The sequence below is a fragment of the Rana temporaria genome, chromosome 12 (assembly GCF_905171775.1).
Source record: "Rana temporaria chromosome 12, aRanTem1.1, whole genome shotgun sequence".
Classification (NCBI taxonomy): domain Eukaryota; kingdom Metazoa; phylum Chordata; class Amphibia; order Anura; family Ranidae; genus Rana; species Rana temporaria.
The window spans coordinates 136,690,274-136,978,631 of NC_053500.1; the positions used below are offsets into that span (position 1 = coordinate 136,690,274).

At 48.3% G+C, this 288,358-nt stretch overlaps 4 protein-coding genes and 1 pseudogene across 5 annotated transcripts in view; 3 read left to right on the top strand and 2 right to left on the bottom strand.

The window, feature by feature from the left end:
• Positions 1–10,485: 10,485 nt before the first annotated feature.
• On the top strand, positions 10,486–191,164 carry GAS7 (growth arrest specific 7). 2 transcript variants are annotated; one of them, XM_040330877.1, is made up of 14 exons: positions 10,486–10,774; positions 110,436–110,556; positions 139,137–139,214; positions 144,746–144,831; positions 151,456–151,509; positions 162,028–162,117; positions 165,566–165,681; positions 166,417–166,491; positions 175,103–175,181; positions 176,873–177,001; positions 178,920–179,043; positions 184,694–184,773; positions 186,636–186,734; positions 189,112–191,164. In XM_040330877.1, the coding sequence occupies exons 1-14, from the start codon at positions 10,595–10,597 to the stop codon at positions 189,223–189,225; spliced, it is 1,425 nt and encodes a 474-aa protein (XP_040186811.1). In that variant the 5' UTR covers positions 10,486–10,594; the 3' UTR covers positions 189,226–191,164. The 2 variants fall into 2 exon arrangements, with proteins under 2 accessions (XP_040186811.1, XP_040186812.1); XM_040330878.1 differs by lacking the exon at positions 151,456–151,509.
• On the top strand, positions 85,668–85,798 carry LOC120919652 (annotated as a pseudogene).
• Positions 191,165–213,950: 22,786 nt separating the features above from the next.
• On the top strand, positions 213,951–215,911 carry LOC120918962 (E3 ubiquitin-protein ligase TRIM39-like). The gene has a single exon (XM_040330879.1). It carries the CDS (start codon positions 213,983–213,985, stop codon positions 215,618–215,620), a length of 1,638 nt encoding a protein of 545 aa, XP_040186813.1. The 5' UTR covers positions 213,951–213,982; the 3' UTR covers positions 215,621–215,911.
• A 16,990-nt stretch (positions 215,912–232,901) lies between these two features.
• Positions 232,902–234,891, bottom strand: LOC120918963 (E3 ubiquitin/ISG15 ligase TRIM25-like). The gene has a single exon (XM_040330880.1). It carries the CDS (start codon positions 234,514–234,516, stop codon positions 233,101–233,103), a length of 1,416 nt encoding a protein of 471 aa, XP_040186814.1. The 5' UTR covers positions 234,517–234,891; the 3' UTR covers positions 232,902–233,100.
• Positions 234,892–279,154: 44,263 nt separating this feature from the next.
• RCVRN (recoverin) overlaps positions 279,155–288,358 on the bottom strand; it is a 16,643-nt gene continuing 7,439 nt past the window's right edge. Inside the window, exons 2-3 of the mRNA XM_040330883.1 lie at positions 285,885–285,996; positions 279,155–279,739 (exon numbers count right to left, since the gene is read on the bottom strand). Of these exons, the coding sequence (XP_040186817.1) occupies positions 279,624–279,739; positions 285,885–285,996 (228 nt within the window). The 3' untranslated portion in view covers positions 279,155–279,623. The remainder of the gene's footprint in view (positions 279,740–285,884; positions 285,997–288,358) is intronic.

The following is a 288,358-nucleotide window of genomic DNA, read 5'->3' on the forward strand; positions in this document are numbered from 1 at the left end:
TGACAAGCAACAGAGAGGAACAAAAAGCCTTTTTTGTCACTTTTTGTTAACCACTTCATCCCCAGATGGATTTACCCCCCTTCATGACCAAGGCAGTTTTTTGCGATACGGCAATTGCTTTAACCGACAATTGCGCGGTCGTGCTACATCGCACCTAAACAAAAACGACGTCCTTTTTTTTTCACAAAATATTTTGGTGGTATTTAATCACCTCTGCGTTTATTTTTTTTTATAAACAAAAAAAGAGCGACAATTTTGAAAAAAAAAAACAAAACACAGGGCCAGATTCAGGTACAAATGCGGCGGCGTAACGATCGCGGGTGGGCGGGGGACATTGAGTCTGCCGGACCTGCTGATTGGCTCCCCCCGCTGGCCAATGGCCCACAAAAGCGAGTTCCTGCGCCGGCGGCTGGTCGGGAAGCGGTTAAAAATCAGTAGTTTTTTTTTTGCTAGAAAATTACTTAGAACCACCCAACAATTAAACATTTTTTTTTTTAACAGAGACCCTAGAGAATAAAATGGCGAACGTTGCGTTTTTTTTTATGTCACGCTGTATTTGCGCAGTTGTTTTTCAAACACGGGGGGGGGGGGGTTTACTAAACGCAAATTTGTTTAGCACTACAAGTGGAAGTGCAGTCGCTGTAGATCCGATGGGGGACATGCAAGGGAAAAAAATTGCATTTTAGCTTGCGCGTGATTGGATCATAAAATCAGCAGAGCTTCCCCTCATTTCAGATCTTCCCCTCAGATTTACAGCGACTGCGCTTCCAAGTGGACTTTTCTAATATCTTAGAAAGAAAAGAAAAAAAAAGTTCCCACTTTGCTTTGTGTCTCTTCCCAACCAATCACTGAATGACCGCCTGTAGTTCTCACTTTTCACCACTAGATGCCCCCGCCTGTCTTCAGTGCTTGTAAACCCTATTTAACCAATTCAGTCCCAGAAGAATTGGCTGCCCAATAACTGGGCCATTTTTTTTTGCGATTCGGCACTGCGTCGCTTTAACTGATAATTGCGCGGTCGTGCGACGCTGTACCCAAACAAAATTGGCGTCCTTTTTTTCCCCACAAATAGAGCTTTTTATTTGGTGGTATTTGATCACCTCTATTTTTTTGCGCTATAAACAAAAATAGAGCGACCATTTTGAAAAAAAAACCACAATATTTTGTGCTATAAAAAATATCCCAAATTTAAAAAAATAAATACGTATTCTACGTAATAAAAATCGCAATAAGCGCATATCGGTTGGTTTGTGCAAAAGTTATAGCGCCTACAAAATAGGGGATTGTTTTATGGCTTTTTTATTATTTTTATTCTTTTTACTAGTAATGGTGGCGATCAGCGATTTTTATCGGGACTGCGACATTATGGCGGACGCATCGGACCCTGTTGACGCTATTTTGGGACCGTTGTCATTTATAGAGCGATCATAGCTATAAAAATGCACTGATTACTGTAAAAATTTCACCGGTTACGAGCATCGGCACCCCCGCCATGCAGAGGGCGCGTGTGCCTGCTCTCCCACTTAAAGGATCCGACCTACAGCTACAGGATTGTGCCAGAGTGACTTACGGGTATCGCGGGCTTCGGCGCTGTGATTGGACGGAGGCGCGATGACGTCGCTTCCCGCACATGCGTGCGGGAGCCGCCGGTAACGGCACACTGACTGAAGCAACGAGGGGGGAAGGGGGTCTCATGGTGGGTGACTTCATCCAGCCTCGCATTTACTCCATCTAGGTTCCGGGCAGGCAGTGCTCCTACGGGCCATCTCCTCCTCCTCTGCATCACGGCGGCCCTGCGTCTCCTCCCTCCTCCTCCTAGGCATCCAATAGGATCGCCTGTCCTTTCAGCCAACCAGGTGACGGATTTCAGGACCCGCTTCCTGATTGGCTGGGAGGGAGATCAGTGTGAGAATAGCGAATTTTCATTCGCTATTCTCACATAACTGGGTGGGCTCGGAGGGCGCAGTGCTCTGTGCCCCGAGCCCGCCCTTTTTTGAAGCCAATTAGAGCCTCTGGAGCTAATCACATGCTTCATAAAAAACACCCCCTCCATTGGAATCCATGCATCCGGCGTCCCTGTATGTAGATCAGGCAGTTGGACGCATTAACAGGGGGTGCGGCGCCCGTGTGCCCCTAATGGACGGGCCGCCACTGGAATTCTTCTGTGTAAAACAGTCAATCTGTAGAATAACTGGATACTCCTTGGACCTTGGCACCCCAATCCATACGCTAAACATTAATCTGGTGACTTCTCATAGAGCTGGGTTGTTTCTGCAACCCCCCAACTGTTGGAGAATGCCCCCCCCCCCCCTCATAATGGGCACAGCGGGTGTACAGACCCGGGAACTTCGCACAGGGATGGTGGGAACCCCTCATAATGGGCACAGTGGGTGTACAGACCCGGGAACTCAGTACAGGGATGGTGGGAACCCCTCATAATGGGCACAATAGGTGTACAGACCCAGGAACTCAGCACAGGGATGGTGGGAACCCCTCATAATGGGCACAGCGGGTGTACAGACCCGGGGACTCAGCACAGGGATGGTGGGAACCCCTTATAATGGGCACAGCAGGTGTACAGACCCGGGAACTCGGCACAGGGTTGGTGGGAGCCCCTCATAATGGGCACAGAAGGTGTACAGACCCGGGAACTCAGCACAGGGATGGTGGGAACCCCTCATAATGGGCACAGCGGGTGTACAGACCTGGAAACTCGGCACAGGGATGGTGGGAACCCCTCATAATGGGCACAGCGGGTGTACAGACCCGGGGACTCAGCACAGGGATGGTGGGAACCCCTCATAATGGGCACAACGGGTGTACAGACCCGGGAACTCAGCACAGGGATGGTGGGAACCCCTCATAATGGGCACAGCGGGTGTACAGACCCGGGGACTCAGCACAGGGATGGTGGGAACCCCTCATAATGGGCACAGCAGGTGTACAGACCCCAGGACTCAGCACAGGGATGGTGGGAACCCCTCATAATGGGCACAGCGGGTGTACAGACCCGGGGACTCAGCACAGGGATGGTGGGAACCCCTCATAATGGGCACAGCGGGTGTACAGACCCGGGAACTCAGCACAGGGATGGTGGGAACCCCTCATAATGGGCACAGCGGGTGTACAGACCCGGGGACTCAGCACAGGGATGGTGGGAACCCCTCATAATGGGCACAGCAGGTGTACAGACCCCAGGACTCAGCACAGGGATGGTGGGAACCCCTCATAATGGGCACAGCGGGTGTACAGACCCAATAACTCAGCACAGGGATGGTGGGAACCCCTCATAATGGGCACAGAGGGTGTACAGACCCGGGAAGGGGGTTGAAGTCTCCAGCATGGGCCAAACATTGGAATCTCAGTTGTGGGTGGAGTGGCCCTTTAGTGCAGCTCTCAGAAGAGTCATGATGGGCGTGTACATGATTTATATTCTGATGCAGGAAAACATGGCGGATCGATTACCTTCCAGCATTTCTGTAACTGGAAATGTAACTAATTTATCAAATTGTTTATTTTCTGTTTACAGTTTAGAGGAAACTGACACTTCTCTCTATGTATGGTGCTGTGCTGCCCCCTAGGGGATAAAAATGAGTAATGCATCCTGCTGGAGATACCCACACTATAGTCCCAAAAGTATTGGGACACCTGCCTTTACACAAACATGATCTTTAATGGCATCCCAGTCTTATTCCGTAGGGTTCAATATTGAGTTGGCTCCGTCCTATGTGTCCCCCCCCCCCGTCCTATGTGCCCCCGTCCTATGTGTCCCCCTGTCCTATGTGCCCCCCCCGTCCTATGTGTCCCCCAGAGTCCTATGTGCCCCCCAGCGTCCTATGTGCCCCCCAGCGTCCTATGTGCCCCCCAGCGTCCTATGTGCCCCCCAGCGTCCTATGTGCCCCCCTTGTCCTATATGCCCCCTCTGTCCCATGTGTCCCCATCCTATGTGCCCCCCTGTCCTATGTGCCCCCATCCTATGTGCTCCCGTCCTATGTGCCCCCCGTCATTGGTCCCCCCCCGTCTTATGTGCCTCCCCCGTTCTATGTGCCCCCCGTCCTTGGTCCCCTCCCCCCTGTCCTATGTGCTCCCGTCCTATGTGCCCCCCCATGCTATGTGACCCCCCATCCTATGTTCCCCCTTGGCCCCCCCCCCGTCCTTGGTCCCCCCCGTCCTATGTGCTTCCGTCCTATGTGCTCCCGTCTTAAGTGCCTCCCCCACCCTATGTGCCCCCCGTCCTATGTGCCCCCCCTCCTTGGTCCCCCCCCCTGTCCTATGTGCTCCCCGTCTTATGTGCCCCCCCGTGCTATGTGCCCCCCTGTCCTATGTGTTCCCCCCTGTCCTGTGTCCCCCCCCATTCTATGTGCCCCCCCCCCCATCCTATGTGACCCTCCCCCCGTTCTATGTGGCCCCCGGGTGGGAGTGACGGGGTGCAGGTGGCTCCGCCATGAAACAATAAATGATAATTCTAATTGCTCGGAGATATAAATAAAATGATTGGTTCCTCATCTCCATCCTTCTCCTGCCAAGTCCCCGGCGTGGGGGAGGGGTCATTATCCGCCATTGAGGAATTCACTGACACAGCCGCCCTCCGGGGGGGGGGACTCTGCCCTCAGCATCACTTCTCATCACTAATACAGGAGAATAAAGAGGACCTGTCCTCACATAGAGGCTCAAATCATTCTTTCATCTGCTCTTCTCTCCGAAAGAACGGCGCCATCTTTGGTCAGGAATCCTCAAGCGTCCCCATCGACTTCCTGGACTGGGAATGAGGACTACCAATTATATAAATCCCGGTGCCTGTGCAGTTCTTGGCGGTGTTCACAAATGTCTGACACAAATCGCCCCCTTGCTGCAGCCGCTCACCTTGCTGCCACATTACAATGTACAGCCTGATCCCTGGGGGAGGGGAGACTGAGGAAATGCTTCCTCTTGCCTGCAGCAGACTGATAAAAACACTGACTGGAGTTCAAAGACAGGAATGAATTTTTGCGGACTGGTACAGATAATGACGGGTCCACTTTATCCCTGCGGCCCTCCAACCGTTGCGAAACTACAAGTCCCATCACGCCTCGTCCTTTGGGGGTCATGCTCGTAATTGTCGGCCACTTGCAATGCCTCCTGGGACTTGTAGTTCTGCAACAGCTGGAGGGCCGCAGGTTGAGCCCCCCTGATGAAAGGTATCAGTATAGAAATCTATATAGAAAGAGTGAGTAGGGAAAATACTGCACTGTGGCCACCAGATGGCGATGGAGATCCTAGCAAATACGGCACATATCTCTGTTTTATAATCATCAGCGCCATCTACTGACCACAATGTGGTATTTTCGCTCTATTGTAAGAAGGCAAAGGATTCGGCCTGGAGGGAAAACAGCCCAGCGATTTTGTCGCCATTCGCACAGAACGAATGTACACGGCGGTTTATAGAAAGGAGAGGCTTGTGATAGGCCCAAGGAGAGCGAAGGTGTCGCGTCTCTCCACAGAGATCTTTCCGTGTTTAGCGATCTCGGCAGTCGCCGTAAAAAACGCGTCGCCTGTTTTCTCTTCCCGCTCCAACAATAACCAGAAATTCAATGACTTCGTCCCAACGGCGCGGCGCCTTCCATTATCGCAGGCTAAAACGCTTTCTGTCCGGCAGAGGCGTCCATTATTTCTCCGATTCTCCATCCGTGTGGTGAGATCAGCCGCTGACACGTGCGGATCGTTTTGTTACGGATCGAAATTCGGACACATTTGTCATTATTGGGTCATTCAGATCAATCCGAATTACAATTCGAGATAAAGAAACGTCATTTCATCTGATATTCGAATCGCATTTGAAAACGAGAAGGGAATAAAAAAAGAATATAAAATAAAGGAATAGAATAGAAAAGCATAGACTGGTATAGAATAGAACAATAAAGGAATAGAATATAAAATAAAATAGAAAATAAGATATTAGAGTAAAACAAAATAGAATAGACAGCAACAGAACAAAAAACAATCGAATAGAAAATAATAGAAAATAAAGGAATAGAATAGAAAAAAAATAAGAAAAATAAAGAAATAGAATAGAAAATAATAGAATAAAACAGAGAAAAAGATACTAGAGTAAAAAAAAAAATAGAATTGAAAAGTATAGCGTGAAACAGAACAGAATTGGATAAAATAAAATAAGAGAATAGAAAATAAGGGAAAGGAATAAAAAAGAATAGAAAATAAAGGAATAGATGATAAAATAACATATAAAATAAGATATTAGAGTAAAAAAATAGAATAGAAAGCAACAGAACAAAAAACAATCAAATAGAATAGAAAATAATAGAAAATAAAGGAATAGAATAGAAACACATAAGAAAAATAAAGAAATAGAATAGAAAATAATAGAATAAAACAGAGAAAAAGATACTAGAGTTAAAAAAAAAATAGAATTGAAAAGAATAGCGTGAAACAGAACAGAATTTGATAAAATAAAATAAGAGAGTAGAAAAGAATAAAAAAAAAATAGAAATTAAAGGAATAGATTATAAAATAATAGAAAATAAAATACTAGAGTAAAAAGACAGAATAGAAAAGAATAGTGTAACAGAACAGAATACAATCAAATAGAATAGAAAATAAAAAAAAGGAATAGAAAATAAGGGAATGGGGAAAAAAGAATTAAAAATAAAGGAATAGAATTGCGTAAAAGAATAGATTTAATGTTTGGAATAAAATATAATAGAAAAATAAAGGAATAGAATAGAAAACAAAATACTAGAAAAGAAAGAGTAAAACAGAATAGAATAAAATTGAATAGAAAAGAACAGGATAGAGTAGAAAATAGGGGAATGAAAAAAAAGAATAGAAAATAAAGGAATAGAATAGTGTAATAGAATAGAAAAAAAGACTGGAATAAAATATAATGGAAAAATAAAGGAATATAATAGAAAATAATAGAATAGAAAATAAAATACTAGAGTAAATAGAAAAGAATAGAGTAAAACAAAACAGAATAGAAAATAATAGAGTGCAACAGAACATAATACAATAAAATATAACGGAACATAAAGGAATAGAATAGAAAATAAGGGAATAGGGGGGAAAAATATTACAAATAAAGGAATAGAATAGAAAAGAATAGAAAACAAAATACTAGAATAGAAAAGAGTAAAACAGAATAGAATAAAATTGAATAGAAAAGAATAGGATAGAGTAGAAAATAAAAGAATAGAATAGAAAATAGGGGAAAGGAAAAAAAGAATAGAAAATGAAGGAATAGAATAGTGTAATAGAATCGATAAAAAGATAGAATAGAATAGAAAAATAAAGGAATAGAATAGAAAATAATAGAATAGAAAAGGACAGAATAGAAAATGGGGGAACAGAATACAATAAAATAGAACTAATATAACCATCTTTATTCCATCAGAATAAATTTAAATATAAAATAAAAAATAGAATAGAAGAATCTAAAAAAATGAATAGAATATAGCCGTTTTATGTTTTTTTTCTCCAAGGTTGAATGTTATTCGGTCATACATACAGAATAGATGTGAATCAGGAAAATACACAATGGCCACTAGGAGGAGCTGTTGGTCATGGAATCATATGTACTTATTTCCTGTCAGCGCCACCTGGTGGTGACAATGCGGTATTTCCTGTGATGATCCTTGGTGGAGGAGAATGAAGATCAGACGATGAGGGAATCCAATACATAGGATGGGCACAGAAGAAGGAAATGGATACTTTGTATACTATGGGAATAGTTTTATCTTTGACATTAGGAGAGTTGGGGTAATGACCGGAAAGGTAGGTGGCAGTTGGCGTGGTATCAGGCAGAGAGGTGGGCAGTTGAGTTTGGTCCGGCAGGTAACTGGAGTGGGATCAGGCAGGTAGGTGGGCACCTGAATTAGATTCAGGCTGGCAAGTGGCAACTGGAGGAGGAACAGGCAAGTAGGTGGGGATTGGGGAATGGAGTAAGATCAGACAGGTAAGTGGCAGTGGGAGCAGGAACAGGCAGGTAAGTGGTGGCCATAGAAGGAACAGGCAGGTAAGCCGTGGCAGGGGCAGGAACAGGCAGGTAAGGGGCAGTGGGAGCAGGAACAGGTGGGTAAGGGGCAGTCAGAGCAGGAACAGGCGGGTAAGGGGCAGTGGGAGCAGGAGAGGCAGGTAAGGGGCAGTGGGAGCAGGAACAGGCAGGTAAGGGGCAGTGGGAGCAGGAACAGTCATGTAGGGGCAGTGGGAGCAGGAACAGGCAGGTAAGGGGCAGTCGGAGCAGGAACAGGCGGGTAAGGGGCAGTGGGAGCAGGAACAGGCAAATAAGGGGCAGTGGGAGCAGGAACAGGCAGGTAAGGGGCAGTCGGAGCAGGAACAGGCAGGTAAGGGGCAGTGGGAGCAGGAACAGGCAGGTAAGGGGCAGTCTGAGCAGGAACAGGCAGGTAAGGGGCAGTGGGAGCAGAAACAGGCAGGTAAGGGGCAGTGGGAGCAGGAACAGGCAGGTAAGGGGCAGTGGGAGCAGGAACAGGCAGGTAAGGGGCAGTCTGAGCAGGAACAGGCAGGTAAGAGGCAGTCGGAGCAGGAACAGGCAGGTAACGGGCAGTGGGAGCAGGAACAGGCAGGTAAGGGGCAGTCTGAGCAGGAACAGGCATGTAACAGGCAGTGGGAGCAGGAACAGGCAGGTAAGGGGCAGTGGGAGCAGGAACATGCAGATAAGGGGCAGTCGGAGCAGGAACAGGCAGATAAGGGGCAGTCGGAGCAGGAACAGGCAGGTAAGGGGCAGTGGGAGCAGGAACAGGCAGGTAAGGGGCAGTGGGAGCAGGAACAGGCAGGTAAGGGGCCTTGGGAGCAGGAACAGGCAGGTAAGGGGCAGTGGGAGCAGGAACAGACAGGTAAGGGGCAGTCTGAGCAGGAACAGGCAGGTAAGGGGCAGTCGGAGCAGGAACAGGCAGGTAAGGGGCAGTGGGAGCAGGAACAGGCAGGTAAGGGGCAGTGGGAGCAGGAACAGGCAGGTAAGGGGCAGTGGGAGCAGGAACAGGCAGGTAAGGGGCAGTGGGAGCAGGAACAGGCAGGTAAGGGGCCTTGGGAGCAGGAACAGGCAGGTAAGGGGCAGTGGGAGCAGGAACAGACAGGTAAGGGGCAGTCTGAGCAGGAACAGGCAGGTAAGGGGCAGTGGGAACAGGCAGGTAAGGGGCAGTGGGAGCAGGAACAGGCAGGTAATGGGCAGTCGGTGCAGGAACAGGCAGGTAAGGGGCAGTGGGAGCAGGAACAGGCAGGTAAGGGGCAGTGGGAGCAGGAACAGGCAGGTAAGGGGCAGTCTGAGCAGCAACATGCGGGTAAGGGGCAGTGGGAGCAGGAGAGGCAGGTGGAGTAGGTGTGATCTGGCAGGTAGGTGGGGGATGGAGTAAGATCTAGAAGGTTGGTGGGCAGGTAAAGTAGGATTGGGCAGGCAGGTGAATTAGGATCTGTCAGGTAGGTGGCAGTTGGAGAAGGACTTGGCTTGGAAGAGGCAGCTTGAGTAGGACAAGGCAGATAAGTGGGGGGTGGGGTAGGACTAGGCAGGTAGGTAGGCATCTGGAATGAGACCGGGCAGGTAGGTGGGCAGTTGTAGTAGGATCTGACAGGTAGGTGACAATTAGAGTGGGATCAAGCTGGTATGTTGTGGCAGATGAGGTAGGTACAGACATGTAGGTGAGCAGTGGAGTATGTCCAGGTAAGTGGGTGGCAGTTTAAGTAGGATCAGGTAGGTAAGATAGGGCAGGTGAGTGGCCTCTGGAATAAAATGAGGGAAGCAGTTGGAGTAGATTGGGCAGTAAGATCAGACGGGTGTGTGGCAGTTGAAAAAGGGTGAAGCAGGTCCATGGAGGGGCAAGGCGGTAGGTGGCATTTGGGAGTAGGATCGGGCAGGTAGGTGACGGTGGGATTATTAGGATCGGGTAGGTAGGTAGCAGTTGTAGTGGGATTAGGTAGGTAAGTGGCATTTGGAGTAGGATCGGGTAGGTGGGTGTCGGTCAGGTAGGTAGGTGTCGGAGAAGAATCGGGCAGGTAGGTGTCGGTCAGGTAGGTAGGTGTCGGAGAAGAATCGGGCAGGTAGGTGTCGGTCAGGTAGGTGGGTGTCGGAGATAAATCGGGCAGGTAAGTCTCGGTGCCCGCTGAGTGTTGCTCCCCCTCCTCGCTCTGTGATTGGCCGGGCAGGTAGGTGGGTGTCGGTCAGGTAGGTAGGGATCGGAGATGAATCGGGCAGGTAGGTCTCGGTGCCCGCTGAGTGTTGCTCCCCCTCCTCGCTCTGTGATTGGCCGGGCAGGTAGGTGGGTGTCGGTCAGGTAGGTGGGTGTCGGAGATGAATCGGGCAGGTAGGTGGGTGTCAGATGAATCGGTCAGGTAGGTGGGTGTCGGTCAGGTAGGTAGGGATCAGAGATGAATCGGGCAGGTAGGTGTCGGTGCCCGCTGAGTGTTGCTCCCCCTCCTCGCTCTGTGATTGGCCGGGCGGGGGAGTATAGGGAGGACTCGCTCCGCTCCCTCCCTCTCAGTCTGGGTTGAGCTGCGGAGAGTGAAGGGACTTGTGTGGATCGGGAGAGATCGGAGCGGAGAGATCATGGAGGACTTGTGAGCCGGTCCCCTCCCCTCCTCCCCCCCGGACATGTCCGGGTCTCTGTGCCGGAGCCTCTACTCCTTCTCCGGGGAGAACCACCAGCAGGGGCTGAAGTTCGAGGCGGGAGAGGTGATCAGTGTGCTGCAGGTGTCGGATGGAGGATGGTGGGAAGGAGAGAAGGACGGGCTCCGGGGATGGTTCCCTGCTAGCTATGTACAGATCCTGGAGGTAAGGAGACTCACCTGGGGGGTCTATTGTCCTTCCAGGGGGTTCCTGGAGTTCTGCTGTCAGGTGGGTTCCTGGTGTCAGATGGGCTCCTGGTGTCAGATGGGGTTCCTGGTGTCAGATGGGGTTCCTGGTGTCAGATGGAGTTCCTGGTGTCAGATGGGGTTCCTGGTGTCAGATGGGGTTCCTGGTGTCAGATGGGGTTCCTGGTGTCAGATGGGGTTCCTGGTGTCAGATGGGGTTCCTGGTGTCAGAGATGGGTTTCTGGGTTCCTGGTGTCAGATGGGCTCCTGGTGTCAGATGGGCTCCTGGTGTCAGAGATGGGTTTATGGGCTTCTGGTGTCAGATGGGCTCCTGGTGTCAGAGATGGATTTATGGGCTCCTGGTGTCAGATGGGCTCCTGGTGTCAGAGATGGGTTTATGGGCTCCTGGTGTCAGAGATGGGTTTATGGGCTCCTGGTGTCAGATGGGTTTCCTGGTGTCAGATGGGTTTCCTGGTGTCAGATGGGTTTCCTGGTGTCAGATGGGTTTCCTGGTGTCAGATGGGTTTCCTGGTGTCAGATGGGTTTCCTGGTGTCAGATGGGTTTCCTGGTGTCAGATGGGTTTCCTGGTGTCAGATGGGTTTCCTGGTGTCAGATGGGGTTCCTGGTGTCAGATGGGGTTCCTGGTGTCAGATGGGTTTCCTGGTGTCAGATGGGGTTCCTGGTGTCAGATGGGGTTCCTGGTGTCAGATGGGGTTCCTGGTGTCAGATGGGGTTCCTGGTGTCAGATGGGCTCCTGGTGTCAGATGGGCTCCTGGTGTCAGAGATGGGTTTATGGGCTCCTGGTGTCAGGTGGGTTTCCTGGTGTCAGGTGGGTTTCCTGGTGTCAGGTGGGTTTCCTGGTGTCAGGTGGGTTTCCTGGTGTCAGGTGGGTTTCCTGGTGTCAGGTGGGTTTCCTGGTGTCAGATGGGTTTCCTGGTGTCAGATGGGTTTCCTGGTGTCAGATGGGTTTCCTGGTGTCAGATGGGTTTCCTGGTGTCAGATGGGTTTCCTGGTGTCAGGGATGGGTTTCTGGGTTTCCTGGTGTCAGGGATGGGTTTCTGGGTTTCCTGGTGTCAGGGATGGGTTTCTGGGTTTCCTGGTGTCAGGGATGGGTTTCTGGGTTCCTGGTGTCAGGGATGGGTTTCTGGGTTCCTGGTGTCAGGGATGGGTGTTCTGGTGTCGGATGGGTTCATGGGTGTTTTGGTGCCTGCAATGGGTGAGGTGTCTTCTGATTGGGACGGACAGGCAGGGAGGACTGGTGAACTACAAATCCCAGCATGTCTGCGACACCACTCCAGGGATAGAGGGTTGTGTGTAGATAGATCTGTCTGTAAAGCATGGAGATGAGCGACATGTAAATGTATAGAACTTCGAATCCAGATCTTCTTCATCGGGGTTCTGTAGAACGATTCCTCCAGAGGTCCCCTGAGCTGACTGACCTCCTAACTGATGGAGATGCACAGTTCTGGAACCAATGCCACTCAGAAGAGCCAGAGGTGTGACACCAATGGTCTTTTTTTTTTTTTAGGTTTCTGTCAAGGTGGCATTCTGGCCACCACTGTAGGGTGGTATTCTTCCTACTGACTACCATGAATGTAAAGGGCATTCTTCCCATTGACCACCAGGGTCATTCTACCTACTGGCCTCTAATATAAGGAGCATGCCACCTACTGGCCACCAATGTAAGGAGCGTTCCTCTCGCTGGCCACCAATGTAAGGGACATTCTTCCCACTGATCACCAATGTAAGGAACATTCTTCTCACTGATCACCAATGTAAGGGACATTCTTCTCACTGATCACCAATGTAAGGAACATTCTTCCCACTGATCACCAATGTAAGGAACATTCTTCCCACTGATCACCAATGTAAGGAACATTCTTCTCACTGATCACCAATGTAAGGGACATTCTTCCCACTGATCACCAATGTAAGGAACATTCTTCCCACTGATCACCAATGTAAGGGACATTCTTCTCACTGATCACCAATGTAAGGGACATTCTTCCCACTGATCACCAATGTAAGGAGCATTCTTCTCACTGATCACCAATGTAAGGGACATTCTTCCCATTGACCACCAGGGTCATTCCACCTACTGGCCTCTAATATAAGGAGCATGCCACCTACTGGCCACCAATGTATGGAGCGTTCCTCTCGCTGGCCACCAATGTAAGGGACATTCTTCTCACTGATCACCAATGTAAGGAGCATTCTTCCCACTGATCACCAATGTAAGGGACATTCTTTCCACTGATCACCAATGTAAGGAACATTCTTCCCACTGATCACCAATGTAAGGAACATTCTTCCCACTGATCACCAATGTAAGGAACATTCTTCCCACTGATCACCAATGTAAGGAACATTCTTCTCACTGATCACCAATGTAAGGAACATTCTTCTCACTGATCACCAATGTAAGGAGCATTCTTCCCACTGATCACCAATGTAAGGGACATTCTTCCCACTGATCACCAATGTAAGGAACATTCTTCTCACTGATCACCAATGTAAGGGACATTCTTCCCACTGATCACCAATGTAAGGAACATTCTTCTCACTGATCACCAATGTAAGGGACATTCTTCCCACTGATCACCAATGTAAGGAACATTCTTCTCACTGATCACCAATGTAAGGGACATTCTTCTTCCCACTGATCACCAATGTAAGGGACATTCTTCTCACTGATCACCAATGTAAGGGACATTCTTCCCACTGATCACCAATGTAAGGAACATTCTTCTCACTGATCACCAATGTAAGGGACATTCTTCTTCCCACTGATCACCAATGTAAGGAACATTCTTCTCACTGATCACCAATGTAAGGGACATTCTTCTCACTGATCACCAATGTAAGGGGACATTCTTCTCACTGATCACCAATGTAAGGGACATTCTTCCCACTGATCACCAATGTAAGGAACATTCTTCCCACTGATCACCAATGTAAGGAACATTCTTCCCACTGATCACCAATATAAGGAACATTCTTCTCACTGATCACCAATGTAAGGGACATTCTTCTCACTGATCACCAATGTAAGGGACATTCTTCTCACTGATCACCAATGTAAGGGACATTCTTCTCACTGATCACCAATGTAAGGAACATTCTTCCCACTGATCACCAATGTAAGGAACATTCTTCCCACTGATCACCAATGTAAGGGACATTCTTCCCACTGATCACCAATGTAAGGAACATTCTTCTCACTGATCACCAATACATTTTTAGAAGTGGTTCCCCTAGACCTAAAAATTATTTTGAGGGTTCTTTTGGGGTAAAAGGTTCCTCTCTTATCTATTCTATCTATCTATGTATCTATCTATCTATGTATCTATCTATCTATCTATGTATCTATCTATCTATCTATGTATCTATCTCTCTCTCTCTATCTTTCTTGACCTGGGTAGTAAGCAGTTAATGGTAGCGTGCCGCGCCCCGGTTTTGTGTGAACTTCTCCCCTCTGTACATTGTGGGATGTCTCATCTGACAGATGTCTCCTCGCCTCGCTCTCGTGTTTTGGGATCTCAGGCTCTCTCTCTGGCTCCAGCAGAAGAAGAATTCTTCATGTTTTCTTCTCTCTCTCGTCGCTTCTTATGTCATTTATCCCTCTGGTGTGACTTCCTTGGGGTAGGTTTGTCACTCGCGGTCGGATAGAACTTCCTCTATGAACCCGACTGAACAGTCCCTGAGTGCGGTCAGATCTTCAAGCCAACCACACCAAGGACTTCCAGAGAATGATCGCCCTTCCTACAAGGGTTTCAGTATGACTGTCCCCGCTGTAACCCTTTATGGTGCAGAGAAACCATAGAAATTACAGGAATGATGTCATTTAAAGTTTATGAGCATGTAAAGGCAGGCGTCCCAATACTTTTGGTAATATAGTGTATGTGTATGTGAGATGGGGACCTTAGATTGTAAGCTCCCGAGAGCAAGGACTGGTGTGAATGTACAGCATGTAAATTGGCGCTATATAAATACCTGAAATAAATAAATAAGGTTTATGACCATCAGAGGCTCTCCTTATCACACACACAGATCTCCCCAGAGTGTCACATCTGGGGCTCCATCCTCTAGAAGTCAGAGGACCCCCCCCCCCCTTCTGATATCTTCCAGTCTGTAGGGTAGATGTAGTGCAGAGTGTCCACCAGGGGGCGCTGACAGGGATCTACGGAACAGAACACCAATAGAAACAAGTTGCACAATAAATGATAAATACATATTCTGATGTAGCAGGACAAAGTGACCAGATCAAGTCCCATCTTCACATATCCAGAGTCTCACTTCTTTAGCTGAACAATGTTGAATTGAGCAAGTACGATAAAATAAAAAAATCTTAACGACAATATAAAGAACATGTAAGGGGAAAAATAAAAATATTTTTTTTTGGTATAAAGTCCTCATCACAATCTTTAGGTTTATGGTTTAGATCAGGAGATCTTAATTTTTGTACAATGATAGACCCCCCCCCCCAGTGGATGCCCAATGTGTCCCGCCCCCCATGGATGCTCAATGTGTTCCCCCCCCCCCCCCAGTGGATGCCCAATGTGTCCCCCCCCCCCCCCCCAGTGGATGCCCAATGTGTCCCCCCCCCCCCCCCCCCATACCCCTTTCACCAGGCAGTCCTCATCCTCCCCACTTGTATTGGTAGGGACGAGGAGGGCCCCACGCGGTGTCCGTAGCGTGGTTTTGGTTTTATTTACATACGGATAAGAAGGCGGCCGCTGGAAGAAAAACATAAAGATATTTGTATCATATTTTATTTATATTACCCGCAAATCACAAATAAACAACTAAGGGGAGCTTTTCTCTTGTGCAATCAGAAGATGGGAAGGAGCTCCAGATATTGACACAACACGTCTATTTTGGCACTTTGATTTCACATTCAGCAATGCAGAAGCTTTAGAGATGCCGTCCATTACCACGTTATTTGGTTCTTGTACCCCCTAAGGATACCAGATACAAGAACCCTCTTCTAGATGCTGTCTGAAATAAGTTTTGCCATTTTTTTTTTTAAATGCCACCACAAAATACTGTATGTAGAAGGCCGGTAGACGACCTCTAGAAGGCTGGTAGAAGACATTTAGAAGGTCGGTAGAGGATCTCTAGAAGACCAGTAGAAGGCCAGTTGGAGACCTGTAGAAGATATGTTAAATGCCACCATAATATACTGTCTCTCGAAGGCCGGTAGAGGGTCTCTCGAAGGCCGGTAGAGGGTCTCTCGAAGGCCGGTAGAGGGTCTCTCGAAGGCCGGTAGAGGGTCTCTCGAGGATCTCTCGAAGGCCAGTTGGAGACCTGTTAAATGCCACCATAATGTACTGTATTTAGAAGGCCGGTAGGGGGTCTCTAGAAGGCCGGTAGGGGGTCTCTAGAAGGCCGGTAGAGGATCTCTAGAAGGCCAGTTGGAGACCTGTAGAAGATATGTTAAATGCCACCATAATATACTGTATTTAGAAGGCTGGTGGAGGATCTCTAGAAGGCTGGTGGAGGATCTCTAGAAGGCTGGTGGAGGATCTCTAGAAGGCTGGTGGAGGATCTCTAGAAGGCTGGTGGAGGATCTCTAGAAGGCTGGTGGAGGATCTCTAGAAGGCTGGTGGAGGATCTCTAGAAGGCTGGTGGAGGATCTCTAGAAGGCTGGTGGAGGATCTCTAGAAGGCTGGTGGAGGATCTCTAGAAGGCTGGTGGAGGATCTCTAGAAGGCTGGTGGAGGATCTCTAGAAGGCTGGTGGAGGATCTCTAGAAGGCTGGTGGAGGATCTCTAGGATGCTGGTGGAGGATCTCTAGAAGGCTGGTAGAAGACCTTTAGCAGGTCGGTAGAGGATCTTTAGAAGGCCAGTAGAAGACCTCTAGAAGGCCAGTTGGAGACCTGTAGAAGATATGTTAAATGCCACCATAATATACTGTATGTAGGAGGCCTCTAGAAGGCCGGTCGGAGACCTGTAGAAGGCCGGTAGAAGATATGTTAAATATATGTAGAAGACCTATAAAATACACTATATTGCCAAAAGTATTGGGACACCTGCCTTTACACGCACTTGAACTTTAATGGCATCCCAGTCTTAGTCTGTAGGGTTCAATATTGAGTTGGCCCACCCTTTGCAGCTTTACCAGCTTCCACTCTTCTGGGAAGGCTGTCCACAATGTTTAGGAGTGTGTCTATGGGAATGTTTGCTCGTTCTTTCAGAAGCGCATTTGTGAGGTCAGGCACTGATGTTGGACGAGAAGGCCTGGCTCGCAGACTCTGCTGTAATTCTTCCCAAAGGTGTTCTATCGGGTTGAGGTCATGTAAAGGCAGGCGTCCCAATACTTTTGGTAATATATATGTTGAAGGCTGGTAGAAGACCTGTAGAAGATGTATTGAATATATGTAGAAGACATGTGCAGAGGTCAGTGCGGTCTCAACCCCCATGTTGAGTCCCTCTTACAGAACAAGATTGTGAAATAAACTGCAGATATTCCACAACTTCACCCACTTCCACAACTTCCCCGAACTTTCTTCTCGTTTCTTCTCTCCCTCCGCCCACCGTTTCTCTGATTCTCCCTCTTTAACTCCCGCCAATATATCAAATTCAGATCTGTGTTATTGGCAGGACCAACTACATACTAGCATTGCCAAAGCAATTGGGGTGTTGTGGGATGGATGAGGGGGTGGAAGGAATAAGTTGTAGGACTTTTTTTGGGGGGTAGGGGATATGAAGTGTGTCCTGTAGCGTTATCGGGTTAACCACTTCAGCCCCGGACCATTTGGCTGGCCAAAGACCAGAGCACTTTTTTGCGATTCGGCGCTGCGTTGCTTTAACTGACAATTGCGCGGTCGTGCGACGTGGCTCCCAAACAAAATTGACGTCCTTTTTTCCCCACAAATAGTTTTCTTTAGGTGGTATTTGATCACCTCTGCGGTTTTTATGTTTTGTGCTATAAACAAAAGAAATAGCGACAATTTTGGGAAAAAAAGCAATATTTTTACTACCGTATTTATCGGGGTATTGCGCGCTCCGGTGTATAGCGTGCACCCCTAAAGTGGACCCGCATTCCTGTGGAAAAAAGATTTTTGTACTTAGTTTTGGTGTCTTGCGCGGCGTCCATCGGCGGCCTCGTCGGGTCCTGCGTCCGTCTGCGGCTTCGGGTGTCCCCTTCGTCGGGTCCGGCGTCCTTCTGCGGCGTCCTTGTTTCCCGCGCCGAGTTTGAATACTGTGCCGGCATATACCGTGTGTGTGTGTGTGTGTGTGTGTGTGTGTGTGTGTGTGTGTGTGTGTGTGTGTGTGTGTGTGTGTGTATATATGTATATATATATATATATATATATATATATATATATATATATATATATATATATATATATATATATATATATATATATATATATATATATATATATATATATATATATATATATATATATATATATATATATATATATATATATGTATATATATATATATATAAAATCGCAATAAGCGTTTGATTGGTTTGCGCAAAAGTTATAGCGTCTACAAAATAGGGGATAGTTTTATGGCATTTTTAAAATTTTTTAAAAAAATGTTTTACTAGAAATGTCGGCGATCATCTTTTTTTTTTTTTTTTTGTATTATTATCGTGACTGCGACATTATGGCGGACACATCAGACACTTTTGGTGTTATTTAGGGACCATTCACATTTATGCAGCGATCAGTGCTATAAAAATGCACTGATTACAGTGTAAATGACACTAGCAGTGAAGGGGTTAACCACTAGGTGGCTAGGAAGGGGTTAAGTGTGTGTTAGGGGGCATGGCTACACATCAGAATTTTCTATTTATGTGTGTGTGTGTGTGTGTGTGTGTGTGTGTGTGTGTGTATAAATTCCGACGGACAAAATTCCCACACATGCTCGGAAACAGATCGACACATGCTCAGAAGCATAGAACTTCATTTTCTCGGCTTGTCGTAGTGTTTTACGTCACCGCGTTCTTGGCAGTCGAAAGTTCACCGAACTGAGCAGAATTCCGTTGGAAAAAACATCCAACTTTTTTCCGACGGAAATTCTGCTTGTGCGTACGGGGGATAAGTCCTGGTGCTGAGGAGGACTCTAGAGCTGCAGCCAGTTTTGTTGATGTAGATGTCGAAGAGGCTTGGACTTTGGTTGTTGCCCTATCCAGCGCTGCAGGCCTGCCGGAAGTGCGCCGTTCTTTTTCCGCTCACCTTCACACCGCAGCTGTTCTCTGTATATGAGCGCTTGGTGACATCATATGTTTTCCCTTCTATTCCACTCTCCTTTTTCTCTTGCTGCTCTCCTCCCTTTTTTTTTTTTTTTTTTTTTTTTTTTTAATTCTTTCACACTCTCTCGTTGCACGCTCTCTCGCTCTCTCTCGTTGCACGCTCTCTCTTGTTGCACGCTCTCTCTCTCTTGTTGCACGCTCTCTCTCTCTTGTTGCACGCGCTCTCGTTGCACGCGCGCTCTCGCGCTCTCTTGTTGCGCTCTCTCTCTCTCTCCCTCTCTCTCGCTCGCGCTCTCGTTGCACGCTCTCTCATGCACTCTCGCTCTCTTTGCGCACGCGCTCTCTCTCTCGTTGCAGGCTCTCTCTCTCGTGGCGCGCGCGCTCTCTCTCTCGTTGCGCGCGATCTCTCTTGGCGCGCGCGCGCGCTCTCTCTGCTCTCTCTGCTCTTTCTTGCTCTCTTGCTGGTCTCGTTTTTCTCAATATCCCCCCCCTCTTCTTAATCTTTCTCTGTCTCCTCTCCACCTAGATCTCTTCTCTTCCCCTCTCTGCAGTGGTTTCTCGTTGCATGCGCTCTCTCTCGTTGCTCTCGCTCTCTCACGCGCTCTCGCTCTCTCTCGTTGCACACGCTCTCTCTCGTTGCACGCTCTCCCTTTCTCTCTTGTTGCACGCTTTCTCTCTTGTTGCACGCTTTCTCTCTTGTTGCACGCTTTCTCTCTTGTTGCACGCTTTCTCTCTCGTTGCACGCTCTCTCTCGTTGCGCCCGCGCTCTCTCTCTCGTTGTGCACGCTCTCTCTCTCTCTCTCTCTCTCTCTCGTTGAGCACGCTCTCACTCTCTCTCGTTGCGCGCGCTCTCACTCGCTCTCTTTCTTGCGCTCTTGCTCTCTTGCTGGTCTCGTTTTTCTCAATATCCCCCCCCCCCTCTTCTTAATCTTTCTCTGTCTCCTCTCCACCTAGATCTCTTCTCTTCCCCTCTCTGCAGTGGTTTGGTGTGCAGTCTCTCAGAACACGCCATTGTTGGGTCGGGTCTGGTGACAGGATGCCGCCCTGAGCTGTAGCGTTGCTGTGTAATTGTCTATTATAATGGGGGAAGACCGAGAAGGATGGCGGAGATGAATCGGGGCATTGTGCCCGGTGATTTGTCCCAGCACAGCTGTGTGACAACAATGGGCACCAGGGAGAGTACTGCGGGTCAGGCGCGCCCATCTCTGCCAGCATTGTCACCTGACACAGGACGCTGCTCCAGCTCTGACCTCCTATGGCCTTCCACTTTATACAGCAAATATCCATAGAGCCATGCTGTACATTCAGAGGCACTGGGGATCTGTGTTGGAGAATTGTGCCCTGTAGATCCGGTTGGGTATATTCTACATGCAATGTCTGATCTGTGCAATCACCGATGGACATCTTTCTGACAAACGTGATACATAGACAGACAAAGCTACTGATTTTCCACTGCTGGTTACTCGGCAATGAAAATATACATTAAAAGCAATTAAAATCGGCTTCAGGAAAAAAGCCTAAAAATACCTCCTTTTATTAGGATGGAGTTCACCCCGGATGTCCAAGGATTAACGTATTATTCGCCGCCCCCCCACCATATAAAACACTCACCTTCCCAGCTTGGTGACACTTTATTGATGAAGTTTATAGCCAGTGACTCTGTGCCATAACCCAACAGCAGGTGTCAAGTGTGATGATTATTAATTGCGCTGTACAGGACAGAGCCGCCGTGTATAATAAATTGTATTTATTGCCCCGTAAATCCTCAGAGATGACGGAGGACAATCCCGCCCGGATTAGATCTGCGGTAAAAATATCTTTATACGGTTAATTAGAACTCGCTTGGTGTCTCTTTTAATTTTGTTGAGAGGCCCCATTGTGCCCCGAGTCCTTCACTTCCTCCTCCATATGCCCACCAATGGACAGAATCGGGGCCGGCCCTATGATGGGACCGGGTGGTACCAGGCAGCACTTTTAGGGGGGCAGCATACTGATGCCCGCCAGCCCGTTCCGCCACCCAAATAAAATTGATGTCCTTTTTTTCCCACAAATAGAGCTTTCTTTTGGTAATATTTGATTACCTCTGCAGTTTTTATTTTTTGTGCTATAAATATATATATTTTTTTACTTTTTGCTATAATAAATATCCCCAAAATTTAGAAAAATAAACTATTTTCTTCAGTTTAGGCCAATATGTATTCTTCTTCTACATATTTTTGGTACCAAAAAAAAAAAAAAAACCCACAATTAGCGTACATTGATTACTTTGCGCAAAATGCCGCCAGCAATTCACAGGTCCCTTTATACTCCTGGATACATGTATAGAGCCATGGCAGGTCCTTTTATACGCCTATATGCATGTATAGAGCCATGACAGGCCCTCTTTATACATCTATAGAGCCATGACAGGCCCTCGTTATACATCTATAGAGCCATGACAGGCCCTCGTTATACATCTATAGAGCCATGACAGGTCCTCGTTATACTCCTTTATACATGTAAAGAGCCATGTCAAGTACTCTTTATATACTCCTATATACATTTATAGAGCCATGACAGGTCCTCTTGATATTCATTTACATGTAAAGAGTAATGACAGGTCATCTATATACATGTATAGAGCCATGACAGGTCCTTTTTATACTCCTATACATGTATAGAGCCATGTCAAGTACTCTTTTTATACTCCTATATACATTTATAGAGCCATGACAGGTCCTCTTGATATTCCTATACATGTAAAGAGTAATGACAGGTCCTCTATATACATGTATAGAGCCATGACAGGTCCTCTTTTTATACTCCTTTATACATGTATAGAGCCATGACAGGTCCCCTTTAGTTATCATGATATAAAATAATGAATGTGGGGGCCTTTTGGTTGGCGTGATTTTTTTCTGGGGAGGGGGGGGGCAACGTTTCATTCTTGGTCCCAGGCAGCACAATGTCTTGGGCCGGCACTGGACATAATCCATTAGATTGGAAGATCTCAGGGGCCCATTGCACGCTGGGTGCTATGATTTTTTTTTTTTTTTCAGCAGGAACATGGTGGTACCCAGTTCTGACACCTCCAGCACTGAATGTGTGTACTGGCAAGAGGTGCTTGGGCAGGCTGGGGGGTCTATTGATGCTGAAGAATCCCCTGTTACTGGGTCTAGTGTTGCTGGGGAGGATCTGCTGTTGTGTCTACTGATGCTTGCCGCTGGCGATCTATTGTTACCGACGGGGACAACTTTAGCTGGATTGGTTCTATTGTTGCTGGGAATCTATATTTGCTAGAGTGGGTCTATTGTTGCTGCTGGGGGTATGTTGCTGCTGACTGATCTATTGTTGCTGGGGGGGGGTCTTTTGTTGCTGGGGGAACGAATGTTCCTGGGATGGTTTGTTGCTGGGGAGGATTTATTGTCACTGCTTTTACCAGGGGTTCTCAAACTATGGCCCTCCCAGTTGTTCAGGAACTACAATTCCCATCATGCCTAGTCATGTCTGTGAATGTCAGAGTTTTACAATGCCTCATGGGACTTGTAGTTTCGCAACAGCTGGAGGGCCGTAGTTTGAAGTTCCCTGGCATATACTATAATGTTTGTTGGTGATCTGTTGTTGCCGGGGGGGGGGGGGATATATTTTGTCGTTGGGGAGGATCTATTGTCATTGGTGATAATATATTGCTGGTGGTGGGTGGGGGCTGTTGATTGTATTATTAATAAATGCCATAGAAGTTTCTTAATGCAACAAGATGATGCTAAATATTTTTTAACCTCTTGAATCTCGCTCCTTTGGGGTGAGCTTGCAGAGCAGGCCTTTTCACTTGAATGGGTCATGTTCCGTGGACCCTGCAAGCTCCAAAAGTGACTGGGGTATAATTAGTTCCACGGCTGGTGGCAGCTTGTGTACACCCTTGCAGCTAAAGGGGGTGGTGGTTAAGGGGGGCGGTAATCGCGTGGCTCAGCCGTGGGGTTTTACTGCCCCCCAACAAGCCAGAAACCGCTATATGTTGCCATGTATAGGCTGCTCTTAGGGCACAGCACTTCATGGCTCGAAAGGGAACTTGCATATGAAGGAAATTAAAATCTGGTACAGCAAAGGGTGCGTGCTCTACTCCAAATTGGGGTAATGTGCTCACCCTTTGCTGTATGATTGTAGTCGCCAGTCATACAGCAAAGGGTGAGCACGCTACGCCAGTCATACAGCAAAGGGTGAGCACGCTACGCCAGTCATACAGCAAAGGGTGAGCACGCTACTCCAATCATACAGCAAAGGGTGAGCACGCTACTCCAATCATACCGCAAAGGGTGAGCACGCTACTCCAATCATACCGCAAAGGTTGAGCACGCTACTCCAATCATACCGCAAAGGGTGAGCACGCTACTCCAATCATACCGCAAAGGGTGAGCACGCTACTCCAATCATACCGCAAAGGGTGAGCACGCTACTCCAATCATACCGCAAAGGGTGAGCACGCTACTCCAATCATCCCGCAAAGGGTGAGCACGCTACTCCAATCATCCCGCAAAGGGTGAGCACGCTACTCCAATCAAGGGCCTTCTATAGAAATAGTTCTAAGAATTGTTTCTATGTAACACTATTTTATTTTGTTGACGTAATCTTAGCCAACGTGGTTTGAGGTTTCCATTTAATCAGGGCTATAAATAAATTGTGTAATAAACAATACTGGAAGCAGATCATCGCAGACCGCGCGCGGTACATTTTCTGATAACTTTTCCATTGTACGCCACAATGTCATCCCATAATGCAATGCAGACTGTCCAGTGACCTGTGAGGTTCCCATATCACATCATGAGGGGTGAAGGGGGTTTTTGATGCCCAATACAATTTGTCTGTCTCATGATTGGGGAACACGGGGGATCTTCAGGGGCAGTCCCAGAGCTCCTGCACCTCAGGGGTTTGACCTGTACATATCATTGCCTGCTGACAGGTTCACTTTATTTCTTTGAATCTGATTTCCAGCCCAAACAGAGCCTCCCTTGTTATCTGGCTGAAGGATGTCCGGCATCATCTAGCACTTTTCAACCCCGGCCGACATCTTGGGCCCCACCCCTTTCATGAAGTGGTTTTAGAAACGCCCCCTCCTCAAGACTAACATCCATCCATAAGGGCATTTTGGTATTTACAGAACTCCTCCCACTGATGCCACGGGGCTGAAGAATTGAGATTTTAATATTTGCATAACTCCTCCCACTGCTTGCATCCGGACTGAGTATCCTGCTGGCCCCTCCCAGTCACAGAACTCCTCCCACTGCTTGATTCAGGGCTGAAGATTTAGCATTGTAATATTTGCATAACCCCTCCCACTGCATCAGGACTGAGTATCCTGCTGGCCCCCTCCCAGTCACAGAACTCCTCCCACTGCTTGCAACAGGGCTAAAGGTTCAGCATTGTAATATTTGCATAACTCCTCCCACTGCTTGTGACAGGGCTGAAGATTCAGCATTTTAATATTTGCATAACTCCTCCCACTGCTTGTGACAGGGCTGAAGATTCAGCATTTTAATATTTGCATAACTCCTCCCACTGCTTGCATCCGGACTGAGTATCCTGCTGGCCCCTCCCAGTCACAGAACTCCTCCCACTGCTTGATTCAGGGCTGAAGATTTAGCATTGTAATATTTGCATAACCCCTCCCACTGCATCAGGACTGAGTATGCTGATGGCCCCCTCCCAGTCACAGAACTCCTCCCACTGCTTGCAAGAGGCTAAAGGTTCAGCATTGTAATATTTGCATAACTCCTCCCACTGCTTGTGACAGGGCTGAAGATTCAGCATTTTAATATTTGCATAACTCCTCCCACTGCTTGCATCCGGACTGAGTATCCTGCTGGCCCCTCCCAGTCACATAACTCCCCCCCCACTGCTTGCATCAGGACTGAGTACCCCGCTGGCCCCTCCCAGTCACAGAACTCCTCCCACTGCTTGCAACAGGGCTGAAGATTCAGCGTTTTAATATTTGCATCCACTGCTTGACTCTGGATTGACAGGGCTGAAGATTCAGTATTTTAATACTTGCAGAACTCCTCCCATTGCTTGCATCAGGACTGAGAGTACCCCGACGGCCCCTCCCACCAGTCATGATCTGCCTGCATTGCACAGAGGAGCACAGAGGCCCAACGATGACATCAGAGACTAAAACAAGGTCTAAAACTTTTATTTGCATATTGATGAGGGGAGAGGGAGGAGCCAGTGAAGGCAAGCTATATAAATGGATAAAACTTCAGCTAGCGACGTTCCGATCTCGGCGGGGTTCCTCGGATTGCGTACGGAGTTTCTGGAGAGCGAAGGGGGATCTGTGACTCATCGCCCGTGTTGTTTTATTTCATAAATAGTGAATCACCTTCATGTAACATTCCGTCATCCTCTGCTTTGGTGCTCGCTGTTCCTCCTGTATCCAGAAATCGCAGACCGGCGGTAATTCCCGCATCTCATCGGGAGGCAAAAAAATCGTGTTCTGGTGACTTATTGATATTTATATTTTCTTTCTAATCCTCCTGTGAGAACACGACGAGGAAAGAAATAAAATCCCCCGAAAGATGAGCGCTATTTACACCGGACGCAGATTCACCATCTTAGACGGAAACCTCCATCTTTTTATAGATGAGTGAGAACCGCCAGTAAGATGTGAATTGTGTCCTTGGGGTGTCCCTGTCCTTTAAATCCTATTTCTGTGTATTGTAGAAATTAAATAAAAGATTCTCTTTCCCTTTTCCCTTTTTTTTTTTTTGTTCTCCCTTTCTTCTTTTTTTTTCTATTCTTTTTCTTTCTCTTTCGCTTTCTTATTTTCTTTCTCTCCTTTTTTTTTTTTTTTTTTTTTTTTTTTTTTCTTTTTTTTGTTTTTTTTTTTTTTTTTTTTTTTTTGTTTCTTTCTTTCTTGGGGGTGGGGTCAGTCACGCCCTGTGACCTTTGACCTCCGGGTGAGGTCCCTGTTCTAATTCCTGAGTCCTAGCCATATTCTTCAATGGGAAACCCTAACCCATTCTCTTACCCTTTTCTCTTTCCCTCCTTTTTGTTTTTCTCTTTCCCTCCTTTTTGTTTTTCTCTTTCCCTCCTTTTTGTTTTTCTCTTTCCCTCCTTTTTGTTTTTCTCTTTCCCTCCTTTTTGTTTTTCTCTTTCCCTCCTTTTTGTTTTTCTCTTTTGCTCTTTTTGTTTTTCTCTTTTGCTCTTTTTGTTTTTCTCTTTTGCTCTTTTTGTTTTTCTCTTTTGCTCTTTTTGTTTTTCTCTTTCCCTTCTTTTTGCTTTTCTCTTTCCCTCCTTTTTTTGCTTTTCTCTTTCCCTCCTTTTTTTGCTTTTCTCTTTCCCTCCTTTTTTTGCTTTTCTCTTTCTCGGGGGTTACCTTGCGGGCGCGCTCCCGAGTCCCTTATTCGGAGTCCATAGCCGACGAGTACACGACTCGGGCCCGGCACCCTCGTCATTGGATTTGATTGGCAACAGCGCGAGCCAATGGCAGCGCTGCTATCGATCTATCCTATTGAAGAGCTGAGAAACCCGGGCAAAGGCAGAGCACATTTACGACGCAGGACTTTCCAGGGCTCAGTTAAGAAAAATGAGGGGGCTGGAGGGGGGCGGTGATCGTCAGATGTTTTTTCACCTTAATGGTGCGGTGTGGTCTCTTGACCGTCCTGCAGGAGGATAAAGCTGCTGAACCGTCATGGCCGCCCTCACTCGCACCGGACGACAGGATTCGCAATCTCTTTTTGCGCGCAGAGAATACGCATTGGATGTCTCCGCCCAGAACTCTTTGTGACCCTCCTGAACTCTATCGAAGTTGTCCCCAGACGGTAGAAATATCTGGCTCGGCGGACGGCTGCTGAGTGTGATTTATATGGAAGGCGAATCGGAAGGAGAGATGGAGATTTATTACTGCTCTCAGAAGTCGGCAAATGTCTGTGTATCTTCTCACGCCTCGTCACGGCATATTGGAAGACGTCTGTTAACGCTGCAAACCACTACAGGAGCAATTCCAATGTGCTGTGCCTGTTATAAGGGAATCCCGCCATCCCTACTGTGGGCTCCTTGGATTCTATGCCTTTTGTGCCCATTATAAGGGGTTCCCACCATCCCTACTATAGGCTCCTTGGATTATACGCCTTCTGTACCCATTATATGGAGTTCACACCATCCCTACTATAGGCTCCTTGGATTATACGCCTTCTGTGCTCATTATGAGGGGTTCCCACCATCCCTACTATGGGCTCCTTGGTCTATAAGCCTTCTGTGCCCATTATGAGGGGTTCCCACCATTCCTACTATGGATTCCTTGGTCTCTATGCCCATTATGAGGGGTTCCCACCATCCCTACTTTGGGCTCCTTGGTCTACCATCCCTACTATGGGTTCCTTGGTCTATACGCCTTCTGTGCCCATTATGAGGGATTCCAACCATGCCTACTATGGGCTCCTTTAGTCTATATGCCGTCTGTGCCCATTTTAAAGGTGTTCTCACCATCCCTACTATGGGCTCCTTGGTCTATACGCCTTCTGTGACCATTATGAGGGGTCCCCACCATCCCTACTATGGGATCCCTGGATTATACGCCTTCTGTGACCATTATGAGGGGTTCCCACCATCCCTACTATGGGCTCTGTAACGGTCACCACCGTTTACGATATTCCATTCCATCGCCCCACGACAGCTTATCCGACAATCCAGCCGACAGGACCCATTCCATTTCCCAGAATGAACGAGACACACACAGCTCTGTTCTCTGGTTCCAAAATTAATGACTGACTGCTTTAATGGTAAACTTGGCTCTTTATATACAGTACAAGCATGTTACAATTAATCACAGGGACAAAGACACCCTCCACTCACACATACACCTTCAGATGGGCTAATTACTAATCGTTATCCAGACAGCCTGGCTCCGCATAATAAGCTATTCACCTGCATAATACACATTCCTATGTCGGACGTTTGGGCACCGGTCTGACATAATTAACATGACCTAATTACTACAGTTGACAAGTACATTCCACACAAAACAGTGTCAGTAGCATACACAATGAAATATCTTAGAGCAGACCTAATTAGCACAATGGAATGTCTTTCAGAAGCCAGACACCTCAAAGTTAGACATCTGACCTTTACAGACTTAATTAGTACAATAGACACAAAGCAGTATTAGCATCACACAATGAAATATCTAGGAGCAGACTCAATTAACACCTCAAAAACATGTGTCCCCACATTGAATGAAAACACTCCATTGACCTGTTGGAGTCAGACTTTAACAACTTGTAATATTCCAACATATCCTGCAAAACATGAATTATCAGTAATGTCCCATCTCATGTAATTTATGATTATCATTTCTCAGTCATCCTGTGCCCAAAAGGGGCACAGGATGACCTAGACCCAAGATTTATTAGTGACGCTGGCACAGGAGTACCCCACATCCTTCAAAGGTCTCTGGGTGTCACGGGCCATTCCGTTGCGGGCTCCTTGGATCATACGCCTTCTGTGCCCATTATGAGGGATTCCCACCATCCCTACTACGGGCTCCTTAGATTATACGCCTTCTATGCCCAATACGAGGGGTACCCACCACCCCTACTATGGGTTCTGTGGTCTATACACCACCTATGCCAATTATAAAGATTATATAATTTTTCTATTTGTAGCGGTTAAATGATGACAGTGAAAGGTGCCTGTGGGGATCACATGACGTCTGAGTCGTACTTGCCTTGGCACGTCACGTGATGCCCTCTGTGTCGCAGGATTCGCTGTCTTCTCTGTGATCTGATCAAAGCGCCTTCCACCATTTATGAGGATAAAGCAGCCAGAGGATCATTTCTGATAAGACGATCTCTGCTGGAAATTGAAATCTTACTAATTACACTCGTGTTTAATCCTTGGGGGGAGAAGAGGAGGGGGAAGGGGGGGGTGATGTAACATGAATGTGGCTTCTACTCATTAATATTCAGCAGAGATTTGGATTGGCTGTGATGTCATCAGAGTGATGTCTGGAAATGACTCTTCGCTTCATCTTCTCCCCGGAGAGATCCGCACTGAGAACGCACATTGTACTTTGGTGGTTTTCATTCCTTGGCAACTCTGATCTCCGTCAGAGACCTCCTAATCTTTCCTGCATCCATTTGTAGATACTGAGATTTTCACCCGGCATGCAGGACAGGAGAAGTGGTACTGTGCAGAATCCATACATACAGAATAAGAACAGATACCGAGAATTACACCTGACATACAGGACAGGAGAAGTAGTACTGTGCAGAGTCCATACATACAGAATAAGGACAGATACTGAGAATTACACCCGACATACAGGACGAGGGAAGTAGTACTGTGCAGAGTCCATACAATCAGAATAAGAACAGTACTACTTCTCTTGTCCTGGGTGTAATTCTCGGTATCTGTCCTTATTCTGTATCTATGGACTCTGCACAGTACTACTTCTCGTGTCCTGTATGTCGGGTGTAATTCTCGGTATCTGTTCTTATTCTGTATGTATGGGCTCTGCACAGTACTACTTCTCGTGTCCTGTATGTCGGGTGTAATTCTCGGTATCTGTTCTTATTCTGTATGTATGGGCTCTGCACAGTACTACTTCTCCTGTCCTGTATGTCGGGTGTAATTCTCGGTATCTGTTATTCTGTATGTATGGCCTCTGCACAGTACTACTTCTCTTGTCCTGTATGTCGGGTGTAATTCTCGGTATCTGTCCTTATTCTGTATGTATGGACTCTACACAGTACTACTTCTCTTGTCCTGTATGCCGGGTGCAATTCTCGGTATCTGTTCTTAGTCTGTATGTATGGACTCTGCACAGTACTACTTCTCTTGTCCTGTATGTCGGGTTTAATTCTCGGTATCTCTTCTTATTCTGTATGTATGGACTCTACACAGTACTACTTCTCTTGTCCTGCATGCCGGGTGCAATTCTCGGTATCTGTTCTTATTCTGTATCTATGGACTCTGCACAGTACTACTTCTCTTGTCCTGGTAGTACTGTGCAGAGTCCATACATACAGAATAAGAACAGATACTGAGAATTACACCCAACATACAGGACAAGAGAAGTGGCACTGTGCAGAGTCCATACATACAGAATAACAGATACCAAGAATTACACCCGGCCTACAGGACATGAGAAGTAGTACTGTGCAGAATCCATACATATAGAATAAGAACAGATACCGAGAATTACACACAGGGCAAGAGAAGTAGTACTGTGTTCTTATTCTGTATGTATGGACTCTGCACAGTACTACTTCTCCTGCCCTGTGTGTAATTCTCTGTATCTGTTCTTATTCTATATGTATGGATTCTGCACAGTACTACTTCTCGTGTCCTGAGGGCCGGGGTGTAATTCTTGGTATCTGTTATTCTGTATGTATGGGCTCTGCACAGTGCCACTTCTCTTGTCCTATATGTTGGGTGTTATTCTCAGTATCTGTTCTTATTCTGTATGTATGGACTCTGCACAGTACTACCAGGACAAGAGAAGTAGTACTGTGCAGAGTCCATACATACAGGATAAGAAGAAATACTGAGAATTACACCCAACATATAGGACAAGGGAAGTGGTACTGTGCAGAGTCCATAGATGCAGAATAAGGACAGATACCGAGAATTATACCCGGCATACAGGACAAGAGAAGTAGTACTGTGCAGAGTCCATACATACAGAATAAGAAGAGATACTGAGAATTGCATACAGGACAGAAGTAGTACTGTGCAGAGTCCATACATACAGAATAAGAAGAGATACTGAGAATTGCATACAGGACAGAAGTAGTACTGTGCAGAGTCCATACATACAGAATAAGAAGAGATACTGAGAATTGCAGGCAGTGTAGGATTGGTTCTCTCTCGTTCCTCTCCTCCGGTACAGATGCCGTTCGGTGATTTTCCTGGCAGTCTCTCTCTCTCTCCCCCGCAGGCTGTATGACATGCACAGCCTTCACATGATGTGGGAATAATAAACACACGCTACAATAATAATGATGATACAATCGCTTGGTGACTGGGAGATGGAAATGGTATCTCTGTCCAATACCTCGCCACCCTGTATGTGTGCGACATTCGGGGGAGGCGCTGAGTAAGCGACATTCAACAGATGGAAACCCTAAGCGCTTCATCATGCAAATCTGCATTGCACTGCGTCGTATGTCCATTATGTTGCGATGCGTTGCAATTAAGTGGGGCTAAAACGGGCGCTTAACGCAACATGCCCGAGCGCATGAAAATGCGTGCCTGGCAGTGTGAAACAATTGCCTTGGCGCCGACTCCTGCTGGCCCTTTTAGGGGTTATGAAAGACAGTAGGCGGAGTTCCTGATCACGTGACTGCTGTGATTGGCTGTTACAGGGGCAGAGATGGACTGGCCATTGGGACCACAGGGAGTTTCCCGGTGGGCCGATAGCTCAGTGGGCCGTCTTTAGTGACCGCAGACTGCTGCCCCCCTCCGCTCCTTTGTCTCCCGCTCTCCCCAGTGCTCACCTGGGGGGGAAACAATGAAGCAGGGGGGATGACAGAGGAGCATGGGGGGAGGGAACTGACAGCTGACTCAACAGCTATGGCCTGGGAGTTTCTTACTTCTGCCTAATCTTGTCCCATAAGGGGGGGGCACCAAACTGATTCTTTGCCCCGGGTGAAATAATGTCTAGCTTCCACACTGGTACTGCCTATAAGAGTACCAGTACCAGCCGTTCTACTCTAATAAAGTAGCACAGCTAGTGGCTAGAGAAGGAGAGGGGGCTTAGGTGGCCGGGGTGGTCGCAGGAGTTGTCCGGCCGCCATGGGAGAGACCTGTCAAAGTGGGCCAGTCTGAATGAAGTCCAGGGCCAAATTTCTGTCACAGTCCATCCCTGTACAGGGGGTCACGGGATTGGGAGCCCCCGCTCAAATGTGAACTGTAATCGGGAGTTGTCACTGAGTGTTAGTGATTGCGCTCTAAGCTCAAAAAGAGTGAAGCTGGCTGACGCATATATGCGTACCACTGAAAGTAGGGCCCCACCCACCATGCTGATTCATACTCGTGTTACCAGAGCAGGAAAAGCTTTATAAAATCCTGTTTTTTCACCTTATTTCATCCACATCCTTTGTTCCGTCCCAGTGCGGCTGATCTCTTGAAGCTCAAAAAAGAGCGAAGCTGACTGACGCATATAAGCGTACCGCCGACAATCGTGCCCCACCACCATGCTGTTGCATATGCGTGTTATGCCAACAGGTAAAGTTTTGCAAAATACTCTTTTCACATATATATATATATATATATATATATATATATATATATATATATATATATATATATATATATATATATATATATATATATATATATATTTTAATCCTTTTGTTCCATCCTACTGCTGCTGATGTTTTGCAGCCACTTCCCATCTACATGCACTCAATGGTATTTCTCAACGTAATGTGTGTGTTGAAATTAGGGTTGTCCCGATACTCGGTATCGGTCCCGATACTGGTATTTGCGGGAGTACTCGTACTCCCGCAAATACCCCCGATACTGAAATAGAATACTCCTCCCCCCCCCCCCCCCCCTGCCGCTACAAACCCGTCGCCGCAAAGCCGCCGCCGTTAATCAGCGTGCGGGGGATAATATTACAGCTTTCGTTTGAATAGCTGTATCCCCGCCGCGTATAGACACTCCCCCTTGCGCGGGATTGGACGGATGATCTGTCCAATCCCGAGCAAGGGGGAGTGTCTATACGCTGCGGGCATACAGCTATTCAAACTAAAGCTGTAATGTTCCCCGCACGCTGATTAACGGCGGCACGTGCGGCATCATCAAGGTATGTAGGACATGGCTGCAATATGTGGGGGGACATGGCTGTAATATGTGGGGGGGACATGGCTGCAATATGTGGGGGGACATGGCTGCATTTGGGGACACATTTAAAAAAAGTATCGGTACTTGTACTCAGTCCTAAAAAAGTGGTATCGGGACAACCCTAGTTGAAATGGCACATTATCCATCGGATGGGGGACACCCCTGGAACGCATTTGGGAGGCAGGGCCCCCTCTTTTTTTTTTTTTTTTTTTTTTTTTTTTCTTTTTCTTACCCTACACGAGACACACCTTAATGCATAGGATGCATTAAGGTGAAAAAAAAAAAAACTTTTTAATGTAATTTTCCATTTGGAAAAGGTAGAATGGAGAGCTGGCGAAACGCGTAAGTGGCTGTATTTTGTATTGCATAAAGTAATACATTTGTTCAGAAGATCGAGCTGCCAGCTGTCCATTCTACCTTTCCAGATTGAAAATGACATTTATAGACGTCGGCGATTGGGTGCTAATTTCCAGCGACCCCCGAACGTAGAAGGAATAGGAGATATTTTACCGACGCTCACACACAGAAGTGGAGTTGCGGGGTGTAACGCGACGAGCTCTGGCACTCCTTTTACTAATTGAATTGCTAATTACAATCCTCCACCCTATAAAAAGAAAAAAAAAAAAACGTTTGACAACTACAAATTGGCCTGCGATCGGGGCGTTCTCGCCTGCGGCTGGCGGGTGACAGACGAGCAGCAGATTTGTGTTGTTTTGGGTTAGGAAGTGTCGTTCTGGGAGGTTGGAGGGTGAAGCGGCGGGATGATTCGGGGGAGAGTTTGGCTGCGCTCAGTGAACACGTCAGCCCAGCGAGGGCTCTACATGGGAAAATGTGTTCCGAGGCGGACAGGCCTGGCTCTGGGGAGCGCGGCGTTGGGGCGAGCCAAATTCTTCGCTGGAATGGAATGAGATCATATTGGCCTTGGGATGCAGAATGTGAGAACACGCAGCGCGGAATGCATGGAGATTGCTGTATATCGTGCCGCGTCAGCGTTGCCGTGCATTAATGCCGATTGTGCAATCTCCTTTTTACATTAGTGCGTTTTCCAAAGGCGCACGGTTTCCAGTGTGACTTTGGAGCGACTTTGATCTGACTTTACATCCTCTGGACCAAAGTAGTGCAGGAACCTTTTCTGAAGGCGCAGCGACTTCTATAGTGCCAGTAGGAACGACTCCCCTAGAAATACACTGCATTTCACATGGACCTGGATAGATAGATTGAGATAGGTGGGGCGTGTAATCCAGCATGGCAGGGTGTTGCGGGCAGTGACTCCAGGCTAAGGGATGCTGGGTTCGGGCAGCGGCTCTAGGCTAGCGGGGTTTGGGCAGCGGCTCTAGGCTAGCGGGTGCAGGGTTCAGGCAGCGGCTCTAGGCTAGCAGGTGCAGGGTTCAGGCAGTGGCTCCAGGCTAGTGGGTGCGGGGTCTAGGCAGCGGGTGCAGGGTCCAGGCAGCGTCTAGGCTAGCAGGTGCAGGGTTCGGGGCAGCGTCTCTAGGCTAGTGGGTGCGGGGTTCGGGGCAGCGTCTCTAGGCTAGCGGGTTCGGGCAGCGGCTCTAGGCTATCGGGTGTGGGGTTCAGGCAGCGGCTCTAGGCTATCGGGTGCGGGGTTCGGACAGCGGCTCTAGGCTAGCGGGTGCAGGGTTCAGGCAGTGGCTCCAGACTAATGGGAGCGGGATCCGGGCAGCGACTCCAGGCTAGTGGGTGCGGGGTCCAGGCAGCGTCTCTAGGCTAGCGGGTGCAGGGTCCGGGCAGCGTCTCTAGGCTAGCGGGGTCCGGGCAGCGTCTCTAGGCTAGCGGATGAGGGGTCCGTGCAGCAGCTCCAAGGTGGCAGGCTTCCTCTCTGGCTCCACATCAGGCGTCCAATAGGATTGCCTGACATTTTGGCCAATCGGGAAACGGGTCTCATACCCGTTCCTGATTGGCGGGGAGAAAATTTAGTGTGAAAATAGCGAAAATGTATTCGCTATCGTCGCACAATTGGAAGGGATCGGGACGCAGTGCTCTGCCTCTGGCTCTAATCATGTGCTTCAACCCCCCACCCCCATGGCATATTGCATCCTGAAATGGAGCATGGATAGGGAGGGCGGCGGTGGTGTTTCTCCTTGGGGGGGGGGGGGGGGGGGGGGGTCATACATTGTGGGGAGGAGCCGCCGGTCGAGGATCAGGGCCACTCTGTGCAAATTGAACTACACAGTGGAGGTAAGTATGACATGTTTGTTATAATCACTTTAATCATGGGGATCCATAGACTGGACGAAACGCGTTGGGTGGAGGCGGCCAGGATGGAGGCTGTTTCACTTTTCGCACACAGTTTTTTTGTAATGATGTGCAGCAAAGGACTTTTCTCTTTTTTAGTATTGGTATCCACAGAGCTGGGTCTGCGCTCCCCAGCGGTTTATCGCCCGCTGGAGCCTCCAGCAGCACCCGCAGTTCGGCATTGGTTCCCCTTAAGGTGTGGGTGCTCAAGGTTGGCCCTCCAGGTGTTGCAGAAGTCCCATGAGGCATTGCAGGGCTGATAGTTACAAGCATGACTCGCAGAGGCATGATGGGACTTGTAGTTCGGCCCCAGCTGGGGAACCACTGGTTGAGCACCCCTGCCGTAAGGGGATTATATAGTCCAATTTGTAACCCGTATGGTGGCCCTTAGGCTGCATTCACATCTGCGCGTTTCGGGAACGCTCCAAGAAATGCGTTAATGGCACCGCGAGCAAAATGTGTGTTTAACAGTTAACGCCACCAAACGAATGCTGCCAGCAAATGTGCGTTTTGTGGCCCGGCAAACGCGATAAAACGCGCACTTAGAAAAAACGCACCAGTCTGAGCTCCAAAAAAGGTGGCGCGTTTTGCGTAGAGCAAAACGTGAAGAGTGAACGGGACCTCAAGAAAATTGTACAACCAGATTGTAAAGTGAATGGGACTGGGGTGACATCTCAGTTTTTGGGACCCCCCCCCTCCTCTGGATTTCGGGGCGTCACTGGACCTATGTTAGTCGCCCTCCTCCTGATAGCTGCCTGCTCTCGGTATGGCGTCCCGGCCCACATTGAGGGATGTTCGGTCCTCCTGGCGCGCCGATGTTTGAACAGCGAATCAGACGTCGTGTTTGAGTTGGCAGCGCTCGGCGGCTGTTTGGATTTACATTTCCTGGTTCCTGGACCCTGTTAACCCCTTGTTTGCTGCTGTTTTGGGGGAGGAGGGGGAGGGGTGATTGCGTAATCCAGCCATAAAAAAAAAAAAATACAAACCGTGTCCTCATTATATCGAAACAGACGGAGCCAAAGCCGCAGCGGTGGAGGGCGAGGCCGCCGCCAATCTTCACTGGAATATTTTGGCTCCGATCGCATCGCCGCGGCCTGTTGTGAAAGACGAGGAGGTTTTGGGCGGCGTGGGCGGAATAATTACAGGCGTTTCGGATCTGTCAGAGCTGAGATGGATCTTTATAGTGGGGGAGGGGGGGGAGGCGTAAAGAAAGCCGCGGAGGCGGGCCACTCCTGCGCAATCTTCCGCATCTTCCCTGAAATCAACCTAAAAATCCAACGGACTCCACCCATATCCGGACTCCACCCATATATATGCAGCTTCTGGGGGAGGGGGGAATTGGAGATCCCCATCACCCCCGCACTTTCGCACTTTGCACCCATCAAGAGAATAGGCTGCCCCAAAAGTAGCTGCAGAACCTTTTTCGGTCGCAGAGCGTCTGGCGTATTTTTTTTTTTTCAGTGCGCGTTTTGCCACATTTGTAGCACGACAGAGGCGCGGCAAAACACGTGTCTGCTACTTGTGTTTGGGGTGCCATTTACCAATTGTCACCGCAAACGCAATCCGGAACTGCAGTGTGTATCTGAAATGCGCAGGCAAAACGCGCGTCTGTCTGCTACACGCAGCGGCAAATTTAAAGGGGACGTAGACACACGCCCATTTGACCCGGCCGTGCCATTCTGTCGACGTATAAGTTTGTACGGCGGTCGTCAAGTGGTTAAGGTTGTCGCATGCACAACCCGGAATTGCAGTGTGTAGCCAAAATGCGCATTTGTGGTTGTAACGTGGCAAAATTTGGAAAATGTCAAGGGGTATGAATACTTTTACAGGGAACTGTATATACCAGGAATGAAATACATTACCTACATATATACTGTATATTGTGAGATTATCATTGTTGGAATGAACAGTCTGGTGATGGGGTTCCTTAAAAAATTATTTTTTGAGGGGAGTTCCCCTTTAAGCTGTGGCTTTGCGTTTTTAGGATGAGATGTGCGAAAAAACTCTAGAAATCCACGGCTTAAAGGGGAGCCCCCCCCCCCCCAAAAAAAAAGTTTTAGGCAGGTGAGTTGAGCTCTTGTGTTCCAAACGGAGCCCTCCTTTAATACCTGTGGACACGTTACCTCTGATAACGCAGAGCGCTCGCGACTTTCCTCGCTCTAGGGCGCCGGTCACGCCTTATTACTTATGAGAGCGGCCAGTGTTTGTCATTTGATAACGGCTCGCCTCGAGCCAGATCCTCTACCATGATGCCGAGTCCAAACCCCCCCCCCCCCCACCTGGGCACCCTGCCCAGCCAGCCGGGGGATTAGAGGCCGCTGGACCCCCCCTGGCTGCAAATGAAAAGAATTCTCCCAGAAAAATGCCAAATATCTGCGTCCAGAGTCCCCCTCCGAGACACCGCCAGACTCCGCCCTCAAATCTTCTCCAAAAGTTAACCCCCTCCGATCAATGTATGGAAGAGGGGGGAAAAGTCCTGGAAGTCGCACATCTCTGCAAAACCCCATAAGAAGGTTTATGAATGCCTCTGCCCGGGCTCCATCCAGGCCACGCCCCCCCCCAACATGTTTCACTCCGCCCCCAGAGCTTTATCATGGGGCTTCAATGTATGGCAAAGGGGGAAAGTCCTAGAAGTTCAGGATCCTACAAGGCCACACTCCCAAGTTTCACTCCGCCCCCCCGGAGATTAGTTCTGGGGCATCAATGTATGGAAAAGGGGGAAAAGTCCAGGATCCAACCGGGCCACGCCCACAAGGTGTTTCACTCTGCCTTCCCCCCCCCCCAAAGCTTTGTCATGGGGCTTTAATGTATGGAAAAGGGGAAAAGTCCTGGAAGTCGCACATCTCTGCAAAACCCCATAAGAACGTGTATGAAAGCCTCTACCCGGGCTCCAGCCAGGCCACGCCCCCCAACACGTTTTACTCTGCCCCCCAGAGCTTAGTCATGGGGCATCAATGTATGAAAAAGGGGAAATGTCCTGGATCCAACCAGGCCACACCCTCAAGGTGTTTCACTTCGTCCCCAGAGCTTAGTCATGGGGCTTCAATGTATGGCAAAGGGGGGAAGTCCAGGATCCAACCAGGCCCCACCCCCAAGGTGTTTCACTCCGCCCCAGAGCTTAGTCATGGGGCTTTAATGTATGGCAAAGGGGGAAAGTCCTGGAAGTCCAGGATCCAACCAGGCCACGCCCCCAGGGTGTTTCACTCTGCCCCCCGGAGCTTTGTCATGGGGCATCAATGTATGGAAAACTGAAAAGTCCTGGAAGTCGCACATCTCTCCAAAACCCCATAAGAAGCTGTATGACAGCCTCAGCTTCAACTAGGCCATGACCCCAACGCATTTCCTGCTGCCCTCAACACGTTTTACTCCGCACCCAGAGCTTAGTTATCAATGGGGCATCAATGTATGGAAAAGGGGGGGGGGGGAGTCTAGGAAGTCCAGAATCCAACCAGGCCACACCCCCAAGGTGTTTCACTCCGCCCCCAGAGCTTAGTCATGGGGCATCAATGTATGGAAAAGGGGGGGGGGGAGTCTAGGAAGTCCAGAATCCAACCAGGCCACACCCCTAATGTGATTTAAAAAGAATAAATCCGCGCCAATTATCTAAAAGTGATTAATTCAATTTAAATGATTAAGCTGCTCCTCTAATAGTAAAAAATAGAATTCTTACTACGAAGTGATAAGTGAAAAAGGAGGGCGCTAGAAAGTGATTATAAAAAAACACTCATAAATATTAAATATACTAAAGTGAGCAAAATTCTCCCAAGTGGATAAACCAGTGATATACAATTAGTAGTAATAAATCTTTAAAATAAATCACCAAAAAGTATTGCACACATAATATAAGTCCATAAAGAAAGTGTGCGACTCTTTAAGGAAAAATATACAAAGCAAAAAAGATAAAAAAATTTAAAAAAAAAATTGATTATTTCCAAAATCCATCCACCAACAAAAAACAAAATCTTGCTGTAAAAGGATTATAAGTAGATTCACGTACGGCGGCTTAACTTTGTGCGGGCGTAACGTATGTTATTTACGTTACGCCGCCGCAAGTTAGAGAGGCAAGTGCAGTATTCACAAAGCACTTGCTCCTTAAGTTTTCGGCGGCGTAGCGTAAATTGGCCGGCGTAAGCCCGCCTAATTCAAATGTGGAAGAGGTGGGCGTGTTTTATGGAAATTATTCGTGACCTTGCGTAAATGACGCTTCGAACGAACGGCGCATGCGCCGTCCATGGACGTATCCCAGTGCGCATGCACCAAATCACGTCGCAAAAAGTCAATGCTTTCAACGTGAACGTAACTTAAGCCCAGCCCCATTCACGGACGAGTTACGCAAACGATGTAAAACTTGAAAAAATTTTACGCGGTTCCGACGTCCATACTTAACATTGGCTGCGCCATCTTTTTGGTGGTTTATCTTTACGTCTGAAAACGCCTTACGTAAACGGCATATCTTTACTGCGATGGTCGGGCGTACGTTCGTGAATAGGCGTATCTTGCTGATTTACATATTCTAGGCGTAAGTCAGCGTACACGCCCCTAGCGGCCAGTGTAAATAGACAGCGTAGGAGACTTACGCCGGTCGTATCTTAGCAATATTTAAGCGTATCTCGGATTGAGCATACGCTTAAATATACGACGGCGCGGATTCCGAGTTATGACGGCGTATCTACTGATACGCCGTCGTAACTGTACCTGAATCCAGCTATTGTCCAGACAGTGCAAACTTGTTCCTTCACCATACGCAAGGATAAGGCACCCGAAGTGCACAGAAGGGGAGGGCTTACCAGACTCGATGGATCTTTTTGATTAGAAAAAGATCTCCTGCGCTTAGCAGGAGCGTGCCTGCACACTTGGCCATAAACGGGAGATGTGGGCATTGGCTCAAGACCTCCATTGCAGAGATGGAACATGGAATGAAAAAGCCAAAACTTCCATAGTGCAAACCATTTAATAAAAGAATAAAATGACAGAACAAAAAAGGCCAAATGGCCGTTTACATTAAAAGGTGCCCAACCCGGCACTGGGGCTGCATACTCGTAAGGGAAAAGCACTTGTGGTTCCTCCACTTCCTCGACGGCGTGCGTTTCACCAGTCGGAAGCTCAAGCCAGATTGCCGGATGTGACATGGGAAGTACACGTGACCAGGCTGCGCCGCGACGTACGTTTCGTAAAATGAACGTCTTCAAGCAGGCGTCACATGTGTACCAATACTTTTTGGTGATTTATTTTAAAGATTTATTACCACTAATTGTATATCACTGGTTTATCCACTTGGGAGAAATTTTTCTCACTTTAGTATATTTAATATTTATGAGTGTTTTTTATAATCACTTTCTAGCGCCCTCCTTTTTCACTTATCACACCCCTAAACTCTTGCCTCCTCACCGGAGCTTAGTCATGGGGCATCAATGTATGGAAAAGGGGAAAAGTCCTGGAAGTCGCACATCTCTGCAAAACCCATTAAGAAGGTGTATGAAAGTCGCTGCCCGGGCTTCAACCAGGCCACGCCCCCCAATGCATTTCCTGCTGCCCTCAACACATTTTACTCCACCCCCCAGAGCTTAGTTATGGGGCATCAATGAATTGAAAAGTCCAGGATCCCACCAGGCCCTCAACAGGTTTTACTCCCCCCCCCCCCGAAGCTTAGTCATGGGGCATCAATGTATAAAAAAGGGAACACTTGAGGATCCAACTAGGCCATGCCCCCAAGAGTTTCACTCCATCCCCCCAGAGCTTAGTCATAGGGCATCAATGTATGGAAAAGGAAAAAGTCCTGATAGTCACACATCTCTGCAAAACTGCATAAGAAGGTGTATGACAGCATCAGCCCGGGCTCCAACCAGTCCACGCCCCCAATGTGTTTCACTCCGCCCCCAGCGCTTAGTCATGGGGCTTCAATGTATGGAAAAGGGGAAAAGTCCTGGAAGTCGCACATCTCTGCAAAACCCATTAAGAAGGTGTATGAAAGTCTCTGCCACGCCCCCAACGTGTTTCACGCCGCCCCAGAGCTTAGTCATGGGGCATCAATGTATTGAAAAGGGAAGAGTCCAGGATCCAGCCAGGCCACGCCCCAAAGGTGTTTCACTCTGCCCCCCCCAGAGCTTTGTCATGGGGAATCAATGTATGGGAATGGGAAAAGTCCTGGAAGTCGCACATCTCTGCAAAACCCAATAACAAGGTGTAGGAAAGCTCCAACCAGGCCACGCCCCCAACATGTTTCACTCCACCCCCAGAGCTTACTAATGGGGTATTAATATAGGGAAAAGTCCTGGAAGGTGTATGGAAGTCTCTGCCCGGGCTTCAACCAAGCCACGCCCCCCAATGCATTTCCTGCCACCCTCAACATGTTTTACTCCGCCCCTAAAGCTTCATCATGGGGCATCAATGTATGGAAAAGGGGAAAAGTCAAGGATTCAACCAGGCCACACCCCCAAGGTTTTTCACAAATGTCTGACACAGATCAGCTCCTGCTTCAGCCTCTCACCTTGTGACTTGTTACAATGTACAGAGTAGAGAAGACTTAGGAAATGCTTCCTGCAGCAGACTAATGACATCATCTCAGCCTAGGCAAAGTCCTTGATTTGTGAATTGTGATACTGTTGCTGTACATTGGGACCCGTTGGGGATTTGGGCGTTCCTTTCTGCGCTCAGGACGTTGGTGGGACCCCGTTGTGCCGCAGGATAATTTCACCCCCAGCTGCGGCAAAGTCCTTTCCATGCGTTCGCTTGGCTATCCATTAATCCGGGGATGAGAATGACGGGGGATGGCCGGACGCCGGGCTGGAGACATCTCTGGAAAGACAATAAGTGGTGACAGGAAGATCTCTGACCTCCGATAAGAAGGAAATATGTCAAGGATCTCCGGAGCCGAAAACAAGTCGCTGTCATCGCGTCATTCTGCCCGTTTTTGGGTTTATTTCACAGTCCTTTTATTTTTTTTACACAAAAAATGTGTCCTGGAGCAATTTTTTGTTATAAATTATTAAACGCTATCTAAGATTTCTATATCCCCAAGTGGTCACTTTAATGTAAAACTAGGAGAAAAGTTTTAGCCAATAAAAATAGTCCCGCCCTTGTGCTGTATGAGGTCACTGCACTGTATGAGACTACAATAGTCAGTGCCACCCGTGCAGTGCATGAGACCGGTCATAGTGCCGCCCGTGTCATACAGTGCAGGGGCGACACTATGATTGGTCTAGTAGAGTATGAGACCAGTCATAGTGCCACCCCTGCACTGTATGAGGCCATAGTGCCCCCCCCCCGCTATTTTAGAGCGGCCATAGTGCCCCCCCGCTATATGAGAGCGACCATAGTGTTCCCCCCCCCCCGCTATATGAGAGCGGCCAAAGTGCCCCCCTGCGTGATAAGAGAAGGGCCATAGTGCCCCCCCTCCGCGCACGTGCGATAAGAGAGTGGCTATAGTGCCCCCCCTCCACACGCGTGATAAGAGAGCGGCCATAGTGCCCCCCTTCACGCGCGCGTTACGAGAGCAGCCGTAGTGCCCTCCCTCCGCACGCGATAAGAGAGCGGCCGTAGTGCCCTCCCTCCGCGCGCGATAAGAGAGCGGCCATAGTGCCCCCCTCCGTGCGCGATAAGAGAGCGGCCATAGTGCTCCCCCTCCGCGCGCGATAAGAGAGCGGCCATAGTGCCCCACGCGTGATAAGAGAGCGGCCATAGTGCCTCCCCTCCGCTATATGAGAGCGGCCAAAGTGCCCCCCCCACGCGATAAGAGAGCGGCCATAGTGGCCCCCCTCCGCACGTGAGATAAGAGAGCGGCCATGGTGCCCTCCTTCCGCGCGATAAGAGAGCGCCTATAGTGCCCCCCCGCGTGCGATAAGAGAGCGCCCATAGTGCCCCCCTCCCTGCGCACTATAAGAGAGCGCCCATAGTGCCCCCCCTCCACACACGCGATAAGAGAGCGCCCCCCGCGCGCACGATAAGAGAGCGGCCATAGTGCCCCCCTCCCTGCGCACTATAAGAGAGCGGCCATAGTGCCCCCCCTCCCTGCGCACTATAAGAGAGCGACCATAGTGCCCCCCCTCCCTGCGCGCGATAAGAGAGCGGCCATAGTTCCCCCCCCCCTCGATGATATGAGAACGGCCATAGTGCCCCCCGCAATATGAGGGCGGCCACAGTGTCGTTGTCCCCCCCCCCCCCCCGCACTGTAGGAGTGTGGCCATAATCACCCCCCCCCCTCCCGCTATATGAGACTGGCCATAGTCCTCACCCCCCCTCTGTAAGGTAGAAATACATTGTTACAGATTGTGGAGAATATTGGAGCGAGTTCTTCCTTATACACAGAACACATTAAGGGAAACTCCGAACTTTGTTTTACTTTCCATAATTCCCCATTTATCACCAAAGAAAAGTTTTCCCTCCCAACACTTCCCGATTTTTCCGATCCCTTTTCTGATTGTACAATTCGCCTATTCACCTTGGAATCCTCCTCCCACCCGGGAAATGTCCGCGCCTTACTTCATCCCTGAGAAGATGGAGCGTTCCTCCAAGTGACATCATCGTTTTTTTTATTATATTTGCAGATTTTTCAGTGTACCCCCCCCCCCATCCCCCGGCATATATCACATTCTGTCACCTCTGTACATCGCCCCCCCGCTGTGCCGGCCGCGCTTGTCGAAAGGAAATTGTTGTCACAAACAGGAAAAGGAAATTCTTGCAATCGAGGATCTGCACGGGATCGCGCCCCCCCCCTGCTGTAGAGGACAATATTCGCTGCAGGCGGGAGAAATGTGTCCTCGTGTTTTATGGAAACAATCGGCAGAAAATAAAAGTCATTGGCCCGGATTCACAAAACACTTACGCCGACGTATCTCGTATCTCGCCGCGTAAGTGTAACTATGTGCCGTCGTATCTGTGCGCCGTGCCCACAGAACTAGACACGCCTGAAAATAGGCTTCTTCTGACCGACGTAACTTTCCTACGTCGGCGTATCGTGGGCGCATATTTACGCTGGCCGCCTCATTGCAAATATGCAAATGAGGGAGATACGTCGATTCACGAACGTAGTTGCGCCCGGCGTATAATATACGCGGTTTGCGTAAGGCTTACGTCCGACGTATAGTTATTCCCCATCTATGAGGCGCAACTCATGCAAAGGTATGGACCAGGGAACAGCCGTCGTATTTTACGTCATTTACGTAGTAGTAGTACGTGAATAGGGCTGGGCGTAGGTTACATTCATGTCGTAGGCAGTGATTCGACGTATCTTAGGGAGTAGTTTTGACGTGATTCTGCGCATGCGCACTCGGTTGCGTCAACGGGATGACGCTCAGTACATCATTTGCATGGGGTCACGCCTCATTAGCATGGCTCACGCCCACTTCCACCTACGCTGGCTTACGCCGAGGAAACCCAGCTTAGATTTGGGGGCGAGTGCTTTGTGAATACTGTGCTTGGCGCTCTGCGCTATGCCGGCGTAGCCTAAAAAAGATACATATGCGCCAGTGTCTGTGAATCTGGGCCATTGTCGGGAGAACTAAAAAAAAAAAAATGTAAATGTTTTTATTTTATTTTTTTAATCTCTTTTGTCAGAGTTCCCTTTTAACCACTTCCTTACTGGGCACTTAAACCCCCTTACTGCCCAGAGGACTTTTTGTGATTCGGGACTGCGTCGCTTTAACTGACAATTGCGCGGTCGTGCGACATGGCTTCCAAACAAAATTGACGTCCTTCTTTTCCCACAAATAGAGCTTTCTTTTGGTGGTATTTGATCACCTCTGCGGTTTTTATTTTTTTCGCATTTATATCTACTCTCTGATCACCTATGGGAGCAGCCGGCCGCACCATCAGATGGTTTCTTGGGCGAACTGGCAAAAACGGTAAGCCCAAGAGACACAGACGAGCGGCACACAGGTGTTTGGCACCATTGCATGTGAGTGCGCCCAATTTTAAAGCAGGACATGTTTGGTATCTATTTACTCGGTGTAACGTCACCTTTTATGTTTTATTTAAAAATTGGGTTATGTATTGTGTATTTTTTTTTCCCCAAAAAGTTGCATTTAAAAAAACATTGCGCAAATACTGTGGGATCTACAAAATTGCAACATCCACCAGTTTATTCTCTATGGCCTTTGCTTTAAAAAAAAATATTAATATATATACAGGCATACCCCACTTTTAAGTACACAATGGGACCAGAGCATGTATGTAAAACGAAAATGTACTTAAAGTGAAACAACACCTTTTTTCACTTCTAGGGTGTAGTGGGAGGTCAGGGGCTGTAGTGGGGGTGTCAGGAGCTGTAGTTGAGGTCTCAGGGGCTGTAGTGGGGGTGTCAGGGGCACACTGGAACAGGGTGGGCTATGCTCTCTGAGCTTCAGTTCCTTCTACCGCGGCTGCAAAATGTCTGTACAGTACTTGTAAGGCACTTACGGGTATGTCCTTACTCGCGAGTGTATGTAAAGTGAGTGTACTTAAAGCGGGGTATGCCTGTATATAAGTTTGGGGGTTCTAAGAAAATTTTCTAGCAATGTTGCATGTGAAAAAAAAATGCCAGAAAAGGCCCGGAGTTAAAGTGTATCTAAAAAGCATTTAGTTTTGGATGGAGTGGAGGAGGGGCGCTGCGATTTCCAGCTTGGAGCACTTATCTCACGGTGCCAAGCAGTGAAGTGAACACTTGGAAGGTTATCACTAACGTCAGATCGGTAGATTGGAACTTTGTTTATGACTTAATCCTACGGACGTCACAGATAATGTAGACAATCCCACCAGCCGGTTCCATAGGACGCTTTGTGCTTTTTTCGAGGATTGGCCTGCAGCTTCTAGTGGCCAAATCGCACTGCAAACGTGGCAAAACGCACCGCGCCTGTCTGGGTGCCGATCATTCTTGGGCTGCATTCACACCTGAGCCTCGTTTTCTTTTTCAGGCGTTTTTGAGGCTTTTTTTTTCATTAACCAATTGAGAAAAATCGAATTTGTTATGTTTTTCAACCTCGTCATCTTTTTTTTTTTCTTTATTATTTATTTGTTGTTGTTTTTTAAATATTCTCTCTTTTATTATTATAAATTCCAACACACAAAAAAATACACAATGCATAAATATACCTATGTTTCAGTTACATTATTACATCAATATTTTATATTTATTTATTATTTATTTGTTATTTTTTTTTACTTTTTTAAAGGTTATGGTTAGGGAGTTACTTTTATTTATTATTTATTTACTTATTTAGTTCGATTATGGTTTAGGATAAGAGTTAGGGCTCAATATTAGGGGTTAGGATAAGGGTTAGGGCTCAATATTGGGGGTTAGGATAAGGGTTATTGTTCAATATTAGGGGTTAGGATTAGGGTTATTGTTCACTATTAGTGGTTAGGATAAGGGTTAGGGCTTAATATTAGGGTTTAGGATAAAGGTTAGGGCTCAATATTAGGGGTTAGGATTAAGGTTATTGTTCAATATTAGGGGTTAGGATTAAGGTTATTGTTCAATATTAGGGGTTAGGATAAAGGTTAGGGCTCAATATTAGGGGTTAGGATTAAGGTTATTGTTCAATATTAGGGGTTAGGGTTATTGTTCAATATTAGGGGTTAGGATAAGGGTTAGGGCTCAATATTAGGGGTTAGGATAAGGGTTAGGGCTCAATATTAGGGGTTAGGATTAAGGTTATTGTTCAATATTAGGGGTTAGGATTAAGGTTATTGTTCAATATTAGGGGTTAGGATAAGGGTTAGGGCTCAATATTAGGTGTTGGGGTTATTGTTCAATATTAGGGGTTAGGATTAGTGTTAGGGCTCAATATTAGGGGTTAGGATAAGGGTTATTGTTCAATATTAGGGGTTAGGATTAGGGTTATTGTTCACTATTAGTGGTTAGGATAAGGGTTAGGGCTTAATATTAGGGTTTAGGATAAAGGTTAGGGCTCAATATTAGGGGTTAGGGTTATTGTTCAATATTAGGGGTTAGGATAAGGGTTAGGGCTCAATATTAGGGGTTAGGATAAGGGTTAGGGCTCAATATTAGGGGTTAGGATTAAGGTTATTGTTCAATATTAGGGGTTAGGATTAAGGTTATTGTTCAATATTAGGGGTTAGGATAAGGGTTAGGGCTCAATATTAGGTGTTGGGGTTATTGTTCAATATTAGGGGTTAGGATTAGTGTTGGGGCTCAATATTAGGGGTTAGGATAAGGTTTATTGTTCAATATTAAAGCTTAGGATAAGGGTTAGGGGTCAATATTAGGCTTAGGGGTTAATAGGGTTTAGGATTGGGGGCTAATATTAGAGTGATGGATTAGGATTGTCAATTAATATTAGGGTTAGTGGTAAGGATTAGGGTTAGGGATCAATATTAGGGTTTGGGTTTAGGATTAATATTAGGGTTAAGAGTCAATATTAGGGTTAGGGTTTAGGATTGGGGTTAATATTAGGGTTAGGGATAAATATTAGGGCTTGGGTTTAGGGTTAATTTTAGGGTTAGGGGTCAACATTAGGGTTTGGGTTTAGGATTGGGGGTTAATATTAGGTTTAGAGGTTAGGATTAGGGGTCAATATTGGGGTATAAGATTAGGGTTAGGGGGTCAATTTTAGGGTTAGGGGTTAATGGGGTTTAGGATTGGGGGTTAATATTGGGGTTAGGAGTCAATATTAGGGTTTGGGTTTAGGATTAGGGGGTAATATTAGGATTAGGGTTTAGAGGTTAGGGTTTTGAATTACGGGTTAATATTAAGGCTAGGAGTCAATATTAGGGTTTGGGTTTAGGATTGGGGGTTAATATTAGGGTTAGTGGTAAGGATTAGGCTTAGGGATCAATATTAGGTTTTGGGTTTAGGATTAATATTAGGGTTAGGAGTCAATATTAGAGTTAGGGGTTAATAGGATTAGTGGTAAGGATTAGGGATCAATATTAGGGTTTGGGTTTAAGATTGGGGATTAATTATAGGGTTAGGATTCCGGGTTGATGTTAGGGTTAGGGGTCAGTTTTAGGGTTAGGGGTTAATAGCATTTGGGTTTAGGATTGGGGTTGGGAATCAATATTAGGGTTTAGGTTTGGGGTTTAATATTAGGGTTAGGGGTTAATAGGGTTTGGGTTTAGAATTAGGGGTCAACATTAGGGTTTGGGTTTAGGATTGGGGGTTAATTATAGGGTTAGGATTCAGGGTTGATGTTAGGGTTAGGGGTCAATATTAGGGGATAAGGTTAGGGGTCAGTTTTAGGGTTAGGGGTTAATATTAGGGGATAAGGTTAGGGTTAAGGGTCAGTTTTAGGGTTAGGGGTTAATAGCGTTTGGGTTTAGGATTGGGGTTTAATATTAGGGTTAGGATTAGGGGTTGGGTTTAGAATTAGGGGTCAACATTAGGGTTTGGGTTTAGGATTGGGAGTTAATATTAAGTGTTAGGAGTCAATATTCGGGTATGGGGTTAGGGTTTTGGATTGAGGATTTAATATTAGGGTTAGTGATTAGGATTAGGGGTCACTATTAGGGTTTAGGGCTAATATTAAGGTTGGGGGTTTTAATTTTTATTTAATTTTTGTTTGTTTATGTATTATTTATATATATTTTTTACCTTTTTTTTTTTTTTAAATTATTGCATTTCAGCAAAAAAAAAACATACAACAAAACGCTTAAAAAAACAAAAAACAAAAAAAAACCTCCTCACTCTGCCCAATTCACGCTACAAAAAAAAGCTCCAGAACTTTTTTTGAGCTTCAGGCGACTTGTAGTGGAGATGTGAACCGTCTCCATAGGGAATAATTGATTTTTTTTTTCCTTCTAGCATTTTGAAGCTTCGAGCTAAAAAAAAAACACTGAGGTGTGAATGGGGCCTGAATGGCACCTCAAATGCGATGCAATTTTGCCACCAATCACGTGAAGCTGCATCCACTAAAAAATTCTCCTGCTCCTTTTTTTTTTATTGCGACAAGCTTTGGGCGATGTGTTCTGCCACAATCCGCCACGTGATTCTGTCATGTATAACATTTTTAGGGTGTGCGCCCCCCCCCCCCCCAAGTATGTTTTTGTATTTTTTTGTCTGTCACTCGACAATCGCGGCAAAATCGCACTGCGTTTGAGGTGCAATAAAGAATGAATGAGTGTTGAGATTGCTGGGCAATTTGGAATCGCCAGCAGAATCAAAATCGCGTGAATGGGGCCCGAGGATCGCTTATGAGCAGAAAAAGTTGGGAAGGCGATCGAATTTCAACCATGTGCATTTTGAAGGCGCGGGAAAGGCGCCTTCCGTGTGCGTTTCCCGAACCACATTCAAACCGCACTGCATTTGCGATCTGTTGCGGGTGCCAATACATTGTTAGAGGCGGATCAGTATGATTTTCTGTGGGTCTAGTGTTTCAAGGACACACGTTTTTTATTAATTTATGTATATATATTTTTTTAACTCTATGAACATGTTCCGTTTTATTTATTTTTGTATTTTTCGCCTGATTAGGTATGTAACAGGTGCTCTTTGCTTATAAATAAAGGGCTAGATTCACGTACCTTTAGGCGGGCGTAGCGTATCTCCTATATGCTACGCCGCCGTAAATTTGAGAGGCGAGTATGGTATTCTCAAAGATTTTGCGGCCGAAGTTACGGCGGCGTAGCGTATTAGGGTCGGCGTAAGCCCGCCTAATTCAAATGTTGAAGCTGTGGGCGTGTTTTATGTATATTAAGTGTGACCCCACGTAAATGACGTTTCGATCGAACGGCGCATGCGCCGTCCGTGGACGTATCCCAGTGCGCATGCTCCAAATCACGTCGGCAAATCGTCAATGCTTTCGACGTGAACGTAACTTACTGCTAGCCCCATTCACGGACGAGTTACGCAAACGACGTAAAACTTGAAAAATTTGACGCGGTTCCGACGTCCATACTTAACATTGGCTGCGCCATCTTTTTTGTGGTTTATCTTTATGCCTGAAAACCCCTTACATAAACGGCGTACCTGTACTGCGACGGCCAGGCGTACGTTTGTGAATAGGCGTATCTAGCTGATTTACATATTCTAGGCGTAAATCAGCGTACCCGCCCCTAGCGGCCAGCGTAAATATGCAGTTAAGATACGACGGCGTAGGAGACTTACGCCGGTCGTATCTTAGCAATATTTAAGCGTATCTCAGCTTGAGAATACGCTTAAATATACGACGGCGGGGATTCGGACTTAGGACAGCATATCTACTGATACGCCCGTCGTAAGTCTACCTGAATCTGGCCCAAACTTACTTACATTTGGCACATGAGACCAGTACCCAACCTTACCACTAGAGGCGCCGCACTGACACCTCCTGACAGCATGGCTGGGAGGGTCGGATGGAGCTTTTATATGCAGCAGGCCGAAAATCAAAGTGTTTCTGGAATCTCCAAACATGTTCCAATCAGACGAGAGCGCGGGACGAGAGCGCAGCTCCAGCAATGATAACACAGGAGCTATTGTTGTAGGCTGGCCTCGAATGTCCCCATTTATGGCTCAGATCCCGGAAACAGAAGGGGGGAGGAGTTTATTGTTTTTGTCACCCATGCCCCCTCCCCCCCAAAAAAAAATCCATGTGACCTCCGCACCAAATATGAGAGTGACATTCCTGTGCGCCCGGGGGGGGGGGGGGGTCGAGGGTGGGGGCAGGATATCAAGCAAAGAAATCTTTACTTTTCCAACTACAATGCCATAGGTTTTCTATAAAAAGCTGGAAAAACGGAAAACAGGTAAAAAGTTACTGTCCTAGCAAAATTTATAAATAAAACTTAAAAAAAAGTTACTGTCCTGCAGTAGTTTGTTTCTCTGCCCCTCCCACAATGGTGAGGTTTCCTGCAGTAGTTTGTGTCTCTGCCCCTCCCACAATGGTGAGGTTTCCTGCAGTAGTTTGTGTCTCTGCCCCTCCCACAATGGTGAGATTTCCCTCAGTAGTTTGTGTCTCTGCCCCTCCCACAATGGTGAGATTTCCTGCAGTAGTTTGTGTCTCTGCCCCTCCCACAATAGTGAGATTTCCCTCCAGTAGTTTGTGTCTCTGCCCCTCCAACAATGAAGAGATTTCCCTGCAGTAGTTTGTGTCTCTGCCCCTCCAACAATGAAGAGATTTCCCTGCAGTAGTTTGCGTCTCTGCCCCTCCCACAATGAAGAGATTTCCCTGCAGTAGTTTTTGTCTCTGCCCCTCCCACAATGGTGAGATTTCCTGCAGTAGTTTGTGTCTCTGCCCCTCCCACATTGAAGAGATTTCCTGCAGTAGTTTGTGTCTCTGCCCCTCCCACAAGGGTGAGATTTCCCTCAGTAGTTTGTGTCTCTGCCCCTCCCACAATGGTGAGGTTTCCTGCAGTAGTTTGTGTCTCTGCCCCTCCCACAATGATGAGATTTCCTGCAGTAGTTTGTGTCTCTGCCCCTCCCACAAAAGTGAGATTTCCTGCAGTAGTTTGTGTCTCTGCCCCTCCCACATTGAAGAGATTTCCTGCAGTAGTTTGCGTCTCTGCCCCTCCCACAATGGTGAGATTTCCCCCCAGTAGTTTGTGTCTCTGCCCCTCCCACAATGATAAGATTTCCTGCAGTAGTTTGTGTCTCTGCCCCTCCCACAATGGTGAGATTTCCTGCAGTAGTTTGTGTCTTTGCCCCTCCCACATTGAAGAGATTTCCTGCAGTAGTGTGTGTCTCTGCCCCTCCCACAATGGTGAGATTTCCTGCAGTAGTTTGTGTCTCTGCCCCTCCCACAATGGTGAGATTTCCTGCAGTAGTTTGTGTCTCTGCCCCTCCCACATTGAAGAGATCTCCTGCAGTAGTTTGTGTCTCTGCCCCTCCCACAATGGTGAGATTTCCTGCAGTAGTTTGTGTCTCTGCCCCTCCCACAATGGTGAGATTTCCTGCAGTAGTTTGTGTCTCTGCCCCTCCCACATTGAAGAGATTTCCTGCAGTAGTTTGTGTCTCTGCCCCTCCCACAATGGTGAGATTTCCTGCAGTAGTTTGTGTCGATGCCCCTCCCACATTGAAGAGATTTCCTGCAGTAGTATGTGTCTCTGCCCCTCCCACAATGTGAGATTTCCTGAAGTAGTTTGTGTCTCTGCCCCTCCCACAATGCTGAGATTTCCTGCAGAAGTTTGTGTCTCTGCCCCTCCCACAATGGTGAGATTTCCTGCAGTAGTTTGTGTCTCTGCCCCTCCCACAAGGGTGAGATTTCCTGCAGTAGTTTGTGTCTCTGCCCCTCCCAGAACGATTTCTTATTTTCGGAGTTCTCCTATAAGTGTTAGGAGAAGGTCTCTGACAAGAAGCAGTTGGTGATGATGACATTGGTTGAGTTGCCCTTTAAGTGTGACTGAGATTGTTGGCACATCGCTGATCCCAGAAGTGGTGTACCTGGAGCAGAAAGGGCGCGGCCATGTTATCTTCTCCGATACGCTCTCTGGATGGCGGTCTGTTTACACTGTGAGTCACCTCCAGAACACGGGCACCTCTACTATGTGACCTCACTATGTACATATCCCGGGATTTCACAATCACTCCGGAGAGGAAAGGAATTGTGCAGGAAAATCGTCCTCTTTATATTTGTAGGAGAAGTCCGATTGGTGGATCACATGAATCTGTTTTTCTGTAGAGCTGTTCAGTGACTGCGTTTTACTGTTCCCTCCACCATTGGAGGTCTGGCAGACATCCAGGGACCTACATCCAACCCGACTACATAAAACCTCCATCCAACCCGACTACATCTACAACCTCCATCCAACCCGACTACATAAAACCTCCATCAAACCCGACTACATCTACAACCTCCATCCAACCCGACCATATCTGCAACCTCCATCCAATCCGACTACATCTACAACCTCCATCCAACCCGACTACATCTACAACCTCCATCCAACCCGACCATATCTACAACCCGACCATATCTACAACCTCCATCCAACCCCACCATACTGTATCTCCAACCCAACTATATCTACAACCTCTATCCAACCCAAACACATCTCCAACCCGTCCAGAACTACAACCTCGATCCAACCCAAGTATATATCTACAACCTCCATCCAACCCCACTACATCTACAACCTCCATCCAACTCCACCATATCTCCAGCCCAACTATATCTACAATCTCCATCCAACCCAAACACATCTACAACCCGACCAGAACTACAACCTCCATCCAACCCAACTATATATCTACAACCTCCATCCAACCCCACTAGATCTACAACCTCCATCCAACCCAACTAGATCTACAACCTCCATCCAACCCCACCATATCTCCAACTCAACCATAACTACAAATTGCATCCAACTCAACTATGTCTACAACCTACATCCAACCCGACCATATCTACAACCCGCATCCAACCCTCACTAAATCTACAACCTGCATCCGACTCCATCATATCTACAACTTTCATCCAACCCGACCATATCTACAACCCTCATTCAACCCGACCATATCTACAACCCGCATTCAACCCGACCATATCTACAACCCGCATTCAACCCGACCATATCTACAACCCATATTCAACCCGACCATATCTACAACCTGCATCCAACCCCACCATATCTACAACCTGCATCCAACCCCACCATATCTACAACCTGCATCCAACCCCACCATATCTACAACCCCACCATATCTACAACCTCCATCCAACCCGACCATATCTACAACCTCCATCCAACCCGACCATATCTACAACCTCCATCCAACCCCACCATATCTCCAACCCCACCATATCTACAACCTCCATCCAACCCGACTATATCTACAACCTCCATCCAACCCCACCATATCTACAACCTCCATCCAACCCGACCATATCTACAACCTCCATCCAACCCGACCATATCTACAACCTCCATCCAACCCGACCATATCTACAACCTCCATCCAACCCGACCATATCTCCAACCCGACCATATCTACAACCTCCATCCAACCCGACCATATCTCCAACCTCCATCCAACCCGACTACATCTACAACCCCACCATATCTACAACCTCCATCCAACCCGACCATATCTCCAACCCCACCATATCTACAACCTCCATCCAACCCCACCATATCTCCAACCCCACCATATCTACAACCTTCATCCAACCCGACCATATCTACAACCTCCATCCAACCCCACCATATCTACAACCTGCATCCAACCCCACCATATCTACAACCTGCATCCAACCCCACCATATCTACAACCCCACCATATCTACAACCTCCATCCAACCCGACCATATCTACAACCTCCATCCAACCCGACCATATCTACAACCTCCATCCAACCCCACCATATCTCCAACCCCACCATATCTACAACCTCCATCCAACCCGACTATATCTACAACCTCCATCCAACCCGACCATATCTACAACCTCCATCCAACCCGACCATATCTACAACCTCCATCCAACCCGACCATATCTACAACCTCCATCCAACCCGACCATATCTCCAACCCGACCATATCTACAACCTCCATCCAACCCGACCATATCTCCAACCTCCATCCAACCCGACTACATCTACAACCCCACCATATCTACAACCTCCATCCAACCCGACCATATCTCCAACCCCACCATATCTACAACCTCCATCCAACCCCACCATATCTCCAACCCCACCATATCTACAACCTTCATCCAACCCGACCATATCTACAACCTCCATCCAACCCCACCATATCTACAACCTCCATCCAACCTCACCATATCTACAACCTCCATCCAACCCCACCATATCTACAACCTCCATCCAACCTGACTATATCTACAACCTCCATCCAACCCCACCATATCTCCAACCTCCATCCAACCCGACCATATCTACAACCTCCATCCAACCCGACCATATCTACAACCCAACTATATCTACAACCTCCATCCAACCCAAACACATCTCCAACCCTACCAGAACTACAACCTGCATCCAACCCGACCATATCTACAACCTCCATCCAACCCGACCATATATAAAACTGTTAAAGGCCAGTTTCATGATGACTTCTTTCTGCCTCTGCCAACTGAATTGTGGGACAAACTCTGCCCGTTCTATATGTAGAAATTGAGCCTGGACCCCAAAGTGGCCTGCAGCAGAATTTTCCCGCAGTCTGCCCTGCATCCCCCACGCCATAGGCAACCTCTGCGGGGTCCTGATTGGTCCCAGGTCTTTTCAGAGTCATTCGGTCCTCAGAAGTGAGTGGGCGAGGGATGAGCGTGCTCCTTCCAGCTGGAGTTCAGGGGTTACTATAGGACACGTTGGGTGGGACCCGATTACAGAACCGGAGGGGAATGTTCCGGGACAGGCTGATTAACCCCCGACATCCCAGAGGTACTAGTGACCCCGGCAGGCTGGATGGGGGCCCACGCTGCATCCCATTCTTCTTATGACTTCACCTTCCCGGAATAATGTGTGACAACTTAACGACTTCCACATTACGATTGGCGATGGGAGTTCTCCGCATACGCGGCGTTGTGCAATGGGAGCCGGCTCGGGCTGCGGACGGACATGGCGGCCACACAGCGGTTCCGGATTGTTCACACCAAGTGTGCTGACCTGTGTCTATAAATGCAAGGACCCGCCAATCACAACTAATGTGTGTGCTCTGCACAGTACCACTTCTCTTGTCCTGTATGTCGGGTGTAATTCTCGGTATCTGTCCTTATTCTGTATGTATGGCCTTTGCACAGTGCTACTTCTCTTTCCTGTATGCCGGGTGTAATTCTCGGTATCTGTTCTTATTCTGTATGTATGGACTCTGCACAGTACTACTTCTCTTGTCCTGTATGTCGGGTGTAATTCTCAGAATCTGTCCTTATTCTGTATGTATGGGCTCTGCACAGTACTACTTCCCTCGTCCTGTATGCCGGGTGTAATTCTCGGTATCTGTCCTTATTCTGTATGTATGGACTCTGCACAGTAGCACTTCTCTTGTCCTGTATGTCGGGTGTAATTCTCGGTATCTGTTCTTATTCTGTATGTATGGGCTCTGCACAGTACTACTTCCCTCGTCCTGTATGTCGGGTGCGATTCTCGGTATCTGTAGGAGGAGAAGGGAGTGGTTTTGGGACATGTTCTAATTCCAAACATCTGTGATGAGTGTGCAGAGAATGGAGCTGGGGGGGGGGGGGGATCCTGGACAACCCGGGACCCTCCAGATGTGGGGGAACTACAACTCCCAGCATGATCACACAGCCGGGGCCCCTCGGATCCTGTGCCCCCCCCCCTTGTCTGGTGCTGCAGATGGAATCCAGCTGTTGAGAAGTCGGCTCCTCCTCCTGCGGACGGGGGAATCCTCCAATGGAGTCATGCAGCAGCTGCGCCCGGCGCTGATCTCCGGGGATCCATTCTCCAACAATCCATGTATTTTGCAGCACGACGAGGGAGACTGAGAGAGATACAGAAACGTCTCTTCAGCCAAACTCGCCGCCCGGCCTCGGTGTGGTTTAACCCCCTCCCGCCCATCAGTAGCGGGAATCCTTGCAAGAAAATGGCCTAAAAGATGACCCCACACACTGTGCAATGCGATTGTACCATCTCCTCCAGACCTCGTTAACAGCTTGAGGACCCCTTCACGCCGATATACGTCGGCAGAATGGCACGGCTGGGCACATCCACGTACCTGTACGTGGCCCTTTAAGCCCAGCCGCGGGGTCGCGCGCGCCGAGGGCGCGTGCACGCGACCCGGTCCGAAGCTGCGGGACCCGCGGACCCGATCGCCGCCGGTGTCCCGCGATCGGTCCTCCGGAGCTGAAGAACGGGGAGAGGTGAGTGTAAACACAGCTTCCCCGTTCTTTGTTGTGGCAATGTCGGTGATCGTCTGTTCCCTGATATAGGGAAACACGATCAATGATGTCACACGTCCAGCCCCGCCCCTCTACAGTTAGAAACACATATGAGGTCACACTTAACCCCTTCAGCGCCCCCTAGTGGTTAACTCCTAAACTGCAATTGTCATTTTCACAGTAATCAGTGCATTTTTATAGCATTTTTTGCTGTGAAAATGACAATGGACCCAAAAGTGTCCGATGTGTCCGCCATAATGTCGCAGTTAGGAAAAAACCCGCTGATCACCGCCATTAGTAGTAAAAAAAAAAAAAATTTATAAAAATGCCATAAAACTATCCCCTATTTTATAAACGCTATAAATTTTGCGCAAACCAACCGATAAACGTTTATTGCGATTTTTTTTTTACCAAATATAGGTAGAAGAATACGTATCGGTCTAAACTGAGAAAAAAATACGTTTTTTTATATGTTTTTTTGGGGATATTTATTATAGCAAAAAGTAAAAAATATATATATTTATTTTTTAAAAATTGTCGTTCTTTTTTTGTTTATAGCGCAAAAAATAAAAACCGTAGAGGTGATCAAATACCACCAAAAGAAAGATCTATTTGTGGGAAAAAAAGGACGCCAATTTTGTTTGGGGGCCACGTCGCACGACCGCGCAATTGTCAGTTAAAGCGACGCAGTGCCGAATCGCAAAAACTGGCCGGGTCCTTTACCTGCATAAAGGTCCGGGGCTTAAGTGGTTAAAATCCATCTGCATTCAAAATTTTTCTTTAGTTCAGACAAGTGAGACCCTCTGCCAGGTTTTTACTGCTGTCTGTGTCCCTCGTCGTGGAGATTCACCCTCACTTCCTGTCCCGGTGACCACAGTCACACAACACATGATTTGTGCACTATACATAAATCCCAGACACCTTTTTATCATTCATCCTCTGCACACGGCTCGGTATCCTCAGTGCATTCCCTAATTCCACACAGGCCCTATGAGCCGACTGCAGCATGAGAGGGAGGTTGCACAGATCCCCCAGTGAGAAGATACAGTTGGGAAGCACTGTGAAAGGCTTGCTGAATCTGTCATATATGAAGCTTGGATTAGGCGGACGGAGGGGAATGCTCTGCGTCGGCACCCAGGACCCCCCTTCCTATAGGCTACGGGGAGGGGAGGGGCGTTCCCGCGGCGGAATGGTATATTCCAGAACCAGATGACATTTCTTAATCATATCGCTGGCAGGAAATAAAAGAGACGCTTCATAACGGCATCCATCCATAATACATGGCTGCTCTGGATGGGGGGGGGAGGGGAGGAGGAGGGGGGGGGCGGGGATTGTCTCTATCACACGGCCGATTGCACAATGTGTGCCGCCATCTGATCTCCGTCTTCATAAAGAGGAACTCCGGACCCGAGCGTCCCGCTTGTGGATTTCAGAGGGGAGCGATCCTTCCTCCACTTTATCAATCGCAAGTTCCAGACTAGACGCGTGCGGGTCGTTTCGTTCCCAGTTGAAATTCGGAACATTTTAATTTTTTTTTTCAGAAATTCGGGATGTATCCGTATTTCCTAATTACAAGAGGACAGAATTTTAAACAAATCCGAAATTCCCGGAAAAAATTATACGGCTGAAATTTGAATTCAAATCATTTTTTAACACTTTTCGAATAGTATTCGAGTTAAATGGTTTTCCAATTTTCAAAGAGAATAGAATAGAATAGAAAATAAAGCAAATAAAAAATACATTCACATCATTTTTTTTTCTATTGCTTTATTTTCTATTCTATTTTGTTCTGTTTTACTCTATTATATTATATTCTATTATTTTATTTTCTGTTCTATTCTTTTCTTTTCTAGTCTATCATTTTATTCATTTTAGGTACTTGTATAGCGCCGTCAATTTACGCAGCGCGTAAATTGACGGCGCTATATAAGTACCTGAAATAAATAAAATGATAGTCTAGGAAAAGAATAGAACAGGAAATAAAAGAATAGAGTAAAACAGAACAAAATAGAATAGAAAATAGAAAAAACAGAATAGACTAGATAGAATATAATGGCAACAAATAGAATATAAACATCTTCTGAAATTCAAATTTCAAATAGAATACATTTGAATTCAAATACATGAGAAAATTCTAGAAAAGAATAGAATATATATATATATATATATATATATATATATATATATATAGTAGACTATATAAAAGAATAATATATATATATATATATATATATATATATATATATATATATATATATATATATATATATATATATATATATATATATATATATATATATATATAGTAGACTATAATAGAATAGAAAAGAATAGAATAATAATAAAAAAAATAGAATAACTTGGAATAAAACTTCTTCTGAAATTCAAATTTCAAATAGAATACATTTGAATTCAAATACATGAGAAAATTCTAGAAAATAATTGAATATATATATATTAGACTATAATAGAATAGAAAATAATAGAATAATAATAAAAAAAAATAGAATAACTTCGAATATAACCATCTTCTGAAATTTTAATTTCAAATAGAATACATTTGAATTCAAATACATAAGAAAATTATAGAATAAAAAAAAAAGAATATAATATATAAAAATAGAATAGACTATAATAGAATAGAAAATAATAGAATATATAAAAAATAAAAAGAATAGATTATAATAGTATAGAAAAGAATAGAAAAGAAATAGAATAACATAGACTATAACCATCTTCTGAAAATTCTAATTTCAAATAGAATACATTTGAATTCATATACATAAGAAAATGATAGAAAAGAATAGAATATATATATATATATATATATATATATATATATATATATATATATATATATATATATAAAAAAAGAATAGAATAGAAAATAATAGAATAATAAAAATAACAGAATATAACCATCTTCTGAAATTCAAAATTCAAATAGAATACATTTGAATTCAAATACATAAGAAAATTATAGAATAGAAAATAAAAAAAATATATAAATAGAATAGATTATAATAGAATAGAATAGAATAAAACAAATAAAAAATAGAATAACTTGACATATAACCATCTTCTGAAATTTGTATTTCAAATAGAATACATTTGAATTAAAATACATAAGAAAATGATAGAATAGAAAAGAATAGAATATATATAAAAAATATAATAGAATAGAAAATAACAGAATATATATAATAGAATAGAAAATAATAGAATAAAAAAAAAACAATAGAATTACATAGAATATAACCCTCTTCTGAAAATTCTAATTTCAAATACATAAAAAAATGATAGAATAGAATATAAAAAAATAGCATAGAAAAGAATAGAATAAAAAAATAAAATAACAGAATATAGCCATCTTCTGAAATTCAAATTTCAAATAGAATACATTTGGATTCAAATACATAAGAAAATTATAGAATATATAAGAAAAAAGAACAAAATAGACTATCATAGAATAGAAAAGGATAATTTCTTTTTATATTTTGGCAGGGTTCCCCTTCATCCTCAGCACACAATTCGGATCATGATGATCCGACTTCTATTCCAATCAATGGGCTCCCGGAGGGAATCATTTGATTTTGAATAGAGGCGGAGGAACGCGGCTCAAAGCGCATTGACGCCGATGCAAAACGCTGATAAAATCACGTTTTTAATGCAGCAATCCGACGTCCAGGACGACTTGTGTGAATGGAGCTTAACAGACCCCCTCAAATTATTATTTATTTTTTTATCGATTGAGATCGGTGGCTTTGCGTATCGCACATCCTTATTAGATTAGGAGACTCCGCCCAGCATGGCTGACGTCATACAGACCTGGAATGATGTCGTCTGATTGGATGAATCTCGTCTGGTATCTGTTGTTTCCCCGCCTCCAACGCACAGATAAGAATTGATGGCACAGTTCAGTCGATCGTCGATCTCTCCGGTCTGTTATCTTGGCGGAGCCGGGTTTGTTCTCTGTGACACGACGATAAGACGATTCTTCTAACCGCCGAGCGTTCTCGTCTGCGGGGCGTGATCATGAGAGATCAGATCTTCACCGCCGTTATCGATCCCGCTGTTATAAATCTGATATGGGTGATCTCGCCGAAAAATGTCACGGGAATCCTATAAAAGGAATAATAAATATAAATGAATAATAAAAAATATACAAAATTATTAATAATGTAATATAATATGTAATATAGCATAATATAATAAAAATGTATATATTAAATATAAATAATAATATTAACAATAATAATGTAATATATATATATATAGTACAATTTTTTTTTAAATATCAATTAATAAAAATGCAATACAATGTAATATGAATAAAAATGTATATATTAAATATAAATAATAATGTAATATACAAAAGAAATACTTTAAATATAATGTAATATAATATGTATTATAAAATAATACAAATATATTAAATATAAATAATAAAATAACGTAATATGATATACAAAATATAATAAATGATATATTAAATATAAATAATAATGTAATATAATATATAAATTAAATTAAATATAAATGAATAATAATGTAATATACAAATAAATGCATTAAAAACCAATAGTAATCATATTGTAATATAATATGTAATAAATAATACAAATATATTAAATATAAATTAATAATAATTATGTAATATGTTATATAAATCATAATAATAAAATAATATAATATGTAATAATACAAATATATTTACTATAAATGAATAATAATTATGTAATATAATAAAAATAAATACATTAAATATCAATCGTAATAATAACATAATATATGTACTAATGAAAAAATATATTAAATATAAATGAATAATAATAATAATGTAATATAATAAATAATAATACAAATATATTAAATATAAATGAATAATAATAATATTATGTAGTATAATATATCAAATATAATAAAAAATATATATATTAAATACAAATAAATACATTAAATATCAATAGTAATAATAATGTTGTAATATAATACGTAATAAATAATGCAAATATATTAAATATAAATTAATAACAATAATAATAATAATAGTAATGTAATATAATACAAATAAATGCAACAAAAATCATCAGTAATCATAATGTAATATAATATGTAATAAATAATACAAATATATTAAATATAAAGGAATAATAATTATGGAATATGTTGTATAAATCATAATAATATAATACTTACTATAAATGAATAATAATTATGTAATATAATAAAAATAAATACATTAAATATCAATCGTAATAATAACATAATATATGTACTAATGCAAAAATATATTAAATATAAATGAATAATAATAATAATGTAATATAATAATAATACAAATATTTTAAATATAAATGAATAATAATAATATTATGTAGTATAATATATCAAATATAATAAAAAAATATATATTAAATACAAAAAAATACATTAAATATCAATAGTAATAATAATGTTGTAATATAATACGTAATAAATAATGCAAATATATTAAATATAAATGAAATGAATAACAATAATAATAATAATAATAATAATAGTAATGTAATATAATACAAATAAATACATTAAATATCAATAGTAATGATATTAATATATTATGTAATAATACAAATAGATTTAATATAAATGAATAATAATAATAATAATGTAATATAATGTAAAATAATACAAATAAATAAATTAAATATCAATAAAAATAATATTAATATAATATGTAATAATATAAATGGATTAAATATAAATGAATAATAATAATGTGATATAATACAAATAGATTAAACAGCAATAGTGATAATAATATTGTATTATAATATGTAATAATATAAATGAATATTAATAATGTAATATATATTGCCCATGGAAGGGAAATAAAGCCGTTTGCATGGTTCAGGCCGGACAGATTTCCGGTGTCTGCTCCTTTAAGCCTGTACACAGCCGGTAGAGATATCCGGCGCGGCTCTCTGGAGAAGAGCGCAGTGAACGCGGCCCGCAGGCGCTTTCCTCATCCCCGTCATGCAAACACAACAAGTAAACTCTGGCTGATCCCGCACATGTTGGTTGGGAATTTTATACACTGCGAGGATAAAACAAAATAAAACAAATCTCCTCCTCCCTGGAAGGTGAAAGACGATGGGAGCGTCATCACGCTACAAAGAGCGCGCCGCGTCCCACCGTATGATAGGGAATGGCGGGACGGGAGAACCGGTCCCAAGATGCAGGAAAAGTAAAAATGCTTTTCATTTTTTTAAACGTTGGGAGAAGTAAATGTCGTCTAAATGCAGGAGGCGTGTTCTTTCTTCCATTGGTGGAAAATTCACCCGATGAATGTGAGCAGGATCCGTCCAGCCATGGCGAATTCTCACCGTATTTTGCCTAATGCAGTGATTTCCTACGATTGCCAGCTCCACCTACTGGCCAATAGGCGATATTTTTCCTGATTGAGGTATTTCAGGAAACATACCGCATTATGGCCACTAGATGGAGCTGACAGTCATTAGAAATCAACCTCTTGTCTCCGCCCCCTCCTGGCAGCCTGTAGTGGGTGGGGCCTGCTGAGCCCCTCCCACAACTCTGCTCTTTTTCCTTGTGCAGGGTGACTGGTCTTGTCTCCGGCTCCGCCCCCTCCTGTCGTTTTCTACAGGCAGCTTGTAGTGGGTGGGGCCTGCTGAGCCCCTCCCACAACTCTGCTCTTTTTCCTTGTGCAGGGTGACTGGTCTTGTCTCCACCCCCTCCTGTAGATTTCTGCAGGAAATCTGTAGTGGGTGGAGCCTGCTGGGCCCCTCCCACAACTCTGCTCCGGAGAGAAATCGGAGTCGCCGGGCATCGCACGCAATGTTTCTCTGCTCACTGCGTCTCCATGGCGACCGTATCTCTGCGATCGCTGCACTTCACTCATGTGGGAGGATTCCACCAAACAAACTGTTATTGTGTGAAACTAATTATCTGTCATCAGATAGGAATAAAAATACGAGATAGGAAGGAGAGATGGCGGGAGAACGGCGGGTCACATGATAAAGGGAGAAGGTTCCGGGGCGAGGAGCGCGCGGCGATTCCCAGGATCCTAAGGTGGAACTCCGCATCCGACACGGGCAGAGTGTCATGTGACAATGGGAACTACGAGACACCAAATTATACAGACAGAGATTTGTATCTCTTTCTATAGAACACCCCCCTCTATTTCCAATACTCTCTCCTCTCCTTTCCTCCTCTCTTGCTCTTCCCCTCCTCTATTCTCTACTCCTTTCCTCCTCTCTTCCTCTTCTCCTCTCTTCCTCTTCTCATCCTCTCTTCTCCTTTCCTCCTCTCTTCCTCTTCTCCTCTCTTCCTCTTCTCATCCTCTCTTCTCCTTTCCTCCTCTCTTCCTCTTCTCCTCCTATTCTCCTCTTCTCCTCCTCCTCCTCCTCCTCTCTTCCTCTTCTCATCCTCCTCCTCTATTCTCCACTCCTTTCCTCCTCTCTTCCTCTTCTCCTCCTCTCTTCCTCTTCTCCTCCTATTCTCCTCCTCTCTTCCTCTTCTCCTCCTCTCTTCTTCTTCTCCTTCTCCTCCTCCTCTCTTCTCCACTCTTTTCCACCTCTCTTTCTCTTCTCATATTCTCCTCCTCTCTTCCTCTTCTCCTCCTCTATTCTCCACTCCTTTCCACCTCTCTTTCTCTTCTCCTCATATTCTCCTCCTCTCTTCCTCTTCTCCTCCTCTATTCTCCACTCCTTTCCTTCTCTCTTCTCCTCCTATTCTCCTCCTCTCTTCCTCTTCTCCTCCTCCTCCTCTATTCTCCACTCCTTTCCTCCTCCCTTCCTCTTCTCCTCCTCCTCCTCCTCCTCTCTTCTCCACTCCTTTCCTCCTCCCTTCCTCTTCTCCTCCTCCCTTCCTCTTCTCCTCCTATTCTTCTCCTCTTTTCCTCTTCTCCTCCTTTTCTTCTCCTCTCTTCCTCTTCTCCTCCTCTATTCTCCACTCCTTTCCTTCTCTCTTCTCCTCCTATTCTCCTCCTCTCTTCCTCTTCTCCTCCTCCTCCTCTATTCTCCACTCCTTTCCTCCTCCCTTCCTCTTCTCCTCCTCCTCCTCCTCCTCTCTTCTCCACTCCTTTCCTCCTCCCTTCCTCTTCTCCTCCTCCCTTCCTCTTCTCCTCCTATTCTTCTCCTCTTTTCCTCTTCTCCTCCTTTTCTTCTCCTCTCTTCCTCTTCTCCTCCTTTTCTTCTCCCCCTCCTCTCTTCCTCTTTTGCTCCTCTTCTCCTCCTATTCTTCTTCTCCTCTCCTCCTCTTCTGCTCCTCTTCTCCTCCTCCTCTGCTCCTCTTCTCCTTCTCCCGCTCCTCTCCTCCTCCTCTCCTCCTTTTCTTCTTCTCCTCCTCTTCTGCTCCTCTTCTCTTCCTCCTCTTCTTCTCCTATTCTCCTTCTCCCGCTCCTCTACTCCTCCTCTGCTCTCCTCTCCTTTTTCTCCTTTTCCTCTTCTCTTCTCTTCTCTTTTATCTCATCTCTCTCTATTTCCCCCGCTTCTTCTCTTTGCTTTTGTCCCCCCCCCCTTTATTTGCTTCTCTATCTCCCCCCAATTTCCCTGCACCTCCTCCCTCTCCTTTTATCTCGCACCCCCCTCTCCATTCCCACCTTCTCTCTTCTTATCTCCTTCTCTATCTTTTCTTTTATCTCATCTCCTTTTTTTTCTTTGCCCCCCCCTCCCCCCCCCCCCACATAAATCTCTTTTCTCTCCCTTTCTCTGCCCACCCGCACTAGAAGGACATAAACATTGGGACACGCGGTGTTTACATTGATGAGTCCAATGATTATACAATATAGGAGTGTGAACCTCCCCTCCCCCACCCAGGTTCAGGATCCCAGCACCGCGACCTCCGGATGGCGGCACAGAAGTCGATTTTACACTTCTATAAATGTGAAATGGGGATTTCACGGTGTAAATTCTCCTCTGATTACTCAAGACGATAATCTAGAATATCTACAAGTCAGATGACAGGAAGGCTGGGGCTTCCCTTCCAAGGGCGGGGGCGGGGGGGCGCAATCATGCTGCCATTCCTGAGTAAGCAGCAGTGGAAAATCTGACGTTTGGTCATTTCTTTGTAAATCCCTTTACAGTTTTTGATGGAAGATTGTAGAATCAGACTGTATAGTGTATGGTCACCTTACAGGAGATTGTATAATCTCCCCTTTAGGCAGATCATGTTCTTATCATAAAGGCGGGAGTTGCCCTTTAAGAGACCTCAGAGTCATTGTTTAGCGCCAGTTAAAAAAGGTCGCCACCGAGCGACGAGCCCAATTTAACGGGAAAATGTGTTTCCACTTTGAAGTGTGTTTTTCCCACTTTTTTAAAGGTTTATTTGAAGGCGGCAGCACGGAGGCCGAAATCCGATCCCCATTGCTGCCCCGCGTACGTGAGAGCGGGCGGCGGCGGCGGCGTCCCAGAACACGCTGATCCCTCTGTGTTTATAGAATAAAATCGCTTCTGTCATCGCAGCACCTCTCGCCATGTGACGGCCGGCCGCTGCCAACGTCGATAAAAGGAGCTCGTTATTTCCACCTAAATGTATGAACGCTGCCAGAGCGGGCTGGATTCCGACTCGTCACGAACCGCCGCGCCAGCGATTAGGACGTCGTCACGGTCTTGTTTGTCAAAAACAAAAATATGAAATTTTCCAGAAATTCTGGAAAGGAGAAGCGTTGTGTTCTGGGCGAAAAATCTGATGTTTAAAGAGGACCGGTCTTGTAAGATCTTGGGCAATGCCGCCAACGTCTGGCTTATCTAGCGTAACTCCTCCCCCTTTGTGCCGCCTTCTCTCCCTCTCCTATCCATTCTCCTCTCCCTTCTCCTCTCCCTTCTTCTCTCCCTCTCCTCTCCCTTCTTCTCTCCCTTCTCTCCCTCTCCTCTCCCTTCTTCTCTCCCTTCTCTCCCTCTCCTATCCCTTCTCCTCTCCCTTCTTCTCTCCCTTCTCTCCCTCTATACTCTCTTCTCCCTTCTCTCCCTCTCTTCTCTCTCTCCTCCTCTCCCTTCCCTTCTCTCCCTCTCTTCTCTCTCTCCTCCTCTCCCTTCCCTTCTCTCCTTTCTTCTCTCCCTTCTTCTCTCCCTTCTTCTCTCCCTTCTCTTCTCCCTTCTCTCCCTCTATACTCTCTTCTCCCTTCTCTCCCTCTATACTCTCTTCTCCCTTCTCTCCCTCTATACTCTCTTCTCCCTTCTCTCCCTCTATACTCTCTTCTCCCTTCTCTCCCTCTATACTCTATTCTCCCTTCTCTCCCTCTCTTCTCTCTCTCCTCCTCTCCCTTCTTCTCTCCCTTCTTCTCTCCCTTCTTCTCTTCTCCCTTCTCTCCCTCTATACTCTCTTCTCTCCCTTCTCTTCTCCCTTCTCTCCCTCTATACTCTCTTCTCTCCCTTCTCTTCTCCCTTCTCTCCCTCTATACTCTCTTCTCCCTTCTCTCCCTCTATACTCTCTTCTCCCTTCCCTTCCCTCCCTCCTCTCTCTCCCTTCTCCTCTCCCTTCTTCTCTCCCTTTTCTTCTCCCTTCTCTCCCTCTATACTCTCTTCTCCCTTCTCTCCCTCTCTTCTCCCTTCTCTTCTCTCTTCTCTCCTTCTCTTCTCCCTTCTCTCCCTCCTCCTCTCCCTTCCCTTCTCTCCTCTCTTCTCTCTCTCTCTTCTCCCTTCTCTCCCTCCTCCTCTCCCTTCTCCTTTCCCTTCTCTCCTCTCTTCTCTCTCTCTCTCTTCTCCCTTCCCTCACTCCTCTTCTCCTCTCCCTCTTCTCTCTCCCTTCTCCGCTCCCTTCCACTCTCCATTGTTCTCTCCCTCTCTCCTCTCTTTCCTCTCCCTTCTTCTCTCCCTCTCTCCTCTCCCTCTCCTCTCTCCCCTCTTTTCTCCCTTCTTCTCTACCTTTCCCCTCCCTTCTTCTCTTTCCCTCCCTCTCTCCCTTTTTTTCCGATCCCTTCTCACCTCCCTTCTCTCCTCCCTTCTCACCTCCCTTCTTCTCTCCCTTCCTCTCTCCCTTCCTCTCTCCCTTCTTCTCTCCCTTCTTCTCTGCCTTCTTTTCCCTTATTCTCTGCCTTCTCCAAGGGACGTAGTGAAATGCGTTGGGGGCGTGGCCTGGTTGGAGTCCAGGCTGAGGTTACCGCTCCAGGACAACTAGATGTGCGACTTTTAGGGTCCACCCCATTGTTCTTACGAATCCACCAAGCTCTTTGTGGGTGGTGCAGCCTGGTGACACTCAGAAGCTCCTCCCCCCTGTGATGAAGCTTGGCTGCTCCTCCTGAGGTCAGAGTGACCATTAATACATTCTCTTTCTCCATGTGATATGGAGCTGATAAGGGGGCTTATCAGCTCCATATCACATGGAGAAAGAGAATGTATTAATGGTCACTCTAAACTCATGGGGAAGCAGCCAAGCTTCATCACAGGGGGGAGGAGCTTCTGAGCGTCACCAGGCTGCACCACCCACGAAGAGCTTGGTGGGTTCGTAAGAACAATGGGGTGGACCCTAAAAGTCGCACATCCAAGAGTGGTAACCTCAGCCTGGACTCCAACCAGGCCACGCCCCCAAAGCATTTCACTACGCCCCTTGGAGCTTAGTCATGGGGATCAAGTGGACAGAGCTAGCTGAAACTAGATGAATGGTCACTCTGACCTCAGGAGGAGCAGCCAAGCTTCATCGAAGGGAGGAGGAGCTTTCTGAGCGTCACCAGGCTGCACCACCCACGAAGAGCTTGGTGGATTCGTAAGAACAATGGGGTGGCCCCTAAAAGTCGCACATCTAGGTGTCCTGGAGTGGTAACCTCAGCCTGGACTCCAACCAGGCCACGCCCCCAACGCATTTCACTACGCCCCTTGGAGCTTAGTCATGGGGATCAAGTGGACAGAGCTAGCTGAAACCTAGATGAATGGTCACTCTGACCTCAGGAGGAGCAGCCAAGCTTCATCGAAGGGAGGAGGAGCTTTCTGAGGGTCACCAGGCTGCACCACCCACGAAGAGCTTGGTGGATGGGTAAGAACAAGGACATCATCACCACTCTGGCCCTATAAGAAGGTATCGTAATTTGTGCCGAGGAATTGCAGTCAACTTCTGAAGCTAAGGAGCTGCAATGGACAATCGGTTGTACCGTCTATAGAAAGCCCAGTTCAGAGGAACCCAAACATTCATTTATGGGGCCTACACTGCTGTTTTTTTTTTTTTAAGTATTTAGGAAGTAAACTCCTCCCCCTCCGAGGAGCCACTGGCTCTGGAGGCACATCAGTGGATAAGTATGAGGCATGCCTTGGTGGCGGTCTATCTATCTGGACAACAACAGATCAGTACCATGCTGGCGACACCTATCTAAGTACCTCCTCTTCCTGCCCTACCTCTTACAGAGCCGACCCTGCAAGCCTGATTTCACCTTTCAGCAGGTGTGTAAAAGCTCAGTATAAAGATGAATTACAGATCATCAGCAAAAAAAAAAAAAAGTTGTTCCCTAAATTCTGTTTCAAACTTATAAATGTCTCCTGTTCTCCCCGCATCCCGGCGCGGCACCGCGCCGCCGCCTTCTGCCAGGAAGTCACTTTTTTCTCTGTGTTGGCGAGAAATGATTTCATCTGTGAAGCGGTTGTCAGGGGACGCTCGGCTGTTTATTGTTTGAAGTCGTTGCACGTTTTATTTTTTTTAGTTTTTCGCTAAGGAAGGTCTGCAGCGGGCGAAGGCGTAATGTGTGATTAAACGCTGCGTCGCCATGGAGACGCCGTACGGCGGGTCTCCGGGCCCTTCAACAACAATAACAAATGTTCCCCGACAACTTTGTTGAAGTTTTTTACGCCGATGAAGTCAAAACACCAATCGGGTGACAAACAACTCCCATCTGTCCGCGGCTCCCGAGGTGTTTATTCATTTTGGCGTGTAAATAAGATCTCGCCGTTTTTTGTTTTTTTTGTTCACGAGGTGCGCAGTTTTTGGTTTGCTGTCGTATTTAAGATTTAAAACGGGACTCCGTTTCAGGGACCCTTCTCACTACTATAGCGTTTCTTTGCGGCAGGAGTACTTCGTACCGCGTTCCGACGTGCGTCGTAGGGCCTTCATCACGCAGGTGTTGGAAATAAGCAGTTGGGTCGTATTTTTACCGCTTTCGGACGCCTATCAACGCCACGCACACTTGGGTGGGGATAGAGGTGTACACGTGGCCTGATGATCCATGCCTAGCGTTGCGGCAAGGTCAAAGGTTGATGCTTTGCAACTGCCTCCAATCGCGTCTATCGCAATGCGTCACAAACCCGATGGTGATTACAACGTGTTTAAGGCGTGGCTACAAATTGTTATATTATACAGGAGTGACATCACCACTCTCCAGATATAAGATATATTATACAGGAGTGACATCACCGCTCTCCAGATATAAGTTATATTATACAGGAGTGACATCACCACTCTCCAGATATAAGATATATTATACAGAAGTGACATCACCGCTCTCCAGATATAAGATATATTATACAGGAGTGACATCACCGCTCTCCAGATATAAGATATATTATACAGGAGTGACATCACCGCTCTCCAGATATAAGTTATATTATACAGGTGGGGAGGAGTATCGGCGTCCTGTGTAGGCGCGGAGTTGGTCATGACGTGTCTGATCTCCGATCTCTCCGGTGTCCTTGTCCTGGACGGATCTTCTTGTTACATTGTATCGGTGGATTCTATTGTTATCACCATGGTGACGGGAAGCACACAGAGATGTTGTGGATCTCTCTCTCTCTCTCTCCTCCGAATACCATAGAAACCAAATATTTCTCTGTAATATTCCAAACTATAAAAGCCGGAGATGAGCAAAGTGTGAGAAGAGAGCGACACTCTGTGTGTGCGGCGTCGGGGGGTCCAGGTGCCCATTTCTTGGTACATTGAGAATAACAAAGTCAGGTTTCAGTTTGTAGTTCCCCAATAAGGTCACCAACTTCCACCTTATGCAACGCTCTGCCCTCCGGGTTTTCCCTTCTTGGCTCACAGAGATGAGTAGAGGCGCTTCTAGTAATCCGGCTCAGCAAATATTCACTTTCAACTCCCCCCCCCCCCCAACCTTCCTTTCCCCCACCAATATCTCTCCCTCACCATCCTCCACCCCCCACCACCCCTCCCCCCCCCCCCCCCCCCCCCCCCCCCCCCCCCCCCCCCCCCCCCCCCCTCCCCCCCCCCCCCCCCCCCCCCCCCCCCCCTCCCCCCCCCCCCCCCCCCCCCCCCCCCCCCCCCCCCCCCCCCCCCCCCCCCCCCCCCCCCCCCCCCCCCCCCCCCCCCCCCCCCCCCCCCCTCCCCCCCCCCCCCCCCCCCCCCCCCTCCCCCCCCCCCCCCCCCCCCCCCCCCCCCCCTCCCCCCCCCCCCCCCCCCCCCCCCCCCCCTCCCCCCCCCCCCCCCCCCCCCCCCCCCCCCCCCCCCCCCCCCCCCCCCCTCCCCCCCCCCCCCTCCCCCCCCCCCCCCCCCCCCCTCCCCCCCCCCCCCCCCCCCCCCCCCCTCCCCCCCCCCCCCCCCCCCCCCCCCCCCCCCCCCCCCCCCCCCCCCCCCCCCCCCCCCCCCCCCCCCCCCCCCCCCCCCCCCCCCCCCCTCCCCCCCCCCCCCCCCCCCCCCCCCCCCTCCCCCCCCCCCCCCCCCCCCCCCCCCCCCCCCCCCCCCCCTCCCCCCCCCCCCCCCCCCCCCCCCCCCCCCCCCCCCCCCCCTCCCCCCCCCCCCCCCCCCCCCCCCCCCCCCCCCCCCCCCCCCCCCCCCCTCCCCCCCCCCCCCCCCCCCCCCCCCCCCCCCCCCCCCCCCCCCCCCCCCCCCCCCCCCCTCCCCCCCCCCCCCCCCCCCCCCCCCCCCTCCCCCCCCCCCCCCCCCCCCCCCCCCCCCCCCCCCCCCCTCCCCCCCCCCCCCCCCCCCCCCCCCCCCCTCCCCCCCCCCCCCCCCCCCCCCCTCCCCCCCCCCCCCCCTCCCCCCCCCCCCCCCCCCCCCCCCTCCCCCCCCCCCCCCCCCCCCCCCCCCCCCCCCCCCCCCCCCCCCCCCCCCCCCCCCCCCCCCCCCCCCCCCTCCCCCCCCCCCCCCCCCCCCCCCCCCCCCCCCCCCCCCCCCCCCCCCCTCCCCCCCCCCCCCCCCCCTCCCCCCCCCCCCCCCCCCCCCCCCCTCCCCCCCCCCCCCCCCCCCCCCCCCCCCCCCTCCCCCCCCCCCCCCCCCCCCCCCCCCCCCCCCCCCCCCCTCCCCCCCCCCCCCCCCCCCCCCCCTCCCCCCCCCCCCCCCCCCCCCCCCCCCTCCCCCCCCCCCCCCCCCCCCCCCCCCCCCCCTCCCCCCCCCCCCCCCCCCCCCCCCCCCCCCCCCCCCCCCCCCCCCCCCCCCCCTCCCCCCCCCCCCCCCCCCCCTCCCCCCCCCCCCCCCCCCCCCCCCCCCCCCCCCCCCCCCCCCCCCCCCCCCCCTCCCCCCCCCCCCCCTCCCCCCCCCCACCGCCACCCTCTCTCCCTCACCTTCCTCTCCCCCCGCCACCCTATCTCCCTCACCTTCCTCTCCCCCCACCACCCTCTCTCCCTCACCTTCCTCTCCCCCCACCACCCTCTCTCCCTCACCTTCCTCTCCCCCCACCACCCTCGCTCCCTCACCTTCCTCTCCCCCCACCACCCTCTCTCCCTCACCTTCCTCCCCCCCTGACCACCATCTCTCCCTCACCTTTCTCTCCCCCCCACCACCCTCTCTCCCTCACCTTCCTCTCTCCCCCCCGCCACCCTCTCTCCCTCACCTTCCTCCCCCCCCCATCACCATCTCTCCCTCACCTTCCTCTCCCCCACCACCATCTCTCCCTCACCTTCCTCTCCCCCCACCACCCTCTCTCCCTCACCACCCTCTCTCCCTCACCTTCCTCTCCCCCCCACCACCCTCTCTCCCTCACCTTCCTCTTCCCCCCACCACCCTCTCTCCCTCACCTTCCTCTCCTCCACACCACCATCTCTCCTTCACCTTCCCCCCCCCCCACCCTCTCTCCCTCACCTTCCTCTCCCCCCCCCGCCACCCTCTCTCCCTCACCTTCCTCTCCCCCCCCCACCAGCCTCTCTACCTCACCTTCCTCTCCCCCCACCACCCTCTCTCCCTCACCTTCCGCTCCCCCCCACCACCCTCTCTCCCTCACCTTCCTCTCCCCCCCACCATCATCTCTCCCTCACCTTCCACTCCCCCCCCCCACCACCCTCTCTCCCTCACCTTCCTCTCCCCCCACCACCCTCTCTCCCTCACCTTCCTCTCCCCCCACCACCCTCTCTCCCTCACCTTCCTCTCTTCCCTACCACCCTCTCCCCCTCACTATCTCTCCCCCACCCACACACACCACCTCTCCCCTACCTTCCTCAACCCTCCCCACCACTTTCCCCCACAACCACCATCTTTCACCCTCACCACCATCTCTCCCTCACCTTCCCTCCCACCACCATTTCTTCCCCACCTTCCTTTCCCCCACCACCACCATCCCCTTCCATCCCATCTCTCATTGCCCTTTCTCTCCACCTCCCCCATTTCTCTCCCATCTTTTATAATACTTGTTGATCCTCTCAGAAATGCAGTGCGCTAGTCACTTCCTGTGAGATGGGAAGACTACAAAGCAATGTCATCTTTCTTCTGTAAACTACTTATCTCCCCGTCCAACCATGGGGACAACCATGGCTCCCTCCATAGATACAATGGAGAAATGAGCGTTGTCACAATAAGACAGGAAGGTGTGTAACTGTCAGGATGACCAATAAAGGGAAAAGGCCTAAAAACCAATGCAGCCGCCACATCAAAGGACTGATCAGCTGCAATATGACATTTGGGTTTAGATAAGCAAAACTGCTAATATTCCACGTCTGCCATACAAACCGCCACTAGGGGGAGAACCTGCAAGTTTATAAATAACCTGCAGCCTTAGAAATATGGAACAGCAAGGATGTGAAAATGGAAACTTTCACATAAGATTGAGGAGACTAACAGGCTGAATATAGATTTGAGTTTCCCTCTGAATGCCTTTTTCGGGTTGTGACAATAAACTTTCCCACGCAGAACAAAGCTGATGTGCAGCTCCCCTGCCTGTGGAGTGCGGAGGGAGGATAAACACGCTCGCCTCTTCAGCACAGGAAGGAAGTGGGGACAGCATTGTCCCTGCACACACACGTTGTCTCAGTCCTTTGCCCCCAATTTCCTGGCAGATCGCAGCATGAATAACAAAGAAATGGTGGTACAGTGTGAGGGGATTATAGGGCCACACGAGGGGGGCCCCATAAAAAATCACCATTATTTCCTATGGGACAGCCTCCTGTTTCATGGTCCCCCCGGGACGCCCCCCGATTATCATGCAAATGACCTAGATACGCCGATTCACAAACGTACATACGCCCGGCGCTATTTTGTTACGTCGTTTACGTTAGGCTTTTTCGGCGTAAGGTTGCTCCTGCTATTATGAGGCGTACGCAATGTTAAGTATGGACGTCGTTCCCGCGTCAAATTTTGATTTTTTTTTTACGTCGTTTGCGTAAGTCGTTCGAGAATAGGGCTGGACATAATTTACGTTCACGTCGAAAGCAATGACGATTTGCCGCGGAATTTTGAGCATGCGCACTGGGATTCTTTCACGAACGGCGCATGCGTAAAATACGCGGGGTCACCATTAATTTAAATAAGACACGCCCACATCATCCCCATTTGAATTAGGCGCGCTTACGCCGGCCCCATTTACGCTACGCCGCCGTAAGTTAGGAGGCAAGTGCTTTGTGAATACAGCACTTGCCTCTCTAACTTACGGCGGCGTAGCGTAAATACGCTACGCCGCCGTAAAAATGCACGGATCTACGTGAATCCAGCCCATAGTGTGTTAGTATACTGTGGCCTAGATTCACGTAGGGCGGCATATGTTTGAGCCGGCGTATCGCATATACACTACGCCACCGCAAGTTAGAGAAGCAAGTTCTGTATTCACAAAGCACTTACGTCCTAAGTTACGGCGGCGTAGCGTAAATGTGCCGGCGTAAGCGCGCCTAATTCAAATTGGGAAGAGGTGAGCGTGTTTTATGCTAATAAAGCATGACCCCACGTAATTGACGTTTTGAACGTACGGCGCATGCGCCGTCCGTGGACGTATCCCAGTGCGCATGCGTCGGATAGAATGCCTAATATACGTCGAACACTGCCTACGACGTGAACGTAACTTACGCAAACGACGTAAAAAGATAGGCCTGTTCCGACGTCCATACTTTACATGGACTGCGCCACCTAGAGAGCAGCTTTATCTTTACGCCGGCGTATGTCTTACGTAAACGGTGTAACTAATTGCGACGGGCGTACGTACGTTCGTGAATCGGCGTATCTTGCTCATTTGCATATTCAACGCGGAAAACAACGGAAGCGCCACCTAGCGGCCAGCGTAAATATGCACCCTAAGATACGACGGCATAGGAGACTTAGGCCGCTCGTATCTTAGCCTAATTTAAGCGCATCTGGTTTCCAGAATACGCTTAAATATACGACGGCGCAGATTCTGACTTACGACGGCGTATCTACTGATACGCCGACGTAACTCTTTGTGAATCTGGCTATGTATGTACTTTCATCCACATATACCGTCTATCAGCGGTTCTCAGCCACGGTGCCATCTGGGTTCCCCCGGGGTCCCGCTAGCACAGGGCCCAGTTGCCCTGAATCGGCATCATGAATTGCCATTGTGCGGGAGGACGGGGGGATGCGATATGGGGGCGCTGTGATGATGGAGGGACTCTGATGTGATGGCAGGACCTCTGCCATGATGGGGGTCTTCTAACCAGATGAGGGGCTTTAGAGGTGATAGGGGGATATTGATATGATGGGGGCACCTCTGACATGATGGGGGACCTCCAACTTGATGTGTGACATCTGATGTGATGGGGGATCTCTGACTTGTTGGGGGGACCTCTGATGTAATGGGGTGGAGCCTCTGATGTGATAGGGTGGGTCTCTTACATGAAGGGGGGGGGGGGAACCTTTGACATCAAGGGATGACTCTGATATGAAGGAGGGAAGGCTTTGATATCAACGGGGGACTCTGATATGATGGAGGACTTCCGTTGTGATGGGGGCCTCTGATGTGAAGAAGGGAACCTGATGTGATGGGGGGCCTCTGACATGATGGGGAACTTCCAACGTAATAGGGGGCATCTAATGTGATCTGGACTTCTGACTTGATAGGAGACTTCTGATGTGATGGGGGACTTCTTGCATAAAGGGGTGTCTTTGACATGGTGGGGGAATCCTGATTCGATGGCAGGACCTCTGACATCAGGGGATCTCTGGTGTGATGGGGGACTCTCACTATAAGGAGGAACTCTAATGTGATGGGGGGGGGAACTCTGATGTAATGGGGAGGAGGCTCTAATGTGATGGAGGGGTCTTTTGCGTGAAGTTGGGGGGGAGACGTTGACATCAAGGAGGAACTCTGATGTGATGGAGGGTATCTGATGTGATGGAGGGTATCTGATGTGATAGGTCTCTGGCGTGCAAGGGGGTCCCTCTGATATGATGGAGGGATACTCTGATGTAAAGGTGGCGGACCTCTGATGTCATAGGGTAGGGGGATCTCTGATGTGATGGGGGACCTCAGATGTGATAGGGGGACCTCTTATATGATTGGGGCCTCTGTCTTTATGGGAGACTTCTGATGTGATAGGGGCCTCTGGCATGAAGGGGTGACTCCAACATGGCGGAGGAATTCTGATTTGATCACAGGACCTTTGATGTGATGGGGGGGCGGGCTCTGACTATAAGGAGGAAATCTAATGTGAAAGGGGGGGATCTCTGATGTAATGGAGGGGTCTCTTACGTGAAGGTACGCGGAGACTTTGACATCAAGGAGGAACTCTGATGTGATGGAGGTTATCTGATGTGATTGGGGGGGGGGGGTCTCTAGAGTGCAAGGGGGTCCCTCTGATGTAAAGGTGGGGGATCTCAGATGTGTTAGGGGGACCGCCTGAGATGATGCAAGACCTCCGACTTGATGGGAGACTTCTGATTTGATGGAGGGCCTCTGTCATGAAGGGGTGACTCCGACATGGTGGGGGAATTCTGATTTGATGGCAGGACCTCTGATGTGATGGGGGGACTCTGGCTATAAGGAGGAACTCTAATGTGAAGGGGGAGATCTCTGATGTAATGGAGTGAAGCATCTGAAGTGATGGAGCGGTCTCTTACGCGAAGGAAGGGGGGAGACTGGCATCAAGGGGGTCTCTGATGTGATAGGGGGGGTTTGTATCTGATGTGATAAATGTATATTGATAATACTGTGTGAATTTGGTGGGACATCCGAGTGTAAGCTCCTTTGGTTCAGAGATTGATGTGACTGGCTCAGTGTTCTCTGTACAGCACTGTGGTATATGTCGGAGTTATATAAATGTATATTGCTAATACTGGGGGGAGGGGGGGGGTTTAGAGTGTAAGCGGGTCAGAGACTGATGTGACTGGCTCAGTGTTTTTTGTACCGCACTGTGATATATGTCAGCGCTATATAAATATGTACTGATAATACTGTGTGAATATGGTGGGGCATTAGAGTGTAAGCTCCTGAGGCTCAGTTTTCTCCGTACAGCACTGTGGTATATGTCAGAGCTATATAAATGTATATTGATAATACTGTGTGGCAGGGCGGTTAGAGTGTCAGCTCCTTTGGTTCAGAGACTGATGTGGCTGGCTCAGTTTTCTCCGTACAGCACTGTGGTATATGTCAGAGCTATATAAATGTATATTGATAATACTGTGTGGCAGGGCGGTTAGAATGTCAGCTTCTTTGGTTCGGAGACTGATGTTGACCGTCTCAGTGTTCTCTGTACAACACTGTGGTATATGTCAGAAAAAAAAAATGATATTAATAGTGTGTGACTTTGGTGGGACATTAGAGTGTAAGCTCATCTGGCACACTGTGTAGCTCTGCAGGATATTATGTTGGTACAATGTTATCATTGTATCCAGTTGGGAGAACGGCGGCGACACATATTAGGATGAGGATAATCGCCGTCTTGTTCCCGGGACATCTCTGAAAACAAGATTTCTTCTAAGTCGCCCTTTGTACCATCTCGTCGGGCACGGCGCCAGACTCATGTTCTACAATCCGTTCTTTTATTTCCCTTTGTAAATGGCGACCCGGAGCCCATCTGCAGCATTGCGCCCCCCGTATGATCTAATCGTCTGACCAGACAGAGGTCGGGGGGGTTCAGAAAGACGCCGTCGGTGAATGACGGGTGGCAGGAAGCATCGGGTACAGAAGTCATAAAGATTGCTCAATGCGGTGACCTCACAGCTCGCTGTCATATATTTCCCTTTTCCTCTTATATTTTGAGCTTTGACATTATTTATGCTCAGTAGCTGGAAGTGGCGGCGGAGCTGCGACAAGACGCGGCGGAGGGAGCCGAGCGACACTCCGGTAAGTACCGATAACGCTGGAGGGACGCCATCTTCACCTTCATGGGCCAGGAGGGATTCTGGTCAGAGGCTCCAAATCATTTATTATTATTATTATTATTATTATCAATAATAATAATATTATTTTACATGGCACTGTCCTCAGGGGCGGACTGACAACTCATGGGGCCCCCGGGCAATAGAAGATTATGAGGCCCCTGGGCTTACAGATGACCACCACGCCAGGAGGTGGGGCAGCTAAAATCTCAGGATTTTCACATCAAAATCATGTCGGTTTCGGACATATCAAGGACAGATGTAAAAAAAAACATAGATTTTTACATACTGTCCCTGGTTTTATTGAGCCTGGCAACCCTGATGGGGCCCCCTAGTGGCATAGGGCCCTCGGGCAGTGCCACTAGGGGGCAATTTCAAAGACCGAGCAAAATAAAATAAAAATCTGAATTACACCCCCCGCTCTGGCGCTCCTACTAGCTTAGGGGGGGTGTATTTTTCCACTATCTGTGCTCCTTTCTGATGATCGTGTGCTTATCGGAGTGGACGGGATATTTCACTCACATGTTCTTCTGCCTTGGCTCAAGTCCTGGCCAGCCACCAGCCTGATTATCTCCTTGGCTTCCTTGGGGGAGTGATCTTCTTCCGCTCTCCACCCAGTAGTAGCCGGGGGCCCGGAGAGTAAGGCCGCGTACACACGATCAGTCCATCTGATGAAGCTGACTGATGGTCTGTTGTGCGTACACACCATCAGTTATTAAACCGATCGCGTCAGAACGCGGTGACGTAAAACACAACGACGTGCTGAAAAAAACGAAGTTCAATGCTTCCAAGCATGCGTCGATTTGATTCTGAGCATGCGCGGGTTTTTAACCAATGCTTTTGCATACTAACGATCGGTTCAATTTTAAAGCAAGTTCTCTTTTTTTTTGACCGAAGGATAACTGACCGATGGGGCATACACACAATCAGTTTGGACTGATGAAACGGTCCTTCAGTTGATTTTCATCGGTTTTGACCGATCGTATGTACGCGGCCTAAGGCCTCGTACACACGATAGGATCGCCAGAGGACAACGGTCTGAAGGACCGTTTTCATCGGTCCAAACCGATCGTGTGTGGGCCCCATCGGTCAGTTATCCTTCGGTCAAAAAAAAGAGAACTTAAAATTTAACCGATGGACGCCTAACCGATAGGTTAAAACCGATCATTAGTACGCACGACCATCGGTTAAAAATCCACGCATGCTCAGACTAAATGAGGGGACGGGAGCGCTCGTTCTTGTAAAACTAGCGTTCGTTTTGGAGTAAGCACATTCATCACGCTGTAACAGACAGAAAAGCGCGAATCGTCTTTTACTAACACAAAATCAGCTAAAGCAGCCCCAAGGGTGGCGCCATTGGATTTGAACTTCCCCTTATAGTGCCGTCGTATGTGGTTTACGTGTCCGCATTCTGACACGATGGGTTAATTAACCAATGGTGTGTAGGCGCGACGGACCATCCGTCAGCTTCATCGGTTGACCGATGACAACAGTCCTTCAGACCGTTCTCATTGGATGGACTGATCGTGTGTATGAGGCTTAAGACTTGATTGACAGGCTGTGAGGCGGGCGGCGGCGGCGGCAGGGATGGGCAGAGGGTCGCTGATTGCCGCCATTACTAGTAAAAAAAAAAAAAGTATGTCCCCGGATTTCATTTTAAAAATCTGTTCACCTTACATTACACTTGTGGTCATTGGGAAGAATTACCCCCCTACAGATAGCTAAAAAGATCAATGGTGTCAGTGGGAACTTATCTTAGAGGCAAAAAAAAAAATGCTGAAGGAACCCCTAGGAACCTCTTGACAGGCCCAGACTGGCCATAGGGCATAAAGGGCATATGCCCGGTGGGCCGCATGTCACTTCTCCCCCAAGTGTAACATGCAGGGGGTCCAGAACTGTTAGGGTGGTGTCTGTGTAATTTAAAGGGGTCCAGAGGTGCAGGGTGCTGTGTAATGTAAAGGGGCCCAGAGGTGCAGGGTGCTGTGTAATGTAAAGGGGTCCAGAGGTGCAGGGTGCTGTGTAATGTAAAGGGGCCCAGAGGTGCAGGGTGCTGTGTAATGTAAAGGGGCCCAGAGGTGCAGGGTGCTGTGTAATGTAAAGGGGTCCAGAGGTGCAGGGTGCTGTGTAATGTAAAGGGGTCCAGAGGTGCAGGGTGCTGTGTAATGTAAAGGGGTCCAGAGGTGCAGGGTGCTGGAACCCCACATGCCATCATTAACTGCCACCGCGGAGCGCCACCACTCCCTAGTGCTTATTTGGTAGATGTCACTCTGACTATCCCAGCAGTGTAGACCTCCATGGACGGACGCTCTGGTCTCCACGTGTGAGTGCATCCTTAGATACAGATGGAGGGACATGGACACACGAGTATATTGTAAATCATGGTAAGTGGCCGGCGTATGATTGTTTACTACGCCTGCATTCCAGCCCATCTCACAGGATACAGATCTGCTGCTAGTGAAGGCCAAGAGAGGAAAGGATGAGGAAGTTACAATATGTGGAAAAGTCTCAGAGGACATTTATTTATATATACACACATTATATTGTCAAAAGTATTGGGACGCCTGCCTTTACATGCACATGACCTTTATTGGCATTCCAGTCTTAGGGCTAGATTCACAGAGAGATATGACGGTGTATCTCCTGATACGCCGTCGTATCTCTGACTTACACTGGTCCTATCTATGCGCCTGATTCATAGAATCAGTTACGCATAGATATGCCTAAGATCCGACAGGTGTAACTGTGTTACACCGTCGGATCTTAACTGCAATTTAAAAACGGCCGCGGGGGGCGTTGTCGCTGATTAATATGTAAATCAGCGAGATACGCCAATTCACGAACGTACGCGGGCCCGACGCAGTTTGTTACGACGTTTACGTAGCGGTTTTCCTGGCGTATACTTACCCCTGCTTCTATGAGGCGCCGCCAATTTTAAGTATAGCCGTCGTTCCCGCGTCAAATTTTTTTTTAAAGTCGTTTGCGTACGCCGATTCTCAAACCCGATCGTCGCAAGTTACGCTCACGCCGAAACCACTGACGTCGTAGCGACGTCAGTGGGAGCAATGCATGCCGGGAAATTGCACGGACGGCGCATGCGCATTTAAATCGGCACGGGGACGCGCCTGATTTAAATAGTACACTCCCCCTAGCCGCGGAATTTTAATTCCGCCGGGGGATTTACGATCCGCCGCCGCAAGTTTGGAGGTAAGTGTTTTGTGAATTACCCACTTGCCTCTCAAACTTGCGGCAGCGGATCTTAAATCACATAGATCACGCTGATCTAAAGATCCGTTGATCTATCTGAATCTAGCCCTTAGTCCTTGGGTTCAATATTGAGTTGGCCCCGCCCTTTGCAGCTATAACACCTTCAACTCTTCTGGGAAGGCCGTCCACAAGTTTTAGGCCCCGTTCACACCTAGGCGTATGTACGCCTGTAGTGTGAACGCCGCTGCCGCCCCGACACGCCATGCTTTAGCATTGCCCTCTATGGAGATGGTTCACATCTCCATGCCGGACGCCTGACGCCTGCCGCCTGAAAAAAGGTCCCGGACCTTTTTTTCAGGCGTCTTTCGGCGTTCGGCTAGGAGATGTGAACCATCTCCATAGAGGGGGTCACAGGCTGCATTCACAATCGCGGCGTTTTGTCGCCGCGAATCGCGGTACAAAACGCTGCTATTTGCCGCCGCAATTCGCGGGACAAAACGCCGCGATACAGTACGCTATAGTGTGAATGCAGCCTTAGGAATGTAGCCTCGTACACATGACCGGTTTTCCCGGCATGAAAACTGCCGGAAAAAAAAAATAGAGAACTCTTTTTTCCCGTCGGGAGTGTTTCCTGCCGAGAAAACCGGTCGTCTGTATGCTTACCTGAAGGGGAAATAAACCGCGCATGCTCGATAACAATTCGACGCATGCGCGGTAGCATAGAACGTAATTTAGCTGGCTCGGCATAGTCTTTGACGTCACCGCGTTCTTGCCATTCAAAATAACGGCGGGTCTTTTGTGTGGCCGTGTGTATACATGGCTTTTCAAGGCCAGCTTGGCAGGAACCCCGATGGGAAAACTGACGGGTTTTCAAACAGACGGGATTCCTGGCCGTGTGTACAGGGCTTGTGTCTATGGGAATGTTTGACCGTTCTTCCAGAAGCACATTTGTGTTGGACAAGAAGGCCTGGCTCACAGTCTCCACTCTAGTTCATCCCAAAGGTGTTGTATTGGGTTGAGGTCAGGACTCTGTGCAGGTCAGTCAAGTTCCTCCACCCCAAACTCACTCATCCATGTCTTTATGGACCTTGCTTTGTGCACTGGTGTGCAGTCATGATGGAACAGGAAGGGGCCGTCCCCAAACTGTTCCCACAAAGTTGGGAGCATGAAATTGTCCAAAATGTCTTGGTATGCTGACGCCTTAAGAGTTTCCTTCACTGGAACTAAGGGACCAATCCAGTGGCGGCTGGTGCTCAAAATGTTTGGGGGGGTGCAAACGTAAAAAGAAAAAAATTGCAGCCTCACTGTGCCCATCAAATGCAACCACTGTGCCATCAATTGTCACCACTGTGCCATGCCATCAAACGCAGTCACTGTGCCATCAATTGTCACCACTGTGCCATGCCATCAAACGCAGCCACTGTGCCATCAATTATCACCACTGTGCCATGCCATCAAACGCAGTCACTGTGCCATGCCATCAAACGCAGCCACTGTGCCATCAATTGTCACCACTGTGCCATGCCATCAAACGCAGTCACTGTGCCATGCCATCAAACACAGCCACTGTGCCATCAATTGTCACCACTGTGCCATGCCATCAAACGCAGCCACTGTGCCCCTCAATTGTCGCCACTATGCCCATTGTCACTACTGTGCCCATTGTCACTACTGTGCCCATTGATGCCACTGTGCCCATTGTCACTACTGTGCCCATTGTTGCCACTGTGCCCTTTAATTGTTGCCACTGTGCCCATTGATGCCACTGTGCCCATTGTCGCCGCTGTGCCCTGTAAAACGCACTTACCTTAATCCTTCCACGTCCCTCGATGTCTTCTCTCACCTTGGTGACGCTTCAGCCAATCAGGTTACCGATAACCAGAATCGGCGAACCTGATTGGCTGAGACGGCCGTCAGTCTTATTCAAGGAACTCACCCCGTACGTTCCCTGGATAAAGCATCTGGGAGGACGAGGGTTGTACTCGGAAAGCCGCTGGTTCTGATAGGCACTTCCGCACAGCCAACCAGCTGCCGTTATTCAGGTGGTCGGCGCTCAATGTCCGGCCATCTAAATAGACCAGCGGCAGCTGGCAACAATAACATACATTCATGCAATGCATGAATGTATGTTATGTTCAGTGGTGGTGCGGAGCCAGAGGGGTCGGCGCTCCAGCGCCCTCTATGGACGGACCACCGCTGGACCAATCGCAACCCCCTGAAAAACAACCCCACACCATAATCTCCTCTCTACCAAATGATTTGGACCAGTGCACAAGGCAAGGTCCATAAAGACATGGATGAGCGAGTTTGGGGTGGAGGAACTTGACTGACCTGCACACAGTCCTATGAGCCAGGCCTTCTTGTCCAACATCAGTGCCTGACCTCACAAATGCACTTCTGGAAGAATGATCAAACATTCCCATAGACACTCCTAAACCTTGTGGACGGCCTTCCCAGAAGAGTTGAAGCTGTTATAGCTGCAAAGGGCGGGGCCAACGCAATATTGAACCCTACGGACTAAGACTGGGATGCCAATAAAGGTCATGTGCATGTAAAGGCAGGCGTCCCAATACTTTTGACAGTATAGTGTTTTTATATACCTATAAACCAGGTCAGTGGAGTGTTGGCTGTTGGTGATATTCGCAGTGTAATCCCTCAGTATGGAGTGTATGAGAGCCGCGCGCTCCGCACTAAGCCGGCCCATAGATCTGTCCGCCGGGCTCTCTGCCGTCTCCATATTTATGAAGCCGATTTCCTTTCTGACTCTGAAATCTGCGAATCGGCGGTCTTACAGCTGATCTGGAGGCTTGGGGAGATTTTCAGAGCCGGCATTACTGTCACCTAAACGTGAGCGAGAATGTCTGAGATGGGAAATCTCATCTAATTCTGGGAGATGATCCCCCCCCCCCCCGGCCACAAGAAAAAGTGGGGGGTGGAATAAAGAGTGAGAAGCCTGGATGGGGGGGAGATAGAAATAAAATATTTAATTTTTTTTAATGAAACATAAAAAATAAAAAAAATTCCCATAACAACCAGTAAACTTCCGCGTGTCATTTCTGCTGCCCTGTTTTGAAAATGAAACAAGGATTCTGATTGGGCCCTTTTCACTCCTCGTTCCCTCACCATAGAGTCTATACATGGAATATTCAATGTGCGAATGCCGCCATTGTGAATAATGTCTGTAATGTGCAGATTGGTGGGGGTGTTTTTGCCGACACATAATGCTTATCTTGGGGGGGTTGGCATGATCGCCCTTGGCTTTGGGTGACCTTGCTGGGTATTTGATTCTGTTTTCCGGAGAGCGCGGCGGGGGAAGTGAACACAAATGAGGATTCTTAAAGATTCGACCCCGAGAAGCCAACAGGTAATTCCATTCTGTCACCAATGTCTTCTGTAACAAATGTTAGTGTTGGGTGGAGTGACCCGTAAAATGTCATTTCGGCCCTGTACAGGAGCGCGGTTGGATTCTGTCACATTTCACTGGCTCTCCTGGCGAATTTCTTCGCTGTGACAGTTGTGCCGACCGCCCGCTAAGATGTCATGTCAGCGGGGTGAAGGTGTGTGACGGAGGGAAGGTCCTCGGAGATGTCACCTCTATAAGAATGGCTCAGTGGTATGAACGTTTCCCGGGAGGAGTAAAATCTACCTTCAGAAATCAAGAATCTTATGAAGAGTGTGCGCCGGGGTCTCGCTTAAAGGAGACCGGTCGGGATAAAACTGGCTGGATCTCTATGAGCGGATCCCCTGGCCTTGTCTGTAGCCCTGGCTGGATCTCCATGAGCAGACTACCGGCCTTGTCTGTAGCCCTGATTGGATCTCTATGAGCGGATTCCCCCGGCCTTGTCTGTAGCCCTGGCTGGATCTCCATGAGCGGTTCCCCTGGCCTTGTCTGTAGCCCTGGCTGGATCTCCATGAGCAGACTACCGGCCTTGTCTGTAGCCCTGATTGGATCTCTATGAGTGGATTCCCCTGGCCTTGTCTGTAGCCCTGGCTCGATCTCCATGAGCAGACTACCGGCCTTGTCTGTAGCCCTGATTGGATCTCTATGAGTGGATTCCCCTGGCCTTGTCTGTAGCCCTGGCTCGATCTCCATGAGCAGACTACCGGCCTTGTCTGTAGCCCTGATTGGATCTCTATGAGCGGATTCCCCTGGCCTTGTCTGTAGCCCTGATTGGATCTCCATGAGCAGACTACCGGCCTTGTCTGTAGCCCTGATTGAATCTCTATGAGCGGATTCCCCTGGCCTTGTCTGTATCCCTGATTGGATCTCTATGAGTGGATCGCTTCTCGGCCTTTTGGCTAAGATCAAGTGTAGTATCTGTTCTTATCAGTTGCCAATAGGTGGTGCTAAGCTGACTGTCCCCGGTACCCTGTGGCAGGGGGAAAGGGATGGCAGTCGGCGGACGCTAAGCCTGTTGGCGTGGAGGTGGAAGCCTTCTGATCGGGACAGAGAGGCATGAGGTCGAAGCCAAGAGGCCGGGTCCCTGGCCGTTGGCCTGGATTTGGTGGTATCTGCCCCAGTCAGTTGTTCTGGAGGGAACCCTTGCTTCTCCTTTAACCGGGAAGGAGCGGGTAGTACTTCCAGAATGTGATTAGGTGGGAGAGATAGGGGTTGTGGGTAGAGCCTGCTTAGGTGGGTTCTCCCCGACCTCTTCTCCCACCTTCCTGGCTGGGAAGGGTGCTGCCGGTCCGGACCGGGGGCTAGGGACCGTTGAAAAGCCCGTGGAGATTGTGCCCCTGGAGTGGCAGTCCAGGGGTGCCATACATTGCACGAGTGTTTGAGGGGCACTCATCGTGTGGCACCTTCAGGTCACTGATCTCCACAACACACTTTTCACACCTGCCGCTTGGGCCGGGCCTTTTGGCTAGGACCAGTGGAATTTTTGTTTCCTGGCCGGAGGGCCGGCCAATGTATTTCACATTGGTCACTATCCTCACTCTCCCATCTTCTTTTATTATTTTTCCCCGTGTTCTGTTTTGTTTGTCACTTTTTTTGTTTGGTGCTTGCTGGTCCTCGGGCCGGTCTCTGAAAGTCTTGGGAGTTGGTGGACTCGGCCTTCTGGTTAGGTTCACCGGCTCTCATGGGGTCTCCCTTCGGGGGAGCCTCACCGAGGAGGGTTCTGTTTCGGCAGTCCCTCCGAGGATGTTGGGTCCTTGTGGCTTCGGCTGCTTGGGCCAAGATGGGTCCATATGGCTTCGGCTGTATGGACCACAGTAACTCTTTTCCCTGTCAGGAGCCTAACGCCCCGGGGGGATCAGAGACGGGTCCTTTTCGGAGGACCACTGACGTATGCACCCGTCGCAGTTTTTTGTGATGTCACTCTTTATGTGTGTGCACATTTTTCCCTGCACCGGGTGGAGTTTTTGGGTTGTGTTTTGCACGCCACAGGCTTTTCAACAGAAAAAAAAAATGAGTGGATTCCCCTGGCCTTGTCTGTAGCCCTGGCTGGATCTCCATGAGCCGACTACCGGCCTTGTCTGTAGCCCTGATTGGATCTCTATGAGGGGATTCCCCTGGCCTTGTCTGTAGCCCTGATTGGATCTCTATGAGTGGATTCCCCTGGCCTTGTCTGTAGCCCTGGCTGGATCTCCATGAGCCGTCTACCGGCCTTGTCTGTAGCCCTGATTGGATCTCTATGAGCGGATTCCCCGGCCTTGTGTGTAGCCCTGGCTGGATCTCCATGAGCGGATCCCCGGCCTTGTCTGTAGCCCTGATTGGATCTTTATGAGCGGATTCCCCGGCCTTGTGTGTAGCCCTGGCTGGATCTCCATGAGCGGATCCCCCGGCCTTGTCTGTAGCCCTGATTGGATCTCCATGAGCGGATCCCCCGGCCTTGTCTGTAGCCCAGGCTCGATCTCCATGAGCGGATCCCCCAGTTGTGTCTTTTTCCCTATCTGGATCTGTATGAACATTTCTGACCTTGTTTTGGTTTTTCCATGCCGTATGATAAAGCCGTACAAAAGCCTCTTTTCCTGAACTGGGTTAGCGCTCAGCTGACGGACCGCATTGACCTGTTTGGTGATTATCAGACTTAGTCACAAGATTTCCCAAAAATGACATCGTGTTCAGCACAGCTAAGCCCTGTGTTGTGTTTAGCGAGAGCTGCTCCGCCCTAAACGTGTTTTCTGTGAGTCATAAACATCCGAAAAATAGAGACATTGTCCTGTAAAGAAGGGGTGAGGGTTACGATGTTGGCTGTGTCTACATCTTGGGAAGATTTACCCTCACTTCCTGTCCTGGTGATAGGGAGTCACATGGAGAGGAAGTGATGGAATCTTCCTGATGGGGACACTTTTTTTTTTTTGTTGCTGGGAGCTGTGGCGTAGCTATTGTTGCTGTGGCGGAGCTATTGTTGCTGTGGCGTAGCTATTGTTGCTGTGGCGTAGCTATTGTTGCCGTGGCGTAGCTTTTGTTGCCGTGGCGTAGCTTTTGTTGCCGTGGCGTAGCTATTGTTGCCGTGGCGTAGCTATTGTTGCCGTGGCGTAGCTATTGTTGCCGCGGCGGAGCTATTGTTGCCGCGGCGGAGCTATTGTTGCCGCGGCGGAGCTATTGTTGCCGCGGCGGAGCTATTGTTGCCGTGGCGGAGCTATTGTTGCTGTGGCAGACCTATTGTTGCTGTGGCGGACCTATTGTTGCTGTGGCGGACCTATTGTTGCCTGTTGTGGACCTATTGTTGCTGTGGAGGACCTATTGTTGCTGTGGCGGACCTATTGTTGCCGAGGCGGACCTATTGTTGCCGAGGCGGACCTATTGTTGCCGAGGCGGACCTATTGTTGCTGTGGTGGACCTATTGTTGCTGTGGCGGACCTATTGTTGCCTGTTGTGGACCTATTGTTGCCGAGGCGGACCTATTGTTGCTGTGGCAGACCTATTGTTGCTGTGGCGGACCTATTGTTGCCTGTTGTGGACCTATTGTTGCTGTGGAGGACCTATTGTTGCTGTGGCGGACCTATTGTTGCCAAAGCGGACCTATTGTTGCTGTGGCGGACCTATTGTTGCTGTGGTGGACCTATTGTTGCTGTGGCGGACCTATTGTTGCCTGTTGTGGACCTATTGTTGCCGAGGCGGACCTATTGTTGCTGTGGTGGACCTATTGTTGCCGAGGCGGACCTATTGTTGCCGTGGCGGAGCTATTGTTGCCGAGGCGGACCTATTGTTGCCGGGACGGACCTATTGTTGCTGAGGCAGACCTATAATGCGGTGAAACGATCGCAGAATTTCTCGCGACCCCCTATGAACTTGATATTTCCCGGGAAAATTGTCTAATTAGGGGGAATTCTGTCTGAATTTTCAGCGGCCCGTCACGCAATTTCCAACATTCATTCGGAAGCCCCGCCGGCGGTCGCTTATTTGGCATTTAAAAAAAAAAGAAACGCAGTCGGCCCTCGAAGGCAGGATGGCGGTTCACTGAAGACGAGGAGTCGGAGGTCGCCCACAATGGGGACATTTGTGTTGTTCTGCATAAAGGAAACGGCGGCGGATTCCGGCTCACTGACCGGATTGTACCGCGCTCTTCACGCATCATCTTCTGGGGGGGAAAAGAATCTCCTTATCTTGTCCTTCTCTTGCATGAACAACGATTGTAATAAATTAGGTTAGTTTACATAAAAACGCTGATGGATAATGGCTCACTTACACCCAAGTCCCCGCGCTCGGTGCGCACATTTGCGGTGCATTTTATTACATTATTCATGATTTTTTACTGCTTTGCGTTTGCGGTGTGTTCAGTACGTTTATGCGTTAACATTAGCAGATCTCACAGGAGATTTAAATAATTTTTTGAATCCAGACAAATTAAATTTTTTCTCTTTTTATTGATAGGATGGGGTACATATTCTGTTCTGTTTTCTTTTCTGTGTGACCCCCCATTGGGGAGATTTTTCCCACTTCCTGTCCCCGTGACGCCAGGCAGTTCCTCACTTCCTGTCCCCGTGACGCCAGGCAGTTCCTCACTTCTTGTCCCTGTGACGCCAGGCAGTTCCTCACTTCCTGTCCCTGTGACGCCAGGCAGTTCCTCACTTTCTGTCCCCGTGACGCCAGGCAGTTCCTCACTTCCTGTCCCCGTGACGCCAGGCAGTTCCTCACTTCCTGTCCCCGTGACGCCAGGCAGTTCCTCACTTTCTGTCCCCGTGACACCAGGCAGTTCCTCACTTCCTGTCCCCATGACACCAGGCAGTTCCTCACTTCCTGTCGCCGTGACGCCAGGCAGTTCTTTACTTCCTGTCCCCGTGACACCAGGCAGTTCCTCACTTCCTGTCCCCGTGACACCAGGCAGTTCCTCACTTCCTGTCCCCGTGACACCAGGCAGTTCCTCACTTCCTGTCCCCGTGATGCCAGGTAGTGTGACCACATTTTAAAACTGCTATTCTGGGACCCCCCCCCCTCACAAAAATCAGCTTGTGATGTACCAAATCGCAGCACAGCCGGTGCGGCGGGTGCACGCTCTACCCAGAAGCACTGATCACGCCCCAAAAAAAGGCTGCCGCATCACCACTTAACTCACTGACAGTACTTGTCCTGGCCGGCCGAGACCCATGGAGGCCTTTTTTGGGGGCATCAGAATGGCCGGGGGGGGTGGCTGTGTCAGTTTGATTTTGGGACACTGTATTGTCCTGGAATGAAGGTGCCCGGGACAGACCCGCAAAATGCGGGACTGTACCAGGCAATCCGGGACACATGGGCAACCTAATGCCAGTCAGTTCCTCACTTCCTGTCGCCAGTCAGTTCCTCACTTCCTGTCCCCAGTCAGTTCCTCACTTCCTGTCCCCGTGACGCCAGGCAGTTCCTCACTTCCTGTCCCCGTGATACCAGGCACTTCCTCACTTCCTGTCCCCGTGATACCAGGCACTTCCTCACTTCCTGTCCCCGTGATACCAGGCACTTCCTCGCATTCTGTCCCCGTGACACCAGGCACTTCCTCACTTCCTGTCTCCGGGACACCAGGCACTTCCTCCTTTCCTGTCTCCGGGACACCAGGCACTTCCTCCTTTCCTGTCCCCGTGACACCAGGTAGTTCCTCACTTCCTGTCCCCGTGACACAAATCGTATAAACTGCAGAATACTATCCATAGCACCAGATGGAGCCCTCAATGCCGCGGCTCCGAAGCTGATCACCTGACCTCCCTGGCCGCCAAACACTGGACAAAATCCAGGACCCCCATTGTCTCCTCTCATCCGACTCGGCCCCAGAGACCTCATTAGAGCCTCACTATCTTCCCACAACCACCGTCTTCCACGTCCTCCCCCCCCCACACATGGCTCCAATCTGATGTTTGGCCACAACTTCCACAATTCTGGCCGAAAGAAAGAAGTTAAAGTTCAGTTCTCTTCCGAAAGGGGAATAATGTGTGTGTGTGAGGGGCCCCGGGCCCTGAGAGTGGGAGCTGATAGTGAAATCACTTCTTTTCAGACATAAGTAATATTATACAGGAGTGATGTCATCGCTCTCCAGATATAAGTTATATTATACAGGAGTGACATCACCGCTCTCCAGATATAAGTTATTTTGGGTCAGATTCACAAATGAGATACGACGGCGTTTCTCCTGATACTCCGTCGTATCTCTGTTTCTATCTATGCGACTTATTCATAGAACCAGTTACGCATAGATATCCATAAGATCCGACAGGTGTAATATTTTTACACTGTCGGATCTTAGGATGCAGTACCGCGGCCGCCGCTGGGGGGAGTTTGCGTCGTAAACCAGCGTCGGGTATGCAAATTAGGAGTTACGGTGGATCCACAACGGATTTTCGCGTTCGCTACGTCGCCGCTAGTCTAGTTTCCCCGTCGCAAAGTTAGTCGTTTTTTTTGGTGCCCTAACTTTAGTCAGCAAGCGTATTGCTGTCTAAAGTATGGCCGTCGTTCCCGCGTCGAAATTCAAAATTTAACGTCGTTTGCGTAAGCCGTCCGGGAATACAGGAGTGCGTCGCCGTTCAAAAAAATGACGCCACGGCGCGCAAAGCACGGCGGGAGTTAAGAAACGGAGCATGCGCAGTAGGTCCGGCACGGGAGCGCGCCTAATTTAAATGGCACACGCCCATTTAAATTGGCCCGCTTGCGCCGGAGTCATCGCAAGTGCTTGGTGAATCAGGCACTTGCGATGAAAAATTGCGGCGGTGTAACGTATCTAGGATACGTTACGCCGCCGCGATTCTACGTGAATCTGGCCCATTATACAGGAGTGATGTCATCGCTCTCCAGGTGATGATGACACAATGTAACAATTGCTGGTAATAATATTTCGGTGTCTGGTAGAAGGACGGGGACGATATAAGCGATGTTTTCGAGTTTCTCTCTCGCGCGCGCGTTCCGCCTTCCTCTGGGATTCCCGCCGCACTCGCTCCTTTCAGCGGAGGAAAGCCTTTGATCCAGACTTAAAAGGCGTTCGCGGAACAGACGCCGTTCTCCGGGGGCATACGACGCCTGGCGGATCACCTTGCCTGTCATGTCGGTCGGGCCGTCAGCTCCGCGCTCCTCTTTCGGTATCGCGTCTGGTAATGATGCCTCTTATCAAAGGATGAGATGCTGACCTGAAAAAAATAAAATAAAACGTGCCAGCCGGGTACGGCGGCCTGTGATCACGCTGTCAGCAGTTGCCATGGCAACGTATCTCCAAAACAAAGAGACGAGTTCCTTTTATTTATTTCTATTTTTTTTTTTATCTCCTGTGTAGAATGGCATCGCTGGCGTTTAGCTCCAGTCAGCAGGAAATGGGGCACGGGGTGAGATTAGTCACCGCGGTTTCCTAGCCTGACCCCGGTGAGGAGCGGCCAGCTGTGTGCTGACACTCGCCATCGCCGACCCTGGGTGGGTGACCCCCCCCCCGCCATCACCTGCCAACCTGCAGAACCCCCCCCCCCCCCGGATTACACATTCATAGCGGCAATCTTTCCACCAATAGTAACCAGTACCTGCCTACCGTATCTGGTCGGTGAAATAATAAATTTTACGCAAACGTTTGGACGCGATAAAACGTGTCTAGGTTCTGCATTAAAAAATGTTAGGTTGTGTGAATGCGACGCACTTTGTAAAATTCTACATACTGTTTTTTTTTTCAATGCTTAGAAGACTACAGCGACTCAGAAAAACGCATTAAATGCGCGTTTTAATTAGTTGGCATTAAGACTTGGTCAATGTGTATACATGAAGTACGCCGCACCCCCAGCCCCCCGACCAAAGTGTGAATACAAGTGTAGGACGGCCTCAGACAGCTCTACTTCACAAACCATGGCCAAACGCGTTTCGTCCTGCCCAGTGGTCCCCCCTCCATTGTGTTTCGTCTTGCCTACCAGTGCTTAGTCATAGAGGTTGGTCAATCTGAAATACATGAAAAACGCTGCACTCCCACCCCGACTGAAGTGTGAATGCAAGTGTAGGACTGCCTCAGACAGCTCTACTTCACAAACCATGGCCAAACGCGTTTCGTCCTGCCCAGTGGCCTCCTCCAATGTGTTTTGTCCTGCCCATTGTGTTTCGTCTTGCCTACCAGTGCTTAGTCATAGAGGTTGGTCAATCTGTATACATGAAGAACGCCGCACCCCCAGCCCCCCGACCAAAGTGTGAATACAAGTGTAGGACGGCCTCAGACAGCTCTACTCCACAAACCATGGCCCAACGCATTTCGTCCTGCCCAGTGGCCCCCCTCTAATGTGTTTTGTCCTGCCTACCAGTGCTTAGTCATAGAGGTTGGTCAATCTCAAATATATGAAAAACGCTGCACTCCCATCCCGACTGAAGTGTGAATGCAAGTGTAGGACGGCCTCAGACAGCTCTACTCCACAAACCATGGACCAACGCGTTTCGTCTTGCCCAGTGGCCTCCTCCAATGTGTTTTGTTTCACCTACCCGTGCTTAGTCATAGAGGTTGGTCAATCTGAAATACATGAAAAACACTGCACTCCCATCCTGCCTGAAGTGTGAATGCAAGTGTAGGACGGCCTCAGACAGCTCTACTCCACAAACCATGGTCCAACGCATTTTTTCCTGCCCAGTGGTCCCCCTCTAATGTGTTTTGTCCTGCCTACCAGTGCTTAGTCATAGAGGTTGGTCAATCTGTATACATGAAGAAGGTTGCACTCCCAGCCCGACCAAAGTGTGAATACAAGTGTAGGATGGCCTTAGATGGCTCTGCTCTACAAGCCACGCCCCAACACGTTTTGTCCTGCCCAATGGCCCCCCTCCAATGTGTTTCGTCCTGCCTACCAATGCTTAGTCATAGAGGTTGGTCAGTCTGTATACATGAAAAGTGCTGCACTCCAAGCCTGACTGAAGTGTGAATACAAGTGTAGGACTGCTTCAGACAGCTCTGCTGGACAAACCATGTGCCAACGCGTTTCATCCTGCCCAGTGGGGCCCCTCCAACGCGTTTCGTCCTGCCCAATGGCCTCCTCCACTGGGTTTCGCCCCGAAAGAAGAACGGGAGGAAAGTTGTTAAAAATTGGTGACGTCTGTCTGCGGAGTTGATTTATCGATGGCGGAGAGATCCGGGCCCTTTCTTTCTCCCAATGCAGCACACAGGACAGGTCCTCTTTATAAGTGCGCTAAATCTTGGCAACCAATCAGTTTCCACCGCTATGACCGCCATACACTGACACTTTGGTTGGAAGAGGTTGCTTTGCTTCTGGGAGAATTTGAGATAGGAACTGAAGGGGACACCATCCCTTTAAAGCTGGGCGCACCGCACACTGGCGATTTTTGCTGGCGCTGCTAAAAGCACTCGCAACCATTTGATAATTATGGCGACGCGTTTCATTTTATGAATTTAGCGGTTGAGTGACACTAATTTTGGAGCATTGGCCAATCATAGGTGATCAGTTGCTTCGTCCATTGTTCCAGATTTGTGTGTCGATTGATCAATTAATCGCGGACGATCAGAATAATTTGCCATCTAAGGGCTCTCCTGCTTCAAAGTATCAATGTTTACAGTTTAACTCTTAATGCACCGGGCGGGCGGGCGGACATATTTTCTGATTACAAACTCACAAGGAGGCTCCGCGCAGGTGTTTTGCGCAGTGACTGCATTTCATTGTTCCTCCCTGTCAGTGTCGGCAGTTCCGCCCCCGAGGAACAATCTGCAGCTCTGTGTATGAAATATGGAACAGCAGAAATGTTAGCTGTGAATAATGGCCCAGATTCAAGAAGCAATTGCGTCTGCGTAACCATAGTTACGCAGTGCAGTTGCTTACTTGCGCCGGCGTTTCGAATGCTCCTGATTCAGGAACCTCGATACGCCGACTGCAGCCTAAGATATGACTGGCATAAGGCTCTTATGCCAGTCATATCGCAGGCTGCATTCTTACGATGGCCGCTAGGGGGCGTTCCCGTAGTGGTCAGCGTATAGTATGCAAATTGCATACTAACGCCGATTCACTACCCTACGCGAGCCCTGCGTACGCAGTTTACGTCCGCAATGCACGTCGGGAAAGTTCCCGACGGAGCATGCGCACTACGTTCGGCGCGGGAACGCGCCTAGTTTAAATGATCCACGCCCCCTACGGGATCATTTAAATTACGCGCCCTTACGCCGGGCATTTTTGAGGAGCGCCCACGCAAATTACGTGGCTACTGCTTCGTGAATGAAGCGGAGCGCAAATAATTTGCGGGGGCGCAGGGCAAAAACGGGACGCTGCGCCTCCGTAAGAAGTGCGCAGCAGTACCTGAATCTGGCCCAATGACTTCTAGGTCAATGTTACAAGAATTTAGAATGCGGAAAAGATTCCTTTTTGTTGTTTGTGGTTAAAGCGTTTTTTTTTTTTCGTGCCCAAAGCGCAGTATTATCAATAAGCCCCCCCCATTTCATTTGCTGTGGCTGGCGGTCACAGCGGGGTGCTGGTGGTAACAGTGTCAGAGAATGAGGTTTCTGCCCCTCCAGGGGGGCTCTGAGCTGATTACAGGTTACAGGAAGAGCTGACAATGTCGTCCTTCAGGTGCGTCTGACCGCCAGCTGGGTAATTCCGCGTCTGCCGCGTACGATGGATGGAAATCGCGATTCCTGCTGAGAGATTTGTTTTATGAAAAACAATTCAAGTAAAAGTCTGAGTTCTGAAAAGCAATCTCCTCCAGGTCAGCTCTCAGAGGACAACCATTTAGTACGAGACATCGAACGTTCTCACCTGCTTCTGTTCTGGACACGCAGAGAATGGCCATTCCAGTGGTGGGAGGGGCTACCTTCATTGTAATCGGCACTCTGATAGGACACAGGGCACTGCTGGCTTCCTCATAGGACACAGGGCACTGCTGGCTTCCTCATAGGACACAGGGCACTGCTGGCTTCCTGATAGGACACATGGCACTGCTGGCATCCTGATGGGACACAGGGCACTGTTGGCATTCTGGTAGGACACAGGGCACTGCTGGCATTCTGATAGGACACAGGGCACTGCTGGCATCCAGATAGGACACAGGGCACTGCTGGCATCCTAATAGGACACAGGGCACTGCTGGCATCCTGATAGGACACAGGGCACTGCTGGCATCCTGATAGGACACAGGACACTGCTGGCATCCTGATAGGACACAGGGCACTGCTGGCATCCTGATAAGACACAGGGCACTGCTGGCATCCTGATAGGACACAGGGCACTGCTGGCATCCTGATAGGACACAGGGCACTGCTGGCATCCTGATAGGACACAGGGCACTGCTGGCATCCTGATAGGACACAGGGCACTGCTGGCATCCTGATAGGACACAGGGCACTGCTGGCATCCTGATAGGACACAGGGCACTGTTGGCATCCTGATAGGACACAGGGCACTGCTGGCATCCTGATAGGACACAGGGCACTGCTGGCATCCTGATAGGACACAGGGCACTGCTGGCATCCTGATAGGACACAGGGCACTGCTGGCATCCAGATAGGACACAGGGCACTGCTGGCATCCTGATAGGACACAGGGCACTGCTGGCATCCTGATAGGACACAGGGCACTGCTGGCATCCTGATAGGACACAGGGCACTGCTGGCATCCTGATAGGACACAGGGCACTGCTGGCATCCTGATAGGACACAGGGCACTGCTGGCATCCTGATAGGACACAGGGCACTGTTGACATCCTGATAGGACACAGGGCACTGCTGGCATCCTGATAGGACACAGGGCACTGCTGGCTTCCTGATAGGACACAGGGCACTGCTGGCTTCCTGATAGGACACAGGGCACTGCTAGCTTCCTGATAGGACACAGGGCACTGCTGGCATCCTGATAGGACACAGGGCACTGCTGGCATCCTGATAGGACACAGGGCACTGCTGGTATCCTGATAGGGCACAGGGCACTGCTGGCTTCCTGATAGGACACAGGGCACTGCTGGCTTCCTGATAGGACACAGGGCACTGCTGGCATCCTGATAGGACACAGGGCACTGCTGGCTTCCTGATAGGACACAGGGCACTGCTGGCTTCCTGATAGGACACAGGGCACTGCTGGCTTCCTGATAGGACACAGGGCACTGCTGGCAGCCTGATAGGACACAGGGCACTGCTGGCATCCTGATAGGACACAGGGCACTGCTGGCATCCTGATAGGACACAGGGCACTGCTGGCAGCCTGATAGGACACAGGGCACTGCTGGCATCCTGATAGGACACAGGGCACTGCTGGCAGCCTTTTGAACTTTATTTGTTAAACTACTTGTGCAAAAAATAATAAAACTGCCACTTTCAATGCAACAGGCTAATATTAGTTTAAAGAGGAACTCCAGTTTTTTTTTTTTGGTGCAATAGTAACCGTCAATTCAGAGCTGTTTCCTGCAGTGATTCTTTTCCACCACTAGATGTCATTAGTCTCCTAGATTAGATGACACTGGCTCTTCCTCTGTGCCCAGGGTGTCATGGACACACCCCCTAGGGGGGACATAGAGTACTGGAGTACCCCCATATAGTCACTGTTGCAGGAGAAGAACTGGGAGGGCACTGTGTGTGTGTGGATTGAGGTGTGTGTATATATATATAATTTATTTAATTTTTAATCAAGCGCATACCTGAAAGGACGAGTGTACATCCCTCTTTTCTGCGCTCCGCTCTCAGAGAAATGCAGAATTTTCCTTTTCTAGAATGCGGCTCAGCGCAACGATCCCGACAAAGAATTCCGCTTCCCATTTTTTTTCCAGGAAGACGAGATTATTTCCTTTTATCACTTTATTTGTTTTACTCATCCTGAGAGCGACGGGACGTCACCTGGAAAAATCAGCTGTCAAGTGTTTTTGGAAAAGTATTTGGCCGTCGCACTGAGTGCGCCTTTCCTGCCAGAGAAACTTTTACTTTTACTTGGCGGCCAACCGATTGTTGTCTCTGTCCATTACTCTCCTCTCTCTCCCCCTGCCCCCCCCCCATCTCCATCTGTCTCTCTCCTCCATCCCCTCTCTGCCTCCTCTCCCCCCTCATATATCCCCTTGTCTCTCTCCTGTCCCTCTCCTCTATCCCCCCTCACTCTCTCCCCTCTCCCTCTCCTCTCTCCCCCCTTACTCTCCTCTATCCCCCCCTCACTCTCTCCCTCTCCCTCTCCTCTATCCCCCCCTCACTCTCTCCCCTCTCCCTCTCCTCTATCCCCCTCACTCTCCTCTATCCCCCCTCTCTCTCTCCCCTCTCCCTCTCCTCTATCCCCCTCACTCTCCTCTATCCCCCCTCTCTCTCTCCCCTCTCCCTCTTCTCTATCCCCCCTCACTCTCCTCTATCCCCCCCTCACTCTCTCTCCCTCTCCCTCTCCTCTATCCCCCCTCACTCTCCTCTATCCCCCCTCACTCTCCTCTATCCCCCCCTCACTCTCCTATCCCTCTCCTCTATCCCCCCCCACTCTCCTCTATCCCCCCCACTCTCAGGTTCTCCTCTCTCTCCTCCTGTATCCCCCCTCTCCTCTATTATTCCCCCTCTCTTTCTCCCTCCCTCCCCTCTCTTCTTCCTCTCTCTCTTCTCCCTCCCCCTCTCTCTCTTCTCCCTTTCTCTCTCTCTCTCTCTCTCTCTCTCCCTCCCCTCTCTCTCTCTCCCTCCCCTCTCTCTCTCTCCCTCCCCTCTCTCTTCTCCCTCCCCTCTCTCTTCTCCCTCCCTCCCTCTTTCCGTCTCTCTCTCTCTCTCCCTCCCTCCCTCTCTATCTCCCCCTCCCTCTCTCTCTCTCTCTCCCTCTCTCTCTCTCGCTCTCCCTCCCTCTCTCTCTCTCTCTCTCTCTCTTCTCCCTCTCTCTCTCCCTCTTCTCCCTCTCTCTCTCTCTCTCTCTTCTCCCTCCCCCTCTCTCTCTTCCCCCTCTCTCTCTCTCCCCCCCTCCCTCTCTCTCTTCCCCCTCTCTCTCTCTCTCTCTCCCCCCCTCCCTCTCTCTCTTCTCCCTCTCTCTCTCCTATTCTCTCCCTCTCTCTCTCCCCCTCCCTCTCCCTTCCTCTCTCCCTCTCTCCCCCCCTCTCTCTCTCCCCCTCCCCCTATATAACCTTCGCTCTGAGTGTTGCTGGTCGGGCGGTTTGCAGATCTGGAACAGGAAGTTCCCGTTTTCCGCTGTCATTTCAAATGTCATTTTTTGATTCTATTTGAGATTTATGAGCGATGATTTCCTTCTGCTTATTATATCAGATAAGAGAATCAAGTGCGCGGCTTCCTCTCCCATATTAACTCTTCTCAGGGCTGTGACAACGTAGCTGGGCCGATTAGATTGTAAGCTCTGTGGGCCATTTGCCTTCTCAATGAATATGGAAGAGCTCCGTCCTCCTGTATGTGGTGACAACCCGGTCACCTGCTCACCCCCAGCACGTTATTTACTATGGGACCTTTGTGTGGCCATCATCAGGAGGACCCCCTGTGTTACTATTTGGTGTATGGTGACCACCAAGAGGACAAACTGTGCCGCTATGTAGTGTTTGTGGACCACCGACATTGTTGTTCCGTGTGTAGCGACCGCTAAGAGGACCGCCTGTTTCACCGCTTGTTGGATCACAGCCACTAAGAGGACCACCCATGCCACTGCTTGGGGTATGTGGACCCCCAGTGTCGCTGCTCAGTGTATAGTGATCAATAAGAGGGCCGCCCATCTCACTGATCTTTCTATGACCTCCACTAGGAAGACCACCCATGTTACTGCTCACTGTAGCCACTTCAGCCCCGGACCATTTGACCAGAGCACTTTTTACGATTCGGCACTGCGTCGCTTTAACTGACAATTGCGCGGTCGCGCGACATGGCTCCCAAACAAAATTGACGTCCCTTTCCTCCCACAAATAGAGCTTTCTTTTGGTTGTATTTGATCACCTCTGCGGTTTTTATTTTTTGCGCTATAAACAAAAATAGAGCGACAATTTTGAAAAAAAAAAAGCAATATTTTTTACTTTTTGCTATAATAAATATCCCCAAAAAGATATAAAAACATTTTTTTTCCTCAGTTTAGGCCGATACGTATTCTTCTACTTTATTTTTGGTAAAATAAAAAAAAAAATCGCAATAAGCGTTTATTGATTGGTTTGCTCAAAAGTTATAGGGCCAGATCCACGTACATAGGCGCATATATAGGCAGGCGTAGCGTATCTCATTTACGCTACGCCGCCGCAACTTAGAGAGGCAAGTGCTGTATTCACAAAGCACTTGCATCCTAAGTTTTGGCAGCGTAGCGTAAATGTGCCGGCGTAAGCGCGCCTAATTCAAATTGTAAAGAGGTGGGCGTGTTTTATGCTAATGAATCGTGATTGACGTTTTGAACGAACGACGCATGCGGCGTCCGTGGGGGTATCCCAGTGCACATGCTCGAAATCACGTCGCAAATAGTCAATGCTTTCGTTGTGAACGTAATTTACGCAAAGCCCTATTCGCGAACGTTTTACGTAAACGACGGAAAATTCGACGCTGTCCATACTTAACATTGCGTACGCCTCATAGAGCCAGGGGTAACTTTACGCCAGAAAAACGACGTAATCTACGTAAAAAAATGCGCCGGGCGGACGTACGTTTGAGGATCGGCGTATTTAGCTAATTTGCATACTCGACGCGGAAATCAACGGAAGCGCCACCTAGCGGCCAGCGTAAATATGCACTTAAGATCCGACGGCGTACTAAGACGTACGTCAGTCGGATCGAGCCCACATTCAGTCGTATCTTGTTTTGTGGATACAAAACAAAGATACGCCGGCGCATCGTAGAAATTACGCCGCGTATCAATAGATACGCCGGTGTAAGCAAGAGGACCGCCTGTGTTGCTGCTCGGTATTTGATGATCACCAAGAGGACCACCCTTGTCGATCCTCAATGTCTGATTGCCAAAAGGACTGCCTGTGTCGCTGCCCAATGTCTGATCATCAAGAGGACCACCTGTATCTATCGCTGCTCGGTGTCTGATAATCGCCAAGAGGACCACCTATGTCACTGCTAGATATCTGATGATCGCCAACAAGACCGCTCGTGTCCGATCACCAAGAGGACCGCCCATGTCGCTGCTCAATGTTTGACGATCGCCAACAAGACCGCCCGTGTCGCCGCTCGACGTCCAAGAGATATGGCGAGTTTTCGATCTCCGGAAGGTCGCGCGTCGCTGCGGATCCAAGGAAAAGGCCGCGCCGTGTCACACTTGCCGCTTGCTTGCTGAGGTGAGGAGATTGGAGATATTTTTAGCTGCACATTATCGCCTTTCCAAAAACCAGAGAGCGCGGTGCTAATGAAGAGTTGACGCCTTTTCCCGTCTCCAGAGAGGCCGAGCGCCTCCGACAACGTTCATCGCAGGAACGGCGAAAAGTGATAAAAGCGGGTTCAGAAATAAAAACAGTTGGGTCTCCCGCGGCAACCGTATTCCGGGCGAGAGGAGCGAGGCGGCCATGGCGGTCCATCCGCCCGCAGGACAAGTCATGTGACCGCGTAGCACCGCCTTTCCAGGAACAAGGGATTGTGGGAAATGCACCACCATGACGTTTTAGTGGTGTGACGACCATTTTGGTGAAATAATGGGGTAGATTCAGGTAGGGCTGCGCACTCTTACGTTTTAACGCTATGCCTCTGTAAATTACTTGCGCTACGCTTCATTCACGAAATTTGCGCGGGCGCTCCGTAAAACTGCCTGAGGTAAGTGCGCGTAATTTAAATGATCCCGTAAGGGGCGTGGATCATTTAAATTAGGCGCGTTCCCGCACCGAACGTAGTGCGCATGCTCCGTCGGGAAAGTTTCCCGACGTGCATTGCAGTAAATGACGTCGCAAGGACGTCATTTGCTTCAACGTGAACGTAAATGGCGTCCAGCGCCATTCACGATTCACTTACGCAAACGACGTAATTTTTAAAAATCGCGACGCGGGAACGACGGGTATACTTGGCATTGGCTGCCCCTGCTAATAGCATGAGCAGCCTTACGCAGAAACCGACGAACGCAAACGACGTAAAATGCGAACGCAGGGCGCGCGTACGGTTGTGAATCGGCGTGAGTATGCAATTTGCATACTCTACGCTGACCACTACGGGAACGCCACCTAGCGGCCATCGTAAGAATGCAGCCTACGATACAACGGCGTAAGAGCCTTATGCCAGTCATACCTTAGGCTGCAGTCGGCGTATCGAGCTTTCTGAATACAGAAAAGTCGATACGCTGACGCAAATTAGCAATTGCGCTGCGTATCTATGGATACGTAGACGCAATTGCTTTCTGAATCTACCACAATAATGACTATTATTATTATTATTATTATTATTATTATTATTATAACAATCGTATGTAATGAATGGAAACATTGTAAAAGATTTCATCTCATTCAGATCTCTATTTTGCAACAAAGAAACAAACAATAAAAATATTGGCCCAGATTCAGATACAATGGCGTATCTATCGGTGGGCGTAACGTATCTCAGATACGTTACGCCGCCGTAACTTAGGGCCCAAGTTCCGTATTCAGAAAGAACTTGCGCCCTAAGTTACGGCGGCGTAACGTATGTGGTCCGGCGTAAGCCCGCCTAATTCAAATGTGGATGATGTGGGCGTGTTTTATTTAAATTTAGTGTGACCCCGCGTATTTGACGTTTTTTTACGAACGCCGCATGCGCCGTTCGTGAAAGAATCCCAGTGCGCATGCTCGAAATTACGCTGCAAATCGTCAATGCTTTAGACGTGAACGTAACTTACTTACAGCCCTATTCGCGAACGACTTACGCAAACAATGTAATCGATGGAAAATTCGACGCTGGCCCAACGTCCATGTAATCGACGGAAAATTCGACGCTGGCCCGACGTCCAGGATACCCCTCATATAGCAGTGGTAACTTTACGCTGGAAAAAGCCTAACGTAAACGTCGTAAAAAAAATGCGCCGGGCGGACGTACGTTTCTGAATCGGCGTATCTACCTAATTTGCATATTCCTCGCGTAAATCGACGGGAGCGCCACCTGGCGGCCAGCGTTAATATGCAGCCTAAGATACGACGGTGTAAGACACTTAGGGCCAGATTCACGTAGGGCAGCGGCGGCGTAACGTATCGTAGATACGTTACACCGCCGCAATTTTTCATCGCAAGTGCCTGATTCACCAAGCACTTGCGATGAAAACCTACGCCGGACCTACCGCGCATGCTCCGTTTCCGAACTCCCGCCGTGCATTGCACGCTGTGACGTCATTTTTTCGAACAGCGACGCACGTAGCGTAATTCCGTATTCCCGGAGGGCTTACGCAAACGACGTTATTTTTTAAATTTCGACGCGGGAACGATGGCCATACTTTATACAGCAATACGATTGCTGTGTAAAGTTAAGGCACCAAAAAAAACGACTAACTTTGCGACCGTCGGGAATCACCGTAACTCCTAATTTGCATACCCGACACTGGTTTACGACGCAAACTCCCCCCAGCGGCGGCCTCGGGAATTGCATCCTAAGATCCGACAGTGTAAAACTATTACACCTGTCGGATCTTAGGGATAGCTATGCGTAACTGATTCTATGAATCAGTCGCATAGATAGAAACAGAGATACAACGGTGTATCTCCACTGTGAATCTGGCCCTTAGTCCGGTGATCTGCCGATTTATGGTTCCGGCTATCGTGAAAGTTCCTGCGCAGGCGCAATCTGATCTGCCGATATGGTTCCGGCTAACGAGAAAGTTCCTTTAAGGACTGTGCAGGCGCAAACTTGCCTACGGAAATCTCCGAACCTCGGCCGGCATCCAGGGCGAAGTGGATTTCGAGGAAAGTGGCCAGTCGGCCTCACTTCGCTCGCTCGGCCTCCTGGCTCTTTTTTTAACATCCTCCAATCCACGGGGATGTTAAAGAATGAGCCTGGATGCCGGCCGAGGTTCGGAGATTTCCGTCGGAAAGTTTGCGCCTGCGCAGTCCTTGAAGGAACTTTCCCGTTAGGGGAACCTTAAGGACAAGTCACCGGTCGGATCTTAGGGAAATCTATGCGTTACTGATTCTATGAATCAGTCGCATAGATACGACCCACACTCAGAGTTACGACGGCGTATCCGGAGATAGTCGTAACTTCTCTCTGAATCCGGGCCGCTGAGTGTGAGAATTACAAGGCTGCCACCTGCTGGCTACCAGGATGTATTGCACACCCTCCACATTATTGTTGTTATTATTATTATTATTATTATAATTAATATTATTATTGTTGTTATTATTATGAATATTGTTATAATTATACAGGATTTATATAGCAACACGGCCGCAGGGAAATCGCATGGTCTTTGAAAACACGCTGCACGTTGAGATGCGCGGGGGTGCCATTCCACTGCGGGTGGTTGCGGCCACTTCTGCGATTCCCACAACCGCAGCCACACGCATAGGTGTGAACCTAGCCTTTTCAAAATCGCAGCCGCAAGGAAGTCACATGGTCTTTTAGACCAATGCGGTTTCCCCACCGTTCCCGCACCCACAAACGCGCTACGGACTGAGATGTGTTGGGTGGGACCATTTGGAATGAAATGAAGCCCCAGGCATCTCCTAAGAGCAGCGCATTTTCACTGCGATTCCTGCATCCGCAGCCACAGGCGTGCGTGTGCACCTAGCCTTTCAAAAATGCGGAAATCGCATAGTCTTTTTGGCCATGCGATTTTCTTTGCGATTTCCGCACCTGGCGCTGCAGACTGAGATGTGTAAGTGTGAACCTTGCCTTTCAAAAACACGGCCACGGCGAAAACACATTTTTTTCCGCACCTGCAAACGCACTGGGGCTGTTGCGGGTCTGTTAATTGCTGCGACTCCCGCAGCCGCACACATAAGTGCGAACCTATCCTTTCAAAAACATGGCTGCGGGGAAATTGCAAGTTTTTTTTTTGACGATGCGATTCCTGCAAATGCACTATGGGCTGAGATGCGTTGGGGTGCCATTCCACTGTGCGTGGTTGCGGGTATGGGAATTGCTGCGATTCCCAAAACCGCACGCATAGGTGTGAACCTAGCCTGCCAAAAACACAGCCGTGGGGGAAATCCCATTGGTCTTTGACCATGTGATTTCCCGCACCCGCAAACACGTTGCAGGCCGAGATGCATTTGGAATGCCATTTCCCTACGGGTGGTTGCGGGTACGGGAATTGCTGCGATACTCACAACCGCAGCCACGCGCATAGCTGTGATACTAGCCTTTAAAAAATGTGGCTGCAGGGAAAAATTGCATTGTCTTTTTATTTTTTCGACCGTGCAATTTCCCTGCGGTTCCCGCACCCGGAAACACGCTGTGGGCTGAGATGTGGGGGGGGGGGGGTGCCGTTCGAAATGAAGCACCTTTTCATTGCGGGTGCGGTGATCCCTTGCGATTCCTGCACCCGCAGCCACACGCATAGCTGTGCACCTAGCCTTTCAAAAACACGGCCGCAGGGAAATCGCATTGGCTGCAGGGGGGATGCGTGGTGGGGCCATTCCACTGCAGGTGGTTGCCAGTATGGGAATCGCTGCGATAGCCGCATGCACAGGTGTGAACTATCCTAATGGCCCCCCGAATGCGTCTAGCAAATGTGGCACGTTGGGCGATTATTATTTTTTTAAATCGCACCTGTTTTACTTTTTTCTGCGTTCCAATGCGTTTGGAAACCTTATTGAAATGAATGGGCTGTCAAAAATGTAAACCAGCCCTGAATGGGTTGCCCCTATGAGTGTTGCATGGAAAACGCATGGGGCAAAAACGCATGTCCCCGCTGCGCTCAGTGGAATGGGGCCTTAGTGTGAGTGGGCTGATCCAAGTGCGGTTTAGTGGGGGGGGGGGGTTTGCTGTGTATGTAATGAGGATATGCCCCCCCCCCATGTACATAAATAATCGCACCAAGTCGGTAGGTTGGGCTGATCACATGACTGGTGAATGGGAGCGCTGTGTAGGTGTCGCAGGAATTGCTGATATTCCAGGAATGTTCTCTCATCACAGACAATCCTCCATTGTATTTCGCTCTCAAAGGAGCCTTTGTCCCCCCACAGCCCCTCATTAACCCCTCGCCGCCCGGCCAACTTTCCCCTTTTTATTGTCCCTCTCATCCCCAATTAGAGCAACCGCCACTAATTAACCCTTCGGTGGGAGCGATCCAAAACTTTTTGCTGTCTTTTGTCTTTGCTGCCTGTGCTGGGAAGAAGAAGTCATTGGGTGTGGCCCCCAGCACTGAGAGGGGCCCCATTGTCCTTTCACAGCCCAACTGTATTATATCAATTTTAGAAGCCCTCTGAGGTTTGTTGGGGGGGGGGTGCAGAGGGTGCTGATTATGGTGTAATGTGAGTACAGAAAGAGTAGTAGGTGATGCCAGGCAGGGGTGCAGAGTGTGGTGTACAGGGAAGTGCAGGTTGTAGGGTAATGAGGGGTACAGGGGCTGCATGTTGTAGGGTAATGGGGAGTGCAGGTTGTAGGGTAATGAAGGGTACAGGGGGTGCAGATTGTAGGGTAATGGGGGGTGCAGGGGGTGCAGAGTGTGGTGTACAGGGAAGTACAGGGGGTGCAGAGTGTGGTGTACAGGGAAGTACAGGGGGTGCAGATTGTAGGGTAATGAGGGGTACAGGGGGTGCAGGTTGTAGGGTAATGAGGGGTACAGGGGGTGCAGATTGTAGGGTAATGGGGGGTGCAGAGTGTGGTGTACAGGGAAGTACAGGGGGTGCAGAGTGTGGTGTACAGGGGGTGCAGATTGTAGGGTAATGAGGGGTAATGGGGAGTGCAGGTTGTAGGGTAATGGGGGGTGCAGGGGGTGCAGAGTGTGGTGTACAGGGAAGTACAGGGGGTGCAGAGTGTGGTGTACAGGGAAGTACAGGGGGTGCAGATTGTAGGGTAATGAGGGGTACAGGGGGTGCAGGTTGTAGGGTAATGAGGGGTACAGGGGCTGCATGTTGTAGGGTAATGGGGAGTGCAGGTTGTAGGGTAATGAAGGGTACAGGGGGTGCAGATTGTAGGGTAGTGGGGGTCGCCGAGTGTGGTGTACAGGGAAGTACAGGGGGTGCAGATTGTAGGGTAATGAGGGGTACAGGGGATGCAGATTGTAGGGTAATAAGGGGTACAGGGGGTGCAGATTGTAGGGTAATGAGGGGTACAGGGGGTGCATGTTGTAGGGTAATGAGGTGTACAGGGGGTGCAGATTTTAGGGTAATGAGGGGTACAGGGGGTGCAGGTTGTAGGGTAATGAGGGGTACAGGGGGTGCAGATCGTAGGGTAATGAGGGGTACAGGGGGTGCAGATTGTAGGGTAATGAGGGGTACAGGGGGTGCATGTTGTAGGGTAATGAGGGGTACAGGGGGTGCAGATCGTAGGGTAATGAGGGGTGCAGGTTGTAGGGTAATGAGGGGTACAGGGGGTGCAGATTGTAGGGTAATGAGGGGTACAGGGGGTGCAGATTGTAGGGTAATGAGGGGTACATGGGGTGCAGATTGTAGGGTAACGAGGGGTACAGGGGGTGCAGATTGTAATGCAATGGGGGTACAGGGGGTGCAGATTGTAGGGTAATGAGGGATACAGGGGGTGCAGACTGTAGTGCAATAGGGGGGTGCAAATTGTAGGGTAATGAGGTGGGACAGGGGGTGCAGATTGTAGGGTAATGAGGTGTACAGGGGGTGCAGATTGTAGGGTAATGAGGGGTACAGGGGGTGCAGATTGTAGGGTAATGATGGGTAGAGGGGGTGCAGATTGTAGGGTAATGAGGGGTGCAGTTTGTAGGGTAATGAGGGGTTAAGGGGGTGCAGGTTGTAGGGCAATGAGGGGTACAAAGGGTGCAGAGTATTGGAGTGTTTGGGATGCAGTGTGTTGCGGTAGTGAGGGAGGCAGGGGGTGCAGAATGTGGGGTATTGGGGTACAGGGGGTGCAGGTTGTAGGGTAATAAGGGGTACAGGGGGTGCAGATTGTAGGGTAATGAGGGGTAGAGGGGTGCAGATTGTAGGGTAATGAGGGGTACAGGGGGTGCAGATTGTAGGGTAATGAGGGGTAGAGGGGTGCAGATTGTAGGGTAATGAGGGGTTCAGGTTGTATGGTAATGAAGGGTACAGGGGGTGCAGGTTCTAGGATAATGAGGGGTACAGGGGGTGCAGAGTATTGGAGTGTTTGGGATGCAGTGTGTTGGGGTAGTGAGGGAGGCAGGGGGTGCAGAATGTGGGGTATTGGGGTACAGGGGGTGCTGATTACAGGTGATACAGGGGTGCAGAATGTGGGGTACAGGGCCCTCCCCTTCTGTATTTTTTTTTTACAGGCAGCCTGTAGTGGGTGGAGCCTGCTGGGCCCCTCCCACAGCTCTACTCTCTGCACAGGCACTGTACAGCACAGTGATGATGTCACTGCTGTGACTTTTACAAGGTAATATCTGGATTTGTAAAGGTCTTTTGTGCCCACATAGTGACTGTGTATCCTTCTGTAGCTAATGAGGAATATAATGTAAATAAACATTTTTATGCCCGGAGTTCATGATAGTCCATCAGTCAGATATCGATCTTTGTTCCTCATCCGCGGGTTCCCCTCGTGAGTTCCTCGTTGCTTAGACACAAAACAGATGATTGCGGCGCTGCCCGGCATGCAGATACCAGCGAAAGCTGGAGTGCCGGCGATCTGCTGATAAATCTCCTTTCCGCTCATCGAATAAAGTCAATAAAAAGTCAATAAAACAATCTTCGATGGAGACGGCGCCGTCTGTTGTGTCGCAGGGGCGGCGGCCCGCGGTGTAACCGATTTGCACTTTTTTTTTTTGGTGCATTGAGGAGACCGTTCACTGATAATGCACAGGTGTGGATGGGACAAAAAAAAAAATTGCTTTGTTTATAAACAAAGTCATGTGGTCACTATGTCGTTCTTCCCCGGCTGTGATGTCACAGTGCGGTGGGGTGTCACAGCTCCGCCCTCTCCCAGTTTTAGTTTTTTATTCTGCATTAGAGGTCAGTAGTATGAATGTACAAGGTAAAAATGATTTCCACATAGTCACCGCCCCTCTGTTGTGATTGGTTGGACATTCACCCCCCCCCCCAGCAAGGGGAAGGATCTGTTTGGCTGCAGATGACCCGACTGGTTGACTGGGGAGGGAGGAGCTTCATGTGTGTCTCACCTTCCCTAACCAGAGGTACAAACTAGAGTGCTTGGCTGTCCATGTTTATACTCGTAGTGCCTGAGGGCGGCGGCATCATGGCGCTCCTCTGAAGCCTGAGGGCGGCGGCGGCATCATGGCGCTCCTCTGAAGCCTGAGGGTGGCGGCATCATGGCGCTCCTCTGAAGCCTGAGGTTGGCGGCATCATGGCGCTCCTCTGAAGCCTGAGGGTGGCGGCATCATGGCGCTCCTCTGAAGCCTGAGGGCGACGACATCATGGCGCTCCTCTGAAGCCTGGAGGGCGGCGGCATCATGGCGCTCCTCTGAAGCCTGAGGGCGGCGGCAGCATTATGGCGCTCCTCTGAAGCCTGAGGGTGGCGGCGGCATCATGGCGCTCCTCTGAAGCTTAAGGGTGGCGGCATCATGGCGCTCCTCTGAAGCCTGAGGGTGGCGGCATCATGGCGCTTCTCTGAAGCCTGAGGGTGGCGGCATCATGGCGCTCCTCTGAAGCTTAAGGGTGGCGGCATCCTGGCGCTCCTCTGAAGCCTGAGGGTGGCGGCATCATGGCGCTTCTCTGAAGCCTGAGGGTGGCGGCATCATGGCGCTCCTCTGAAGCCTGAGGGCAGCGGCGGCGGCATGGATCTCCTCTGAAGCCTGAGGGCGGCATCATGGCGCTCCTCTGAAGCCTGAGGGGCGGCGGCATCATGGCGCTCCTCTGAAGCCAGAGGGCGGCGGCATCATGGCGCTCCTCTGAAGCCAGAGGGCGGCGGCATCATGGCGCTCCTCTGAAGCCTGAGGGCGGCGGCATCATGGCGCACCTCTAAAGCCTGAGGGCGGCGGCGGCATCATGGCGCTCCTCTAAAGCCTGAGGGCGGCGGCATCATGGCACTCCTCTGAAGCCTGAGGGCGGCGGCGGCATCATGGCGCTCCTCTGAAGCCTGAGGGCGACGGCATCATGTCGCTCCTCTGAAGCCTGAGGGCGGTGGCGGCATCATGGCGCTCCTCTGTAGCCTGAGGGTGGCGGCATCATGGCGCTCCTCTGTAGCCTGAGGGTGGCGGCATCATGGCGCTCCTCTGAAGCCTGAGGGCGGCGGCATCATGGCGCTCCTCTGAAGCCTGTGGGCGGCGGCATCATGGCGCTCCTCTGAAGCCTGTGGGCGGCGGCATCATGGCGCTCCTCTGAAGCCTGAGGGTGGCGGCATCATGGCGCTCTTCTGAAGCCTGAGGGTGGCGGCATCATGGCGCTCCTCTGAAGCCTGAGGGCGGCGGCGGCATCATGGCGCTCCTCTGAAGCCTGAGGGCGGTGGGGGCATCATGGCGCTCCTCTGAAGCCTGAGGGCGGCGGCATCATGGCGCTCCTCTGACGCCTGAGGGTGGCGGCGGCGGCATCATGGAGCTCCTCTAAAGCCTGAGGGCGGCGGCATCATGGCGCTCCTCTGAAGCCTGAGGGCGGCGGCGGCATCATGATGCTCCTCTGAAGCCTGAGGGCGGCGGCGGCATCATGGCGCTCCTCTGAAGCCTGAGGGCGGCGGCGGCATCATGGCGCTCCTCTGAAGCCCGAGGATGACTTTGTGTAACAGATTTTGTAGAATTTTCTCTTTACACCTCTCACAGTCTTTACACTTCTCTGTCATTCCAGAAACCCGGTAAGATGAACCCGCAGAAGATCGAAGATTCCTCACCGGTCCCCCTCCCCCCGGGCTGGCAGTGCTACATGTCTCCGCAGGGGCGGCGCTACTACGTCAACACCGTCACCAACGGTGAGTACCGACGATGCTGCACCATATTTCCTCATCCGGTGTATGTTTGCTGTGGTTTTTTTTATGTAAATAACGAATGGAAACGAAACAAGTCATATAGAAATGTGAAGAGCAAAACTATTTATTTATTTTCGTTCTGCACAAGTCTAATTCTAGATAGTGTGATTAGCGTCCTTGCTGAAGGACTGCTGAGATCAGGATTACTGAGGAGGAGAGGGAATTGCTTTCAGGCGGCTGGGGATCTATAAAGGGAGGGGAGAACAGTAAAGTGCAGTCACTGCATAACACTATATAGAAAGCAGGTTCTGTGTATATAATGAGCCAATATGGCCGCCCCGTGTACAGAGACCACAGAATAAGGTGAATGTGAACTGTTTTTTTAATGTTACACCACCAGCCACAATCACACAGACATCTTAACAAATAAATAAAGTTCCCAGCGCTGACTCGGGCGGTGGCGTGGTGACGCTGAATCCCAGCAACGTCTGTCTGTAGATTGTTTCCGCTTTATTTTGGGAGTTCAAATATTTTAGATTGTTTTGTGTGATGTCATCGCATGACTGTCATTCCTGAGAGATCTGTGTCCTGATTGGTTGGTTCCCAGATGATGTCATTCTCATTCTTGTAATGCTTCGTAAAATTCTATAGAGTTCAGTCCGCTGGCAGATGGAGAGACGATTCTTCTCACTGGGTGTATAAATACCGACATTGTATAAATCATCGGTGAGATGTGAGAAGAATCTGTCACTTGCCACCGGTTCCTTGTCACCAGATGCAGACTGTCACTTGCCAAGTCACCTGCCACATGTTGTGGATTGTCACTTGCCACGTCACCTGCCACGCGTTGCGGATTGTCACCTGCCACGCGTTGCGTATTGTCACTTGCCACGTCACCTGCCACATGTTGCAGATTGTCACTTGCCACGTCACCTGCCACACGTCGCAGATTGTCACTTGCCACATGTTGCGGATTGTCACTTGCCACGCGTTGCGGATTGTCACCTGCCACACCTTGCGGATTGTCACTTGCCACACCTTGCGGATTGTCACTTGCCACACATTGCGGATTGTCACTTACCACGTCACCTGCCACACCTTGCGGATTGTCACTTGCCACATCACCTGCCACACGTTGCGGATTGTCACTTGCCACGTCACCTGCCACACCTTGCGGATTGTCACTTGCCATGTCACCTGCCACACCTTGCGGATTGTCACTTGCCACATGTTGCGGATTGTCACTTGCCACGTCACCTGCCACACCTTGCGGATTGTCACTTGCCACGTCACCTGCCACACCTTGCGGATTGTCACTTGCCATGTCACCTGCCATGCGTTTCAGATTGTCACTTGCCACGTTACCTGCCACGCGTTTCAGATTGTCACATGCCACGTTGCCTGCCACACGTTTCAGATTGTCACTTGCCACACGTTGCGGATTGTCACTTGCTGTGTCACTTTCCTGCTAAGGTGGTCTCTTGCAAGTCAGACAGCAGATAACTAGCCCGGCAGCAGAGAGATGATGTCATCTCTCTGCTTCCCAGCTGCCTGCACAGTGAGGGCAGAACTGCACTGCAGGGATGATGCACGGCGGGCGCCAGGCTCTCTGCTCCCATGCCCGCCGGCTCCCTGATTGGCCAGCTGTCTACTCTCTCATCCACAGAGCCGCCAACTCTCTCATGTACGGAGCCGCCTGCGGAGAGGCCCGCTCTCTCACCCGCATTCTCGGGGGGGCAATTTGTCTGGTGAACATTGGGTCCCCGGTCTGTGCCCAGTCGAGCCCGCTCAGTAAGCCGGCCCTGAGGTAGGTTGGGTCATAGCACAGACACCGTGATTAGGGTTTAATCCAACTACCCTGTTGAGCCTGTAATTGGGGTTTCCCTCCACCTGCCTGAGACGGACCATCACAGACTTCTAGAAGTTTCTTTCTCATTGGACTCTGCCGGAGAAGCTCTCCCGTTTTGCGCCAGTCACAGACCACGCACAGATGTTTCCACTCTGCCTTTAGCCTCCTGTCTTATTGTAGAACAAACTCCTCATCCATAACCCGCTGGGAGCTCAGAATCCGAGGAACGCGCCATCCATCTGACACATTGGCAGCGAAACGCCGGTCCAATTCCCGTAGGAAGAACGGCTGATGACGCGCCGAGAGACAACGCTGGACAGCCAGCGATAAGAGGGATTCCGGAGGAGGTGATTGTGGATTATTAGTGTCACAGCTCCGGGGGCGCGCCGGGCCTCAGACGAGATCTTTATCTGATTATTTGTAAAAGATCCAATTTTGCTGGGTTTTTTTTCTCAGGAAACAGCAAATCTAACAATTTCACCTGATGTGCGTTTTCTCCGTTCATTGCCTGTATTACCGCCAAGCAGATAGGATCCCGCCCCTCGTCCACGTTACATATCCCCCATTTATTGTGCGTCCTCCCTAAACTGAATGTGATCCCCAGGCCCGTCGCTACAGGACAGGCAAAACAAACAATTGCTTGGGGCCTCGAGCTGGCCTGGGGCCCCCAACTTCCCCTTCCCAGGCTGTAGTGTGGCCGAGCTCCTCTTCTTTCCTCCTGGAGTCCTGTCAGTCCGGCTGGGTACCGCACGTGGTACAGGAGATTCAATTTCCTGTTCCCGGCCGGACTGGCAGGAAGTGCACACTGAGTGCTCACTTCCTTTCAGTCCGGCCGGGAACACAAGAAACTGAATCTCCTGTACCACGCGGTACCCGGCCTGGGCACTATCTAATAGGGGACTGGGGACCCATAATGATAGAACACCGGACTGACAGGGGGAAGAGGAGCTCGGCCACGCTACAGCGGCAGCCTACAGGGAAGAAGGGGAGGTGAGGATAGAAAAACATAGGGACTGGGGGGGGGGGGGGGAGTAAAAACACGGGTGTAAAAAAATAGTGTAGCGCTAATGTAGGCTTTGCGTGCGGGGGGAGGGGGGTGCTTGGGGGCCCCCAAATTCCTTCAAACGGCCCTGGTGATCCCTACATTTATTACCAGCTGGGGTTGCTGGAGAATTTACTCTTCCTGAAGTAGAAATGGTGAAGGAGCTGGACCAGCACAGGCGGTAATTAGACCCTTCCGGAACAGGAGAGGCCTATGATGTGCAGGGAGGGTTAGGAGGTGTGCTGGGTAAGTTGGTGACAGGCTCTCTTTAACACTTGTGGTCTGTGTCGTTTCTTTGTGATGTAATAAAGTGGGCGGGGACAGACACATAGGCCCAGATTCACAGAGAGCAAGGCGCACATTACGCCGCCGTAGAGCAAACACTGTACGCTACGCCAACGTAGCGCGGGGAGGCAAGCATTGCATTAAGCAAGCCAGTGCTCCCAACGCTGTGCCAGCGTGACGTGGGTTTCGAGGCGCACGCCGGCGTAGGTGGAAGTGGGCGTGAACCCATGCAAATGAGGCGTGACCCCATGCAAATGATGGGCCGAGCGCCAGACAGGTACGTATCACGAACTGCGCATGTGCCGTGACGTGGATGCATGCACAGCACCCCCATGTGCCTGCTCACAACCACGCCGGCACAACTGCCTAAGCTACGCCGGATCACCGCGTACGCCGTGAACATAACGTACGCCCAGCCAGACACACGTCCAACGCACAATACGCCGGCTTATGTTCCCTGGTGAAGACCTGTGCATGTCTGTTGCCGAGTGGCACCTCCTTTATGGGGAATAACTTTACGCCGGACATACAACTTGCGCGTAGCATGCGCCGGGCACGCGCACGTTTGTGAATCGCCGTATTTCCCTCATTTGCATGTTTGAATGGCTAATCAATGGGAGCAGCACCGTGCGCCCAGCCTATATGTGCGCCCACCCTACGCCGGCGTGTGCAAGCTACGTCGGCGGGGTGTAGCCTGTTTTTAGGCGCATGTTGGTTTGTGGGTCTGCCACACACGTACGCCGGCGCACATTGGCATGTACGTCGGCGTAACGTGTTATACGTCGGCGTAAGTGCTTTGTGAATCCGGGCCTTAATTTGTAGGGGTGTCAGGTCTTGGTTGCTGCATGTTGTCGTCTCTCCCATTTTTTTATTCTGTTTTTAGTGATTTCCGCAGCTCCTCTTGATATAAACGAGGCGTCGTTCACACCCCAATGTGTTAAAAATTTGTGAATGCCCTTTAATGTTTAAAGGTATTGGCTGCCTGCCCACCAGCATGCGGAAATGTCTCTGGGAGGAGTTTCAGTTATTGAGATTGATGGCATGAAAACCTTCACCCAGCCTGAAATGGGTACACTCCTCTATTGGTTCAGGTTGAGTCGGATCTTTGCATGGAGCGCGCTCCTTCGTGGTTCCGCCACATTTCTCCGGAGACGTAAAAGTCGTGGAAAACTCGTGGTCGGGATTCCCCTTTAAGTGGTTGCCAAGGTTGCGGACGAACGTGATGGATTTTCATTGTTCTTGTTTAGAATTTCTTGGCATCTTTCTGGAGATCCAACTTTTCTCTCTGTTTATAAACTTTTATCCCACGAAACGCAGCGGAGTGTGGCTGAGCATCGGCGGAGCGATGTGTGTGGCGCTTTGAACGTGTGAGGTCAGCTGGAGGGGGGGGAGGGGAGGGGATAAGGGGGATCATTCTGTCACGTTATTCCGCTCTGAGCAGACCAGACATTCTCCACATTTACCGTTCATCTCTGTCTACACTCCAAATATTTGTGTCTATGGAGCAGCCGGGGGAAGATCAGGAAAAAGATCCAACGACCATGGATGTTCGACATTCCCACTTTAAAGAGAACCAGTCTAGAGAGTCATTGGGAAGAATCTGACTCTCCAACTCTCCTCTAACCCGATTTATAGCCGTATACTGCAGATCACGATTCCGTCCTCATAATGCCCCAAACCGAGAGAACCTCAACCTATTCCATTGTGGAACATGCAGCCCACAGAGCTTCTTCCCTTATCACCTTTCCCCCATCTTCCACACCCACCTTTCCCCCATCTTCCACACTCACCTTTCCCCCATCTTCCACACTCACCTTTCCCCCATCTTCCACACTCACCTTTCCCCCATCTTCCACACTCACCTTTCCCACATCTTCCACACTCACCTTTCCCTCATCTTCCACACTCACCTTTCCCCATCTTCCACACTCACCTTTCCCCCATCTTCCACACTCACCTTTCCCCCATCTTCCACACTCACCGTTGCCCCATCTTCCACACTCACCTTTCCCCCATCTTCCACACTCACCTTTCCCCAATCTTCCACACTCGCCTTTCCCCATCTTCCACACTCACCTTTCCCCCATCTTCCACACTCACCTTTCCCTCATCTTCCACACTCACCTTTCCCTCATCTTCCACACTCACCTTTCCCCCATCTTCCACACTCGCCTTTCCCCATCTTCCACACTCACCTTTCCCCCATCTTCCACACTCACCTTTCCCCCATCTTCCACGCTCACCTTTCCCCCATCTTCCACACTCACCTTTCCCCCATCTTCCACACTCACCTTTCCCTCATCCTCCACACTCACCTTTCCCCCATCTTCCACACTCACCTTTCCCTCATCTTCCACACTCACCTTTCCCCCATCTTCCACACTCACCTTTCCCCCATCTTCCACACTCACCTTTCCCCCATCTTCCACACTCACCTTTCCCCCATCTTCCACACTCACCTTTCCCTCATCCTCCACACTCACCTTTCCCCCATCTTCCACACTCACCTTTCCCTCATCTTCCACACTCACCTTTCCCCCATCTTCCACACTCACCTTTCCCCCATCTTCCACACTCGCCTTTCCCCCATCTTCCACACTCACCTTTCCCCCATCTTCCACACTCACCTTTCCCCCATCTTCCACACCCACCTTTCCCCCATCTTCCACACTCACCTTTCCCCCATCTTCCACACTCACCTTTCCCCCATCTTCTCTACTCACCTTTCCCCCATCTTCCACACTCACCTTTCCCCCCATCTTCCACACTCACCTTTCCCTCATCTTCCACACTCACCTTTCCCTCATCTTCCACACTCACCTTTCCCTCATCCTCCACACTCGCCTTTCCCCCATCTTCCACACTCACCTTTCCCCCATCTTCCACACTCACCTTTCCCTCATCCTCCACACTCACCTTTCCCCCATCTTCCACACTCACCTTTCCCTCATCCTCCACACTCACCTTTCCCCCATCTTCCACACTCACCTTTCCCTCATCCTCCACACTCACCTTTCCCCCATCTTCCACACTCACCTTTCCCTCATCTTCCACACTCATCTTTCCCTCATCTTCCACACTCACCTTTCCCCCATCTTCCACACTCACCTTTCCCTCATCTTCCACACTCACCTTTCCCCCATCTTCCACACTCACCTTTCCCCCATCTTCCACACTCACCTTTCCCCCATCTTCCACACTCACCTTTCCCCCATCTTCCACACTCACCTTTCCCCCATCTTCCACACTCACCTTTCCCTCATCCTCCACACTCACCTTTCCCTCCTCTTCCACACTCACGTTGCCCCATCTTCCACACTCACCGTTGCCCCATCTTCCACACTCACCGTTGCCCCATCTTCCACACTCACCGTTGCCCCATCTTCCACACTCACCTTTCCCTCATCTTCCACACTCATCTTTCCCTCATCTTCCACACTCATCTTTTCCTCATCCTCCACACTCCCCTTTCCCTCATCTTCCACACTCCCCTTTCCCTCATCCTCCACACTCACCTTTCCCCCATCTTCCACACTCACCTTTCCCCCATCTTCCACACTCACCTTTCCCTCATCCTCCACACTCACCTTTCCCCCATCTTCCACACTCACCTTTCCCCCATCTTCCACACTCACCTTTCCCACATCTTCCACACTCACCTTTCCCCCATCTTCCACACTCACCTTTCCCCCATCTTCCACACTCACCGTTGCCCCATCTTCCACACTCACCGTTGCCCCATCTTCCACACTCACCGTTGCCCCATCTTCCACACTCACCTTTCCCCCATCTTCCACACTCACCTTTCCCTCATCTTCCACACTCACCTTTCCCCCATCTTCCACACTCACCTTTCCCCCATCTTCCACACAGAGTCACCCCAATTGTTTGTTTTTGGGGTTAAGTATTCTGACAGTTCTGATTTTTTGTAAATTAGTCACTCTGCAGATTATGAATATCTGGCTGCCTCCACCCCCACCCGCTTTATGATTAATTCTGAATAATGCTGCAAAAGAGAAAATCAGCGAAAAACGTGAAGACGGAAATGTGACATCTGCGCTCTTCATGTCTTATCAATACATTCTGGATGAGGACTCAACTCCGAGCCTGAAGAGCCGCCAGCTGTGACTTGAGAAGAACCCCGGGCACAGCTGAATATTCAGCATGGAAAATGAAGAGCAGCTCCCCTGACTGTTTCTTGCTGTCTTATTACCCACAATGCTTTGGAATTTGGCCACCATAATAGCTACGACACACAATGCAAGCCCTACCCATCTGATCTCAGTATTGTGCCCCAGGATCCCAGTACTGTGCCCTCCTAGTCCCAGTACTGTGCCCTCCTGATCCCAGTACTGTGCCCTCCTGATCCCAGTACTGTGCCCTCCTAGTCCCAGTACTGTGCCCTCCTAGTCCCAGTACTGTGCCCTCCTGATCCCAGTACTGTGCCCTTCTGATCCCAGTACTGTGCCCTCCCGATCCCAGTACTGTGCCCTCCCGATCCCAGTACTGTGCTCTCCTAGTCCCAGTACTGTGCCCTCCTGATCCCAGTACTGTGCCCTCCTGATCCCAGTACTGTGCCCTCCTGATCCCAGTACTGTGCCCTCCTAGTCCCAGTATTGTGGCCTCCTTATCCCAGTACTGTGCCCTCCTTGTCCCAGTACTGTGCCCTCCTTATCCCAGTACTGTGCCCTCCTAGTCCCAGTACTGTGCCCTCCTGATCCCAGTACTGTGCCCTCCTGATCCCAGTACTGTGCCCTCCTGATCCCAGTACTGTGCCCTCCTGATCCCCTCTGTATCGTGCCCCCTGATCCCCCCTGTATCGTGCCCTCCTGATCCCCCCTGTATCGTGCCCTCCTGATCCCCCCTGTATCGTGCCCTCCTGATCCCCCCTGTATCGTGCCCTTCTGATCCCCCCTGTAGTGTGCCCTCCTGATCCCCCCTGTAGTGTGCCCTCCTGATCCCCCCTGTATCGTGCCCTCCTGATCCCTCCTGTATCGTGCCCTCCCGATCCCCCCTGTATCGTGCCCTCCTGATCCCCCCTGTATCATGACCTCCTGATCCCCCCTGTATCGTGCCCTCCTGACCCCCCCTGTATCGTGCCCTCCTGACCCCCCCTGTATCGTGCCCTCCTGATCCCCCCTGTATCGTGCCCTCCTGACCCCCCCCTGTATCGTACCCTCCTGATCACCCCTGTATCGTGCCCTCCTGATCCCCCCTGTATCGTGCCCTCCTGATCCCCCCTGTATCGTGCCCTCCTGATCCCCCCTGTATCGTGCCCTCCTGATCCCCCCTGCATCGTGCCCTCCTGATCCCCCCTGTATCGTGCTCTCCTGATCCCCCCTGTATCGTGCCCTCCTGATCCCCCCTGTATTGTGCCCTTTGTGTTACTTGGCACATCTGTGCAAGACTGACAGGGGAAGGATGGAGTTTCACTTTAAGTGACCCGCCCCTTGTTGCTTTGCTTTGCGTTCTCCTTCTGTTTACTTTTATTGTTTGATGTTTTTTCCTCGCTCAGCATAATATCGCGGCGTTCCTCATCCATGGACAGACATTTGTTTCCTATTCACGGTTCCCCATAAAATCGTCGCTATAAATCCGCCTTCCCCCGCCCTGAAATGTTCCCGCATGAGAGGTGGCAGATTGTCCTCTGTCCTCCGTCAGCACTTTGCACCCCGAACGTGAATCCTCCTCCTCCCCCTCCCCTGGATTGCGGTCTCATTCCGACATGTGCGTCTGATTTGTGTACACGGATCGGCGGTCCCCGCGGGTCATATCGCTGCGCTCGGCTCATTACCACCAAACTATTTCCAGTTGGACCGGAGAGGGATCCGCGTGCGTCCCGGTTGGGTTGCGCGTCCATCAGCAGATTATTGGGAGCCGAGTTTTGCGATGTGCACTTCTGTTGTGGTGCATTGTGGGAAGGCCGAATACGCAGCAGGAAAAAAAACGCTGCCAACTGAAAGTCGCCAAAAGTCCGTAATTGCTGGATAATGGCGGGATAATGTCTCTTTTATCCTGCGACTAATGATCGCTCGCTGAGGTTTCTGATGGGTTTATTTAAGGCGGACAAATTTCTTCATCGTGTAATAAATTCCCCAAATTAAAGCGCTTCGCTCCTCGCCGTGTTGTCAGGAATTAATGCCGTCCGTCTTCCGGAATGTGCGCCAGAAAGTGATAAATATTCTTTAGATTGGCTTCAATTAACGCCGCGATGTTGGTGAACGCTCAGCGGCTCTGTAATTATTAAACCAACTCGGGGGATCGTAATAATCTATCAGGAGGGGAGCGAAAACTGCGGAGGAGCCGCAAAGGGATGGAGGAGAATGTAAGAGAGCGACGGGGAGACGCCAACCGCCAAAAACACGTTTCTTCCCCATATACAAAGTCCCGCAATCACCGCTCTCCAGATATAAGATATATAATACAGGAGTGACATCACCGCTCTCCAGATATATTATACAGGAGTGACATCACCGCTCTCCATATATAAGATATATTATACAGGAGTGACATCACCACTCTCCAGATATAAGATATATTATACAGGAGTGACATCACCGCTCTCCAGATATATTATACAGAAGTGACATCACCACTCTCCAGATATATTATACAGGAGTGACATCACCGCTCTCCAGATATAAGTTGTATTATACAGGAGTGACATCACCGCTCTCCAGATATATTATACAGGAGTGACATCACCGCTCTCCAGATATATTATACAGAAGTGACATCACCACTCTCCAGATATATTATACAGGAGTGACATCACCGCTCTCCAGAAATAAGTTGTATTATACAGAAGTGACATCACCACTCTCCAGATATAAGATATATTATACAGGAGTGACATCACCGCTCTCCAGATATAAGATATATTATACAGGAGTGACATCACCGCTCTCCAGATATAAGATATATTATACAGGAGTGACATCACCGCCCTCCAGATATATTATACAGGAGTGACATCACCGCTCTCCAGATATAAGATATATTATACAGGAGTGACATCACCACTCTATAGATATATAGCCAGATTCAGATAGACTGGCTTAATTTTGAGGCGGCGTAGCGTATCGCATATACGCTACGCCGCCGTAAGTCAGAGAGGCAGCAAGTGCTGTATTCACAAAGCACTTGCCTCCTAAGTTACGGTGGCGTAGCGTAAATGGGGCTGGCGTAAGGGCGCCTAATTCAAATGATGAACAGGGGGGCGTGTTTTATGTTAATGACTCGTGACCCGACGTGATTGACGTTTTTAACGAACGGCGCATGCGCCGTCCGTGGACGTATCCCATGGGTGCATTGCTCCAAAGTACGCCGCAAGGACGTATTGGTTTCGACGTGAACGTAAATTGCGTCCAGCCCCATTCACGGACCACTTACGCAAACGACGTAAAAATTTCAAAATTCGACGCGGGAACGACGGCCATACTCAACATTGGCTAGGCCAGCTATTTGTTCGACTAACTTTACGCCGGAAAAAGCCTTACGTAAACGACGTAAAAAAAATGCGCCGGGCGCACGTACGTTTCTGAATCGGCGTATCTAGGCATTTGCATATTCTACACCAAACTTAACGGAAGCGCCACCTGGCGTAAATATGCACCCTAAGATACGACGGCGTAGGAGACTTACGCCGCTCGTATCTTAGCCTAATTTAAGCGTATCTGGTTTCCAGAATACGCTTAAATTTACGACGGCGTAGATTCAGAGTTACGACATCGTATCTACTGATACGCCGGCGTAACTGTCTCTGAATCTAGCTAATAAGATATATTATACAGGAGTGACATCACCGCTCTCCTGATATAAGTTATATTATACAGGAGAGACATTGCGTTGCAACAGTGCCATCCAGTGGTCACAATAATCCCTAATATTGGCCGGAATTTTAGATTTCGATTCCTGTAGTCTCCCCATCCTCCAGTGGGGGAAGGGTAATACTGGACTATTGGGGGTCAGATATGACTTTTTCTATCTATAGATTATTCTCCCTGCCCCCATTCTGATCAGGGTGGTTGAGTCATTCATCAGATGATCTATTTTTAGGTGTGAGTTGAATATAAACAGGCGTGTGATTCCTATGATTCATTTTATTTATTTTTCAGTAAGGAAGGTTGTAGACACAACAACATGTTACACCCCCTCATTACCAGGCCGTGTTTCAGGTTTCAGTGCAGTGATAGTTTGACTGGCAATTACTCTGTCATGCAACACTAGACCCAAATAAGTTTGAAATGATTTTGGTTCAGAGGGGTCATATGGCACAGAGGCACTCTGATTGGTCCTATAGATTTTGTGTGTGATCTGCGCTGTCTGACAGTACATATCATCACAGGCAGCGTGAGCGCACCTCCGTACCAATCACAAGGACGTTCAAATAGTCAACTCGGAACAGATCCCCCGACCTGACGTTTCATTACAATGGCCAATCGGGAGGGGTTAAGCAAATAAACCCTAAATCTGCATGAGGTTCACTAGATCGCAGCGGGGGTTAAGGTCAAGATGGGAAAATTGACGCTGACTATTCAACCCATTTCATCTTACTACAGGCCATTCCCTCCTTCCTTCCATCCTTCCATCTCTCCTGTCCTTCTCTCCCTTCTCTCTGTTTTTTTCCTTCCTTCCTTCCGTCATTCCTTCATCTAGAGAACTCTGCATAATATCTTCCTTCCTTCCCCCCTTCCTTCTCTTCCTTCTGTCCTTCTTTTCCTTCCTTCCTTAAGTCATTCCTTCATCTAGATACCTCTCCATAGTATCTTTCTCTATTCCTTTCCTCCTTCTTTATTTCCTTCCTTCCTTCCCTTCCCTTCCCTTCCTTCCTCTATTCCTTCTTCTCCTTCCTTTCTTCTTTCCCTCCCTACCTTTTTTTCCTTCCTTCCTAATGTCCTGCCTTCATCTAGAGAACTCTGCATAATGTTTTCCTCCCTTTCTTCCCTTCTTCTTCATTTCCTCCCTCCTTTCTACCTACTTCCTTCCTTCTTTCCCTCTCTTCCTTCTTTTCCTTCTGTCCTTCTTTCCCTCCCTTCCTTCTATTCCTCCTGTCCTTGTTTTCCTTTGTTCCTTCCTTCCCTTCTTCATTTCCTTCCTTCCTTCCTTATTTCCCTCCTTTGCCTCCCTTCCATCTATTCCTTCTGCCCTTGTTTTCCTTTGTTTCTTCCTTCCTTTCCTATGTCATTCATTAGATAACTCTGCATAATATCTTTCTCCCTTCCTTCCCTTCTTCATTTCCTTCCTTCCTTCATTCTTTCCCTCCTTTGCCTCCCTTTCTTCCTAATGTGCTTCCTTCATCTAGAGAACTCTGCATATTATCTTCCTCCCTTCTTCGTTTTCTCCTTCTTTCCTTCCTCCTTTCCTTCCTTCCTTCTTTTCCTTTCTTCCCTTCTTTTCCTTCCTTTCCTTCTTCTTCATTTCCTCCTTCTTTCCTTCCTTCTTTCCTTCTTTCCCTCCCTTCCTTCCTTCCTTCCTTCGTTTCCTCCCTTCCTTCCTTTCTTCTTTCCTTCCTTCCTTGCTTTTCCTTCCTTCCTTCCTTATGTCATTACTTCATCTAGATACCTCTCCATAGTATCTTTCTCCCTTCATTTCCTCCTTCTTTATTTCCTCCTTCCTTCCTTCTTTCCCTCCCTTCCTTCATCCCCTTCCTACCATGTTTTCCTTCCTTCCTAATGTCCTGCCTTCATCTAGATAACTCTGCATAATGTTTTCCTCCCTTCCTTCCTTCCCTTCTTCTTCATTTCCTCCTTCTTTCCTTCTTTACCTCCCTTCCTTCTATTCCTTCTGTCCTTGTTTTCCTTCCTTCCTTATGTCATTCCTTCATCTAGATAACTCTGCATAATATCTTTCTCCCTTCCTTCCCTTCTTCATTTCCTTCCTTCCTTCCTTCCTTCCGTCCTTCCTTCCGTCCTTTCCTTCCTTCCTTTTTCCCTCCCTCCCTTCTTTCCCTTCCTTCCTTCCTTCCTAATGTGCTTCCTTCATCTAGAGAACTCTGCATAATATCTTCCTCCCTTCATTCCCCCTTCTTTGTTTCCTCCTTCTTTCCTTCCTTTTTTTTAATTCCTTCCTTTCTTCTTTCCTTCCTTCCTTCCTTTCTTCTTTCCCTCCCTTCGTTCTTTCCTTCCTTCCTTTCTTCTTTCCCTCCCTTCCTTCTTTTCCTTCCTTCCTTTCTTCTTTCCCTCCCTTCCTTCTTTTCCTTCCTTCCTTTCTTCTTTCCCTCCCTTCCTTCTTTTCCTTCCTTCCTTTCTTCTTTCCCTCCCTTCCTTCTTTTCCTTCCTTCCTTTCTTCTTTCCCTCCCTTACTTCTTTTCCTTCCTTCCTTTCTTCCTTCCTCCCTTCCTTCTTTCCTTCCTTCCTTTCTTCCTTCCTCCCTTCCTTCTTTCCTTCCTTCCTTTCTTCTTTCCCTCCCTTCCTTCTTTTCCTTCCTTCCTTTCTTCTTTCCCTCCCTTCCTTCTTTTCCTTCCTTCCTTTCTTCTTTCCCTCCCTTCCTTCTTTTCCTTCCTTCCTTCCATCTGACCTCAAGTAAACTCTGGATATTATTACAGTTTATTTGCTTAAGCCCTGAAGAAGGGCTGGCCTTTCCCTGAAATGTGTTGGTTGTGTGCCTTGTTCATAACTAATAAACTAATTCAAATCAATCACCAAGCTCTATACTAGGCGCCCATCACCCCACACCTAAAAATCTCCTGCACATCCTCCCGTATTGATGAAGTTGTGTTTTTTTTTTATCCTTTATTAGTTCTTATTCTGTATAAGATTGTATAATCGGTTTTCTGATTGGTTGAAGCTGGTTTGCAGTTTTCTCTATTCTCTGTACAAGTTTGGTGCTGGAGGGGCAGACTTGCCATCTGCCTGGGCCCTCTGTTTCCTGGGGCTCTGAAATCTTCTGCAAGGAGGAGTTAGAATAATTTATTTACAAGCGATATTGGCTGTTAATGAAGATGGATGTCACAGAGGAGACCATTTATGTACAATGCTTATCTTTAATCTAACGTGCGTGTGTGTGTATATACATATATATATCTCACAATGACTGCCTCTGGTCCTGTGTCTGTGCCGTGTCCCGGTGTGGGTGGGCGTCTCTGCGCAGCACGAAGATCTCCGCCAATGTCCGCCCAGCAGCTGATGTCCAACAGCTGGATTGGGGCGTCTCCAGTTCACAGAGAGATGCAGATGGGGCCCTTCCTGGGAAGTACAAGGAACTCCGGAGCTCCCTGCCGGACTGCCAGCAGGGTGCCAATTAAAGAACAAGAATAGCCGGTGTTTGTCCCGTAATAAAGGACATCCATCGTGTTCATCAGAGCAGCTGAAAGAAGGACTGTCTGTAGTGCCTGATTCAATGTCAGTACATGCTGGGAATATATCTGTCTCCATTTCACTATAAGAAGTCCGATGTCCATCTAATCCTTCCTGGAAAAGGAACCAATTATAGATTTTCCTTCCCTTACCTTCTCTTTTCTTTTCTTCTCTTTTTTCTTCTCCTCTCTTTTCTTTTTTCTTCTCCTCTCTTCTCCCTTCCCTCTCCCCTTCTCCTCTTCCCCTCTCCTCTTCCCCCCTCCCCCTCCACTTCCCCTCTCCCCTCTTCTCTCTTCTCTCTCCTCTTCTCCCCTACCTTCCCTCTCCCCTCTCCCCCCTTCTCTTCCCCTCTCCTCTCCCCTCTCCTCTCCCCCCTCCCCCTCCTCTTCCCCCCTCCTCTTCCCCTCTCCTCTTCCCCTCTCCTTTCCCCTTTCCCCTCCCCTCTTCCCCCCTCCCCCTCCTCTTCCCCTCTTCTCTCTCCTCTTCTCCCCTCTCTTCCCTCTCCTCTCCTCCGCTCGCTTCTCTTCCCCTCTGCCCTCTCCCCCCTCCTTTTCCCCTCTCCTCTTCCCCTCTCCTCTTCCCCTCTCACCTCTCCTCTTACCCTCTACCATCTCCCCTCTCTCTCCTCTTCTCCCCTCTATTATCTCCTCTCTTCTCTTCCCCTCTCTCCCCTCCTTTTCCCATCTCTCCCCTCCTTTTCCCATCTCCCCTCTCCTCTTCCCCTCTTATCTTCCCCTCTCCCCTTCCTCTTCCCCTCTCCCCTTCCTCTTCCCCTCTCCCCTCTTCTCCTCTCCCCTCTCTTCTCCTCCGCTCTCTTCTCTTCTCCTCTGCCCTCTCCCCCCTCCTTTTCCCCTCTTACCTCTCCTCTTACCCTCTACCATCTCCCCTCTCTCTCCTCTTCTCCCCTCTCTTATCTCCTCTCTTCTCTTCCCCTCTCCCCCTCCTTTTCCCCTCTCCCCCCTCCTTTTCCCCTCTCCTTTTCCCCTCTCTCCCCTCCTTTTACCCTCTCTCCTCTCCTTTTCCCCTCTCTCCCCTCCTTGTCCCATCTCCCCTCTCCGCTTCCCCTCTCCTCTTACCTCTGCCCTCTTATCTTCCCCTCTCCCCCTCTCCCCTCTTCTCCTCTACCCTCTCCCCCTCTTCTCCTCTCCCCTCTCCTCTTGCCCTCTCCTCCTCCCCTTTCCCCTCTCTCCTTTTCTCCTCTCTCCTCTTCTCTCATCTTTTTCTTCTTCTTCTTCTTCAGCTGCATCTTCTTATTCTTCTGCTGCATCTTCTTCTTCTTCGTCTTCATTCTTCTTCTTCTTTTTCTTCTTCTGCTGCATCTTCTCTCTCTTCTTCTCCTCTCCTCTTCCCCCTCCTCTCCCCCCTTCTCTTCCCCCTCTTCCCTTTCCTCTTTTCCCCTCTCTTCTCCTCCCCTCTGCCCTCTCCCCCCTCCTTTTCCCCTCTCCTCTTCCCCTCTCCTCTTACCCTCTACCGTCTCCCCTCTCTCTCCTCTTCCCCTCTCTCTTATCTCCCCTCCTTTCCCCCTCTCCCCCTCCTTTTCCCCATCTCCCCTCTCCTCTTCCCATCTCCCTCTCCCCTCTGATCTTCCCTCTCCTCTTCCCCTCTCCTCTTCCCCTCTTCCCCTCTTCCCTCTTCCCCTCTCCCCTCTTCACCTCTCCCCTCTCCTCTTTCCCTCTCCCCTCTCTTATCTCTCCTGTTCTCCTCTTCTCCTCTCTACTCTTCTCTCGTCTTCTTCTTTCTCTTCTCTCTCTTCTTTTTTTCTTTTTTCTCTCTTCTTCTTTCTCTTCTCTCTATTCTCCTTCTTCTTATGCATCATCATCATCATCTTCTTCTTCTTCTTCTTCTTCTTCTTCTTCTTCTTCTTCTTCTTCTTCTTCTTCTTTTTCCTTCCTTCCTTCCTTCCTTTCTTTCTTTCTTTCTTTCTTTCTTTCTTTCTTTCTTTCTTTCTTTCTTTCTTTCTTTCTTCTTCTTCTTCTTCCTCTTCTTCTTCTTCTTCTTCCTCTTCTTCTTCTTCTTCTTCCTCTTCTTCTTCTTTCTCCTTCTTCTTCTCCATTCCCTTTCCTCTCCTTCCCCCTTCCTTCTCTCCTTCCCTCTCTTTTCTCTCTCCTTCTTCTTCTCCATTCCCTTTCCTCTCCTTCCCCCTTCCTTCTCTCCTTCCCTCTCTTTTCTCTCTCCCATCCTTCTCTTATTCCTTCCCCTCCCTTCTTTCCTTCCTTCAATCCTTTGTATTCTTTCATTCCGTCCCTGTTTCCTTCCCTCCTTCTTTTCTTTCCTCTCTTGTTCCTTCCCTTCTTCCTTTCTTCTTTCCTTCTTCTCTTTCTCTTCATTTCTATTCTTCCCTCCTTTTCACCCCCCTGTAATATCCTCCTCGGTGCCCCTTCACCGTTTTCGGGGAAGTGTCGCCCCTGCCCGCCGGCGTCTCTCCTGTGAGCGGGTGACACATGTGTCTTTTGTTTGGTGTTGTGTAGAGGAATGCGGGGAAGTGCTGAGTGTATTTTTGTGGTTTGGGCTCTGAGCTCCATTCATAAACAGGCAGTAAGTGTGATTCAGAGGTTGTGCGAGTTCACATGGCGATGGAAGGAAAGAACGTTCCCAGCTGTGAAACAAGCTGAACGCAACACGCAGCTGACAGCGGCCTCCTCCTCGCCCTATTAAAGGGGCCTTCTAATATCCGGAGACTCTTCCCCAATTCTTCCCAAACTGCTGGAGAGTCTGACAGCCTGCAGATGGCGCCACTCTCTCCACTATTGCTTTAAATGCAACAGCAGTGAGTAAAGGGCGCTTAATGTGCGGCGACTTCCATCTATAACAATGTTTGATGTTACAGAACAATCTTTATATGGAAGAACTCCGCATAAAGATTAAAACACTTTATTTTTTTTTTATTCATTACAGAACCATTAGATGCAGTGTGTGTACTGCTAATATATCTACCCCAAGTCTGTCTTTATATCATTTTCTTACAATTCCCTGCACACCAAAAAATAACTGAGAGTGGAGCGCCAAAACAGTTAGCCTGATGGTGCTAAATTTGGACAGGATATCTAGGTATCAGTGTCCTCTGGGTCATGAAGGGGTGAAGATCTTACACCAGGGGTGCCCAACCTTTTGAAGAGCGAGGGCCACTTAAGCAACTTGGGGCCATATTCTCATAGATTTGCGGCTGGCGTAGCGTAAGCCATTTACACTACGCCGCCGCAACTTACTGGAGCAAGTGCCGTATTCCTCAAGCACTTGCTCCGTAGTTTGCGACGGCGTAGTGTAATTGGCCCTGCGTATTTCAAAGGGGGCGGCTTGTGTTTAAATTAAGCGCGCCCCCGTTTCGTTCGAACTGCGCATGCGCCTGGCTAAAAATAGGCCAGTGCGCATGCTCCAGTTCTCGGCGGAAAACGTCAATGACGCCGACGTGAGCGTCATTGACTTAAAGTCGTATTCAAGAACGACTTAGGAAAACCACGTAACCGACGGAAAAAGACGACGCGGACCCGACGCCATACTTAACATGGCATAAGTCGGACTTGCGTAAACTTACCCCTCATATAGCAGGGGTAAGTTTATGCTTACGGAAACGACTTAAGCGACGGTTACGCGACGCAAATTCGTTCGGGAATCGGCAAATCAGGCTCATTTGCATAAACAAATGAGACCTGAACGTAAACGCCACCTAGCGGCCGGCGGAAAAATTACATTTAAGATCCGACAGTGTAAGTGACTTTTCTTCAGCGTATCCATGCGAAAATGATTCTAGGAATCACTCGCATAGATACCCGGTCTCAGAATCAGAGATACGACGGAGTATCCTGAGATACTCCGTCGTAACTCTTCTGAGAATATGGCCCTTGGTAACTAGTCGAGGGCCACAATGGGCGGAGCGGGTGGATGACAGGTCACGGCTACTCTATATGCCCTCCGATCCGCCCAGATGAAAGGGAACAAGTTCCCTTCTGTTTTTCGGATTGGAGGTAGGCAGGGGGTAAACAGACATCTGTCTCTCTATAGTCTCTCTATAGTCTCTCTATAGAGGTTAATTGAGGGTCCCATTTGGTCGGGCTGATCGTGTGAAAAGGGCCTAAAACTGCTTTCACACTGATGTTCTGTGGTTTACCCACACCGCGGGTGCAGCGTAGGGCACCTGTGTCTATCCTGAGGGTTAACTGAACTTTGCCATAGACTCCGCCTGTGGCAAAAGCCGGCGCTGTAGAGGACGCATTGGCTTATGGGGCTGTTTTCTTCCTCTACCACCAGCTTCATTCACAACACTGATGTGGTATGGCAGTGTGGCAACCTGCGATCTGGGTTTGCCAACCCACCATACCAGAGCAGGAGGTCGTGGGCCACATCAGAGGGCTCCGCAGGCCACTGGTTGGCCACCCCTGTCTTACACCATTATTGGACTTGGTGGGTTGATCCTTGAGAAGCAGTGCTGGTCTGTTGTACATTGGTGGTGACATTTTGGTGAGTTGAGTGGGAATTAGAAAATGTAATTGAATAAATATATTTCCTTTTATTTTGTAAGATTTTCTCTCCTGGGAGGAATTCCCTTCTCTCACCCAAGCAGCTTCCTTTCTATAACCCCCCCCCCCCTTCCCTATACAGCATGCAGGAAGAAATTAAACAGGTTCTTCAGATTTTAATGAATCCTCTAATTCTGCCAAGGTAGACGGGAAGGAAACGAGTCATTTTCATGAGAACAATAATTAGCAATTTATTTCATTGGGACGGTGGAGTCAATTAGAAGACATTGCTCTTCGGGATCTGAGAGAAGAGATTCTCTGTAATTTCATCGTCTTAATAATTATTATTCCTGGAGAATTATTTAAACAGGTTTTTTTTTCTCATTCGCCTCGGTGTGTTCGGTAATTGGAGGATGATCACGGTGAACTTTGTACTCTCTCGTTCACAAAGTGGTTTGGGATCTGTGAGGCTTTCCTTTTGGCCAATCACATCTGCCATCTGGTGGTCCTCCAGCTCACCACCGAAGCTGCTTTTCTACCTTGGCAGCAGTTTTATCTGTGTGGAACTAGATAGTCCCCTTCTATGTTTTTGACCAGTTGACATCTACTTGAAGGGAACTGCCACCTCTGGTCAGGTAACACTTAGGAAAATAGTTAAGTTGAGTCTAGGCAAGTCCCGGTGACTTGTCCTCAATGTTCCCCTAACGGGGAAGTTCCTTCAAGGACTGCGCAGGCGCAAACTTCCCGACGGAAATCTCCGAACCTCGCCCGGCATCCAGGCTCATTCTTTAACATCCCCGTGGATTGGAGGATGTTAAAAAAAGAGCCAGGAGGCCGAGCGAGCGGAGCGAGCCGTCCGAGCGCATCGAGGACGTGAGGCCGACTGGCCACTTACCTCGAAATCCACGCCGCCCTGGATGCCGGCCGCGGTTCGGGGATTTCCGTCAGCAAGTTTGCCCCTGTGCAGTCCTTGAAGGAACTTTCCCGATAGCTGGAACCATCTCAGCACATCAGCTTGCGCATGCGCTGGAACTTCCACGATAGCTGGAACCAGCACGGCAGATCACCGGCACCAACAAAGCCAATGTGCCTGAAATACACTAGGTTAAAGCTTAGAGCTGATATTTGACCACTTGGCATTAAAAATGAAACAACCAATCATCCTTTGAGGAATGAACTTGTTCAGTTCCAAATCCCAAAACAACTATCCAAAACATAGAAAGGCACTAACTAGTTCAACCAATGGGGGACTTTAAAGGTTCCGCACCTAAGGCACCAATATTGTTGGTGCCTCCGATAAGGAGCCTTTGAAGTCCCCTGTTGGTAGAACTAGATAGTCCCCTTCTATGTTTTTGACCAGTTGACATCTCCTTGAGGGGAACTGCCACCTCTGGTTAGGTAACACTTAGGAAAAGAGTTAAGTTGGGTCTAGACAAATCCCAGTGCCCACAAAGCCAGTGTGCCTAAAATACACTAGGTTAAAGCTTAGAGCTGGTATGTGACCAGTTGGCATTAAAAATGAAACAACCAATCATCCTTTGAGGAAACAACTTGTTCAGTTCCAAATCTCAAAACAACTATCCAAAACATAGAAAGGCACGAACTAGTTCAACCAATGGGGGACTTTAAAGGTTCCGCACCTTAGGCACCAATATTGTTGGTGCCTCCGATAAGGAGCCTTTGAAGTCCCCTGTTGGTAGAGCTAGATAGTCCCCTTCTATGTTTTTGACCAGTTGACATCTCCTTGAGGGGAACTGCCACCTCTGGTCAGGTAACACTTAGGAAAAGAGTTAAGTTGAGTCTAGACAAGTCCCAACACCAACAAAGCCAATGTGCCTGAAATACACTAGGTTAAAGCTTAGAGCTGATATTTGATCAGTTGGCATTAAAAATGAAACAATCATCCTTTGAGGAACGAACTTGTTCAGTTACAATTCCCAAAACAACTATCCAAAACATAGAAAGGCACTAACTAGTTCCACCAATGGGGGACTTTAAAGGTTCCCCACATGGGGCGCCAATATATATACGGAGCATTTAAAGTCCCCTATTGGTGGAAGTAGTTAGTTCCCTTCTTTGTTTATGACCAGTTGACATCTTCTTAAGGGTACATCAAATATTTTCTGAAGACCTACTTCAGTCCGAAGGAGTTAAACCATATACTCCGATAGTGTTCTTCTCCATATCATAATCTTCCTCCAATAAACATTGATTTTATGCTGCAACCGTTGAATACATAAATTTCCAAACTGCATCTCGGAGGAGGAAATGAGTAATTGCTTCCAACTGCGTTTTGCACCTGTGAAGGAATGTTGAGAGCGATTAAACTTGTGCTCGTTAGCCGCTGCTGATTAGCTCCAGCTGATTAAAACCTGCGATTGGCTCCTACTTGCATTGTGCACGTTTCATCTTATCAGACTTTGCGGCACAGTCGAGAACAAGGCCAATTATCTCTCCGCAGTCCCTCTGTAATGACAACCTCGTTTTTGAATGAAATCCACTTTGTTGTAGAATTAGGGCCCATAACTCAGAGTAACAGTGAAACTATTTCTTTTTTTTTTTTCTAACCTCTGTTCCTTGAAACTCTATGTAATGAACGCCATCTTGACATTTCGTTGATGTACGTTAATTCATTTTGATATAAAGTCCTCCAGCGTGGTTCGCCTGGTTGGACAATTACATTGAGTATCTGTCAGGCCTTATGAACTTGAACGACACATGTGAAGATTTAAACCCACTTTGCAAGAATTGTATACTTCCTTAAGAACTGGAATTAGCGCTGAATGTCCAGTGTTGAAACATTTGTCAATACCAGCAAGGAATTCTTGAAACTGAATGATGTTTACCCTGATGGTCCTTGATGGTTCCTTTTTTTTTTTTTAGTTTAGATCAGGGATCTCCAAACTCTCTAAGCAAAGGTCCAGTTTACTGTCCTTCGGGCTTTGGGCGGGCCGGACTGTGGTCAGTTGGAGGAATAGTGTCCCATTGATGCTGTCAGTGAGAGGAATGGTGTCCCATCATTGGTGTCAGCTGGAGAGATAGTGAACCGAGGGACGGACAAAGACAAACAAAGATAGGGTGACCAGACATCACGGTTCCCGGATTGAGGACACTGTCCCAGGATCAAGTCTGTCCCTGGTTTTGTCCCTGGATTGGATTTGAACAGGGGCTGGGGCAATTTCAAAGACAGTCAGTGCAGAATTAAAAAAAGAATATATGAATTACAAACCCCCGTTGCGTCGCTCCTACTAGCTTAGGGGGGTGTATTTTTTTCCATTATCTGTGCCTTTTTCTGATGATCATGTGCTGGTCGGAGCGGAGGGAATATTTCTTCATTTTCGGGTGCAAGCCGATTCCGCTCCGCTTGCATGTTCTTGGCTTAAGCCCGGCAAGCCGCCTGCCTACTTATCTTCTTGCCTTTGCTGGCGGAGTGATCTTCCTCCGTTCCCCACCCAGTAGTAGCTGGGGCCCGGAGAGTAAGACTTGACAGGCTGTGAGGCGGGTGGTGGCGGCGATGGGCAGGGAAGCGCTGATTCCCGCCATTAATGATAAAAAAAATATGTCCCCAGATTTGATTTTAAAAACAAAGAGCCACACCTGAACCCCGGATAGAAATTTAAAGATCACTGGTTTAGATTGACGGCCCACAACCACATTCATGGCTAAGAAGAGAAAAATTTAAAAGTTCACAAACCTAAAAATATGCACAAGGGGGCTTGAGTGTTGATTGAGGGGCCCCCTGGAGCCGAGAAGCAGGGGGGATCCACCGAGATCCGCCGCTGATCGAAGTTGTTGAGCGGGGGGGCCACCGATCGGAGTTGACCAAAGTTGTTGCACGGTGGGGGACCGCCGATCGGAGTTGTTGAGCAGGGGGGGGGGGGGTCACGGATTGATCAAAGTTGTTGAGGGGGGGCCACCGATCGTAGTTGTTGAGCGGGGGGGGGGGGAAGGGGACTTCTTACCCCTTCATCAGCAGCGGCATGGCTCTTCCTGCTTCCTCCTCCCGGGGCCCCTTATTGGGTTGGGCCCATGGGCTTGAGCCCAGTCAAGCCCAATGGTAAGTCCGGCCCTGCTGTCAGAATTTCCCCCAGCAAAAGATAGAGTGCTGGTTCTCAAATTTTCAGACGGAAAAAAATCGAAAATCCGGTCATCTGTAGCAATTCTCGGAAACAATTCAATGCATGCTCGGAAACAATTCGACACATGCTCAGAAGCATTGAACTTCGTTTTCTCGGCTCGTCGTAATGTTGTACGTCACCGCGTTCTTGACGGACGAAAGTTCAGATCATTTTTGTGTGACTGTGTGTATGCAAGCCAAGCTTGAGCGGAATTCCATCGGGAAAGCCACCCAAGGTTTTTTCCGACGAAAACTTCCGGTCCTGTGTACGGTGGCATAAGCCCAGGCTTCTGTGTATTGAGCTGAAAAGCTCAGAACGATCAATCACTTAGAAGTGTTCATTTCACTTTGTGCTGCAACAAGTCAAAATGTAATTGGGGCCAACAGCATTTCGGGGCCTGGGCCAACCCTGCAGGCCCATCGCCTACTATATCCCCCCCTGCTGGGCGATGTGGGTACCTTTTACTTTCCATTCCCGAAGCTTCACATAGCTGTTTTTTTTTTTTTTATGTTATCAGAAAACGAAATAAATATTTGCTGTGGAGTACTAAGAAAATAAAAGCACGCACTCTGTAAATAAGCAGCGGTATGCCCTGGCCGCGTTCCGGACGGCGGTAAACAGCCAGACGTTTCATCTTGAAGCAAACATTTGGCTTTTGCAGTCTTATGTGTTAAATAAAAGCAAACATCAGTGTGATTTCAGCGCTAATAAAACCCATTTATCACTTTCACGCTCCAAGGAACCTGGGCTGGGGGGGGGGGGGGGGGGGGCACATACGGGATTAATAAATTCTCGCACTTGCGTTAGGCAGTGACAGTAGCTGTTAAGCGCATATACTAATCGGCTTCCAAATGCCTCAAGAGTCATTGTTTTTGAGACTAGAATATTTTTTTTTTTTTTGCTCTGTTATCACATTTCGGCACAAAGGATCCATAAGCGGCAGATCAACAAGCTTATCTCATTTTTTGTGTGAAAGGGAGAGTCGCATCAAAACAACATTATTGATTTATGTCTAAACAGGATATGAAGGCGGCGTGTCAATGCTTTGTTTATATTGATGGAAGGATTGCCATGAAAAAAACAAAGAGAGAGTTCTCCAAGAAAGAATCAAGCTCTTTCCAGTTCCTCTGTCTATCAGTTCCTGATTTATAGTCCTCAGCTCCTTAATGTACTTAAGAGAGCTGAAGGCTGTGCGAGGTCTGTGTGAGAGCGCTATGTGAAGGTTGTGTGAGGGACCTGTAAGGTCTATGTGAGGTCATGAGGGCTGTGTAAGGTCTGTGTGGGGTCTGGAAGAGGGCTATGTGAAGGTCGTATAAGGGTTATGTGAAGGATCTGTAAGGTCTTTGTGAGGTCATGAAGGCTGCGTAAAGGTCTGTGTGAGGGCTGTGCAAGGTCTGTATGAAGGTTGGGTTAGGGAGGTGCAAGGTCTGTGTGAGGGCTGTGCAAGGTCTGTATGAAGGTTGGGTTAGGGCGGTGCAAGGTCCGTGTGAGGGCTGTGCAAGGTCTGTATGAAGGTTGGGTTAGGGCGGTGCAAGGTCTATGTGAGGGCGGTGCAAGGTCTGTGTGAGGGCTGTGTAAGGTCTGTGTGAGGGCTGTGTAAGGTCTGTGTGAGGGCTGTGTAAGGTCTGTGTTAGGGCTGTGTTAGGGCTGTGTAAGGTCTGTGTGAGGGCTGTGTGAGGTCTGTGTGAGGGCTGTGTAAGGTCTGTGTGAGGGCTGTGTAAGGTCTGTGTGAGGGCGGTGCAAGGTCTGTGTGAGGTCTATATGAAGGTTGGGTTAGGGCCGTGTAAGGTCTGGTGAGGGCTGTATAAGGTCTGTGTGAGGGCGGTGCAAGGTCTGTGTGAGGTCTGTGTAAGGTCTGTGTGAGGTCTGTGTGAGGTCTGTGTGAGGGCTGTGTGAGGGCTGTGTAAGGTCTGTGTGAGGTCTGTGTAAGGTCTGTGTGAGGGCTGTGTAAGGTCTGTGTGAGGGCTGTGTAAGGTCTGTGTAAGGTCTCTGTGAGGGCTGTGTGAGGGTGGTGCAAGGTCTGTGTGAGGTCTATATGAAGGTTGGGTTAGGACTGTGTGAGGGCTGTGTAAGGTCTGTGTGAGGGCGGTGCAAGGTCTGTGTGAAGCGCGGTGCAAGGGCTGTGTGAGGTCTATATGAAGGTTGGGTTAGGGCCGTGTAAGGTCTGGTGAGGGCTGTATAAGGTCTGTGTGAGGGCGGTGCAAGGTCTGTGTAAGGTCTGTGTGAGGGCTGTGTAAGGGCTGTGTGAGGTCTGTGTAAGGTCTGTGTGAGGGCTGTGTAAGGTCTGTGTGAGGGCTGTGTAAGGTCTGTGTGAGGGTGGTGCAAGGTCTGTGTGAGGTCTATATGAAGGTTGGGTTAGGACTGTGTGAGGGCTGTGTAAGGTCTGTGTGAGGGCGGTGCAAGGTCTGTGTGAGGGCGGTGCAAGGTCTGTGTGAGGTCTATATGAAGGTTGGGTTAGGGCAGTGTAAGGTCTGTGTGAAGGGCGGTGCAAGGGCTGTGTGAGGTCTGTAAGAAGGTTGTGTGAGGTCATGAGGGCTGTGTAAGATCTGTGTGAGGGCAGTATAAAGGTTGTGTGAGTTCATGAGGACTGTGTGAGGTCTCAGCAAGGTCTGTATGAAGGTTGTGTGCGGTCCTGAGGGCTGTGTAAGGTCTGTATGAAGGTTGTGTGCGGTCCTGAGGGCTGTGTAAGGTCTGTATGAAGGTTGTGGGAGGTCATGAGGGCAGGAAGAAGGATGCTTGGATAGAGAAGAGGAATACTTAGAGTTAGAAGGATACATGAAGAGGAAAGGAGGATGCTGGAGAGGTAAGACAGATACCCGAGGAAAGAAGGGGGATACTTGGAAAGGGGAGAGGGATACCTGGGCGAGGAAGAAGAATACTTGCATTGGTAAGGCGGACATTGAGGGAGAAAGAGGGATACTTGGGCGAGGAAGAAGAATACTTGGATAGGTAAGGGGGACATTGAGGGAGAAAGAGGGATACCTGGGCAAGGAAGAAGAATACTTGGATAGGTAAGGGGGACATTGAGGGAGAAAGAGGGATACCTGGGCAAGGAAGAAGAATACTTGGATAGGTAAGGGGGACATTGAGGGAGAAAGAGGGATACCTGGGCGAGGAAGAAGAATACTTGGATAGGTAAGGGGGAGTCGGGACATTGAGGGAGAAAGAGGGATACCTGGGCAAGGAAGAAGAATACTTGGATAGGTAAGGGGGAGTCGGGACATTGAGGGAGAAAGAGGGATACCTGGGCAAGGAAGAAGAATACTTGGATAGGTAAGGGGGAGTCGGGACATTGAGGGAGAAAGAGGGATACCTGGGCGAGGAAGAAGAATACTTGGATAGGTAAGGGGGACATTGAGGGAGAAAGAGGGATACTTGGGCGAGGAAGAAGAATACTTGGATAGGTAAGGGGGACATTGAGGGAGAAAGAGGGATACCTGGGCGAGGAAGAAGAATACTTGGATAGGTAAGGGGGACATTGAGGGAGAAAGAGGGATACCTGGGCGAGGAAGAAGAATACTTGGATAGGTAAGGGGGAGTTGGGACATTGAGGGAGAAAGAGGGATACCTGGGCGAGGAAGAAGAATACTTGGATAGGTAAGGGGGAGTCGGGACATTGAGGGAGAAAGAGGGATACCTGGGCGAGGAAGAATACTTGGATAGGTAAGGGGGACATTGAGGGAGAAAGAGGGATACCTGGGCAAGGAAGAAGAATACTTGGATAGGTAAGGGGACATTGAGGGAGAAAGAGGGATACCTGGGCGAGGAAGAAGAATACTTGGATAGGTAAGGGGGAGTCGGGACATTGAGGGAGAAAGAGGGATACCTGGGCGAGGAAGAAGAATACTTGGATAGGTAAGGGGGGGACATTGAGGGAGAACGAGGGATACTTGGAGAGGAAAGGAGGACACTGGGGAGGGAAGAGAGCAGTGGAGCTTGGCCGGATTTGGAGTTCGGAATGTTCTATCTGGTCATCCTGAATCTGTCTTGAGATTGATGTGATCAGACGTTGACGTTGAACCTTGTTCTGTCCTTTCAGCTGAATGCTCCTGGAAATCCATAATATGTCTTCTGCGTCTGCAGAGGAAATGTTTGATGAGCGCTCAGTGTTTGTGAATAAAGATTCTGGCGCCCCACCTGCTGTGGAATCGATTTCCAATCAGTCAGATGAGCCTTTTTTTCACCTGAGGGTTGAAAATAAAGTGAAAATGATGCAGCCTTCAGATGTGACAAACTGGGATCAGGTCATAGAGACCCGATCTCTCCTGATCTCTCCCGATCTCTCCCGATCTCTCCTGATCTCTCCCGATCTCTCCCGATCTCTCCCGATCTCTCCCGGTCTCTCCCGATCTCTCCCGGTCTCTCCCGGTCTCTCCCGATCTCTCCCGATCTCTCCCGATCTCTCCTGATCTCTCCTGTCTGGACTGATAATTAAACATGTATTAGCAAAAGTAAAAAAGAACCAACCAGGTGTAAACAGGATTAATTTTTCTTCATAATTGATTCCTACAGGTGGGATTGATTGACTGGTGAATAATCGCGTCACTTTGCAGTTGGTTAGTTTCTACTGATGTCATTGGTGGGCTTGATGTTGCCAATCTGCGATCGATCTTGAATGATCTTGAGTTGCGAAGTGCAGATAATGAGCATCAAAGATCACCATCAAATTAGTAGTGATATATTATGTGTGACTGTGGGATGTGTCCAGACAATTTAGGAATTAAGGCCCAGATTCTCAAAGGGCTTACGACGGCGCAGCGCCATGTACGCCGTCGTAAGTCCTAATCTGGGCCGTCGTATCTATGTGACTGATTCTTAGAATCGGTTACGCATAGCTATCCATTAGATCCGACAGGCGTAAGGCTCTTACGCCGTCGGATCTTAAATGCAATATTTTTTTCGCCCACTAGGTGTCGCCTCCGTCGTTTTCCCCGTCGAGTATGCAAATTAGCTAGATACGCGAATTCCCGATTGTACGCGCGGCCGACGCAGTGAAGTTACGACGTTTACGTTAGGTTTTTCCCGGCGTAAAGTTGCCCCTGCTATATGAGGGGCAACCAATGTTAAGTATGGCCGGCATTCCCGCGTCGCAATTTAAAAATGTACGTTGTTTGCGTAAGTCGTCCGTGAATAGGGGCTGGACGCCATTTACGTTCACGTCAAAAACCAATGACGTCCTTGCGACGTCATTTGGAGCAATGCACCCTGGGATATTCTTCGGACGGCGCATGCGCAGTACGTTCGGCGCGGGAACGCGCTTAATTTAAATACTACACGCCCCCTACCCGCCTAATTTGAATTAGGCGGGCTTGCGCCGGGTGATTTACGCTACGCCGCTGCAACTTTACAGGCAAGTTCTTTGTGAATAAAGCACTCGCCTGTAAAACTTGCGGCGGCGTAAAGGAAATGAGATGTGTTACGCCGCCGCAGAGATACGCCGATCTCTGTGAATCTGGGCCGATGTGTTGATTTGCTTTGTGAATGCCTATAAGTGAAAAATGTCTAATTTGAATCTTTTTTTATGTTTTTATTTTAAAGAAACTACGTGGGAGAGACCAAACAGCTCACCTGTCAGCCTGAAGAGCCCACTAGTGAAAAAGACGTCACTTCCTGCAGGTGAGGCACTCCTCGAACCTTCCATCCTCCACAACTCTCTGGTTGGCCTCTGTGAACCTTCCACCCTCCCTGACTCTCTGGTTTAAACTGGGATAGTTGGCAAGTATGAGGCAGCTGCTTTGGGCCCCACAACAATGACAGGGCCCAGGGCAGCTTCCCCTTTTGCCCTGCCTTAAAGACGGCCCTGCCTACCCTACTCTCAGGCATCATCGCGGCACGTGACCGCAGATGTTTTCCGCAGGGATTTTGATCTGATGGTGTGTACAAGCCATCGGATCAAAATCCGGAGGAGAAATGTCCGCTTGAAACGGTCCGGCGGACCGTTTCCTGCGGATATCCTCTCGTCTGTACGAGACCTTACACCGTCGGATCTTGGGCTGCAATCTCCCGCCCGCGGCTAGGTGACGCTTCGGTTTTTTACGCGACGAATATGCAAATTCCGATTTCCGCCGATTCAAAAACGAACGCCCGCCCGTCGCTTTTTTTTTTTACGTCGTTTGCGTTCGGCTTTTTCCGGCGTATACTCACCCCTGCTATATGCGGCGTATCCAATGTTAAGTATGGCCGTCGTTCCCGCGCCGAGTTTTGAATTTTTACGTCGTTTGCGTAAGTCGGTCGCGAATACGGATGGATGTAATTCACGTTCACGCCGAAACTAATGACGTCCTAGCGACGTCATTTGGAGCATGCGCACTGGGAAAAATCGCGTCAGGCGCAGTACGATCAGCGCGAGGATGCGCCTGATTTAAATAATACACTCCCCCCTAGCCGCGGAATTTGAATTCCGCCGGGGGAGTTACGATCCGCCGGCGCAAGTTTCGAGGTAAGTGCTTTCTGAATACAGCACTTACCTCAAAAAATTGCGCTGGCGGATCGTAAATAAGATAGATTACGCGGATCTAAAGATCCGCTGATCTATCTGAATCTGGCCCCCTGAATCTCAGGTGTGACTCTGCAATCCATCCATCCTCCTCAACCCTCAAGTGGAAACCCCTCTGGAAGGTTTTGGGGTGGCATACCGAGGACCCCCTAATGGGGTGGTGCTGGAAGCAGGATGTGTTCCAAACTAGAGAATTTACACAGCAGGCAAGAACATAGGCCCAGATTCTCGTAGAACGGCGTATTTTTGCGGCGGTGTAACGTATCCGATTTACGTTACGCCTCCGCAACTTAGACGGGCAAGTGCTGTATTCTCAAAGCACTTGCTCCATAAGTTGCGGCGGCGTAGTGTAAATCGGCCGGCGTAAGCCCGCCTAATTCAAATGTTGAACAGGGGGGCGTGTTTTATGCTAATGTGCTGTGACCCGACGTGATTGACGTTTTGCACTTACGGCGCATGCGCCGTCCATGGAATATCCCAGTGTGCTTTGCGTCAAAGTACGCCGCAAGGACGTATTGGTTTCGACGTGTGCGTAAATGACGTCCAGCCCCATTCACGGACGACTTACGCAAACGACGTAAAAATTTCACGGGAACGACGGCCATACTTAACATTGGTACACCACACTTACGCCTCATATAGCAGGGGTAACTTTAGGCCGGGAAAAGCCTAACGTAAACAACGTAACTTTACTGCGTCGGACGGGCGTACGTTCGGGAATTCGCGTATCTAGCCGATTTACATATTTCGACGCGTAAATCAGCGTACACGCCCCTAGCGGCTAGCGTAAAAATGCAGTTACGGTCCGACGGCGTAAGAGACTTACGCCTGTCGGATCTAATAGATATCTATGCGTAACTGATTCTAAGAATCAGGCGCATAGATACGACCGGCCGGACGCAGAGATACGACGGCGTATCTGGAGATACGCCGTCGTATCTCCTCTAAGAATTTGGCCTAGTAGGTCACCAATGGCAGCCTGCCTTTTTCTCTGGTGACAGGTTCCCTTTAAACCCGTGATATCTGCGCAGACAGAGAGCAATATGAACGTATCTCCCCCTCCTGTCGGCGATATATCATATACCGTCTGTTTGATCTCAGCTGTCAGCCTGCGCACAGATTAGCGTCACGCCGATAATATCATCTATACACCGCACAGCTTTTCTACGTTTCACCCCTGAGGCGAGAGCCTGTTCCCTCCCATTCCCGTCTCTGAAGCGGGATAGCGAGCCGCGGCTGATATCATCGAATTCAAAGCGGAACGGCGACTCCATAAACACACACAACGCCCTCCCCTTCCTATTTGTGTACAATATCTATTTTATTCCACTCAATTTCTCTTCCATTGCGTTCCAGCGTCTCCCACTGCACCGCCTGGAAAACACGGAGCCAGTTGCCACGGCAACAGAGCCGTACTGAACGTGCTTTAAAAGCCCTTCGAAAACCGATGACTTATTCTTTTTTAGAATTTCACTTGTTAAATGAACGAGAGATAATCCGCGCTGAAAAAAAAATTGTCTGTTTTTTTTTTTTTGCGGAGTATCTGGAAATAAATAATTGTGTCGCGGGCGGTAGGAGAAACGGCAAGTCGTCGGCGGGTGAAGGATGCCCTGCCGTCGCATTTGGCGTTTCAGAGCCGGGGGAAAGGAAATCGATGCAGCATGAAGAGGCGCTGTCATGTGGTTTATTTATACCGCCGCGCGTCTCTTGCTGCGCAGCGTATAATGGGATCACCTCCTGTAATCATGGAAACACGTTACGCTGTGGATTTCGCAGAAGAGGCAAGGTGCTTCTTTTGGATTCTTATAGTAAAAAAAAAAAAAAATGGCAGGAGTTTGGACTCTTACCGACAGACTCCACCATGCCTTGAATGGCGCCAATTGCTTGCAGTGCCATCTTGCATTTCAGTCCTATCTTCCATAGGTATGAACAGAGAGGAATCATTCGCTAACCGGAGCCAGGGTAGAGAAGGAGGTGATCACGTGTCTCAAATACAGAAAATTTCTATACTGCACTAAATCTATACAATAAACCAATAATCAGCAACAAAAACAAAAAATCGCAAAAAAGTGTGTGCAAAAACAGCAAATTTAAACAGGCTGCCCAATCAGTATTGATCATATGGCGGATTAGATCCACTTTTTATCATCTTAATTATTATTTTTTTTCCAGTCTTGTTTCTTGTATTGTACACTATGGGCTAGATTCAGCGACAGTTACGCCGGCGTATCAGTAGATACGCCGTCGTAACTCTGAATCTACGCCGCCGTAAATTTAAGCGTATTCTGGAAACCAGATACGCTTAAATTAGGCTAAGATAAGAGCGGCGTAGGAGCGTCCGTCGTATCTTAGGGTGCATATTTACGCTGGCCGCTAGGTGGCGCTTCCGTCGATTTCAGCGTAGAATATTCAAATGAGCTGGATACGCCGATTCAGAAACGTACGTGCGCCCGGCAGATTTTTTTTACGTCGTTTGCGTAAGGCTTTTTCCGGCGTAACGTTACTCCTGCTATATGAGGCATAGCCAATGTTAAGTATGGACGTCGGGCCAGCGTTGAATTTTGCGTCGTTTACATCGTTTGCGAATAGGGCTTTGCGTAAATTACGTTCACGTCGAAAGCATTGACTATTTGCGACGTGATTAGGAGCATGCGCACTGGGATACGTTCATGGAAGGCGCATGCGCCGTTCGTGAGAAACGTCATTTACGTGGGGTGATGTTTTGTTTACATAAAACACGCCCACCTCTTGACAATTTGAATTAGGCGCGCTTACGCCGGCAGATTTACGCTACGCCGCCACAACTTATGGAGCAAGTGCTTTGTGAATACTGCACTTGCCTCTCTAAATTGCGGCGGCGTAGCGTAAATAACATACGCTACGCCCGCACAAATTTACGTCGCCCTACCTGAATCTAGCCCTATATTGTCAAAAGTATTGGGACACCTGCCTTCACACGCACATGTACTTTAATGGCATCCCAGTCTTAGTCTGTAGGGTTCAATATTGAGTTGGCCCCGCCCTTTGCAGCTATAACAGCTTCAACTCTGCAGGCCAATCAAGTTCCTCCACCCCAAACTCGCTCCTCCATGTCTTTATGGACCTTGCTTTGAGCACCGGTGTGCAGTCATGTTGGAACAGGAAGGGGCCGTCCCCAAACTCCTCCCACAAAGTTGGGAGCATGAAATTGTCCAAAATGTCTTGGTTTGCTGACGCCTTAAAAGCTCCCTTCACTGGAACTAAGGGGCCAAGCCCAACCCCTGAAAAACAACCCCACACCATAATCCCCCCCACCACCAAATGATTTGGACCAGTGCACAAAGCAAGGTCCATAAAGACATTCATAGAATCAGTTACGCATAGATATCCCTAAGATCCGACAGGTGTAATTGTTTTACACCGTCGGATCTTAGGCTGCATTTTCTGGCTGGCCGCTAGGTGGCGCGTCCGTATGTTTACGTCGTTTGCGTTCGGCTTTTTCCGGCGTAAAGTTACCCCTGCTATATGAGGGGTATGTGCGGCGTATCCTATGTTAAGTATGGCCGTCGTTCCCGCACCGAGTTTTGAAATTTTTACGTCGTTTGCGTAAGTCGTTCGCGAATAGGGCTGGACGTAATTTACGTTCAGATCGAAACCAATGACGTCCTTGCGGCGTACCTTGGCGCAATGCACACTGGGATATTTTACGGACGGCGCATGCGCCGTTCAAAAAAAAACTTAAACAACGCGGGGTCAAGTAGAATTTAAATAAAACACGCCCCCAACATCCTCATTTGAATTAGGCGGCCTTACGTCGCAACACATACGTTTCGCCGCCGTAACTAAGGGCGCAAGTTCTTTCTGAATACAAGAACTTGCGCCCAAAGTTACAGCGGCGTAACGTATCGGAAATACGTTACGCCAGCAGAAAGATCCGCTGATCTTTCTGAATCTGGCCCAATGTGTGTAAAGGCAGGTGTCCCAATACTTTTGACAATACAGTAATATAGTGTAGGTAACCGACGACATGAATAAGGCGTGATTGTGAAGAGTGAGATATTTTCCTTTAGGAAGATAAAACTTTGAAAATTCCAGTAAAGAGATCCTGTAAATGTTTTCTTTGGCCACGTGTTTGCTAAAGACCAACACTTTTAAATGTCCTTATTTCTTCTGAGAAATCCTCACTTCCTGTTCTTCTGTCTGTAACTCCACACAGTAATGCAAGGCTTTCTCCCTGGTGTGGAGTGTCGTGCTCGCCCCCTCCCTTGGACTACAGGAGAGTCAGGACGCCCACTAACACACAGCTCCTTTTCTCTATCTGCAACATAGAGAGCGTCCTGACTCTCCTGTCATCCAAGGGAGGGGGCGAGCTTGACACTCCACACCAGGGAGAAAGCCTTGCATTACTGTGTGGAGTTACAGACAGAAGAACAGGAAGTGAGGATTTCTCAGAAGAAATAAGGACATTTAAAAGCAAAATGGAAGGATGAGGTAAGTGAGGGAGGACTTCACTAAGGTAAAGGAAGCGATTTAGGGATATTTTTTTTACCTTTACAACCCCTTTAAACAACACTTGGATAGGCTGCCCTTGTAAGAAGGGTCCTGATTGCTCCTGTAGGGTCTCAACTGGTTTGTTACATGACTTTTTTTTGTGTTTTTTTTGCCTTTACAGTTAATGGATTCCACCCGTCGGGTTCCCCTTTACATCATCCAGACTCGGTGCACATCAGCGTCCGGAAACCCAGCGGGGAACCGCAGGTGAGTGTTGGCTCCTCCCATGTTATTTTAGATGACAAAGGTGGAAAACTGGGCCACATTCTGTGCTAATGTTTTGGTTGCCTCACCCCACCCCTTGCAAAGTACCGTATTTATCGCGGTATAACGCGCTCCCGCGTATACCGCGCACCCCTAAAGTGACCCCCAATCCTGTGGAAAAAAGTTATTTTTGTACTTACAGTTTTGGTGTCTTGCGCGGCGTCCATCGGCGGCCTCGGCGGGTCCGGCGTCCTTCTGCGGCTTCGGGTGTCCTTCTGCGGCTTCGGGTGTCCTTCTGCGGCTTCGGGTGTCCTTCTGCGGCTTCGGTGTCCTTCTGCGGCGGGTCCGGTGTCCTCTTCTGCGGGTCCGGTGTCCTCTTCGGCTGGTCCGGTGTCTTCTTCGGCGGGTCCGGTGTCTTCTTCGGCGTTTCCGGCATCCTTCTGCGGCGTCCTCGCGTCCTCCCCGCTCGTTTCCCGCGCCGAGTTTTGAATACTGCGCCAGCATATACCGAGCGCAGTACACTCGGGCAGGCTCGGCAACTGTTGCGCTCACGTCCTGTACGTCCAGGACGTGACCGCGGAAGAAGCAGAGACTGGTCGACTATACCCGTGTGTACTGCGCTCGGTATATGTCGGCGCAGTATTCAAAACTGGACGCGGGAAAGCGGGTATCGGCGTATATCGCGCACCCTATATCTATTCCCACAAAGAGTTCAAAGTAAAATACAACTATCAACTCAATCAGCAATGACATGTCGCCCACCAATCTGTACATTACATTCTCCCATCACAAAGGTACAGATTGCCTGCCGCCATATTGGTTTTCTGGCACTTGCCCTGAGCAGAGTATTTCAGGAGAGTTATAGAGGGAGGAGCAGAGTCCTCCAGCAGAGTATTTCAGGAGAGGGGAGTTATAGAGGAAGGAGCAGAGTCCTCCAGCAGAGTATTTCAGGAGAGGAGAGTTATAGAGGAAGGAGCAGAGTCCTCCGGCAGAGCAGAGTATTTCAGGAGAGGAGAGTTATAGAGGAAGGAGCAGAGTCCTCCAGCAGAGTATTTCAGGAGAGGAGAGTTATAGAGGGAGGAGCAGAGTCCTCCAGCAGTGCAGAGTATTTCAGGAGAGGAGAGTTATAGAGGAAGGAGCAGAGTCCTCCAGCAGAGTATTTCAGGAGAGGAGAGTTATAGAGGGAGGAGCAGAGTCCTCCAGCAGTGCAGAGTATTTCAGGAGAGGAGAGTTATAGAGGAAGGAGCAGAGTCCTCCAGCAGAGTATTTCAGGAGAGGAGAGTTATAGAGGGAGGAGCAGAGTCCTCCAGCAGTGCAGAGTATTTCAGGAGAGGAGAGTTATAGAGGAAGGAGCAGAGTCCTCCAGCAGTGCAGAGTATTTCAGGATCATCCCTGCTAGTGCAAATACCCCCCCCAGCAACCATATTACCTTTTCTAGCACAAACCCCCAAATCTTCTCCCCCCCCCCCCCCCCCAACATAAATACCCTCAAATCCCTACTGTTAGCACACCTCCCCAAATTTTCCCTACTAGAACAATTCTTATCCTCTGCCCCCCCCAATTCCCCCTCCCAACACATATCCCCTTCACCCAACCTCCTTGTGGTGCCCCCCCCCCCACCTCACATGATACCACAGTGCCCAGGGCAGTCGGCCCTCCTGCCCACCCCTTGCCCCAGCCCTGGCTGAAAGAGCTACAGATGGAACAGACTGTAGATGGCGATTTGTTTCTCTCATTTTGGTCCCCCCCCCCCCCCCATAATCATTTTAGCTCTCCGTGGAGACTCTTCCATTCACAGCCTGATACAGTATTTCTGCTAGTGTTCAGGGGACGATGGGAATCCTTTGTAGTGAAGGGTGGAGCAGGTGGGGTGTATGGATTTGTCAGGGAGGAGCAGGTGGGGTGTATGGATTTGTCAGGGAGGAGCAGGCGGGGTGTATGGATTTGTCAGGGTGGAGCAGGTGGGGTGTATGGATTTGTCAGGGTGGTGCAGGTGGGGTGTATGGATTTGTCAGGGTGGTGCAGGTGGGGTGTATGGATTTGTCAGGGTGGTGCAGGTGGGGTGTATGGATTTGTCAGGGAGGAGCAGGTGGGGTGTATGGATTTGTCAGGGAGGAGCAGGCGGGGTGTATGGATTTGTCAGGGGGGAGCAGGTGGGGTGTATGGATTTGTCAGGGTGGTGCAGGTGGGGTGTATGGATTTGTCAGGGTGGTGCAGGTGGGGTGTATGGATTTGTCAGGGAGGAGCAGGTAAGGTGTATGGATTTGTCAGGGGGGAGCAGGTGGGGTGTATGGATTTGTCAGGGTAGAGCAGGTGGGGTGAATGGATTTGTCAGGGGGGAGCAGGTGGGGTGTATGGATTTGTCAGGGAGGAGCAGGTGGGGTGTATGGATTTGTCAGGGGGGAGCAGGTGGGGTGTATGGATTTGTCAGGGGGGAGCAGGTGGGGTGTATGGATTTGTCAGGGGGGAGCAGGTGGGGTGTATGGATTTGTCAGGGTGGTGCAGGTGGGGTGAATGGATTTGTCAGGGGGGAGCAGGTGGGGTGTATGGATTTGTCAGGGAGGAGCAGGTGGGGTGTATGGATTTGTCAGGGGGGAGCAGGTGGGGTGTATGGATTTGTCAGGGAGGAGCAGGTGGGGTGTATGGATTTGTCAGGGGGGAGCAGGTGGGGTGTATGGATTTGTCAGGGTGGTGCAGGTGGGGTGTATGGATTTGTCAGGGTGGTGCAGGTGGGGTGTATGGATTTGTCAGGGGGGAGCAGGTGGGGTGTATGGATTTGTCAGGGGGGAGCAGGTGGGGTGTATGGATTTGTCAGGGGGGAGCAGGTGGGGTGTATGGATTTGTCAGGGTGGAGCAGGTGGGGTGTATGGATTTGTCAGGGTGGAGCAGGTGGGGTGTATGGATTTGTCAGGGGGGAGCAGGTGGGGTGTATGGATCTGTCAGGGAGGAGCAGGTGGGGTGTATGGATTTGTCAGGGTGGAGCAGGTGGGGTGAATGGATTTTACCTGGTTGGACTGATAGCCAATTATTGATCAGAGGGGACTGGAATGGCCATTCGATTTCTCACTCCGAATGGAAATTATCTCCATTGAAGAGGAAGAAATTGCAACATGAAGACCGCTGACAGCGCTACATTGATCCGCGTCACGTTATTGGCTTCTTTATTTGCAATGAGAGACACGCTAATATACACGGCCTGACACCCTCACAAGCTTTGTTTCTCACCCCTCCCCCTCATTTTGTTACGTCATTACATCATGATTAACGATGAGTGATATGGAGACGTCGTCGTCATCTTCGTGGAATACATTGGAGTCAATGGGAAAGGGCAAAGTAAGATGACTTTTAAGGGTATGGTTACCTTTAACCACTTGACCACTGGGCACGTAAACCCCCTTAATAACCAGACCAATTTTCAGCTTTCGGTGCTCTCACAATTTGAATGACAATTACTCAGTCATACAACATTGTACCCAAATGAAAATTTCGTCCTTTTTTTCACACAAATAGAGCTTTCTTTTGGTGGTATTTAATCACTGTTGGGTTTTTTATTTTTTGCGCTATAAGAGAAAAAAGACTGAAAATTCTGTAAAAAAAATGATTTTTTCTTTGTTTTTGTTATAAAATTTAGCAAATTTAGTATTTTTTCTTCATTCTTTTGCATAATGTGAAAGATGAAGTTACGCCGAGTAAATAGATACCCAACATGTCACCCTACAAAATTGCACACTCTTGTGGAATGGCGCCAAACTTCGCTACTTAAAAATCCCCATAGGCGACGTTGCAGGGTATTGTGGGGTATTGCAGTGTATTGTGGGGTATTGCAGAGTATTGTGGGGTATTGCAGAGTATTGTGGGGTATTGCAGAGTAGTGTGGGGTATTGCAGAGTATTGTGGGGTATTGCAGAGTATTGTGGGGTATTGCAGAGTAGTGTGGGGTATTGCAGAGTAGTGTGGGGTATTGCAGAGTAGTGTGGGGTATTGCAGAGTAGTGTGGGGTATTGCAGAGTAGTGTGGGGTATTGTGGGGTATTGCAGAGTATTGTGGGGTATTGCAGGGTATTGTGAGGTATTGCAGAGTATTGTGGGGTATTGCAGGGTATTGTGGGGTATTGCAGAGTAGTGTGGGGTATTGCAGAATAGTGTGGGGTATTGCATAGTAGTGTGGGGTATTGCAGAGTAGTGTGGGGTATTGCAGAGTATTGTGGGGTATTGCAGAGTATTGTGGGGTATTGCAGAGTATTGTGGGGTATTGCAGAGTATTGTGGGGTATTGCAGAGTATTGTGGGGTATTGCAGAGTATTGTGGGGTATTGCAGAGTAGTGTGGGGTATTGCAGAGTAGTGTGGGGTATTGCAGAGTATTGTGGGGTATTTCAGAGTATTGTGGGGACATTAGAGTGTAAGCTCCTCTGGCTCGGTGTTCTCTGCCCTACAGTGGGGCAGATCCACTGATACGCCGGCGTACTTTCAAATTTCCCGCGTCGTATCTTTAGTTTGAATCCTCAAACCAAGATACGACGGCTTCTGGGTTCGATCCGACAGGCGTACGGCTTCGGATCGTAGATGCAATACTTCGGCGTCCGCTGGGTGGTGTTCTCGTCGTTTTCCGCGTCGACTATGCAAATTAGCTATTTCTGACGATCCACGAACCTACGCGCGGCCGTCGCATTCTCTTACGTCGTCTCTAGTTGGCTTTTTCCGGCGTATAGTTAGTCTTGCCATGTTAAAGGATGGCCGTCGTTCCCGCGTCGAAATTTGAATATTTTTTTTTTTTGCGTAAGTCGTCCGTGAATCGGGATGGACGAAATTCACGTCTATGTTAAAAAAAATGACGTCCTTGCGACTGTAATTTAGCGCAATGCACGGCGGGAAATTTAGGGACGGCGCATGCGCAGTTCATTCGGCGCGGGAACGCGCTTCATTTAAATGAAACACGCTATAGAAATGTCAGCACTATAGAAATGTGCTATAATAATAATAGTGTGTACCTGTGGTGGAGACATTAGAGTGTAAATTTATGTTTATTAAATATTTTGCGAGCATACAGGTTGGTATGAAAACATATTTACATTTATACCCAAATAAATAAAAAAGAATATATACACAAATAAACAAAAACAAACAGGCTTACATCAGCAGATACCAAAAAAAAAAAATTACCTCTTTTTTACCAAAAAAGCATAAATAGAACTATATACAAAGAAACATAATTATATTACTAGAACACTACAAAATATTAGAGTGTAACTACAGACATTAGAGTGTAAGCTCCTCTGGTGCAGAGACTGATGTGACTGGCTCAGTGTTCTCTGTAACAGCACTATGGTATACGTTAGAGCTATACAGTATAAGTGTGTTATAATCACGATAGTGTGTACCTGTGGTGGGGTCATTAGAGTGTAAGCTCCTCTGACTCTGTGTTCTCTGTACAGCACTACAGTATTTGTCAGCGCTATAGACGTGTGTTATTATTATAATAATAGTGTGTACCTGTGGTGGAGATATTAGAGTGTGAGCTGCTCTGGTGCAGAGACTGATGTGACTGGCTCAGTGTTCTCTGTACAGCACTACAGTATATGTCAGCGCTATAGACATGTGTTATTATAATAATAGTGTGTACCTGTAGTGGGGACATTAGAGTGTAAGCTCCTCTGGCTCGGTGTTCTCTGTACAGCATATGTCAGCACTATAGAAGTGTGCTATAATAATAATAGTGTGTACCTGTGGTGGGTTCATTAGAGTGTAAGCTCCTCTGGCTCAGTGTTCTCTGTACAGCACTACAGTATATGTCAGTGCTATAGACATGTGTTTTTTATAATAATAATAGTGTGTACCCGTGGTGGAGACATTAGAGTGTAAGCTCCTTTGGCTCTGTGTTCTCTGTACAGCCCTACAGTATATGTCAGTGCTATAGACATGTGTTTTTTATAATAATAATAGTGCGTACCTGTGGTGGGGTCATTAGAGTGTAAGCTCCTCTGGCTCTTTGTTCTCTGTACAGCACTACAGTATATGTCAGTGCTATAGATGTGTGTTATTATAATAATAATAGTGTGTACCTGTGGTGGGAATATTAGAGTGTAAGCTCCTCTGGTGCAGAGACTGATGTGACTGGCTCAGTGTTCTCTGTACAGCGCTACAGTATATGTCAGAGCTATATAAAGAAATAATTGGAATAAATTATATTACAATCAAATGAAAGCAATATTAGGAATCATCTCAGTCCATATGTTATTATCACATGTTGCTGCATTATAATTAGCAATGTTGATGATGATCCTCGGAGAACTGGGATTCCTTCACCAGTGTGACCCCAGTGTGTGTGTGTGTGTGTGTGTGTGTGTGTGTGTGTAGCTGGGATCCCCCCCCCTCCCTGACACACATTGGTGGAGGGAGGTGTGAGAGTTTTTTTTTGAACACATCTCGTGCGCTGCTTGGCTGGGCACTGCACAGGGGCTGATGTTGGTCATCCATCTCCAGGGTTTGTGGTGCTGATGCTGCGGATGTTGCAGGACTGATGCTCTGATCCCTCCACCCGATCCACAACCTGTTCACACACACGCGCTTGACTCTACCATGTCCGATAACGAGACTAGCTTTGACGATGCCTCTTGTCTGTCCCCCCAGAGCCCCGGCTCGCCGTCACCCACCAGGAAACAGAACAAGGAGACCATCATCACGGTGAGTACCTTGTTACTATGACGATGTGCCATCGCCGCCGCCGTCGACTCTTAATCGGCAGCCAACATGGCTCTCCGCAGCTTCTTCCTCCACTACAAGTTACTATTGGGGGGGGAAAAATGGATGTCAGGGAATCGTTCCATTGATGATGTGTGTATTCCTTTAATTAGAGGGTGAGAAGAAGAGGATGAAGATGGGGGGCACAAAAATCACGTCGTTGCGGGGGGAGGGGGGGGGGATTAAATTATCACTAAGGTAGATACAGTATCCAGGTAACCAGAGGTGATGGAAGAATGGGGGGGCTGTGGAGAGAGCGAGGACCCCTCTTATTAGGGGAGTGCGAGGAAGATGCTCATAATTAATTCAACGCAGAATATAAAATATATATATATACATTGTATTTGTATATAAACAGCACACTACACATATAAATATATACATTGTATCCATCTGTATTGGGGAAAAAAAGGAAATATATACATTGTATCTACCTGTATATAAATAACTCAGGACATATATAATTATATATCATATATCCGCCTGTATAGAAATAACTGAAGACATATATAATATATTCATTGTATCTATCTGTATATAAATGGTGCTGGACACATATATATATATATATATATATATATATATATATATATATATATATATATATATATATATATATAAAATGTACATCGTATCTATCTGTTTACAAGTAACTCAGGACATATATAATATATACAGTGTATCTATCTGTATATAAACAGCACAGGACATATAAATAAATATATACATTGTAGCTATCTGTATATGACAAGTACAGGCTATATATATAGATATATAGACCTATATATATATATGGATATATATATATATATATATATATATATATATATATATATATATATATATATGGATATATATAGATAGATAGATGGATATATCGATCTATATAGATCTATCTATCTATCTATATATCTATATATCTATATATATATATATATATATATATATATATATATATATATATATATATATATATATATACAGTGTATCTTACTGTATATAAAAACCACAGGACACACACATATATATATATATATACATTGGGCTAGATTCACGAAAGAGATACGACGGTGTATCTCTGATTTCGGCCAGTCGTATCTATGCGCCTGATTCACAGAATCAGTTACGCATAGATATGACTGAGATTCGACAGGTGTAACTGTGTTACACCGTCGGATCTTAAATGCAATTTAAAAATGGCCGCGGGGGGCGTTCTCGCTGATTTACGCTGAATAATATGTAAATCAGCGAGATACGCCAATTCACGAATGTACGCGGGCTGGTTTTACGTGGTTTTACGCATTTCCGTAGCGGTTTTCCGCCGTATACTTACCCCTGCTTCAATGAGGCGCAGCCAATGTTAAGTATAGCCGTCGTTCCCGCGTCGATTTTTTTATTTTTCACGTCGTTTGCGTAAGTCGCTCTCGAATACGGATGGACGTCATTTACGTAAGCGTCGAAACCAATGATGTCGTTGCGACGTCAGTGGGAGCAATGCATGCCGGGAAATTTCGCGGATGGCGCATGCGCATTTAAATCAGCGCGGGGACGCGCCTGATTTAAATAGTACACTCCCCCTAGCCGCGGAATTTGAATTCCGCCGGGGGATTTACGGTCCGCCACGGCAAGTTTTGAGGTAAGTCGTTTGTGAATTACCCACTAGCCTCTCAAACTTGCGGCAGCGTATCTTAAATCACATAGATCACGCGGATCTAAAGATCCGCTGATCTATGTGAATCTAGTCCATTATATCTATCTGTATATAACAAGCACAGGACATATATAAATATATAGAGTATTTATCCATAGTCAAGTAACTCAGGACATATATAATATATACTGTACATTGTATCTATCTGTATTTAATAATGCAGGACCTATATATTTGTGTATATATATATATATGTAAATTGGCAGTATGTATACATGGTGTGTGAATTGACATCCTCTGAGGTTTCCTCCCCTCCCCCATATTGCGGAGCTCCGTCTCCAGAATTGGTGTCGTTGGGTCCCCCCCCTCCAGTCCTCTGCCCCCCCCCCCCCGGTTATATAATGGAACGGGAAGGATTGTTTTCATATTGTTACATTTCCTGTAGGGGTGGAAATTGTCTGTTTAACGATCTCTCCGGATACATTTAGACCTTTTATTATTATTATTTGCCTTTTCAGTTTTTCCTGAGCGATGTCATAAAAAAAAGTGATTGTTGATGTTTCAGGAGGTGTCTGTGTTGTGCACTGTGCACAGGATGTGTATAGGGATCAGGGGGGGGGGATAGGGAGCAGTGACAGGCGCGGGGTGCGATTTTTTTATTGGTTGTCACTGCGATTGTGTACTGTAGATTGGGGGGCTTCCCAGGGGGGCGTGGCCTGGGACGGTATACACACTTCTGTATTTAAAGCCCAAACTCAAATGTTATCTACTGGTGCTAACGCCCCCCCCCCCCCCCCCCCATCCTACCCATGGGGCCATTACCAAGCTATAGTGTCTCGCTTCTCCTGCTGCATATTTTGGATCCTAAAATACATTGAAAGGCAAGGAGGCAGGAATTGCGTGCAATCTGATTGATGGATGGAGGAAGTCATTGGATGGTGGAGTCTCTTCATTCAGTTTTGGGTGGACTGACTCCACATTGTCCGCATTACAGCAAACTCTTTTATTGCTGCACCAATTGCTGCATCATAATGATAATGGCTCAGTTCCTTCACAGTCCCTTCAATGGAGCTGAGATGGTCGTCTATTCTGAATTAGGTGGGGGAGGGGAGGTTGGGCTCTAATGCTCTGACCCCCTCACCCACCGCCGTATGGAACCCAAAACTGCATTCTACTGGATTTACACACACATACCACCTGAGTCCCATGTGACCCCCAACCTCCTCATCTGCCCCCCCCCCATATAACTCCTGCCCCCCATAGTACCCCATTTTCACTACTACCCACCATGTCAACCCATCTTTGCCACCTACCCCCACCCCCCTTCCATGTTATCTCATCCTAATGACCTGCCCCCCCTCCCCATGTTACCCTATCCTCACTACCGACCCTCCATATCACCTTATCCTCGCCATCTATCTCCCTTCTATGTCACCCCATCCTCACCACCTTCTCCCCCATGTCACCCCATCCTCACCACCTTCTCCACCATGTCACCCCATCCTCACCACCTTCTCCCCCATGTCACCCCATCCTCACCACCTTCTCCACCATGTCATCCCCATCCTCACCACCTTCTCCCCCATGTCACCCCATCCTCACCACCTTCTCCCCCATGTCACCCCATCCTCACCACCTTCTCCCCCATGTCACCCTATCCTCACCACCTTCTCGTCCATGTCACCCCATCCTCACCACCTTCTCGTCCATGTCACCCCATCCTCACCACCTTCTCCCCATGTCACCCCCATCCTCACCACCTTCTCCCCCATGTCACCCCATCCTCACCACCTTCTCCCCCATGTCACCCCATCCTCACCACCTTCTCCCCCATGTCACCCCCATCTTAACCACCTTTTCCCCCATGTCACCCCATCCTCACCACTTTCTCCCCCATGTCACCCCATTCTCACCACCTTCTCCCCCATGTCACCCCATTCTCACCACCTTCTCCCCCATGTCATCCCCATCCTCACCACCTTCTCCCCCATGTCATCCCCATCCTCACCACCTTCTCCCCCATGTCATCCCATCCTCACCACCTTCTCCCCCATGTCACCCCCATATTTACCATCTGCTCTCCTATCTTCACAACCTGCCCCCTTTGTCACCCCATCCTCGCCACCTGTCCCCATGTCACTTAATTTCATCACCTACCTCCCATGTGCCCCCATGTCACCTCCATGTTTCTCTCATCTGCCCCCCCAAGTAAACCCTCATGTGCCCTCCTTGCCTCCTCCAAGTTCCTTTCATCTGTCCCCCATCTACTCCCTATCTTACCCCTGTCTGCACTATAGGTGTCCTCTATATCACCCCCATCTGCCGCTTATGTCCCCCTTGGCGGTGCAGGCAGTGTGCCCTCCTCTGGGTGTACTGAGGCGGATGTGGGTTGCACATTGCGGTCACTGAGCTGGAATACCTCGGAGCTCTTGTATCATATTATATAATTTCCAGGATCTGCACAGCTCTATCTGCGATGAGTCAGGATGGGGAGAGCTCTGATGACCAGCAGACTGCTCTGCCAGGGTGCCTGCAATAAGAACTGTCTGTGATGACAACCAATCTATAATCAGATTTAAGCCCCATTCACGCCTAGCGTTTTGTGATCGCATAATTTAGTGTGCGTTTTCACGCAATGTGCTCAACGCTGAAAAATGCTACCTGAGCTACTCTGGCGCATTTGTCATGGGTTGGGCAACCCCATGAAATGATTCGGTTACCCATTGCATGTTGTGCTTGCTGTACCATTCATTATTATTGGCACTCCAAAGGCAGCAAGCAAATCTGCGTTTTTATGAGCGCAAAAAAACGCTTAACAAATGTGTCAAAACGCGTAAAAGCTCAACACCCAAGAAGCTACATGAGCTACTTTTGTGTGTTTGTCCTGGGCACCCTAGAGCCCCATTCACATTTGGGGTATTTGCGTGTTTGAAAAACACGTGTCGTGCTTGCGGTGCCATCCACTGTTAATGGCACCCAAAGCGCAGCAAGAAAATGCGCACTTTTATGAGCGCAAAAAAAAAACGCTTGACAATTGTGGCAAAAATGTCTAAAGCTTAACGCCCAAAAAGCTACATGAGATACGTTGGCACATTTTGTCATGGGTAGGGCAGCCCATTAAAATGAATAGGCTGTCCCATACACGTTGCGAGAAAATGCGCACAAAATACACATGTTGCGCTTGTCATCCATACGCCCCATACGCAGAAAGCAGATGCACTTTTTATGACTGCAAAAAGAAACACTTAAAAAAATTGGCTAAACGCGTAAAGCTCACCGCCCAAAAAGCTACATGAGCTACTTTGGCGTATTTGTCATGGGTACCCTAGGGCCCCATTCACACCTGGGGGTTTTGTGAAAATGCGTAAAAGCATTTGCAGTGCCATTCGTTGTTAATGGTAATAGCCATTTATTGGTAATGGCACCCCGAACACAGCAAGAGGATGCTCCTTTTTATGAGCGCAACAAAAGCTTGGCATATGCGTCAAAAGGCGCAAAGCTCAACATTTATTAAGCTACATGAGCTACTTTGGCGCGTTGCTTATGGGTAGGGCAGCCAATCAGTGGCGGCTGGTGCTAAAAATTTTTTGAGGGGTGCAAACAAACTAAAAAAAACAAAAACATCAATTGCAGCCACTGTGCCCATCAAACGCAGCTACTGTGCCCATCAATTGCCACCACTGTGCCCATCAATTGTTGCCACTGTGCCCATCAAACGCAGCTACTGTGCCATAAAACGCAGCTTCTGTGCCCATCAAACGCAGCTACTGTGCCCATCAATTGCTGCCAGTGTGCCCATCAATTGCTGCCAGTGTGCCCATCAAATGCTGCATGAGATACTTTGGCGCTTTGCTCACGGGTAGGGCAGCCAATCTGTGCTGACTGGTGCTCAAACTTTTTTGGGGGACGCAAACAAACTGAAAAAAAAAAAAACATCAATTGCAGCCTCGCTGTGCCATCAAGCCCAGCTACTGTGCCCATCAATTGTTGCCACTGTGCCCATCAAACGCAGCCACTGTGCCCATCAAACGCAGCCACTGTGCCAATCAAATGCAGCCACTGTGCCCATCAAACGCAGCCACTGTGCCATCAAATGTTGTAATTGTGCCATCAAACGCAGCCACTGTGCCCATCAATTGCCGCCACTGTGCCTATCAAACGCAGCCACTGTGCCATCAAATGTTGTAACTGTGCCATCAAACGCAGCCACTGTGCCCATCAATTGCTGCCAGTGTGCCCATCAATTGCTGCCAGTGTACCCATCAAATGCTGCCAGTGTGCCCATCAATTGCCACTACTGTGCCCCATCAAATGCTGCCAGTGTTCCCATCAATTGCCGCTGCAATGCATGAATCTATCATATCTATATGAGTCTATATCTAATGGTAATAGAGCGGTGCCAGGATAGAGGGGGCGGCGCCCATGCTCCCCTTATGGACGCACCGCCACTGCAGCCAATTGAAATGAATGGGTTGGGCCTTTACCATGCGCACAAAATATGCATGTTGTGCTTGTTATCCATTGTTATTGGCATCCGAAACGCAGCAAGCAGACACGCGTTTTTATGAGCGCAAAGAACACTTAATCAAAACACGCAAAGCTCAACGCCCATAAAGCTACATGAGCTACTTAGGCGCATTTGTCATGGGTTGGGCAGCCCGTTGAAAGGATTGCCCCATGCACGTTGCATGAAAACATGCAGAAAAAAACACGCACTAAATGATGCGATCACGAAACGCGAGGCGTGAATGGGGCTTAAGTCTGAATATTCTTTCGTTCGTTTTTATTTCTCCCGCCGCCTTCAGTTTTTTTGTCTTTTTCACAATTTTTTATTCCGCAAAAGCTTGAGAAATATCCGGCGGCGAAACAGGCGAAGAACGGCAAAAATGGAATCCATGGTGGAATAATTTATATTTAAGTTACAGTCTGGACTTCCCCCTTAACCTGTCCCCGGTGTCCCTTGTCTGGCAGTGACGTCACGGCGCTCCTTGCCTCTAGTCAGCGCAATCTGCACCACCATCAGCTCTGTACAGCGGTTGATGAATTGTGTTTGCTTATCCCGGCTGAACCCGGGCGACACTTGAAGCGTCCGCGCACAATGCGAGTTGTCAGGGGTTGTCATTACTGACTCATCCTGCACTTTTTTTTCCAGGAGATGCCGTAGCTTCGTCGCCCCGGAGCAGCCTGCGAACGCAAAAAACTCAACAGACTGCCAATAGCTGGCCGATGTGTTCACGTGTCATTCATGGCTTGACGGGCCACCGGGCTTGAGTTTAACCCTTTCCGCGCCGGCATCGTTTCCTGACATCGGAAGGCTACCATGTCTATGGTCAGGTTACTAGGGGAAAAAAAACGTACCCATAGAAGAACCACCAGACCAAACGATTTATTAGCATTTCACCAGCCCATCCGGCTGATTCTTCACCAACCCAACCGGCTAACTTTTCACCAGCCCACCCAGGTGACTCTTCACCAGTTCAACCGGCTGACACTTCACCAACCCAACTGGCTGACTTCACCAGCCCACCCAGGTGACTCTTCACCAGCCCACCCGGCTGACACTTCACCAACCCAACTGGCTGACTTCACCAGCCCACCCAGGTGACTCTTCACCAGGCCACCCAGCTGACACTTCACCAACCCAACCGGCTGACTTTTCACCAGCCCACCCGGCTGACACTTCACCAGCCCACCCGACTGACTCTTCACCAGCCCACCCGGCTGACACTTCACCAACCCAACCGGCTGACTTCACCAGCCCACCCAGCTGACTCTTCACCAGCCCATCCCACTGACTCTTCACCAGCCCACCCGGCTGATTCTTCACCAGGCCACCCAGCTTACTCTTCACCAGCCCATCCCACTGATTCTTCACCAGCCCACTCGGCTGACTCTTCACCAGCCCATCCCACTGACTCTTCACCAGCCCACCCGGCTGATTCTTCACCAGGCCACCCAGCTTACTCTTCACCAGCCCATCCCACTGATTCTTCACCAGCCCACTCGGCTGACTCTCCACCAGCCCACCCAGCTGACACTTCACGAATACACTCGGCTGACTGTTTATCAACCCAACCGGCTGACTCTTCACCAGCCCACCCGGCTGACACGTCACCAGCCCAACCGGCTGACTTCACCAGCCCACCCAGCTGACTCTTCACCAGCCCACCCGGCTGACACGTCACCAATCCACCCGGCTGACACGTCACCAGCCCACCCAGCTGACACTTTACCAACCCAACCGGCTGACTTTTCACCAGCCCACCCTGGTGACTCTTCACCAGCCCACCAGGCTGACACTTCACCAACCCAAACGGCTGACTTTTCACCAGCCCACCCATGTGACTCTTCACCAGTTCACCTGGGTGACTCTTCACCGGCCCATCCCACTGACTCTTCACCAGCCCACCCGGCTGATTCTTCACCAGCCCACTCGGCTGATTCTTCACCAGCCCACCCAGCTGACTCTCCACCAGCCCACCCAGCTGACACTTCACCAGCCCACCCAGCTGACACTTCACCAATACACCCGGCTGACTGTTCACCAGCCCCCCCAGGCTGACACCTCACCAGCTCACCCGGCTGACTCTTCACCAGCCCACCTGACTGACTCTTCACCAGTTTTAACTGATTATTCCTATCAAGAGAGAGCGATCAGAAAATAAGTTGATCATTTATCTAAGCGTGTAAGGCCACCATTCGATTCGCAGACAACAATGTATTGTACAGTTGAGTAGAAATGTATTGGATTGTATAGGTTTGTCCTCATACATGGTGAAGTTAACCCCTTTAAGCTGGCGCCTCTCGAATCTTTAAGTGGTTTCTGATACTGGGAAGCAGGGTGGGGTTTATGATCATGTGACCGATGTGATTGGCTGGAACGGCGGTCACATGATCGTAAAGCTCCCGTTAGCCACCGGTACGGTATGCAAATAAGGCCCAACCACCGAGAGGCCGCATATTTGCATACTGTCAGCGTGAAGGGGTTAAATGAGATACTTCAGCGATTGTACGTTCAGATTGTTGTGTGTATGGGCACCCTTAGGTGGGATTTCCAATGAAATCATAGATTAGCCATAATAATTATAGAATTACATATAATGTTTATTGTTGGCAAAAGGAGGTTGACAGTGACAATGCTGCAGTTAACAATAACAAACCTCTAGCTAGAAATGTAGGTGGACGGTGCTCCCCTAGCTCGACGCGTTCCGTAATGAGCAGTTCACTCCGTGGATTACTTTCTGTCGGCTACTTCGGCTTCGCAACCCGGCGATTCACATCATCCCGAGGAAAAGACCTTCAACCGGCTCTTCCCAGTTTCCCTGGAAACCGTCAACGTCTGCGCTCAATCAAGGGGTGACAGCGTTGAAAATAGTCAATTATTACAGGGGACCTTTACAAAGGGTTTTTTTTTACGAGGTGGGCGGGAGTCTGTCATTCAAAAAAAAGATTCAAACGTAGAAATTCCGTGTGGAGCCAAACAAAATCCCAATTAACCCTCCGCGTCCGAACGCCAGCGATGGAAGGCGAGCTGTGTGATATAGATGTGTGTGTATATTCATGTATAAATACAGTGCTGTGAAAAAGTATTTGCCCCCTTCCTATTTTTTCTTTTTTTTTTTTGCATATTTGTTACACTTAACTGATTCAGATCATCAAACTCATTTTTATATCACACACAGAGAAATTACAAAATGCAGTTTTTAAATGAAGATTTAATTTTAAAAAAAAGGAAAAAAGCTGTCCAAACCTACCCGCCAGACAAGTGCATTGGCAAAAAAAAATATTATTTTTATTTATTTTTTCATTTTACGGGTCGTTCATTATGATCGTGAATTAGAAAATAAAAAAAGAAAATCCAAACATTTTAAAGAATAGCTAACTAACTAATAATAACGAAGTATTAAATTATAGGTATTGGAATTTCCTTTCAAATTTAGCTGTTGGTGAATGTAACGCATACGAACTTATCCCAAGTTACGAATTATCCGAAATAACGGTGGCCCTGGACAATGGCTAAACAAAGATGGCGTTGTGTTTCTGGAGAGAAAAACTGAAAGGGGCATTGTCGGGGGGGGGGGGGTAATAAATACCTGAAAGGGTTACAATGCTACCCAGCATACCCAGCATGCTGCACTGATGAAAAATATACTCGATGACCGGTCCTCTTTAATCTTATGGGGCCCTTTAATAAAAAGAAGAAAAAAAAGATATAAAAAAAAGGGGGGGGTTGCCATCTGGGGACCACTGGGACCTTTAATAAGAACAAAAAAAAATATATATCATTTTTTTTTATATATAAAAAAAGGGGGGGGTGTTGCCATCCGGGGCCCTGGGGACCTCTGGGCCCTTTAATAAAAATAAAAAAAATATATAAAAAAAATAATAATAAAGAAAAAAAAAGGGTTACAATGCTACCCAGCATACCCAGCATGCTGCACTGATGAAAAATATACTCGATGACCGGTCCTCTTTAATCTTATGGGGCCCTTTAATAAAAATAATTAAAAAAAGAGGGAGGGGTTGCCATCTGGGGACCACTGGGACCTTTAATAAGAACAAAAAAATATATATATCATTTTTTTTTTATAAAAAAAAAGGGGGGTTGCCATCCGGGGGCCCTGGGGACCTCTGGGCCTTTTAATAAAAACAAAAAAAAATAAAAAAAATATATATATATATATAAAAAAAAGGGGGGGTTGCCATCTGGGGCCTGGGGGACTGGGTACTGCCTGTACCCCCCTGTTGGTGGCCCTGTGTATATGTGTAGCCGGGAGGTGACAATTGAAGGATGTTTTTCTCATTGGCAGATAAACTGTGTGACGTTCCCGCACCCGGACACCATGCCGGAACAGCAGCTGTTAAAACCCGGAGAGTGGAGCTACTGCGATTACTTCTGGGTAAGTGAACTTCTAATGTATTAATGGAATTAGAGTTTTCACAGATGAGCGGAGCCGGAGCTCTATAGACGGAGCTATCAACCGAATTATTCTGTTATCAGTCAATGCCGGGCAGGTGGGCCAGAAAATGTCAAGTTGTCATTTATTATCTGGAATCAATTAAAATGTGATACAAGAAAGGTCAGTGGCTGATGGGGCCGTATTAATGAGACGGGTAAAAAGGGGGCCCCAGGAACACCAATAATCACTAATCCAGGGAGAATCAATTGTTTACAAACTATGAGATCTGTAGAACGAAGGATCTTGCAATCGTACAGTGGAAATACTCCTCTTCCTAAAATGATCACAAACATTTGATTGAAATGCATAAAAAAAATGGCCTAGAGCACGGGGTTCTCAACATTTGTGAGACCAGGGCCCGGTAAATTCTTCCAAAACCTTCCATGTGGGCCACAGCCTGGTGGTTGGGAACCACTGGCCTAGAGAACCCCAGGATCAGAATAATGTGTAATCGTTACTCCAATAGAGTGATAGCCTCTAAATTTCTAACATAGTCTGGAGTCTACACTATACAGAAAATGTTTCAGGTGAATATATATGAAATAGCCTAGAGTGGTGGTTCTCCGTCTTTTTGAGACCAGGGCCTGGTAAATTCTTCCAAAACCTTCCATGCCCCAACAGTAAAGAATGAAATGTATACTCCCACATTCAAAGTATGGGAATGCAAAATATATATTGAAAGGCTGGAAGACTCTGGGTGGGGTTGGGTGTCACAGGGGAGGGGGTTGTGGAGGAGGTTAAGGGTGCACTTTGAGAGATTGGGGAGAACTGTGGGACACTGCTGGAGGTTAAGGACACTGTTGAGGAATGAATGGGGTATTTGCAGCATGCTAGGGGGCACTATGGGAGATCGGGTGGCACTCTAGGATGATGGGAGGGAACTGTGAATATTGAGGACTTTGAGGGGTCCTGGGGGCACTGTGGGCCACTATGGGAGGTTGCAGACTTGATAGCTCTGTAGGGGATGAGGGAGCTGGAGGGAGCTGGGGAACACTGTGGGAGATTGTGAGGATTGAGGGCTTTTAGGGGTTCTGGAGGGTACTGTGGGCCACTATGGGAGGTTGCAGACTTCATGGCTCTGTAGGGTACAGGGTTTCTGGCGGAGGCTGGGGAGCACTGTGGGAGATTGAGGGCTTTCAGGGGGCCTGGAGGCCACTATGGGAGGTTGCAGACTTGATGGCCCTGTAGGATGTGAGATTTCTGGAGGGTGCTGGGGAGCACTGTGGGAGGTTGTGAAGGTTGAGGGCTTTTAGGAGGTCTGGAAGGTACTGTGGGCTACTTTCGTGGCTCTGTAGGGTATAGGGTTTCTGGAGGAGGCTATGGAGCACTGTGGGAGGTTGTGAAGGTTGAGAGCTTTTAGGAGGTCTGGAGGGTACTGTGGGTTACTTTGGGAGCTTGCAAACTTCATGGCTCTGTAGGGTATAGGGTTTCTGGCGGAGGCTGGGGAGCACTGTGGGAGATTGAGGGCTTTCAGGGGGCCTGGAGGCCACAATGGGAGGTTGCAGCCTTGATGGCCCTGTAGGATGTGAGATTTCTGGAGGGGGCTGGGGAGCACTGTGGGAGGTTGTGAAGGTTGAGGGCTTTTACGAGGTCTGGAAGGTACTACGGGCTACTTTCATGGCTCTGTAGGGTATAGGGTTTCTGGAGGAGGCTGGGGGGCACTGTGGGAGATTGAGGGCTTTCAGGGGGCCTGGAGGCCACTATGGGAGGTTGCAGACTTGATGGCCCTGTAGGATATGAGATTTTCTGAAGTGGACTGGGGAGAACTGGTCGAGGTTGGAAAGGTTGTAGAGATTGAGTACTTTCAAGGGGCCTGAAGGGCAATGGGGGCCTTTATGGGAGGTTGCAGACTTGATGGCTCTGTGGGGGATGACATTTCATGTGGGGGCTGGGGAAGAATGTGGGAGGTTGGGCACTGTGGCACACGGTTGAGATGTGCAGTATCTGCAACAGGCTAGTGGGCACTGGGGGGGGGGGGGGACTGTGGAGGTTAGGGGGTTTCAGGGTGGCCACTGACCTAGAAAACCCCCGCCATCAGAATAATGTATAATTGTTACTCCAATTGAAATAATAGCCTCCAAATTCCTAATATAGTCACGATTCTACAATATACAGAAATATTTCAGAAAATAGCTTAGAGCAGTGGTTCCCAATTTTTTTTGGAGACCAAGGCCTTCTTCCAAAACCTTCCATGCCCCGACAGTAAAGAATAAAGTTTATACTCACACAATAAAAGTATGGCAATACAACTTATGCTGGAAGGCTTAGGGTGATCTGGGTATTACCATAGGGGAGGGTAGGAGGATGGAGGCTGTAGAGCTGGGGAGGGGACTCTGCAGCAGACATGGTGACCCCATACGGGATGACGTTTCTGGAGGGGGCTAAAGAGCACTGTGGGACACTGTTGGGGGCTGGAGGCTCTGCAGCAGACTTGGTGACCCCATACGGGATGACGTTTCTGGAGGGGGCTAAGAAGCACTGTGGGACACTGTTGGGGGCTGGAGGCTCTGCAGCAGACTTGGTGACCCCTTACGGGATGACGTTTCTGGAGGGGGCTAAGAAGCACTGTGGGACACTGTTGGGGGCTGGAGGCTCTGCAGCAGACTTGGTGACCCCATACGGGATGACGTTTCTGGAGGGGGCTAAGAAGCACTGTGGGTCACTGTTGGGGGCTGGAGGCTCTGCAGCAGGATGGAGGGGGGGGGGTTACTTTGAGTGCTCTTAGGGGGCCCAGGGGCACTGTGGGCAAGTATGGAAGGCTGGGAGGCACTGTGGGAGGTTTAGGGACCTGCAGTTTGCTGGAAATTAAGGAGAAGGGAGGTAGCGTGTTGGCAATGGGCCACGGCCCAGTAGTTGGGAACGACTGGGCTAGAGAACCTCTGAATGAAAATAATGTCTATTTATTACAATAATTGAGTATTGCCCTCCAAATTCCTCATATAGTCTGCAGTCTGCAATATATACTGTCCTTAACATCAAAAAAAGGGAAAATACCTACATAGAAGACCACAATGGACCGTTACTCCATAGGGTGTATTTATGAAAACATTTGCATAGCTATTCGTCCAGCTGGTACATTCGTTCTGTGTAAATAGGGGGAAATTGAATGTTCTCCTTCTATTTCCTGTACAACTCGAATGTTATTTATTCATTAAAAACATAAAGTAAAACCTACCTTTTGGTAGCAAGAGTCAGACTCTCTCACAGTTCGATTACAGAACAGGAGCTCCCACAGCCAGCCTGATCTTTGCTTCTAGCTGGTGTGCAGCTCAGCAGATTGAGGACTTTTTGTGTGTGTTTTGTTTCCTGTGAATGGTCCCACCAGTGATTCTATTTTATGTATTGATCACAGTGGGTACAATATGTGTTTGACGCATTTCTTCTGCAGGCAGACAAGAAGGATCCGCAGGGGAACACGACGGTCACCGGGTTCGAGGAACTCCTGCAGAAGCAGCTGAAGGGGAAGCAGATGCAGAAGGATATGGCTGAATTTATCCGAGAACGGTAATCAGAATTCTGCCGCCATCTGCAGAACATGAATGGTGTGATTGTGACAGGATCCACTGGATTGGAGGGGGGAGGGGATCTGCTAGCATATTTCACATGATTATCAAAGAGACTTTATGGCCAGTGTCAGACAAGTACATATGTGCATGCAATAAGCACCTCTGAGGCGGGTCTTATTTCAGTGAATGGCCATGAACATTTAGGCCCTGATTCACAAAGCACTTACGCCGACGTATAACACGTTACGCCGACGTACGTGCAAATGTGTGCCGGCGTACGTGTGCGACAGACCCACGAACCAACATGCGTCTCAAAACACGTGTGACCGTGTGTATGCAAGACAAGTTTGAGCCAACATCCGTCAAAAAAAATCCACGGTTTTGTTGTCGGAATGTCCGATCGTGTGTACGCGGCATAAAACATGGGCAAAACACACAGCAGATTTTATCAGCACAGGAGCGCTAGGATTTCAAGGGCGCCTCTGCTTATATCTGCTTATTTTTGCTGAGGACTTGGCTGCATTCATATTAGGAACAGATGGGTGTGACATTTTTCTGTTTAGGACTGTTGTGCGCACCCATTGCGGTACCTCAACTCTCAGCCAATCATAATGCACGACCGGCCCGTTCCACCTGCCATCGTGCACATGCCATCACATACACAGATAATCATTAAAGGCTTTTGGTTGTTTCCATTACTTAAATGCCTTCTTTTAATTTCTTCTTCCCACAGGATAAAGATAGAGGAAGAATATGCAAAGAACTTGGCCAAACTTTCCCAGAACTCGCTGGCATTCCAAGAGGAGGGGTGGGTAATTATAAGTTAATATTTAATTATAGACACTGGATGTACTACACAAGTTCAAAAACTTCAACAAAGTGCACAAGGACTATGCAGTACATACTGTCCTTCTGCGTCAGTGCCGCTTCCCCTCACACTTGCCAGCAATTCCCGGCTGTCGAAATGACAGCCAGGAGTTGCTGGGTAAATATGGAAGCTGTAATAACTGCTGCTGTCAAAAAATGGAAGATCTGACACAGAGAGAGATAAAGTAACACTGTAAACATTGTTCAGACAAAAGATGGTAACATTGTTACTTTTGTATCTACTCAGTTTCATTCATCTGCAGATTAAGGGGATGAACTTCAGTCTGCATATGATGTCAGTTAAAACAACCAAAAAAAATGCAATAAAGTTTATTCCTGTTTATCCCTTTACTAAAGGGGTTGTAAAGCTTTGTGTTTTTTCACCTTAATGCATCCTGTGCCATCAATTGTCACCACTGTGCCATGCCATCAAACGCAGTCGCTGTGCCATGCCAAAAGCAGTCACTGTGCCATGCCATCAAACGCAGTCACTGTGCCATGCAATCAAACGCAGTCACTGTGCCATGCCATCAAACACAGCCACTGTGCCATCAATTGTCACCACTGTGCCAATTGTCACCACTGTGCCCTTTAATTGTCGCCACTGTGCCCATTGTCACTACTGTGCCCATTGATGCCACTGTGCCCATTGTCACTACTGTGCCCATTGTTGCCACTGTGCATGTCACTGTGCCCTTTAATTGTTGCCACTGTGCCCATTGTCACTACTGTGCCCATTGATGCCTCTGTGCCCTGTAAAAGGCACTTACCTTAATCCTTCAACGTCCCTCGATGTCTTCTCCCACCTTGGTGACGCTTCAGCCAATCAGGTTACCGATAACCAGAATCGGCGAACCTGATTGGCTGAGACGGCCGTCAGTCTTATCCAAGGAACGCACCCCCCCGTACGTTCCGAGGATAAGACATTCGGGAGCCGAGGGCTGTACTCGGAAAGCCTATCAGAGCCGTTGGCTCTGATAGGCACTTCCGCACAGCCAACCAGCTGCCGTTATTCAGGTGGTCGGCGCTCAATTTCCGGCCACCTGAATAGACCAGCGGCGGTGCGGAGCCAGAGGGGGCGGCGCTCCAGCGCCCTCTATGGACGGACCGCCGCTGGTCATTACCGTGCTGTTCTCTGTTCTCCTGGCTGGAGGGAAGCTGTACCTGAGGACATGCAGTGCAAGGATTTCTGTGCTTCTGCTTCATCCATTCTGTGGATCTGTGTTCCTCCACCTCGATCATTACTCCTCCATTCATCAGATCATCACCACTCATTGGGGTGGAAGAGGGGGCAGCTCTGCCACAAGGATGCAAAGCCCTGCTTCTTTACCAAGATGGCCGCCTTCACACAGAGACACGGTGCAGCACAATAAATGGGGTCAGCTGAAAGGCGACCCCCCCCCCCCCCCCCATCAATACTGGCGCTTAGTCCTTCGTCCTCTTCGTGCCTTTTTTTGGGCACAGCTTCCACACCACAGGTCCTCTTTATAATAAATTGCAGCTTACACCTGGACTGTCTTTGCTGCCATCGTTCAGCGTCAGGGGCGTACCGAGTATATGACCTTTGGGATGACAGATGGTAATGAAGGTAATTATGTCACTCGGTTTATGGCCTTGCGGTCAGAAAATATAATGTGGGAAGATCAATAGGAATATAATGGGCTTTCCGAAGACGCGGCGATATATACGTCCGGGCTGACGGCTCGCTATTTTCCTCTTAAAGGGTCAAAAGCTGGAGCAGGGCAATCAATGAAGAATTAATTATAGGTGAAGGCTAAGTGCATCAGAGCAAGTCAACAAGACAACAAGGCTATTAATAAAAAATTATATATATTTAGAAGTATTTACGGCGTGTAAAATAAGTATTGAACACGTCACCATTTTTCTAGGCAAGTCTATTGGTAAAGGTGCTACTGACTTGAAATGTTCACCACGTGTCAGTAACAACCCATCCAATCCATACATACAAACAGTGGCGGCTGGTGCTCCAATTTTTTTTTGGGGGGGGGGGGGGGCGCAAACAAACAAAAAAAAAATTGCAACCTCACGGTGCCCATCAATTGCCGCCACTGTGCCCATCAATTGCCGCCATAAAATTGTTGCCACTGTGCCATCAAATTGTCGCCACCGTGCCATGCCATCAAACGCAGCCACTGTGCCATGCCATCAAACGCAGCCACTGTGCCATGCCATCAAACGCAGCCACGGTGCCCATCAATTGTTGCCACTGTGCCATGCCATCAAACGCAGCCACTGTGCCATCAATTATCGCCACTATGCCATGCCATCAATTGTTGCCACTGTGCCATGCCATTGTCGCCACTGTGCCCATCAATTGTCGCCACTGTGCCATGCCAAACGCAGTCACTGTGCCATGCCATTGTCGCCACTGTGCCCATCAATTGTCGCCACTGTGCCATGCTATTGTCGCCACTGTGCCCATCAATTGTCGCCACTGTGCTATGCCAAACGCAGCCACTGTGCCATCAATTGTCGCCACTGTGTTGCAACTGTGCCCATTAATTGTCGCCACTGTGCCATGCCAAATGCAGCCACTGTGCCATCAATTGTCGCCACTATGCCATGCCAAATGCAGCCACTGTGCCATCAATTGTTGCCACTGTGCCATGGCAATCGCAGCCACTGTGCCATGCCATTGTCGCCACTGTGCCATGCAATTGTCGCCACTTTGCCCATCAATTGTCGCCACTGTGCCCATCAATTGTCGCCACTGTGCCCATCAATTGTAGCCACTGTGCCATGCCATTGTCGCCACTGTGCCATGCCATTGTCGCCACTGTGCCATGCCATTGTAGCCACTGTGCCCATCAATTGTCGCCACGCCAAACGTAGGCACTTCCAAAGCCAACCAGCTGCCGTTATTCAGATGGCCGGCGCTCACCAGGGGGCCGGCCATCTGAATAGTGGGCGGCAGCAACAATACACAGATTCATGCAACGCATGAATCTATGTATTGTATTCAGTGGCGGTGCAGGAGAGGGAGGGGGGCAGCGCTCCGGTGCCCTCTATGGACGCACCTCCACTGCATACAAAGACACCAAAACAAATACGCTCAGAAATGAAGTTCTGTGTAATAAAATGGAATGACACCGGAAAAAAAAGTATTGAACCCGCCAACTGAAATGTTTTTAACCACTTTAGCCCCGGAGGATTTGGCTGCCCAATGACCGGGGCCACTTTTTGTGATTCGGCACTGCGTCGCTTTAACTGACAATTGCGCGGTCGTGCGACGCGGCTCCCAAACAAAATTGACGCCCTTTTTTCCCCACAAATAGATCTTTCTTTTGGGGGTATTTGATACATTATATATACACACAGCTCTATGTACATGGAGTTTGTATGTTGTCCCTGTACTTGGGTCAGTTTCCTCCTACACTCCAAAGGTGTGGTTAGCTTTTGTCCTAATGGGCCCAAGTATGTACGTACGTGAGATGGTGACCTTAAATTGTAAGCGCCTTGATGGCAGGGAATGTACAATATGTAAAGTGCTGCATAAATCGACAGCACTATATAAAACGCTGTACAGTAATGATAAATAACAGAAGAACTGAATTATATTGAACACCTATTGCTTGCTATAGTGTTCTATGTGGGATTCCTATAAACTTGAGCCTACAGTGCCACCGTGTGCTAGAATTATGTAACTGCAGGACATGAAATTCTGGCTGTACTGCATCACAATCTACATGGGATCTGCAGTGGAGAGTTCTATAAAGGCAGGAGAAGAAGATTTGCAGCAGCGCAGAGTATTTCAGGAGAGGAGAGTTATAGAGGAAGGAGCAGAGTCTTCCAGCAGCGCAGAGAATTTCAGGAGAGGAGAGTTATAGAGGAAGGAGCAGAGTCCTCCAGCAGAGTATTTCAGGAGAGGAGAGTTATAGAGGAAGGAGCAGAGTCCTCCAGCAGCGCAGAGAATTTCAGGAGAGGAGAGTTAGGTCCCATTCATGCCTGTGCAATGTGCACCAGCATGCGTTTTTGTGTGCAATAGTGAATAGGCAGCCCTACGTGCGACAAACGCACCAAAGTAGTTTCTGGACCTATTTTGGGAGCAGATCTTGGCGCGTTTGTTTACTGCATGCCAAAATGCGCTATCCTTGCCGTGTTTAACCACTTAAGACCCGGACCAAAATGCAGGTAATGCAGGTAAAGGACCAGGCCCCTTTTTGCGATTCGGCACTGCGTCGCTTTAACTGACAATTGCGCGGTCGTGCGACGTGGCTCCCAAACAAAATTGGCATCCTTTTTGCCCACAAATAGAGCTTTCTTTTGGTGGTATTTGATCACCTCTGTGTTTTTTTATTTTTTGCGCTATAAACAAAAATAGAGCGACAATTTAAAAAAAAAATGCAATTGTTTTTACTTGTTGCTATAATAAATATCCCCCAAAAACATATATAAAAAATATATTTTTTTCCTCAGTTTAGGCCGATACGTATTCTTCTACCTATTTTTGGTAAAAAAAAATCGCAATAAGCGTTTATCGATTGGTTTGCGCAAAATGTATAGCGTTTACAAAATATGGGATAGTTTTTTTGCTTTTTTTTTTTTTTACTACTAATGGCGGCGATCAGCGATTTTTCTCGTGACTGCGACATTATGGCGGACACATCCCTTGTAATAGGAATGGTTTGTGACAGGTCCTCTTTATGGAGATATGCGGGGTCAATAAGACCCCACATCTCTCCTCCAGGCTGGAAAGCATGAGATCGTAAAAAAAAAAAATTCACGGATCTCATGCTTTCAGCCGCGATTGCGGCTTTGTTTACATCCTGGTAACCGGGCATGACGTCATAACATCGCGCCCGGGCCTCCGACGATCATAGAGATGACCATCTGGTCACCAGTCATTTCTATGCCTCCCACCCGGCGCCGGCAGATCGTTTCTCCGGGTCTCCGATGGCACGGGAGAGCCCGGAGAAGCACCGGATGGCGGCGGGAGGGGTGGGGACTTCCCCTCCCGTCGCCTATAACAACGATCAAGCGGCGGAACTGCCGCTATGATCATTCTTATGGTGCGCAGGATCGCCGGCTGAAGAGATGGATATCTGAATGATGCCTGTAGCTGCACCCATCATTCAGATATCCCCACTGAAAGTCCAGGACGTCATATGACGTCCTTGGGCGGGAAGTGGTTAACTAACCGCTTCTAGACGCGAACGCGGTAAAACGCAGTGGGTAAAAAATGGGCATTTCTAAACGCCGGTTTTAGCCTTTAAAAACATGCGTTCAGCAGAGTTTGCGCCAGCGTCCCGTGTGCATGGGGCCCTTAGGCAGATGGAATCTTTTTTTTTTTTTTTGATGCGCAGACAGGTTGCGTTTTTCCTCTTCCCTGTACGTTGTGTTTTATTGCAGAATATAAAATGCGTTCTCTTCGGATTCGTCTTGTTAAATATTTTTCCGCAGTTTATATCCGGGGGGGGGGGGGGCAGATTTGTGGCGCGCTCCGTACAAGATGTAATGTATTGCAGTTTCCATATTAATCGTCTATAATTCAGCTAAATGAGATTTCCATCCAAATACTAAATAAAATATATTATTAATGCGGAAGATTAAGAGCTCAGACTCCTCGTGAATATTCAGCGAGCGATTGTGCGCCGACTCGCGCGCTCATAAAACAACTTCCCCCGACACCATCCATCCTGAAAAGTAAATGTCGGCGGCAGAAGGAATGCGTAAAGATTCAGAAGTGACGAGAAATGTTTTGCGCGTTTTTATTTCCTTTTTGACTTTGTTACATATTAGAGAACCGAATTGATGAATTAAATGCTCGGCGCTTATAATTAAAACTTCCCAGCTATTCATCACAAACACAATCGAATGTTTCCTTTTTTTGTTACAATAAACGCTAATCCTTCATAAAGGAATTGTATATATAAACAAAACAGTGAAACAAATATAATAAATCCGATCAATAAATAAACAAATGATACAATCCTGAATTCTGTGCTATTGGGCGTCTGATCCGTAAACAGAATAATTCTCTCCTTGTAATTGCAACCTCAAATCACCCCCCCTCTGCGCAATATTCAAAGGTGGCGGGGTTCACAGCAAGAGGTGTTATTGGCACCGTCTGTTGGATTTTGTTTATTTACTGTATTGATCAGATTTATTATATTTGTTGCATTGCTTTTCCTCTATTGTTTATTCTTTACTTTGCACATGTGAAAAGGATCAAAAAGATTGTTCATGTGGTTATTAGTTAAGCAGTGAATGCGGAGTTCCACCCATAAAAAAAAGAAAAAAAAATCATAAGTATGCAGCAAATAGTATAATAAAAGACATTTTCAATTTTTTTTTTTTTTTTTTTTTTTAACCACTTAAGCCCCTTTTTGCGATTCTGCACTGCGTAGCTTTAACTGACAATTGCGCGGTCATACGACGTGGCTCCCAAACAAAATTGGCGTCCTTTTTTCCCCACAAATAGAGCTTTCTTTTGGTGGTATTTGATCACCTCTGCGGTTTTTATTTTTTGCGCTGTAAACAAAAATAGAGCGACAATTTTGAGAAAAAAAAAATATATTTTTTACTTTTTGCTATAATAAATATCCCCAAAAAATATATATAAAAAAGTTTTTTTTTTCCATTTTTTTAGGCCGATACATATTCTTCTACATATTTTTGGTAAAAAAAAACAAAAAACGCAATAAGAGTTTATTGATTGATTTGCGCAAAAGTTATAGCGTTTACAAAATAGGGCAGGGGTGTCAAACTGGCGGCCCTCCAGCTGTTGCAAAACTACAAGTCCCATGAGGCATTGCAAGGCTAACAGTTACAAGCATGACTCCCACAGGCAGAGGCATGATGGGACTTGTAATTTTGGAACAGCTGGAGGGCCGCCAGTTTGACACCCCTGAAATAGGGGATAGTTTTATGGCATTTTTATTAATAATTATTTTTTACTAGTAATGGCGACGATCAGCGATTTTTTTTTTGTGACTGCGACATTATGGCGGACACATCGGACACTTTTGACACCTTTTTGGGACCAGTGTAATTTTCACAGCGAAAAGTGCTATAAAAATGCACTGATTACTGTGAAAATGACACTGGCAGTGAAGGTGTTAACCACTAGGGGGCGCTCAATGGGTTAAGTGTGCCCTGATTTGTGTTTCTTACTGTAGGGGGGGGCGTGGCTGGACGTGTGACGTCACTGATCGTCGTTCCCTATGACAGGGAAGAGACGATCAGTGACAAGCCACAGAGAAGAGCGGGGAAGGTTTGTTTACACTCACCTCTCCCCGTTCTTCAGCTCCTGTGACCCGATCGCGGGACACCGGCGGCGACCGGGTCCGCGGGTCCCGTGGTCACGGAGCTTCGGACCGGCGGCGCGCTCGCAACCCATGGCTGGGCACTTAGGGCCAGATTCAGGTAGATTTGCGGCGGCGTAACGTATTGTAGATAATAGAGTTGGAGGTAATAGTTGATAAAAAATGTTAGTTGATATGAGTGATGGGTATACTGATATAAAATAGATGATAGGTGGTTTAGGATATATGTAATTGTTGTTGATGGATTATATAAATTATTGGTGTCATAGATGAAATTTGTAGGTGGTAGATGATATAGGTAATAGAGTTGGAGGTAATAGTTGATAAAAAATGTTAGTTGATATGGGTGATGTGTATATTGATATAGAATAGATGATATTTGGTTTAGGATATATGTAATTGTTGTTGATGGATTATATAAATTATTGGTGTGATAGATGAAAGTTGTAGGTGGTAGATGATATAGGTAATAGAGTTGGAGGTAATAGTTGATAAAAAATGTTAGTTGATGTGGGTGATAGGTATACTGATATAGAATAGATGATAGGTGGTTTAGGATATATGTAATTGTTGTTGATGGATTATATGAATTATTGGTGTGATAGATGATAGTTGTAGGTGGTAGATGATATAGGCAATAGAGTTTGAGGTAATAGTTGATATGAGTGATAGGTATACTGATATAGAATAGATGATAGGTGGTTTAGGATATATGTAATAGTTGTTGATGGATTATATAAATTATTGGTGTGATAGATGAAAGTTGTAGGTGGTAGATGATATAGGTAATAGAGTTGGAGGTAATAGTTGATAAAAAATGTTAGTTGATGTGGGTGATAGGTATACTGATATAGAATAGATGATAGGTGGTTTAGGATATATGTAATTGTTGTTGATGGATTATATGAATTATTGGTGTGATAGATGATAGTTGTAGGTGGAAGATGATATAGGTAATAGAGTTTGAGGTAATAGTTGATAAAAAATGTTAGTTGATATGGGTGATAGGTATTGGTATAATAGGTAATAGATTTAGGTAATATAGGTGTAGGTGATATAGATCGTAGGTGTGATTGTTCACGACTCGAGAGTTCAAAGTCACAAGTACAAAGAAGTCACGTGACTTTGAAGCCGCACTGATGTGAACTGACCCCTTATGGATTTGTGTACAGCACTCCACCTTATGTTTATGCTGTTGATGATGTCATTTATACAGTCATGGATCTTTAAAAGGACAAATGCCATATGACATCTGTTTTTCGGCAGGACGCTGGGCGAGGCCTGGGCACAACTGAAGAAGAGTCTGGCGGATGAGGCTGAAGTCCATCTGAAATTCTCCTCCAAGGTAAATACTGGAACATCGTATTCCCGTCCTCATCTCACAGATTTCACTGATTTGTTACAGTGTTATTGTGACAATTACAATGTATATAATAAATGCTGCAGGGGGGGGCAGGAACAAAGTGTCATGTGACAGAAGAGTACACTTTCTCATTGATCATTTCCATAATCTCCAAAATCACTAATTTACCTAATCTGAAGGCCCGTACACTGTCAGGTGTGCGCACAATCACAGCCAATGTGCTCTGCGGGAGAAGAAGCATACGAGATCATGGATCTGACTTATACCAGATGAGTACCATGACCGTGGTTTGAGTGGTGGAATTTCAGCAAAATTACAGATTTTAGTTTTGCTAAAATTTTGGTAACATTTTCTTCCAATTTCCAATTATAAAAGCTCCGTGAAGTTTAAAATAGAAACCTCATCATAGTCCCCAGCTTGGCCCCTTTCTTTTTAGGGTGTTCTCTTTTATCCTGTTATATTGTCCATAATATGATGGAACTACAGTGAAACCGGGGGCACTTCACCCCACAGGAATTTTCGAGAGATACGAGATACCAGCTAATAAGTATAATGCCTCGTACACACAACCGGTTTTCCTGTCGGGAAAACTGCCCTGACAGCTTTTGGCCCGGGAAAACCGCCTGTGTGTATTCTCCATAGCAGTTCTCCCGACAGGAAAACCGCCGGGAAAAATGAGAACATGTTTTCTTTTTTTCCCGCCGGGATCAGTTTTTCTATGGGGAAAGCCTGCGGTGGAGCATACACACGGCCGGGTTTTTACCGACCAAAGCTCCTCATGCCAGTTTTCCTGCCAGGAAAAACAGCCGTGTGTAGGGGGGAAAAGCTACCGACCAGGTTCTCGTTTTTCCCGGCGAACTTTTTACCGCTGGGAAAACCGATCGTGTGTACAAAGCATATCTCTTCAGTAACCACCAAACACTGAACACCACTGAAAGGGGGTGGGGCAGCCCTGAAGCTTGGGGTCAAGTTGAGTTCTGGCTGGAGTGAAGTTGAGTTCTGCCTGGGTCTCCGGGGTGAGGTTGAGTTCTGCCTGGGTCTCCGGGGTGAAGTTGAGTTCTGCCTGGGGCTCTGGGATGAAGTTGAGTTCTGCCGGGGGGCTCTGGGGTGAAGTTGAGTTTTGCCTGGGGCTCCGGGGTGAAGTTGAGTTCTGCCTGGGGCTCCGGGTGAAGTTGAGTTCTGCCTGGGGCTCCGGGGTGAAGTTGAGTTCTGCCTGGGGCTCCGGGGTGAAGTTGAGTTCTGCCTGGGGCTCCGGGGTGAAGTTGAGTTCTGCCTGGGGCTCCGGGGTGAAGTTGAGTTCTGCTTGGGGCTCCGGGGTGAAGTTGAGTTCTGCCTGGGGCTCTGGGGTGAAGTTGAGTTCTGGCTGGAGCTCGGTTTGGGGGGATTTGGAAGGAAGGTTTTAAAGGGTTAAGGGCACCTGGAAGCATCAAGTGGTGGATGCCCCTATGGGCTCCAGTATATTTTAATATTTTTCCCTTTTTAAAAAATGTATATTTAAAGGAACCTGACAACACAGTGAGCTCCTCCTCATTTATGGGGCCCGTCAGAGTTCAATGGGAATCTCTCCCGTGTGGGGCTTTTGGCATTCCTGGTTGGAGCTCCTCCAGGAACGGTGATATCCTCATCCTTGTCTTCCGAACACGCAGTAGATGAGATCTCTCTCCTCCCTACAGTTACAGAGTGAAGTGGAAAAACCATTACTGAACTTCCGAGAAAACTTCAAGAAGGACATGAAGAAGTTCGACCATCACATCGCCGACTTACGGAAACAGCTGAGCAGCCGATACGCAGCCGTAGAGAAGGTGGGTAAGGGGCTCTGTGATTGGTCATTGTTATTGCCCTGATATCATGAATGCTTTGTTCATTGGGTATAATAAATGTTCTGTGATTGGTCTTTGCTGTTATCCAAGTGTAATGAAAGCTCTGGGATTGGTCGTTGCTGTTACCCGAGTATAATAAAGTGCTGTGATTGGTTATTTTTTTTACCCAGGTATAATGAATGTGCTATGATTGGTTGCTCCTATTACCCAGGTATTCCAAATTCTCTCTGATTGTTCGTTATTTTTACTGGTATAATAAATATGCTGTGATTGGTCATTCTTTTTACCTGGGTTTAATAAAAGCTCTGTGATTGGTCATTGCTGTTACCTGGGTAAAATAAAAAATCATGGGGGCTAGATTCAGCATTGATTTACGCCGGCGTATCTATAGATACGCCGCGTAAATTCAAAGCTGCGCCGGCGTACCTTCTTTCTGTATTCAGAAAGCAAGATACGCCGAAATTAGCCTAAGATCCGACTGGCGTTAGTCTCTTACGCCGTCGTATCTTAGGGTGCATATTTACGTTGGCCGCTAGGTGGCGCTTCCGTCGTTTTTGGCGTCGAATATGCAAATGACCTAGATACGCCGATTCACAAAACGTACGTGCGCCCGGTGGAATTTTTTTACGTCATTTGCGTAAGGCTTTTCCGGCGTAACGTTGCTCCTTCTTCTATGAGGCGTACGCAATGTTAAGTATGGACGTCGTTCCCGCGTCCAATTTTTTATTTTTTACGTTGTTTGCGTAAGTCGTTCGCGAATAGGGCTGGACGTAATTTACGTTCACGTCGAAAGCAATGATGTTTTGCGGCGGAATTTCGAGCATGCGCACTGGGATTCTTTCACGAACGGCGCATGCGCTGTTCGTAAAAAACGTAAAATGCGCGGGGTCAACAATAATTTAAATAAAACACGCCCACATCATCCCCATTTGAATTAGGCGGGCTTACGCCGGCCCAGATACGTTACGCCGCCGTAACTTAGGGCGCAAGTTCTTTCTGAATACGGAACGTGCGGCCTAATTTACGGCGGCGTAACGTATCGGAGATACGTTACGCCCGCACAAAAGTACGCTGGGCTACGTGAATCTAGCCCATGGTGTTTGGTCATTGGTGTAATCAGTGTGTTGTAATTGGTCATTGCTAATACCCTAGTGCAGTGGTCTCCAAACTGCGACCCGGGAGGGGGGGGGGCACATTCGGCCCTTTATCCGGTCCTTGGGGCATAATTCCTCCCTATGACACCAATGATGAGGCACTATTACTCCCACTGACACCAATGATGGCGGCACTATTCCTCCCTATGACACCAATGATGGCGGCACTATTCCTCCCAATGACACCAATGATGGCGGCACTATTCCTCCCACTGACACCAATGATGGGACACTATTTCTCCCACTGACACCAATGATGGGGCACTATTCCTCCCACTGACACCAATGATGGGACACTATTCCTCCCACTGACACCAATGATGGGGCACTATTCCTCCCAATGACACCAATGATGGGACACTTTTCCTCCCACTGACACCAATGATGGGGCACTATTCCTCCCAATGACACCAATGATGGGGCACTTTCTCCCCTAATGCCAAATATGGGGCATTGTTTACTCCCACTGGGCACAGTCAAGCCCCCCTAAAGTCTGAAGGGACCGTAAACTGGCCCTTTGTTTAGAACGTTGGCATAATAAATGTTCTGTGGTTGGTCCTTATTATTTCCCGGGTATAATAAATGCCCTGCGATTGGTAATAACGAATGCGCTGTGACTGGTATAATGACGACAATGATATATTATTTCTCATCTGTTTATGTGTGAAAAGTCCTGTGACCCCCTCCCCCTCCCCCTTAGTTTCCTCCTACATCTGTTTATCCCTCCCATATTTTTCCTCCAACAGGCCCGCAAGGCTCTCGCCGAAAGACAAAAAGATCTGGAAGTGAAAACACAACAACTAGAAATTAAACTGAGCAACAAGACGGAGGAGGACATCAAGAAGGCGCGACGGAAGTCCACACAAGCAGGTAAGAAGCAGCCATGTCACCGCCCTATACCGGAGCGCAGGGATATTCTACATCTCTCACTGGGAGGTTTTTATTTTTTATTTTGTTTTTGGATTCTTTTTTTCTTCTGTTTTAGTGTTTTCGTTTACTTTTGTTATTCTGAAAACATGTCCTCATTTCTTCTGGATGGAAATCAGAGAAATGAGAGATTGTTCCCTTTTCCTGTACGGAATGTTCCCAGGAAATGGAAATGTACAAAGTATCTGCCAGAGAAACATTGCCGGTGCCTTTATGGGAGGAGTGTACATATGACTGGTGCTCCTCCCCAATGGCCTTCTACATAGAGTTTGGTTGCTCCACCACAAAGGTCTTCTACATATGCTAGATTGCTCCACCCCCATAGAAGACTAAATATGATTGGTTGTTCCACTCCACCCCCCCCCCCATGGCAGCCTACATATGATTGGTTGTTCCACCCCCCCCCCATGGCAGCCTACATATGATTGGTTGTTCCATCCCAGTGGCATCGAACAAATGATTGATCGCTCCATCCCAGTGGCAGTGTATATTTGGTTGTTTGATACATATCCTATGGCATAGTAAGTATGGTTGGATGTTACTTCCAGTGGCAGCTGGTGCTCAACATTTTTGGTGGGGGGGGGGCAAACAAACAAAAAAAAAAATTGAAAAAAAAAAACCATCAATTGCAGCCACTGTACCATCAAACGCAGCCACTGTGCCCATCAAACGCAGCCACTGTGCCCATCAAACGCAGCCACTGTGCCCATCAAACGCAGCCACTGTGCCCATCAAACGCAGCCACTGTGCCCATCAAACGCAGCCACTGTGCCCATCAAACGCAGCTACTGTGCCCATCAAATGCAGCCACTGTGCCCATCAAACGCAGCCACTGTGCCCATCAAACGCAGCCACTGTGCCCATCAAACGCAGCCACTGTGCCCATCAAACGCAGCCACTGTGCCCATCAAACGCAGCTACTGTGCCCATCAAACGCAGCCACTGTGTCCATCAAATGCTGCCACTGTGCACATCAAACGCTGCCACTGTGCCCATCAAACGCAGCCACTGTGCCCATCAAACGCAGCCACTGTGCCCATCAAACGCAGCCACTGTGCCCATCGAGCGCAGCCACTGTCAACTTCTGATGGGGCACAGTAGCGGCAATTGATGGGCACACTGGCAGCATCTGATTGAGCACAGTAGCGACAATTGATCAGCACACTGGCAGCATCTGATGGGGCACAGTAGCGGAAATTGATGGGCACACTGGCAGAATCTGATGGGGCACAGTAGCGGGAATTGATGGGCACACTGGCAGAATTTGATGGGGCACAGTGCGGCAATTGATTGGCACACTGGCAGCATCTGATAGGGCACACTGGCAGCATTTGATGGGGCACAGTAGCGGCAATTGATGGGCACACTGGCAGCATCTAATGTGGCACAGTAGCGGGAATTGATGGGCACACTGGCAGAATTTGATGGGGCACAGTAGCGGCAGTTGATGGGCACACTGGCAGCGTTTGAAAGGGCACACTGGCGACAATTGATGGGGCACAGTAGCAGGAACTGATGAGCACACTGGCAGCATCTGATGGAGCACAGTAGCGACAATTGATTAGCACACTGGCAGCATTTGATGGGGCACAGTAGCGGCAATTGATGGGCACACTGGCAGCATCTGATGGGGCACAGTAGCGGCAATTGATGGGCACACTGGCAGCATTTTATGGGGCACAGTAGCGGCAGTTGATGGGCACACTGGCAGCGTTTGATAGGGCACACTGGCGACAATTGATGGGGCACAGTAGCAGGAACTGATGAGCACACTGGCAGCATTTGATGGGGCACAGTAGCGGCAATTGATGGGCACACTGGCAGCATTTGATGGGGCACAGTAGCGGCAGCTGATGGGCACACTGGCAGCATTTGATGGGGCACAGTAGCGGCAATTGATGGGCACCTGGTAGTGCTTGATGAGGCACACTGGTGGCAATTGATGGCACAGTGTCAGCAATTAATGGGTACAGTGGCTGTGTTTGGCACAGTAGCTGCATTTGATGTTTTTTTCTTTTTTCAGTTTGTTTGCCCCTCCAAAAATTTTGAGCACCAGCCGCTGCTGATGGAATTGTATTTTTTATTTTTTTTTGGCTGCACTTGATGGACTTGTGTCTTTTTTCGACCTGACTAACTATGTAACTATGTGGAGAAATTTAAATAGCTGTGGGCGGCGTCCTTGCTGACCAGATTCTAGCCAGGCAAACCTAAAGAAGCCTACCATCATCTGAGTTGCAGACACATAGTTTGTCAGGGTATCAGGAGATTTGCCTTAGTTGCTCCCCAATTGCAGTAAAAATATAATTTCTTGTATGGAATGCAGCTTCTCTGACGGATAATCAGACGGCGCTCGGCGCTCTTCTCTTCGCCACAAACGTGTGATAATACCGGAGATGTATGAAGACAAAGGCCCAGATTCACAGAGAGCGGGCGCAAATTACGCCGCCGTAGCGCAAACAATATACGCTACGCCAACGCAGCGCAGAGAGGCAAGCATGGAATTCACAAAGCCAGTGCTCCCAAAACTGTGCTGGGTTTCGAAGGCGTACGCTGGCGTAGGTGGAAGTGGGCGTGAGCCATGCAAATGAGGCGTGACCCCATGCAAATGATGGCCCGAGCGCCAGACAGATATGTATCACGAACGACGCATGCGCCGTGACGTGGACGCATCCCTCTGCGCATGCTCACAACCACGTTGAAACTGCCTAAACTACGCCGGATCACTGCGTACGGCGTGAACTTAACCTACGCCCAGCCAGACACACGTAAAATACGCCGGCTTGGGTTCCCTGGTGCAGACCTTTGCATGTCTGCTGCTGGGTGGCGCCTCCTTTATGGGGAATAACTTTACGCCGGACGTACAACTTACGCGCACCTCGCGTAGCCTGCGTTGGGCGCACATACGTTCGTGAATCGCCGTATTTCCATAATTTGCATATTTGAATGGGTAATCAATGGGAGCGCCTCCATGCGTCCAGCGTAAATGTGCGCCCACACTAGGCCGGCGTAGGCAAGTTACGTCGGCGGGGCGGGGTGAGGCCTGTTTTTAGGCGTATCTTAGTTTGTGGGTCGGGCGCACAGATACGACGGCGCACATTTGCACTTACGTTGGCGTATCTTGAATCCGGGCCAGAGTTGTCAGAGAGGTTCCTAGACAGAATTCTGGGTCACCTTCATGAGGTTCCTTCTTCCTTCTCCTTCCCGCGCCGGCTTTGATGTACGCTCAGCGGTAATATAATGAGCTCTGAGCCGCCATCTTGTCCCCGCCGCACTCCGTCTTACTGTAAGCGATCTCTTGGCACAAACTCGATATCTAATTCTCTGTGAAGCGTCTGCGGCGATGATTGGGAATAATGGATTGTCTGCTGGCGAGTCGGGCGCTCCTGTCGCCGCCCGTCGGATGTAATGAAATATTCTGCTTTAATGCTTCTTGAATCGGCGACGGGCGTCCATCAAACAGTGTGTGTGAGCGCCGATCGGGGCCTGAGCACGCTGCCGCCTCTCTGTGATCACAGGAATAATTCTCCCTTATTGATGGTCAATGTCTGGCTGCTCCTTATTTTTTTTAATAAAGTTTTATTAACTTTGTATCCATAGAAGGAAGAGAAGGAATAGCAGAGTCAATATATAAACCTAGCGGTGTCTTTACAGCTCTTGTATACATCATATAGGAGAACAATGTATTCCAACAAGAAAAATACGACGCAAAAACGAAGGGGCCACTTTGGGACGGGGGAGGGGACGTTTTTCATGCTCAAATACCTTGGTCCCTGGTGGTGGTGCGGCCCCTGTAGGGCGGGCCGACTCTCAATGGGTATAACAAGTTATACTGTAAAATACGATCTGAGGTTAATGATCTAGAGCAGGGGGCTCCAAACATTCTAAAAAAAGTGGCCAGTTTATTGTCCTTCAGACTTTAGGGGGGCCGGACTGTGAGGGTTGGGAGGGGGGGGGGGTGGCTGAAGGATACTGCAGGAGGTTGGGGACCCTATGGAGGGCTGGAAGTTCTGCAGCATGTAAGGGGGCACTGTGGGACACTATTGGTGGTTGTGGACACTATGGAGGGCTGGAGGTTTAGCAGCAGGTAGGGGGGCACTGTGGGAGGTTAAGGGGGCTCTGTGAGACACCGTTGAAGGTTGGGGGCACTTGGGAGGGTTGGAGGCTCTTCAGCAGGTAGGGGGGCACTGTGGGAGGTTTGAGGCTTTGTGGGACACTGTTGGGGGCACTATGGAGGGTTGGAGGCTCTTCAGCAGGTAGGGCGGCACTGTGGGAGGTTGAAGGCTTTGTGGGACATTGTTGGGGGTGCTATGGAGGGTTAGAGGCTCTTCAGCAGGTAGGGGGGGCACTATGGGAAGTTGGAGGCTTTGTGGGACACTGTTGGGGGCACTGTGGAGGGTTGGAGGCTCTTCAGCAGGTAGGGGGCACTGTGGGAGGTTGGAGGCTTTGTGGGACACTGTTAGGGGTGCTATGGAGGGTTGGAGGCTCTTCAGCAGGTAGGGGGGCACTGTAGGAGGTTGGAGGCTTTGTGGGACACTGTTAGGGGCGCTATGGAGGGTTGGAGGCTCTTCAGCAGGTAGGGGGGCACTGTGGGAGGTTGGAGGCTTTGTGGGACACTGTTGGGGGCGCTATGGAGGGTTGAAGGCTCTTCAGCAGGTAGGGGGGCACTGTGGGAGGTTGGAGGCTTTGTGGGACACTGTTGGGGGCGCTATGGAGGGTTGGAGGCTCTTCGGCAGGTAGGGGGGCACTGTGGGAGGTTGGAGGCTTTGTGGGACACTGTTGGGGGCACTGTGCAGGGTTGGAGGCTCTTCAGCAGGTAGGGGGGCACTGTGGGAGGTTGGAGGCTTTGTGGGAGACTGTTGGGGGCCTATGGAGGGTTGGAGGCTTTTCGGCAGGTATGGGGGGGGGGGTACTGTGGGAGGTTGGAGGCTTTGTGGGACACTGTTGGGGGCCCTATGGAGGGTTGGAGGTTCTGCAGCAGGCAAGGGAGCACTGAAGGAGGTTGGAGGCACTGTGGGGGACACTGTTGGAGGTTAAATTTAACTTTATGGGAGATCCATCGGGGAGGGTGACACCATCATTTGCCTTCGAAATGGTTTTGGCAGTTGGGTGAAGCTGGGAGTTTCATTCTCTGCTCACCAAGACATTAAAGTAGCAGAGATTGGATCCAACTTGGAAGACTAAACTGAAATCTTCGTTTTCGGTGGAATTCATCTTCAATAACAGAATTGTAGAAATTGATTGCTCTATAAAATCCGAATCTTGTTTTTGTGAGATTCTGCTGCCACCTGGTGGACGAAATCCAGATTGATTGTATGACCGAGATGTTATTTTCACATTTATCGTGTATATTCCGCTCCTTTCATTATTTATGTTTATGGAGAATTATTGTCATCGACCTTCCAGGCATAATTGATTGAAATTCCATCAATGACTGTATAAAACGAAGAACATTTGTCATCCAACCTCTAGTCCCCCTCCCCCGTCCCCTCCAGGTTCTGCGGTTACATTGTGACTCATTACATGAACCACAATTTTCTCAGAAATCTTTTAAAGAACATCGATAGAAAATAACATGAATTGTGTTTTCCTCTAGGGGACGACCTGATGCGCTGTGTGGACCTCTACAACCAAGCGCAGTCCAAATGGTTCGAAGAGATGGTGACAACCAGTCTGGTAGGTCTTTCATTTTAATATTTGGGAGTGTATAGGATTTTTATTTTATGTTCAGGACCAAAAAGCCTCTAGTAAGAGTTTACCCAGTACAGCCCCCCCTAGTGGCCCGAGAACCACACAGCCCCATAGTCTACATCTCCTTTCTATTCATAGTACAGCCCCCCTAGTGGCCCGAGAACCACACAACACCATAGTCCTCACCTCCTTTCTATTCATAATACAGCCCCCCTAGTGGCCTGACCCCCACCACACAGCCCCATAGTCCTCGCCTCCTTTCTATTCATAATACAGCCCCCCTAGTGGCCTGACCCCCACCACACAGCACCATAGTCCTCACCTCCTTTCTATTCATAATACAGCCCCCCCTAGTGGCCCTACCCCCACCACACAGCCCCATAGTCCTCACCTCCTTTCTATTCATAGTACAGCCCCCCCTAGTGGCCTGACCACCACCACAGAGCCCCAGAGTCTGCATCTCCTTTCTATTCATAATACAGCCCCCCTAGTGGCCTGACCTCCACCACACAGCCCCATAGTCCTCCCCTCCTTTCTATCCATAATACAGCCCCCTAGTGGCCTGACCCCCACCACACAGCCCCATAGTCCTCCCCTCCTTTCTATCCATAATACAGCCCCCTAGTGGCCTGACCTCCACCACACAGCCCCATAGTCCTCCCCTCCTTTCTATCCATAATACAGCCCCCTAGTGGCCTGACCCCCACCACACAGCCCCATAGTCCTCCCCTCCTTTCTATTCATAATACAGCCCCCCAGAGGCCTGACCCCCACCACACAGCCCCATAGACTTCACCTCCTTTATATTCATAATACAGCCCCCCTAGTGGCCTGACCTCCACCACACAGCCCCATAGACTGCACCTCCTTTCTATTCATAATACAGCCCCCCTAGTGGCCTGACCCCCACCACACAGCCCCATAGTCCTCCCCTCCTTTCTATCCATAATACAGCCCCCTAGTGGCCTGACCCCCACCACACAGCCCCATAGTCCTCCCCTCCTTTGTATTCATAATGCAGCCCCCCAGAGGCCTGACCCCCACCACACAGCCCCATAGACTGCACCTCCTTTCTATTCATAATACAGCCCCCTATTGGCCTGACCCCCACCACAAAGCCCCAGAGTCTTCACCTCTTTTCTATTCATAGTACAGCCCCCCTAGTGGCCTGACCTCCAACACACAGCCTCAGAGTCTTCACCTTCTTTTCTATTCATAATACAGCCCCCCCTAGTGGCCTGACCTCCATTACAGAGCCCCATAGACAGCACATTCTGTCTTTTCATAATACAGCCCCCCTTTTGGCCTGACCTCCACCACACAGCCCCATAGTCCGCGCCACCTTTCTATTCATAATAAGGCCCCCTAGTGGCCTGACCTCCATTACAGAGCCCCATAGACTGCACCTCCTTTCTTTTCATAATACAGCCCCCCTAGTGGCCTGAACCCCAACACACAGCCCCATAGTCCTCACCTCCTTTCTATTCATAGTACAGCCCCCTAGTGGCCTGACCCCCACCACACAGCCCCAGAGTCTGCATCTTCTTTCTATTTATAATTCAGCCCCCCCCCCCCCCCCCTAGTGGCCTGAACCCCAACACACAGCCCCAGGGTAAGGCGGATTGCTTTAGAAAATCTGGAGTGATGTTGCCATGGTTTCAAGAAGCAGAAGTTCGATTTCTCACAGTGTTAATAAATGTCAAATGTCTTGGGGTTGGAATTGAAGGGCGATGATTCCAAAGGGTTTTTAGAACCTTTGGGTGTTCAATATAAATGGCACTAAGTGAAAGTATGAAACACCCGGAAAGGGGCGGAGCTCCTCTGTAACCCTGATTTCTGTTCCACAGGAACTGGAGCGATTGGAGGTGGAGCGGGTGGAGATGATCCGGCAGCACCTCTGTCAGTATACACAGCTACGCCATGAAACGGACATGTTCAACCAAAGCGTGAGTACCCCGAGATGTCAATGTCCCAGGCTCAGTGTACCCCCAGATTCCGATCATCACCTGCAGTGGTCATTCCCAGGCTCAGTGACATAGTGTACCCCGAGATGTCAATGTCCCAGGCTCAGTGACATAGTGTACCCCGAGAAGTCAATATCCCAGGCTCAGTGACATAGTGTACCCCGAGAGGTTAATATCCCAGGCTCAGTGACATAGTGTACCCCGAGAAGTCAATATCCCAGGCTCGGTTACATAGTGTACCCCGAGATGTCAATGTCCCAGGCTCAGTGACCTAGTGTACCCCGAGAGGTCAATGTCTCAGGCTCAGTGACATAGTGTACCCCGAGATGTCATTTCCCAGGCTCAGTGACATAGTGTACCCCGAGATGTCAATGTCCCAGGCTCAGTGACATAGTGTACCCCGAGAGGTCAATGTCCCAGGCTCAGTGACATAGTGTACCCCGAGAGGTCAATGTCCCAGGCTCAGTGACATAGTGTACCCCGAGAGGTTAATATCCCAGGCTCAGTGACATTGTGTACACCGAGAGGTCAATATCCCAGGCTCGGTGACATAGTGTACCCCGAGAGGTCAATGTACCAGGCTCAGTGACATAGTGTACCCCGAGAGGTCAATGTCTCAGGCTCAGTGACATAGTGTACCCCGAGATGTCATTTCCCAGGCTCAGTGACATAGTGTACCCCGAGATGTCAATGTCCCAGGCTCAGTGACATAGTGTACCCCGAGAGGTCAATGTCCCAGGCTCAGTGACATAGTGTACCCCGAGAGGTCAATGTCCCAGGCTCAGTGACATAGTGTACCCCGAGAGGTCAATGTCCCAGGCTCAGTGACATAGTGTACCCCGAGAGGTCAATGTCCCAGGCTCAGTGACATAGTATACTTCGTGATGTCAATGTCCCAGGCTCAGTGACATAGTGTACCCCGAGATGTCATTTCCCAGGCTCAGTGACATAGTGTACCCCGAGATGTCAATGTCCCAGGCTCAGTGACATAGTGTACCCCGAGATGTAATTTCCCAGGCTCAGTGACATAGTGTACCCCGAGATGTCAATGTCCCAGGCTCAGTGACATAGTGTACCCCGAGATGTCAATGTCCCAGGCTCAGTGACATAGTGTACCCCGAGAGGTCAATGTCCCAGGCTCGGTGACATAATGTACCCCGAGATGTCAATGTTCTGTCCAGTGCAGTGCATCTAATGCACTCATTGATGTCCGTTGACATATCGCACCTCAATATGTGAATTGTCACCTGCAGTGGCCATTCCCAGGCTCAGTGACATAGTGTACCCCCAGATTCCAATCATCACCTGCAGTGGTCATTCCCAGGTTCAGTGACATAGTGTACCCCCAGATTCCAATCATCACCTGCAGTGGCCATTCCCAGGTTCTATGACATAGTGTACCCCCAGATTCCGATCATCACCTGCAGTGGTCATTCCCAGGTTCTATAACATAGTGTACCCCCAGATTCCGATCATCACGGGCAGTGGCCATTCCAAGGCTCAGTGACATAGTGTACCCCCAGATTCTGATCATCACCTGCAGTGGTCATTCCCAGGCTCAGTGACATAGTGTACCCCCAGATTCCGATCATCACCTGCAGTGGTCATTCCCAGGCTCAGTGACATAGTGTACCCCCAGATTCCGATCATCACCTGCAGTGGTCATTCCCAGGTTCTATGACATAGTGTTCCCCCAGATTCCAATCATCACCTGCAGTGGTCATTCCCAGGCTCAGTGACATAGTGTACCCCGAGATGTCAATGTCCCAGGCTCAGTCACATAGTGTACCCCCAGATTCCGATCATCACCTGCAGTGGTCATTCCCAGGCTCAGTGACATAGTGTACCCCCAGATTCCGATCATCACCTGCAGTGGTCATTCCCAGGCTCAGTGACATAGTGTACCCCCAGATTCCGATCATCACCTGCAGTGGTCATTCCCAGGCTCAGTGACATAGTGTACCCCCAGATTCCGATCATCACCTGCAGTGGTCATTCCCAGGCTCAGTGACATAGTGTACCCCGAGATGTCAATGTCCCAGGCTCAGTGACATAGTGTACCCCGAGATGTCAATGTCCCAGGCTCAGTGACATAGTGCACCCCCAGATTCCGATCATCACCTGCAGTGGTCATTCCCAGGTTCAGTGACATAGTGTACCCCCAGATTCCGATCATCACCTGCAGTGGTCATTCTCAGGTTCTATGACATACCATACCACCAGATTCCGATCGCACTCCTGTCGTTGCTCTTTAAAAAATCGTTGTTTTTATTGACAAGCCACAGTGAACAAACGCAAATAAAAACAGTTGACGCGTTTAGATCTCTTTAACCCGCGTGTGTCTCTTCTGTCCCTACAGACGGTGGAGCCGGTGGACCAGCTTCTGCAGAAAGTGGATCCGGCCAAAGACCGGGAATGTTGGGTGAAGGAGCACAAGACGGGGGACATCCGGCCCATGGACATGGACATATAGACTTTTACGGCTCGCGGTTTCTGCGGAGTTCCTCTGGTTGGGACTCCTGTATATATTCCTTGTAAGATACACAAAATGTCGCTTATTGCCGCGTCACCACATGGTTAAAAGAATGGGACGCCGGAGACGCGGCGAGGTCTGGGACTGTTGGATGAGGCAGGCGGACCCCCCCACCAGACATCTGAGGCCCAGCCTATAGAAAGTATACGGCGTCCGGTTGGCAACCCTCGTTGCGTTCGGCGTACAACAAAATCCGATATTTCCGAAGACTTAAGGAAGGACTCCGCCCAGCTCTGTATATAAAACTTTCTCATTATCATCCTAGGAAATCTGCAACCCATTCCGCCGGAAACTTGCTCCAGTTTTTTGATGCCGCCATACCTGTAACTGCCCAGTACAGACGCAGAGATTCAAGTATTGGTTCCTCCGTGTGCCCGCTCCGCACCACCCGCTATAACTCAACCGGGAACCAGAATCCACCACTCTGCTATTTACTCATTGGCTGCTATATCATTGGGGAAGATGAGAAAAAGTGTATACACCCCCCCCCCCTACATACACAGCTCAGCCAATAGCTGCTTCCATCACAGCCTTCTCACCAAGGCCCCCCGTTCATATTCTCTGCGTTTCCGATCACGGGGGAAACCACACAGAAGAAAAAACGCACGGTTCGAAAATGCGTATAAACGCCCAACACGCTTGCATTGCCATTAAATGTTAATGGGACCCCAAGCACGGGTAGCGGGCGTGCGTTTGTCACGTGTTTTTGTCGCACCTGAAAAGCGCGGTACAAAATGAGTGCTTAAAAAAAAAAAAGGACAAGAGGTTATTTGGGGGCGTATTAACGTGAAAACGTGCGAAAGAAAATAAAAACGCAAGCGGGAGCGCGAGTTCTTACTACGAGTTCCCACTACGCTCAGGTGTGAACGGGGGGGGCGGGGCCTAAAGTATTTGCTTAAAGAAAAAGGCGATAAACGGGTTCAAATAGTATTTTATGATCTGCATCAACGTCTTTAGGGGACGCCCACGTTTACATCCGGTGATTTGGGATTCCGCCACAATTCCAAATCTGCGACACTAGCGCGTCTTTGGACGCCATTCATTTTTTAATGGCACCTCGCGTGTCGCGAGAATATCGTGTTCCAAAAAAAGGAGTTGAAGCTTCTTTTTGGGGGCGGCAAGCTTCGCGTGGTTGCGGCTTGCAACGGGGTTTTGTTTTTTACGGGAAAAAATGCACCGCATTGGGAATCGCGACAGATCTGCCCACGATCCTAAATCACCGGATGTGAACGGGGCGCTAAAATCTTCCCATTGTGCTCAGTTAAAGCTCGCTCACACGGGCGCCTAAAAAACACAAAATTTTTAGGCACCCTTGGTGCTCGTTTGCACGTGCTTCAACATTAACACACATTATAACGCCTACCGCTTCAACACGCTCACTTGATGTGTTTGTGTTTTTGCTGCTTTGGTGATGCTTTTTGTTTCTATTTGTATAAAGGGGCCCAGTAGAACCCGGTAGTTCCGCCACTCAGCAGATCCCCAGCTTCGTTCAGCACATCCCCTGCTCAGTACATCCCCTGCTCAGTAGTACCTTGATTTAGTAAGTCCCCAGCTCATTAGTACCCTTGTTCAGTGGCTCCTAGGCTCAGTAGTACCCCCAGCTCTGCTGATCCCCCCGCTCAGTAGTAACCCCCAGCTCTGCTTATCCCCCGCTCAGTAGCAACCTCCAGCTCTGCCGATCTCCCACTCAGTACTAACCCCCAGCTCTGCTGATCCCCCGCTCAGTAGTAATCCCCAGCTCTGCTGATTTCCCGTTCAGTATAACCCCAGTTCTGCTAATTCCCCCGCTCAGTAGTGATCGCCAGCTCTACTGATCTCCTGTTCAGTATAACCCCAGTTCTGCTAATTCCCCTGCTCAGTAGTAACCCCCAGCTCTGCTGATTCCCTGCTCAGTTGTAACCCCCAGCTCTGCTGATTCCCCGCTTAGTAGTAGCCCCCAGCTCTGCTCATGCCCCGCTCAGTAGTAACCCCCAGCTCTGCTGATTCCTCGCTCAGTAGTAACCAAAGCTCTGCTGATCCCCCGCTCAGTAGTAACCCCCAGCTCTGCTGATGCCCCTCTCAGTAGTAACCCCCAGCTCTGCTGATGCCCTGCTCAGTAGTGACCCCCAGCTCTGCTGATGCCCCACTCAGTAGTAACCCCGAGCTCTGCTGATCTCCCGGTCATTAGTAACTCCCAGCTCTGCTGATCCCCCACTTAGTAGTAACCGCCTGCTCTGCTGATGCCCCGCTCAGTAGTAACCCCCACCTCTGTTGATCCCCCGCTCAGTAGTAACCAACCAACTCTGCTGATCCCCTGCTCAGTAGTAACCCCCAGCTCTACTGATCCCCTGGTTTGCTGATCCTTCTCTCTCTCAGGTCCTCGCACACCTCCCGCTATATTGCTCCCATGCTGCTCACCACGTGTGATGTCTAGTTCCTCCTGCTCTGTTCCCCAAGCTCTGCTGCTCAGTCCTCTCCCTCCGGTCCCCGCTCACCTTCTGCTATAGCATTCCCATGTTGCACACCTTGTGTTCTGTCTGCTAGTTGCTCCACTCCGGACTCCTCTCACCTTCCTGCTGCTCCACGCTGAACACCACATGTGACTTCTGAATCAGACACTCCCAGAATATATGCACATGAACCGTCTTTCCGGTTTGCTTGTTGGTTTCCCAGTGCATCCTGGGATATCTCGTACCTCCAAGGCTAATCTAAATTTGAATAAAAGCCTCTCAAAAAAGCTTCAGGTGCTGTAATGGGGCATTGTCATAGACTTCTATAGAGGCTTTGGAGACACTTTGAAGACCAAGGAAATTACATGGGTTATAATTTTTGAAGCAAACACAACATGTGAACAGGACCATAAGAGAACCACTTTATTTAGTGACAGGAGCTTTGATTGGCATTCAGAGTGTGTCCAATGTGTTGAAGCATGTGTAGGCGGGCCCTTAGTTTGTTGCTGTAGGTACCTGTCTATGGAATGTGCTCAGCCCTCTGATTGGTTCATTTAATAATAAAGCAAAGTATGTTGACGAGCCAACCCACCAATCAATTAAGCTGCGTTCTGCTTTCCTCCAGTGAATTGCATTAGCGGTCGCATTGGCTGCTCTTTGTTATACAAGCCTGCAGGTGTCTACAGTTCCCCCCATGGCAACTCATAAACATTGGAAACTTGCAGAGCCTGTTCCAGGCCTAAGGAACTAACCAGGTTAGAAATTCGGTGAAGATTTTACGGCATCTGAAGTATTTAAAATGGATCTGTCGCCCATTGGACGAAGTGTCGTAGAACAGACTGAAACAACGTTTCCTTTTACACTTATCCAGCATGGCGCCCCTCCCCCTCCACAGGACACGTAGTCGTTTAGTGATCTGCTGCATTACCCACTGACTGTTTCCTGGTGAAAGGATTCCCTTTAAGGACTGGGAGCACCTATGCAAACTCCTCAGCCGGGCCGGTGCAAGTACTGGCTGTATTATAGTGTGTTGTGTTGTTACAATGTTTAAATGATGTTGATACAATGTTGATGCATGTAACGCACACGGGGAGGGCTATGTAACAAGCTGAGGTCACTGCAAAATGTCCACGTGATGATTTTCGAATTTCTCCATTCTGTACAGAATTAGGATCGATACGACTCGTTTTCATGTGTTTAAGGTTTGCTGCATCAAGGCCATCTATTCAGTTTTAAAGGTGACCTTCCATGGCAGATCAATTTTTTTCCCAGCCCTCTGCCCCCCAACACAAATAACCTATTAAACAAAAAAAAACTCAACCCTGGTCCCCCAAGGCTTCTAGGCGGCTGATGGCATCACCATGCCTCCTGATAGAGCTTGAGGCTCAAAATCCCAGAGGCACAAAATCCCATGAGGCACAAAATCCCATGAGGCTCAAAATCCCATGAGGCAAAAAATCCCATGAGGCTCAAAATCCCATGAGGCAAAAAATCCCCTAAGGCTCAAAATGCCATGAGACACAAAATCCCATGAGACTCAAAATCCCATGAGGCTCAAAATCCCATGAGACTCATAATCCCATGAGACTCATAATCCCATGAGGCTCCAAATCCCATGAGGCTCCAAATCCCATGAGGCTCCAAATCCCATGAGGCTCCAAATTCCATGAGGCTCCAAATTCTGTGAGGCTTAAAATCCCATAAGGCTCCAAATCCCATGAGGCTCAAAATCCCATGAGGCTCAAAATCCCATGAGAAAGCTTTCCAGACTCTTGCAAGTGCGCATACTAATGGGATTTTGAGCCTCCAGTTCCAATGTTGCCACCCATGCCTCCTGGAAGAGTCCAGGGCTTGCATCAAGGCCATCTATATAACGCACACGGGGAGGGCTATGTAACAAGCTGAGGTCACTGCAAAATGTCCACGTGATGATTTTCGAATTTCTCCATTCTGTACAGAATTAGGATCGATACGACTCGTTTTCATGTGTTTAAGGTTTGCTGCATCAAGGCCATCTATTCAGTTTTAAAGGTGACCTTCCATGGCAGATCAATTTTTTTCCCAGCCCTCTGCCCCCCAACACAAATAACCTATTAAACAAAAAAAAACTCAACCCTGGTCCCCCAAGGCTTCTAGGCGGCTGATGGCATCACCATGCCTCCTGATAGAGCTTGAGGCTCAAAATCCCAGAGGCACAAAATCCCATGAGGCACAAAATCCCATGAGGCTCAAAATCCCATGAGGCAAAAAATCCCATGAGGCTCAAAATCCCATGAGGCAAAAAATCCCCTAAGGCTCAAAATGCCATGAGACACAAAATCCCATGAGACTCAAAATCCCATGAGGCTCAAAATCCCATGAGACTCATAATCCCATGAGACTCATAATCCCATGAGGCTCCAAATCCCATGAGGCTCCAAATCCCATGAGGCTCCAAATCCCATGAGGCTCCAAATTCCATGAGGCTCCAAATTCTGTGAGGCTTAAAATCCCATAAGGCTCCAAATCCCATGAGGCTCAAAATCCCATGAGGCTCAAAATCCCATGAGAAAGCTTTCCAGACTCTTGCAAGTGCGCATACTAATGGGATTTTGAGCCTCCAGTTCCAATGTTGCCACCCATGCCTCCTGGAAGAGTCCAGGGCTTGCATCAAGGCCATCTATATAACGCACACGGGGAGGGCTATGTAACAAGCTGAGGTCACTGCAAAATGTCCACGTGATGATTTTCGAATTTCTCCATTCTGTACAGAATTAGGATCGATACGACTCGTTTTCATGTGTTTAAGGTTTGCTGCATCAAGGCCATCTATTCAGTTTTAAAGGTGACCTTCCATGGCAGATCAATTTTTTTCCCAGCCCTCTGCCCCCCAACACAAATAACCTATTAAACAAAAAAAAACTCAACCCTGGTCCCCCAAGGCTTCTAGGCGGCTGATGGCATCACCATGCCTCCTGATAGAGCTTGAGGCTCAAAATCCCAGAGGCACAAAATCCCATGAGGCACAAAATCCCATGAGGCTCAAAATCCCATGAGGCAAAAAATCCCATGAGGCAAAAAATCCCCTAAGGCTCAAAATGCCATGAGACACAAAATCCCATGAGACTCAAAATCCCATGAGGCTCAAAATCCCATGAGACTCATAATCCCATGAGGCTCCAAATCCCATGAGGCTCCAAATCCCATGAGGCTCCAAATCCCATGAGGCTCCAAATTCCATGAGGCTCCAAATTCTGTGAGGCTTAAAATCCCATGAGGCTCCAAATCCCATGAGGCTCAAAATCCCATGAGGCTCAAAATCCCATGAGAAAGCTTTCCAGACTCTTGCAAGTGCGCATACTAATGGGATTTTGAGCCTCCAGTTCCAATGTTGCCACCCATGCCTCCTGGAAGAGTCCAGGGCTTGCATCAAGGCCATCTATTCAGTTTTAAAGGTGACCTTCCATGGCAGATCAATTTTTTTCCCAGCCCTCTGCCCCCCAACACAAATAACCTATTAAACAAAAAAAAACTCAACCCTGGTCCCCCAAGGCTTCTAGGCGGCACGGATGGCGTCACCATGCCTCCTGATAGAGCTTTAGGATCATAATTTCATGAGGATCAAAATCCCATGAGGCTCAAAATCCCATGAGGCTCAAAATCCCATGAGGCTCAAAATCCCATGAGGCTCAAAATCCCATGAGGCTCAAAATTCTATGAGGCTCAAAATCCTATGAGGCTCAAAATCCCATGAGAAAGCTTTCCAGCCTCTTGCAAGTGCACATACTCATGGGATTTTGAGCCTCCAGTTCCAATGATGCCACCCATGCCTCCTGGAGGATTCCAAGGCTTGCATCAAGGCCATCTATTCAGTTTTAAAGGTGACCTTCCATGGCAGATCAATTTTTTTCCCAGCCCTCTGCCCCCCATCACAAATAACCTATTAAACCAAAAAAAACTCAACCCTGGTCCCCCAAGGCTTCTAGGCGGCACGGATGGCGTCACCATGCCTCCTGATAGAGCTTGAGGATCAAAATCCCATGAGGCTCAAAATCCCATGAGACTCAGAATCCCATGAGGCTTAAAATCCCATGAGGCTTAAAATTCCATGAGGCTCAAAATTCCATGAGGCTCAAAATTCCATGAGGCTCAAAATTCCATGAGGCCCCATACACACGAGAGGATTTATCCGCAGATACGGTCCAGCGGACCGTTTCCACGGATAAATCCTCTCAAAGATATCCGCTGATTTCGATGGGATGGAGTGTACACACCATCCCATTATGACGCGGCGACGGGCGCGACGCTGTCATATAAGGAATTCCACGCATGCGTCAAATCATTACGACGCGTGCGGGGAATCCCTTTGGACGAATGGATCCGGTAAGTCTGTACAGACGAGCGGATCCATCCGTTGGAATGGATTCCAGCAGATGGATATGTTGTGCAGCACAACAAATATTCGATCTGCTGGAATCCATCCCAGAGGAGATTTCTCCGCGGAAACAGATCCGCTGGCGTGTACACACCATAGGATCTATCCGCAGAAACCCATTTGCTGGGATTTATCTGCGGATAGATTCTATCGTGTGTACGGGGCCTGAGGCTCAAAATCCCATGAGGCTCAAAATCCCATGAGAAAGCTTTCCAGCCTCTTGCAAGTGCGCATACGCATGGGATTTTGAGCCTCCAGTTCCAATGATGCCACCCATGCCTCCTTGAAGAGTCCAGGGCTTAGTTTTTGAGTAAACTTATGGGGTAAACTTAATGTCTTTTTGAGAGGCAAAGAAGTGAGCCCTCCGTGGACCACTGTCTGCTACGACATACAAGAAGGTTCTGTTCAGACCGGGACTAGCTAGGGGGCTGGCAAATAAGAGAACCCTCCATTTGCCATGGAAGATCCAATGGGACGCAATTAAAAATGAGTGGCACCGATCCCTGGATCACTTCTTTCTACAACCTAAGGGCTCATTGGAGGTTCTGTTCAGACCAACAATGGAACGCTCTGAGATTTGGTGGTGCTTATTTTATATTCAGACCAAGAGACCCTGTTGAAGGGCAAGCTCCGTACAGATCTTCCCTTTCTGAGCTCTTTTTTTTTTTGCTAAGTCAGATTTTTTGCTGGTCACAATAATTATTTTTTACTCTTTCTGTTGAGTGTTTGAAGTTTGGAGTGGCAGTTGTGTGCAACTTCCTAACAAGCCTGTGCAGCCAGTCATAACACGCATGAACCTGCAACTTCAAATAGCCAATCGGAACACTAGAATGATGACGGTACAGGGTGTGCCCATCTGATAATGAGCTGTTATGTAAATTAGGATGAGTCCCGTAGGTGACCTTATCGGTGCGTGGAAGAGCACTGGGGAAGATGGGAGAGATTAAATAAGGATCAAAGTCCCCCAGCAGAGCAGAGTATTTCAGGAGGGGAGATTTGGATAGAGGAAGAAGCCGAGTCCTCCAGCAGTGCAGAGTATTTCAGGAGAACAGAGTCACCCAGCAGAGCAGAGTATTTCAAGAAAGGAGAGTCAAAGGGAGGCACAGAGTCCTCCAAAAGTGCAGAATATTCCAGGAGAGTCAGAGGAAGGAGCAGAGTCATCCAGCAGAGTGACTCTCTTCTCCTGAAATACTCTGCTCTGCTGGAGGTATCTGCTTCTTCGTCTAACTCTCCTCTCCTGAAATACTCTGCTGGAGGACTCTGCTTCTTCTTCTGACTCTCCACTCCTGAAATATTCTGCACTGCTGGAGGACTCTGCTCCTTCCTTTGACTCTCTTCTCTCTGAAATAAAGGAATGAACGGAGTCCTCCAGCAGTGCAGAATATTCCAGGAGAGTCAGAAGAAGTAGCAGAGTCCTCCAACAGGGCAGAGTATTTCAGGAGAGGAGAGGTGGATAGAGGAAGGAGCAGAGTCCTCCAGAAGTGCAAAGTATTTCAGGAGAGGAGAGTCAAAGAAAAAGGCAGAGTTACCCAGCAGAGCTGAGTATTTCAAGAAAGGAGAGTCAAAGGAAGGAGCAGAGACCCCCAACCGTGCAGAGTATTCCAGGAGAGGAGAGTCAGAGGAAGGAGCAGAGTCCTCCAGCAGAGCAAAGTGACTGTCTTCTCCTGAAAAACTCTGCTCTGCTGGAGGTCTCTTCTCCTTCCTCTATTATTCTCCTCTCCTGAAATAATCTGCACTGCTGGAGGACTCTGCTCCTTCCTCTATAACTCTCCTCTCCTGAAATACTCTGCTCTGCTGGAGGACTCTGCTTCTTCCTCTATAACCCTCCTCTCCTGAAATACTCTGTTCTGCTGGAAGACTCTGCTCCTTCCTCTATAACCCTCCTCTCCTGAAATACTCTGCTGGAGGACTCTGCTCCTTCCTCTATAACTCTCCTCTCCTGAAATACTCTGCTCTGCTGGAGGACTCTGCTTTTTCCTCTATAACTATCCTCTCCTGAAATACTCTGCTCCTTCTTCTGACTCTCCTGCACTGCTGTTTCCTTTGACTCTCTTCTCCTGAAATAAAGGAAGGAGCAGAGTCCCCCAGCAGAGCAGAATATTCCAGGAGAGGAGAGTCAGAAGAAGGAGCAGAGTCCTCCAACAGAGCACTGCATAGTATTTCAGGAGAGGAGAGTTATAGAGGAAGGAGCAGAGCCCTCCAGCAGTGCAGAGTATTTCAGGAGGGCAGAGTCAAAGGAAAAGGCAAAGTCACCCAGCAGAGCAGAGTATTTCAGGAAAGGAGAGTCAAAGAAAGGAGCAGAGTCCTCCAACCATGCAGAGTTTTCCAGGAGAGGAAGGAGCAGAGTCCTCCAGCAGAGAAAAGTGACTCTCTTCTGAAAATCTCTGCTCTGCTGGAGGTCTCTTCTCCTTCCTCTGACTCTCCTCTCCTGAAATACTCTGCTCTGCTGGAGGACTCTGCTCCTTCCTCTGACTCTCCTCTCCTGAAATACTCTGCTCTGCTGGAGGACTCTGCCCCTTCCTCCATAACCCTCCTCTCCTAAAATTTCAGGAGAGCAGAGTCAAAGGAAAAGGCAAAGTCACCCAGCACAGCAGAGTATTTCAGGAAAGGAGAGTCAAAGGAAGAAGCAGAGTCCTCCAGCAGAGTAGTGTGACTCTCCTCTCCTGAAATACTCTGCACTGCTGGAGGACTCTGCTCCTTCCTCTATAACTCTGCTCTCCTAAAATACTCTGCTCTGCTGGAGGACTCTGCTCCTTCCTTTAACTCTCTTCTCTAGAAAAAAAAAGAAGGAACAGAGTCCTCCAGCAGAGTATTTTAGGAGAGGAGAGTTATAGAGGGAGGAGCAGAGTCCTCCAGCAGAGTATTTCAGGAGAGGAGAGTCCTCCAGCAGTGCAGAGTATTTAAGGACAGTGGAAGGAACCTGTTATAATAATATGTAGTACGGATATATTGGATATTTTTGTATCATTTGTATAGCCTTGTAGCCCTCTGATGGAGATGTACACATGAATGCACACGGGTGTAATATAGCACTATAATAAAGCTTGATACAAAGTCCTCAGCAGGTTTATGGGATGTATGAATTGCACGCTATAGGAAATATTTCTTGATGTAGCAACCAAAATACTTTTATCAAGTCTATTTTTAAGAAACGTTGGAAGTTTATGATCTGCTAAATATTTCCTATAGCTCTTTTTGTACACCAGCGTCCCTAATCCCCGTCACCCGCCCCCCCCCCCCCCCCCCCCACCATTAGAATCTCATCTTTTTGTACAGATATATTGTAAAAGAAAAGTCATTTTCAGAGTATATAAATACTAATTTAAGATTATAAACTTGATTATACTGGGACCGAAATCGCCCCCCGAATGGTGTGTAAACGTACTTTGTACATTGTTTCCGATTTTGTGTTCAAGTCGTGAAGTTATTACAGATGTTTCGTCTTCATTTTCTATAAGAATTGTTACAGAGAAATGACCGCCTTTTATTTTTTGGCTGAAACAGAGAAAAAAAAGAAAAATGGTTGTTATACAAAATCCCGTCATTTGATCCTCAGACGTCTAAGTGACAGAAATCTGTTTTATCTTCCAGTATTCAATAAAATCCAGATTATATATATTGATCTCAGACTGGAGAGTCTTATTGACGTGAATGGAGAAGGTCCTGAATGGCACACAGGTGACAATGATGGGGGTCCAGATCCGTTCTTTAAAGGGGAAACCAGAACTTTGGGGTTTTTGGAGGGGTAGCCCATCTGTCAGATTTGTGAAATCAATAGGAAAGCACCAGACGCTCTCCTTACAGGTCCTCAATCATTTATTGATGAAATCAAGACAACGGGAAGGTAAAAGTTAGGGGTCAAACTCAGTGGCGGCTGGTGCTCAAAATTTTTTGGGGGGGCGCAAACGAAAAAGAAAAAAATTGCAGCCTCACTGTGCCCATCAAATGCAGCCACTGTGCCATCAATTGTCACCACTGTGCCATGCCATCAAATGCAGTCACTGTGCCATCAATTGTCACCACTGTGCCATGCCATCAAATGCAGTCACTGTGCCATGCCATCAAACGCAGCCACTGTGCCATCAATTCGCACCACTGTGCCATGCCATCAAATGCAGCCATTGTGCCATGCCATCAAACACAGCCACTGTGCCATGCCATCAAACGCAGCCACTGTGCCATCAATTCGCACCACTGTGCCATGCCATCAAACGCAGCCACTGTGCCATGCCATCAAACGCAGCCACTGTGCCATGCCATCTAATGCAGCCACTGTGCCATCACTTCGCACCACTGTGCCATGCCATCAAACGCAGCCACTGTGCCATGCCATCAAACGCAGCCACTGTGCCATGCCATCAAACACAGCCACTGTGCCATCAATTGTCGCCACTGTGCCCTTTAATTGTTGTCACTGTGCCCTTCAATTGTCGCCACTGTGCCAAATTGTCGCCACTGTGCCCATTCATGCCGCTGTGCCAATTGTCCCCACTATGCCCATTGTCCCCCCACTGTGCCAAATTTTCGCCACTGTGCCCATTCATGCCGCTGTGCCAATTGTCCCCATTGTTGCCACTGTGCCCATTGATGTCACTGTGCCCTTCGTCGCCGCTGTGCCCTGTAAAATGTCCCCTCCCCCCCGGCACTTACCTTTACTGGAGTCAGCCATCCACGTCCCTCGATGTCTTCTCCCGTCCTCGATGACGCTTCAGCCAATCAGGTTACGATAGCCAGAACCGGTGAACCTGATTGGCTGAGACGCCTGTCAGTCTTATCCAAGGAACGCACCGCCGGTACGTCCCGATGATAAGCATTCGGAAGCCGACTACAGCCTGAGGGCTGTACTCGGAAAGCCTATCAGAGCCGCTGGCTCTGATAGGCACTTCCGTACAGCCAACCAGCTGTCGTTATTCAGGTGGCCGGCGCTCTAGGTCCGGCCATCTGAATTAGACCAGCGGCAGCGGCGAAAATAACATAGATTCATGCAATGCAATGAATCTATGTTATTAGTCAGTGGCAGTGAGAGCCAGAGGGGGCGGCGCTCCAGCGCCCTCTATGGACGAACCGCCACTGGTCAAACTAACCCCCATCAGGGTTTTCGGTAAGAAATTACATTTCTTCCTATGGGACTAAATTAGGGATGAGCTCAGATGTGTTTGATTTCCATGGATAATAGATAACAAATCAGCGCAAAATGTCAAAAGACCCAAATGAAAGCTGCTGAACACCAGGGTCAAATTTCAAATCCCTCAAACAAATATAAAACAGAAAAAAGAACAAGTCCATATTAAAGCAATAAAACACCCTCCGTGGGATCTTCAGTGCAAATAATGGGACATGCAGAGAAACTTTGTGATACGTGAAACACCTCCACCAATAGATCCAATGGCCGCTCACCTTACAGCATGGACCCCATACAGGAAAGGGTCAAAACGGCATTTCCTTACGGGTATATTGGGTGATATTATGGATCCAGATCCTTTTTGAAATAGGCAGCGATGTCACAGGCGATGAAAGTCTCTCAATATGGCATAGATCATGTAATTACAAATAACAACACCATAGTGCTCTCCGAAGCGAAAAGATCATTTAATATTTAAAACAGTAAAAAACCTACAAACAAAGCACTCGGCCAGTGCTAGCATGACTAGCTTGTAAAACATATAGGCGATGGTCGCGGGTGACGTCACTACATAGCATAGTGACGTCACCCGCGACTGTTTTAAATATTAAATGATCTTTTCGCTTCAGAGAGCACTATGGTGTTGTTATTTGTAATTACATGATCTATGCAGTGATGTATTATGGTCTAGGCCGACAAGGCCCAGGCCTAGGGCGGCACTTTGCGGGACAAGGGAAAAATCCCACCCTGTCCCCCTGTCCTCGTCTCACCCTGTCCCCCTGTCCTCGTCCCACCCTGTCCCCATCCCATGAAAATGACAGGGCGGGTCTTAAAAAGGAAGGGGTGCATCATATATAAAGTAATGGGTGCGCGAGTTTCACCAGGCCTAGGGCGGCACAAAACCTAAATACACCCCTGGATCTATGCCATACTGAGAGACTTTCATCGCCTGTGACATCGCTGTTGGGTTCCTATGCTGATGTAACAGTGTATTATAAGTTTAGATACAGTTTTCTACAATAAATATCTATAGGTTTTTATACTCGTTACGTGTGTGCCTCCACAAGTAAAATTTTTCTAGTCTAGATTAGTCTCCATTCTCACCATACCGGGACGTTGGCACACTTATACTGATGCATTCGCAGTAATTTAGTCACCCTGTGATGTTGCGCAATTAAGCAAGTTCCCTAAAAACTGGGACCTGCACATACCTGAGCTCTTCCCTAGACTCAATGTAAAGATACTAATTGAAAGTGTTTTCTAAAAAAGGAGCATTGATATTCACACATTGATATTCACACATATTCACACCGGCTCAGGGCCGGTGCTAGACGATTTTGCGCCATAGGCAAGAACAGTAGGGATGAGCCGAACACCCCCCCGTTCGGTTTGCACCAGAACCTGCGAACAGACCAAAAGTTTGTGTGAACTTTAGAACCCCATTAAAGTCTATGGGACTCGAACGTTTGAAATCTAAAGTGCTAATTTTAAAGGCTAATATGCAAGTTATTGTCCTAAAAAGTGTTTGGGGACCCAGGTCATGCCCCTGGGGACATGTATCAATGCAAAAAAAAGTTTTAAAAACGGCAGTTTTTTCGGGAGCAGTGATTTTAAATGATTTTTCTAAGCACGGGAAACAAGCGCTAATTTACAGGCATACTTTACACACACCCTAGATACGAAATTTAAAGGAATATTTCACTTTTATTGTTTCACTTTAAGCATTATTAAAATCACTGCTCCCAAAAAAACGGCCGTTTTTTTAAAACTTTTTTTTGCATTGATACATGTCCCCTGGGGCAGGACCCGGGTCCCCAAACACTTTTTATGACAATAACTTGTATATAAGCCTTTAAAATTGGCACTTCAGATTTCTCCCATAGACTTTTCCAGGGTGTTCTGTGGCTTTTCGAACTTGCGTCGAACACCCCAAATTGTTCGCTGTTCGGCGAACAGGCAATGTTCGAGTCGAGCATGAGTTCGACTCGAACTCGAAGCTCATCCCTAAAGACCAGCGACTTGCCCCCTCCCCAAAAAAAACTTCACCTGTAGTTCGTCTTCACCCCTCCTAGCACACATCTTTTTTCCCCTCAAATTTTTTTTCCACTTTAGTACAAATCCTGTCCCCCCAAATCCCCCCCACCTAGCATAAATCCCCGCAATCCCGTCTCTTTGCACAAATCCCCCTAAATCCCTCCTAGTACAACCCCCTCAAAATTACCCTTCCCAGGACAAATCTTTCCTGTGTTCACCCCCACCCAAATCCACCCTCCTAGCACAAACCCCTGATTCCCCCTTGCTAACCCATCCCATCCCCCCCCATCCTCCCTCCTAATACACCCCCCCCAGTCCCCTTCCCTAGCACAAATTTGCCCCCACGCCTCTCCTAACACAAATCCCCCTTATCCCCTCTCCTAGCACAAGAACCCCCAATCCACCCTCCAAGTACAAATTCCCCCTCCCAGCACCAATCCTCTTCCTTCGATTCCCCCACCTAGGACAAATTCCCCCAAATCCCTCCTCTAGCTAAAACCTCACAAAATTACGATTCCCAGCCCTAAAATCCTCCCACCTTATTCCACCTTTTTAGCCCAAATCTCCCCCAAACTTCCCTCCTACTTTTAGCACATATCCCCCTCATTCCTTCTCCTAGCACAAATATGTTCATATCCTAGTCTGAACCCACTGGAGTGAGTCCACCAAGAAACAATCAACTGGGCCAATCATAAGTGGCTGGAAAATTCCTCAACTGCTTATGATTGGCCTTGTATAATGACACGGCATCCTGGAGGGATCATGCAAGTGGGTGGGTTCATATTTGAATCTGAACGCACCTGAGCTCATCCCTAGACTCAATCTAAAGATACTAGTAACTAGATGAAAGTGTTCTCATAGAAGGAGTCACAATGATGGCCATTGGCCATTGATAGTCACAATGGACGTGTGCTACTATAGCTAGGGCGCGTGTAAGATGACCATTGTGGATATTAATGTGCCAGTTATCTCAATCCCGTACTTGGGGGGGATTTATGGTGGAGCTGCAAAGATTCAGCCAACAAGCTAAATGAATGGTCCCTGACTGACGAATGAAAAATCTGAGACCAGCGCCTTACATCTATCCTTTCTTGAGGTTTGTTTTGCTGGCGATGAGCCAATTGAGGGCTTCCACTCACTTTATGGTCACCAAGACAGGAAATCTTTGTAATCGTGAGTCGTGACAGATTAATCAAAACTGGCCCTGTTTTTACATTTTGAAGTTCTAGATTGGAATCTAATCATAAAGATCCACAAAATAGTAAATTTTCTCCAAAGTCTTTGGATCTTCCACAGGTATGAACACTAATAACTGATCTGTATGTCTCCTCCTGACCCACACATGTCAATACCGACCAAGAACTGTCTCAAGTATCAGGGCAGCCAGTTGGCTCAGAGGGTAGCTGCTCTGCCTCTCACGCTGGAGACCCTGGATCGAATCCCCACTGGTCACTTTATCACTAGGCTCCTGGCTGTAGAAAAGCCCCTACAGCTGGGAGTTTCTCGGATCACAAAAAAAGTAAGACCCTCTTTTATAGTGGCTGCCAGGTCACAGACAGCCACTTTATATTGTATAGTCCTAGTCATCCCCATTAACAAGGATTGGTGACTATTCCAAGGAGACAGCACCAGGACTAGAACCAGGAACTCCAACACCACTGGTGGATCAACTCCTGGCAGCTAACCCTCTGAGCCAACTCTCAGCCTGAGAAGCAAAGTATCTCAATGTGCTCATCAGGCCTACACAACATACATGGAATAAACTGCAACCAAAACCAGGATTCGAACCCTGGTCATCATTAATCCACCAGAAGGCTGGATTAGCACATGGCGGCCAACCCTCTGAGCCAACTCTCAGACTGAGCATCAAAGCAAAGTATCTCAATGCACTCATCAGGCCTACCCAACATACAGGGAATAAACTGCAACCAAAACTAGGATTTGAACCCTGGTCACCATTAATTCACCAGTAGGTTGGATTAGCCCTCTGAGCCAACTCTCAGCTTGAGCGTCAAAGCAAAGTATCTCAATGTACTCATCAGGCCTACCCAACATACAGGGAATAAACTGCAACCAAAACCAGGATTTGAACCCTGGTCGCCATTACTCCACCAGAAGGTTAGATTAGCACATGGCGACCAACCCTCTGAGCCAACTCTCAGCCTGAGCATCAAAGCAACATATCTCAATGTACTCATCAGGCCTACCCAACATACAGGGAATAAACTGCAACCAAAACCAGGATTTGAACCCTGGTCGCCATTAATCCACCAGAAGGTTGGATTAGCACATGGCAGCCAGCCCTCTGAGCCAACTCTCAGCTAGAGCATCAAAGCAAAGTATCTCAATGTACTCATCAGGCCTACCCAACATACAGGGAATAAAATGCAACCAAAACCAGGATTTGAACACTGGTCACCATTAATCCTCCAGAAGGTTGGATTAGCACATGGCGGCCAACCCTCTGAGCCAACTCTCAGCTAGAGCATCAAAGCAAAGTATCTCAATGTACTCATCAGGCCTACCCAACATACAGGGAATAAAATGCAACCAAAACCAGGATTTGAACCCTGGTCACCATTAATCCACCAGAAGGTTGGATTAGCACATGGCGGCCAACCCCCTGAGCCAACTCTCAGCTTAAGTATCAAAGCAAAGTATCTCAATGTACTCATCAGGCCTACCTAACATACAGGGAATAAACTGCAACCAAAAGCAGGATTTGAACCCTGGTCGCCATTAATCCACCAGAAGGTTGGACTAGCACATGGCGGCCAACCCTCTGAGCCAACTCTCAGATGGAGCATCAAAGCAAAGTATCTCAATGCACTCATCAGGCCTACCCAACATACAGGGAATAAACTGCAACCAAAACCAGGATTTGAACCCTGGTCACCATTAATCCACCAGTAGGTTGGATTAGCACATGGCGGCCAACCCTCTGAGCCAACTCTCAGCCTGAGCATCAGAGCAAAGTATCTCAATGTACTCATCAGGCCTACCCAACATACAGGGAATAAACTGCAACCAAAACCAGGATTTGATCCCTGGTCGCCATTAATCCTCCAGCAGGTTGGATAAGCACATGGCGGCCAACCCTCTGAGCCAACTCTCAGCTCAAACACCGCGGCAAAGTATCTCAATGTTCCCATCAGGCCTACACAACATACAGGGAATAAACTGAAACCAAAACCAGGATTTGATCCCTGGTCTCCATTAATCCACCAAAAGCAAGCCAAACGCTACACTAGTCCATGGCAGCTAACCCTCTGAGCCAACCCTCAGCCTGGACATTATCGCAAAGTATCTCAATGTGCTCATCAGGCCTACACAACATTTAGGGAATAAACTGCAATCAAAACCAGGACTTGACCCCTGGTCTCCATTAATCCACCAAGATCAAACTAATTGCTAGATTAGCACATGGCTGCTAACCCTCTGAGCCAACTCTTTGCTAAGTATCACAATGCAGATTTGAGTCCTGGTCTCCAACTATCATCAACCAAGGCTGAAACAGCAAAGATTAAATTCTGGCCAGCATTGGGATTCAAACCCAGGTCACCATAAACAAAGAGTCTGGTTCTCAGAATACTGAGCTACACATCAGTGCCACATATACAATGTGTGCTTCTAAATGTCCTCATAAGGTCTACACAATGTACAGGGAATAGCCTACAACCAAAACCAGGAATCGATCCCTGGTCTCCATTAATCAAACTGATAAAGCTAGATTAGCACATGGCTGCTAACCCTCTGAGCCAACATTCAGTGTGGGTTTGAGCCCTGGTCTCCAACTATCATCAACCAACCCTGAAACAGCACAGATTAAAAACTAGCCAGCACTGGGATTCAAACCCAGGTCGCCACCATAAACAAACACTCTGGTCCACAGAATACTGAGCTACACATTAGTGCCACATATACCATAGTATAGCAATGTCCTCATCAAGGTCTATACAACACACATGGAATTAACTAGACTCAAAACAATACCGGTCTTCAACAATACTGGTTTGGCTGCTAGCCCTGAGCGAGCTCCCTGCCTGAACATGCAATTGAGTATCAGTGTCATCAGGTCTACACAACATACAGGAAATTAATGGAACCGAAACCAAACAGATTCAATTCTGGCCAGCACTGGGATTCGAACCCAGGTTGCCAAAAACACATACTCTGGTCCACAGACAACTGCGCTACACATCACTGGCACATTTTGATCCCTGGTCTCCAACAATCTTGATTAGTATGCAAATAAGCATGATGGTTGCTGGCTGCTAACCCTCTGAGGCAACTTCCAGCCTGAACAGGTGACATATCTCCGTGTCATCAAGTCTACACGACATACCGGGAATAAATTGGAACCAAGACCAGGATTTGAGCTCTGGTCAACATCCAACAGATCATGTTGGATCAGCACCTGGCTGCTAACCCTCTGAGCCAACTCTCAGCCTGAGGTATCTCAATGTCCACATCAGGTCTACACACAGGGAATTTACTGGAATCAAAACTAGGATTCAAGCCCTGGTCTCCAACAATACTGGCTTGGCTGCTAAACCAGACGCAGCTATCAGCCTTAATATGCAATTGATGTATCTCAGTGTCATCAGGTCTACACAACCTACAGTAATTTAATGGAACCAAAACCAGGATTTGAGACCTGGTCTCCAACTATCATCAACCAACCCTGAAACAGCATAGATAAAATTCTGTCCGGCACTGGGATTTGAACCCAGGTCTCCAAAAACACATACTCTGGTGTGCAGTATACTGAGCTACATGTCAGTGGTACATTTAGCTTTTGTGCTTCTAAATGTCCTCATTAGGTCTACACATTACAGGGAATAAACTAGAGCCAAAACCAGGATTTGATCCCTGGTCTCCAATAATCTTGATTAGTATCCAAATAAGCATGATGGAGGCTGGCTGCTAACCCTCTAGGGCAACTCCCAGCCTGAGCAGTCGCGGGACATATCTCAGTGTCATCAGGTCTACACAACATACCGGAAATAAATTGGAACCAAAAACCAGGATTTGAGCCCTGGTCTCCAACTATTATCAACCAACCCTAAAACAGCGTAGATAAAATTCTGGCCAGCACTCAGATTCAAACCCAGGTCTCCAAAAATACATACTCTGGTCTTCAGAATGCTGTGCCACACATCAGTGCCACATTTACAACTTGTGCTTCCAAATGTCCTCATTAGGTCAACACAATATATAGGGAATAAACTGGAACCAAAACCAGGAATTGATCTCTGCTCTCCAACAACCCTGGATGGCATCTAAGTTATCATGGTGAATGTTGGCTGGTTGAGCCAACTCTCAGCCTGAGCAACGAGGTGACATATCTCAGTGTCATCAGGTCTACACGACATACCAGGAATAAATTGGAACCAAAACCAGGTCAACATTCAACAGATCATGTTGGATCAGTACCTGGCTGCTAACCCTCTGAGCCAACTCTCAGTCCGCATCATCTCAATGTCCTCATCAGCTCTATACAACACACAGGTAATTAACTGGAATCAAAACCAGGATTCGAGCCCTGGTCTCCAACAATACTGGTTTGGCTGCTAACCCCCCGACACAGCTCCCAGCCTGAACATGCAATTGATGTATCGCAGTGTCATCAGGTCTACACAACCTACAGTAATTTATTGGAACCAAAACCAGGATTTAAGCCCTGGTCTCCAACTATCATTAACAAACTGTGAAATGGCACAGATACAATTCTGGCCAGCCCTTGGGGTACTAACTGATATGGGGCACTATTCATCCCATTGACTCCAACAAGGGGGCACTATTTCTTCCACTGATACCAATGATGGGATACTATTCCTCCTACTAATAGGGGCACCACTACTCCTCCTACTGAGACCAACCTTGGGGCCATATTTATTGTCACAGATGCTGAGCCCGAGACATTTGCCATCTCCGCTGGCCACAATTCGGCCCTCCTAAAGTCTTTGTGGCCCTTTGTTTGAAAAGTTTGGAGACCACGGGTCTACAATATACAGGGAATAAACTGGAACCAAAACCAATATTCAATCTCAGCTTTCCAACAATCCTGGATGGCATCTAAGTGATCACTGTGGATGCCGGCTGGTCAACTCTTAGCATGTGCAGCAAGGGGACATATCTCAGTGTCATCAGGTCTACACAACATATTGGGAATAAATTGGAACCAAAACCAGGATTTGTGCCCTGGTCTCCAACTGTCGTCAACCAACCCTAAAACAGCACAGATTAAAGACTGGCCAGCACTGGGATTCAAACCCAGATCTCCAAAACCAATACTCAGGTCCTCAGCATGCTGAGCTACACATCAGTGCCTCAGATATAACTTCTGCTTCTAAATGTCCTCATCTATCCACAGTTTATTAAATATAAGAAAAATAATGTAGAAAAGTTAGGCAGTCGTACTTTTCTGTTTACTTATGTTTGCAGTACTCTGTATTTGTACACCATATATTTATTTTAATATATATATATATATATATATATTTTAAATAATAATAAATAAAGAAATGTTGGCCAATCTAATATATTTCTTTTAATTTATATATATATTTTTAAATAATAATAAAAAATAAATAAAGAAATGTTGGCCAATCTAGCAATTAAATGTAAAGGAAAAATAAAGAAAAGTTGGGCAGTCTACCAGACACAGAAGAAAAAAATCCTAATAAAAGATGGAGCATATGCAAACTGTGCTTGTCTTTGAAGTCCTATTGAGAGGTGGCGTTATCTGTAATATTATATATATTATACAGTAAAACCTTGGTTTGAGAGTAACTTGGTTTGAGAGCATTTTGCAAGGCAAGCAAAAAGTTTTAATAACTTTTGACTTGATATACAAGTGATGTCTTGATATAAGAGTAGCGTCATGTCACAACTGAGTATAATGGAACCTCAGATTACGAGCATAACCCGTTCCAGGAGAATGCTCGTAATCCAAAGTACTCGCATATCAAAGCGAGTTTCCCCATTGAAGTCAATGGAAACGAAAAAAAATTGTTCCGCAATGACTTCAATGGCATGCAATACCGCATGCGGCCAGAGGTGGGGGGGCGCCGGAGAGCCTCGGAAATGACCGAAAAGGCCAGCGGACACCTCGGCAAACCTAGGAAAGACTCCGTTCCCGAGATTTGCCGAGGTCAGTCGTGCTGTCCACTGGCCTTTTCGTCAATTTCCGAACGGGGTCGATCGGCTGCGATCGGCGACGTTCGGCTTTGCTCGGCTCTGGCGCCCCCCACCTCAGGCCAAACGTGGTACTGCACGCCGCTTTGGCCTGAATCATGCTAGTTTTGCGAGACAACACTCGCAAACCGAGTTACGATTTAAAAAAATACAACGCTCGTTAACCGTGTTACTCACAATCCGAGGGTTCCACTGTGTAAGAGAGAAGAGAGGAGCCTCTAAGTGTAGCAATACGGTTACATTTAATGAAGGTGCAACATTTAGCAACTTATTGCTACACTTAGAGGCGCCTCTCTTCTCTTTTATACCCTGTATCTCCTGCTGGATTTTGCTTCTAATCCCCTTGTGGAGGCTTCTATTTGTGGATGGACATTTTATGGTTACACAACCAATCACATTGCTATAATCTTTTTATATGGACCATAAACTGAAGGACCTATGAATGAATGGTTGTGGAACGAATCATCTGAGTTTCCATTATTTCTTATGGGGAAATTCGCTTTGATATTCAAGTGCTTTAGATTACAAGCATGCTTCCAGAAAAAATCATGCTCGCAATCCAAGGTTTTACTGTATTATATATTAATAAGGGATTAGGTAATCAGGTATCAAAATTATTTCAAAGAGAACTTTTGTCCCAATGAAGGGTCGCCAAAAGTGTCTTTGAGCTCATTCCCACCATAACCTACATCCTAAATTCTAGGAGTCGCGTTAGCAGTGGCGGCTGGTGCCAATTGCCGCCACTGTGCCCATTAAACGCAGCCACTGTGCCCATCAAACGCCGACAGTTTGCCCCCTCAAATGCAGCCAGTTTCCTTCTAAATGCAGCCAGTTTCCTTCTAAATGCAGCCAGTTTGTCCCCAGCCCGGCACTTACCTTACTCGGGTCAGGGCCGTCCTCTCCACGCTCCCTCCGCTCCCTCGATGTCTTCTCCCGCCCTCGATGTCGCTTCAGCCAATCAGGTGACCGGTAACCAGACCCGGTGCACCTGATTGGCTGAGAGACGGGTCAGTGTTAGGGAAGTGATTCCCTAAGGCCCCTTTAACATTGGAGCGGGAGCCGCGGTGGCGGTATAGCGCTGCTAAACCGCCGGGATTGCCGCTAGCGGTGTGGTATTAACCCCTGCTAGTGGGCGATAAAGGGTTAATACCGCCCGCAGTGCGCCTCTGCAGTTGCGCATTGCGGGCGCATTGCGGGCGGTATTGCCGCGGTTTCCCATTGTTTTAAATGGGAAGAAGCGGTATACATGCCGCTCCTCTCATCGCTCCAAAGATGCTGCTGACAGGAGATTTTTTTCTCTCCCGCCAGCGCATCGCCTCAGTGTGAAAGCCCTCGGGCTTTCACATTGAGTAGGCAGTGAAGGAGTTTTTCAGGCGGTATAGCAGTGCTACTTTTAGCGCTGTACCGCCTGAAAAACTCCTCAGTGTGAAAGGGGTCTAACACAGCACTGTTAACCCAGGGAACACACAGCAGTGCGCCCGCTGTTTAACCATTTGGAAGCCGATTAGAGCCCACAGGCTCTAATCAGGAAGCCTATTAGGGCCACTGGCTCTAATCAGGCACTTCCAAAACACCCCCACCGCTGTAATTCAGATAGCCGGCGCTCAACAGGGGGCCTGACACCTGAATTGTGGGCGGCATCAGCGACAATAGATATATATCCATTGTTGAGTGACGGGTGCAGGAGAGAGGGGGCGGCGCTCCTGTGCCCACTATGGACGCACCACCTCTGCGCGTTAGTGCTGGGTCTGGTGAGTCATTGTGGCCCAGATTCTCAAAGGACTTACGACGGCGCAGCGACATCTACGCCGTCGTAAGTCCTAATCTGGCCCGTGGTATCTATGCGACTGATTCGTAGAATCAGTTACGCATAGATATCCATTAGATCCGACAATAGATCACCAGGGCATTGAGTTATGGGATGAGGAAGCAATCATTCCACTCTCAGGAAATCGAAATGTAGCGCCCTGGGCCCAGATTCACAACCGAGATACGACGGCGTATCTATGCGCCTGATTCTTAGAATTAGTTACGTATAGATATCCATTAGATCCGACAGGCGTAAGTCTAGATTAGCTAGATACGCGAATTCCCAAACGTACGCGCGGCCGACGCAGTAAATTTACGACATTTACGTTAGGCGTAAAGTTGCCCCTGCTATATGAGGCGCAGCCAATGTTACGTATGGCCGTCGTTCCCGCGTCGAAATTTTAAAAAGTTACGTCGTTTGCGTAAGTCGTCCGTGAATGGGGCTGGACGTCATTTACGTTCACGTCGAAACCAATGACGTCCTTGCGACGTCATTTGGAGCAATGCACACTGGGATATTTTACGGACGGCGCATGCGCCGTTCGTTCGGCGCGGGGACGCGCTTCATTTAAATGATACACGCTCCCTACCCGCCGAATTTGAATTCCGCCGGGTGATTTACACTACGCCGCCGCAACTTTACAGGCTCTGGGCCATATTCTCAGAAGAGTTACGACGGTGTATCTCATGAAACTCCGTCGTATCTCTCTTTTTTGACCCGTGTATCTATGCGAGTGATTCCTAGAATCATTTTCGCATAGATACGCTGAAGATCCGACAGGTGTAAGTCACTTACACTGTCGGATCTTAAATGTAATTCGCCGCCGGCCGCTAGGTGGCGTTTACGTTCAGGTCTCATTTGTTTATGCAAATGAGCCTGATACGCCGATTCCCGAACGAAATCGCGTCGCGTAACCGTCGCTTACGTCGTTTGCGTAAGCGTAAGGTTACCCCTGCTATATGAGGGGTAACCTTACGCCAGTCCCACGTATGCCATGTTAAGTATGGCGTCGGGTCCGCGTCGTCTTTTCCCGTCGGGTTACGTCGTTTTCGTAAGTCGTTCTTGAATACGACTTTACGTCAATGACGCACACGTCGGCGTCATTGACGTTTTCCGCCGAGAACTGGAGCATGCGCACTGGGCTATTTTTAGCCCGGCGCATGCGCAGTTCGATCGGAACGGGGGCGCGCTTAATTTAAATATAAGCCGCCCCCTTTGAAATACGCGGGGATACGCCGGGCCTTTTACACTACGCCTCCGCAAACTACGGAGCAAGTGTTTGGGGAATACGGCACTTGCTCCAGTAAGTTGCGGCGGCGTAGCGTAAATAGCTTACGCGAGGCCGCCGCAGATTATTGGAGAATCTGGCCCTTTGTGAATAAAGCACTTGCCTGAAAAAACGTGCGGCGGCGTAACTTAAATCGGATACGTTACGCCGCCGCAGAGATACGCCCAGTGGACAAGAATCTGGGCCTGAGTGTGCGCTGCTGGTGAACTTGGCCCATTTTTCACCTCTGAGAATGTCTCATAGACAATCCTAATGCTTATAATTGCCGTTGGAATACCTAGACACACCCTGGGCGTTTCTTTTTCTTTTTTTTCTCTCAGACCTGAAGATAGTAAAACTGGTTTGTCTAGATTCGAAGTAAACTTTATTTTTTTTTTCACTTTCTTGCCCGGCTTTAAGAATGGCGACTGCCGATTTGAGCTCCGAGCTCCGTTGCTCCATCTGCATAGACATTTACGTGGATCCAGTGACCCTGGCATGCGGGCACAGCTTTTGCCGGAACTGTATCACCCAGGCTTGGGACCACCAGGGGAGGGGAGACTCGAAATGCCCAGAATGTAAGCAAATCTACGGGAAGAGGCCCGAACTGAAGATAAACGTGAGGCTTCTTAATATAGCAAAGGTTTTTCGATACAGTCAACCAGATGAAGACGAGACCGGAGTCTACTGCACTTATTGCGAATCGCGCGTTCCGGCCGCTAAGTCCTGCTTGCAGTGTGAGACCTCCATGTGCGATAACCATCTGAGGAAACACAACGGGGCAGTACAACACGCTTTAATTCCGCCTAGCATGTCTGTAAGAGATAGAAAATGCTCCATCCACAAGAAGATACTAGAACATTACTGTGCCAAGGACTGTGAATGTATATGTGAGTCCTGCAGGTCGCATGAAGAACACAGAGGACACCCGGTGGAGTCGCTGGATGAAGCTTCAGAGAAGAAGAAGAAGAAACTCGTAAATGTTCTGGAGACGATGACAAGAGCGAAGGAAGAGACTGAGGATAAGGTCCATAGACTGCAGGAATGCAGGACAGCCACACGAGAAAAAGCCGCCAGAATAACCGAACGAGTTTCTACCCTGTTCAGAGACATCAGGGGGCAGCTGGAAGACCTGGAGAAGAAAGTCTTGAGAGAAACCTCCAAGCAAGAAGAGAAGATTTTATCCTCGGTCTCCAACCTGATCCGGCGACTGGAGACGAAGAAGGGCGAGCTGTCTAGGAAGATGCGGCACATCGAGGAGATGATTAACATGGCGGACCCGCTGACCGTCCTACAAGACCAGGACTCGGGCAAAGAAGACTTTTCTGAGGACCAAGATGATACAAAGATCGCAGGTGTCGGAGAGCTGACTTTCTCAGACGCGTTATACGCAGGTTTTTCTGATATTATGAAATGCGCAAACATTTTATTTTACACGCAGGACCCCGCCGACCTAACGCTGGATCCCAACACAGCTGCCGACAACCTCAAAATGTCACATACGTTAAGGACGGTGCGTTGGTCACAGGTGGAACAGAAGAATCCACAGATCCCAGAGAGATTTGAGAAATATCAGGTCATGAGTAGCGAGAGCTTCTCCTCGGGGCGCCATTACTGGGATGTGGAGACCGGTAGGTCAGGAGGTTGGGGGATCGGGGTGTGTTACCCCAGTATAGAGCGAAGGGGAGACCAGTCCATCATTGGGCAGAACAGCCGCTCCTGGTGCTTGCGCAGACTGTGCTTGTGGAGGTGGTATAACCAATATTCCGGGAGACATGACGGTCACATTATACAGATACCCCAGAATATTACCAGTGATAAGATCAGAATCTATCTGGATTACGAGGCCGGGCAGATCTCTTTTTATGAACTGTCTGACCCCATCCAACACCTACACACCTTCACCGCCACCTTCACCGAGCCCCTCCATGCCGCCTTCTATGTATGGGGGGACTGGTGGTACAAGGACAGCTGGGTGAGAATCAAGAGCGCTTCTGAATCCCTCAGCCATGAACATGATTGGGTGAATAGCCATTCAATAGGGTCCAGCACTGAGTGATGTTATGGGAATCAGGGCCGTCTTTAATGTTGATTCAGAAAAGTTGGAAAAGTGTGACATTTTGTGTGTGTTTCCGATATGCAAAGGTCTAAACTTAGCCTTAAAATATATCTTAATCCAAAAAACAAAAATATAATAGGTTGCAGCTCACCATTCCTTAGATGTGGTGGCTGCATTCGTTTGCTTTTTTTAATAAGTGATTCCATGATTTCATTGTTTATCCCATTAAAGTATAACTAAAGGCAAAACATTTTTTTTTCTTTAGTTTTGGAGTGGAGAGGGATTAGACCCCCTGTCAGGTTGTTATTTCTGTCTGTGCCCCCTCTTAACCACTTAAGCCCCGGACCATATTGCTGCCCAAAGACCAGAGCACTTTTTGCGATTCGGCACTGCGTCGCTTTAACTGACAATTGCGCGGTCGTGCGACGTGGCTCCCAAACAAAATTGGCGTCCTTTTTTCCCCACAAATTTAGCTTTCTTTTGGTGGTATTTGATCACCTCTGCGGTTTTTATTTTTTGCGCTATAAACAAAAATAGAGCGATAATTTTGAAAAAAAATAATATTTTTTACTTTTTGCTATAATAAATATCCCCCAAAAATATATAAAAAAACATTTGTTTTCCTCAGTTTAGGCCGATACGTATTCTTCTACATATTTTTCGTTAAAAAAAAATCGCAATAAGTGTTTTTATTTTCTAAAAAGGTTCCTTTAAGCTAGTGCATTGTTGGGTCACTTACCTTTTCCTTCAATTTCCCTTCTAAATGTTTTTTTTCTTTGTCTGAATTTCTCACTTCCTGTTCCTCCTCAGTAAGCTTGCCCCCATCATCCGAGCCGTTCTGGCTGGGGGGTTAGTCAGCGTGCTCGCCCCCTCCCTTGGGACTACATCCCTGCGAGGGGCCCCTGTGTACTATATGTGTTAATCTTACCACTACGACCAATCTTTTACAGTCGTAACTTATGGTACCGAATATTTGTAATGATGTACATTTTAAACAAATAAAACTTGATAAAAAAAATAAAATATGGCTTATTAATCTAAGCAAGCAAATCAATAGAAGATATACTTAGGTAGATTCAGGTACATTGGTGTAAACTTGCGGCGGCGTAGCTTAGCGTGTTTAGGCTACGCCGCCGTAAGTTAGCTAGGCAAGTACATGATTCTCAATGTTCTTGCCTGCTAATATACGGCGGCGTAGCCTAAAGCGGGCGTAAGGGCGCAAATTTAAATGTCTTGGAGGGGGGCGTGTTTAATGGTAATGAGGCTTGACCTCACGTTTTTTACGTTTTTTTTTAACTGCTCATGCGCCGGGCGCCTACATTTCCCAGTGTGCATTGCGGCTAAGTACGCCGCACGGGCCTATTGATTTTGACGTGGACGTAAACGACGTAAATCCCGATTCGCGGAAGACTTACGCAAACGACGTAAAAAATTCGAATCTCGCGGCGGGAACGGCGGCCTTACCTTAACATTGTTATTCCACCTAATAGATGGAATAACTTTAGGCCTGCTAATGCCTTACCGAAACAGCGTAAATCGACTGCGGCGGCCGGGCGTACGTTCGTGAATCGGCGTATCAACTCATTTACATATTCTACGCAGACCACAATGGAAGCGCCACCTAGCGGCCATCCAAAATATTGCAATCTAAGATAGGACGGCGCAAGCCGTCATATCTTAGATATGTTTAAGCGTATCTCTGTTTGAGCATACGCTTAAACATAGGTCGGCGTAGATTCTGAGTTAGGTCGGCTTATCTACTGATACGCCGGCCTAACTCTACCTGAATCTACCTAACTATAGTTACCATTTTAAAATGGCTATTGGCTTTAAACTTAGATGGCTGCCAATCACTAGTTGTAGTTTGCCTTTCCAAAATGGTGTCACCGAGGTGCCAGATGATGGGATGTCTCAGATGATGATGTGTGTGTGATCTGATAAGGTTCCCTGTGTGTTCACCTGATGTTCTCTTCTGCTATTCAGATGATGTGTCCCCCAATCTTTCTACCTCACCTGTCATACTGTATATTCAGTTGCGAAGAGTTCATTCAAAAATCTCACCCAGAAGGGGGAGTAATCTTCCCTTTCATTGGTGGATGGGATAATCATCAACTATATGTTTACTTAAGCATTACCACTCTTGACCACCAGGTGGCACCCTATGACAAGAATTGTTTATCTGGAGTTTAGTTGGAAATTCTTTTGTAATATGTCTACTAACTTAGTTTTATAAAATGAATGAATCGTTTTTATAATGATTGAGCTATGTTAGTTGACCTGAAACCTTAAAATGCCTATAAAAGTCTTGTTCTGTAATTTTCAAAAAAAAAAAAAAACACATATATATATATATATACACAAGTCCGATTTTTCATTTTCTTCCAGTTAACTCTCTCTGGTATATATACAGTAAGTTCTAAGTAGCGGCGCCCCCGTGGGGGTCACTGCGTGTTTCAGCATCCACACCTCACCTCATCCATTTTAGGCACACTTTCTCCATCCAATGAACAGTCTCCTGCTTGTTTTTGTTGTTTTTATTTGGGGATTAAACTTGGATTTGGAAAAGGGACATAAGATGTCCAAATGATGAATCTTTCTTAGTAGAATAAAATGTAGTTGATGTAAGGCTCCCACTGTGTGCGATCAGAGCGGGAGCAGGCTGGCAGCGGCACTTGCATGCGCCCCAGACCCGTAAGTTTCAGATCACGTACTAGGTATGTGATCTGGCGATGAGCGGCTGCCCTGCTGCAGTATATCTACAGTGAGCAGTCATGAAGTGGTTAAAGGATGCTTATGTCCAAGTTCTGTGCTGACTGATCTTCAGCTGTTCCCTGTGTCTTGTGTTTCTCCTGTATGATTGCCTTGTTGCTGACCTGGCTTGCTCCTGACCTGATCTTGGATTCTGCTCCTGACCCCAGCTCTGTTCCTGACCCCGACTCTGTTCATGACCCCAGCTCTGTTCCCGACCCCGGCTCTGTTCCTGACACCGGCTCTGTTCCTGTCTCCATCTCTGTTCCAGACCCCGCCTCTGTTCCTGACACCAGATCTGTTCCTGACCCCGGCTCTGTTCCTGAACCCAGTTCTGTTCCTGACCCCAGTTCTGTTCCTGACCCCGGCTCTGTTCCTGACCCCGGCTCTGCTCATGAGTTGGTACTTCACTGCCCACCTGTTGATGACTCTGGCTATTTCTGTGACCACACTTCTGTCTCTGATCCTGGCTTCTTGTCTTGCTCAAGTGCCTGCTTGGCTGTCTGCTTGTCAGAGAATCAGGTAGACCAGTACTGTGTGACTGCACAGAGGAGACCAACAAGGTATGTCGTGAAATAAAAAGGTGTTTATTTACAAACATGTGAAGACAACCAGTGCACAAACATCAAATAGTATATACAAATCAAGGGGAGATACCGTAATCGTAAACAAAAGCCAGGCCGAGGTCATACACCAGGGGATGTCAGCAGAAGGGTGAGGACGGGAACACAACAGAGCAGGGAGCGGATGGATGGACAGGCTGCGGGGCAGGAATCCAAGGGGAACAGGATCCAGGGTAAACAGGAAATAGGAAGCCCAGGATGGGCTCGGGACAGGGATCAGGTCGGGTCGGAAGCAGGGTCAGGCTAGCAGGCTTCAGGGTCAGGTTTGCAGGCTCCAGGTCAGAAAGGTAGAAAGATACCAGGGCGAGGTCAGCTTGAACTCGCCGGGTATATATAGAGGTGTAACAATTAAGTTCAGGTCACACCTGAGCGCAGGGAGGGCCGTGTGCTCCATACTGTCAGGGTCCATCCGCTGGTGGAGGCCAGTACTGCATTCCAAGGGTGATATAACACCAGCAGGGAGAAGTTCTCCTGACAGTTTGGAACTGTCAGGAGACACCTGCTGGTGAGATACCACCACCCCCCCCGTGCGGCTCTCGATCCACTCGCATTAACGCCACAACCGCCCTGCGGCTCTCGATCCACTCGCACTACCGCCACAACCCCCCCTGCGGCTCTGGATCCACGCGCACTACCGCTACAAACCCCCCTGCGGCTCTCGATCCACTCGCACTATCACCACAACCCCCCTGTGGCTCTGGATCCACTCGCACTATCACCACAACCCCCCTGTGGCTCTGGATCCACTCGCACTATCACCACAACCCCCCTGTGGCTCTGGATCCACTCGCACTACCACCACAACCCCCCTGCGGCTCTCGATCCACTCGCACTACCGCCACAACCCCCCTGCGGCTCTCGATCTACTTGCATTACCACCACAACCCCCCTGCGGCTCTGGATCCACTCGCACTACTGCTACAACCCCCCTGCGGTTCTCGATCCACTCGCACTACCACCACAACCCCCCCGCGGCTCTGGATCCACTCGCACTACCGCCACAACCCCCCTGCGGCTCTTGATCCACTCGCACTACCGCCACAACCCCCCTTCGGCTCTCAATCCACTCGCATTACCACCACAACCCCCCCCGCGGCTCTGGATCCACTCGCACTACCGCCACAACCCCCCCGCGGCTCTCGATCCACTGGCACTACCGCCACAACCCCCCTGCGGCTCTCGATCCACGCGCACTACCGCCACAACCCCCCCTGTGGCTCTCAATCCACTCGCACTACCGCCACAACCCCCCTTCGGCTCTCAATCCACTCGCATTACCACCACAACCCCCCCGCGGCTCTGGATCCACTCGCACTACCGCCACAACCCCCCCTGCGGCTCTCGATCCACTCGTACTACCGCCACAACCCCCCTGCGGCACTCGATCCACTCGCACTACCGCCACAACCCCCCTTCGGCTCTCAATCCACTCGCATTACCGCCACAACCCCCCTTCGGCTCTCAATCCACTCGCATTACCACCACAACCCCCCCGCGGCTCTGGATCCACTCGCACTACCGCCACAACCCCCCCTGCGGCTCTCGATCCACTCGCACTACCGCCACAACCCCCCTGTGGCTCTCGATCCACTCGCACTACCGCCACAACCCCCCCCTGCGGCTCTCGATCCACTTGCAGCGACCCACTAGCACTACCACCACCCAAGCCCCCACCCATGCGATCCGTGGCCTTAGATTATACTGCGGTAGAGGTGCAGGAAGGAGGATAAGGTGGTGGTGCACTACTGAATCCGGGCTCCTGGAATCGGCTGTTGCTGCCGCCGGGGGCCGTTGCTTCTCCTCCTCGAACAGGAGACGGGTCCTGAGACCCAACTGGCCAGGAGTCTTAAGACTACTCTGAGAGATTCCGGCTCCTTTGGATGCCTGGAAGGGCTTAAACTGTCCACTTTGTTACACTACATGTGAGGTTTCCCGCTACGAGCCGCCATCGATTCCTACGCTTGCTGTCTGGTAGGCGTGTATTCTATGTGGAAGAGGTATATTTTTGGTCCTGTTGTGAGTGACCAACATTACTAAGTGGACTTTTAAAGTGATATACACTTTTCCACTTTCATTTCCAAGAGTGGTGTGGTGGTGAAGCCTCCGACTTTAATCGCATGCTAAAAAATAAAAATAAAACACCCACCATTGTAATCCATGCGTCCGGGTCCTGCATGTAGATTAGGGGGCCAGACACATGGATAGGAGGGGAGGGCGGCTCCCGTGTGTCCCTAATTGGACGGGCCGCACCTGTTTAAAACTGTCCTTGGAAAATGTTTGATTTGCACTTATGTAAAAGAAACAGCAGATGGCAGCAAAATCCATTGTCTGCCCTCAGCCAGTGAGACGGTGGGGGAGATTTACTAAAACTGGAGCGTGCAGAATGTATTATATAATAGTATTTAATATAAGGACACTTACCTGTCCAGGGATCCAGTGGTGTCCTCACCTGAGCCGATTAAGAGAAGGAACCGCAGCACACGACAGGGGAAATAATATGGAAAGTAACTATTACATGTTCGTATCATCCTTCAATAACTGTAAATATTACCTGAAATTTAAACGTTAATTTTTTTCAAATTTTATTGTGTTTTTTATTTTTTTTAGAGTGACTTTCACGTTGTTGCCCGCTTGTTTCTCCATATTATTGTCATTTTATTTTATATTGAAATTGGAAGATTAGCCACTAGAGGGAGCTCACACTCTTTCATATTATTGTCATTGTATTATACATAGAGGTTTGCCAAAGATGACTTCTTGGTTCTTGATTCTTCCGACACCTGCATCCTCCTTCCTTCGGGCCCCAGCACAGGGGGCCCCAAGCAATTGCTTGGTTTGCCTGTCCTGACGCGCAACGGGCCTGGATATGATCCCCTCATAATGAGTCCCCGACAACTCCATGCAAGGATGGTGAGAACCCCTCATAATGGGCACATCAGGATGTACAGACTCAGGAATTCAGTGCAGGGATGGTGGAAACCCCTCACAAAAGGGCACATAAGGCATAAAGACCTGGGAACTCATAATGAGGGCCTAGAAATTCCATGCAGGGATTATGGGAGCCCCTCATAATGATGGCTTAGAAATTCCATGCAGGGATGATGGGAGCCCCTCATAATGGGCACATCAGGTGTGCAGACCTGTGAACTCAGTGCAAGTATGGGGGGAACTCCTCAATGAACACCTGGGAACTCCATGCAGGGATGGTGGAAACCCCTCATATTGGGCACACAGGGTGTACAGACCTGGGAACTCAGCACAGGGATGGTGGGCAAAGCAGGTGTACAGACCTGGGAACTCAGCACAGGGATGGTGGGCACAGCAGGTGTACAGACCCGGGAACTCAGCACAGGGTTGGTGGGCACACAAGGTGTACAGACCCGGGAACTCAGCACAGGGATGGTGGGCACCCAAGGTGTACAGACCCGGGAACTCAGCACAGGGATGGTGGGCACAGCAGGTGTACAGACCCCGGAACTCAGCACAAGGATGGTGGGCACAGCAGGTGTACAGACCCGGGAACTCAGCACAGGGATGGTGGGCACACAAGGTGTACAGACCCGGGAACTCAGCACAGGGATGGTGGGCACAGCAGGTGTACAGACCCCGGAACTCAGCACAAGGATGGTGGGCACAGCAGGTGTACAGACCCGGGAACTCAGCACAGGGATGGTGGGCACACAAGGTGTACAGACCCGGGAACTCAGCACAGGGATGGTGGGCACAGCAGGTGTACAGACCCCGGAACTCAGCACAAGGATGGTGGGCACAGCAGGTGTACAGACCCGGGAACTCAGCACAGGGATGGTGGGCACACAAGGTGTACAGACCCGGGAACTCAGCACAGGGATGGTGAGCACAGCAGGTGTACAGACCCGGGAACTCAGCACAGGGATGGTGGGCACAGCAGGTGTACAGACCCGGGAACTCAGCACAGGGATGGTGGGCACAGCAGGTGTACAGACCCGGGAACTCAGCACAGGGATGGTGGGCACACAAGGTGTACAGACCCGGGAACTCAGCACAGGGATGGTGGGCACAGCAGGTGTACAGACCCGGGAACTCAGCACAGGGATGGTGGGCACAGCAGGTGTACAGACCCGGGAACTCAGCACAGGGATGGTGGGCACACAAGGTGTACAGACCCCGGAACTCAGTGGTGGTGGGAACCCCTCAGCTGTGAGTTAGCACACTCTATTATTGCTGATATAATTCCTCATAGCTCAATAACATTGTAAAACTCCAACCAGCACTTATCTGTGAAGCACCATAGAACAGAATGTGCCTCCCATGTATACAGCTCTGACAGGTACATATTTCAGGAGGTCTAGAGCAGAGGTTAGGTACATCTCAGCAGAGATTCTGTATAGAAATACATTTCCGATTTAAAAAAATGGGAGCCTCACTCTTCATGGAAGACCAGCCATGAAGGTCCCCGATGGACACCCAGAGAAATGAACCCACCAGAGGTCACCCCGGGGCTGTTCATCTCCTCGTCTTCTGCTGAGTGTATGGAGAGACCCCCCTCCCCCACGTCATTCTCATCCCTGCAGCTCAAGCCGTGCGTATACATTCCACCGCAATCCAGGATTCCGCACAGCGATGAGCGGATCGCTCCGTGTCACTCAAGCGTTAATTCAAAGAGAATCTTTAATGGTCGGTCAGGTTTGGCGCTCTGCCTGAAACCGCGCAAATCTCCGGATTAAAAACTTGTTATATCATCAAATCCCTTGTTCTGAAAATTGTGAATATTTAATCTCTTCTGGAGCTAATCCCCCCGGTCAACATCCCCGGCGAGGAAATTATTTCTATCAAATTGCGTTATGGAAAAGTTTCTGTACAAGAGGGGCGTCAGATCAAAGGTCTGCGCGGCGGATAAGATGAGGCTGATTGGCTGCAGAGTTCAGAACGTGAGCAATTAGTGTTCAAGTGGACCTGTCATCCATACATATTCAGTAATGTGTCCATCTAACACTTCCCCATCCGCCTCCACTGTCTTTTGGCCAACCCCTGCCCCCTGTGGACCCGCCTCCACTGTCTTACGGCCAACCTCTGCTCCCAGTGGACTCGCCTCCACTGTCTTACGGCCAACCTCTGCCCCCTGTGGACCCACCTACACTGTCTTTGGGCCAACCTCTGCTCTCAGTGGACCCGCCTCCACTGTCTTTCGGCCAACCTCTGCCCCCTGTGGACCCACCTACACTGTCTTTGGGCCAACCTCTGCTCCCAGTGGACCCGCCTCCACTGTCTTTCGGCCAACCTCTGCCCCCTGTGGACCCACCTACACTGTCTTTGGGCCAACCTCTGCTCCCAGTGGACCCGCCTCCAGTCCACTGTCTTTGGGCCAACCTCTTCTTCCTGTGGACTCGCCTCCACTGTCTTTGAGCCAACCTCTGTTGCCTTGTGGACCTGTCTCCACTGTCTTTGGGCCAACCTCTGCTGCTTGTGAATCTGCCTCCGCTGTCTTTGGGCCAACCTCTGCTGCCAGTGGATCCGCCTCCACTGTCTTTGGGCCAACCTCTGCTGCCTTGTGGACCCACCTCCACTGTCTTTAGGCCAACCTCTGCTGCTTGTGTATCTGCCTCCACTGTCTGTGGACCAACCTCTGCTGCCTTGTTGACCCGCCTCCATTGTCTTTGGGTCCACCTCTGCTGCTTGTGAATCTGCCTCCACTGTCTTTGGGCCAACCTCTACTGCCAGTGGTTTTCACCTCCACTGTCTTTGGGCCAACCTCTGCTGCCTTGTGGACCCGCCTCCACTGTCTGTGGGCCCACCTCTGCTGCCTGTGGATCCGCCTCCACTGTCTGCTGCCAGTGGATTCCCCTCCACTGTCTGTGGGCACACCACTGCTGCCTGTGGACCCGCCTCCACTGTCTGTGGACCAACCTCTACTGCCTATGGGCCTGTCTCCGCAAACAGCTGAAGTAAAATTACATTGGATTTAACTTCAGGCTCTTATTTTTTCATGTCATTTTTCTGTGTTGTGCATAGATGTATTATTGTTCTACCGTATGCTGACATCTAGTGGCAGTTTTGGGGCACTACAACTTTTCAACTTGTTTACTAATGTGATTTTGGTATATTCCTCTGTCCCCCCTCCTGTCCCAGATAGGTATGACAATGCATAAAGAAGCATTAGAAACGGAACACAGACATTTATGAGAAAAAATAATAAATAAATATAAAGCCGCCAAACTGCTCTTTTTTGCTGCGGATTACTTAGCAGCGACAACGTGAATTGAACGCGGGAAAGCGATTATATTGTTACAGAATGTTCTACAACAATGTGATCCCGACCCACTGCTGAGACATTATACTAAAAATGCCTCTCATGTACTCCGGCGGCGGGGAGATTTCCCCGCATGGCGCTCATTAGAATACAGGAGATGAGAAGGCTGAGCGCCGATGGCGGCAGACGGGTCTCTAATAGAACTACAAGTGTGTTTCTTGTCACTTCATCAGCGTGACGAGAGCGAATGACAAGTGTGTGACATTGGCGGCTGTCAGCCATCCATCAGCCGCCCGCTTTCCCCCCGCGTGCCGAGCCCCCCGTTCTCATTATTGTCAATCACACACACCTGCCAGCGCTAATCATGACAAATGAACCCGGTAGAGTTCTTCTGTCTTCCGCCAACTCCTCCGACCTAAAAATTGGCAGCCGTGCCACTTATTAATAAGCCGGGGTCACATGAAAGAGGAATCCACACCAATCCCTGAGAAATATTGGCAAAAGTTTCAGGAATCCATCAGAAATAAGGAGAACCATGCGCCCAGCCCATATGTGCGCCCACCCTACGCCGGCGTGTGCAAGCTACGTCGGCGGGGTGTAGCCTATTTTTAGGCGCATGTTGGTTCGTGGGTCTGCCGCACACATACGCCGGCGCACATTTGCACTTACGTCGGCGTAACGTGTTCTACGTCGGCGTAAGTGCTTTGTGAATCTGGGCCTTAGTGTAGATTGATAGGATCTATGAATTCTTTATTTGCTGTTGAGACCAAATTCTGACTTACAAATGTAAAAATGAGTTATTTTCACAAAACAAATAATAAAAAAAAAAAATAACAAAAAAGAAGAAAAATCAGGCAGGTGCTATAAACAGAAAGCAGATCGCGATGATAGATGAGCGAAGTCTCTGGAGACGGAATCGGCGCGCTCTCTCCGCTCTCCTATCTATAGGACACCAGCCGGAGCCGTTCCATTAATTCCGGTTATTGTACGGCCGGATGGAATGTCACATCGGATGGAGAATAATGTTATGAGGTTCAGCTGCGTCTCCCCCCCCACACTCCATCATCTCCGGGGAATATTCCGTCCCAGAATTACATCCCGGCCTCTCTAGAACCATCGTTTTATCTTCATACAAATGTAACACGCAGCTGGCAACCGCCAATCCCGCCAATACGCCGGAACAGGGCCGCCATCAGGAATTATGGGACCCCTTACACAGCTTCAGGCATGGGCCCTCCTGGAGCAGAGAACCGGGGGGGCTGCTGCAAATTGAGAAGCGGGGGGGCCCTTTACAAAAAAAATAAGAAATAAAGAAAAATATATATAATAAAAGGGGGGTAGCCATCCGGGGCCCTGGGGTCCTCTGGGACCTTTAATAAAAAAAAAAATATACATATATATATATATACACAAATTATTAGTTTTTTTTTATAAAAAGAAATTACAAAAAAAGGGGGGTTGTCATCCGGGACCTCTGGGCCCTTTAATTAAAAAAAAGAAACCTCTGGGCCCTTTAATAAAAAATAAATAAAAAATATATATATATATAAAAAAATAAAATAAACATTTATAAAAAATAAAAAAAAGGGGGTTGCCATCCAGGGCCCTGGGGACCTCTGGGCCCTTTAAAAAAAATAAACATTTATAAAAAAAAAAAAAGGGGGGTTGCCACATGGGGCCCTGGGGACCTCTGAGCTCTTTAATAATAAATATATATATATATATATATATATATATATATATATATATATATATATATAAAAATAATAAAAAAAAAAAAAAACATTTGTAAAAAAAAAGGGGGGTTGCCATCCGGGGCCCTGGGGACCTCTAGGCCTTTTAATTATATATATATATATATATATATATATATATATATATATATATATATATATATATAAAAATAAAAGAAATACAAAAATATTAAAAAAATATATAAAAAATAAATTAAAAAAAGGGGGTTGCCATCTGGGGCCCTGTGGGCCTCCGGGCCCCTGGGAACCTCTGCACCCTTAAAAAAAAGGGGGTTGCCATCCGGACCCCTAGGGACATCCGGGCCCCTTACAGGTGTACTGCCTGTACCCCCCTGATGGCGGCCCTGCGCCGGAACATATTCCTCTCGGAATTTTATAGGCAGATCATATAGTGGAAGTCAAACTTGCAGCTTTGTGGGTTAACCCATCTCGGTATTTCTGGTGATCAACAAGGGTTTCATTAGCAGATATTCACCCGCTTCTGCCTCCTGGAAATACCGAGATGGGCCGCCCAAAGCACTGAAATCTTTCCAAATTCTTGTACTCGCGCAAATGCTCCCGATGCTTCACCCCATACTTCTTTCCCCCCAGAGAGTGGGTGGAGAGGGGGCGGAGAGCGGAGCAGAGCAGTCCTCAAAGAGAAAGCCAAGCCGCCCCCCCCCCCCGTCTAGTTGATCAGCGCGGGGAACATTACAGCTTTCATTTGAATAGCTGTGTGCTCCCCGCCGCGCCTCGCCATATATAGCCCCTCCCCTTGTCCAGGCACTTTGATAGACAGATCACCCATGATGTCTATCAAAGTGTCCCCCGCACTGATCAACTAGACGGCGGCGGGGGAGGGCTTGGCTTTCTCTTTGGGGACAAGGCTGCATTTGTGGACATGGCTGCATTTGGTGACAAGGCTGCATTTGTGGATAAGGCTGCATTTGGGGACAAGGCTGCATTTGTGGATAAGGCTGCATTTGGGGACGAGGCTGCATTTGGGGGCGGGGTTGCATTTGGGGACGAGGCTGCATTTGGGGACAAGGCTGCATTTGTGGATAAGGCTGCATTTGGGGACGAGGCTGCATTTGGGGACGGGGTTGCATTTGGGGGCGAGGCTGCATTTGGGGACGAGGCTGCATTTGGGGACAAGGCTGCATTTGGGGACAAGGCTGCATTTGGGGACGGGGTTGCATTTGGGGAAATGGCTGCATTTGGGGACACATGGCTGCATTTGGGGACATGGCTGCATTTGGGGACAAGGCTGCATTTGGGGACAAGGCTGCATTTGTGGATAAGGCTGCATTTGGGGACAAGGCTGCATTTGTGGACAGGGTTGCATTTGGGGACAAGGCTGCATTTACGGACAAGGCTGCATTTGGGGACAAGGCTGCATTTGTGGACGGGGTTGCATTTGGGGACATGGCTGCATTTGGGGACACATGGACACATTTTAAAAAAAGTATCGGTATTCGGTATCGGTGAGTACATGAAAAAAAGTATCGGTACTTGTACTCAGTCCTAAACAAGTGGTATCGGGACAACCCTATATCCTGGATGAGAACCTTCTTCCCTCACCCAGAACACTGAAGATGGGTCATGGATGGTCTTCCAGCATGACAATGACCCAAAACATACCGCCAAGGCAACAAAGGAGTGGCTTAAGAAGAAGCACATTAAGGTCAGGGAGTGGCCTAGCGAGTCTCCAGAACTTAATCCTATAGAACATTTATAGAGGGAGCTGAAACTTTGAGTTGCCAAGAAACTATAAAGATTTAGAGAAGATCTGTAAAGAAGAGTGGAGAAAATCCCTCCTGAGATGTGTGGAGACCTGATCACCAACTACAAGAAACGTCTGACCTCTGTGCTTCCCAACAAGGGTTTCTCCACCAACTACTAAGGGGATCAAATACTTATTTTACTCACTGAACTGCAACTCCATTTATAACAGGCGGGGGGTGGTGTGTACAGATCTGGCCAATCAGAGGAAAATACGAGGCGGATTTTTACGCATCAATTTATTTTCATGACATTTTCTGATTTCTGATCATCATTATCAGCTGACACAATACAAGACGATTGAGCAATCTACCATCCAATAGGAAAGCAGGAAAAACATCTCAGCATGTAAATAAGACTCTAATAGCAATCCCCCAGTGCCTGACACCCTCACAAACCGACAGTGGGGTAGATTCAGGTAGGGGCGCGCAATGATACGGCGGCGCAGCGTATCGTATTTACGATACGCCGCCGTAACTTACAGGAGCAAGTGCTGTATTCACAAAGCACTTGCTCCGTAAGTTGCGGCGGCGTAGCGTAAATGGGGCCGGCTTAAGCGCGCGTAATTCAAATGTGGAAGGGGGGCGTGTTTTATGTAAATGTATGGTGACCTGACGTGATGCGCCGTCCGTGTACATATCCCAGTGTGCATTGCTTCCAAGTACGGCGCAACGACGTATTGGTTTCGACGTGAAACCACGTAAGTCGCGAACGACTTACGCAAACGACGTAAAAAATTCAAATTTCGAAGCGGGAACGACGTCCATACTTAACATTGGCTGCGCCTCCTAATAGCAGGAACAACCTTACGCCAAAAAAGCCTTAACGTAAACGACTCAAAAAAATTGCGCCGGGCGTACGTACGTTTGTGAATCGGCGTATCTAGGTAATTAGCATATTCTACGCCGACAACAACGGAAGCGCCCCTAGCGGCCAGCGTCAGAATGCGCCCTAAGATACGACGGCGTAAGAGACTTATGCCAGTCGTATCTTAGGCTAATGTCGGCGTATCTTGCTTTCTGAATACATAAAGTAGATACGCCGGCGCAGATTTGAATTTACGCGGTGTATCTATGGATACGCCGCCGTAAATTCTCTCTGAATCTACCCCAGTGTGCACATACTACACAACATCATGCTGACTGGCCAGGCTCATGCAGGAGCAGAGCAGGACACGGTGTGAAATCTGTTGGGGACATTGATAAAGCACACAGTGTGGAAGGGTGAAAGCGACCGTTTTATTGCTATCTGCTCCCTCCTGGCCCGGTGACAACCGCTCTTCCTATTTCTTGCGCGAGTGTCACAGGAACAGGAAGTGGAGGAAAATCTCCCCAATGGGGACACAGACAGAAAACCTGATAAGAATATTACTTCTCTTTCACTCTTTCCAAAATTAACTAAAAACAGTCTTGCTGGATGTAGACGTTATAAACAATAATCAAAATGAAAAGAAAGGAACCTAAAATAAATGTAAGAAAATTGCAGCGCTAATTAATATAATAATAAACAATAACATATAAACTCAACAACACCACGTGACAAGTGATATAAAGTCCATAAAAAATTGATGAACAAATTCGATGAGAAAATTCCTTATTCTGTGAACCTTCTTCCACCTCACCACCGTGCTGTGATAACTCCCCTCTGAAAAACGCACTCACCAGACGGATTTGCCTTTCACCCTCGTGTTAGGCTAAATCACTTGTGTATGATCCCACAAATGGATAAACGAATCTCAGCTGGACCACCGTGATAATCCCTCAATAATGTACATGAAAACAAAAGAAGCGCTCCAATAGTGTAAAATTGTACCACCAGATTAATTCAAAATCACAGCAACACTTCATTCATTAACCACTTAAGCCCCGGACCTTTAGGCAGCTAAATGCCGAGGCCAGGTTTTGCGATTCGGCACTGCGTCGCTTTAACTGACAATTGCGCGGTCGTGCGACGTGGCTCCCAAACAAAATTGACGTCCTTTTTTTCCCCACAAATAGACCTTTCTTTTGGTGGTATTTGATCACCTCTGCGGTTTTAATTTTTTGCGCTATAAACAAAAATAGAGCGACAGTTTTGAAAAAAAAATCAATATTTTTTACTTTTTTCTATAATAAATATCCCCCAAAAAAATTGTTTTGCTCAGTTTAGGCCGATAAGTATTCTTCTACCTATTTTTGGTCCAAAAAATCGCAATAAGCGTTTATCGGTTGGTTTGCACAAAATTTATAGCGTTTACAAAATAGGGGATAGTTTTATTTCATTTTTATTATTTTTTTTTACTACTAATGGCGGCGATCAGAGATTTTTTTCGTGACTGCGACATTATGGCGGACACATCGGACAATTTTGACACATTTTTGGGACAATTGTCATTTTCACAGCAAAAATGCATTTAAATTGCATTGTTTATTGTGAAAATGACAGTTGCAGTTTGGGAGTTAACCACAGGTGGCGCTGTAGGGGTTATGTTTCACCTAGTGTGTGTTTACAACTGTAGGGGGGGTGTGGCTGTAGGTGTGACGTCATCGATTGTGTCTCCCTATAAAAGGGATGACACGATCGATGCAGCCGTCACAGTGAAGCACGGGGAAGCCGTGTTTACACGCGGCTCTCCCTGTTCTTCAGTTACGGAACCGATCGCGGGACCCCAGCGGCAATCGGGTCTCGCGGTCCCAGTCCCGGAGCTTCGGACCGGGTCGCGTGCGAGCGCCCGCAACCCACGGCTGGGTAGATGTAAAGGACGTGCCGATACGTCGATCTGCCCAGCCGTGCCATTCTGCCAACGTATATCGTCGTGCGGCGGTCATTAAGTGGTTAAACTCACATGTAAAAAATGTAAAGTCGGCTTCAAACAAATCACAGCAAACATCAGTGTTTGGTTGGCTCTGCAGTGCTAGGCGGTCACGGTGGACCTGAGGTGTGTGCTCAGTTGGTATAGACTCACCACACTCCAGATTCCCGTCTCCCAGTAACGGCAAGTTGTCTATACAGCAGCGGCGTCTCTAGTCAGTGAAGCTAGTAAAACTGTAGCCACGTTCCCGACATGTTTCGCAGTAAATGCTTAGTCATGGGATTCGAAACAAGCAGCGTGAATGACACTCAAAACATGTAGGAGGACACAAGGTGAGCCTACAGGCCCAATACTGGTTCTCCCAGCCAGAGCTGGTACTCAGGGCTAACATTGGCACTCCCAGGACCATTACTCAGGGCTAACATTGATACTCAAGGCTAACTGGACGCTCCACCAAAGACAGGAACAGGTCTCTAAGAATGCAGAAAATGAACACAAGGGGGGCGCCTGCTAAGTGTAGCATACATGAATGATTTATTATGCACTCTTGCCGGCAGCTAAGAGTGCATAAGGTGATCAAATACCACCAAAAGAAAGCAATTGTCAGTTAAAGCGACGCAGTGCAGAATCCCAAAAAGCGGCCTGGTCTTTGGCCAGCCAAATGGTCCGGGCTGAAGTGGATAAGTACCAATAAACCATTTGCTTATGCCAGGGCTCGACAAATCCCGGGCGCCAGGTCGCCATGGCGACTAGAAATGGTGTCCTGGCGACTTGGCTTTTTGTGAGCTGGAGCCATCTGGTGGTGAGCCGTTGGTATTACAAGTTAAGCATTACAAGTTAAACAGCAATTCTAATGTCATTTTTCACTATTTTTCACTGCCATCTTCTTCCCTCTAATTAGAACCCCCAAACATTATATATATTTTTTATCCTAACCCCCTAGAGAATAAAATGGCGATCGTTGCAATACTTTCTGTCATGCCGTATTTGCGCAGCGGTCTTACAAGCGCACTTTTTGGGGAAAAAAATACACTTTTTTTAATTAAAAAATAAGACAACAGTAAAGTTATCCCAATTTATTTTAATATTATGAAAGATAATGTTACGCCGAGTAAATTCATACCCAACATGTCACGCTTCAAAATTGCGTCCGCTCGTGGAATGCCGACAAACTTTTACCTTTTAAAATCTTCATAGGCGACGTTTAAAAAAATCTACAGGTTGCATGTTTTGAGTTACAGAGGAGGACTAGGGCGAGAATTATTGATGTGGCTCTAACGATCGCAGCGATACCTCACATGTGTGGTTTGAACACCGTTTACATATGCGGGCGCTGCTCACGTATGTGTTCGCTTCTGCGGGCAAGCTCGTCGGGACGGGGCGCGTTTTCTGGCTCCTAACTTATTTAGCTGGCTCCTAGATTCCAAGCAAATTTGTCAAACCCTGGCTTATGCTACACTTAGCAGGCGCCCCCCCTTGGGTTCAAATTTAATTTTACAAGGCACTAATGGAAGCACAAGGATGGTGGCGTTGGGTTTCTGCTCTTTGCATTAATAGAACAAAGGTCTACGTTTCTATATTACGACCCTCAACCAGCAACCGTCATTGCACAGCCAGTACCCAACCCCGAATACAGCATGGAGGGGCTCGGTGAAGGTGGTGGCGAAGGTGTGGAGGTGTCTGATTGGGTCGCTCAGCTCATAAAAGGAGATCTGCCCGGCCTCGTAATCCAGACAGATCCTGAATTTATTCGAGGAGAAGCGGTGGGGCGTTGTGGTAACTTTACCATCGTGCATCACAGAATATTGGTTATTGTAGAGTTTCCGTAAACACCAGGATTTGCTGCTGTCCCCCACGTAGGACTGAACGCCTCGTCTGTCCACACTTCCATAGGCCCCCCCGATTCTCCAGTCCCCGGATTCACTGGTCTCCACATCCCAAGAGTGCTGCCCCGAAGAGAAACTCCGGGAGCTCAAAACCTGATTATACTGGAACCTTGCCGGAGTTTCCGGGCGATTCTGGTAAGCCGCTGACCACGTCAAGGTCTTCAAGTCCGGAGACACACGAACATTATTGGCAGCCGTTTCCAGGTCGAATGTCATGTCCGTGTCTTCAGGGACATCATCTCTCTCGGTGTCTGGAGTCTCGGAGATCAGACCTTGATACAGATCTTCTACAGCATCATTGTCTCCATTGCCGTTACCCCAAATGTACGAATCGCGATCCAGTAAGATGGTTAGAGCGTCGGTCTCGATGCACAACTCTGCCACGTGGCCTATCTTCCCGGTGAGATCCACCTTCTTCAATTCCAGCTGCCGGATCAAGTCGGAGATCACCATCAAGGCCTGCTGCTCCCTGATGACCCTCCGGTGTTCCCACAGTTTGTGGATCTTCTTCTCGTTCTCCTCTTTCTCACAAGTCAGTTTCTGTAGGACGTCTCGAAGTTTCTCCTTCTTCTTCTCGGAGGCGTCATCCAGCGACTCCACTTGGTGGCCCTGGTGGTCCCCGTCCAGCCGGCAGGATACGCAGATACAGACGGAGTCCTGCCGGCAGTAATACTTCAGGATTTCCTTATGATCCCAACATTTCCTGTTCTCCAGGGAAGTCCTGGGCGCCGATAAGACGTGTTCTGGCGCCGTGCTGTGGACATGCAGGTGATCGGCGCACAGAGACGCCTCGCAGTGCAGACAGGATTTGATGGCGGGGACAGAGGAGCGGATACAGTATGTACAGGAGACCCCCGCCACCTCGTTTCCTTGGATGGATCTGAAATGCATCACCACATTGCACAGAGTGACGTTCTTCTGCAGGGTGGAGAGGTCCTGGAATGGTGACCTGCACTCAGGGCAGCGGTGAATTCCGAACGCCTGCGTGTTCAGGTAATGATGCGTACAAGCGCGGCAGAAGTTGTGTCCACAAGGCAGCGTGACGGGGTCTGTGTACATCTCTAGGCAGATGGAGCAGTTCAGCTCGTCTCTCACAGACGCCATGGCTGGAAACCAGGAAGGAATGAAACCGAAAGTGTTCTCTGAAAGCCAATCAAACCTGTTTGTCCTACTTGCAGAGAGAAGGAGGAGCTCAGCACAGAGACGAGGACGAGCCTAGCACAGAGACGAGGAGGAGCCCAGCACAGAGACGAGGACGAGCCCAGCACAGAGACGAGGACGAGCCAAGCACAGAGACGAGGACGAGCCAAGCACAGAGACGAGGACGAGCCAAGCAAAGAAATGAACAGGAGCCCAGCACAGAGACGAGGACGAGCCAAGCAAAGAAATGAACAGGAGCCCAGCACAGAGACGAGGACGAGCCCAGCACAGAGACGAGGACGAGCGCAGCACAGAGACAAGGACGAGCCCAGCACAGAGACAAGGACGAGCCCAGCACAGAGACAAGGACGAGCCCAGCACAGAGACGAGGACGAGCCAAGCACAGAGACGAGGACGAGCCAAGCACAGAGACGAGGACGAGCCAAGCAAAGAAATGAACAGGAGCCCAGCACAGAGACGAGGACGAGCCAAGCAAAGAAATGAACAGGAGCCCAGCACAGAGATGAGGACGAGCCCAGCACAGAGACGAGGACGAGCGCAGCACAGAGACAAGGACGAGCCCAGCACAGAGACAAGGACGAGCCCAGCACAGAGACAAGGACGAGCCCAGCACAGAGACGAGGACGAGCGCAGCACAGAGACAAGGACGAGCCCAGCACAGAGACAAGGACGAGCCCAGCACAGAGACAAGGACGAGCCTAGCACAGAGACGAGGACGAGCCCAGCACAGAGACGAGGACGAGCCAAGCAAAGAAATGAACAGGAGCCCAGCACAGAGACCAGGACGAGCCCAGCACAGAGACGAGGACGAGCCAAGCAAAGAAATGAACAGGAGCCCAGCACAGAGACCAGGACGAGCCCAGCACAGAGACGAGGACGAGCCAAGCAAAGAAATGAACAGGAGTAAAGCACAGAGACGAGGATGAGCCAAGCAAAGAAATGAACAGGAGTAAAGCACAGAGACGAGGAGGAGCCCAGCAAAGAAATGAACAAGAGCCCAGCACAGAGACGAGGACGAGCCAAGCAAAGAAATGAACACCAGCCCAGCACAGAGACGAGGACGAGCCTAGCAAAGAAACGAACATGAGCAAAGCACAGAGACGAGAACGAGCCCAGCACAGAGACGACAACGAGCCAAGCAAAGAAATGAACAGGAGCCCAGCACAGAGACGAGGACGAGCCCAGCCAGTGCCGGCCCAAGACATTGTGCTGCCTGGGACCAAGAATGAAATGCTACCCCCCCCCCCCCCCGCAAAAAAAAAATCAGGCCCACCAAAAGGCCCCCACATTCATTATTTTATATCATGATGACTAAAGGGGACCAGTCAAGGTATACATGTATAGAAGTAAAAGGAGGACCTGTCATGGTTCTATACATGTAATACATGTATAGAACCATGACAAGTCCTCTTTATACTCCTATATACATGTATAGAGCCATGACAGGTCCTCTTTATAAGTGTATAGAGCCATGACAGGTTCTCTTTATACTCTGTTATACATGTCATGTATAAAGGAGTATAAAGAGGACCTGTCATGGCTCTATACATGTATATAGAAGTATAAAGAGGACCTGTCATGGCTCTGTACATGTATATAGGAGTATACAGTGGACCTGTCATGGCTCTATACATGTATATAGGAGTATAAAGAGGACCTGTCATGGCTCTATACATGTATGTAGGAGTATATAGAGGACCTGTCATGGTTCTATACATGCTGACTGCCTCACTTGCTGACTGCCCGTGTTCTGCCTGCCCACCACCACTAACGGCAGCGGCGCCGGGCTCCTCGCAGGCTGCGAGTGTCCTCACCAGGGCAGCCATCAGAAATTTTGGGGCCCCTTACAATACTTCGGTACTACAATAGTACAGTACCAACATTCCCCAGGGTAGACCCACTGGCCATCTCACAGAATCTGCTGTAAATGGGGAGGATTACAATGTACAGCTTACCAATACTTAGATGTGGTGGCTGAATTCATTTGTATTTTTCCTTTTGGGATAAAGGTGTTTTTGAATAAATAGAAAATGACCACTGTAAGCACCTCTGCCAGTGTTAAATGGAGGAAGAGAGCAGAGCAAGAGAGGAGAGAGAGAGTGAGAGAGAGAGGGGACAGGGGAGTGGAGAGAGAAGCGGGGCAGATAGAGGGGGTGAAGAAAGAGAGAGAGAGAGCAGGGCAGATAGAGAGAGAAAGGGATGCAGAGAGAGGAGGGCAGAGAGAGAGGGTCAGAGAGAGAGGAGGGGCGGACAGAGAGAGAGAGAAGGGCCGGACAGAGAGAGAGAGGAGGGGCAGACAGAGAGAGAGAGAGAGAGAGAGAGAGAAGGGGCGGACAGAGAGAGATAAGGGATGGACTGAGAGAGAAGTGACAGAGAGAGAGAGAAGGGGCGGAGAGAGCAGGGAGAGACAGAGGGGGTAGAGAGAGAGCAGGGAGAGACAGAGACAGATGGGTAGAGAGAGAGCAGGGAGAGACAGAGAGATAGAGTAGAGAGAGAGCAGGTATTGCGAGAGACAGGTGGGGCCAAGAGAGCAGGGATTGAGAAAGGGGCGGAGATAGAGAGCAGGGAGAGAGAGAGGGGAGAGAGAGAGGGAGGGGGGGTCATGGAGAGAGAGAGAGAAAGAAAAAGAGAGATGGGTCAGGGAGAGAGAGGGGGTCAGGCAGAGAGAGAGGTGGGTCAGGGAGAGAGAGAGAGATATGGGGGTCTGGGAGAGAGAGAGGTGGGTCAGGGAGAGAGAGGGGTCAGGGAGAGAGAGGGGGTCAGGGGGAGAGAGAGGGGGGTCAGGGAGAGAGAGAAAGGGAGGTCAGGGAGAGAGGGGGATTAGGGAGAGAGAGGGGGGGTCATGGAGAGAGAGAGAGAAAGAAAGAGAGAGATGGGTCAGGGAGAGAGAGGGGGTCAGGCAGAGAGAGAAGTGGGTCAGGGAGAGAGAGAGAGAGAGAGATATGGGGGTCTGGGAGAGAGAGAGGGGGGTCAGGGAGAGAGAGAGAGAGAGAGAGAGGGGGTCAGGGGGAGAGAGAGGGGGTCAGGGAGAGAGAGAAAGGGAGGTCAGGGAGAGAGGGGGATTAGGGAGAGAGAGGAGGGGTCAGGGAGAGAGACAGAGAGAGAGGAGGGTTAGGGAGAGAGAGAGGGGGGTCAGGAAAAGGGAGAGAGAGAGGAGGGTCAGGGAGAGGGAGAGAGAGAGGGAGGGAGAGAGGGGGCCAGGGAGAGAGAGAGGAGGGGCATGGTCTGGTCACAGTGCTCTCACATGAATGGTCCCTGGGGGCTTTCAGTCAGCAGCTTCTCTCGATGTAATGTAAAGTCGCTTATATAAAATTATATATATATATATATATATATATATATATATATATATATATATATGCGACTTTACATTACATGTTGTTCTTCCAACACCCCTTCTCAACAGCATGTGCTTTGTCAAATTACATTCAGCTTCTTCCAGCTGAACTTGGTATAATATATAATATAAATACACACATACACATTATATCAAGTTCAGCTGGAACTCGGAGGAACTCCACCACCTCTGGCTCAGGTCCTCCGCTCCCTGTTCAGCACCATTTCTTAAAAACACAAAAAGTCCGGCTTCTATGCTTACATGTGACAGCTTGTCCCCCAACAGCTCCCACAGATCAGATCTCCTGAGTGGCTCCCACTGAGCGAAGGATGGAGACAAGGGAGATGCAGGTACCTGGGGTGCAGTGCAAATGCCAACATCACCACCACTCGATGATCTCCCCGCAAGTGAGAGAGGTGGAGCCAACTACAGTATGCGGGGAGGTACTAGAGCCGGCTGGGTGCTTCAGGTTAATACAGCAGCAAAAATAAGACATGTGGAAGATGGTGGAGCTTTTAAGAAGATGGGGGCAGTAGATGGGGGTTGCATGCAGAGGGCGAAGCTGAAGAGGGGTAAACGTGAGATGTGGATGGGGTGTGCAGAGATAAGCAGCTGTGGAAGAAGGCTGAATACTGCACACTTTGTGTAACCCCCTCCCTGAACTCTGCACTCTGTACATAATGCACTCCTGGGGGCAGATTCATCAAAGAGATACGACGGCGGATCTCCTGATCCGCCGTCGTACCTCTGAGTCCAGCCGGTCAGATCTATGAGGCTGATTCATATAATCTATAATCAGATTCCGCATAGATCTCCCTTAGATCCGACTGGTGTAAGTGACTTACACCAGTCGAATCTTAGGCAGCAATCTACCGCCGGCCGCTAGGTGTCGTCGCTTTTTTTTACGCGTCGGATATGCAAATGAGGAGAACCGCCGATTCAAGTCCGTACGCCCGCCCGTCGCTTTTTTTTAACGTCGTTTGGCTTTTTCCGGCTGATAGCTACCCCTGCTATATTAGGGGTAGCTAATGTTAAGTATGGCCGTCGTTCCCGCTCCGAGGTTCAAATTTTTACGTCGTTTGCGTAAGTCGATCGGGAATACGGATGGCCGCAATTGACGTAGCCGCCGCAAACAATGACGTCATTTGGAGCATGCGCACTGGGAAATTTTGCCGGCGGTGCATGCGCAGTTAAATCGGCGCGGGAACGCGCCTGATTTAAATTGTACACTCCCCCTAGCCGCGGAATTTGCATTCCGCCGGGGGAGTTACGATCCGACGGTGCAATTTTCGAGGTAAGTGCTTTGTGAATACTGCACTAGCCTCGCTAAATTGCACCGGCGGATCGTAAAACACGTAGATCGAGCGCCGCTGATCTACATGAATCTGGCCCCGTGTATTTAACGACCCTGTTAAGACCCTCCCACTGTTAGTGAAATTTGACCCCACCCACTATTTGATGCGGTTTGGAGAGTGTGTGTAAGGGGTGGGGGTCATGATTGAGTTCCTGTACCTTTTTTCAGAGAAAAAAAAAGCCCTGATTTATACCCATCTATCCAGCAGGTGGCACTGTAGTGTGTATCTATGGTAATGCACTTAGAGGAAGTTTTATCGTTCCTTAGTGCATGTAGTTGTATGCTCCTTGTTCCTGTTTCTGTCTACATGATGTAAAGCCATGATAAAGATAACCTCCATGAAAGTAAAGTATTCTCTGCATACAACAAGCTTCCAAACACATAATTCAATAACCTGATAATATGTATCACCTGAGGAGAGTCACTTTACTGGGTATATGGAAGGGTTTACAACCACTTTAACAGCCGTTGAATACAGTATGGAGGATCAGCAGTGTTTGGCCTCAGATAAATAAGGCCGTCAGACGCGGGGGACGAAGGTCACAAATACAGACACCTTTCCATCCCGCTGTCAGCGTGCCATCCATCAGCCTCCTCTTTCCGCATTTACAGCCAAGGCCGCGGCGCGGAGGTTTATATAGCGGCAATCTACCATTCTGAGAGCTGCGTAAACAATTTCTCTACTCGCCGTGCAAATTGGAATCTTCGCGCTCGGCTGGAATCAATCTCCACTCTATTTGCATTTCCCATTATTTCCATAGAGCCAGAAAACCGATCAGTAACCCGAGAGAGCCAACATAACAAACGGCGGAAAAACCCCACCGCCGCCCCAGAGATCATAAATCCTCACTTGATGGCCCCCGAAATTCTACATAAATATGTGACCTAAAAGTTTTATCCACCCAAGACTGATTATAATTGTGGGTGGACAGGGCCGCCATCAGGAATTGTGGGGCCCCTTACACAGCGTCAGGCATGGGCCCCCTGGAGCAGGAGGGGGTGCAAGTTGAGAAGCGGGAGGTTACGCTGGGGGGGGGGGTGCTGCAACAGCAAATTAGGGTCAGGGGGGCTTTGGGTGCTGACGAAAAAAGGGGGATGGCATCCGGGGCCCTGGGGACCACCGGGCCCCTTAGAGGTTGTGGGGCTTTGGGTGTTGAGGGACAAAAAAAAAGGTTGGGTGCCATCCGGGCACCTGGGGGCCACCGGGCCCCTTACAGGTGTGGGGGTTTGGGGCTTTGGGTGTTGACGGACAAAAAAAAGGGGGTGCCATCCGGGCACTTGGGGACCACCGGGCCCCTTAGAGGTTGTGGGGCTTTGGGTGTTGACAGACAAAAAAAAAGGGGGGTGCCATCCGGGCACCTGGGGACCACCTGGCCCCTTACAGGTGTGGGGCTTTGGGGCTTTGGGTGTTGACGAAAAAAAAAAATGGGGGGTGCCATCCGGGCACCTAGGGGACCACCGGGCCCCTTACAGGTGTGGGGGTTTGGGGCTTTGGGTGTTGACGGACAAAAAAAAGGGGGTGCCATCCGGGCACCTGGGGACCACCGGGCCCCTTACAGGTGTGGGGCTTTGGGTGTTGACGGGCAAAAAAAAAGGGGGGGTGCCATCCGGGCACCTGGGGACCACCGGGCCCTTAGAGGTTGTGGGGCTTTGGGTGTTGACAGACAAAAAAAAGGGGGGGTGCCATCCGGGCACCTGGGGACCACCTGGCCCCTTACAGGTGTGGGGCTTTGGGGCTTTGGGTGTTGACAGACAAAAAAAAGGGGGGGTGCCATCCGGGCACCTGGGGACCACCTGGCCCCTTACAGGTGTGGGGCTTTGGGGCTTTGGGTGTTGACGAAAAAAAAAAAGGGGGGGTGCCATCCGGGCACCTAGGGGACCACCGGGCCCTTAGAGGTTGTGGGGCTTTGGGTGTTGACAGACAAAAAAAAGGGGGGGTGCCATCCGGGCACCTGGGGACCACCGGGCCCCTTACAGGTGTACTGCCTGTAACCCCTGATGGAGGCCCTGTGGGTGGACACCAGTGAGAGGAGCCACACACTATCCAATGTTATGCCGCGTACACACGATCGGATTTTCCGTCGGAAAAACCTTGGATGGTTTTTCCCACGGAATCCCGCTCAAGCTTGGCTTGCATACACACGGGTCACACAGAAGTTCTTGGAGCTTTCGACCGCCAAGAATGCGGTGACGTACAACACTACGACGAGCCGAGAAAACGAAGTCCAATGTTTCCGAGCATGCGTCGGAATTTTGCGCGTTGGATCTGCTACGGAAAATTCGAGAACCAGCTTCTCAATCTTTTGTTGACGGAAATTCCGACAGCAAAAAATCTGATGGAGCCTACACACTTTTTCGACCAAAAAGCTCACATCGGACTTTTCTTGTCGGAATTTTTCGATCGCGCGTACGCGGCAAAAGTATGCATTCCCCCATCGTGTAGAATTAGCCGGAGAGGGAAGCAGCTGGGTAGATCTTGGTGATCACTCACTTAGACCCTACATTGTAACTTAGGCTCCTTCTCATAGGATCATTCTGATCGGACCTGCCTGTCAGTTTTTCAGGCAGATCTGAATGAAAGATCCATGTTAGTCTATGGGGCGGACAGATGTCTGACTATCGAGTCGGCCTAAAGAAAAATAAGAAAAAGGAGTTGAAAGGATGTTAATAGATGCGTGTCTGTTTACATCCAATAGAACCAACACGGGTCTGATGAGCTCCTTCTTTATCCCCAAGATCTGTTCACATGTTTTAAACCAGGGATCCTCAAACTACGGCCCTCCAGCTGTTGCAGAACTACACTTCCCATAGTGGCCTGTCTATGACGGATCTGAGATGAGGAAGAGGCAACCCCCCCTCCCCCCTCCCCATCCCTCTCCCCATCCCCCCCCTCATCATCCCCCTCTCCACCCCTCCCATCCCCCTATATAAAGAGATTGGAGTGTAATCACATTACATGGTGATGTCACAGCGTGCCGCGCTCCTGATTAAACGCAGGAAAACCAGGTGGCTGTTCAACAAAATATAAAATCATTTTACTGAGATTTCCAGGAGAGAGACAGGTGGCCGGGAAATCTCCGAGAATATTCATCCGACACGCCGACTCCATCCCCCGCCAGAGAGATAATGTACAGGAGATCCCGGGGGATGTCTGCAACACGGGCCATGGAGGGGTACAGGAGTGACATCACCGCTCTCCAGATATATTATACAGGAGTGACATCACCGCTCTCCAGATATATTATACAGGAGTGACATCACCGCTCTCCAGATATATTATACAGGAGTGACATCACCGCTCTCCAGATATATTATACAGGAGTGACATCACCGCTCTCCAGATATATTATACAGGAGTGACATCACCGCTCTCCAGATATAAGATATATTATACAGGAGTGACATCACCGCTCTCCAGATATATTATACAGGAGTGACATCACCGCTCTCCAGATATATTATACAGGAGTGACATCACCGCTCTCCAGATATATTATACAGGAGTGACATCACCGCTCTCCAGATATATTATACAGGAGTGACATCACCGCTCTCCAGATATATTATACAGGAGTGACATCACCGCTCTCCAGATATATTATACAGGAGTGACATCACCGCTCTCCAGATATATTATACAGGAGTGACATCACCACTCTCCAGATATAAGATATATTATACAGGAGTGACATCACCGCTCTCCAGATATATTATACAGGAGTGACATCACCGCCCTCCAGATATATTATACAGGAGTGACATCACCGCTCTCCAGATATAAGATATATTATACAGGAGTGACATCACCGCTCTCCAGATATATTATACAGGAGTGACATCACCACTCTCCAGATATATTATACAGGAGTGACATCACCACTCTCCAGATATAAGATCCTTCCCCTCTGTATAGAATACACCTGAGTGATCGGCGGGTTTGCGTCTGGCATGCTGATCAGCCTCCAATGAATGGCGGACCTTTCATGCGGGGAGGACGGAGAGGCGGCGGTGATTGAGCGATGTGTCGGGGGAGGGGAGGAGGGGGGGACGGGGTTGGACACAATGTCACCTCTCCGGAGGGCGGCGGCGGCGGAGGACGATCGTTGGACATTACAGCGGAGCGGAGGGGCGGCAATTAATCTGAGCGGCGGCGGGACGTGTGATGTGCTGAATGGAAACGTCTGGGATCTGAAGGAATACGGAACAGCAATGATTTCACCTTCTTTGTTGGGGTGACACCCGGAGTCGGGGCGGCGTCACTTACGTCTCGCGTCTGTGTATAGATCCGTCTCACTCCAAACCTCCACTGCAGACACCACGATTTTCTGATAAAGAAACTTTCAAAAATAGTTTTTATTTTTCTGCCTTGACCCCATTGCACAGATTTCCCTCACTTCCTGTCCCTGTGACACCCATACAGGAAGTAGCTATGCAACTGTTGTTAGAGGTTCTAGTGCAGGGGGGGGGGGGCCTCCAGCTGTTGCAGAACTACAAGTCCCACCATGCCTCTGGGAGAGCTATTGTAACTGCCAGCCTTGCCTCATGGGAAATGTAGTTCCACAACAGCTGGAGGGCCCCCAGGTTACCTACCCCCCCTGCTCTAGAAGACGTGATCAAGCTACTAAAATTTCTAACAATTAATTAGTAAAAAAAGAAAATTGCATAGCTATTCATCCAATGAAACGGCATGTACATATTTTCCTGTGCAAACCAACCAGCTGTTCTAATAACAGGGCGAAAATCGAATGTTCTTCGGCTATTTTCTCTTCTGGTCGAAAGTTCTTCAAAATATTACGGGCGATAGTAAGAATAAGTGGGGTAGATTCAGGTACGACTTGCCCATTTCTTACGGAGGCGCAGCGTACCGTTTTAACACTGCGCCTCCGTAAATGTCCTGCACTACGCTTGATTTAAGGAGCAGTAATTTGCGTGGGCGCTCCGTAAAACTGGCCGGCGTAAGCACGCGTAATTTTAATGATCCCGTAGGGGGCGTGGATCATTTAAATTAGGCGCGTTCCCGCGCCGAACGTAGTGCGCATGCTCCGTCGGGAAACTTTCCAGACGTGCATTGCGGCAAATGACGTCGCAAGGACGTCATTTGCTTCAACGTGAACGTGAATGGCGTCCAGCGCCATTCACGATTCATTTACGCAAACGACGTAATTTTCAAAAATCGCGACGCGGGAACGATGGGTATACTTAGCATTGGCTGCTCCTGCTAATAGCATGAGCAGCCTTACGCAGAAACCGACGAACGCAAACGACGTAAAATGCGAACGCCGGGCGCGCGTACGGTTGTGAATCGGCGTGAGTATGCAATTTGCATACTCTACGCTGACCACTACGGGAACGCCACCTAGCGACCATTGTAAGAATGCAGCCTAAGATACAACGGCATAAGAGCCTTATGCCAGTCATATCTTAGGCTGCAGTCGGCGTAACCAGCTTTCTGAATACAGAAAAGTCGTTACGCCCGCGCAACTAAGCAATTGCGCTGCATATCTATGGATACGCAGACGCAATTGCTTACTGAATCTACCCCAGTGTATTTAGAAAGGGGAAGAAATACCAGATTCTGGCCACTAGAGACACTCGGAAACGCTCAGGAACTGGCGCCCCCCCCCCCCGCACCTCTGGCCACATGCGGTACTGCATACACCAGCAGTGGCACTGGAACGCATTATCTGAGTTTCCATTGACTCCTATGGGGAAACTCGCCCTGATATACGAGTGCTTTGGATTACAAGCATGCTTCTGGAACAAATTATGCTCGTAATCCAAGGCTTGAATCCCGCTCGTCTTGTAAGACAACGAGTCAGGATTAAAAAAAAAAAAACTTGTATTGCGAAACGCTCGTAAACCGCGTTACTCGCAGTCCGAGGTAGAGTGGAACCTCGGATTAGGAGCATAATCCGTTCCAGGAGAATGCTCGTAATCCAAAGCACTCGCAAATCAAAGCGAGAGTCCCCATAGAAGTCAATGGAAACGAAAATAATTCGTTTCGCATTGACTTCAATGGCATGCAATACCGCATGTGGCCAGAGGTGGGGGGGCACTGGAGAGCCTCGGAAACACTTGGGAAGGCCAGAAGACGGCTCGGCTGACCTCTGCAAACCTTGGAAAGTCTCAGAAATTGAGTATTTCCAAACATTTCCGAACGGTTCCGAACTGCGCCGTTCGGCTCAGCTCGGCTCCGGCGTCCCCCTCCTCGGGCCAAACCGCACACCGCTTTGGCTTGAATACTGCTTGTTTTGCGAGACAACACTCGCAAACCGAGTATGTTTAAAAAAAAATTACAACGCTCGCATTGCGAAACGCTCGTTGACCACGTTACTCGCAATCCGAGGTTCCCACTGTATCACTGTGTTCTTTCAATAAATCAATTCCTGTATTGTCACCGCCATCTAGTGGCTAAAATGCAGTATAGATTTCTGAACGAATGAGAAAATATACCACATTTTGGCCACTAGATGGTGCTGTTGATACAGGAATTATTCTATGAAAGGAAGAATACAGAGGAAGGTCATTCAGCTTGAATGGATGATTCTGACATTGGCGCAACAAACAGCTTTATATAAATAGACCCCGGAGTGTTACATTGTAGCAGGTGACATCATACATAAGAGTCACCTTGGTTACGTCAATCTCCCCCATCACAGTATGTTTCTCCTTCTCCAGTCTCTGTTGTATCCTCTGCGCATTCTCTCTCTGCTCAGCGGCCTCCAGCAGGGAAGCGACAAGCCTCTTCCTGAGCGGCGAGGCCGTGGCCTCTGATTGGAGGAGAGCTTCTTGCCGTAGCCGTGGGCCAGTCCAGACTCTCCTTTCTTGTTCATCTTGACCTGAAAAAGGAGATGAGAGATGATCAAGACAGTCTGTCCTTATCCACCAGACCCGAGGCTGCCATCCTGCATGGGCAGACCACGCCTCTGCATACTGATGTACCAGCCCATTCCCCCGACTAGCACCGCCCCTGAGGATCTGGCAATGGATACCTCCCTGTGTACATAGGCATCTCACCGTTCTGCCTCTCCGCGAGACGATTGCGGGACACCGGCAGACATCGAGTCCATGGTCCCGTGGTCCCGGAGTACGCGGCGGGCTCGCAATGCCGCGATTTAAATGGGACGTACCTGTACGCCCATTTGCCTCAGCCGTGCCATTGTGCCGGCGTATATCGCCGTGCGCCGGACGGCAAGTGGTTCAAGGGGTTCTCCGCAATCAATCAACGAAGCCATAAACTCAGAGAATTAACCATTCGGTGAAAATAATTCTCTCGGGACGTCGGCGATGGCAGTCATTACACGCGCCGCGGCTGTCGGGTGATTGTCCGCCTCTCATATCTAATACATGATATGATTCGTTTTACAGTCGTGTTAAGAAAGGAATCAATATCTCCGCTCATCAATTATTCAGATGTCATTTTCGGAGAGCGGGCGGCGAGGACGGGGGGGGGGGGGTGCGGTACAACGCGTGTCACGGCAAAACGCTGCGCTCTACATTTTATTTTTGGAGAGAGACGGTATCTGGTGTGATCGCCTGTCGATCGATGACACATGAAGAGCCAGAGGACACTTCAAACACCAGGTGAGGCTTTATTTGCTCTACAACGGCGGCTCGCCAACACGCAGGATTCATCAAATTCTTATCAATTATTTCTTCTATAAGTCTCTATTTCCGACCGCCAAGAAATATTTTGGAAGTTTTTAAAAATTAATTGTTTTTTTTTTAAGTCTCCCTGTACTAAGGACATGAACCTTCTGACAGGCGCAGTGCTTGTGGCCAATCAGTGTGCCGATCGGCTGCGCCAAACCAGGAGCTCCGACTTTTTATTACAAAAGCGCCACATTGTGAGTTTTACAAACACTGAGTCTAAAAATGTTTTAAAATGAATTATTCTCCCCTTATATCAGGGTCCCCCTCTTACATCAGACTCTTCCTTACATCAAGGTCCCCTACAGAGTCCCTCTCTTGCATCAGGATCGCTATCAGAGTCCTCCCCTTACATCGGGGTGCCAAACAGAGATCCCCTTCTTACATCAGTTTGCCCATTAGAGCCCCCCCTTACATCAGGGCTCCCAAAAGTGCCCACCCTTACATCAGGCACCCTATTAGGTTTCCCCCTAATATCAGGGTTCCCATCCGAGAGTCCCGCTACATCAGAGTTCCCCTTACATCAGGATCCCCATCAGAGTCCCCCCTATATCAGAGTGTCCCCATCAGTGTCGCCAAACATCGGGTGTCCCCATCAGTGGGGGGAGCAAAGAGGGAAAAAAAAAATTTGTTTTTGTTTTTTGTTTTTGTGAGCTGGCGCCATCTGGTGGTGACCGTTGGTATTACAAGTTATTACCACCAGATGTGAGCTGGCGCCATCTGGTGGTGACCGTTGGTATTACAAGTTAAGCATTACAAGTTAAACAGCAATTCTAATGTCATTTTACACTATTTTCACTGCCATCTTCTTCCCTCTAATTAGAACCCCCAAACATTATATATATTTTTTATCCTAATACCCTAGAGAATAAAATGGCGATCGTTGCAATACTTTCTGTTATGCCGTATTTGCGCAGCGGTCTTACAAGCGCACTTTTTTGGGAAAAAATTACACTTTTTTTAATTAAAAAATAAGACAACAGTAAAGTTATCCCCATTTTTTAAAATATTATGAAAGATAATGTTACGCCGAGTAAATTCATACCCAACATGTCACGCTTCAAAATTGCGTCCGCTTGTGGAATGCCGACAAACTTTTTTACCCTTTAAAATCTTCATAGGCGACGATTAAAAAAATCTACAGGTTGCATGTTTTAAGTTACAGAGGAGTTCTAGGGCTAGAATTATCGCTCTCGCTCTACCAATCGCGGTGATACCTCACGTGTGGTTTGAACACCGTTCACATATGCGGGCGCTGCTCGCGTATGTGTTCGCTTCTGCGCGCAAGCTCGTCGGGACGGGGTGCGTTTTCTGGCTCCTAACTTTTTTAGTTGGCTCCTAGATTCCAAGCAAATTTGTCAAACCCTGACTTACACCAGTGCTGGTGGTAATAATGTGTTCGCTGACACCAGTGCTGGTGGTAATAATGCGCTCGCTGACACCAGTACTGTTGTTTTTGAAGTTTGAAAGTTTGCATGCGGCCCCCCATGGCATATGAAAACTTGTCTTGTGGCCCTCAGGTAATTTGAGTTTGAGACCCCTGTATTAGAGAACGCCGGACAGCGCAGGAGAGGGAAATGGAAGAGGAAGAGGTGAGGACATCAGCAGGGAGGAGGAAGTCCTGTCCTGTCCACTAGGGGGCAGTATTCTTATACGTAATGTATCATTATAATTAAACCAGATGTCATTTTGTCTTCAAATAAGAGTTTATAATCCCGATATCCACGTCCCGCCATGAAATATACATATAAATAACACAGAGAACACGGAACCATTGGGAGGGGGAATATTTTAGAATCTAAAACATCTCATTTATATTCTGTATAATTAATACCTTCATCCTGACCGTCTTCTTTCCCTCCAGCTCTTCTTCTAGTCCTTCAATGTGAACCCAGAGGAAAAAAATAATAATAAAAAAATCTGCATTATTCTTTAATAAATAATCATTGATATCCCCGCAGGCAGAATTGTTTAAGGGACGCAGATAATATCCATCGTCGAGGGAAGAAAAATATAAATCTTCCCAGAATACGGCCCTAGAAGTAATTACAGGGACGTAAATAATGGATCAGTCCGGAAACGGGGAGCCGAGAGGAAGGTTCCACCCCAAAAATGAAAAGACGTCATAACAATGTATCTGAGATAGAATCACCGCTCAGAATTCATTATATCACATCAACTGGAATATGTCACCGTCAGGGCAGCCATCACAAATTTTGGGGCCCCTTACACAGCTTTAGGCGGGGCCCCCCTGGAGCAGAGAACCAGGGGTGGGGGCGGGCCTGTAAGGGGCCCTGGGGGGCCCTTTACAGGTGTAATGCAAAAGATAAATTAATAAAAAAAAAAAATTTAAACGGGAGGGGGGGGCCAGCCAGGCCTGTAGGGGGACCAGGGCCTCCATCAGGAATTATGGGGCCCCTTACACAGCTTCAGGCATGGGCCCCCCTGGAGCAGAGAACCCTTTAATAAAAGAAAAATATATATATACAAATTATTATTATTTTTTTATAAAAATAAATTACAAAAAAGGTGGGTTGCCATCCTGGGAACCTCTGGGCCCTTTAATAAAAAAATAATAAATAAATAAAAAATGTATAATAATAATAAAAAAATATATATATAAACAAAAATAAAAAAATAAACATTTATAAGAAAAAAAAAAGGGGGTTTTCCACATGGGGCCCTAGGGGACCTCCTGAGCCCTTTAATAAAAATATATATATATATATATATATATATATATATATATATATATATATATATATATATATATATATATATATATATATAAAAAGAAACAAAAAGAAAAAAAAAAGAAGTAAAATAATATAAAACAATATATATTTTTTTATAAAAAAAGGGGAGTTGCCATCCAGGGCCCTGGGCCCTTTAATAAAAAATAAAATAAAAAAATATATAAACAAAAATAAAAAAATTAACATTTATAAAAAAAAAAAAAAATGGGGGTTTGCCAATGGGAAAACAAATTCACCGATCTCATGCTTTCAGCCGTGATTGCGGCTTTGTTTACTTCTGGGTACCCGGGCGTGACGTTATAACATCGTGCCCGGGCCTCCGACGGTCATAGTTGGTCACCGGCCATCTCTATGCTCTTCATTCAGCGGTGGCCTTTTCGTTCTCCGGGCCTCCGATGGCACAAGAGAGCCCGGAGAAGCACCGGATGGCGGCGGGAGGGGGGGAGGATGTCCCCTCCCACCACCTGTAAGAACATCATCTTTCACATTATACAACAAAAATGTGGCTAACTTTACTGTTTTGTTATTTTTTGTTTCATGAAACCTTTCTTTTCCCCCAAAAGAAAGGCATTTGAAAAATGATTGCGCAAATACCGTGCAAGATGAAAAGTTGCAATGACCGGCACTTTATTCCCTAGCGTGTCTGCTAAAAATATATATAGGGGCAGATTCACATTCAATTGGACAGGCGCAGCGTATCAGAGATACGCTACGCCACTGTATCTTACCTGGCTTAAATTCGAATCCAGGAAGAATTTGCGCCGTAAGTTACGACGGCGTAGTGTATTTCTGGCGGCGTATTTGAAATTGGGCGGGTTGGGGGCGGGTTTCATTTAAATGAAGCGCGTCCCCGCGCCGAATGAAATGTGCATGCGTCGTTCATAAATTACCCGCCGTGCATTGCGCTAAATGACGTCGCAACAACGTAATTTTTTTAACTTAGACGTGACTTACGTCCATCCCTATTCACGGATGACTTACGCAAAAAAAAAAATATCTAATTTCGACGCGGGAACGACGGCCATACTTTAACATGGCAAGTCTATCTATACGCCACAAAATAGCAGCTTTCACTATACGCCGGGAAAAGCCGACTACAGACGACGTAAGAGAATGCGACGACTGCGCGTACGTTCGTGGATCGTCGGAAAAAGCTCATTTGCATACCCGACGCGGAAAACGACGCAAACTCCACCCAGCGGACGCCGAAGTATTGCATCTGCGATCCGAAGGCGTACGAAGTCGTACACCTGTCGGATCTTACCCAGATGCCGTCGTATCTTGGTTTGAGGATTCAAACTAAAGATGCGACGCGGGAAATTTGAAAGTACGCCGGCGTATCAGTAGATAAGCCGGCGTACTCTCTTTGTGGATCTGCCCCATAATGTTTGGGGGTTCTGAGTAATTTTCTAGCAAAAAATTATGATTTTTACACGAAGGAGAGAAGTGCCAGAATAGGCGCGGTATGGAAGTGGATAAATAAATAGCCACGTGAAATATTTTTCCGCGCTTCCGCCTCTTGCCGGGTGATCTCTGATGGCGTTTTTTTTTTTTGTCTCCTCCGCGCTCCGGTGGCGGCTCATACAGGACGCAAATCTCAGCTCTGATATTTCTCCATAATTTAGGAAATAAACCATTCGGCGTTCTCTCCAGTTAAATCATCAGCAACCATTTTGCCGCCCATCGCCGGCGGTCTTTACTCCTCAGTGACAGACGTGTCTCCGGTTCTAATCAGGAATGCCGGAGAAGGTTTGATTTCGGCTCCTCACCAGCTTGTTGCTGTCCGTGTAGATTTGGCAATTTTACAGATTGCGTTCGCGGATAATCAAGATGGATGGATGGCCGGCGACAGCGCCACATCTGAGAGCCGACAGCCAGGAGATTGCAGAAATGGACTATTACCGCCTAGACAGCCCAACATCACCGGCAGACATTTACCGCACTCTACGCGGACAGAACAGCCCCCGACGCCGGAGAAATCCCTAATATTACACTTTTAGGAAATTATCAGTGCCAGTGGCGGCTGGTGCTCAAAATTTCTGGGGGGGCGCAAAAAAAAAAAACAATTGCAGCCTCACTGTGCCCATCAATTGTCACCACTGTGCCATCAATTGTCACCACTGTGCCCATCAATTGTTACCACTGTGCCATCAATTGTTACCACTGTGCCCATCAATTGTAGCCACTGTGCCCCGCAATTGTAGCCACTGTGCCCAGTAAAATGCTGCCACTGTGACCTGTATGTGCCATCAATTGTTACCACTGTGCCCAGCAATTGTAGCCACTGTGCCCCGCAATTGTCGCCACTGTGCCCAGCAATTGTCGCCACTGTGCCCAGTAAAATGCTGCCACTGTGACCTGTATGTGCCATCAATTGTTACCACTGTGCCCAGCAATTGTAGCCACTGTGCCCCGCAATTGTCGCCACTGTGCCATCAATTGTCACCACTGTGCCATCAATTGTCACCACTGTGCCCATCAATTGTCACCACTGTGCCATCAATTGTTACCACTGTGCCATCAATTGTTACCACTGTGCCCATCAATTGTAGCCACTGTGCCCTGCAATTGTAGCCACTGTGCCCAGTAAAATGCTGCCACTGTGACCTGTATGTGCCATCAATTGTTACCACTGTGCCCAGCAATTGTAGCCACTGTGCCCCGCAATTGTCGCCACTGTGCCCAGCAATTGTCGCCACTGTGCCCAGTAAAATGCTGCCACTGTGACCTGTATGTGCCATCAATTGTTACCACTGTGCCCAGCAATTGTAGCCACTGTGCCCCACAATTGTCGCCACTGTGCCATCAATTGTCACCACTGTGCCATCAATTGTCACCACTGTGCCCATCAATTGTCACCACTGTGCCATCAATTGTTACCACTGTGCCATCAATTGTTACCACTGTGCCCATCAATTGTAGCCACTGTGCCCCGCAATTGTCGCCCCTGTGCCCAGTAAAATGCTGCCACTGTGACCTGTATGTGCCATCAATTGTTACCACTGTGCCCCGCAATTGTCGCCACTGTGCCCAGCAATTGTCGCCACTGTGCCCAGTAAAATGCTGCCACTGTGACCTGTAAAATGCCCCCCCCCCACCTGGCACTTACCTTTCTGGGGTCAGCCGTGCTTCTACCGTCCCTCGATGTCTTCTCCCGCCCTCGATGATGCTTCAGCCAATCAGGTTACTGGTGTTAGTAAAAGTTTGGTGAGAGACGATTCGCGCTTTTCAGTCTTCGCGCTTTTCATTCTGTTACAGCGTGACGAATGTGCTATCTCCATTACGAACGCCAGTTTTACCAGAACGAGCGCTCCAGTCTCATAACTTGCTTCTGAGCATGCGCGTTTTTACCCCCCCTCGTTAAAGCCCACACACGATCGATTTTCACGACGTGAAAAACGACGAGAAAAAATAGAGCAGGTTCTAAGGCCCAGATTCTCAAAGGGCTTACGACGGCGCAACGCCATTTGCGCCGTCGTAAGTCCTAATCTGGCCCGGTGTATCTATGCGACTGATTCTTAGAATCAGTTACGCATAGATATCCATTAGATCCGACCGGCGTAAGGCTCTTACGCTGTCAGATCTTAAATAGACATTTTTTCCCGCCGATAGGTGTCGCATCGTCGTTTTCCCCGTCGTCTATGCAAATGAGCTATTTACGCGAGATTCCCGAACGTACGCGCGGACGACGCAGTGAATTTACGACGTTTCCGTAAGCGTAAACTTGCCTCTGCTATATGAGGGGCAAGTTTACGAAGGTCCGCCGTATGCCATGTTAAGTATAGCATCGGGTCAGCGTCGTCCGCGAATACGACTTTACGTCAATGACGCTCACGTCGGCGTCATTGACGTTTTCCGTCATGAGCTGGAACATGCGCACTGGGCTATTTTTACGCCCGCGCATGCGCAGTTCGATCGGCGCGGGGGCGCGCTTAATTTAAATACAAGCCGCCCCCTTTGAATTACGCGGCCTTACGCCGGGCCATTTACACTACGCCGCCGCAAAATTACGGAGCAAGTGCTTGGAGAATACGGCACTTGCTCCAGTAATTTGCGGCGGCGTAGTGTAAATGGCTTACGCTACGCTGCCGCGGATTCTACGACAATCTGGCCCTAAATTTTTAACAGCCATTTTTCGCGGAGAGAAAAATGATCGGGAGAACACACACGGCCGTTTTTCACGACCAATTAAAAAAATTTATTTTTTTCTCGTCATGAAAAACGGTCGCGTGTACGCGGCATAAGTGAAAATGTCCAAATTGAGCCCACTGAGAGACGAAGGCAATGTCAGGGGAAGTACTGTGATCTCTGTGGGAGTTTATTACTTACATTCTAACATTTCTGTACACAAATGGCCAGCCATCCGGAGTGACAGGAGACGGCGGCCGGACGGCGAGCCGCGGCGATCTATACAGGGAGATGGACGGACGCCGTGCGCGAATGGAGCTGAAATATGGAACTTGACACTCCTAATAACAAATGTCTTCCATCGGCCGTCCGGATCTCATATAAAATGCATCTCCATCAATCCGGAGAAGACGGCTCATCCCTAAACAGGCCGCTTCGTCAATCCTGCGCTCAGAGCCGCCGAGACGCCGCCTTTTCTACTCGTTAAAAGGCAATTGCTGAACCCCGAGCGCAGAAAGGCATTCTGGGACAGCGAGGGATCAGATACCAATCTGTGGTATTTAAACTGAACTCCGGACTTTCATCTCAATACCGTATTTATCGCGGTATAGCGCGCTCCCGCGTATACCGCGCACCCCTAAAGTTGCCCCGAATCCTGTGGAAAAAACTTTTTTTTTGTACTTACAGTTTTGGTGACTTGCGCGGCGTCCATCGGCGGCCTCGTCGGGTCCGGCGTCCGTCTGCGGCTTCGGGTGTCCTCTTCGTCGGGTCCGGCGTCCTTCTGCGGCGTCCTCGCGTCCTCCCCGCTCGTTTCCCGCGCCGAGTTTGAATACTGCGCCGACATATACAGAGCGCAGTACACTCGTGTATTGTCGGCAATGCTCGGCTACTCTCGCGCTGACATCCTGTACATCCAGGACGTCAGCGCGGGAGGAGCCGAGACTGCCCGACAATACACGAGTGTACTGCGCTCGGTATATGTCGGCGCAGTATTCAAACTCGGCGCGGGAAAGCGGGTATCGGCGTATACCGCGCACCCACGATTTTGCCCTGATTTTCAGGGCAAAAAAGTGCGCGGTATACGCAGATAAATACGGTATATATTACTTGATAGTCGCAAGGGATATAAATGTACTGTGCACCAAAGGCCTTTGCAAACTCAGATATTACCTTTCTAAATGTAGTGGTGACGTCATCACTGGGCTGTACATAGCCTGAGCAGAGCTGTGGGAGGGGCCAAGCAGGCTCCACCCACTACAGGCATCCTGCTGAGAATTACAGGAGGGGCCGGAGACAGATTAGTCACCCTGCACAAGGAGAGAGAGCAGAGCTGTGGGAGGGGCCAAGCAGGCTCCACCCACTACAGGCAGCCTGCTGAGAACTACAGGAGGGGGCGGAGACAGATTAGTCACCCTGCACAAGGAGGGAGAGCAGAGCTGTGGGAGGGGCCAAGCAGGCTCCACCCACTACAGGCAGCCTGCTGAGAACTACAGGAGGGGGTGGAGACAGATTAGTCACCCTGCACAAGGAGAGAGAGAGCAGAGCTGTGGGAGGGGCCAAGCAGGCACCACCCACTACAGACTGCCTGCTGAGAACTACAGGAGGGGGGCGGAGACAGATTAGTCACCCTGCACAAGGAGGGAGAGCAGAGCTGTGGGAGGGGCCAAGCAGGCTCCACCCACTACAGGCAGCCTGCTGAGAACTACAGGAGGGGGCGGAGACAGATTAGTCACCCTGCACAAGGAGAGAGAGAGCAGAGCTGTGGGAGGGGCCAAGCAGGCACCACCCACTACAGACTGCCTGCTGAGAACTACAGGAGGGGGCGGAGACCAGACCAGTAACCCTGCACAAGGAGAGAGAGCAGCGGTGAGTGGTCCACTTTTTAGGAGGACAATGCCAGTATAATGAGCCCTAAAGCAGCATGGCATACCAATCCATAGGGCATAGGCCATACCCGTGGGACCTCTTTGGAAGCAGAGAATAATGGTAGCAGTTGGCACAAATACATTGGTCAGCGCCATCTTCCTTAGCTGCCACAGTAATCACAAGGGGGCGCTCGGTCAGAATACGCCATGCATTTATTGAGAAAAATGCAGGGCCAGTGGCGGATGGTGGGGGGGACAGCAAACAACCACCAGCCCCCCAGCCCTGGTTGGTCGGTCAGCAGCATCCCCCCACCCCAGCACTTACCCCATCGGTGGCGGGTGGGCTCCTACAGGCGGCGGGCAGCAGCTGGGTTGTGGGCTCCTATGGGCAGGTTGTGGGCTCCTACAGGAGGTGGGTTGCGGGCTCCTATGGGCAGGTTGTGGGCTCCTACAGGAGGCAGGTTTCGGGCTCCTACAGGAGGCAGGTTTCGGGCTCCTATGGGTAGGTTGCAGGCTCCTATGAGTAGGTTATGGGCTCCTACAGGAGGTGGGTTGCAGGCTCCTACAGGGGGTGGGTTGCGGGCTCCTATGGGCAGGTTGCGGGCTCCTATGGAGAGGTTGCGGGCTCCTATGGGTAGGTTGCGGGCTCCTATATGTAGGTTGTGGGCTCCTACAGGAGGTGGGTTGCGAGTTCCTACAGGAAGCCGGTTGTGGGCTCCTATTGGCAGGTTGCGGGCTCCTATGGGCAGGTTGCAGGCTCCTACAGGAGGTGGGTTGCGGGCTCCTATGGGCAGGTTGCGGGCTTCTACAGGAGGTGGGTTGCGGGCTCCTATGGGTAGGTTGCAGGCTCCTATGAGTAGGTTATGGGCTCCTACAGGAGGTGGGTTGCGGGCTGCTATAGGCAGGTTTCAGGCTCCTACAGGAGGTGGGTTGCGGGCTCCTATGGGCAGGTTGCGGGATCCTACAGGTGGCGGATTGCTGGCTCCTATGGGCAGCGGCAGTGGCTCCTGTGTCCTTTCTGCATCACGGCGGCTTCCGCCGTGCGGCTCCTCCCTCATCCTCCTTCTAGGCGTCCAATAGGATCACCTGTCCTTTCAGCCAATAGGGTGACCTGTGTCAAAAACAGCTTCCTGATTGGCCGGGAGGAGGATTAATGTTACAACAGCCAATACTGATTTGCTGTTGTAACACACCTGGGTGGGATCAGAGCACACTCTCTGCGACCCAAGCCTACCCTATATTGAAAACCACGCATGCTCAGAATCAAGCAGAAGAGCCGAACTGCCTATTGAACTTCATTGATCTCGGCTCGTCGTACGTCTTGTACGTGACCGCGTTCTTGACGGTTGGAATTTCCGACAACATTTGCGTGACCGCGTGTATGCAACACAAGTTTGAGCCAACATCAGAAAAAATCCACGGATTTGTTGTCGGAATTCCTCATCCTGTGTATGCGGCATTACAATACAGGCTCAGTCTACGGGATGACTTTTTAGAATTTATTGCAGAGTAAATTGAAACAGGAAAAGGGTTCAGGATATTCCAAAATGACCAATGGGAGGAAAAACCTCTAGCACCAATTCGTATAACTGCAGGCTCCCCGGAACGTCCCAAACACATGTCTTACTCACAATGTCCTATAAGCTGTCTATGACCTAGTTTCCACCGGTAGATCCTCAGTGAGGAAGACAAAAGATGCTTCTCCAGACCAGGACAGTGCCTCCAGCTAAAATCCATGGGGGTGGATTCAGGTACGACTTGCGCCCTCTTACGGAGGCGCAGTGTACCTTTTTAACTCTGCGCCTACGTAAATTACCTGCGCTACGCTTCATTCACGAAGCAGTAGCTCCGTAATTTGCGTGGGCGCTCCGTAAAAATGGCCGGCGTAAGCGCGCGTAATTTAAATGATCCCGTAGGGGGCGTGGATCATTTAAATTAGGCGCGTTCCCGCGCCGAACGTAGTGCGCATGCTCCTTCGGGAAACTTTCCCGACGTGCATTGCGGCAAATGACGTTGCAAGGACGTCATTTGCTTTAACGTGAACGTAAATGGCGTCCAGCGCCATTCACGATTCACTTACGCAAACAACGTAATTTTCAAACATCGCGACGCGGGAACGACGGGTATACTTAGCATTGGCTGCCCCTGCTAATAGCATGGGCAGCCTTACGCGGAACCCGACGAACGCAAACGACGTAAACTGCGTACGCAGGGCGCGAGTACGGTTGTGAATCGGCGTTAGTATGCAATTTGCATACTCTACGCTGACCACTACGGGAACGCCACCTAGCGGCCATCGTAAGAATGCAGCCTACGATACGACGGCATAAGAGCCTTATGCCAGTCATATCTTAGGCTGCAGTCGGCGTAACGAGGTTCCTGAATACAGAAAAGTCGTTACGCCGGCGCAACTAAGCAATTGCGCTGCGTAACTATGGTTATGCAGACGCAATTGCTTACTGAATCAGCTCAGCAGGCCCCAGAGTTCAATTTCTTAACTCAGTATAGCTGCCTCCCAGGGGCAGAAGCCCCAAGAAAACTGGAACCCTCCCTTAAGACTAAAGAACACTCTGAAAAGGCCTCCCAAACAATCACTTCTCCAGCCCTCCCAAACAATCACTTCTCCAGCCCATAGCTGTATATTTGACTCGCGCTGCCCTATATCCTGGAAGCTTCTCCCAGAACCAGGTAGGAGAAATCAATCCTTAGAAACCAAGCCTTAGAAACCCTCACCAGACCAAAGCAATAGATCTCTGCTTTACTGACTACAGTGAACCTGAAAACCCCTATTTAGCCCAACAACTGGTGATGGGTATGGGCGCGATCGGATCAATCATGGGCAGTGAGGCATTTCCCGACCAGCGGCTGAGCATACACAGGCTTCCTGTGATTGGCGGTGGGCAGTGATGGCTTCCTGGTGGGTTCGATCCAAACACGCCCGAGCCCATCACTACTAACAACGTAACTAGAGGATGGCGCTACACATAAAAAAAATGCGTGAAAGGAGCTTCAGGAATTTTCATCCTCCAGACTTTTGAAGACAATAAATTGTGCGGATTAGAACTTGGCCTCCGGGTAATCGATGTGCTTTGATGGATATCTGTGCAGGACGTACAGGAGCTCAAGAGACGACAACCGATCCATCCTGGGCTGAGAATATAGGAGGGGGAAGCCGCAAACTCAGCCGACAAGATGGAATATAATCTGCTCTGGCCAAGGTAATAGCAACCAGACTTCTACAAGAGCCAATAGCAGTGCCTAGCACAAGGAACAGCAGCAGTGTACTGTCTGTGGCACTTCCTCCTGTTTTCCTCCTGGCACCAAGTTCACTATAAATGGCAGTGATTGGATACAGGACATATACTAGCACAGTGGTCTCCAAACTGTGGTCCCGGAGGCCAGATGTGGCCCATTGCTTGCTTTTATCTGGTCCTTGGGGCACTATTTCATCCACTGATACCAACAATGGGGCTTAATTCCCTCCCACTGACACCAGTGAAGGGGCATTATTCCTCCCAATGACACCAATGGTTTGGCACAAATTTTTCCAACCAACACCAACAATGCGGCCCAAAGACACCAACGATGGGACACAATTCCTCCCAATGACACCAATGGTTTGGCACAAATTTTTCCAACCAACACCAACAATGCGACCCAAAGACACCAACGATGGGACACATTTCCTCCCAATGACACCAATGGTTTGGCACAAATTTTTCCAACCATCACCAACAATGCGGCCCAAAGACACCAACGATGGGACACAATTCCTCCCAATGACACCAATGGTTTGGCACAAATTTTTCCAACCAACACCAACAATGCGGCCCAAAAGACACCAACGATGGGACACAATTCCTCTTAATGACACCAATGGTTTGGCACAAACTTTTCCAACCAGCACCAACAATGCGGCCCAAAAGACACCAACGATGGGACACAATTCCTCCCTATGACACCAACAATGGGGCCCAATGACACCAATGAAGGGACACAATTGTTCCCAGTGACACCCATGGTGGGGGGAAATTTCTTCCAATGACACCAACAATGGACCCAATGATACCAATGACGGGACACAATTCCTCCCACTGGTCCGGGAGGCCAGATGTGGCCCATTGCTTGCTTTTATCTGGTCCTTGGGGCACTATTTCATCCACTGATACCAACAATGAGGCATAATTCCCTCCCACTGACACCAGTGAAGGGGCATTATTCCTCCCAATGACACCAATGGATCCGCACAAACTTTTCCAACCAACACCAACAATGCGGCCCAAAGACACCAACAAAGGGACACAATTCCTCCCAATGACACCAATGGTTTGGCACAAACTTTTCCAACCATCAATGCGGCCCAAAGACACCAACGATGGGACACAATTCCTCCCAATGACACCAATGGTTTGGCACAAACTTTTCCAACCAACACCAACAATGCGGCCCAAAAGACACCAACGATGGGACACAATTCCTCCCAATGACACCAATGGTTTGGCACTAATTTTTCCAACCAACACCAACAATGCGGCCCAAAGACACCAACGAAGGGACACAATTCCTCCCAATGACACCAATGGTTTGGCACAAACTTTTCCAACCAACACCAACAATGCGACCCAAAGACACCAACGATGGGACACATTTCCTCCCAATGACACCAATGATTTGGCACAAATTTTTCCAACCAACACCAACAATGCGGCCCAAAGACACCAACGATGGGACACAATTCCTCCCAATGACACCAATGGTTTGGCACAAACTTTTCCAACCAACACTAACAATGCGGCCCAAAAGACACCAACGATGGGACACAATTCCTCCCAATGACACCAACAATGGGGCCCAATGACACCAATGAAGGGACACAATTGTTCACAGTGACACCCATGATGGGGGGAAATTTCTTCCAATGACACCAACAATAGACCCAATGACACCAATAACGGGACACAATTCCTCCAACTGACACCAAAGGGATGAGACGTTGCTTCTTTTCCCCCAATGTCAGGAAATTCTACTCCCAATGGTCACAGTCCACCCCCACTAAAGTCTGAAGGAAAGTGAACTGGCCCTTTGTATAGAAAGTAGAGACCCCTGCATTAGTAGTATATGGCCGGCTTTAGGATATTCTTGGGCGACAGAGAGGATAGTACAAAGTCTGTACTATCGGCTTCTACCTCTTCCAATCAGATGGCCATATTGTACCCATTCCTGTAATGGCAGGTTGGCCAGAATCCAAATTTATGGAGATCAAACACCTCTTATTTATGGCTCTATATGGACTTTATACCATGTGAGGAGCGATGGTCAGAACACCATTATGAATTGTTACCAGGAGAAGAATTATGGAGAACATCTGGAGACGTCAAGTGTTTTTTCTCCCATATTAGAACCTTGGAATTTATTGTGTAAATGAGTAAAGTGAATCTCTATCAGATATCTCCCTTCCAGGTATCAATATAAAATGTCAGTCGATATAAAGATGCAGCTCCATACAAATAAAAAACTGAGACTACAAATAAAGGTCATCCTCTTCCTCCCTCCATCCGGACTCCTCGCTCACTCAGCCGAGATATATCCGAGTATTACCGAACCGGCATTCATCAGCCGCTCACTTACCAGAATTTCCATCAGGGCGATGAACACAACCTGTAAATGAGAAATATACAAACAGGCCGCGCTCATCTCCTGCAAGGTGGAACAGACAACGCGGAAAAGACAAATCACTCCGGGAAGGTACAGATCAATTCTTCCACCAATCCCGAGAAATACATTTACTTACTAAATACTCCTTGTTATTCCTCTGCAAGTCCAAACATAATGAACATCCTCTTCCAGCTTCATTCTGAGAACATTGACCTCCAGATTCTTCCTAGAAAAAAGGGGGGGGGGGGGGAATAAGTATTTTTAAACAATTAAAAAATTCAGTGAGTGTGTGTGAAGTGGGGGGGGGGGGGGGTTGTGTAAAGAAGAAAGACACGGGGAGAAGAGAAAAATAACACAATAAAGGAATAGAGTCAGGAAAAAAAAAAAAGGAAGACATGGAAGACTAAGGAGGAAAGACACGGGGGACTAAAAAAAGGAAGACAAGGGACTTAGAAAGGAAGATACAGGGGACTAAGAAAGGAAGGCAGACACAGGGGACTAAGAAAGGAGGACACGGGGGACTAAAAAAGGAAGGCAGACACAGAGGACTAAGAAAGGAAGACACAGAGGACTAAGAAAGGAAGGCAGACACAGAGGACTAAGGAAGAAAGACACAGAGGACTAAGAAAGGAAGGCAGACACAGAGGACTAAGGAATGAAGACACAGGGGACTAAAAAAGGAAGGCAGACAAAGGGGACTAAGGAAGGAAGACACAGGGGACTAAAAAAGGAAGGCAGACACAGGGGAACAAGGAAGGAAGACACAGGGGATTAAAAAATGAAGGCAGACACAGGGTACTAAGAAAGGAAGACAGGGGACTAAGAAAGGAAGACACAGGGGACTAAAAAAGAAAGGAAGGAAGACACAGGGGACTAAGGAAGGAAGACACAGGGGACTAAAAAGGAAGGAAGACAAAGGGGACTAAAAAAAGGAAGGAAGACACAGGGGACCAAAAAAGGAAGGCAGACACAGGGGACTAAGGAAGGAAGACACAGGGGACTAAAAAAGGAAGACACGGGGGACTTAGAAAGGAAGGAAGACACATGGGACTAAGAAAGCAAGACACAGGGGACTAAGGAAGGAAGACACAGGGGACTAAAAAGGAAGGAAGACAAAGGGGACTAAAAAAAGGAAGGAAGACACAGGGGACCAAAAAAGGAAGGCAGACACAGGGGACTAAGGAAGGAAGACACGGGGGACTAAGGAAGGAAGACACAGGGGACTAAGGAAGGAAGACACAGGGGACTAAAAAAGGAAGACACAGGGGACTTAGAAAGGAAGGAAGACACATGGGACTAAGAAAGCAAGACACAGGGGACTAAGAAAGGAAGACACAGGGGACTAAGAAAGAAAGGAAGACACAGGGGACTTAGAAAGGAAGGAAGACACAGGGGACTAAAAAAGGAAGGAAGACACAGGGGACTAAGAAAGGAAGACACAGGGGACTATAAAAAAAGTCACAGGGGACTAAGAAAAGTAAGGCAGACACAGGAGACTAAGGAAGGACGACAGAGGGGACTAAAAAAAGGAGGCAGGCACAGGAGACTAAGGAAGGAAGACACAGGGGACTAAAAAAGGAAGGAAGACACAGGGGACTAAGGAAGGAAGACACGGGACTAAAAATCGAAGAAGACCCTGGGAACGTAAAAGGAAAACATCAAGGAAAAAAAAAAAGAATACCTAGGATTAAAGAATAAAAGATGCTATGGAATAAGAAAGAAAGAAAAAAGACAAAAAATGTATTAAAAAGACAAAAAAAAGGACACTGGAGAGAGAAAGGAAAGAAGGATAGAAAAACAAACAAACAGATAAAGGGTGAATGATGGAAATAACAGGCAGTAGTAGTAAAGGCAAGAAAGACAAATATATACAACAAAATGTGAAGTTGGTAAAGGAAGGAAGATACAAGAAAATGAAGGCCTCATGTACACTGCAGCTGCTAAACGGACGTTTAGGAAAAGTTGGGCGGTTTTTTTTTTTAGCAGCCCCTGAACTCTCCTCTATGTTATCTAGAAGGAAGATATGATCGGACAGAAAAGAAAACCAAAAACTAGGACACACCGAAGGATTAAAGAGAGACAAAGGCGGTGAGAAACAAACCAACACAATCAGGGCCAGAAAATAACATAATGAATGCGTTCTCCTGCTTTGCCTTTGGAAGAGCCGCATTTGATCCTGGGAGAGAAGAGCCAAAGCCGACATTTTTTCTACTGTTCCAGTGCGGAGCCACCTGAGGAATTCTATTAAAAAGCCGCTAAAGTGTTCCTTGTGAGAGACGCCAATTAATCTCTGACATACCTACGTCATCATAAAACTAACAAAGAGGCCGATCGAGGACAGAAGAGTGAAATACATACAGTGGGCCAGATTCAAGAAGCACTTGCGCCCGCGCAACCATAGGTTGCGCGGCGCAAGGGCTTACTTGCTCCGGTGTAACGAGTGCTCCTGATTCAGGAACCTCGTTACACCGACTGCAGCCTAGGATGTGACAGACATAAGCCTCCTTATGCCTTCACATCCCAGGCTGCATTCTTGCGTTGGCCGCTAGGGGGCGCGGCCATTGTGATCGGCGTATAGTATGTAAATTGCATACTACCACCGATTCACAAAAGTTGCGCGGGCCCTGCGCACGCAAGGTACGGAGTTTCCGTACGGCGACTTTAGCATAAGGCTGCTCCTGCTAATAGCAGGCGCAACCAATGCTAAAGTATAGCTGCGCTACCCGCTCGCGACGTTCAAATTTTACGTCGTTTACGTAAGTGAACCGTGAATGGCGCTGGATGCCATTCACGTTCACTTAGAAGCAAATGACGTCCTTGCGACGTCATTTGCCGCAATGCACGTCGGAAAAGTTTCCCGACGGAGCATGCGCTGTTTGCTCGGCGCGGGAGCGCGCCTAATTTAAATGATTCCCGCCCCCGGCGGGATCATTTACATTAGGCAGCCTTACGCCCGGCTGTTTAGCATATCGCTCCGTGAATCGCGGGCAAAGCGCAATATTTGCGTGGGCGCAGAGAAAAATTTTTGCTCTTTGCCCACGCAAATATTGCGCGAATCTACCTGAATCTGGGCCAGTGTGTAGATATATTTAGACGAGTCCAGCTGTCAATGAAGGGATCCGGCAGATGCGACTCGTCAATCACGGCATTTTATATGGAGCGGTGGAGGCATTTATGTCCAGTGACGCTGTGGGATCTTCAGCCGCCACTTACAGTGACACCTTCCACAGTTCAAGTTTTTTTTTATTTTCAATGTTCTGTGCATGAATGTAAACAAAAAGTTTATATTTATTAAAAAAAATATCTATAAATAGCGATACAAAAAAATAAATAAAAATACATATATATTATTTTTCACTAACACAACTGCAATATCGCAGTCCCGCTATAAGTTGCTGCCGCCACTACTATTAAAGAATTGAATAAAAATAAATTCCATAGTTTGTAGACACGTCCAGATTCTCGTAGATCGGCGTATTTTTGTGCGGGCGTAACGTAACCTATTTACGTTACGCCTCCGCAACTTAGACGGGCAAGTGCTGTATTCTCAAAGCACTTGCTCCGTAAGTTGCGGCGGCGTAGCGTAAATAGGCCGGCGTAAGCCCGCCTAATTCAAATTTGGAACAGGGGGGCGTGTTCTATGTAAATAACTTGTGACCCGACGTGATTGACGTTTTTCACGAACGGCGCATGCGCCGTCCGTGGAATATCCCAGTGTGCATTGCTCCCTAGTACGCCGCAAGGACGTATTGGTTTCGACGTGAACGTAAATGACGTCCAGCCCCATTCACGGACGACTTACGCAAACGACGTAAAATATTCAAAATTCGATGCGGGAACGACGTCCATACTTAACATTGGTACGCCGCATGTACGCCTCATATAGCAGGGGTAACTTTACGCCGGGAAAAGCCTAACGTAAACGGCGTATCTGTACTGCGTCGGCGGGCGTGCATTCGTGAATTTGCGTATCTAGCTGATTTACATATTTCTAGGCGTAAATCAGCGTACACGCCCCTAGCGGCCAGCGTAAATATGCAGTTAGGATCCGAGGGCGTAAGAGACTTACGCCGGTCGGATCTAATAGAAATCTATGCGTAACTGATTCTTTGAATCAGGCGCATAGATACGACGGCTCGGACTCAGAGTTACGACGGCGGATCTGGAGATACGCCGGCGTAACTCGTACGAGAATTCGGGCCTAAAACTTTTGTGCAAACCAATCAATAAAAGCTTATTGGGATTTTTTTTGTTACCAAAAATATGTAGCAGAATACATATTGGCTTAAATTGATGAAGAAATTCGATGGATTGGATATATTTTATAGGAAAATTACGCTAAGCTTGTGGCTGGTGATAATCCAGCTAAAAGTGATCTCCGTTATAGGTGGGCACGGCTTGCGGCGTCTCTCTGGGTCTGTGTTGGCGAGATTCCCGCGTTGCCCTCGTCATCTCACATTAACCCTTTCCTAGAACAAGAGAGGAGAACCCGAAAGCTGGAAAGGTCATGACATTTCAGTCGTCCTTCGACTGGGACATCATTATCCCCGCTCTACTCTCCAAATGTCATGTCTCCGCAGAACACGTAAAAACCACGAGTCGCCCCCGGCGGGTCGCACATTTGCTTAATTGCCGCCGAGCCGTGATGGGAATTGGCGGTGTGGAGTCCCAGCGATCATTAAACACTTTTCTAGAGGAAAGACGAAGCCGTTTCCTGGGGAACATTTAGTGTAATGAGGCCGTTTCGGGGGCGGATGTCATTAACCGGAGAGGTGTTACGCTCCAATGTGGTCCGTGAGCGTCGGGGTAATCAGCGTGCGCCGCTGCGGAGGATTGTTTGAAATGCATGGAAATCACTGAGGGGGGGGGGGTTCGAACCATGAATTCAGGTCAAGATGGAGTTTTTTGTTGGGACGCTAGTTCTGCAACGCTTGGACAGCCGGAATTAGCCAGTGCTGTCTGGGACACATCGACTGCCAGCTAAATTTCTTGTAACATCATTGGCTGAATGATCAGAGAAAAAGGGTAACTTTACTAAATAGGTGCAAAGTAGATAAACAATGCAGAATGGCAAAGAGTAAGCATACAGTACAGAACAACCTTAAACAGAATACAAAGCTGAGCAAACAGGAGCTCCTCAAAGCAGTGCCTCTACCACTCAATCAGGGCACTAGATGGCAGCACAGTCGCTATAAGGCTCCATAGCAACAGAGACTACCACAGGCAGGCGGCTGGAGGAATCCCAGGGCTGATACCACAGGGGAACAGCTGGAGGAGTCCCAAGGCCAGTACCACAGAAGAGCAGCTGGAGGCAGAGGCGGCTCTTTAATTGGGCAAATAAGGCCTCACACTCACAGGGGCCTCGCGGCCGCCTAGCTTACCCAATGCATTGCACCAGTTTTGAGGGACATGGGATCTTAACGTTGCTGTGCTTAAGAGCCCTGACTCAGGAGCGGGGCCACCAGTGTCCCTAACAACCAGTGAATATCGGTGACACCACCCCTTGTGAATGACCCAAATTCCCCCCAGTAAATGACATTACAAGGGGGCGGCTTCAGCAGGTGACATCACCAGGCCCCGCCCCTTAGTTATTAAAGAGCAGGATCTGGGGGCCACCTTGTTTTCGATTAGTCCCCTGCCTGCAGACCCCCCACAACCACCGGCCAAGGTTGTGGGGAAGAGGCTCTTGTCCTTGAATTCTTTTTCCCCATCATGGGTGTGAGTGGGGCCCCATGTCAAGTTTTGCCTAAGGCCTCACAAAGCCTAGAGCCGCCTCTGGTGGAGGAGTCCCAAGGGCTGGCACCACCGGGGGGCAGCTTAAGGGATCACAAGGGAGCAGCTGGAGGAGTCTCAAGGGCTGGCACCACAAGCGAGCAGCTGGAGGAGTCCCAAAGGCTGGCACCACAGGGGAGAAGCTGGAGGAGTCCCAAGGGCTGGCACCACAGGGGATCAGCTGGAGGAGTCCCAAGGCTGGCACCACAATGGAGCAGCTGGAGGAGTCCCAAGGGTTGGCACCACAAGGGATCAGCTAGAGGAGTCCCAAGGGCTGGCACCATAGGGGAAATGCTGGAGGAGTCCCAAGGGCTGGCACCACAAGGGAGCAGCTGGAGGAGATCAAGAGCTGGCACCACAAGGGAGTAGCTGGAGGTTTCCCAAGGCTGGTACCACATGGGATCAGCTGGAGGAGTCCCAAGGCTGGTACTACAGGGGATCAGCTGGAGAAGTCCCAAGGCATGAACCACAGGGGATCAGCTGGAAGAGCCCCTAGGCTGGCACCACAGGCGAGTTGCTGAAAGGGTCCCAAGGCTGATTAATCAGCAGTGGTACATCAACACTGGTGCCTTCTTCTTATAGCATGAAGCTGTGCAGACTCAGGAGCTCTGTGCCAGGACACCGCAGATCATTATTCACAGACATCATGAATCCAGACACCGACATCAATCATTATCGTATCCGATTAGGTTATCTGCTGCAGGTCCACATCGTCTTCTCCCGGGGAAGGGCTCCCTTCAAGCCGTAACCTTTTATATGGGAGTAAAAATTAATTAAAAAACAAAACAAAAAATCCATGCAGATTTCCTCCAGTCACATTTCTCGGACATGAAATGGTAATTCTGATCTTTCTGGCTTATTAAAAAAAAGGACTTTAATCTCCCGAGCGCGGCCGGCGGCAGGATTACAGAGTCATGCGCTGAATTTTCATTACAGAGACCCCCATGTGGCGGAGACTTCGAGGAGAATGCAATGTTCTCCTGACAGGATGGATATCAGTCCCGGATTACGTAAAGACGGTTCTTCGGCATTGTTTCCTGCCGGAGCTTTCCGCCGTCCATGGACAGAACCCATCCAGTGCTGAGAAGAAGCAGCTCAGTTCTGAGGGACCGACTCTTGGCCACCAGGACACCATGGATGGTTCCCTGGAGAACGCCAGATAGATGGGAGGGCCAAGATGTGTGAATAAGTCCAGTAAGGATTGATACGTTTCCGGTCAAGACACCAACGCGTTTCAGGGGCTCAACTTCCCCTTTATCAGGGCTTGTGCATGTTGGCAGTGAGTTTATTCATTTGCAGTGCCTTGAAAAAGTATTTATACCCCTTTACGGTTTTCCACATTTTGTCATGTTTCAACAAAAACCAGGGCCGGCCTTAGGTGTTCAGGCGCCCTGTGCGAGATAATCCTGTGGGGCAATATAGGGCAGGTTCGGGTGATATAGGGCTGGTTGGGGTGGCATAGAGCAGGGTGTGGTGGCATAGGTCAGGTTGCGGTAGCATAGGGCAGGTTGGGGTGGCATAGGGCAGGTTGCGGTGGCATAGGGCATGTTGCGGTGGCATAGGGCAGGTTGGGGTGGTATAGGGCAGGTTGTGGTGGCAGAGGGCAGGTTGGGGTGGTATAGGGCGGGCTGGGGTGGTATAGCACAGTAGCGGCAATTGATGGGCACACTGACAGCAATTGATGGGCACACTGGCAGCAACTAATCGGCACAGTAGTGGCAATTGATTGGCACAGTGGCAGCAAATGATGGGTACAGTAGCTACGTTTGATGGCACAGTGGGGGCAATTTATAGGTACAGTGGCTAAGTTTGATGGGAACAGTGGCTGAATTTGATGGCACAGTGGCTGAATTTGATGGCACAGTGGCTGCGTTTGATAGGCACAGTGGCTGCGTTTGATGGGCACAGTGGCTGCGTTTGATGGGCACAGTGGCTGCGTTTGATGGCACAGTGGTGGCAATTGATGGCACAGTGGCTGTGTTTGATGGGCACAGTGGCTGCAAATGATGGCACAGTGGCTGCGTTTGATGGCACAGTGGCGGCATTTGATAGCACAGTGGCTGCGTTTGATGGGGCACAGTGGCTGCGTTTGATGGCACAGTGGCTGCGTTTGATAGCACAGTGGCTGCGTTTGATGGACACAGTGGCTGCGTTTGATGGCACAGTGGCTGCGTTTGATAGCACAGTGGCTGCGTTTGATGGGCACAGTGGCTGCGTTTGATGGCACAGTGGCTGCGTTTGATAGGCACAGTGGCTGCGATTGATGGCACAGTGGCTGCGTTTGATGGGCACAGTGGCTGCGTTTGATGGGCACAGTGGCTGCATTTGATGGGCACAGTGGCTGCGTTTGATGGCCACAGTGGCTGCGTTTGATGGCACAGTGGTGGCAATTGATGGCACAGTGGTGGCAATTGATGGCACAGTGGATGCGTTTGATGGGCACAGTGGCTGAAATTTATGTTTTTTTTTTCAGTTTGTTTGCGCTTCCCCTAAAAATTTGGAGCACCAGCCGCCACTGCTGTCCAGTAGAGGTTTGCGGAGCGATTTACAAATCCTTCAGCAGATCAGACAGATGACATGTTGACTTTAGATGTGTAAATAGCCGGGAGTTCAGCTGTAATGACATAAGTGCTTCTCGCCTTGGCGGCGGGGTTGCGTCTCCGCCGTATAATAAACCGTTTCATAGGAGTAGATTTCCCGTGAGCGATCGGATCTCATTATCACATGATGGATTGCACGCCGGAAGCCAAATTAGCGCCGCCAACAGGAAAGTTCACCGCTAATTAATTGGCGGCTGTGCAGGTGTCGGTTTAATTCCCCTGCGCAGATGGGCGTCTGGCGGTGACAAAAGGAACCGCCGCGAAACGTATAAATTACGAGAGGAGAGACGCTTTTTATGTGCGCGATCCGGAGAAACATAAAAATCTCTGCTAATGGCCCATTTCCATTCACGGTGCGTCGGCGGCGGCGGAGCCAAATCGTTGCCTCACACCGGTGAACCCACACACAGAAAATGATACTAAAATATTCATTGGTATCGTTTTCATATCAACACTGATATTATTCCTCATAAACCGTCTATCATAAACCGTCTATCCTCCTTCTAGAACAACTCATGCAGGAGCAGTGCCAGGAATACTACTACAGACAGGAGCAGAAGAACCCGGCTGTTATGCAGATAACCCCCATAGTGCACACTAGCGGGAACCCCCCCTCCCCCCACTATACAGATCTTATTATAGAGGCGAAAAACTATTAATAAAGAATTAAGACGAAGACCAGAATCCTCCGCAATCCCGATGTATGAACCGTCACGCCTCCTCCTGTGCGAAAAATGTCACTCCGCATCTTTCATCCTCATGCGTAACGTGAAGGTGACCTACCTGAGCTACGGGGGAGGGGGGGAGAGGGAAGAGCCGAAATACTTTGCATACATGGAAGGTCTTAAAATTGTAAGATGAACGAACGTGAATACTGCACCAAAGGAGCTTACACTCTAATGCCCCACTACCAGGACCGGCCTTTGGGGTGTGCGAGCTGTGCGGCCGCACAGGGCGCCATGGGCAACAGGGGCGCCGTGCGGCCATCACAGCTTGCGGAATGTGAGTCGCAGCAGGGACCGGCCAGCGCTACCACTAGGCGGATTAGGAAGGCAGCCACCTAGGGCGCACTGCCACCTAGGGGCGGCGCTGGCTCTTGCCTCACCTCTTCCTACTCATTGTCACTCCCCAGGCTCCCGGCAGAGGATAGAGGGGCCCCAGACAGCTTCTTTGTGTATGTTTAGGTGACCAGGGGGCGAGGGGTGAAGATGGGGGGGGGGGCGACACAAGATTAGCTCGCACAGGGTGCCTGAACACCTAAGGCCGGCCCTGCCCACTACCAGTACAGGTTCGTCCAGTGACCAGAGTGCAAATGCAGAACTGCACTCCCCCACCCCACCACTAGTTCATGAGTGTACTGCCCTGCATCTATTCTCTACCCCCTTGCATCACCGCACCAAGGGCCGCTGCCCCCTTCTGCCCATCCCTTGGCCCAGCCCTGCCCACCACAGTCTTACACTATTATCACTCATTTATATGGCTCTGACGCATACCACAGTGCTGTACAGGGAACACTGAGCCAGTCACACCAGTCTCTGTACCAGATGAGCTTACACTCTAATGTCTCCACCACAGTCACACACTATAATACATTCATATAGCTCTGACACATACCGTAGTGCTGTACAGGGAACACTGAGCCAGTCACACCAGTCTCTGTACCAGATGAGCTTACACTCTAATGTCTCCACCACAGTCACACACTATAATACATTCATATAGCTCTGACATATACTGTAGTGCTGTACAGGGAACACTGAGCCAGTCACATCAGTCTCTGTACCAGGTGGTGCTGTTTTGCAGGGTGCTGTTGGCTCGCTCTGTTTTGGTCTCAGCTGGAGGAAAAATCAAGCCTGGTTCTGTCCTGCAGGCTTCTCCCCCAACCTCCATCCAGTGGGTGGGGGGAGATGAAGGCGGAGGCTCTCCAGAGGCATTGGGGCCTACACCAGTAGGTAGATTCACAAAGAGTTAGGCCGGCTTATCTACAGATAAGCCGACCTAACTCTGAATCTAAGCCGACCTATGTTTAAGTGTATTCTCTAACAGAGATACACTTAAACATATCTAAGATACGACGGCTTGCGCCGTCCTATCTTAGATTGCAATGTTTTGGCTTACCGCTAGGTGGCGCTTACATTGCGGCCGGCGTAGATTATGTAAATGAGCATTTACGACGATTCCCGAACGAACGCGAGCCCGCCGCAGTCGATTAACGTCGTTTCCGTACGCGATAGGCCGCCTAAAGGCCACCAGGGATCATTTTAAAGAAAGTTGCAAATTAAAAAAAGAAAAGAAAAGAAAAGAAAATGACATTAACATTTTAAAGACTGAATGAGATTTTAATAATTGGGATTACATCTACTTTACTAGACCTACAATATCATTCCCCGTTCCCTCCTCGGGGTCGGACACCATGGAGTTACTCCTGTATGCTGAGCTGGGACACAGGAAGTCGTCCTTTAATGGCGGCCACCAAGGCGGTGTCACCGTTGGCACCTCCAGCTGATTTATCTCCCTTATTACAGTCTGTTCTTTATTGCTGCTTTGCTCCGGTTGCAGAATTGGAATCATGTAAAGTAATTAGTCTTTAGTTTATTATAAAGACACCAGGAACTCCCCGGGGCTCTTCCCGCTCCAGTCATTCCTCCAAATTGTGTTCTATCACCTCGTGTGGTTTGTAACATTCTTTATAAAGCTTTATAGTTTCAATAAGAGGGGTCCTATAGCGTGGACAAAGCAGGACTTTAAAGAACGCAACAGAACTGCGTAGGATTTAATGGTTGTGCATTTTTCTTCCACTTTTTTTATGCAAAACCGGAAGAAAAACTGATCGGTGTGAAAGTAGCCAAAGCGGGGGAGGATCAGCAGAGTTGGCAGACCGGAACAGGAGAAACTAACAGATGTCTCATGGTGGTGCACAGCATGGGAACAATATAGCGGGAGGTGAGTGGGGACCAGAGAGAGAGAAAGAGGAGGATCAGAAAACCAGGGGATCAGCAGAGCTGGGGTTACTACTGCTCAGGGCATCAGCAGAGTTGGCACACTGGAACAGGAGAAACTAACAGATGTCTCATGGTGGTGCACAGCAAGGGAGCAATATAGCGGGAGGTGAGTGGGGACCAGAGAGAGAAAGAGGAGGATCAGAAAACCAGGGGATCAGCAGAGCTGGGGGTTACTACTGCTCAGGGGATCAGCAGAATTGGAGGGGGGGCTACTGTGTGGGGGGATCAGCAGAGCTGGGTATCCTACTTAGCAGGGGATGAGGATCAGCAGACCTGGGGGTTACTACTAGGCAGGTGATCAGCAGAGTTGGGGGTGCTACTGAGTGGGGGATCAGCAGAATTGGGGGTACTGCTGAAAGGGGGATCGGCAGAGCTGGGGTTACTACTGAGCAGGTGATCAGCAGAGTTGGGGGTGCTACTGAGTGGGGGATCAGCAGAATTGGGGGTACTGCTGAGTGGTGGGATCAGCATAGTTGGAGGGTATACTGAGTGGAGGATCAGCAGAACTGGGGATACTGCTGAAAGGGGGATCGGCAGAGCTGGGGTTACTACTGAGCAGGTGATCAGCAGAGTTGGGGGTGCTACTGAGTGGGGGATCAGCAGAATTGGGGGTACTGCTGAGTGGTGGGATCAGCATAGTTGGAGGGTATACTGAGTGGAGGATCAGCAGAACTGGGGATACTGCTGAAAGGGGGATCGGCAGAGCTGGGGTTACTACTGAGCAGGGGATCAGCAGAGCTGGGGGTTACTACTGAGTAGGGGGTCAGTATAGTTGGGTGGGGGGGTCTACTGAGTGTGGGATCAGCATAGTTGGAGGATCTACTGAGTGGAGGATCAGCAGAACTGGGGATACTGCTGAAAGGGGGATCGGCAGAGCTGGGGTTACTACTGAGCAGGGGATCAGCAGAGCTGGGGGTTACTACTGAGCAGGGGTTAGTATAGTTGGGGGTGGCTACTGAGTGTGGGATCAGCAGAGTTGGGGGTACTATTGAGTGGGGGATAAGCATAGTTGGGGTTAGTACTGAGCAGGGGATCAGCAGAGCTGGGGGTTACTACTGAGCAGGGGGTCAGTATAGTTGGGGGGGGGGGGCTACTGAGTGTGGGATCAGCAGAGCTGTGAGTTCTACTGAGCAGGGGGTCAGCAAAGCTGGGGATACTACTGAGAGGTGGATCAGCAAAGCTGGAGGTACTACTGAGAGGGGGTTCAGCAAAGCTGGAGGTACTACTGAGTGGGGGATCAGCAAAGCTGGGGGTACTACTGAGTGGGGGATCAGCAAAGCTGGGGGTATAACTGAGTGGGGGATCAGCAGAGCTGAGGGTACTACTAAAGCAGGGGATCTGCCAAATGAGAGTACCAATGAGCTGTGGATCTGCTGAGCAGGGGGTACTAATGAGCTGGTGTTCTACTCAGCCCCTTTAAAACAAATCGAAAATCAAAACACACACATGGCATTTGCTTCATTAAAGCTTCAAAAAGCATGTTGAAGCGATAGGCGCTTTAATGTGTGTTAAAGTCCAAGCAAGTGTAAACGAACCCAATCCAACCAGTAAAAGTGCATATAGATTTGTTCCATGCAAATGGGGCAATCATGTACATTATTCAACTATTTGAAGTGCTGGAGGAATGTTTTTCTTTTATTCAAAACAGAAAATGCCACCTTTGGCCACTAGATGGTGCTAACTATCTTAAGGAATGCCTATGAAACTTAGTACCATCTAGTGGCCAAGTGCGGTATTTGCAGTTTTAGTGAAAAACATTCAACCAGCACAGTAAATTAGCAGAATGACGGCCGGGTGGTGGTTCAGTTATCCTGACTGGGCGTCATATGACATCTAGAAGGATAACAGCCGCCGTGCGCCCGTGGGGTCACGCATTGTGGCGATCGATGGTGCGGTGTGTCAGTCTGACACGCCGCAACACCGATCTCAGGAAAGAGCCTCCGACGGAGGCTCTTTACCAAGTGATTAGCCGTGTCCAATCACGGCTGATCACAATGTAAACAGGAAGAGCCGTTGATCGGCTTTTCCTCACTCGCGTCTCACAGACACGAGTAGAGGAGAGACAATCGGCTGCTCTCCTGACAGGGGGGGTCTGCGCTTATTGTTTATCAGCACAGCCCCCCCCCCTTGGATGCCTTTTCTGTGTTTTTATTTGTTTTGCAAAAAATTAAAACCGCAGAGGTGATCAAATACCACCAAAATAAATCTCTATTTGTGGGGAAAAAAAGATAAAAAATATTTTTGGGTACAGCGTAGCACGACCGCGCAATTGTCATTTAAACAGCAACAGCGCTGAAAGCTGAAAATTGGCCTGGGCAGGAAGGGGGTGGAAGTTCCCCGGTATTGAAGTGGTTAAATGATTCAGCTGAGACCCGTGCCGATAGATTGAATTTCCAGCCAATCGGGTAGCTCCAGGCACATTCGGGGAGCCTCTGAATGCCGATCGGTAAACACAGAAAAGTAGATAAGTGACATCTCCAGATACGCAGCCGTAATTTGAAATCTGCGCCGGCGTATCATTACGCCGATTCTCAAAGGCAGATACGCGAAAAAAATATACTTCCTCCGCCGACGTAACTTGAATGCAGCGGCGTAGAATTGTGTGCAATATTACGTTGGCCGCTAGGTGGCGCTTCCATTGTTTTCGGCGTAGAATATGCAAATTACCTAGATACGCCGATTCACAAACGTACGTGCGCCCGGCGGTAGTTTTTTACGTCGTTTGCGTAAAGGCTTTTTCGGCGTAAGGCTGCTCCTGCTATTAGGAGGCGCAGCCAATGTTAAGTATGGACGTCGTTCCCGCTTCGAAATTTGAATTTTTTACGTCGTTTGCGTAAGTCGTTCGAAACCAATACGTCATTGCGCCGTACTTGGAAAAAACACGCCCCCCTTCCACATATGAATTACACGCGCTTACGCCGGCCCCATTTACGCTACGCCGCCGTAAGTTAGGAGGCAAGTACTTGCTCCTGTAAGTTACGGCGGCGTAGCGTAAATACGATACGATGCGCCGCCGTAAGAAGAAGCGCACATACCTGAATCTACCCCATTGCTTAGTAAAAGACCCCCGGCCTGTCCTGGAACATCCACATTTCACCTCCCTCTTTTTTTTGTTTTGTTATCACATCTTTGTTTTTGTGCAACTTTTGGCAATGAAAAATCATCCGCCGAGGAAGGGGGGGTCATCAATCACTCCCATCCCCCGCTCCCAATCTGCCAAAAAAATCGAATAAAAAAATAGAGCACAAACTCCGCCAGCTGCAGAACCTGCGGAGCCCAAATCATCCGAGTTTATTTTTATAACGCTGATATTGTTGGAGCTTCACGTCTTGATGGGTTTGACGTACGTGAGATATGGATTGGTTACAGAGCGCGCCTTCATACGGAAAATTATGGAGGAGTCAGGTGCCCCTCCCCCTCCGCTCTGCACGAAGCAATCCCTGAAATGACACCGGGCCGGTCCCCTGACCAGAAGGGCATTTAAACACTAGTCTTTGGGGTGACCAACGTGTTAGGTGTCTGCCTGCTGCCCATCTGGATTGACCTGCCTTGACCCCTGCCTGGACCTAATGACTCTCTCGGGGTGCCCCCCTGCCATGCTCCTGGACCTGACTACTTCTACTCTATAATCTGCCTAAACCTGACTACTCTTTCGTCTGCTTCCTCAACTTCTGTATGGACCTGACAACTCTCTCGTCTGTATGTGTATATAAAAATATATATATAAAAAAAGGGGGGGTTGCCATCCGGGGCCCTGGGGACCTCCAGGCCCCTGGGGACCTCTGGGCCCTTTAATAATAAATAAAATAAAAAAATCTAACATTTATTTTATATTTTTTATAAAAAAATAAATAAAAAAAAGGGGGGGTTGCCATCTGGGGCCCTGGGGACCTCTGGGCCCTTTAATAAAAATAAATAAAAAATCTAACATTTATTTTTTATAAAAAATACATAAAAAAAGGGGGGTTGCCATCCGGGGCCCTGGGGACCTCTGGGCCCTTTAATAAAAAATAAATAAAAAAAATCTAACATTTATTTTATATTTTTTATAAAAAATAAATAAAAAAAGGGGGGTTGCCATCCGGGGCCCTGGGGACCTCTGGGCCCTTTAATAAAAAAAAATCTAACATTTATTTTATTTATTTTTTAAAAAATAAATAAAAAAAAAGGGGGGTTGCCATCCGGGTCCCTGGGGACCTCCGGGCCCCGCACAAAAAATGTAATAAATAAACAAAAAAAAGGGGGTTGCATCAGGGGCGCTGAGGACCTCCGGGCCCCTTACAAAAAATGTAATAAATAAATTTAAAAAAAGGGGGTAGCCATCCGGGGCCCATGGGGTCCCTTACAGGTGTACTGCCTGTACCCCCCTGATGGCGGCCCTGGTGATTGCCAAAAACTAGTCCATAAAAAAAAAAAAAAATGATTCATATTTAAAATAAAACTAAAATACAGAAAACATGAGAAATGTATCTTCTTTAGCAGAGAATACAAATAAGCAAAATAAATAAATAAAAATACAGAATATAAAGAGAATTGATTTATTGTGGATGATCAATATCACAGATATCATTCAGCCAAGTTCCTTTGAATCATCAGAGAGAGAAAAACAGCAATCTGGGTCATCCGTCAGATTTCTTTTGTAAAACATCGTCAGTATAATATTCCACATGTTCATTACCAATGTGAATTCTCATTTATAACACAACCCAAAACAAGAAAAATGTCCAGCGCAATGAGACTTTTCATTTTAATCAGCTAAATACATTTTAGATGCATCAATACAAATCTTACCTCTTGGTTTTCCTAAGAAAGCAGCCACAACCTGCGTAGAAAAGCCTGTCCTCTGCCAGCATGCTGCAGAGAAGGACTCCTGTCTCTGTGTGGAGGCAATGGTCTCTCTGCAGCATGGCCATCTTAAAGCATGGGCACTGCCCGGGAGCCCCAGGTACACGGGGGCCCCCGTGATAATCCTGCATAACATCATACTTGGCAACCGTCCCGGATGTGCCGGGACAGTCATGCTTTTTACCAAGCTGTCCCGGGATGGCAGTGTCCTGCAGCCTGTTCTGTCTCCTGACCCCCCCCTCCCCCCTGTACTTTACCCTTTGTGTTGATTAGTCTGTTTTCTTATTGTTTAAAATCTATTTTATTGGAAGTTCTAATAAATACATGTAAATAGCAGAGAGTAACCAGTGGAATTGTGGCGGTGACAAGAAACAGAAACAAGCTAACACTTAAAAGTTATAACAATTTGATATATTTGCCTGATCCCAACATGTTTTGCCAAAATTGGCTTCCTCAGGGGTTTTATAGAAGATCACAGCGAAATATGTTGGGATCAGACACTACACCTTTGCCAAACGATTAAAGTGAACACCTACTGTGACCCTCCTTTGGATATGTGTAAAACAAATATATCGTATTTTTATACCTTTTAATTATGTATTAAATAAACTTTGTTAAGTTTTATCTTGTTTCTGTTTCTTGGCACCACTATAACCCCACTGGTTACTCCCTGTGCTATTTCTACTCAGGCTGTGGCTGCAAAATGTTTTCTTCCCAAGATATATTTAATAAAATAAAGTAATTTATTATTATTGATTTTATATTATTTTATTATTATTTATTATTTTATATAATAATAAAAAATAATATTATATATATATATATATATATATATATGTATATATATATATATATATATATATATATATATATATATATATATATATATATATATTTTTTTTATTATTATATAAAATAATAAATAATAATAAAATAATATAATATATATTTAATATATATTTTAATATATATATATATATAATTATTTTTTATTATTATATAAAATAATAAATAATAATAAAATAATATAATATATATTTAATAAAATAAAGTAATTTATTATTATTGATTTTATATTATTTTATTATTATGTATTATTTTATATAATAATAAAAAATAATATTATATATATATATATATAATTATTTTTTATTATTATATAAAATAATAAATAATAATAAAATAATATAATATATATTTAATAAAATAAAGTAATTTATTATTATTGATTTTATATTATTTTATTATTATGTATTATTTTATATAATAATAAAAAATAATATTATATATATATATATATATATAATTATTTTTTATTATTATATAAAATAATAAATAATAATAAAATAATATTATATATATATATATATATATATATATATATATATATATATATATATATATATATATATATATATATATATATATATATATATATATATATATATAAACAAATTTATTCAAAGATCCCTTTTTATATATTTTTATTAAGACTAGCCTTGTTTTTTTTTTAAATAAAACAATGATGTCAGTGCAGCAGCATAAAAAGTCCCCACATGATCAACAAGGAGATTAACAAGAACATTTTCCTCGTCTATTTTTACTTTTTTTTTTTTCCCACAATTAACATTTTTACAAAACAAAAACACCTACAGCACAAACTACATCCCTACCAACCTGCAGATAATAATAAATAACATAATTTCAGGGGGTCATTTGTTTTTTTTTCTCTTGATGAAAACTTTTTGAATATTTTTGTCTCCTGCGGCGTTCATTTTTGTTTGTTTTCCTCCTGCGGCTTCAGCGACCTTTATTAGCTTAAAGTAGCCTTACAAAGAGTGATATCAGTTTAAAATGCAACAAGATTACTGTAAGTGACCTTCAGAGTATAAAGAAGGCTGCAGATGTAATCTGCAGATTATTCGTTAAACTAATTAGAGCGCAGACAACGCAATCCTACATGACACGAGCGCTGGAGAGACAGTTTAAGGACAAGAAGAGTTTCCGTTTTTCGGCTGACTCAGCGATTCTCTCGTCGGTGAAGGTGTACAAGTCTTTCAGAAAAAAAAATTCTGCGTGTTCCGAGCTAGTGTTTTTTCTCTTTTAGCTTTTCCTTGACTTTTTGAGGTTCGTACTGGATTAAACGCAAAATTTCTTTGTTCTGGACGATCCCTTGTATGAATTCCCCTTCAGTCAGTTTATCTGTAAAAAGAAAAATGCAAATCATGGTGTAAAAGTGTAGACTGGGAACATTTGTTTCATGATTGAAAACTAGAAGGGTTTTGGGTCAATTTAATTTTAATTTTATTTATTTATTTTGGGTCAATTTTATTTTAATTTTATTTATTTAAAATTATTATTTGAATGTTTTTTTATTATTATTATTTTAGTTAGTTAGTTAGTTATGTATTTATTTATTTTATTTTATTTGTATTTATGTATTTAATTGTCATTTTTATTTTGTTTATTTATTTAACGTTTTTTTCCATTTTATTTATGTAAATTTGTAGACTGGAAGTATTTGATTCATGATTGGAAACTAGAAGGGCTTTGGGTCAATTTTATTTTAATTTTATTTATTTATTTTGGGTCAATTTTATTTTAACTTTATTTATTTAAAATTATTATTTGAATGTTTTTTTTTTATTATTGTATTTAGTTAGTTATGTATTTATTTATTTTATTTTATTTTTATTTATGTATTTAATTGTCATTTTTATTTTATTTATTTATTTAATGTACTTTCCATTTTATAGTTCGTCAGGTTGAAAAAAGACCATCTAGTGCAACCATACAAAGAAAAGAAAAAATAAAAGAAAAAATATCGTACAATCCCATATACCCAATTCTAAAACCACAGTTGATCCAGATGAAGGCAAAAAAACCCCAGCAGAGCATGATTGAATTTGCTACATTTTATTTTATTTCATTTATTTATGTATTTACCCAATGTTCTTTTTATTTTTATTGTTGTTTTGACTTATATATTTATTACGATTTTTATTTAATTTATTTAATTTATTATTTTCCTTTTATTTCTTTAATAATACATTTCTTTCTTTTTTTTATGTATTTAATTGTCATTTTTAATTTATTTATTTCATGTTCTTTTTTTATTTTATTTATTTAATTGTTGTTTTAATTTTATTTATTTAATTTTCTTTTCATTTATTTAGCCAGAATGAAAGTTCTAAATAAATAGCCCCCAGGCTTTCACACAGGATAGAAAGGAGCGGCTCTTTCTGAGCGCATTGCAGGCGCTATTTTTAGCGCAATAGCGTCTGCAAAGCGCCTTAGTGCGAAAGCAGCCTAAGGGTAAAAGTTTGTCGCCATTCCACGAGCGGGCGCAATTTTGAAGCGTGACATGTTGGGTATCAATTTACCCGGCGTAACATTATCTTTCACAATATAAAAAAAAAATTGGGCTAACTTTACTGTTGTCTTATTTTTTAATAAAAAAAAATGTATTTTTTTCCCCCCAAAAAATGTGCTTGTAGGACCGGTGCGCAAATACAGTGTGACATAAAGTATTGCAACGACCGCCATTTTATCCTCTAGGGTGTTAGAATTTTTTTTTTATAATGTTTGGGGGTTCTAAGTAATTTTCTAGCAAAACAAATTGTTTTTAATGTGTAAACACTGAGAGCCAGATCCACGAAGCAGTTACGCTGGCGTATCTATTGATACGCCGCGTAACTGCTAGTTTGCTCCGGCGTATCTTTGTTTTGTATCCACAAAACAAGATACGCCTGAAGCTGGGCTAAATCCGACTGGCATACGTCTTAGTACGCCGTCGGATCTAAGGTGCATATTTACGCTGGCCGCTAGGTGGCATTTCTGTCGATTTCCGCGTCGAGTATGCAAATTAGCTAGATACGGCGATCCACGAACATACATCCGGCCGGCGCATTTTTTACGTCGTTTCCGTAAGGCTTTTTTCGGCGTAAAGTTACCCCTGCTATATGAGGCGTATCCTATGTTAATATGGCCGTCGTTCCCGCGTCGAATTTTGGAAATTTTACGTCGTTTGCATAAGTCGTTCGTTCGCGAATAGGGCTTTGCGTAGAATGACGTTCACGTCGTAAGCATTGGCTTGTTGCGGGTTAATTTCGAGCATGCGCACTGGGATACCCCCACGGACGGCGCATGCGCCGTTCAGAAAATCCGGCAATTACGTCGGGTCAAGTAAAATTAACATAAAACACTCCCCCATCTTTAACATTTGAATTGCGCGCCCTTACCCCGGCAGATTTACGCTACGCCGCCGTAACTTTAGAGGCAAGTGCTTTGTGAATACAGCACTTGCCTCTCAAAGTAGCGGCGGCGTAGCGTAAAAACGATACGCTACGCCTGCCTAAAAATACGACGATCTACGTGGAACTGGCCCTGAGTCTGAAAAACAGGCTTGGTCCTTAAGTAGTTAATTTGGTGGATTTTCACAGACTGGTTTAATGTGTTTAGTGAAACGTGGCGCAGATTATTATTTATATTTCAATGGAAAAAACATTAGGGAATAAGCCCTTTATAGTCACGCTGTGCAATTTATTTTTGCTGTTCAGACTGAGATAGCAAACATCTGATAATATTGTATTCCTTGCATGTATACAGCAATCACGGGAACATTGAAATAACATCTAATTATTCACCTGGCTAACCGAAATTAAAGTTCAAAATAAATAATTGTGTCTCTGCAGACATCTTTGTGGGGACATGTTGTTCTCAGCTTCTTTATGTTGCTCATTACATCGTGTGCCAACCAAAGCACCATATTTTATTAGACTGGGGTCACCATCAGCTTACAGACAAATATCCCTCATGGGTACATCAATGCATTATATGCAAGAAGACGATTGGGCTATGTTAGGAGCAGAGATAGTAATTCCGTTATACTGGTGCTCTGCTCTTCAAACAGCCCTTACTTCAAGAATAATAAAGCCTCGTACATCCGATCCAACTTTATGGCCATAATTGTCTGATGGACATGTTGTGTCGGATAATCCGACCGTGTGTACGCTCCATCAGACAATTGTTGGCTCAATTGACGACAACAAAAGTCGGCTAAATCCTCGTACACACGGTCGGACACAGTGGCGGTTCGTCCATAGAGGGCGCTGGAGCGCCGCCCCCTCTGGCTCTCACGGCCACTGAGTCTAATAACATAGATTCATGCATTGCACGAATCTATGTTATTATCGCCGCTGCCGCTGTTCTATTCAGATGGTCGGCGCTCATGTCCGGCCATCTGAATAACGGCAGCTGGTTGGCTGTACGGAAGTGCCTATCACAGCCCTCGGGTCCCGGAAGCTTATACAAGGAACGCACTAGGGATGCGCTCCTTGTATAAGACTGACAGGCGTCTCAGCCAATCAGGTTGGCCGTATCTGGCTACCGGTAACCTGATTGGCTGAGACGCCTGTCAGTCATCGAGGGCGGTAGAAGACATCGAGGGATGTGGATGGCTGACTCCAGTAAAGGTAAGTGCCGGGCTGGGGGGGAAAGGGGCACTTTACAGGGCACAGTCAGTGACAGCAATGGGCACAGTGGCGACAATAGGCACAGTGGGGACAATGGGCACAGTGGGGACAATTAAAGGGCGCAGCGGCGACAATTAAAGGGCACAGCGGTGACAATTAAAGGGCACAGTGGTGACAATTAAAGGGCACAGTGGTGACAATTGATGGCACAGTGGCTGTGTTTGATGGCATGGCACAGTGGCTGCGTTTGATGGCAAGGCACAGTGGTGACAATTGATGGCACAGTGGGTGCATTTGATGGCATGGCACAGTGGTGCGAATTGATGGCACAGTGGCTGCGTTTTATGGCATGGCACAGTGGCTGCAAATTGATGGCACAGTGGGTGCATTTGATGGCATGGCACAGTGGTGACAATTGATGGCACAGTGGCTGCGTTTGATGGCATGGCACAGTGGTGACAATTAATGTCACAGTGGCTGCGTTTGATGGCATGGCACAGTGGTGACAATTGATGGCACAGTGGGTGCATTTGATGGCATGGCACAGTGGTGACAATTAATGGCACAGTGGCTGCATTTGATGAGCACAGTGAGGCTGCAATTTTTTTTTCGTTTGCGCCCCCCCAAAAATTTTGAGCACCAGCCGCCACTGGTCGGGCATCAAACAAACTTTCCCTTGGATTTTTGTCCGAAGGGAGTTGTCCGGTCACACCCATAGCATACACACGCTCGGACTTTTCTGCAAACTTTTCTAAAACTTTCCCAACATCACGTGTCTTTTCTGCTCTATACCGCCACCCTTTGGTTAAATTCTGCTATTGTTGGTTGATTTTAACGTTCTGAGCATGCGTATTTGCACTTTGTACAAAAGTCCGATGGCTTGCTGTACACACGGTCGGACTAGGCACCATCGGACTTTTGTTGCCGAAAAGTTTGTCCGTTTGCAGACCAAACCTTTTGTCCGATGAAACACAAAAAAGTTGGTCCGATGGAGCGTACACACGGTCGGACTAATTTGAAAACTTGCTGATTTTGAAGTTGGCTGGCAAAAAGTCCGACCGTGTGTACGCGGCCTTATCAATGGAAAAAGAGTACGGCTCCAAGCCCTGCGACCTATGCTGTGCTCCCGCCCTGTAGTACTGACAGGTGCAGACTCTGCGCTGATCCGTGAATAAAAGAAATGGCTATTGAACTTCATTGATCTCGGCTCGTTGTACGTCACCGCGTTCTTGACGGTCGGAATTTCCGACAACATTTGTGTGACCGTGTGTATGCAACACAAGTTTGAGCCAACTTTCCGTCAGAAACGTGGTATAAGACGTTGCCTTCAACCATGGGCGTCCGCTGAAATTTTTTCAGGGGGGGCGCTTCCGCAGCGGCGATACACATTTAATCCTTTTTTCAAACGCTAGCAGGGGTTAAAAGCGCCCCGATAGCGGCCGAATAGCGCAGCTAAAACGATGGTAAAGCGGCACTTTTTAGCGGCGCTTTACCGATAACGCATCCAGTTGGCAGTGTGAAATAGCTTTTGAGATAGTTCAGCTTCACTCCATGCCCATATAAATATAGCCTAGAGAATGTACAGACCCCCCTTCAGCACAGACCTCCCCTTCAGCACAGACCCCTCCATTCAGCACAGACCCCTCCATTCAGCACAGACCCCTCCATTCAGCACAGACCCCCCCCTTCAGCACAGATGGACCCCCATTCAGCACAAACCCCCCTTGCAGCACAGACGGACCTCCCCTCCCCCTATCCGATTCAGTACCTCAGATCAGCCATCAGCACGGCCGTGTCACAGCAGATTCCCTCCCCCTGTGTACACATAAACACTGGAGGGGGAGGCAGCTTCACTCTGCTCGCTGTGTCTGTGTGACATCCATCCCGGGACCACTCAGACAGCCCGTGTCCGCAAGACTCTTCAACACCTTCTCGATTTTCCAGGGGGGGTCAATTGCCCCCCTTGCCCTATGGAGCGGACGCCCATGCCATGGGCGTCCGCTGAAATTTTTTCAGGGGGGGCACTTCCGCAGCGGCGATACACATTTAACCCTTTTTTCAAACGCTAGCAGGGGTTAAAAGCTCCCCGCTAGCGGCCGAATAGCGCAGCTCAAACAATGGTAAAGCGGCACTTTTTAGCGGCGCTTTACCGATAACGCATCCAGTTGGCAGTGTGAAATAGCTCTTGAGATAGTTCAGCTTCACTCCATGCCCATATAAATATAGCCTAGAGAATGTACAGACCCCCCTTCAGCACAGACCCCTCCATTGAGCACAGACCCCTCCATTCAGCACAGACCCCTCCATTCAGCACAGACCCCCCTTCACAGACGGACCTCCCCTCCCCCCCATCTCATTCAGTACCTCAGATCAGCCATCAGCACGACTGGGTCACAGCAGATTCCCTCCCCCTGTGTACACATAAACACTGGAGGGGGAAGCAGCTTCACTCTGCTCGCTGTGTCCCCTCGCCCCATCCCATTCAGTACCTCAGATCAGCCGTCAGCACGGCTGGGTCACAGCAGATTCCCTCCCCCTGTGTACACATAAACACTGGAGGGGGAAGCAGCTTCACTCTGCTCGCTGTGTCTGTGTGACATCCGGCCCGGGACCACTCAGACAGCCCGTGTCCGCGAGACTTGATTTTCCAGGGGGGGTCAAATGCCCCCCCTTGCCCTGTGGAGCGGACGCCCATGCCTTCAACCTGTATGGTCACCCTACACAGGCCCTCTACAAAATCATCACGTGATAAAATATTTTAGTTTGGAAAGTCCTTGACCTTTATAAAAACTGGGGCAACATACTAGAAATAGTAAATCGATTTGTTAGAGAATATAGAGGAGATTCTAGTTTCTATGCGAAAGGTGATTTACCATCGTCTTTCTTTCCAAAGTAGTCCCATATTTTATTTGTTCTCTTCTCTGCTGTATTCTCATCCTCTGGAAGATGCTTGTGGTCTTCGTTATTAATCATCCTGAATATTGCCTGAAAAGGAGCAAACAATTTATCTTCTACTTAACTAGAACATCAGTGAAATATTGTGAGAATCGGCAGCAGATATTCATACTGTCCTGATGTAAATCTGTTCTCATATCTTTGGCGGAAGCTCGGATGCGGTGGATTTGTGGTAATATACGAGCATTAATGAGAAAAGGCGTAAGGCGGTGTATGGGGCGCCCCATTTATTGACCAAAGATTTACACATCTCTGCGTTTGTAAGAAATGATTCAAAGGAGGAACAAATTACTTCTACTGTACATAAAACCAGTTATAATCCTTCTTTGTTTCTGTAAAATGTAAAATAAGTCTCATATCTGTGTCTGGCATTATAATATGACCAGCTGGATACCCTGGGAGATATTTTAATTCGATTTGTTACAAAATATTATAAATAACAATGATTATCATTATCAACATCATTAAAACTTGCCCTTGTGTCCATCTATTGCTGCCTTTCTGATATTTTATTACTCAGAGTAACCCTCAAAATTATTTTCAGGTTTTGGGGAACCATTGGCAAAACCCAGTTATTGGCTGTCAATGGGAAAAATGCCCCATATGTTAGTGGCCAGTGGCAAGAATTCACCACTTACAGTGGTGGTCAGAACACAACCCATTACAGACAGCTAAAAAAGATCATTGGTGTCAAGCAGCCAAGTGGAATTGGCCCCAGAACTATGCAGGCACCATCAAAAGGGAGGTCAATCAGTCCCAGCTCAAGGAACCACTATCAACCTCTGGATTAACCCTAGGGTTCCATGAAACCCTGGTTGAGAATGGCTGTTCTATAGTTGGGCCCCATCACATGGGTGGTCAATCAGCCCCAGCTCAAGGAATCCCTAGCAACCTCTTAATTAACCTTAGGGTTCCATGAAACCCTAGTTGAGAATGGCTTCTTTTTTGCTGGCCCCATCAAATGGAAGGTCAATCAGCCCCAGCTCAAGGAACCCATAGCAACACATGGATTAACTTTAGGGTTCCATGAAACCATGGTTGAGAATGGTTGTTCTAATGCTGGGTCCAATCAAATAGGAGGTCAATCAGCTCCAGCTCAAAGAACCCCTAGCAACTTCTGAATTAACCTTCGGGTTTTATGAAACCCTAGTTGAGAATGGCTTTTTTATTGCTGGCCCCATCAAATGGGAAGTCAATCAGCCCCAGCTCAAGAAACCCCTAGCAACCTCTGGATTGACCTTAGGGTTCCATGAAACCCTGGATGAGAATGGCTGTTCTATTGTTGGGCCCCATCAAATAGGTGGTCAATCAGCCCCAGTGCAAGGAACCCCTAGCAACCTCTGGAGTAACCTTCGGGTTCTATAAAACATTAGTTGAGAATGGCTTTTTTATTGCTGGCCCCATCAAATGGGAGATCAATCAGCCCCAGCACAAGGAACTCTTAGCAACCTCTGGATTAACCTAAGGGTTCAATGAATCATATGTTTAGAATGGCTGTTCTATTGTTGGATCCCATCAAATGGGTGGTCAATCAGCCCCAGTGCAAGGAACCCTTAGCAACCTCTGGAGTAACTTTCGTGTTCTATTAAACCTAAGTTGAGAATGGCTTTTTTATTGCTGGCCCCATCAAATGGAAGGTCAATCAGCCCCAGCTCAAGGAACTCTTAGAAACCTTTGGATTAACCTTAAGGTTCCATGAAACCCTGGTTGAGAATGGGTTTTCTATTGCTGGTCCCATCAAGCGGGAGGTCAATCATCCCCAGCTCAAGAAACTGAACCCCTAGCAACCTCTGGATTAACCTTAGGGTTCCATGAAACCCTGGTTGAGAATGGCTGTTCTATTGTTGTATCCCATCAAATGGGTGGTCAGTCAACCCCAGCCCATTGAACCCCTAGCAACCTCTAGATTAACCTTAGGGCTCCATAGGACCCTGGTTGATAATGGCTTTTCTATTGTTGGGTTTGGTATGAAATTTAGCTCATTCCATGTCAAATCATTATATTTATCCACTGATCTTTCTAGTTTGTCTTGATTCAGGAATATAACTATTATGTTGCCTTTTTTAAGGCGAGAAGAAGTGGGTCAGCTTCAGTGAAATTTCCAAAAATGTACTATGGCTTTAGGGACATATTTAGCAACATTACCACCAACTAATTTTGCCAACATTTTACCAAAGGAAAAAATCTTAAACCCACCCATCACTTCATGGATGAGCTTTTTCGCAGTTTTTGGCATTGGAGTCACAATTTGGATGAACGTGAAATCAATTTTGCAAACAAATTTCACCCCTCGAAATCCTCCACTGTGATGATGTTCGTGAACAATCGTTGTATAGCGCTGGTAGGTCAACCATCTGACAAGGTTTATTCCATTTTGCACAAAGTAAATAAT

Coding starts and splice junctions, on each gene's coding strand:
- GAS7 (XM_040330877.1), top strand. CDS start 10,595: ATGTCCGGGTCTCTGTGCCGGAGCCTCTACTCCTTCTCCGGGGAGAAC. Junction 162,118..165,565: donor GCTACTGCGATTACTTCTGG/GTAAGTGAACTT, acceptor TTTCTTCTGCAG/GCAGACAAGAAGGATCCGCA. Junction 175,182..176,872: donor ATCTGAAATTCTCCTCCAAG/GTAAATACTGGA, acceptor TCCTCCCTACAG/TTACAGAGTGAAGTGGAAAA.
- LOC120918962 (XM_040330879.1), top strand. CDS start 213,983: ATGGCGACTGCCGATTTGAGCTCCGAGCTCCGTTGCTCCATCTGCATA.
- LOC120918963 (XM_040330880.1), bottom strand. CDS start 234,516: ATGGCGTCTGTGAGAGACGAGCTGAACTGCTCCATCTGCCTAGAGATG.